The 271,597-nt window shown below is 46.4% G+C and overlaps 8 protein-coding genes, 1 long non-coding RNA gene and 2 pseudogenes across 21 annotated transcripts; 6 read left to right on the forward strand and 5 right to left on the reverse strand.

Annotated features, from left to right (window-relative positions):
- The first annotated feature begins 6,058 nt into the window (after nt 1-6,058).
- Nucleotides 6,059-16,493, forward strand: FGFR4 (fibroblast growth factor receptor 4). Of its 5 annotated transcripts, none has more exons than XM_054568013.1 (18): nt 6,059-6,199; nt 8,919-9,061; nt 9,699-9,962; nt 10,052-10,132; nt 10,247-10,413; nt 10,959-11,082; nt 11,587-11,777; nt 11,911-12,049; nt 12,341-12,534; nt 12,646-12,791; nt 12,879-13,000; nt 14,137-14,247; nt 14,337-14,527; nt 14,902-15,024; nt 15,100-15,170; nt 15,361-15,498; nt 15,706-15,811; nt 15,905-16,493. In XM_054568013.1, exons 2-18 carry the CDS (start codon nt 8,971-8,973, stop codon nt 16,049-16,051), a joined length of 2,406 nt encoding a protein of 801 aa, XP_054423988.1. In that variant the 5' UTR covers nt 6,059-6,199; nt 8,919-8,970; the 3' UTR covers nt 16,052-16,493. The 5 variants fall into 5 exon arrangements, with proteins under 5 accessions (XP_054423988.1, XP_054423989.1, XP_054423991.1 ...); XM_054568014.1 differs by having other exon boundaries at nt 8,923-9,061; XM_054568016.1 differs by having other exon boundaries at nt 6,063-6,153.
- Nucleotides 16,494-24,107: 7,614 nt separating this feature from the next.
- LOC129066337 (ferritin light chain-like) lies at nt 24,108-26,064 on the forward strand (annotated as a pseudogene).
- Nucleotides 26,065-29,427: 3,363 nt separating this feature from the next.
- LOC129066458 (uncharacterized) lies at nt 29,428-32,331 on the forward strand. The gene is made up of 3 exons (XR_008528701.1): nt 29,428-29,693; nt 30,471-30,509; nt 31,617-32,331. It is a non-coding gene; the product is annotated as an uncharacterized LOC129066458 (long non-coding RNA).
- A 10,362-nt stretch (nt 32,332-42,693) lies between these two features.
- LOC129066338 (atherin-like) lies at nt 42,694-45,493 on the reverse strand. Its single transcript, XM_054567869.1, has 5 exons — nt 45,396-45,493; nt 44,758-45,189; nt 43,775-44,297; nt 43,368-43,675; nt 42,694-43,249 (listed from the first exon to the last, which is right to left on the reverse strand). Exons 1-5 carry the CDS (start codon nt 45,491-45,493, stop codon nt 42,694-42,696), a joined length of 1,917 nt encoding a protein of 638 aa, XP_054423844.1.
- NSD1 (nuclear receptor binding SET domain protein 1) lies at nt 43,462-188,071 on the forward strand. Of its 7 annotated transcripts, XM_054568539.1 has the most exons (24): nt 44,248-44,427; nt 45,555-45,668; nt 46,409-46,498; nt 105,293-105,428; nt 122,362-122,534; nt 124,436-127,010; nt 132,598-132,722; nt 135,933-136,203; nt 137,392-137,501; nt 142,182-142,257; nt 145,061-145,179; nt 146,132-146,275; nt 149,690-149,813; nt 155,167-155,367; nt 156,853-157,032; nt 163,306-163,462; nt 164,850-165,055; nt 167,718-167,830; nt 175,079-175,348; nt 176,596-176,712; nt 177,928-178,069; nt 181,964-182,070; nt 183,872-184,076; nt 186,374-188,071. In XM_054568539.1, the coding sequence occupies exons 2-24, from the start codon at nt 45,639-45,641 to the stop codon at nt 188,002-188,004; spliced, it is 7,302 nt and encodes a 2,433-aa protein (XP_054424514.1). In that variant the 5' UTR covers nt 44,248-44,427; nt 45,555-45,638; the 3' UTR covers nt 188,005-188,071. The 7 variants fall into 7 exon arrangements, with proteins under 7 accessions (XP_054424510.1, XP_054424512.1, XP_054424513.1 ...); XM_054568535.1 differs by lacking the exon at nt 44,248-44,427 and adding an exon at nt 43,462-43,621 and having other exon boundaries at nt 45,555-46,498; XM_054568537.1 differs by lacking the exon at nt 44,248-44,427 and adding an exon at nt 43,770-43,869 and having other exon boundaries at nt 45,555-46,498.
- LOC129066752 (RNA transcription, translation and transport factor protein-like) lies at nt 67,366-99,601 on the reverse strand (annotated as a pseudogene).
- A 3,130-nt stretch (nt 188,072-191,201) lies between the features above and the next one.
- Nucleotides 191,202-196,235, reverse strand: RAB24 (RAB24, member RAS oncogene family). Of its 2 annotated transcripts, none has more exons than XM_054568541.1 (8): nt 195,736-196,235; nt 195,588-195,656; nt 195,303-195,381; nt 195,126-195,193; nt 194,941-195,040; nt 194,684-194,734; nt 194,482-194,544; nt 191,202-191,379 (listed from the first exon to the last, which is right to left on the reverse strand). In XM_054568541.1, exons 1-8 carry the CDS (start codon nt 195,850-195,852, stop codon nt 191,240-191,242), a joined length of 687 nt encoding a protein of 228 aa, XP_054424516.1. In that variant the 5' UTR covers nt 195,853-196,235; the 3' UTR covers nt 191,202-191,239. The 2 variants fall into 2 exon arrangements, with proteins under 2 accessions (XP_054424516.1, XP_054424517.1); XM_054568542.1 differs by lacking the exon at nt 191,202-191,379 and adding an exon at nt 194,018-194,362.
- A 69-nt stretch (nt 196,236-196,304) lies between these two features.
- Nucleotides 196,305-199,913, forward strand: PRELID1 (PRELI domain containing 1). The gene is made up of 5 exons (XM_054568018.1): nt 196,305-196,568; nt 197,153-197,378; nt 198,873-198,986; nt 199,100-199,178; nt 199,377-199,913. The coding sequence occupies exons 1-5, from the start codon at nt 196,477-196,479 to the stop codon at nt 199,523-199,525; spliced, it is 660 nt and encodes a 219-aa protein (XP_054423993.1). The 5' UTR covers nt 196,305-196,476; the 3' UTR covers nt 199,526-199,913.
- A 659-nt stretch (nt 199,914-200,572) lies between these two features.
- On the reverse strand, nt 200,573-204,874 carry MXD3 (MAX dimerization protein 3). 2 transcript variants are annotated; one of them, XM_054568019.1, is made up of 6 exons: nt 204,805-204,874; nt 204,429-204,534; nt 203,718-203,747; nt 203,476-203,590; nt 200,762-200,945; nt 200,573-200,685 (listed from the first exon to the last, which is right to left on the reverse strand). In XM_054568019.1, the coding sequence occupies exons 1-6, from the start codon at nt 204,872-204,874 to the stop codon at nt 200,573-200,575; spliced, it is 618 nt and encodes a 205-aa protein (XP_054423994.1). The 2 variants fall into 2 exon arrangements, with proteins under 2 accessions (XP_054423994.1, XP_054423995.1); XM_054568020.1 differs by lacking the exon at nt 203,718-203,747.
- A 26,182-nt stretch (nt 204,875-231,056) lies between these two features.
- LMAN2 (lectin, mannose binding 2) lies at nt 231,057-245,345 on the reverse strand. The gene is made up of 8 exons (XM_054568543.1): nt 244,930-245,345; nt 244,641-244,759; nt 235,034-235,151; nt 234,349-234,428; nt 234,018-234,179; nt 233,781-233,895; nt 233,283-233,402; nt 231,057-231,737 (listed from the first exon to the last, which is right to left on the reverse strand). Exons 1-8 carry the CDS (start codon nt 245,123-245,125, stop codon nt 231,577-231,579), a joined length of 1,071 nt encoding a protein of 356 aa, XP_054424518.1. The 5' UTR covers nt 245,126-245,345; the 3' UTR covers nt 231,057-231,576.
- Nucleotides 245,346-249,198: 3,853 nt separating this feature from the next.
- RGS14 (regulator of G protein signaling 14) lies at nt 249,199-261,868 on the forward strand. The gene is made up of 15 exons (XM_054568021.1): nt 249,199-249,243; nt 255,882-255,903; nt 256,077-256,255; nt 256,619-256,711; nt 256,797-256,940; nt 257,317-257,460; nt 257,575-257,686; nt 258,003-258,115; nt 258,523-258,726; nt 260,460-260,536; nt 260,766-260,892; nt 260,988-261,069; nt 261,175-261,221; nt 261,298-261,412; nt 261,666-261,868. Exons 1-15 carry the CDS (start codon nt 249,199-249,201, stop codon nt 261,866-261,868), a joined length of 1,707 nt encoding a protein of 568 aa, XP_054423996.1.
- Nucleotides 261,869-271,597: the final 9,729 nt, after the last annotated feature.

Below are 271,597 nucleotides of genomic sequence, written 5' to 3' on the forward strand. Positions count from 1 at the left end.
CTGCAGAGAGCTGGCTCTGGCCAGCCCCGAGGGCCCTGGACACCCCTGTCTCATCCAGCAGGCCCACCCCCAGTGTCGGGGACCAGGGGGCAGGCGGACCAGGGTGCTGAGGAGACTCTGGGGAGCACCAGGCCCGGCCCAGAGGGAGCCTCGGACCCTCGCAGCCCGTGGCCCTCCATCCGGCCTTCCCAGGGGCCTTCCCTCAAGCTTTCCCCGGCTGCCGACTCCAGCACGATGCCCAGGGCAGCCTGTACTTCAGGGCTGCGTTCTCTCCAGGGCAAAAATTGGACACAGATATGCCCAATGGGTGGGGAATGTGGAGGTACGAAGGCTGGAGGGACCCTCATAGTCCCTCCTACTTGGTCACAGGAATGTGTTTCCTGTACCTTGGGGTGGGTCCCACATAAGCCAATAGTTGTCAACATTAATATTGGTGCCCTGACTGGTTTGCTCACTGGGTTGAGCGTCATCCTGCAGACTGAAAGGTCGCCTGTTCGATTCCCAGTCAGGGCACATGCCCGGGTTGTGGGCATGGTCCCTGTTGGGGGTGCGCAAGAGGCAACCGATTGATGTTTCTCTCTTGCACATCGATGCTTCTCTCCCTCTCTTTCTCCCTCCCTTCCCCTCTCTCTAAAATAAACAAATAAAATCTTTTAAAAAAACGTTGGCTACTCTTTACAGAACGCGGGCTGTGTGCCTGAGGCCTTACATCATCATCACACTGAGGCTCCCGGGGGAGCTACCTCCCACATTTGACAGGAAACAAAACTGAGGCTTAACATCAAGGGACTTGCCCAAGGGCACGCAGTGTTCAGGATGCAGGTCCACAGGTGCTGGGCTCTGACACCAGGCCCTTCACACTCAGCTGCGGTCAACGTCCCTCCGTGTCCCCGAGCCAAGCCATCAGAGCTGTGGGGGACGCCAGGGCAGAAAAGGGCTGGAAAAAGCGGTAAGGAAGGACAGTTGTCAGTTCTTAGCGGCAACGGGAGACTATTTCCCTGTGTACTTTTTCTATATTTTAAATCTTTCTCAAAATAAAAATTGTTTTTAAAAAAATGAAGGAAAGTCGCCGAGACAACGCAGGTCTAGGCCAGCGGAAGGGCCGGGCCTGGGCAGGGGCTGGGGCGGCCCTCCTGCTGCCCGAGAGCCCGGGTCGCGCGGCTGCCCTCCGAGAGCTGCAGGGCCGCCCCGGCCTCGCCGCCCCCGCCCCGCGGCTCTGCCGGGGGTCCCTCCTGGCCCGGCCTCGCGCTCCCGGAGCCCAGAGTCTGCAAACCCCTTCCAAGCGCCTGGGTCTCCTTAGGTGCCCCCTCAGTCCTGGCCAAACGGGCAGGGAGAGCAATACCCAGGCCCGCCTCCCACCCCGACTCACCCTCAGGCGAATGAATCTCCATCTTTTCGGCCACGGTTAAGGCGGGGGGGGGGGGGGGGCGCGGGGAAGGCGGCGCGGAAAGTGGGCTGCTGGGTCCGCATCAGCAATGCAGCCCCGTGGAGTCGCCCTGAGCTCTCCCTCTCTGTTCCAAATGATTGGGGTTCAAGTTTCTGTTCTGTTGTCCACATGCTGTATGACTTCGGACAGGTCACTCCGTCTGTCTGAGCTTTCGTTTCCTCACCTGCAAAGCAGAACTAAGGCTCTACCGCCACCTGGCCGGGGAGGAGAATGAAAGGGGAAACTGCCCGTGCAAGGCCCGGCCTAGCAAGGGCCCGGCAGGGAACAGGAGTGCAGCCAAGGCGAGGACTGCTCTACTGCCTGTTCCGGGAAATGCATTTCCATCCCTTAACTCATTCATTTCCTCCAACACCTCGGAGAAAAAGGAAACAGGAGTATGCCCAATTTCTCTTTTTGTTGTTGTTGCTTTTCAGTTTTCTGTTTTATTGTTTGGGGGGGGCGGTGTTGTGTGTGTGTGCGGGCGCTCATCTTCTGGATGGAGAAACTGAGGCAGGTTAAAGTCAGGATCTTAGGATGGCAGGCTCCTGAGCCCCTGGGGCGGGGGGGGGGGGGGGGGGGGGAGTGTGTTTAAAAGCCTGTGAGCCCTGTCAGATTCCCTCGGTTGGAGTATAGTCCCCTAAACCGAAGGGAGGGTCGCAGTTCAATTCTACGTCAGGGCGCGGGCAAAAGGCTACAGATCGATGTTTCTCACACTGATGTTTCTCTCTCTCCCCCCACCACCCCCATTCCTCTCTCTCTATAAAAAAAAAAAAAAATCAGTAAGCATGTCCTCAGGTGAGAATAGAAACAAGTACAAGTCTTTGGGAGAATCCGCAAATGTAACTGGTGAGAGATTGTTAGCAAGAGAGTAAGACAGAGCGGGGGGGGGGGGGGGGGGGGGGGGGATGCAGGCTGGGATTCGAACCCTCGCAGGTCTCCGTCTGTGCTGTTTACTTATCTGCCTCTCCCCGCCGCAGTGTCAACAGCTCCTCGCAGGACAGAGGGTGGGTCCGACCGCTGCCTGATCCCCGGGGGTTAGAAGAGCGCACGCCACCTAAGGAGCCCCTGGCGAATGGACGCATGAGTGAGGGACCTGGAGAGAGTGTCCGACTCTGCAGAGGGTCAGCGTGAGAGACGGTGAGTGCGCGAGGGCGCTGGACAAGGGGCGTCCGGCCGCGGTGCGGGGTGGGGGTGGGGGGTGGCTGGTCGCCAGTCTGAGAGGCTTGGGCCTCTCAGGGGGCAGCCTTGGTTCATGCGAACCGGAAAGTGCCTGGAAGCTGAATGAAAGCGGTGTGGGGTCCAGCTCCCGCGGGCCGCTCAGGCCGCCCCCGGCAGCCACGCTCTCTAAGGAGCCCGCGGAGGGCCAGAGGTGGGCACCGACTCCCTCCGGGAGCCCAGGGGCTGTGGCGAGGCCCCCTGCGGGCAGCAGGCGCCCGTCGGCTGGGCATCCCCAGGGCCAGGGGCTTCGGCCTTCCGGGGCGCTGCACCAGGAGGGACCCCGGAGGAGGCGGATCAGGACCAGCTGTTTTGGAAAGACAGACAGTTCTCTTCTGATTTGTCTTTGGAAGGAAACCATTCTTTTGTTCGAGAAGGAAAAGAAAGATAAAAGAAACAAATCACTTTAATGGGCCTTTTAGTTATGCAAAGGAAGCCTCCGTTTCCCCCTCCCCCGACTGAGGGTGAGAGACGGGGCTCCCGGGCATAACAATGGGAAAGGAAGCTGCTTCCCCTCGGCCAAGGTCTCCACGGCCGGCGGCCCCCTGGGAGGTGAGCTGAGACCCTAGCAGAGGGGTTCCCTTTTCTCCTCCAGGAGGCAGCAGGGGGGAGTGGAGGGCTTGGACCCCAGGGGAAGGTTGGGCACAGGTCAAAGGCCGGCTGACCGCCTATTTAGGTGCTGCCAAGATGCTCAGGAGAGGACTGCTCGCAGGTGTAACTGAAAAGCAGGTCTGGCTGCCTGCCGCTGAGAGAGGCAGGCGCGGGTGTAAAGGAAAGTGGCTTATTCAGGAGCTGGCCACCTGGAAATGGGGTCTCCTGTCCCGAAGCCCATCTCCTGGGAAGATGGGGGCTCACGTCTCAAAGCCCATCTTCCCCTCTCAGCGGAGGCAGAGGTTTTTTGTAAGGAGGGGGAGGGGAGCAGAGCAGAGGCATCGAGGGAGGGGGCTGAAAAGTGCCCTACGTGCAGACAAGCACAGTCCCTGCTGATAAGACCAGCGACGGCCCGGCGGGTGTCACCCTGGTTTAGTCATCCCGGCTGCACAGCATCCCGGCTCCGTGGATGAAGGTCAGCACATCTCCCGGAGCTGGGATGCCTGAAGGTCGGAGCCTGTATCTTTTGAAACTAGTTCCCAGGATTCTTATACAAACATGCAGTTCATCTACCAGCTACACATTAGTCAGAGTCAGCGCTTGCAGAAGAAACAATGTCAAAAGAACAGTGGGGCGGGTTAGAATTCCCCGCTGTTACAATTTTCCACTGTTACGCAGGTAAGGCAAACCTGAGCCAGGTGGAGCAGAGCTACTTGGGGGGCACCTACTGTGTGTGAGGCCTTGAGATACAGCGGTGAAGTCGCAAGCAGTTCCTGCCTTCTACTTCCAAAATTAACTGTTTAGGTACAATTCTGGAACATGGAATGAATAAGTAGTGGGTCTTACGTTATGCAGCCCCATGTTCGTTCACTGCAGCATTGTTTACAACAGCCAAGATACGGAAGCAACCTAAGTGTCCTTCGATAGATTAATGAATAAAGGATAAGTGATACATACGCACAATGGAACGTTACTCAGCCATTAAAAAATGAAATCTTTCCATTTGTGACAACATGGATGGACCTGGAGAGTATTATGCTAAGTGAAATAAGTCATACAGAGAAAGACAAATACCATATGATTTCACTTATAGGTGGAATCTAAAAAAACAAATAAGCAAAACAGAAACAAATTCATAGATAAACATTTGATGTTGCCACATGGGTGGGGGTTTGAGGATATGGGTGAAAAAGGTGAGGGGATTAAGACCTACAAAATCCCAGGTACAAAATAGTCATGCAAGGCCCCGGCTGGTGCGGCTCAGTGCGTGGAGCATTGGCCTGCGAACCAAAAGGTCTCCAGTTTGATTCCCAATCAGGGCACATGGACCAGGTCCCCAGTTGGGGGTTTTGCTGTGTGTGAGAGGCAACAGATCGATGTATCTATCAGCGTGTCTCTCCCTCTCCTCTCTCTAAAAATAAATAAATATATTTTGAGAAAAAACGGAACAGTCATGGGGATGTAAAGTATGGCACAGGGAATATGGTCAATAATATTGTAGGAACTGGGTATGGTGTCGGGTGGGTCACTTCATAAATCATATAAATGTCTAATTGATATATTGTGCACCTGCAACGCATACTGTATGTCAATGGTAATTGAAAGATTAAAACAATTTTAAGAAAAGATAAAGGAATAACAGGTCCTAACGATCATAGCTAGCATTAGGAAGCAAGCGCTCCATGACGAGCAGTGTTCGGAAGGCTTACACATACCGACTGCCTACTTTTTCCAACCACTTGAGGATGACACACGAGCGTTATACCTGCTCTGCCTCGGAGAAAATGAAGACGCCGCTGGCGCGGCTCGCCAAAGCCGTGCGCGAGGGCGCTGAGCCTGGGTCCAGAAATCGGGGCCGGGAACCGCTTCGCCGCCAGGCCCCCGCCCCGCGGCCCCGCCCCCACGTTCGGTTTCTTTCTCCAGGCTCACAGGAGAGAAGATCGGGAGAGGAACCTGGCAGGTCCAGAGGGCCTCTCTGAAGAAGTGACCTGAGACCTAAGAAAGAGAGGAACCAACCAGACCGAGAGGGAAAAGATCTTTCCTGGAAGCGGAAAACACAGTGCAAAGGCCCAGAGGTAGGGCGGGCGCCAGGAGAAGCGGAGGCGACACTGGGGAGCAGGTCATGCCAAGGACCTTTTTGAAAATTTGCTAAAATTTAGGTTTTGATTTTATAGAGAGATTGAGAGAAACCGATTTGTTGTTCCATTTATTTTTGCATTCATTGGTTGATTCTTGCGTGTGCCCAGCTTATCGGTGCGACGCTTTTACCAACTGAATTACCCGGCCAGGGCCTTTAAAGGAAGCGGTTGGGAAGTTTGAAAGGGACCGCTGTGGTTAGTAGTCAGACTTGTATTTCAAATGTCACTTTGAAGGCTGTGCAGAGACTGGAAGAGATGGGAGCAGAGGCGGTGCGCTAGCCGCGCCCTGGCCACCGCGCCGAAGGCGGAGGGGCCAGGCTGGGCCCAGGTCTGCAGAGGCGGCGGGAACGGGGGCCGCGTCGGGACCGCTGGGCTCTGTCCCCTGGGCTGACGAGCTGGAGATGGAGCCTGGACGAGAACTTCGAAGCCGGGCCTGGGTGGGGCAAAAGAGGCGAGTCTGAGGGGCGCGCTGCAGGCTGGGGCGGGGCCCTGGGACAGGATTGAACCTCTCGGCCGCTTGGCGCGCGGGGTTCGAGGACTGGTCTCCAGGTGGGTGGGATTCCGCGCCGCCCGCAGCGACGCCGCTGTCAGGAGAGAGCGGGTCCAGGAGGGGCGGGGCCCGGGAGGCGGGGCGCTGGGCCGCCCGCGGCCACGCGGCTTTCGCGGGTGCATTCCTAGCTCTCTGGCCCCGGGCGGAGGAGCGCCCTGGCTGAGTCCGCCGTCCCAGCTGGGCTCGGGGGTCGGGGCTGGCAGGAGCTAGGACCGGGGCCGCGGAGGACCCAGGTGAGCCGAGGACCCTGTGACGGGAGCTGGCCCGCGGAGGCTGCAGGTGAGCCGGGACCCGGTGCGGACCCAGGCTGCGCTCCCAGCCGCCAGGGGGCGAGCGGCGATGGGGCTCCAGAGCTGCCCCCTCCCAGCACTGGGGACCCGGGCGTCCGCTCCGTAGCGGGGGTGGAGGGGACGGTAAATCAGTAACCCGCAGCACACACAGGGCCTTTTGTCCCGCTCCGTCCAAAGAGCACCCTGACCGCGGAGCTGGTTACTCATTGCCCACGGTGGGAGGGCGAGTCGGGGGACGGGCTGTCTGCAGCTCCCCCTAGGGACCCGCCGAATCGCACCTCCCCCCAGCGTGGCGGGGTGGGAGTGGAGAAGGAAGAGCACGCGGGTCCTTCACCTGCTGGGGCGTCTACGCGCCCCGAGTGAAGATGAGAAAGCTGAGGCTCCGAAAGGTGCAGTCAGTTGCCCAGGGTCCCCCAGCGCTTGAGTACCGGTGTTGGAGGCGAACCCAGGACTGCCTGGCGCCAGAGTCGGGCCCCTCGGCCCCTTGTCCGCGTGTGATCCTACTAAGGACCCTGAGATGCTGAGGTCAGGGGAGCCTGGAGGTGAAAATAATATCTACGGGCCTCCCCACCCCCTCCCCCAACCGCAGCTGTGGACCCAGAGAGCTGCGTCCCTGCGGAAAGGAGGTGGGGGGATTTTACAGAGGAAGGGCCACGGAAACCGGGGGTGGGAGCTGAGAGAGCGGCATCTGAGTCAGGTGGAGAAGGGAAATGGGGACACAGAGGTACGGGCAGGAGAGAAGATGTGCCCAGTTTTGAAAGCCAGTGGTTTCAGGGCTGAGGGGGCAGACTGTGGGACCAAAGACTGGCCCAGGCAGGCGGTGGGGCCTAGGATGCCGGACAAGCAGTGTGGCATCCATCCCGCTGGACACAGGCAGCCATTAAGGGTTTGTAAGCTTGTGGGGAGGGGATGACATGGCAGACTTGTAATTTTTTTTAAAGATTTACTTATTTATTCCTAGAGAGGGAGGATGGGAGGGAGAAAGAGGGAGAGAAACATCCGTGTGAGAGAGAAACACTGATTGGCCACCTCCCACAGGCACCACTATGGGACTGAACCCAGGCATGTGCACCTCCGGGAATCGAACTGCTGACCCTTCACCTTGCGGGTCAATGCCCGACCAACTGAGCCACACCGGTCAGGGCCAGACTTGGAATTTTTAAAGCCCTGCTGGAGAGTGGAGCCTGGAGAGCGCGGGGAGATGTTTGCAAAGGCCCCCGCTAGAGATAACTGCGGCCTTCCCTGGCTCCAGGCGGGGCCCGGGGTGGACTGGGGCGGGACTGAGGGGGCAGGATGAGCCGAGAGGACGCTCCAGCTGCAGGGGCCGCCCAGGGAAGAGGGAGGTGGCAGCTTTACCCAGAACAAGCTAAGTGCCCCTCCCTGGAGCCAGAGCCAGACAGGGCAGTGGCTGAGGAGAGAGGGTGTGGTGGGCTTCCTGGGCAAGGTGGTTCCAGAGACAGCAGCGTCACCAGACTGTCACCAAGCCCCAGGTGATCGCCATTAGGTCCCTGGGACTGCACTGGCCCCCTCTTCCCTGGCCCCCACTGATGCTCCGGTTTGAGTGTTGCTTCGAGGGGAAGGAGACACCCTTGGTGGCATTTGGAGGAGGGTGACCAGATGGGGTGGGTGTGTACATCACACCTGACAGGACCTGGAGACGACTGGCTGAGAGCAGACCCAGGGCGACAGTCCCTGAGAGGAGACGGGGTTGTGGGTCGGGCGGGGGACACCATTCCAACATGCTGGGCGCCCAGCTGCTGCACACGTCCTCTTTTGTCCCCAGAGAGCCAGGGACATGCAAGCTGGGAAGAGCCAGGATTTGAACTTGGCTCTGTCCGACATCAGAGTCTATATATATATATATATTTTTTTTAAAGATTTTATTTATTTATCTTTTAGAGGCATGGGAAGGGGGGGATAAAGAGAGGGAGAGGAACACATGAGAGAGAAACATCGATCGGTTCCCTGTCATACGTGCATCAACCAGGGACTGGCCGGCAACCCAGGCATGTGCCCTGACTGGGAATCAAACCGGCGACCTTTTGCCTTGTGGGAGGACACCCAACCAACTGGGCCACACTGCTCAGGACCAGAGCCTGCATTGCCTCAGGTGGCATTGCAGGGACACAAAAAGAAGAGGTACCCTGGGGGTGGCTCTGGCTCAGAATGAGGAAGAACCGCTGGCTTTGTTGGTCGTGAGTGCCTTGCCCCTGGAGGCGGCCAGAGCTGGTCAGGGAAGTGTCGGCAATGCTAATGAGGGCTGGGGGTCGGATCAGATAGCATCCAGATGCTAAAGTTTGGCCTTGCATTATATTTCAGGCTTTTTTTTCCACTCTTCAGAAATAAATTCATTTATTCAGCAAAAAAACAAATTATGTGTGCTAAGAGCGAGCAGAAGAGATGTCTCCATTCTCTGCTTGCCTCCGAGGAAAGAATCCCAAAACTGCCCTTTCTGTGAACTTGTGCCAAGGTCTTGGCAGGACCGATGGAGAGCAGGAAGCCCCGCCCCGCCTCCTGCACAACCTCCCGTGGGGCGGCCTCGCGCTCTGCAGCAGCAGCGCTGCCTCCAGCCTGCTCCACCGCTGCCTGGCAGCGGGCTTGGGCGGGTGGCCGCACATTCCCTGTCTCAGTTTCCTCGTCTGCAAAACAGGGCACTCGCACCAGCTACGGTGCATGTGAAGCAGGAGCTCTTCCCTCTCCCGTTTCAGGAAGGCCGTAGGTGGGAAGCCCAGCCTGGGCCCCTCCAGCAGCAGGAAGAAGATGCAGCTGCTGTTGGCCCTGTTGGGGGTCTTCCTGAGGGCGTCCTGGGCTCCGGCTGTGTCCTTTGAAGCCTCTGAGGAAATGGAGCTGGGTATGACCTCTAAGGTGGGAGAGGGTGGCAGGGGTGGGAAGAGTGGGCACCAAGAGGGGGCTGAGCAGAGCTGGAAAGGACCCTGGCCCAGGCCCCGGGGAGGTGGCAACAGGACAGAGTCCAACCATTAAGACTCAGTGTCTGGCTCCCAGAAAGCATCCACCAATCCCTGTGTCCACAAGAGAGGACTGGCCTTGCGGGGCCCAGGGCCCTGAGCTGGGCTGCAGACCTGGCGGTGAGCCCCTTGGCTGTGCGTGTGTGTTCCGTGCACTGCGTGTGTGGCGTGGGAGGCCCAGGCAGCAGGTGCGGTGTATGCTCTGTGAGGGTAACGTGGCCCGGAGTGGTGTGGCATGTGCTCTGTAGAATGTGCCTTGTGCGTGTGTGTGTCTTGGACAGCGTCATGCCCAGCCCAGCCCAGCCCAGCAGGACCGCTGCCCACTGCGTGTGTGATGAGCATCAGGCGTGGCCGTCGCCCTGCGCATAGCGCCTGCAGCATGGGCTGTGTGTGTCGAGGGGCAGCAGGTGTCCAGCATGTGTCTGAGATGCTTGTGCCCTGCATGTGTAGCATGATGTCCGTATGCAGGGGCTGCCTTGGCTGGGGCTGCGGGGCTCACTGGCCTCTGCCCTTGGCCCCCAGAGCCCTGCCTGGCCCCCAGCCTGGAGCAGCAAGAGCAGGAGCTGACTGTGGCCCTTGGGCAGCCTGTGCAGTTATGCTGTGGGCGGGCTGAGCGTGGTGGCCACTGGTACAAGGAGGGCAGCCGCCTGGCTCCTGCCGGCCGGGTGCGAGGCTGGAGGGGCCGCCTGGAGATCGCCAGCTTCCTACCCGAGGATGCTGGCCGCTACCTCTGCCTGGCACGAGGCTCCATGCTTGTTCTGCACAATGTCACCTTGGTTGTGGATGGTAAGGCGGTCTGCCAGGGGCCAAGGGATGCCTAGGGAGAGACTCTCCCTGTCCTGGACCTCAGATACTTCCCTCTGTCCCTGACATAGACTCCTTGACCTCCAGCAATGGCGATGAGGACGCCAAGGGCGACGGTGGCCCTTCAAATAGACATGTTTACCCACAGCACGGTCAGTATAAGTCCATAAGGACTCGTTTCCCTACTTCCCAGCCGGTCCCTGAGAAGAGACCTGTGTGGAAGCAGGTAGTCATTCTGGGCCACAAAGTCCTCCCTTCCCCTCCAGCACCCTACTGGACGCACCCCCAGCGCATGGAGAAGAAACTGCACGCAGTGCCTGCTGGAAACACCGTCAAGTTCCGCTGCCCAGCTGCAGGCAACCCCATGCCGACCATCCGCTGGCTCAAAGATGGACAGGACTTCCATGGGGAACATCGCATCGGAGGCGTGCGGGTGAGTCTCCGGGTCCCAAGGCCGCCTGCCCCTCCACTTTCACTTTCCCATCAGCTCCCTTGTGCCTGGAAATGAGCCGCCGCCCACCCCCCACCCCTGCCCCATCCCACTCCTTCTCTAATGAGGAAGGCCGCCGCGCGGCCCCAGAAGGAGCACTAGACCGTGGACTTGGACAGCTCTGGTTCAAGTTCCCACTCTGCCACTCTCTGGCAAGCAACTTAGCCTCTCGGCTTAAGCAACTCCACCGGTAAGAGGGGAGGGATCACTGGCCGGCATCAGTGAGTCTGGGCAGCTCATTCTCATGGGGAGACCCTGCAGGGTTAGCTCCCGGCTGCAAGGAAGAAGCTGAGGCTCTGAGGGCACGGCCTGGCTCGAGGTGGCAAAGGCAGGAAAAGGCCGATCGAAGACTTGGGGCTCAGACGCTTTTTGGAGTCATCTCCTCCTTTGTCCAAAAGTCCCTAGCCTTGGCCTGCTTTCTGCCCACCCCTACCCCTCTGCCCGGTGGGCCTGGGCAGCAGCCCCTCTGAGCACTCCCCTGCCCCCAGCTGCGCCATCAGCACTGGAGCCTGGTGATGGAGAGCGTGGTGCCCTCGGATCGTGGCACGTACACCTGCCTCGTGGAGAACCCAGTGGGCAGCCTCCGCTACAGCTACCTGCTGGACGTGCTGGGTGAGCGCACAGGCAGGCGAGGCAGTAAGGGGTGGGAGCCAGGCTTCGCCCTCAGGCAGGGCCTGGTCTGGCCAGCAACAGGCTCGGTCAGGCTGCTCAGGGTGCCCGGGGGGGATCCGAGGGAAGCACGGGGGTAACGTGGACCCGGCGGAGCCAGGGTCAGCCAAGGAGAGTGGGAAAGGCATCGAGGCAGAGGGCGCAGGCTTAGTGGAGGCCTCAGGGGTAGAGTAGAGCGCACCTGTGGGGAGGCGCATGCCTGGGGTGTGGCGTTTAAGGGGGTGCCAGGCCATGGAGGGCTTTGACATCTAGGCTGAGAAGTTGCCCTTGACCCCAAAGGCAGTGGGGGGCCATGGATGGTTAAGCAGGGTAAGCAGGAGACAGGCAAGGCCTGAGCTGTGTATCAGGAAGGTCCCTCCCTTCAGCTGGGGGAAGGAGGAAGGTGGGTGACCAGGGTGCCTCTGTGGGTGCCGCTGGTCAGGGTTGACGGCCCGGCCCGGCCCCCAGAGCGGTCCCCGCACCGGCCCATCCTGCAGGCGGGGCTCCCGGCCAACACCACAGCTGTGGCGGGCAGCGACGTGGAGCTGCTGTGCAAGGTGTACAGTGACGCCCAGCCCCACATCCAGTGGCTGAAACACATCGTCATCAACGGCAGCAGCTTCGGTGCTGACGGCTTCCCCTACGTGCAAGTCTTGAAGGTCCAGCCCCTGCGGTTCCTGAGCCCTACGTGCCCTTCCTCCATGTCGGAGGAGGGCAGTTGCCAGCTCCCTTCCTGGCCACAGGGTGGCCCCAGGCCCTACTGTGACCCGTGGCTGTGTCTCCCATCCCCAGACAACAGACATCAATAGCTCAGAGGTGGAGGTCCTATACCTTCGTAACGTGTCGGCAGAGGATGCAGGCGAGTACACCTGTCTGGCAGGCAACTCCATCGGCCTCTCCTACCAGTCGGCCTGGCTCACTGTGCTGCCAGGTGAGCGCCTGAGGGGGCCAGGAGGGGCTGCAGGTCCCCACTGTGACCCAGCAGTGGGCTGTGACCTGCCAGGTGGACGTTGTCCCTTGGCCCTGGGGCCTAAGCCTGGGACGTGGCATGTGATTTGTGTGTTGGATTCTGCATATAGCAGTCCCTCTTCGTGTTGACAAGGGACTGTCCGTGTGACCCAGGGTCGTGTGGGCTGCCAGGGCCTGAGTTAGAGGGCGCGGGGCCAGCCCGCCTGACCGCAGATGGTCAGCTACGTGTCTGTGTGCTTCTGCCTGTGGCCAGAGGAGGACCTCGCGTGGACAGCAGCAGCGCCCGACGCCAGATACACAGACATCATCCTGTACGTGGCCGGCTCCCTGGCGTTGGTGGTGCTCCTGCTGCTGGCCGGCCTGTACCGCGGCCAGGTGCTCCAGGGCCGGCACCCCCGGCAGCCCGCCACGGTGCAGAAGTTGTCCCGTTTCCCTCTGGCCCGACAGGTATCTGTGCCATCCCCCTGCGCCCTCCGCCGTGTCCTGTAGCGAGGCTCTCGGCCTGCGGTCCCCCTGCAGCTCCGCGCCAGCAGGCCGACCGAGCCTCCCGCGTTGCAGTTCTCCCTGGAGTCGGGCTCCTCGGCCAAGTCAAGCTCATCCCTGGTGCGGGGAGTCCGTCTCTCCTCCAGCGGCCCCCCCCTGCTCGCTGGCCTCGTGAGCCTTGACCTCCCTTTGGACCCGCTGTGGGAGTTCCCCCGGGACAGGTGCGCAGTGCAGGGTGAGGGCGGGGAGCAGGCTCCGGGCAGGAAGGCCGCCCAGGCAGCTGAGGCCTCGGCCTTCTCCACTTCCAGGCTGGTGCTGGGGAAGCCGCTGGGCGAGGGCTGCTTCGGGCAGGTGGTGCGCGCGGAGGCCTTCGGCATGGACCCGGCCCAACCTGAGCAGGCCAGCACGGTGGCCGTCAAGATGCTCAAGGGTGAGCGCGGCGGCCCGGGGAGGGTGCCGCGGCCGAGGGGCTGGCCGAGGGAGCCCTGGGAGCCAGCAGAGGCCGGGCGACCCCGCCCTTGGGCTGGGCCCGCCCCGCTGCTGGCCCTGGCAAGTCCCTTGGAACCTCAGTTTCCCATGTCTCCCTCCCTCCGAGCCAAGGAAAGCGGCCGGTGCATAAAACCGCACCCACTGGGGTCGTGGGGACTCTAAAGGTTTGGAGAGACTGGGGTTTGGTACGTCCTGTCAGCCCTGGCCCCATGTAAGCTTTGGCCTCAAGTAACCTTGCCCGCCTTGTGGGCCTCCACCTCCTCCTCCTCGAATCACACCCTCAGCCTCCCTTCCCCGGGTCTGTCCTGCTGCATCTACCACTCTGGGGTAGGCTTTCTGCTTAAATTCAGTCACAGTCCCCAAGCAGGAGCCCCAAGGTGCTCAGGACACTCCCGGGGTCTGCCACACGGTCCTCTCACTGCTGTCCCCCAGGCCCCTCTACAAGAGTGGCCCAAACTGCTGTTCTGCTCCCCCCCGCCACCCCCACCAGCCTCCTCCCCGCACAGCTGGGGCCACCTGGCACTTTCCCGGAGGCAGGGATTGAGAAATGTGCATTGTGAGGTCTGGTGGGGAGGGCACACCATCGGCCCAGGGCCACGGGTCAGCCCGGGGGGCCAAGGCTCCGCCCTGCGGCCTCCTTGCGGGCCTCCCCTGGCTGCGCCCCACTGGCAGCTCCCTGAATTCCCAGGCCAGATGGACGCCAGGCCCTGGTCAGACAGACCTCAGGGCGCCAGCCGGCATTCCACCCCCAGGAACTGTCACCCCACGCAGGGACCGATGCCAAGCCCTGCAGACCCGCTTCCTTCCTGCTCAGAGCTCTTCCCTGCTCCGGCTCCCTGGCCCCTCGCTGGCACGCTTACCTCTCTCACATCCATGATCTTGTCGCATCCTTGCAACTGCTGGGAGAGGTGGGCCATGATCCATTGTTGCATTTCATACCAGAGGATCCTGAGGTTCAGAGAGGTTAGGTGACTTTTTCCAGGCTACACAGCCCAGTGGGGAGTCAGGCCCAGACCTTCCTGGCTCTTTCCGCCACAGCCTGCCTTGTGTAGTCACCCTGGCCTGTCCCCCTTGCAGACAACGCCTCAGACAAGGACTTGGCAGACCTGGTCTCTGAGATGGAGGTGATGAAGCTGATTGGTCGACACAAAAATATTATCAACCTGCTGGGTGTTTGCACCCAAGAAGGTGGGGCGAGGTGGGCGGAGGTGAGGGTGGGCAGGGCGCGGTTGGAGCAGGGAGCGCAGTGCCCCCAGCCGCCACCCTCGCCTTCGCAGGGCCCCTGTACGTGATCGTGGAGTGCGCAGCCAAGGGGAACCTGCGGGAGTTCCTGCGGGCCCGGCGCCCCCCAGGCCCTGACCTCAGTGCTGACGGGCCTCAGAGCAGCGAGGGGCCGCTGTCCTTCCCCGCCCTGGTCTCCTGCGCGTACCAGGTGGCTCGAGGCATGCAGTACCTGGAGTCTCGGAAGGTGCGCGCAGTAGGCAGCACCCTGGGCCACTCGCAGGGGCCCCATCTCCCCGCCCCGGCCGGCATTCAGTGTCTCCCGCCTCTCCGTCTCCCCCATGCTTCACTGCCCCAAGGCCTTCTGTACGTAGCTGACAACGCACAACGCACGTCCCACGTCCCACGTCCCGTTCCGTCCCCACGTGTTCCCAAACCCATAGGCAGGGCCGAGGGAGAGGCCACGTGAGAGAGAGTGAGTGCCCCAAAGCTGGACTGTTCAGGTCTCCCCGCTCTGAACCCTGACTTCCTCCTCTGACGATGGGGATGCTGCCTACCCGCCCAGGTTACTGCGAGGCACTGTGTGTCCTAATAAGCCTAAGTCCCCCGCCCTGTCCCCAGTGCATCCACCGGGACCTGGCTGCCCGCAACGTGCTGGTGACAGAGGACAATGTGATGAAGATCGCTGACTTTGGACTGGCCCGCGGTGTCCACCACATTGACTACTACAAGAAAACCAGCAACGTGAGGGCACAGGGCAGGGCTAGGGGGCGGGCGGGACTTACGGGCTGGCACCAACCCCCCTGCTCGCCCTCCCAGGGCCGCCTGCCTGTCAAGTGGATGGCGCCGGAGGCCCTGTTTGACCGAGTCTACACCCACCAGAGTGACGTGTGAGTCCTGGAAGGTGGGGGTCCGAGTCCCTGCCAGGATCACTGTCCTACCCCACAGAAAAGGTCACACAGCCCTGGGACCTGAGTGGGACCAAACTAAAAAAAAAAGCCCCAAACCCATGGGGTCCCTCATTCCCAGCCCCAGGAGCGAGGGCGACGCTCCCCTGCTGAGCCCTGGCCCTGCCTCCAGGTGGTCGTTTGGGATCCTGCTGTGGGAGATCTTCACCCTCGGGGGCTCCCCGTACCCAGGCATCCCTGTGGAGGAGCTGTTCTCACTGCTGCGGGAGGGGCACCGGATGGACCGGCCCCCGAACTGCCCCCCGGAACTGTGAGGCCTTGCGCCCCGCCCCCCCCTGCGCCCACCCACTGTCCAGTCCTCATCCTCTGTTCAGGGTCGGCCGAGAGTGGTCTGTGCGCGCGCAGCCACCTCCTCGGCAGCCTCTGCCCTTCCTTTCCCCGCGCGAGGCCCCTCCCCTTCGCCGCACCTCCCCGCCCCAGGCGCTGCGGTCCCTCCGACTCCGCCCCGCCCCCTCAGGTACGGGCTGATGCGGGAGTGCTGGCACGCGGCGCCCTCTCAGAGGCCCACCTTCAAGCAGCTGGTGGAGGCGCTGGACAAAGCCCTGCTGGCCGTCTCAGAGGAGGTAGGGCTCCTCCCCCGTCCTGGGCCTGCCTCTGCCCATGCCCTCTGGGCTTCCTCCGGGCCCCTCAGGGCTCACCAGCGCTGTTCCCCGCAGTACCTGGACCTCCGCCTGACCTTTGGGCCCTACGCCCCCGCCGGTGGGGACGCCAGCAGCACCTGCTCCTCCAGCGACTCTGTCTTCAGCCACGACCCCCTGCCGCTGGGGCCCAGCTCCTTCCCCTTTCCCAGGGTGCAGACTTGAGGGGGGGCCAGGGGGCCGCAGCAGGTTGTGCCGGCAGGACAGCCAGCAGCCTTGGGTCTCCTGCTCGCTGCAGCCCGGTGGTACTTGACCTTGACAGCCCCATCCAACTGCATGGTGCCATCCCTGGTCTCTGGTCCTGCTCTGGGGAGGCCTGTCCTTGGGTTCCCAGCCCAAAGTTCACCCCCAGTCTCAAGGATGCCCCGACATTCTAGCACCTAGATGGAGGGCTCTGCTTGGCCTCCTGGGCCTTGGCACGTGGTCACGGTTCCAGGGGTGCAGCGGTCCTGGCTGCAGGGCCGCCCAGACCTTACTGCTTCCCATGCCAAGAGAGCTCTTGTGCGTCTGAGCCCTCCCCAGGCCCCCCTCCACCCGCCCCTCTGCAGCTTGTCCCAGCACCTTAGTGCGGGAGCGTCGGCCCCTGCGCTCCCGGCTGAGGCTGGAAGCCTGCCCCAAACGCAGAAGCAAGTGGCCTTTCATAAATTATTTTTTGAAATAAACTTCCGTATGCCTGGTGTCTTCCTTGCATAGGATGGGGAGGGAACAGGGTGGAGGAACCCCTGAGCTGGAAGTTCTGCCTAGGTGAACAGAGTGGCCCAGCTCCAGCTGCTCGGGGGACCACGGAGCCTGTGGGCCACCTCTGTCTCCATCTGCCTCTTCCCGGCACCGCCCGTGCGATGGCGTGAATGAGCGCTGGTGGGCAGAGGAGTCCACATGGCACTGTCCACTGGGCAGGACTGTTCCCTGAGCACATGCGTGACCTGGGGCTGTTGCCGAGGAAGCTGGCAGCGCCCCTCCCCCACCCCCAGCATTAAGCAGGCTGACAGTTAACACAGCATGAAAGCCTGAAACCCAGCTTGGAGGCTGCCGCCTGCTCCCACGCTCTGCCGCTAGGGCCGGGGGGGGCCTGCTGGGCCGCGCGGCCGGCTCCCCCCGTCGCCCCCCGCACTCCGCCCTGGCCAGTCTCCCCGGCAGCAGCTGGTTGCCGCCCTCCCGGCTGGGCCGCAGCTGTCCCTGCCTGCCTGGTCCTCCCCCAGGGGGCCCCTGTGGCCCTGTTCTCAGACGCCCTCTGGGGGAGGGGGTAAAAAGAATCGGCGTCCCGGCTGTGAGCCTGGAAGCTTTGTGGGCTCCATCCCAGGGGTTACAGCTGCTCTCCAGCCCCTGGACCATGGGGTGCAGGTGCCTGACCCAGCGCCTGGCTCTCTCTCCTGCCCTGTCCCCCTGGCACAGGACAGACCCTCTGTGGAGACCACATGATCACCTGCACGGCCTCCCACAGGGCTGAAAACACAGGCAGGGCCAGAGCGAGGGGACCTAAGACCTGGGCCTGGGGCCGCCCTGGAAGACAGCAGCCCCTGCTGGCCCTGCTGCGTCCCTATGCCAGGTCTCATGCCCCGGACGCACCTCTCGGACTCACTGTGCCCCACAGTGAGCTCCTCACCTTCCCCCCAAAACCGCCTCCTCCAGGGCCCCCATCTCAGAAAAGGCACAGGCCTGAAACGGGGGCATCGCCCCCAACCACCTCCTTTCCCTCAGGAGCCCCCTCCCCAAAGGCGGTGGAAAGGACAGCGGGCCTGGAGCCAGGACGTTCGAAGCCCGGCATGCCCCGGGCCCCCGGCCCGCGCCATCGCCTCCCCGGTGGCCCCTGTCCGGCCTGCACCCCCGGGCTGCGACGACCATGAGAAGAGACGTGGACAAGCACGTGCTTGGGGACGGACGCCATGCAGGGTCATGCTGAGTGTTTCACTGAGAACTAGTGGCTTCGCAGGGGCCGGAGCGTCCCCCTCCAGCCCAAGGTCCCCTTCACTCATTTCCTTGCAGCGGCTCCAGAGGCAGCTGCCTAACGTGACCCTTGGCTTCTGTACCTCCAGCACTCGGGACCCCCTCCGGCTCCCTGGAGCCCCTAAACTTTCTGACTGAGCCCCACCCCAAAATGGAGTGTCCCTGACTACGTCCGTCGTCAGCCTGGCCAAGCACAGGCGTGGCAGACCTGCCGGAGCCCCTCCGGGAAGGAGGGGCTGTCCAGGCCGTGTGTGAGGATTGGGGCGAGGGTTGAGAGCCCCGTTTTCCACTTCCCCACCGTGAACCCACCGCTCCCCTCGCCGCAGTCTCACCAGACAGAGGTTACTCTTCCTGTTTAATGGTAGAGAAACAGGGATGTCACAGGCCCAGGGTCCTGCACACGTGGGAGACCAGAGCCAGGTCACTCCGAGTGACAGGAGCAGCTGCTGCCTGGTGGGTCCCAGGGGCCAGGAGAGGCTCAGCTGCCCGGCCTGTGCCCCCTCCCTGCCCACCTCCCTGGCAGGCACACGCAAGCTGGGGCCCTTCCACATTCCTGACGTCGCATGTAAGAGTGAGACAGATGCTGCTAATTCCCGTGCAAGCTCGGCTGCCCCTCCTCCCCTGCCCCTGGCTTGCTCTGGGCACATGGTGGGATCCCAGGCCCCTTGGTCAGTCTGGTTCCGAGTGGCTTCCTAGCCTGTGGCACGGGCCTCGGGAGCCTGTAGAAAAATCATTGGTCACTTCTGAACTCTGCCACTTGCTGGCTGAGTGTGTCAGTCAGGGCTCTGGCAGGAGCCACCGACAGGCAGCCAGAGCCCCCTGACGGGAAGCTGCCGGGAGGAGCGTCAGGTGGCCCAGAGCACAGGGAAGGCCGCTGTGACCGAAGTGCCCGTCCGAGCCCGCAGGGGCCTGTTGCCAAGCCTGGACAGGGCTCTAAGTGCTCTGTCCACAAGTGGGGCTAGGAGGCGAGCGTCCCGGGCCGGGCTGCCGGGGTCGTATTCCCTCCTCAGGCGGCCCTCGCAGGAAGGCCTTGTCCTGTGGCCCAGATAAGGACAACGGAGGCTCAGAAGGAGGAAGAGCGGCCACGACTGGGCTGCCTGTCCAACTGCAAAGCCCCAGTGGCCTGGCCTCTCCAAGGGCCGGGGGGGCTCTGGGTTCACGGGAGCAGGAACGTCTGTAGTGGAGCCCACACACAGGGGCGAATGGCGGACGGTCCAGAGGCCCAAGCACGGACATGCCCGGCCCAGCCTCTGGGGCTCCAGCCCACGGCCTTTGGCCCCTGCCACCGCACTCGGGCCCTCATGTGGCTTCTCGTTTTTTGGAGAGCACTCCTCCCTCTCCCTGGGCCAAGCCCTCCTCACGTTTTATATGTCACTCAAACCTCCTCTCTCAGGCAGGCCCCGGTGGGCCCCGTCGGGCTGGGCCCTGTGAGAGGCGCTCGTGTTGCAGGAGCAGCGCTCTCAAGTCTCTTTTCTGCGAAGAGGGCAGCGGAAAGCCCACTCTGCTTGGGTGCGTTTTGAAGCCCGCAACCTTAGGACATCTCCGAACCGCCTGGGCTGCGGGTCCCCCTCGGAGTCTCTCATGCTGGGGGGCTCTGAGGCGCAGCCTGGAAACGGCATTGCTAACAAGTCCCCAGGAGCACAGCTGCTGGTCTGAGGACGCCGCTTTGAGAGCCAGGATTTTCCAGGGGCATTACATGTTCAAGGCTGAAACGGCTCAACAAAAACTCCAATGGCAAAAAAAGGTTTTCAACGAAAAGCGACCCCCAGCACCCGCTCCCTGGGCTCCCCAAGGGAGGCCGCCTGCATTTTCTGAGTCTGCCTGTGTGCTCCTCTACCACTGCTTTAGAGCCCTTGCTCCAGTTAAGTAGTTACCGTCAGTGTCCACCAAACCCCTACCAGGGCAACAGCCGGCAGAACTGAGGGGCAGTTGAGGGCTGAACAAAGGAACGAAGGAGCCCCATTCCCAGGCACTGACGCTCAGGTGCGAAGCCGGGCCGCACCGCCTGCCCCTTCCCACACTCCCGACCCAAACTGAGGTGGGAGGCCCCTCCCCCCCTCCACCTGCTGTAGGATTTAACCTAATCCCAGAGGGAGGCAGCTGCAGCGCTCTCAGGGGGAGAGGGCTCCCCTCCAGAGGAAATCTCCTTTTATTCTCTTGCTGCCGAAATCTGACCTTCCCTGGCACCTGGGCCCCATGGCTGGGGCCTGTCCCCAAGAAGTGGCTGAGGAGGAGGCGTGAAATCACCAACAGCTGAACTCGCCCGGCCGTTCCCCACATCCTCTCCAGCCCGGTGGCTTCCCCCACTGCACGGCGACAGCCCCTTCCGGTCCCCCAGTGCCAGGCGCAAAGGTTTGCGCCGGTCCTTCAGGCCGAGCCTGGTATGGCCCGGCCGATCTCACCAGCTGGCCCTGGGGCAGGACTGTGGGCCCCTGACCGCTCCCCAGGCCACACCCGCACCCCCCAGGCCTCGGCTCAGTTATCGCCCTCCAGGAAGGCCGGCTGACCTTGAGGCCTAGCGGAGGCACTCCACCTCTGTGCGTGCCAGGAGGGACCCACACATGTCTCTCTGTCCCAGCGGAGGATGGAACCTCCTGGGGTCCGTCCCTAAGAACACAGGCTCATTCAGGGCAGAGCCACTCTAAGTCTTGTCAAATGACCGAATGACGTGGTAAGGGAGACGATGAGGCTCCCTTTCCTTCCACAGCAGAAGCTCCTAGGAAGCCAGAGGGCTGGCATACGGAGACCCACGCCGGACAGCACAACCACAGGGTCCTCAGAGAGGGGAGCTCTCGGATCGCAGGGAGCAGAGATCATCGTTGTTGCTGAGAGACTCACTGCACGTGCTGCGGGCTGAACATGCGCTTCGCCAAGATTCTGTCCCCTTTCAAGCAACCTCAGAAGACCTAAAGAGGGGGTGGCCTGGGATTCTTTAGGGCAGCACTGTCCAGTAAAACTTCCTCCGATGACGGAAGTGTTCTCTGTCTGCGCTGCCCAAGACGGCAGCCACTAGCCACATGGGGCAAGTGAACACTTTGAAATGTGGCTCATGCAACTGAGGAACTAATTATTGTAATTCATTTAAATGTTAATTAATTTTTTAAAAAAGATATTATTTATTTTTAGAGGGGAGGGGAAAGGGAGAAAGAGAGGGAGAGAAATATCCATGTGCGAGAGAAACATCAATTGCTTGCCTCTCACATGCTCCAACTGGGGATCGAACCCACAACCCAGGTCTGTGCCCTGACTAGGAATCGAGCAGCAAACTTTTCCATCCATATGCCGGTGCTCAATCCACTGAGCTACATCAGCCAGGGCTAAATATTAATCTAAAGAGCTGTGTATATAACCCTGACCTATATGGCTTATTGGTTGGGCATTGCCCCTCAAAGTGAAAGGCCACTAGTTCAATTCCCCATCAGGACTCATGCCTGGGTTGTGGGTTCAGTACCCAGTCGGGGCGCACACAAGAGGCAACCAATCAATGTTTCTCCCTTGCATTGATGTTTTTCTCTCTCTCTCTTTCGCCCTTCTTTCCCATCTCTAAAAAATAAATTTAAAACAAATTTTAAGAAATGGTCTGTGTATATAGCTCTGGCCAGCCAGCTCAGTTTGTTAGAGTGTCATCCTGATACATCAAGGTTGTGGGTTCAATCCCTGGTCAGGGCACATATAAGAATCAACCAATGAATGCATCAATGAGTAGAACAACAAATGGATGTTTTTCTCTAAAATTAATAATAATAATAATAATAATAATAAAAAGAGCTGTGTATTGACAGGACAGCTCTAGAACCCGACTGTAATGGTGGAGAATTCTCTCCACCCCACATCACCGAGGGAAAATTTGAGGTATGAGCAGTGTGCATAGTGTGCTTCCGCCTGTGTCCAATTTGTGCCGAGGATGCAGGGGTGCAATCACGGGGGACAGCGGGCAGGCGGTCACTACCTTTGTTTCTGCGGAGAACTAGGTAGCTGCCGTCGGTGGTGGGGGGAGGATTTTGTTTCTTTTGATTTTTTGTACCTGGTACATGTATTACTAATATACAAAACATCGAATTTTTTTTCCAGGAAAAATACAAGAAATTATTCCGGGGGTATAAAGGGACTAAATGGTAACAGAAAAAAAAAAAAATACAATAAAGATTACATAAAAAGAGAAAAGAAAATTACTTTAAAAGTGTTTTTAATTAAAAAATAATATTCCCTCTTAGTACACACTAGCTTCCAAAGCTTCCTGGCCCCGAAAGCACAGGCCAGAGCCAGCCTCAGAGCCTCTCAGGCGAACACCCTCCACAGAGCCACACTGTCCCCTGCCTGCTTCACACACCAGCCCCGCCTGGAAGCCAGGCCCTCAGGCCCAAAACCGAGCGGACCCCTGCCGGCCCCCAGAGCTCCCTGCGCGCCCCTCCCCCATTGAGTCTCGCGGGTCGCGCCTGCGCGGACTGCCAGGGCCCTGGCTCCCCAGCCTGGCATCGGGCCGAGTCCGGAATTGTTGCCGAAAGCACGTTTGCTGTCAAAGTCTTTGCCGCAGGCATTTTCACCACAAGCATTTTCGCCCCGCAACCAATTAATTGGCCTTAACAACTGCTTGACCCTTTGGTTTGCATTCGATGTACTGAAGCTAGTTGTCAGTTTGCATTCATTTTCCCCGGACAAAGTTTTCACCGTCACTCCTATTTTTATATTACATGAATCTAAGCTCTCATAATGGTCTATGCAGTGACCTGTCGATGTGGTCGTCTTAAAGTAGTGAATGATAAGCACTGAGAAAAAAGCCAGGTTGCAAAGCTCCAGGTCAAGCCAGAGTGCACACTCTGCTCGGAAATGATAACATATCAGTGTGCAAATCCTTAGGTAAGCACCGACATCCCGTCCACCCCAAACACACAGCCCCGCGATGGCCAACAGACGGGCGGCTGCGAGTTCACACCAGCCTTCCGAGAGCGCTAATTATCGATTCTTCAGTTGGAAGCTGACACCTCGCTTAACGAAGGACGGAATTGTAGCAAATAACAAAGTGCCATCCTGAACAAGCAAAAATAAAATATATATTATATCTATATGTACATATAGATCTAATATTATGAATATGAGTGGACTTCAAAGACAATGTATTTTCATTTTCTTTTCAATTTTGTGATGAATTTTTCATAGTTCATCATGTCCTTTTTAATGTCTCTTTTTTTTTTCATTATTTTATCTTTTACAACAAGATTGCCTTATGGTCAATTAGTTGTGCGGCAAAAATGTGTGTGGCAAAGATGTTTACAGCAAAGGTGCTTATGGCAAAAATGCCTAGGACCTGCCAGAACAAAGGTCACCTCCTCAGAGTGGCCTCTCCTGACCACCCCGGGTAAAGTCCTCCCTCTGTTATTCCATATTTCAGCCCCTTGTTTGTTTTCTCCTGTAATTACCTTATTTGTTCATCCTTTACCGGCTGCCACCTCCCTAGAAGGCGAACTCAGAGGTCACGGGGGTGTCCTGCCCACAGATGTCAGCTGTCCCCTGAAGGTGCTCCACAGCTGTTCATGGAATGAACGCGTGTTGAATGAATTTCAAAATTCAAAATTCAAATCCCAGGCTGGTGAGCTGATCTCAAAGAGGCCCCCTACCCTTTAGGAGCTGGAGCAGTGCCCCTGAAACATACTGCAGTACGTGTAATGAACCCCACAATGCCCACAGAGGGACAGTCAGCCCCTCGGTTCCACTGAGCTGGGCCCAGCCCTGAGGTGGAGCTGGGATCCCAGGGAGGGCTAGGGACTGTCACCGCCTTGCGTACCTCTAGCCTCTGGGGTCAGCTTGTAAACAGCACTCCCCACACTGCGCTGAGGACGGCAGGGAGCGCAAGGGACCAATATCTCCAGCAGGCTGGCAAGTCCACCTGCAAACAACACAGAGGGCACGATGAGGCGCCAACTGAGGAAACGGAGAGGGTAACAAGTGTGTGAGGAGATCCTGAAACTCAAAATAATGCAAGAGATGGTCTCACTTTGCACTTAATCATAACGGCCAAAGTCAGAAAGGAGAGAACAAGCGCCAGGAGTCCCTGGGCCGCGGGAGGCCTTCCTGGACCGGGCGCGGCCTCCCGGCCGGCTGGGACCTCCCAGCTGGCTGCACTCATATAAGCACATGCCTTATCACCTAGCAATTTTTCCCTGAATACAGACCCCACCCCTCGAACCCTCACATACGGCCAGGCAGGGAAAGGTGAGAGAGGGGTTGGAAGCAACCAAGAGTCCACTGGCAGCTGAGTGGGGAATGAGTGGAGGCCCCCATGGATGCACAGCATAGCTACGTGGAGGGGCCTCAGACTCCAAGTGCTGAGTGCAAAGGGTAAGAGATGGGATGGGCTCTAAGGCAGAAAGCCACCTGCATGAAGGAAACGATGACAGAAAACATAGCTCACAAGGGCAGGTAGGAGACCATCAGCAAGACTGCCATGGGGGCAGAGGACAAGAGTGGGGAATGAGGACCAAAATAAATTGAAAAACAAACACGGGAATGAGGTCCAGGAGCAGCCAGAGCCCAGGAGGAGGGGCCAGTGGCGCTTCCCGGAAGTGGTGACGAGGATGCCCAAGTTGAGAAAGAATGAAGAACTGAACAGAGAGAATAAGGTGTGTGTGTGTGTGTGTGTGTGTGTGTGAGAGAGAGAGAGAGAGAGAAAGAGAGAGAGAGAGAGTGAGAGTTGGGTGCCAGAGCACAGTAAATCAACAAATATTTATTGAGCGCCTACCGTAGGCCAGGTGCCATCTAGTCACTGCCTTACCCTGTGAAGAAGACAGGTCCCGCCCTGAGGAGTCTAAAACCTAGAGGTGAAGAGAGACATAAAACAAATGCCCAGGGAGGTGCTGACCAGCATCAAACACGGGCTCTGAAGGCCAGCTGGCTGCACCCGTGAGTGCTTGCCATGGGGAGGTCCCACCCTGGCTCAGCGAAGGTTCCATGAGGAAGTGATAGATGAGTTGAAGGAGGGGAGCAGTTGGCCTTGGGATGAGCGGGAGGATAATCATTCCAAGTAGGGGGAACGGACTCTGCGGATGTCTGGAGGCAGGCAGCAGTCGGGAGGATCTGAGGGACTCCCACCTGGCTGCGTGGACAGTGCGCACACAGCGTGCGGGAGACCACGGTGCTAGGCAAAGCCACGTGAGCCTCACTGGCTGCAGAATTTCACCCCCAGGGGAGTGAAGAGACCAGCGAGCAGAGGCTGCTAGTGCAGATGTGGGGAGGCAGGTACAGGCGCTGGTGCGGCATCTGGTTAGACACAGCCGGGACTGGGACAGCACTCGTGTAGTGGAGGTCGGAGGGAGAGCAAGGTGGTCAAGACCTTGCAGGTGAGAAAGGGCCAAGACTTGGGTGACCAGGGAAGCCCACATGAGTGTTCCAGGGACAAGAGAGAGGAATGGTGTGTGGAGGTAGGCAGAGCAGATAATGGTGAAAATTCAAGTCAGACAGATGTGCTCTGCTTGACCCTGAAAAAAAAAACAAACAACCGGAGCACCCTCGATGGTCCTGGGGTCTGTCTCTTGCTTCAACAGGATTTGGGCGTAACGGATCCAGGGATGTCCCTTCTTCCAGCCTCCAACCACCCTCCAACCTCTTTTCCAGTCACCACCTTTGGAACCACCTCAGCCACCCTCAGCCTCTGAGAGCAGCCAGCACCATTTTTTGACCTTTAACTCTCATTGCCAAACAACCACGAGCTCCCAAATTGATCGGTTATTCCCTGAGGTGGAAGCCCCATCCACCCCCTGGTCACCCTGCATCTGCAGGCCTCCCACACCTCCCTCCCTCTGGGCTTCAGTTTCAACCACAATGATGTGGCCCTGCAGGGCGTGGGCCACCTCCTGAGAGTCGGTGGAGAAGAAGCGCGAAGGTGCTGACGGTCTCTTAAAGCTGCAAGACCAGCGGGGTGGCCGCACCCTCTTCCAGGATGCCCTGAAGCCGTCCCAAGATGAGTGGGGTAACTCAGGACGCCATGGAAGCCACCTTGGCCTTGGAGAAGAATCTGAACCAGGCCCTTCTGGACCTGCGTGCCCTGGGTTCTGCCCGCACAGACCCTCATCTGTGACTTCCTGGAGAACCGCCTCCTGGATGAGGAGTTGGTGAAACTCATCAAGGAGATGGGCGACCACCTGACGAACACCCACAGGCTGGCGAGCCCCCAGGCTGGGGTGGTGGGGCCAGGGGCGGGGGGGTGTTTCTTCGAAAGGCTCCCCCTCAAGCATGACTAGGAGCCTTTGGAGCCCAGAGGCCTTTGAGGGGCCCCTCTGCATTTCCCTGGTGCCTGGCTTTTGCCTGAGCCTCTCCCTGAAACCATTAGGCATTAAGCATCCTTTTAAACGTCTGGAGTCCTCTCCCATGCATTCGACCAAATAGAAACAATAAAGCTTTTTGCGGCGAAAAACAACAAAACCACACCACCCTAACTCCCCTGTCCTTGCACCTGCATCCAAACCACCCCCAACCCCTGTCCCTGGGCCTCCTCCCCTTCTTTCCTCTCTCTCTTCTTTCCTCTCCGGTCTCTTCCCTGGGAAAGGTCTCCAGCACCGGGAGCAGAACGGAGGGGACAGACTGGGGAGATGGTGCCACCTTGTGGCAGCTACAAGGAGTGCAGCATCTCATTTCAGCCTGGTGTGAGGGGGTGGTGGAGGGCCTTGGGCTGTACCATAGAGGCTTTAGGTGGGGACCCTGTGAAGAGATGCCTTCCCCTGCTGGTGGTGATGGAGTCACCCCTGGAAGACTGTTCAGTGATGCTGACAAGCCCTCCTCCACCCTACCCGGTGGCATAGATGACGGGCAAAACTGCTGTAATTACCCCTGCTCAAAACCCTCGCAAGGCCCCCAGCTCGCAAGGATTTGGCGCTAGCCTTAGACACGCCTCATTCTCATTAGCTTCAGTCCCCTCCTGCACCTCCCTCTCCCGCCCGCGCGTGCACTCCCATCCCTTCACGCAGGCTGTCGCGTCTTCCCGGAACACTCTCCCACTCCCTGTTGGTTTCCCAAAGTCCTGCGCCTCTTTAGGGTCTCAAACTGCCCATCCCACCAGGAGGAGATCTTCCAGCATCTCCGCATTAACTAAGCAAAGAAAGGAGAGAGGAGCCTTTTGGGCCACAGGAACAGCATGTGCAAAGGCCTGAGGTGCCTTCAAGGAGATGGGAGGGGACCAGAGACCAGAGAGGTTGACAGAACTGTCAGGACCGCAGCGACAGCCCCACACGGCTCATGGGCACTCACAAGGAAGGGGTCGAGTACCCAGTGAGTGACAAAATTTTCTGCAGCACAGGACGTGACTAGATGTGTGTTAGGAAAGGCCCTACGAGGTTGCCAGGTGAGACAGGCACTGAGGAGCCCGGGGTGGGCATGGGAAGAACAGACAAGGGTTACATAGGTGACAGGTGTGGGGGCTGGGACCCCTGAGCCCTACTTCTTGCTGGCTGGGTCCTAAGGGGACTCTAACTTACTACAGTGTGCGCCACACTGGCTGCTGGCTGACACACTCTGGCTGGCGGCTCCCCACTTCTTACCCCCTGGTATTGGTCACCAGATGCCACCTGCCCCTCGGGACCAGCACCTGGGCCTGGTGGGAGCTGCCACCTCATTTTAGGGAGGGCAGAATGCTAGGGTTCAATACTTTGAAGTCAGTAGTGAGTGGCAGAGACAGGATGTGACCCTTGGTCTCTCTGCATCACCCACCATACGAGGTGGTTTCGCAGTTACAGGCGGGGCTGTCTCTTGATGGCTATGGGACTTTGGATGGGTCATGTTACCTTTCACTGCCTCAGTGTATTCTTCTACAAAATGAGAACAATCATATGCTCTATGGGGTTTGTAAAGAGTATACAGAATAAATGCCCATAAGGAGCCCAGTGCAGTAACAGGCACCCAGTAGGTGCTCAATAAATGGTTGCTCTTCATATGAATACTGTCCCAGGACCTTACATGCTCACTGGGGAAATGTACTTCAGACTCCTGAATCAGGGGGAGGACAAAGGGAGATCCAGGGGGGCTGGGAAGGGAGGAGAAAACGGAAATGGCCTCTTGGGGCACGGCAGAGCTAAGTCACCTTGAGTTCCAGCTCCGAAGGGCCTTGAATGCTACACTGAAGAGCCACCAAAACCAAAGGTTCTGGAGTCAGGGAAGGCACAACTACTGCCCTAAACCAGGAGTGGGATACTTTCTCCTCCACGAGTGCTGGCCCTGGCCTTGGAGGCCCGAGGGAGCCTGGGCAGCAGATGCGAAGCGGGCAATGGCAACACATTCCCAGTCTTCAGAGAACGCCCGAGTCCCGGCAGCCCTCCCAAGGCCGAACTTCCCCTGTGTAATTCCCCAGGTAGTCACACGGTGGCGATAGGGCACCACAAAAGTCCTCTTCCTCCTCCGAGTCTACAGCCTGAAGAGCCGAGAACAACTGCCTTCCCAGTGCGTCTAAGAACCCTGGGGAGAATCTTTGCATCCGTTCTGTGAGACGGAGCGTGTTTATATTTCCAACTCATCCCGCTGAGATCCGAACCGTGATCTGTGCTCTGCCCCAGTCTGGCTGCCCGTCCGAGGACCGCAGTGCATGGCGCCCTCTCCCGCCGCCATCAGCGGGTAGGGCTGCCGCTGCTGAGCTGACAGATCAGTCTGCCCTGGGTGTGGAATGTTGGACAGGACAAGGAAGACGTTCACTTTGGCTTTTTTTTCCTCTCGAGTTTAGCTCACTTACGCAGCTTTTGCATTGGGAGCGAAGCCAAAGGGGAGGGGTGAGGAAGGAGATGAAGACGGGAGCCGGAAGGAAGTGAAGAGGAGAGGAGGGCCGAGCCTGGCTGGAGAGGCCTTGAAACTTCTCTCTTTCTCTCTTTTTAAAGTAAATTTCCTTTCTTTTCCCTTTCTAAATTTTATTTATTTATTTTTAAAGAGGGGGAAGGGAGGAAGAAAGGAAGAGAGACGTCCATCAGTTGCCTCTCCTCCCAGCCCCACCGGGACCAAACACTCAAGCCAGGCCTGTGCCCTGACCAGGGAACGACGCCCACCCAACGGGGCCACACCGGCCCGGCCCGAGGTTTTCCTCTTCCAAGCAAGGAGCGACTACATCGTTTGTGGACTGCCGGCCGGGAGCAAGAAGGCAGGAAGGGTTGGAGCGCCAGAAGCGCGAGAGGGAAAAGATGCACGGAGGACGGAGGAAGCATTAGGGCGGGACCCAGAGCCCACACGGAGGGCCAGCCCAGACCTTTCCGGCTCCTCTTTCTCTGAACCCTGAGGCACGGCTGGAGGCGAAGTCAAATAAATGGGCGCTAAGGGTCAGTGGGGTCGCTAGCTGGATCTGGGGCACGCCGGACATTACTAGGTATCTGTGGCCTTTTCTCGGCAGGGGCACAGCGCGCAACGATCCCCTTTTCCCTCCGGCTCCAAGCCGGCCGCGCGACGCGCGCGGCCCGCCGCCCGGCCGCCGCTGGTTGGCCTGAGGGAACCACCTGACCGAGCCGGCCAATCAGGGGCGCTCTCCCAGGAATGCCGCCTCTGGTGCGGCCGGAGCGGAAGCCGGAGCCGCGGTGGGGCGGCCGTGGGGCCACGTGCGGACTGGGGGCTCCAGCGGAGCTCCGGGAACCCCGCCCGGTTCCGCAGACCCGTCTGGCCACCACCCTGTATCCTCCTGCCGAGTCCCCCTCTTCTCTAGCCGGCTCATGGAGCTCATCCCCGCTGTGTTCATCCCAGTCCCTTCTGTCATGACTGGTTCAAAGCGGTGATTTGGAGGAAGACAGGACCAAGGTCAAGTCACTCACTCATCAAGTGACCCACGGCAGGTGTTTAACATTGTTGAGACTTAGGTTCCTTCTCTGTAAAATGAAACTGAAATACCTACCAGGTGTTTTTGTACATGGTGAGTTACCAAAACAAACAAATTTGGTTATGTTTTTATGGTGGTTGAATTTCCTACCCTTTAGGAACTCACACTCCCCATCACACAAGGCCTTGTGTTAAGGCTACTTTTCTTCCTATTCTCTTACTAGAATGTCAACTACATGTCAGCTACTTGTCAACGGGGATGCGCCCGAATGCCTTTTTAGTCTTCCAATGGCACAATCACTTCATTTGGTCTGATAAGGGTAAATTTAATCTACAGAAACTGTAGTAGGACAGAGTATATGAAATCATGGGATTTATAGCATAAAAAACCTCTGCAGTGAGGTGATGAATTTATGATGCAACCAGGGTGTCCTGGAGAAACATCTTAGAAGGCTGTCACGTACCAGCTCTCTGAGCTCAGGCAGGCCTTGACCTCTCTTGAGCCTCTATTGTGAGAACAGTAATCATGACTAGAAAAGTTACAGGACTCACCAGGTGCCAGACTGTTTTTGTACATAAGTTCGTGTACATATTTTTTCATGTATTGTTTTGAGAGAGAGAAGAAGAGAGAGAAACATCAATTTGTTGTTCCACTTATTTGTGCATTGATTGGTTGATTTTTCTATGTGCTCTGATGGGGATGGAACCTGCAACCCTGCTGTATCCGGAGGATACTCCAACCAGCTGAGCCACCCCAGGGGGTGGGGGTGGGGATGAAGCTCATTTTAATGTTAGCTAGGACAAAGGCCTCAAGGTGTGGGTGGTTCTTACTAAATGCTGTCCTTGCTGAATGTTAAAATATATTTTGCAGGAACAGCTGTAACCAGATGAGCTTGAGGGAACCAACCTGGTAAGCATAGCCAACTGCAAAGAAGAACTCAACATGTCATTAACCAAATAGTGTATAGAAGTAATGGCTAGGAGACAGAGCTTTGAATGTGAATCCCATGTCCTTTATTTTCTACAAGTAAATGAAACTGCCTAACAACAACCATGTCTCATTCTTGAATAGAATAACCTAAGTGGTGAACCCCTTGAGTTTGGTAGCACTAACTCTCAACAGCCCCAGTTTATAGAGAGGACACAGAAGCACAGAGAGGTTTTGTAGATTGTCTATGGTCACACAGCTACAAGCGGCAGGGCTGGGGGTTCAAACCAGGCCTCTTGGCCTTGGTGAGAGTCTGTGCTGATCACTTCACAATGTTTCACAGTGTGCTCGCCTCAGCAGCAGAGGCAGCGCAGAGGCAGCTGGTGCCCAGGACTCTGAAGAGGGCTAGCAGTAACAGGGCAAGGGCTTCTGCATCTAGAAGCCAAAAGAGGCTGGCGAGGCTGAAGTGTGGAGAGGGAGGGGAACAGGGTAGACGATGAGCCTGGACTTGCAGGCAGGACCAGGTCTTGCAAGGTGTCCTAATCCACAGTGAGGAGCTGGTGTCAGCGCAGGGGAGCATGTGACTGGATGTTCTGAGGGTGTTTCTGACCCCCTTTGCCACAGGCTTGTGATACTGAAGGCAGCAGGGGCCACTCTCTTCTATGGTTTCACTTCAGTCGCTGCCCAGCCTGGAGATCCAGGGCCCCACACTGCGCCAGGGCTCCCTGGGCAGAGCTGGAGAGGCGGCCTCGTTGAGCCCCACCCCACCCCCATCTCTTCATTTCTGGTCTCATCCTTTGCCTTGGGCTCATTAATAAGAGTCATTAGGCTTTCTGAAATCACTTCCATCCTCCCATTGGCAATTCTAGCCCTGTGCTTCCAATTTTGATTTGGGAGATGCCCTATCATTCAAGGTCACTACAACTCTTTCTGGGGGGCCTACTATCAACTCTGGACACGTCAACTGACTCTCCTGGCAAGGGCCCAGGATTTCTTTTTCAGGGGTGGGAGTAGGAGTGGAGGTGGGCCATGGCAGGGCTTTTGTTGACTGTCAGACAAGTGGTGATCTTACTGGTCCTGTCTTATCAGGGACTCCTCTGGAAACCCTCTGGGGGGTCTCCGCAGATTTCCTGACTTGAGGCCCCATCTCCCCTGTGATAACTCTGGAGGCGCTCTCACCTGATTCCTCCTGCACGTCTTCCAACCACAGAAACTCATCTGTTCAACTACTGAGGTGACGTCAGCCCCTGATGACCTTCAGAGTCTCTGAACCTAACATGCCAGAACACCAGCATCTCCCTTACTTCAAAGCATTCTTGCGAAAAGTGTTCACACAAATCTAATCAAGACTCTGACTTAATGTCCAGTTTACAGGAAATGCAGGGGCAGAAGAACAGGTTAAACATCACCAGGAGGAAGCCATCAGCCAATGGCAGAACATGGGACCTCCTCAGGATAACTGGCTTGGTCCCTTCAAAAGTCAAAAGTCATGGAGAACATGAGGTGGGAACATTCTAAGATACGAAGGAGATACAAGGACCAATATAATATATAATCATTGATTAGATTATAATTCAGAGGGAAAAAAATCCTGAAGACATTTTGGGGAAATTTGATTGTGGAAAGAACATTAAATATTAGAGAATTATAATTGGGTGGTATTGTGATTATGTAAGAGATTGTCCTCATGTTTTGGGGACGTGCATTAAGTGTTTAGGTGCGGAGTATCAGAATGTCTAATCTCACTTTGAAATGGTTTAGAAAAAAAGATATTAAATATGGCAGAGTGTTAACATATATTGAATCTAGGTGGTATTGGTTATATTTTTCTTTTTTCTCTTTCTGTATGTTTAAAACATGTCACAATAAGATCTTAAAAAAATAAACCGAACTTATTTCCTACTCCCACCCCAGCTGGCATTCCTTCTGTCTCCCCATCTCATTGGTCGCTGCCTCCATCCCTCCGGCCACCTCACCTGAGCTGGAAATCTGGAGCCCACCTCGACCTTCGTGCTCCCTCATGCTCCCAGCCAGCCTCCAGGGCCTGTCCGTTCTACCTCCTGAAACCCTTCTTAGTCCGTCCTTTATCCCCATTTCTCTGCCACTTCGCTGGCCCAAGCCACAGCTTCCCCTTCTTCCCGGCCTCGGCACCCTCCCAGTTCTCTCTGCTTCCCCTCTCAGCCTCCACATAGTTGCAGGGCCATCTTGCTCAATTCAATATCTGATCACGCCAGCAGGATTAAACCCCAGTGCCGCGAAGGCCCTCATAGTCTGCTTCTATTGACTTCTGGACATTTTCTTCTCCCTCTTTTAGCCATATTCAACTACTTGGCCCCTTTATATGCTCTTTATATCCTCCAGGGGTATCTTTCAAGACTCCCTGAAAGCTCCAGAATATTAGAAATCTACAAACAAAAATGTGTAGACATCAAGTTCAGATACTAGCCAAGCCCATTGAGGGGGCAGGCCTGTGTGTTCACTCAGCCGGGCCTTGTTTGTGTCTCCGAGCTGGCCTCCTTACCCCTCGACCCCAACTGTGTTGGCCAAGTGAGCTGCCACAGGGTCATGCCAGCCTTGAGAAGTCCCCTGCAGGAGGGGGCCCTGCCTGACCTCTCCTCAGCACTCTACACTGTGCTGTGAGTGCCCTGGCTGGCACTAAGGGCGCTGAGGGCTCGGGAACATTGCCTGTGGTCAGGGAACCTGCGCTGGCAGCCTGGGCTCCCCGGCCATGACTTACACGTACCCGCTCCAGCTGGACCCCTTGGGCCTTCGTCTGATAGCCCTTGTCCCACGAACCCTAGAGGGGATCCAATCATGAGTGGAGGGTGCCCACCAGTTAGGCTGAACCCCGGACTGAGGCCCTACGGTCGCTCAGCTGTCCCTGGCTTCCTCGAGCCTGCTGCTCCTCCCCTCCCTCCCAGTTCCCTCCTCTGTAAGGAAACAGAGGCACTGGGTGGGACCGCCGTCACCTTCCTTCCCTTCCCACCTAAAGCAGAGCTGAGGCCTACACTGTCTCAGAGGATGAAGGGTTTCTCCTCTGCCCCCCCGCCCCACACACCCCGGCCCATGATGCCATGACACCATGACCCCATTCACACACACTTGACCTCGGTGGCCTCTTGGTCCTATATCTTCAAGCCTCCCCTTTCAACTGGCTTCCTCCCAACAGCGCTGTACTCATTCAAGAATTTATTCGTTCAATCCACAAGTATTCACCAATCATCTACTTGCGCCAGGCCTTGTTCTAGGCATTGGGAACACAGCAGTGAACAGGTCCTGGTCCTTTGGTACTTCCATTCTAGACCGTGAGAAAGGTGGGGTTGGAGACAAATAAAACCAGGCAATTAAGACTGTAGTACTGGCATAAAGACGGGTCTATTGATTGAAGGACTAAACCAGTGATTTTCAACCTGTGTGCAGCAAGGATTTCTAAAATATGCAATACCTGCCTATTTAGTCAGGGGCACTGACCCTTTTTCCCTTAGATTGTCAAATTAAAAAAATGACAAGTAACATTACAATAGTGGTCCACTATGAATGAATCAAAATTATGCCTAAATACACAATGGAATATTACTCATTTATAAAAAAGGAGAACATTTTACCCTTTGCAGCAGTATGGATGGACCTGGAGAACATTATGCTAAGTCACATAAAGACAAATACCCTATGATTTCACTCACATGTGGAATTTAATGAACAAACTGAACTAACAAAGAAAACGGGTACAGACTCAGACGGAGAGCAGGATGGCAGGTAGCTGGCGGGGGAGCCGAGGGGTGGAGGGATGGAGCGAAAAGGAAAAAGGACACATGGACAGGGACAACACTGTAGTGACTGTTGTGGGGGGAGGTAGAAGGAGACTAAATGGTAATGGAAAAAATATAATAAAAAAACAAAATTATACCCATTTCTTGCACATTGGCAAAAAATGTATTTTTTGGTGTGCCACAGAATTTTAGTAATTAGTTTATGTGTTCCATGAGGTGAAAAAGATTGACAGTTGTGGGAATAGGTCAAGGATTATAAAATAAATCCAGCCCTGGCTAGGTAGCTCAGTTGATTAGGGTGTCCTCCAGATACACACCAAAGTTGTGAGTTCAATCCCCAGTCAGGACACATACAAGAATGAACAAATGAATAAACAAATCAACACATTGACAATTCATTCCCCCCCCTTCCCTGCCTCTATCTCTCTAATATAATAAATAAAAATTTTAAAACCATATCTCTATCATTAATTGATTTTTTGACAAGAGTGCCAAGACCATTCAATGGGGAAAGAATCTTTTCAAACAAATGGTGCTGGGACTACTGGATATCCACACGCTTAAGAATGAAGTTGAACTTCTACCCCACACATAAATTAAGTCAAAATGAATCAAAGTCCTAAATGTAAGAGCTAAAACTATGAAAATTCTTAGGAGAAAATACAGGAGTGAATTTTCATGACCTGAGATTAAGTAATGGTTTCTTAGATATTACCAAAAGCATAGCAACAAAAGAAAAAAATAGATAAATTGGACTTCATCTACATTAAAACTTTTGGCCCTGGCTGGTGTGGCTCAGTGGATTGAGTGCCGACCTGAAAATCAACGGGTCCTGGTTCGATTCCCGGTCAGGGCACATGCCCGGGTTGCAAGTCAGGTCTCCAGTAGGGGGCATGCAAAAGGCAACCACACACGGATGTTTCTCACCTTCTCTTTCTCCCTCCCTCTCTCTAAAAATAAATAAATAAAATCTTTTCAAAAAAATATTTTGAATTTCAAAGGATACCATCAAGAAAGCGGTCTTGGCTGGTGTGGCTCAGTGGACTGAGCACAGGCCTGATAACTGAAAGGTCGCCAATTGATTCCTCGTCAGGGCACTGCCTGCGTTTCGGGCCTGGGTCTCCAGTTGGGGATGTGCGAGAGGCAACTGACCGCTATATCTCTTGCACATCAGTGTTTCTCTCCCTCTTTTTGTCCCTCCCTTCTCCTCTAAATAAATAAATAATTAATTAATTAAAAGCTAAAACAAAAAGTGAGGAGACAATCCAACCCACAAAATGGGAGGAAATATTTGTCAATCTTTATTGAAAAAATATTTTATTTATTTACTTTTAGAGAGAGGGGAACAGAGGGAGAAAAAAAGGGAGAGAAACATCAATGTGTACGAGGTGCATCGATTGGTTGCTTCTCACACGCCCCCACCTGGGGACCCAGCCCTGCAACCCAGGCATGTGCCCTGACTGAGAATCAAACTGGTGACCTTCTGGTTCACAGGCCGGCACTCAATCCACTGAGCCACACCAGCCAGAGCAAATATTTGTAAATCTTTTATCTGGTAAAGGACTTGTATCCAGAATACATGAAGAACCTTTATAACTCAACAACAACAACAAAACCCAAATTGCTCAATTTGTAAAATGCGCAACAAATCTGAATTGACATTTCTCCAGAGAAGATACATAACTGGCAGATAAACACAAGAAAAGGTGTTCAACATTATTATTATAAGGGAAATGCAAATGAAACCCATAATGAGATACCATTTCATACCCACCAGGATGACTATACTCAAGAAGGCAAATAACGTGTTGGTGAAGATGTGAAGAAATTAAAACCCTCAGACATTGCTGGTGGGATATAAAATGTTGCAGTCACTCTGGTAACACTCCTTAAAAAGTTCCTCAAAAAATTCACATATGCCCTGGCCAGGAAGCTCAGTTGGTTGGAGCACTGTCCCAGATGCGTGAGGATTGTGGGTTTGATCCCCAGTCAGGGCACATACAGGAAACAACCAACAAATGCATAAATAAATGGAACAACAGATCCATGCTTCCCTCTTCCTCTTCCTCTTCCTCTCCCCCTCCTTCTTCTCTCTCTCTAAAATCAATCAATAAAATTTTTTTAAAGTTCACGCATAACCCTGCAATTCTACTCCTACATATATGCCCAAGGAAATGAAACATGTCCTCACAAAAATGTGTATATGAGTGTTTGTTCATAGCAACACTGTTCATGACAGCACAAAATAGAAGCAATGCAAATATCTATGTATTGATGGACGTCAACTGATAAGCCGGACATAAAAGACCACATGTTGTATGATTCCATTTGCATGACCTGTCCAACATAGGCACATCCATAGAAGCAGAGAGTAGAGTAGTGGTTTGCAGGGCCTATGGAGAGGGGGAAAATGGAGACTGACTATAAATGGGCCCAGGGTTTCTCCTTAGGGTCATGAAAATACCCTGGAATAAGATAATGATAACGGTTGCATAACTTCGTGAGTATATTAAAAACCACTGGAGCTCTAACCAGTGTGACTGAGTGGGTTGGGCATCATCCAAGAAAGTGAAAGGTTGCTGGTTCAAATCCCCAGTCAGGACACACGCCTGGGCTGCTGGCTTGGTCCCCAGTTGGGGCAAGTATGAGAGGCAACTGATCGATATTTATCTCTCACGTGTTTCTCTCCCTCTCTTTTTTCCCTGTCCCTGTCTCTAAAAATAAATTTTTTTAAATCTTCTTTAAAAAACCCACTGAATTATATACTTTAAAAGGTTGAATGTTTTTATGGTTTATGGGTTCTATCGAAATAAAAAGAAAATAAAAAATAAGTAGGAAAAAGATCAAGTAACTTCAGAAAATAGTAATTGCTATAAGTTGCTTGAACAGGAAGATGTGACAGAGGGACCCGGGGTCCAGGGGGGCTCTCCAAGCTGAGGGAGGAGCCAGGCAGGCTTGCCTGAAGAGAGGCTCTTGAGCCGATAGACAGAAGGAGTCCCGGGGAGAGCTGGGAGGGGACCCTGCCTGGCAGAGGGGACCTTAAACCCAGGCCCTGAAGTGAAACTGTGTGCATAGGACCAAGCCCCTCCTGCCCTAGACAAAGCCCTCCCTCCCTAGGCCCTCGCTGACCAGTGCTGCCCCCGGTTCTACATGGCCACGTGTTTTCCACTCCGGTCGTCGTGGTTTTTGCCTAAAGTCTTCACCGGAGGCAGGGATAAAGATTTTCCAGATTATTCTGAACACAGTTGGAGTTCCCGGACCTTTAACTTTCATGTGAAATTCTTAGTCTGCCTGAGAAAATGTCTCTCTCTCCTGGGCTCCTTTCAGACAGTTTCCCATTCATAAGAGAAAAGCCACATGTCATCAAATGAATCTTCCTGGTGGGGCCCCTCAGGAGAGAGGGTGCTGGGGGCGCATCCCAAGGACGTACCCCATCACAGGGCGAGGGTCTGTCAGTCTGTCCTAGAATTAGAACCCCTCAGGGGGGTGGCTGTCATAGGAACAGGCTGGTTGTACCTGTGTAGGCAAGTCTGATCTTTTCTGACAGTCAGGTGGCTGAGGGATTTGATAATGGGGCCGGGCTTTGCCATGTTAGACACAAGGAAGACATTTTCTATAAACCTATGGAGCTGAATCTACAGCCCTGTAGGTTTTGATTAAGATTTATTTAAAGTGCGCATGCAGTCTACCAACAATTCTATTCATAATATACGACTTAAAAAAAAACAATCAGATGCCAACTTCCAAGTGGGAGTGGGTTATATATACACCTAGGCATTCCCAAAATGGAGACTTGATAAAAACTTGGAAATCATCCACTTCATTAAGTCCGCACCCCAGAGTCTCATCTCTGACTTGAACTGGCCTGACCTCCTCTCAGGACGCACCGAGTGGCTGCTGGGTACAATCTTGATGCCATTCTGCCATTACTGGAAGGGAACCTTCCACAAACTTCATCCTTCTCAGCCTCTGTTTTCACCTGTAAAATAGGATAATATCCTCCTTACCGGGAGACAGTGAGTGGGTGAGGGTCAGGCGGTAAGCTGCGTGCAGGCGGAAGGGGTGGCCGCCCGCCCGGCCACAGGCTGCAGACCTGCCCTTTCCCAATGCCTCTCACCGGAGCCCTGCATCCTCCCACTTCCTCCTCCTCCTCCTCTCTTTGGAATTGGTTCATTTAGAGGTGCTTGGCTGGAGGCTGAGAGTGCGTCTAACAAAATCAGGCACCCAGAGAAGGTCCAGGTTGGGGGTGGGGGAGCAAATGTTGATATGTTGGGTAGAGGAGCCCAGTGGGCAGCTGCTCTGTGAAAGGCAAGGCACTAGGCCCTGTCGCCATTCACATGTTAATCTGCACAATCACCCCATTTGTGAGGCTGAGGGAGGAGGAGAAACTTGCCTGGTAAGTGGCCTGGCTGCAATCTGAACCCGCATCTATCTGACTCCAACATCCCATAGACTGGGTCTCTTAAACTTTCTGAAAATACTGCCTGGCACGGAGGCCTGCGTGTTTCCCAAACGCCCCAAAATCCTTTTATGGAGGGTTTAAGTCCTGTATACCCATTTGGTCCATAATTTGAACCACAATTTCTGTGTCTGTAGGAGAGAGGGGAGGGAATAGGCCAGGCATCAGAAAGTGTTTCCCCAACACTTACTCTGAGCCTCAAGGCCCTGGGCTTGGTCACTGGAGGTCATAGAAGTGTATGTCCTTAGTCTTGTCAGGGGCTCACCGACTGGCTGGGACCAGATTTTGGAAGGCCATAGCTATTGCATTGGCTTGCTCAGGTGAAAACGGCTGTCTGCCGGGGCTTGGGCACAGATGACTCCCAGGAGGAAAAGCTGTCTCACCTGGGCTCTGAAGGATGAGCAGAAGTTTGCAAGGCAGTTATGGCAAGAGGTACAGGGACCAGCATGGGCACAGGCTGGGTGGAAGCCAGCTTGCCTGGGACAGTGAGCACACTGGGCAGCCAGGGGAATGACAAAGGAAGAAGGACAGAGAGGTAGTGGACACCACACACAGGGCTTTCAAAAGAGGATGTCTGAGGCAAAAAATACTTGAAGGTGGAAACTTGAGCCCTTGGGGCTGGGGCTATATGGTCAGGTTAGCAGACAGAAATGCGGTATTTGGGGCAGGAAATAAACTTTGCTGGAGGGCCACATGGCTTCAGATGTGGCCAGGCCTTCCTCGATCTTAAGTCGAAGCCCGCTTCAGTTCTGGGGAAGCCCCTGGGTGTGTGTGCGGTGGGAGGCAAGGACACAGCTCTTGGACCCACCGGAAGGGACGGTTATGGTGTTCACCAGCATTTGTGATCGATTACCAAAGGCCTCCATGACTCTCCTAAGACCTGGTTGTTTATTTGGAAGGCAGATGCTGCTTCTGTCCAGCGGGGACAAAGAACTTGCACCAGGTGTTGCGTTGGGAGTTCAGTTCTGAATAAGTGATTCTTTCTCCCTGGAAAATAGGGGGAGCAATAGTGTCCTTCTCTGGATTCATTCAGAAGGTGTCCTGGGGAGTAGGGGCACGGAGGAGGAGCAGCCCCAACTTTTACTGGGACGAGACAATCCTGTCATATCTTGAGGCCAGGCCCTGGCCAGGGTTGTTTCCAGAGATGGGATCAATCTTTCCTGGACACTGCTGGAGTAGGCTTTCCACTGCACAGATGCAAGCTTGAACTGGCTCCTTAACTTTCCATGGCTCCCTACTACCCTCCAGATAAAGCCTAAATTCTTTAACTTGACCAACAAGGCCCTTCACTGACAGGCTCATGTGGCCTTTCCTGTCCTCTCTGAGGCCTCTTTCTGCCTCCCACCCCCAGCTTCTGGCCACACTGAATTATGGTCAGTTCCTCCAAAGCCTGCTGTTCCTTTGGACTCTTCTGCTGGAACCTCTCCTTCGTCCCCTACTTTCCAGGCTATTTGTGCATATGATTCAGGACCCCGCCCCCCGCAATGCTACTTCTTGGAGGTCTCCCCAGCTTGTCAGCACCTCTGGCTTCTCTCTCATTGCTCAGCTCTCTACTTTGTTATTACTTATCCATCCTTCCCATAAGGCTGTCAGAGGGAGCTCTGTAAGTATCCACTGAATGAATGAATGAATGAAAGGGGGGCAGTTCTAAGAAAAAAGGGGTCGCTGTAACTGGCCAAATGTCTGGACAGGTATCTACGCCAGCAGGGTAGGAATTCTCAGCAACCACAATTTAAAGATGAGGTAACTGAGGCTAAAGTAATGTCATTTTGCCTGGCACTCCAGTTCCTCAGCACCTGTGGGTGAGACCTGGTGCTGGGCCTTCTCATGTACACTGTTGAGAGGGATGCTGGGTAAGAGGAAGAAATGTTAGACCAGTCTCACCAGGTGACAATTAGCATTCTGAGACCTTGTACAAGGGCTTAATCTTTCAGACCTCAGTTCTTCACATGGCCACTAAAAGAGTTAAAGGAAGCAATGCACGTCAAATGCCCTGTGTTGTGTCTAATACACAACACAGACTCAGCAAGTATTTACTGATTCTAATCTGCCTTAAGGATGGGAGGCCCAGAAAAGGTCCCTGAGGTGAGGTGAGGAGGGCAAGACAGAGCCCCATCCCTTCTTCAGCCACTTTGGGAGCCAGTGTTCTTATGAGAGCGTGTGGCCCTCTGGGTCTCCTCAGCCCAGTCCTGGCACATGTGAGGTGACCGGCCAGGGCCTGCTGTGTTGGGAGTCTCCAGAGGGGGCTGCTACGGTTGAGACCTCGGCAGCCAAGTTCTACTCTAAGAGGCAGGAAGGGCCTGCTGAGGTCACCCCAGGGAAGTCCCAGAGTTTTTCTGTGGGTTCCAGTCTTCTCCCCTGGATCCATCAGTAAGGAACCTGCTCATGCTCAGTGCCCTGTCCCTCTCTAGCCCCAACTCCTCTGCCACGGGGCCTGGGAGGTTGGAATGAGGAATTTCTGCAGGCCGGCGATGTCCAGAGGTTACCTCTGGACCCACTGCCCAGCCCCTCTTCACACTTTGGCACCTTTACTTGACTTTTTCTGAGGCCTGGGGCTTCCTGAGGCAGGCATCTCATCTTTTATTTCCCCAGCACCCAGCATTCTGCCTGGAATGCAGGAAATGGTTCCTAAATGGAGCACTCATTAAGCGCTTAGTCCGAAGGCCCCTAACACTTACCTTTACCTTATGGGATCCTCACAGCTGCCCCGTGGATGGAAAGCCACAGGGGAGGAAACTGAGGTTTGGGTCTAAGTGTCTGGCTCAAGGCCCTACAGTGGCAGCTCCCAGGCCCTCAGGATGGCCCATGGGAAAGTAAAGGGTTGAGAGGAATCTTGATGAATTGGGGCAATTAGCAGGGGATAATTGTCAGTCAGAAATAATTGACTCAAATTATTAGGTGTGAAGAAGGAACCAGCCAGAGCCTCCCCACTGAACTGCCCAGAGGAGTTAGTTGGAGTAACTCCTTAGCAGGACAAAGGGCTGATGGTCCCTGAGGGTGGACCCTAGGGTGTAGACGCAGCTCTTTTCTGGCTGGTCCCAGCATGCAGGACACTGCCAACCTGACTTTGCTCCTAAGAACCTCCAGGGGACCTCATTCTCTTCCACAGAAGGAGGCACCCTGGGGAACATTGGTCCCTCATCATTCTGGTTCCAGGGGGCACCTTCCTTGTGAGAAAGCTTGCTTGCTCTTGGCAGGGTCTGCGCCCCAGCACTTGCTGTGGGCCAAGGACCCAGACGATGCCTTCACCGCTGGACTGAGCTCCGAGCCTGGCCAGGGTGCAGGTGAGGAAGGCTGGAGGGACTTCTGCTCAGATGCCGTGTACGTCAATGCCAAAGGTGGCCTTTCTCCCAGGTGGGCTCACAGGTTAACAGAAGGGCTGTGGGTAGTCCCTCCACATACAATAATTATGTACAGTTACTAAGCCCTGGGAGGAATGGTAGTCACGTGGCTCTCGAGGGCGGTGCTCTCAGCTTTTAGATGGTGTTAACTCTAATCACTGAAGGCTTTCTGGAGGAGGTGGGATTTTTTTTTTTTTCTTTAAATTTTTAAATGGCTGTCGATTGTGGCTCTCTCTGAACAGTGAGGATGCACTTAACACTCTAGGGACCGGCTAGCTCCCGAGGTGAGCTTTCTGCTGAGGAGCAAGCCCAGGGGGTCCGACCGGGTTGGGGGAAGGGCCTGGGGGGCTGGAGTTGCGCGGCCAACCTAGGCTTGGGTTCCCGGACCTGTCCTTGTGCGTTCTTGGATGACTGAACGCACCGTGGCCGCACTAGGCCGGTGCTGCGGGGCCGCGGGCGCTGGGTGCAGGCCTTGAAGTCCGGGGCGCGGGAGAGCAGAGCGCCCCAGGCCGGGGATTAGGCCAGCAGACTTGGCCGGGCCAGCCCGGCGATCCGCCCTCCCAGCACAATTCCACCGGGGTCCCGGTGCCCGGCCCTCAAGGGCGAGGCGCGCGCTCCTCGGGGAGCCGGGCTGCTGAGCAGGCGGCCTGCGCCCGGCTCTGGTGGCACGAGAGGGCCATCTGCCTGGGTGCTGAGAACTGCAGCGTCTGCGGTGCGAGGTGCGGCCCCTCCGGGCCCGGAGCCCGCGTCCCCCATCCCGCGCGCACGCATCGACCGACGCCCGCCCGCGCCCGCGGCCCGAGTCCCCGTGCCAGGCCCAGACCCAGACTAGGCGCGGGAGGCGGTGCAGGGATTAGTGGACCCCTCCCCCAGCGCTCCCCCTGCCCCGCCCGAGGCAGCGAGGACCCCTGGGCCTTGGGGGTGGCGAGGGACCTTCGTCCCGGCAGGGCCCGGGCTCGGGACTCGGCCTCACTGGGCGGGGGCCGCACCTCGAGGTGCGGGCGCGCTGTCAGGCTGCAGCCCAGCTCGGGTGCGGGGGGTGGGCTCAGCGCGGGGGTCGCCCGGCCGCATCTCCCAGCCGAGGCCACGGCTGGGCGGGCAGTGCCCAGGCGGGTAACCCGACCCGACCCGGCTCCCGGTAGCCGCTCACCCCTCAAGGCCGGGCAGGGGGGAGGGAGAGGAATGGGGGGGAGGGGGAAGGGAAGGGGTGGTGGGTGAGGGGCTGTGGGGCCCGCAGGGCCGAGTCCCCAGCCTGTCTGCGTTGCTCTACGGCGGCTGCTCGCGGCGCCCAGGACGAGCCAGCCCCCTGCCTCGCGGGCGTCGGGCCTGCGGCAGGAGGGAGCCCTGGGGCTGCACTGGCTTGGCTCGGGAAGGCAGACCCGAGCTGCTGCCTCCATTTTGTTTCCTGCTCTGCTTGGTCTGTGGTGGTGGTGTGGGTTTGGGGTGCGGCCGAGCAAGGGGGTTCACCTGCGGCCGTGCCTGCTCGGGGCCTGAGGCCTCGAAGACCCCAGCCCGAGCCCCCAGGTGAGCCCCGCGGTAGGAGGGGGGTTGCCTTGGCCTCGGGCCGAGCAGAGCGGGCTGAGGGCAGGTGCCCAGTGGATGGGGAGCCCGGGCTGTAACCTAAGATGGAGGCCGGGACTGACGCGGGCCCGAGCAGGGCTGGCGGGGCGGTCGGACAGGCCTCAGCCAGGCCAGGTGCCGCCGGCGTTGGGGCTCGAGACGGGTAGGGTGTTGGTGCTGTGGGCAGCCCGGGGCCAGCGCAGCGCCCCGAGGTAGGTGAGGGGATCGGAGTGCCACCCACGACGCCCGCAGGCCCCGACTCTCCAGGGAGGCGCGTGAGGCCCCTGGGGAGACCGCCTCAGGCCCCGCCCGGGCGGTCGGGCCGCCCGTAGGCCCCGGCCGCGAGCGGGCGCGCAGGGGGAGGGGAGAGGGGGAGGCAGCGGCGGCTCCGCTGATTGGGCGGCGCGCTCGCGAGCCCGACTTCACCCGCCCTGAACCCCGAAGAGTAGGCGAGGGGGCGCGCGCGGTGGGGGCAGGGGTGCGCGCGCACTCGGGGCCCAGCCGCACGCGGGCGGGCGCGAGGCGCTCGATCGCACGCGCCGCCGCCGCCGCCGCCGCGGGGGCGCGCGCGGTGGGGGTGTGAGGAGGAGGAGGTGGCGGCGGACTAGGCCAGGGCAGGTCGCGCTCGCTGCCTTCTCCCCTGAAGAGAGACGCGGGGGGAGGGGGGTGCGGCGAGCGGCTCCGCTCTCTCCTCACCGCTCCGCTCGCGCCCCAGTGTAATGAGGGTCACCCCCTCCCCCCAGCCGGCCCGGGAGGGGGCGCGGGGCACGGTAACTAGTGCATTGAGGTGGGCGGCGGGCGGGCACGAGGAAGAGGGAGGCGGCGGCCGGGTGGGGAAGATGGTGGTGGCCGTGAGGTGAGGGGCGCGGGGGAGGGCCGGGTGCGGCGCGGGGTTGGTGGCCGGCGGCGTTGCAGCCGCGGGCCCCCTCCTCCTTCGTCACTACCAGCCGGGCTCAGGCCTACCCAGCTGGGCTACCGCGAACTTCCTCCCGGCACGGCCCGTGCCCCGCCGGCCTCCCGCGCGCACCTCGGCCTCTGCCTCCCCTCAGGTAGCCGGCTGCGGGGCGCGGGGCCGGCAGCCCTCCCGCAGTAAACTTTGCTTGCTGCTGAATATTGATGAGTGCAATCGGCTCGGCCAGGAGGTGCTGCCGCGGCTGCGGGAAGGAGCGCGGCCCGGGCAGGCGGCGGCGGCGTCGGCAGCAGCCATGTTTGTCAAGCTGTAGCAGCAGCTGCTGCTGTCCTGACTTGGCTTCACCGGCTGCCTCCGTTTCTCCCCCTGCGGCGTCTCAGCCTCTGGGCCCTGCAGCCGTGGACCCAGGCGGCCTGCAGTCAGGAAGGCGAGCTTCGGGGTGCACCCGCTTCGGCCGACTGGCCCGCGGCCTGGGTACGGCCGCTGCGAGGGCTCCGGCGCCGGCTGGGCGCAGGCTGCAGCGCTATTGTGACCGCTGCGCCCGATCGAGCCGGGAAGGGGGGGTGGGTAACCTTTTTGTGCAGCGTCTGGGACCCCCGTCTCGAACCCCACTTCCTTCTCCCTTCGGGAGATCCAGCCGCTGGATCCTCAGCGAGGGAGGAGGAAGACGATTCCTATTTGAGATGCTGGAATTTTTACTGCCAAAAGGATTTTAATTTTAGTTCAGCCCAACTGTCCACCAGTCTGCAGTGCAGGAAAAAGGGACGGGATGTTTCCATGTGGCAAGATCTGCCCAGCTCCAGGAAGATGGAGTTTGTGAAGGCTTACTGAGGCCATTTTTCCATCATCAGCTGGGGAACTTTTCTGCCCATCGAAGTGCAGCAGAAAGGCATCGAGGCCACTAGGCCTTGAGAAGTGGCTGCCATTTTGAAGATAAGAGTCAAATGGCCTATTAACTCAGATTAATTGCTGTGTTTTGGATTCCAGGTTGATGCTGGCGCAGGATGGATCAGACCTGTGAACTACCTAGAAGAAACTGTCTGCTGCCCTTTTCCAATCCAGTGAATTTAGATGCCCCTGAAGACAAGGACAGCCCTTTCGGTAATGGTCAATCCAATTTTTCTGAGCCACTTAATGGGTGTACTATGCAGTTATCGACTGCCAGTGGAACATCCCAAAATGCTTATGGACAAGATTCTCCATCTTGTTACATTCCACTGCGGAGACTACAGGATTTGGCCTCCATGATCAATGTAGAGTATTTAAATGGGTCTGCAGATGGATCAGAATCCTTTCAAGACCCTGAAAACAGTGATTCAAGAGCTCAGTCGCCAATTGTTTGCACTTCCTTGAGTCCTGGTGGTCCAACAGCACTTGCTATGAAACAGGAACTCTCTTGTAATAACTCCCCCGAACTCCAGGTAAAAGTAACAAAGACTGTCAAGAATGGCTTTCTGCACTTTGAGAATTTTACTTGTGTGGACGATGCAGATGTAGATTCTGAAATGGACCCAAAACAGCCAGTCACAAAGGATGAGAGTATAGAGGAGATCTTTGAGGAAACTCAGACCAATGCCACCTGCAATTATGAGCCTAAATCAGAGAATGGTGTAGACGTGGCCATGGGAAATGAACAAGACAGCACACCAGAGAGTAGAGATGGTGCAGTCAAATCGCCATTCTTGCCATTAGCTCCTCAAACTGAAACACAGAAAAATAAGCAAAGAAATGAAGTGGACGGCAGCAATGAAAAAGCAGCCCTTCTCCCAGCCCCCTTTTCGCTAGGAGATACAAACGTTACCGTAGAAGAGCAATTAAACTCAATAAATTTATCTTTTCAGGATGATCCAGACTCCAGTACCAGTACATTAGGAAACATGCTAGAATTACCTGGAACTTCATCATCATCTACTTCACAGGAATTGCAATTTGTAAGCAGTTTTTGGTACAACTTAAATATATACATAAATGTATATATATACAGGCAACTTAAAGAGAAACATAACTAGTTGGTTTTTGGTTGCTTATCACTTCACAGCTGAAGGCCTATTGCTAATGATAAGGTTTTGGGTAAATTTTTGCTTTGATTTTTAAATTTATCTGTATAGATATTCCCAATGAACCCTCCTTTGAGGACTAAGTTAAACTTTTAAGGGCATTTGATTTAGTTCAAATTTAATTTTTCAAAATGGAGGTATACATTTATTTAGTTTTTTCTGTTTTTTGTTTTTTTGAAGTGGGTTTTGGCTTGTTGGTATTGTGAGTTACAGGTGAATCAATTCATTGGAGTCTTGTTTCCACATAGGGCATGGCTTATTTTCTTAGTTGATGGGCGACTCTTGCTTCAGGTTGAAGTCCATTTTGTGCATAAATTGAAAGTAGTTAAGATGAGTTGGACTTCTTAGACATCAGTCAGATTTCCCCCTAACAAATGTTTCTGAAATACTATGTTAAGATTTAACTGGAATTTTATGGTGTGTGGTGATTGTTTTGAGTGCATTAAATATCCACTTTACCATGTAGCCCTGCTGTTCTTTAGAGTTACAATAGGAGAAAGTGGGTGTGTCGCTTTTGTTTCTATTGATTCATATCTTAAATATGCTTCATTACTTCTTGGTTTCTCTTGGCAGTTGTAGATTTAAAAATTCTGTTTTGGTAGTTATCTTGAGCCTGTATTGTCCTAGATTTAGAGTGGATAAGCTGTGTTGGCAACCTATTGGCAGCTCAGACAAATCCTTTTTCTTGGGTTTACATTGGCATTTATTATATATATACACACACACACACACACACACACACACAGTAGGTTTACAGTTGTGAGTATACGAAACAGTGTATTCTTGCATTGTCATTTATAAATTGTATTTTTCATACAGACAGCTGTAAACCTACTTTTGCCTCCCCAATATAGTTTTGCTTTTGTATTTACATGAAAATGTAGGTAAAACGGTGGAGATAGGTGGTCCTCTAGAAGCATACAAATAGAAGTAGTAATCTCACCTTTGATTCTCATCAAAGAGATATCAGTGGAGTATTGGTTCTGTCAAAAAAAAAAAAAAGGAAAATATTGGAGCCTATAGACAATATCTTATGCATCTAAAATGGAAGTTAGCAAAGTTGTATAAATGTAGAACTGTTTTTTAGGCAGAAAATCTAAACTGTTCAAAGGCTCTGTGGGCTTGAAAAAGCAAGTATCTTTAATTTATTCTTTTAGGCCTTTGATTCAAGGTTGTGGATGAAATCTATTGCTTTGATTTTTGCCTTTGATATTTTTTAACTGAGGATTTAAAAAAGTGAAGTCAATCTCAAAATGCAAATTTAGCTGACTAGTGTAGCTTGGGGAAGGTATAATGAAAAATTGTATATAGCTACACACTATTGATGTGTTCAGACTATTCACAGTTGTTTCATTGATGCAGCCGTTATAGGGCACTTAACTTTGGATTGGGTCCTGTGCTCAGGGCTGGAAATTTTAGAAAATCCTTCGCAAATGCTGTTCGTCATTTATCTTGTGTGTAATACTGTGATAGAATAAGATACACTTGGCAAAAGTAATAGTAGTTATTAGGATAGTAAACCCCATGGTTGGAATTAGATAAAGATACATAATAGACCATATTGTCTGTTGTTTTGTATATTTAGCTATAAGCAGACTGTTTGCCTTCTGTAATAAATGAGCAGCCTCTTCAATTATATTCTTCTCATACAGTGATGTGAAATGATTGTCAGTATAGTTAATAATCCTGACCTGGTGCTTTTATATTTAATTGAGTTGATATTGTCTGATTCCTGCCATTGTACATAGTATCATGTGCATATACAGCTTTATACATTGTAGGTGCTGGATAAAATCTTGAAGAAGGTTGGTCTCGGAGCTCCAAGTTTAAATAGGCAATACCCCAGTTTATTAAGTATTTTGGTCTGCATTGTTTCATTGGGCCTTCATAGACTTTTAGTAAAAATGGGATATTGTAGAAGATGTAGATTTACCTTCAAAGCACTTGAGATTACTGGAGACAATACTGAAAACCACTGAAATCATAGAATTATCTGAGTACTCTTGACTTCTTGTTTTGTTTTGTTTTTTCCTCTTGGCTTTCTTTAGTGACTTCTGAAGGTCTCTGACACTTGTCTGGGCCTGAAGTAAATCCTGGTGTTTTCACTAGGCTAATTTGCAGTAGTTGTTTGTTTTCTACTCTTCCTCACTTAGATATTTTATGGAGAATACATATGCTATTGCGGTATTCATGAATTTGGGGATCCTCATAGTTCTTAGGATGTAGCCAGCCCTAAGATGATCTGATGTACATACTGTACTGGTGATCCTCTTTCTAAAAAAGACAGCTAAAAATGAACATACGTAAAATGGGGACTAACAACTTACAAGTAAATAGGGAGAAAAAGGATTATTTAGGATTTTATATTGAAAAGTAAAATTCAGAATTATGAAAATAATTTTTTTAACCATTTATACAAATTTTAGTTATATGGTAACTATTTATTATGGAGGAAGAATCCAGTAGATTAAAAAAAATTTTGTCCAGCCCTGGCTAGTGTGGCTCAGTGGATTGTCAGCCTGCAAACTGAAAAGTCGCCAGTTCCATTCCCAGGTAGGGCACATGATTGGAATGTGGGCCAGGTCCCCAGTTGGGGGCGTGCGGGAGGCAACTGATCTGTGGATCTCTTGCACATCTATGTTTCTCTCCTTTCTCTCTTCCTTCCCTTCTTTCTAAAAATAAATAAAATTAAAAAAAAAGTTTTGTCCAGTGAAATTGTCCAATAAGGAAATGACATACTTAGTTTTCTTCACTTTCTCATCATGATCATAAGGAAGATAAATTCTTATAAAAATACTTAAGGGCTTAATCAGTTTTAGTGAGGGTTTCTTTAAAAACATTTACTATGGAAAACTTCAAGCAGATACCAAAGAAGAGAGAATAGTAGAAATGCCTGTGCACTCTGCTCAGCTTCAAGAATTACAGATATTTTGCCAGTCTTGTTTTATCCTCCTTTTTATCATTCACTATCTCTTCTTAATCTTTAGGTATTCACAACACTCTTTTGAACCTCCTCTCCTGTTATTATCCTTGTCACTTGTTTACTAGTTGACCTAGAATTCAGATGTGTCCAACCTTTTGGTATCTCTGGGCCACACATTAAATACACAAACACTAACAAAAACTGATGAGCAAAAAAAAGGGTTTAAGTAAATTTATGATTTTGTGTTGGGTGGCGTTCATAGCCGCCCTGGGCCACGTGTTGCCTGTGGGCTGCAGGTTGGACACCCTGATCCTGGATCATCTTTTCCTTGTTTGTAATTGGAGTAGTTCTTTATTATTTACAGTGACTTTAAGAAACAGCACCTTTTGCTAGATTTGTAGTTTCACCTTGCAATTGATTTACATGGTACTCCTAGTTAGTGCCTCACTAGGTGGAGATAGATGCTATATTGTCTGAAGCGTGGACGTTTGAATAGACTTCCTTTTTGCCATTTAAAAATAGATACTTTGGTCTTCTAACAGTATTTGCCCTGTACAATTTTGGGGATTCAGAAAATAATTAAACCACTCCTGGACTAAGTTCTGTGCTACTGATGTTGAAGCAGTTAAGGAGATGAATGTAGAGATGAAACCTAGAGCAGTCAGGCTTTGAAGAAGAGCTTGGCTTTGGCCTTGGTTTAGAAGGGTACTTTGGATGTGGAGAATTAAATGAACATAGTATTTCTAGAAGGTTGTATAGATTGGAGGTAGTCAGATAATAGGGCATAGAAATCCAGACTGGCATTTGGTATTGATGTGATAGGAACCGGGAGTGGGCGAGGGATTTTAGCGGAAAAGTGATATGAAATCTGTGTTTGGAAAACTTTGGCTGGAGGAGAGTAAAGGCAAGGCTAGGATGCAGGAGTCTGTTGCAATGATAATTAAAATTTAGATGAGCAGAGTCAGCAGTGGAAAGGGATAAATCCATTAAGATTATTTCAGAGGGGGAAATTGACAGCCCCTTTTTTTTTTCACTTAAAAGATTTTATTTATTTTTAGAGAGAGAGGAAAGAGGGGAGGGAGGGAGACATCGATGTGTGAGAGAAATATCGATTAGTTGCCTTTTGCCCAACCCCAGCGGGGGGACCTGGCCCCACAGCTGAGGCATGTGCCCTGACATGGAATCAATGGCGATCTTTTGGCCCACAGGCTGTTGCTCAGTCCGCTGAGCCACACCAGCCAGGCCTTGACAGCCCTTTTTGGGTGTTGCCTCGACTGGAGGAAAAATGGAGCCTAGATTTGAGGAATGAAAGGGATGGGTACGGATGGTGTCCAGGGCTTGTCGTGTTGCTCCCTGAGCCAAAAAACTTCCATAAGGGTTCTCTCATGCTAGGAATTCTCTCTACTTCCTCCCATTATCTAAGACGAAAATTGATCCTGTCTCCATACCTCTCAGATTCTGCTCTCTGTCCGACTCTCCTTGCTGGAGGACCTTGTTTTATTCATTACTCTTTCCTTTTTCCCTCTGGGATCTTCATTCTCTACCTGTCCCACCACATCACTTTTTCTGCCTGCAAACAGGATGCCACCCTTTTATTCTAAGGGAACCTTCCTCTGTCCTGTAACCTTCCAGTTATCTTTCCCCTTTAGTGGTGAATTTTTTTAAATCATTTTTTATTGTTTTTTTTTCCCCATTATCACTTATCCCCCTTAAACCCTCTTCTACCTCCATCCATTCCTGTCCTCCCTAACTGGTAAATTTCTTGACAGAGTTGTCTACTTTATTTACCTCTCCTTAAAGCTCTCTGGATTGGCTTCTTTTATCTTCCACTCTACTGAAGCTGTTCTCACGTAAGTCACAAATGATACGTACTTCCATATTTATCCTACTAGATTTGCAGCATTTCACTGCCACTCCTTTAAACAGTTCTTTTTTTAACTGTGTGCTCTCTTCCTCGTTTCTTAACTCTCTGCAATCTCTTCCACTTTCAGTGATTCACTATACAGTTACTCTGCTGTGAAAACTCTTGTCTTCCGAGCTTCAGACCAAGAAGTATAATTACCAGACAGGCTTTTTATTTATCATTATTTTTTTAATGTTATTTTAAAAAAAGTTTTATTTATCTTTAGAGAGGGTAAGGGAGGGAGAAAGAGGGAGAGAAACATCAATGTGTGGTTGGCTCTCATGCGCCCCGCCCCACACCGGGGACCCAGCCTGTAACCCAGCATGTGCCCTAGACCTGGAATTGAACTGATGACTCTGGCTTGCAGGTTGGCACTCAATCCACTGAGGCATACCAGCCAGGGCACAAGATTCTTTTTTATTGCCAGATGTGTTTCTGTGTTAATGATGTCATCATCCTCCTGTTCATTTCAAGGCTGGAAACCCTGGAGAGAGTTACTTATTAATATGATCAAAATACATTTGACTGCCTCATCAATTGGTTACCTCCTGTTCTTGCTGGAGGGATGATCATATGTGACCAGACTGGGGATTGAACCCACAACCTAGGTTTGTGACCAGACTGGGGATTGAACCTACAACCTTTCAGTTACAGGATGGCACTCCAACCAACTGAGCTACACTGGATAGGGCCCTACTATGTGTTTTTTAAGGAACTTTACTGTGTGGGGAAGACAAGAGTAATCAATGACAAGACAGGATAGTAAGTGGTCTGGTAGGTGATACAGAAGGAATACTGTGGGAGTGTGCAAGGAGGTATGCCTGGAGTAATCAGGAAGAACTTCACAGAGAGGTTATATAATTTGAACAAAGACATGCCCATATACAACAGGGAGTAGCATATGCAACTGTTAAATTCTTTGATAGAAATCTGGGAGGAGTGGAGTTGTCAGAATGTAAAGTATAAAGATAGACCTTGTCTTATAGAGTTGAAGTTTTATGTTATTTCTGTTACACATATTCCTTCAGTTTTTTTCATTTCTTCATTGCCATTGTACTAGGAAGGTCTTTATCATTGGTCTCATACAGTTTTTCTCTCCAGTCTGTGTTTCTTATAGTCACCTTTGACCTCTGAAATGAGAAATAGTAGGCTTCTGGTTCAAGGTTTGTCTTCAGTGCCTTACTCCTTTCTCCATATGCCTATCAAATAAAGCCCAAAGTCAGTTACTTCTTTGATAGAGTCCCCATCCTGATCCTAACAAGCCTCTTGCTGTATCCAGGGCATCCTGGGTTAAACCAAACTGACTTGTTAATGGTACCTTGCTCCACACTCCCCCTTTATTCCTGCCTTTATCTTCCTGGTTTTATTTCTTTGCATCTTAACAGTGTATAGCCTGATGCCTCCTTTGTCCTAGACACTCATATTTATTGAGTAAAAGAATGAATGGTGCTACCCTGGCCAGGTAGCTCAGTTGATTAGAGTGTCATCCCAATACATCAAGATTGTGGGTTCAATTCCCGGTCAGGGCACATATAAGAATCAACCAGTGAATGCATAAATGAGTGACTGGAGCAACAAAAATGGATGTATGTTTCTCTCTCTCCTCCCCTTCTCCCTCTCTTCCCTTCTCTCTCCCTCCCCCTTCCACTTCCCTCCCCTTCCTTTCTTTCTTAAAAAAGGAATGAATGACGCTGTTACAGAAATACGAGTTGGAAAGGGGAGTAAATTTTAGGTGAGGAAGGTGATGAGGGGAATCTCAGCTCTCATCCTCAGTGTATCAAATTTCAAAACCTAAGAGGTTTTTCTTGCCTTCGTCGCCTTATGTACTCAATTTCTAAAGCCTTTGAATTTGAGCTTTCTAACATCTCTCAAGTGTTCATTTTTCTCTTTGTTCTCACTTTCAGTCTCCTAATTATGGATGTTAAATCATGGATTTACATTGGACCAGTCTCTGAGTACCGTATTTTGCCGTGTATAATGTGCACTTTTTTGCCCAAATTTTTGAGGGAAAAATAAGGATGTGCATTATACATGGTTAGTACTAATACTGTATCTACCTTCTATGATGCATAAATATCATAAATTTGTTACTGGCATATAAAATTACTTATCCCTTGTATTTGTTCTTGTGTTTTGTAATTATTTGTTACATAAAATTTCTTGTACCATGGTATGTTCAAAAATAAATGCTAAAGTTCCTTTATAATACAAAAAACAAGTACCAAAATGTAAATAAATAAATAATTGAATTAAAAAGTTAAAACGAAAGACTTTTTCCCCTGAAAGTTTGGGCCAAAAACATGGGTGTGCATTATACATGGGAGCACATTATACACGGGAGCACATTATACACAGCAAAGTACCTATTTAGTTAGAGAAGCCCCTTTAATCTCCCCGAGGTCCAGTTCCTCATTTCTACATTAGGGCTGGTACCTTGGGTTGTTTGAGAGAGAGTGCAAAAGATAATTTACATTCTTTTTCTAATTCAGAAACAGGTGGTTCTGAAATAGGTGCTCAGGAAGCAAAGCCCATTATATGCCAAGAGCCAAGTGCAGTTTGAATGAGTTAGCTGTGAATTTTGAGAAACATCTTTGCATTTTTCCTTTTTTCTCTATTCTTCCAAAACACTTTTCTTGCTTAATTGATAAGGACATTAGCTACTGTTGACAGTTTCTATTTTTGTTCAATAATCGGGAATTTGATCCATTTTTGTTTGGTAATCAGGAGAATTTACTTTGTGCAAGAGGATTAGTATCTTTCTGTACCCCAACCATTAAGTGGTGTAACTTTATTACGTTGTTGCTTTATACTGTTTGTCTTTTTTTAATGAATATGTTTCATTAGTACCTTCTGGTTTTCAGGGAAGCCATTCTTCAGAGACCCCACCTTTTTTCTGGTTGTGGGTTTGATTTTCATTGTACACTTGCTTCTGAAACTTTTTCAGTGATTTCAAATGTAGCCTTTTGAAAAAATCATTAGGAATCATTTTAGATAGAAAAATAATATTCATGGTAAAAAAAAAAAGTCAGATTAAAAAATGGAGTGTCAAAGTCTCTTTCTGTCACTCCTCATCTCCTCCTCCACTTTTGACATTCTGTGAGAATTGTGTGTGTGTGTGTCTCGATGCACCTTTTCTTAATCTTTTGGTAACACAAGTGGAATGATGTATTATTTAATATCTTGGTTAGTATGTTAAGGGCATCTTGTCATACGAGCGTGTAGATAAATCGCCATTCTTTTTGTTACTGAAATTTTTGAGGTTAAAAAAGATTAAGAATAAGGAGAGATCCCTTGTATACTTTGCCTGCTTTTGCAATGGTAATGTTTTACAGAAACATCTAATATTACAATTAGGATATGGATTTTTCATGTTTTTTGATTTCAAAAGAAAATTCTGTATTTTTATAAGGACAGTTTTCAATGTACCAAGTTTTGCTTGTCCTCATTTGGCTGTATATTAAGTTCTCTACATTTTTATCACCTGTGTATGTTCCTATACGGACCACTACTGTCAAGATACTGAACAGTTCTAACACAAGGATCTCTCTTGTGGCCCTTTTATAACATATCCACCTCCCTCCTGGTAGTCCCTCCTCTAGCCTTTGCAAACTTCTAATTGTTTCTTTGTTTCTAAAATGTTGTCATTTCTAAAACGTTATATAAAATCATACAGTATGAAGCCTTTTGGGATTGTTATTTTTCCTTTGGTATAATTTTCTCAAGATTCATCCAAGTTATGGAGTATTATCAATATTTTATTACTTTTTATTAAGTAGTATTCCATGGTACATATATACTGCAGTTTGTTTAACTGTTCACTTGTTGAAGGACATTTGGGCTTATTCTAGCTTTTGGTTATTGTATAGAAGTAAAAGTGCTTTGAACATCCATGTGTAGGTTTTTGTATGAACATGAGTTTTCATTTCTCTGGGATACATTCCCGGTTGTACAGTTGCTGAATTACATGGTAATGGCATGTTTAGTCTTAGGAGAAACCACCAAGGCCATTTCCAGAGTGAGTGCCATGTACATTCTCACCAGTGGTGTTTGAGTGATCCAGGTTCTCTGCATCCTTACTGTCATTTGGTGTTGTCACTATTTTGGCCATTTTGATAGTTGTATAATGATATCTCATTGTTTTAATTTGAATTTTCCTGATAAGTAATGATTTGAATATCTTTTCATGTACTTATTTGCCATCTGTACGTCCTCTTTGGTGAAATATATTTAAGTATTTTGCCCATTTTCTAAATAGATTTTTTATTTACTGTTGAGTTTTGAGATTTCTGTATATATTCTATATGATCTACATTCTTTATAATTAGTACAAATAATAATTTTTAAATACTGCTTCTACTTTCAGATAATTTATTGGAAGAACCAATAAAATCATACATACTTGTGGTTTTCCCTTAATAAATTGAAACGGATTTTAGTGTTTGTTGCCAGTATTAGGTGAAATTTCTTTATTAAGCATTCTGAAATTCTTTCTGCATCTCCAGTGACCTTATATAAAATATGATATTCTGTTAAAGATTACTAGAAGGATAAAATCCATTTTGAATTTAATTAAAAATAATTACTGGTTATATGATATCCCCTTATATACCAGGAAGAGTCTGAAGGTTGTCTTTCTTTGTAAATTATTCCCCTTGTTATTTCTAATTTCTTTCGATTCTGTAATTGGAGCTTTTTGGGATCCCTGGTGAAAGTAGGTGATGTGCAGGTTATATTTATATCCAGTAAAAATAAGTCATTAATGCCATCCTAATTGTCAGTGGAATTTTATGTTAAAAGGCATATCTTTAAGATCGCAGTTGATTCAATTGACAGTGTATTGAATCTATTTTTATAATTATTAGTATACTGAAGAACAGCAGTGTCATCATGCCATGATGTAAAGAATTGCAGAGCAATTGTTTGTTGGGGTGTTTTTTTTGTTTTGTTTTGTTTTTAGATTTTACTTATTTATTTTTAGAGAGATGGGAAGGGAGGGAGAAAGAGAGGGAGAGAAACATCAATGTGCGGTTACCTCTCATGCGCCCTGTACTGGGGACCTGGCCCACAACTCAGGCATGTGCCCCAACCAGAAGTTGAACCAGTGACCCTTTGGTTTGCAGGCCAGCACCCAATCCACTGAGCCACACCAGCCAGGACTGCAGAGCAATTGTTGAGAAGTAATAAAGCTTTACATTTAAAGTGCTTTTTTATTTAACATAGAGCCTTGGGGCAGAAGTGTTACAGTAGTACAGGTAATGAAATAACTGAAGTTCTTTGGTGCAGTAGATATTAGAGTGACAAGTAAAGTCTTGATAGGTACCTTACTAATTTCATAGTAATGTCTGTGGAATTATTTCATAAGGATAAAACTGCCGATAGTGGAATTATTAGGATAATGGGTTAAATTTTTGTGTCTCTCTTGATGTATACTCACTTCTGTGTCGCTTTCCAAAAGGATTGTACCATTTTGCACAGATCTAAATAGTGTATGAGTCTAGCAGCATTTGCTACACTTAGATAAAAGTAAAGTCAATTTTCATAGCATTGATATTTTAAGTTCTTTCTTTATAAAATGGGTATATCGTGCTACCACAGATTGATTTAATTAATACAGTGATTTCAGTTTACTGTTTATCTTTTTCTTATGACCTTTGTGTCTGTGTCCTTTGTTGACTTATCTATTTGGATTTTAATGTTTTATAGTTATTACCTTTTTATCTCATTTGATGTAAATATTCTCCATCCTTTTTTAAAAAAATTTATTGATTGACTTTGAAGGGGGAGAGAGAGAGAAACATTGATTTGTTTTTTGTTATTTATACATTTATTGTTGCTTCTTATATGTGCCCTGACTGGAAATTGAATCTACAGCCTTGGCCTATTGGGACAAAACTTTAATCAACCGAGCTACCCAGACAGGGCTCAATCTGTTTTTCATTTTAATTATTTTCTATAGTTATACAGCTAAAGTTTCCTTTTTCATGTAGCCGGATCTGTGTTTTGGAGTGATTTCTTTTATTGATTCATAGTTTATTGTGCTTCTATATGTTTTATATAGAATTTTATAGACCTGTAAAAATTTGAAGAAATCATCTGCTAGTCTTACTGATTTAATAGGGATTTAATTTTAATATCCAGCATTATTTTTATAGTGTCCTTAGTATCCTTTTTGAAAACATGATTCTTAGAGTTGTAGAGGGATATTTTCTTCTGTATTAGTTATCTATTCTACTTAACAAATTACTCTCAAATTTACAGCCTAAAATAATAAACATTTATGTCGCAGAGGATAAGGAATCAGGGAGTGGTTCTGGCTCAGAGTCTTTCACGAGATTGCAAACAAGATGTCGCCAGGACTGCACTCATTTGAAGGCTGTAGGATCCCTGTCCAAGACGGTTCACTGACATGGCTGCTGACTCTTTGTGGGAAGCCTAATTCCTTGCCATGTGAGCCTTTACATAGGGCTGCATAGTTGTTACTAGCTTCCCCCAGAGTGAGTGATTCAGAGAGGAGGAGAGACTACGCAGGGAACACAGTGTAGGAGAGGAATACACAAGGGCACCAATACCATGAGGTGGGAATTATTGGGGGTCTTCTAGGGGGTTGGTTACCACACTCACCCAACAAGAAATGAATAGTTTAGTTAGAGGAGAAAGCTTAAGGATATAAAATAGTGATGAACCACTTTTCACTATTAAGCCGAACTAAATGATGTTATTTTCATATTGAATTTTGAATCACACATGTGATTCAAAAATACAAAAAAATAAGCAGGTTCTGGCTGGTGTGGCTCAGTAGATTGAGTGCTGGCCTGTGAACCGAAAGTTCTCCACTTCGATTCCCAGTCAGGGCGCATGCCTGGGTTGCTCACCAGGCCCACGGTTGGGGGCGTGCAAGAGGCAACCAATTGATGTATCTCTCACCCATCGATGTATCTCTTACCCATCGGTGTTTCTCTCCCTCTCTTCCCCTCTAAATAAATAAATAAACAAACAAACAAACCTTAAAAAAAAGTAACCAGTAAAGTACCCTGACTGTGTCTGCCCACCTAACACCTTCAATTTCTGTGGCCCCCTCCCACATTTTTTATGACAAAGGTAGCAGGTTGTTATGCACCCTTAATCAATCCTTGATTTTTTCATTTAATATCATCAACATCCTTCTATTTTAAAACATAGTTTTCTCATTCTTTGTTCCACCTAGATACTATTCTGTTGTATAAATGTATGGACTTTTTTTTTTTTAAGAATTTATTTATTTTTAGAGAGAGGGGAAGGAAGGGAGAAAGAGAGGGAGAGAGGCATTGATGCGCAAGAGACACATCGATGGGCTGCTTCTTGCACCAGGCCTGCAACTCAGGCATGTGTCCTTACTGGGAATTGAACCAGCAACCTTTTGGTACACAGGCTGGTGCTCAGTTCACTGAGCCACACCAGCCAGGGTTGTATGGACATTTTTAATTTAAGTATTCTTCTGCTGAAAGTGTTATATAGTTATATACATAACCAGATACATAAGCAGTTTTGAATGTATGCAAAAACAACTAACTGTAGGTTAAATCTCCAGAACTGGAATTGTGGGTCAAAGTTAAAAATGTTTATAATTTTGCAAGATATTTCCAAATTCCCCAGTCAGCAATGTATGAAAGTGCCTATTTGAGTGGGGATTCTTTATGTAGTTATTTTTTATTTTTAGTTGTGGTAAAATACACATACCATATAATTTACTACCCTAACCACTTTTAACTGTACAGTTCAATAATGTTAAGTATGTTCACATTTTTGTGCAACCATTCTCTGGAACTCTTTCCGTCTTGCAAAACTGAAATTACCCATTAAACAACTTCCCAATTCACCCTCCCTCTAACCCTGGCAACCACCATTCTACTTTCTGCCTGTGAGCTTCAGTGCTTTAGATATCTCATGTAAGTGGAATCATACAGGATTTGTCTTTTTGTGACTGGTTTATCTCACTCAGTGTAATATCTTCAAAGTTCACCTGTGTTGTAGCATGTGTCAGAATTTTCTTTTTAAGGATATTTCATTGTTTTATGTAATACCACATTTTCTTTATTCATCAGTCAATGGATACCTTTTGGCTATTGTGAATAATGCTGACATGAACATGGGTGTACCAATATCTTTTCGAGATTCTGAGGGGATTCTTAATGAAGGTACTTCTTAAATCTGAGTCGGGGAAGGAATAATATGCATTTATTTGATACCTAAATAACCTAGAATTTGGATATTCTGTACTCCTTTTTTTTTTTAGTTTTCTAAGGTACTTTTTTGTTTTAAAGCATGGACTTTAAAAAAATCAAACCAACATCCTGCATTTATATCATTTTACATAAGAATTTTTTCAGAATTTCAAATCTGAATATGTATTATATAATTACAAATTTAAAAAGCCTAGTAAAAATCAAAGGATAACTTACATATTGAAAAATTCACCCTTTTAAGGATATAGCTCAGTGACTTTAGTATATTTACAGAGTTGAACAACTGAAACCATTGTCTAATTCCAGGACATTGCCTCACCTGAAAAGAAACCATGTAGCTGCATGGTTTTTCCCTCTCCCATGGCCTCTAGCAACTACTACTACACTTTCTATCTCTTTGGATTTACCTATTCTGGATATTTCATATAAGTGAAATCTTAATCTGTGGCCTGTGTCTTTTTTTTTTTTTGGTTTTATTTACTTATTTTTAGAGAGAGGGGAGGGAAGGAGAAACATCGATCACTTGCCTCTTGCACACCCCCAACTGGGGACCTGGCCCACAACTCAGGCATGTGTCCTGACTGGGGATCAAACCCGTGACCTTTTGGTTCGCAGGCTGGCACTCAGTCCACTGAACCACACCAGCCAGGGCTCTGACCTTTTTCTTTGGCATAATATTTTCAGCTTTATTCATGTTGTAGTATGCATAAGTACTTTATTTTATTGTCAAATAATACTCCATTGTATTGATACACCACATTTTATCAGTCAGTTGATGGACATTTTATTGTTTCAACTCTTTTGGCTGTTAATGAGTAATGAATGTTTGTGAACAGGTTATTTTATGTGAAGATGTGTTTTCGGTTCTCTTGGGTATTGTTGGGTCATATGGTGGCTCTGTTGAATATTTTGAAGAACTGCCCGACTATTTTGCACAATGGCTGCACCATTTTACAATCCCACTGTCACATATGAAGGTTCTAATTTCTTCATGGTCTTGTCCACACTTGTTTATTTTTTTTAAATTTTATATGCAAGAGAGACTGATTGGTTGCCTCTTGCACAGCTCCAACTGGGGACCTGGACCACAACCCAGGCATGTGCCCTGACTGGGGATCAAACCAGTGACCTTTTGGTTCGTAGGCCGGCACTCAGTCCTCTGAGCCCCACCAGCCAGGGCAATCCTTTGCCTATTTTTAAAAAATGGGGTTTCTTGACTTTCTATTGTTAAATTTTAGTACTTCTGTATATATTCTGGATGTAAGTCTTTTGTTAGCTACGATTTGCTAATATTTTCTCCTATTCTGTGGGTTTTTTCCTTTTCTTGAAGTACCAAGGTTTTTAATTTTGATAAAATTCAGTTAATCTGTTTTTTTTCTTTCCTTTACTTATGCTTTTGGTATTCTATCCAGGAAACCATTGCTTAATCCAAGATCAGGAAGGTTTACTCCTATGCTTTTCCCTAAAAGTTATATTTTTTAGCTCTTAAATTTTGGTCTTTGATCCATTTTTTAATTTTGTACATGGAATGAGGTAGGGACCCAACTTATACGTGTGGATATTCCCCTGTCCCAGCACCATTGGTTGAAAAGACTATTCTTTCCCTACTGAATGGTCTTGGCACCCTTATCCTCAGGTCATTGCAAGGCCTCTTGGATGCCTGAAACCACAGATAGCACCAAATGCTGTATATACTTTGTGTTTTCCTATCCATATATACGTATGATAAAGTTTAATTTGTAAATTAACAACAGTAATAATAAAATAGAATCGTTATAACAGTGTACTCTAATAAAGGTTATGTGAATGTGGCCTGCCTCCCTCTCTCTGTTTTTCTCCCTCTTTCCCTGCCTCCCTTCTTTCTTTCTAATAACTGATCTGATAACCTAGATGGCTACTAAGCCACTAATAGGTGGGCAGTGTGTACAGTGTGGATGTGCGGGACGAAGGGATGGTTCATGTCCTGGGAGGGCCGGAACAGGATGGCTCAAGATTTCATTACTACTCAGCATGGTATGCTATTTATTAAAACTTGCATATTGTTTATTTTGGGAATTTTTTATTTAATAATTTTGGACTGTGGTTGATGGCACGTAACTGAAACCAAGGAAAGTGAAACTGTGGATAAGGGGCGCTGCCGTGTGTACAGATATATTTCGGAACTCTCAGTTATGTTCTTCCATTGATTCTATCCTTATGCCAGTGCCACAAAGTTTTGAGCTTTGTGGTGGATTTGAAATCAGGAAGTGTGAGTCCTCTAACTTTGTTTTTCACTTTCAGTATTGTTTTTGATATTCTGGGTCTCTTACATTTTCATACAGATTTAAGGATCAGCTTGTCAATTGTTGCAATAAAGGGATATTGAGAGTTTGTTGAATCTATGGATTTTGCGGCTTATCATAGTGTTGTCTTCAGTATGGGTAACTGGGATACCTTCCTATTTATTTAGGTCTTTTTTAACATCTTTCAATAGTGTTTTGTAGTTTTCAGCATACTCTTTTTAAAACATGTGTCCCTAAGTATTTTATTTTTTGATTCTGTTATAAGTTAAATAGTTAATTTTGTTTTTGGATGGGTCATTGTTAGTATGTAAAATGCAGTCGGTTTTTGTATATTGACTTTGTACCTTTAATCTTGCTCAACTAATTGTGCCCTGCAGTATTAGAACTAATGAACTAATACTTCATTTCTTTTTGTGGCCAAATAATATTCCACAGTGTGGATATACCGTGTTTTGTTTATGCATCTAGAAGTTGGTCGACATTTGGTTTGTTTCTACTTTTTGGCTATTATAAGTGATGCTGCTATGGTAGTTGTGTACAAGTTTTTTATCTCCTGAATATATACCCAGGAGTGGAATTGTTGGGCCATATGGTAATTTCATTGAACAATTTTTCCCCTTTTATATTTTTTATTGAGGTTTGATTGACATACAGAAAGCCATACATTTCAGTGTATGCATTTCGATGAATTTGAAGGTAAGTATATACACCTGTCAAACTGTCACCTTATATGATGCCATATATTTAATCATAACCTCTAAAAGTGTTCACCCTCCCTCTTTTTAAGAACATTAAACATAAGACTTATCCTCTTAACAAATTTTTAAGTATATTATACAGTATTAACTATAAGCATAAGGCTGTACTGTACATCTCTAGTATTTTACATCCTGCATAAGTGAAATTATACCCTTTGATTAACACATTCTTAATCTCCCCTCTCCACAGCCCTGATAACCACCATTCTACGTTCTATGAATTTGACTATTTTGGATTCCTGATACAAGTGCAGTCATGTAGAATTTGTTCTTCTGTGTCTGGTTTATTTCCCTTAGCATAGTGTCCTTCTGTTCATGTTGTATAAGTGGCAGGATTTCTTAAAAAGGAGGCTCTATGTGTAATACCATATTTTCTTTTTCATTTATCTGTTTGTGGACATTTAGGTTGTTTCCAAGTCTTTGTTACTCTAAACAATTCTACAGTGAACACGAGAGTTACCTCTTTAAGATGCTGATTTCAATTCTTTTGGATATTTCAGTTCTTAAAAGTAGGATTTCTAGATCATATGTTTTTAGTTTTTTGGTTTTTTTTTAAAGATTTTATTTGTTTTTCGAGATTATGAAAGGGAGGGAGACAGAAAGGGAGAGAAGCATAAGTGTGTGAGAGAGAGACATTGATCTTTGCTCCTCACACTCCCAACTGAGAACCTGGCCTGCAAGCGAAACATTTGTCCTGACCAGAAACATTTGCCCTGATCTGAATTGGAGGGTTTACAGGCTCAACCCACTGAGTCATACCAACCAGGGCCGTGGGTTTTTGTTTTTGTATTTTTAGGGTGAAAACATCTTTCCATTTAATCTTAACATGTTTTGATGCCAACTAGAACCTTGATATTGACAAGAATAAAGAGGCACTTGACATTTCAGTCTGATCTTAAGAGGACTTAAAGACTAATTTGAACAGAATTTCTATTCCTTTAGAAATTATATTTGAAAGTTTTGTTTACTGTCAAGGCAGTTTCCAGTTACTGTATATATTAAATCGCTAAGATAGTGTAGTTAGGAGACAGAAATCATATATTGTTTTCTCAAAGAGAAGATTAGTAATGCTATATAAATGTTGACAAGATGTTTGAATATTTTGGCAGTTTAGGACCTGCAGTGTCCAAGTTAATTCCTTGTTCTTTGGGCAGTGGCTGCTAATTGGCCTCCTCTAGACCAACTGGGTATCTGGGGTGTTTAGATTTTGCTATTTTTCTTCTTCTTAGGGCGTTTCTTCTTCTTTGGTTTATTTGTGTAACATACCGTGGTTTTGATTTTCATTTCCCTGGTGATCAGTGGTGTTGAGCACCTTTCCATATACCTTTGACTAGTTGTATGTCTTTTTCTTGTTTTTAAAGATTTTATTTATTTTTTAGAGGGGAAAGAGAGGGAGAGAAACATCAATGTGTGGTTGCCTCTCACCCGCCCCCTTGCTGGGGACCTGGCCCACGTGTGCCCTGACTAGGAATCAAACTAGCAACCCTAGTTTCGCAGGCCAGCACTCAGTCCACTGAGCCACACCAGCCAGGGCAGATATTTTGCTTATTTTTAATTGGGTTATTTGTTTTTTGCTTTTGAGTTTTAAGAGCTCCTTACATAGTTTGGGTGTTTATCAGATATATGATTTACACATATTTTCTCCCACTCAGTAGGATAGGAGAAAATATGAAAGAGTATTAGATTTTGTATAATGCTTTTTCTGCATCTGTTGAGGTGATCATGTGATTCCTCTCACTTTCCTGAACTTTATTTTATTTTTAAAGATTTTATTTATTTATTTTTAGAGAGAGGAAAAGGGAGGGAAACAGAGAGAGAGAAACATCCTTGTGCAAGAGAAACATCACACGCCCCCAACTGGGAACCTGGCCCGCAACCTTGACATGTGCCTGGACTGGGAATCAATCTGGCAAGCTTTTGGTTGGCACACTGGCGGCAAATCCACTGAGCTGCACCAGCCAGGGGTGAACTTTATTTTTATATATATTTTTATTTATTATTATTATTTTTTATTATGTATATTTTATTGATTATGCTATTACAGTTGTTCCAGTTTTTCCCCCTTCGCCCCATTCTGTCTGGTTACTCCCTTCACTCCAGCGTTTCATGCCCTGTCCCCCGCCCCCCCCAACCGTAGTTCATATCCATGGGTCATGCATTTAAGTTGTTTGGCTTCTCTATTTCCTATACTGTTCTTAACTACCACCTGTTTATTCTGTATGTACCAATTATGCTTCTTGATCCTGGCACCTTTCCCCCCATTCTTTCACTTCCTCCCAGCTGATAACCCTCCATGTGGTCTCCATTTCTATGATTCTGTCCCTCTTCTAGTTGTTTGCTGAGTTCGTTTTTGTTTTTTTAGATTCTGTTGCTGATAGTAGTGAGTTTATTGGCATTTCACTGTTCATAGTTTTGATCCTTTATTGTTTGTTTGTTTGTTTTTTTGTTAGATAAGTCCTTTTAACATTTACTATAATAAGGGCTTGGTGATGATGAACTCCTTTAGCTTTACCTTATCTGGGAAGCACTTCATCTGCCCTTCAGTTCTAAATGATAGCTTTGCTGGATAGAGTAATCCTGGATGTAGATCCTTGCTTTTCATCTCTTTGAATACTCCTTTCCACTCCCTTCTTGCCTGTGAGGTTTCTTTTGAGAAATCAGCTGACAGTCTTATGGGAACTCCTTTGTAGGTGACTGTCCCCTTTTCTCTCGCTACTTTTAAGGTTCTCTGTTTTTTTTCTTCTTAAGATTTTATTTTATTTTTAGAGAGAGGGGAAGAGAGGGAGAGACACATCGATGTGTGAGAGAAATACCGATTGGATGCCTCTGCCAAGCCCCCAGTGGGTGACCTCCCCCACAACGTAGGCATGTGCCCTGACTGGGAATGGAACCAACGACCTTTAGTTTCACAGGCCGGCACTCAATCCACTGAGCCACACCAGTCAGAACTAAAATTCTCTCTTTATCTTTAACCTTTGGCATTTTAATTATGATATGCCTTGGTGTGGTCCTCTTTGGGTCCAACTTCTTTGGACTCTCTGAGTTTGTTGGATCTCCTGGGAGTCTATTTCCTTGGCCAGACTGGGGAAGTGCTCCTTCATTATTTTTTCAAATAAGTTTTCAATTTCTTGCTCTTCCTCTTCTCTTTCTGGCACCCCTATCATTTGGATATTGGTATGTTTAAAGTTGTCCCAGAGGTTCCTAAGCCTCTCCTCATTTATTTGAATTGTTTTCTTCTTTCTGTTCCAGTTGAGTATTATATCTTCCTTTTGTCCCAAGTCATTGATTTGAATCCCGACTTCCTTCCCCTCACTGTTGGTTCCCTGCGTATTTTTCTTTATTTCACTTCGTATAGACTTCACTTCCTTTATTATGTGGCTGTACTCAATCATTTCTGTGAGCATCCTGATCACCAGTGTTTTGATCTCTGCATCTGATAGGTTGGCTATCTCTGTTGCACCTAGTTCTTTTTCTGGAGTTTTGATATGTCCTTTCATTTGGGCCATGTATCTTTGTCTCCTCAATTTGGCAGCCTCTCTGTGTTTCTGTGCAGTAGGTAGAGCTGCTTCGACTCCTTGTGTCAGTGCACCTGTTACATTGTAAGGGGCAGGGCCTTGGGTATTCGCCAGGGCAGTGTAACCCACTTGGCTGCTTTGTGGCGCTGTATGTTGGGGAGGGATCTGAGAGGGAACAATGCTGCTTGCTTGGCTCTTGCTCCAGTCCAGTTATTTCCCCCACTTCCTCTAAGTGACTGGTGTCCTTCTAGCTGCTGCCCTGGTGCTCAATCCCAGAGTGGGTAGGTTTGCATATGTTCTAGGACACTGTGAGCACTTTAAACAGGCTCTCCTGAGAGACCAGCAGTTTCTTCCACCAGACCAACCCCCACTGATTTTTACAGCCAGAGGTTAGGAGTCTGTTTTCTGGCACTGGAATCTGGGCTGCATGTTCTGGCCTGGGGCTGCGATTGCTCACTCCCCAGTTCTCCCTCTCAGTTTTAATCTGCTGCCCGTGAATGTGGGACCTCCCATACTCCTGGCAGTGCTACTGCCTCCCCGCCACTGCCTTGCTGCGCCACACTGTGTCCTCTCTGCCCCTCCTACCCATATAGATTAGTGTTTCTTTAAATCCTTGGTTGTTGGTTTCCGTAAAGTTCAATTTTCTGGCAGTTGTGGTTGTTTTCATTTTTAGGTTGGTTGTTATTCTTCTTATGGGTTGTACAAGGAGACGAAGGGAGTCAACCTACCCCTCCATCTTGGCCGGAAGTCTGAATACAATTGAACTTTATTTTTTAAAAAAGCAATAATGATGGTAATCTCTCAGACAGTCAGTTTTCTTGGATTCTGCCCTTGAAAAATGTGAAATTTGGCCCTCACTGCTGTGGCTCAGTGGATTGAGTGCTGGCCTGCAAACCAAAAGGTCACCTCTTTGATTCCCAGTCAGGGCATATGCCTGGGTTGTGGGCCAGGTTCTCAGTTGGGAGCGTGTGAGAGGCCATAGATCAATGTATCTCACACACTGATGTTTCCCTCTCTTCCTCCCTCTTTTCCTTTTTCTCTAAAAATAAATAAAATCTTTTTAAAAAAAAGAAAAGAAAAGAAAATGTCACATTTGAGTTCAAAACAGATGCCAGAGCGTGCATTGTTCACAGTTGTATTAAGTAGGTGAGAGACTGAAGACCTTAGAATGTTTGTCTTGCAACTTGCCCAGTCTTCCGTCTGTCTTTTGATCTGCAATAATTGCCTGAACAGCTACTGTGGCTTCATTAATCTTTGTCTGTAGCTTTCGGACCTCTACTGTATGCAGCAATCATAGAATTTGAGTAGCTTCATTAAGAATTTCATTGCCTGCTCTGGCCTGGTGGTTCAGGTGATTGGAACTTTGTCACATACACCAAGAGTTTGCGGGTTTGATTCCAGGTTGATTTGGCTTTGGGGAGCATTTGGGAGACAACCACCAATCGATGTTTCTTTTCTTTTTCCCTTTCCCTCCTTCCCTTTCTTTCTAAGATCAATTAACATATCCTCAGGTGAGGATTAAAAAAAAAAAAAGCATCAGCTGCATCTCCTATGTCTGAACCAAGACTTTGTCTAAAGCAGCAGGGAATTCCTCTGTTGTTTGATGTGCTTTAGCAACCACATCCCGTGTCAGATGATCCTGGACCAAAATTTGAATTCACTTAAGCATTACCAGATCATCATCATGACACTGACTTTGAAAAGTTAGCCAAAGCCATTATACCAGCCTTAAAATCAGGATTATTTATATCCAAATTGATCAATAGCTCTGCATTTTTTGCTACATTGTCAGCATTTTTTTGTGTTATCAAGTACTGCGTCCTTGTACTTTTCAGAATTATCTCCCTCTAACAGCTAAACCAAGAAGCTAATTAGTTTCTTGTTGATCTTGAATCTTGAAAGGACAGTTAACATCTGAGATACTGTTCAAAAAACTTGGGCCCGCCCTGGCTGGTGTGGCTCAGTGTATTAAGTGCCAGCCTGTCAACCGAAAGGTTGCCTCTTCGATTCCAGTCAGGGCACATGGCTAGGTTGCCGGCCACATCCCCAGTCGGGGTGTGTGAGAGGCAACCAATCGATGTAGCTCTCACACACATCACACTGAGGTTTCTCAAAGAACGTGGGCCAGTCACTGCTGTGGATATTTCTTAAATTATCTCTGCCTTCAATCTTGCAGTATCTTGATTTTCTGATCTTAAAACCAGACAATAAAGTTTCTAAATTCTGTTTCATCTTTTCAGTTGAAGTCAACAGGGTTCTGGTAGTCAAGGACCAAGGGCCAAAAGCTTTCCTGGGAACATGGTCTGGTCCCCTGTGCTTAGCAAGGAGCTGTAGGTGGATTCCAGAGCATCATCATGTAATTTTTATCTTTCATTATGTTAATGTGGTATGTGGTACACACAGAGATGTTGCTTTGCAGATATTGAATCATTCTTGCATCCCAGGAATAAATCTGATTTGGTCAGGAGTATATGATTTATTTAATGTGCTATTGGATTTTGCTTGCTAACATTCCATTAAAGATTTTCATATCTTGTTTATCAGAGACACTGACTTGTAGGTTTTCATTTCTTGTGGTATCTTTGTCTGATTTTGGTATCAGAGTGATGGCCTCATGAAATGAGTTTGGAAGCTTTATTTTTTTGGGTGGGTTTAGAAAGGGTTGTTGTTTTTCTTTCAGTGTTAGTTAGAATTCCCTATGAAGCCACCTGTTTCTGGTCTATTCTTCATTGGCAGGTTTTTGATTACTGAATCTTTCTTTTTTATTACATTGGACTTGTTTTAACTTTTTGAGGAACTGCCAAACTGTTTTTCACAGCACCATTTTATATTCCCACTAGCAATGTATGAGGGTTCTAATTTCTTTCTATTCTTGCCAGTACCTAGTTTTGGGGGGTTTTTGGTTTGTTTGTTGGTTGATTTGTTTGTTTGTTTTGAGTATAGCTATTAGTGAGTGTGAAGTGGTGTCTCATGGTTTTGATTTGCGTTTCCTTAATGACTAAGAAACATCTTTTTTCATGGCCATTTATCTTTGGAGAAATGTCTAAGTCCTTTGCCCATTTGAAAAAATGAGTGTAAAATACACATAACAGAAAATTTACCATTTTAAACATTTTTAGATGTATATTTTGATGGCATTAAGTATGTTTATATGGCTGTAGCAATCACCACTATCCATCTCCAGACCTTTTTCCTTTACTCATTTTTTAATTGGGTTATTTGTCTTTTTGTTATTTCGTTGTAGAAGTTATATGTATATTCTGGGTACTAGACTTTTATCAGGTATGTGATTTGCAAGTATTTTTTCCCATTCTGTGGGTATTTAATTGCTTTTTTTTTAAAATTCATTTTTTATTTTAGAGAGAGGAGAAGGGAGGGAGAAAGAGGGAGAGAAACATCGAAGTGAGAGAAAAACATTAATTGACTGCCTTCTCTACCCGGGCACGTGCCCTGATCAGGAATTGAACCAACAACCTTTCACTTTGTGGGACAGTGCCCAGCAAACTGACCTACACTGGCTGGGGGTCTACTGCTTTTGATAGTGTCCTGTTCTGCACAGGTTTTTAATTTTGATGAAGTCCATTTTACTTACTTCTTTTTGTTGTCTGTGCTTTTGATGTCCTTTGTGAGTCTATTGTAAATTATAAGTCATGAAGATTTACCACTTTTTTTTTCCCAAGAGTTTAATAGTTTTAGCTCTTACATTGTACCTTTGATATATTTGATTTAGTTTTGTGTATGGTGAGAGGTAAGGATCCAGCTTCATGTTTTAAATTTTTAGTAGCTTCATTGTGGTATAATTCACATACCATACAATATACCCACTTGAAGTATATAATTCAATGAATTTTAGTATATTATTGAGTTACACATCCATTGCAACAGTCTAAATAATAAAAATTTAACCACCCCTTAAAAGAATTAGCAGTCACTCCCTTCAGCCCGAGACAACCACCATCAACGTTCGTTCTTTATGGATTTCCATTGTGGGCATTTCACCTAAATCAAATCATATAAAATATGGTATTTTATGACTGAGTTTTTAAGTCAGCATAATGTTTTCAAGGTTCATCCATGTTGTATCATGCATGCGTCAATACTCCATTCCTTCTTGTTACTGCACAATGTCCCATTTTGTTTATCTGTGTATCAGTTGATGGATCTTTGGTTTGTTTTCACATTTTGACTGTTACTAATGCTGCTATGAAAATTCATGTATAGGTTTTCTTTCAGTGATCTTTTGTAGTTTTCATTGTACAAGTCTTTCACTGTTATTCCTTTGGATGCTATTGAAAAGTGGATTTCTTTTCCAACTTCTTTTTTGGATTTTTATTCCTCTTGTATAGATGCAGAAGTGATATTTGATTGTTGATCTTGTACTTTGCTGAATTTATTATCTTTAGTAGTATGTGTGTGAGAGAGAGAGAATTCTGAGGGATTTTCTGTGTATAGAATGTCATCTGCAAATAAAATTTGCTTAACTTCTCCTTTTCCAATTTTAATGCCTTTTCTTTTTCTTGCCATATTGCTATGTCCAGAACTTGCAATAAAGTGTTGAATAGCAGTTGTAAAAGTATTTCGGTCTTGTTCCTCATCTTAAGGAGAAAGCTTTCAGTCTTTCACCATTGAATATGATGTTAGCTATAGGTTTTTAATAAATACTTTTTATCCTTGGCTGGTGTTCCTCACTGGGTTGAGCGCTGACCTGTGAACTGAAAGGTTGTCTGTTTGATTGCTAGTCAGGGCACATGCCTGGGTTTGGACTAGTTCCTCAGTTGGGTGAATGTGGGAGGCAATTGGTTGATGTTTCTTTCTCTCCCTCTCTTTATCCCTCCTCCCCCCACCTCACTTAAAAATCAATCAATCAATCAGCCTTTAAAAAATACCTTTTATTATGTTATGGAAGTTCCCTTCTATTTCTAGTTTGTTCAGTGTTTTTATCATCAGTGGGTGTTGTATTTTGATCAATGTTTTTCCTGCATCTGTTGAGATAATGATTAATTCTTTTCATGTGTTCTTTTTAAAAAATTTTTTTATTCTGTTTTTCCCATTATCTTTTATCTCCCTTTTATACCCTTTTTCACCTCCACCCGTTCTCCCCTGCAATCAGCACACTGTCTTCCCTGTCCAAGAGTTCTCTTTTTTGTTTGATCCCTCACCCCCTTACCACTTCCCCAGAGCTGTCAGCCTGCTCTTTATCTATGAGTTTGTCTCTATTTCTCTTGTTAGTTCAGTTTGTTCATTAGATTCCACATATGAGTGATATCATATGGTATTTCTCTCTCTCTGACTGGCTTATTTCACTTAGCATAACATTCTCAAGGTCCATCAATTCTGTTGCAAAGAATAAAATCTTTTAATTTGTTTTTATTTATTTTTTATTATTATTTTTAAAGATTTTATTTATGTTCAGAAAGAGAGGAAGGGAGAAAGAGAGGGAGAGAAATATAAAATCGTTTGCCTCTTGCACGCTCCCAAGTGGGGGCCTGGCCCACAATCCAAGCATGTGCCAGCACAGGGAATGGAACCGGCGACCTTTCATTTCACAGGGCAGCACTCAAGCCACTGAGCCACAGCAGCCAGGGCAAGTTTTTTTTTTTTTTTTTTTACCATCCTGTGTTCTATTGTAATGTATTACATTGATTTTTTTAAAATACATTTTATTTGCCCTGGCTGGTGTGGCTCAGTGGATTGAGCACCGATCTGTGAACCAAAGGGTCGCTGGTTCAGTTCCCAGTCAGGGCACATGCCTGGGTTGCAGCCCAGGTCAGGTCTCCAATAGGGGGCACGTGAGACACAACCACACATTGATGTTTCTTTCCCTTTCTTTCTACCCAACCCCTGTCTAAATAAATAAATAAAATCTTTTAAAAAAACACATTTCATTGATTATGCTTTTACAGTTGTCCCAGCTTTTTCCTCTTTGCTGGGTACCCCCATTCACTCCTGCAAACACCTCCCCCCACTTTTGTTCATGTCCGTGGGTCATGCATACAAGTTCTTTGGCTTCTCCATTTTCTACACTGTTCTTAACATCCGCCTCTGTTTTGTACCTACCCGTTTGTACTTCTTAATCTGTGGATCTTTTCCCCCATTGTCCCTCTTTCCCATCCTAACTGATAACCCTCTAAATGATCTCCACATCTGTGATTCTGTTTCTGTTCTGGTTGGTTGCTTAGTTTGTTATTTGCATTCAGTTATTGATAGTTGCGAAAATGTTCATCGTTTTGATCTTTTTATTATATAACTCCCTTTAACATTTCATATAATAAGGGCTTGGTGATGATGAATTCCATTAGTTTTACCTTGCCTGGGAAGCACTTTATCTGCCCTTCAATTAGCTTTTCTTGATAGAATAATCTAGGTTGTAGGTCCTTGCTTTTTTATCACTTTGAGTGCTTCTTGCCAGCCCCTTCTAGCCTGCAAAGTATCTTTTGAGAAATCAGCTGACACTCTTATGAGAACTCCTTTGTAGGTAACTGTGCTTTTCTCTTGCTGCTTTTAAGATTTTTTCTTTATCTTTAACCTTTGGAATTTTAATTATTATGTGTTTTGGTGTGGTCCTCCTTGGGTAAAACGTATTTGGGACTCTGTGCTTCCGGGACTTGTATGTGTATTCCTTCACCAAATTAGGGAAGTCTTCTTTCATTATTTTTTCCAATAAGTTTTCGGTGTCTTGCTCTTTGTCTTGCCCTTCTGGCACCCCTGTGATTCGGATGTTGGTACGTTTGTAGATGTCTCAGAGGCTTCTTAGACTGTCCTCATTTTTTTGAATTCCTTTTTCTTCTTGCTGTTCATATTGAATGCTTATTTCTTGCTTATGTTCCAAATAATTTATTTGATTCTTGGCTTCATCCTTTCCACTGTTGGTTCCTTGTAGGTTTTTACTTCTCTTAATGTAACTTTCATTTCTGCTGTGTCATTTTTATGCTGTTGAAGTACCCAGTGAGTTCTTTGAACATCCTGATAACCAGTGTTTTGAACTCTGCATCTGATAAGTTGCTTTTCTCCATTTTGTTTAGTTCTTTTTTTGGGTTTTTTCCTGTACTGTCATTTGGGTCATATTTTTTGTCTCCTCGGTTTGGCGGCCTCCCTGTGTTTGTTTCTGTGTATTTGGTAGAGCTGATTTGATGCCCTGTTTTAATATTGTGGCCTGTCGTAGAAATGTGTACCGATAAATGGTGTGGAGTGGAGCCTTAGATAGTTGTCAGGGCAGGGCAACCTGTGTCACCACTCTGTGGCTCTGTGTGTGATAGGGCTTGGAGAGGGGATAGTGCCAATGCCTGGCCTTTGTAGTTTTGCCAGGGAGGAAGCTGTTTCCTGGCACTCGCCCTCCTGCTAGTCACCTCAGCCTCCCCCCATATTCCACTGGTGCCCTTCCAGCCATTGCCGTGGTGCCAGCGGGTGGGTCTGCTTATGTCCTCAGTCTGTTGTGGGCCCTTTAAGAGGAGTCTCCTGAGAATCCTGTAGTTTCTTCTGTCACCCCAACCCCTACTGAATTTTCACAGCTGGAAGTTATGGGACTTACCTTCCTGGTGCTGGAACCCTAGGCCAGGTACTCTGGTGTGGGACTGGGGTCCCTTGCCCCCGAGGTATCCCTTGTGATATTTATGCACCACACATTGATGTGGGACTGCTCTTTCCCGTCTCTATGCATTTCTGCACCTCTGTGCCTCTCCGTGCCTCTCCACCCCTCTTACCCATCTGGATAAATGTGACTTCTTTAAATCCTTGCTAGACTTCCACACAGCTTGATCTTCTGACAGATCAGGATGATATTTGTTTTGTAGTGTAGTTGTATTTTTGCTGTAGTTGTGCAAGGAGGCCAAGTGTGTTTTCCTAGCCTCTATCTTGACTGGAGTGTGATTTTATTTTTTATTTTTTTCAAAAGATTTATTTATTTTTAGAGAGAAGGGAAAGGAGGGAGAAAGAGGAGGATAGAAACTTCAATATGTAGTTGCCTCTTGCATACTCCCGACTGGAGACCTGGCCGGCAACCGAGGCATGTGCCCTGACTGGGAATCGAACTGGTGATCCTCTGTGGTTCGCAGGCCAGTACTAAATCCACTGAGCCACACCAGCCAGAGCTGATTTTATTTTTTTGATGGATACCTGTTTTTTTGCTGTAAAGTATATATTACATTTATCATTTATCCATATGTTCGTTACAACTCAGTGGCATTAATTATATATACAATATTGTATAACCATTACCACTATTTTTTAAAAGTATTAAAATTTTTTATTTATTGACTTTTTTTAGAGAGGGAGGACAGGAGAGAAGGAGAAAACAGATGGTTTGTTGTTCCACTTATTTACAAGCATTACCTATTTATACTGAAACTTTTTCATCATTTCCAACATAATCTGTACCCTTTAAATAATAACTCAGTGTTACTTGCTCTCTCCAGCCCCTGGTAACCTCTATTATATTATAGAGATCTCTCTGTGAATTTGCCTCTTCTCTCTCGGTTGCTCATATAAGTGCCATCATATAACTTTATGTCTTTGTGTGGCTCTTTTCACTTAGCATAATGCTTTTTAAGGTTTATCCATGTTGTAGTGTGCATGAGAACTTTATTTTTTTAATAGTTGAGTAATTTTCCATTGTGTGGATATACTATATTTTATTTATCCATTCCTCTGTGATGGATATTTGGTTTATTTCCACTTTTTTGAAATTGTGAATAATGCTGCTGTGAACATGGGTGTACAACTATCTGTCCCTGCTTTCAGTTCTTTTGGGTATTCCACTTAGTAGAAGTGTTGGATCATATGGTACTTCTGTTTTTCTTTTTGAGGAACCCTGTTCATTTCTTGATGTCTTATAGTTGCTTATGATAGTTTTTACCCTACTTACTATTTTTATAGAGGGACTGGCCATTGAAGTTCCTTATTCCCATTTCTTCTGATACAGCTTTAGACACTTTTGACTGCGGCAGCATTTGTTCACAATTTGTTATTGCCTTCAGACCTTGCTGCTTTTAGTAGGTGAAGTCAAGTAAGGATTGAATCTGAAGATAACTCTTTAGATTCTAAGTGTGACTTGAAGTTAACATGAATGGTTTTTTAATGTGATTGTAGAGTCTACTTCTTAGTGGTAGTGTTTGGGAAACACTAGCAAATGTGGTTACCACCAGAGCCAAAGAATAACTTTACATTTTTAAATGGCTGGGAAAAAATCAGAAGGAAAATATTTTGTAACTTGTTAAAATGATAATGAAATTCAGATTTCAGTAGTCATATGAAATTCTTTTTGAACATGGTTCTTTCACATGTTGTCTGTAACTATTTTTGTGCTATGATGGAAGAGTTGAGTAAGTGGGAAAAAGACCATGTCTTACAGAGTCTAAGATATTTACTGTCTGGCCCTTAACAGAAAAATGTTTATCAACCTTCTGTGTTAAGAGTTATTAACAAGAGTTAATAAATCCCAAGAGTTATTAAGTGGTTTTATAAGGACAGTACTGATTTCTACAAGTTCTGGTGTGTATGTCAAAGTATTATTTTGTTCATAATCACATTACCTATTATTTAAAATTTGAATGGAATCAGTAATTTTGTAGTTAAATTAACTACATATACAACTTTGCTGGCTAATGGAAAAGATATTTAGGTAGTCATATGCATTGTCATTTTGGTCAGTGTTTTTGGTTTTTGAAAAAGAGGATAAAATGTTCTTCTGTGTTCCCAGTACTGTTAAGCATTTTTCATAATATGTTTTCATTACTTTTGTGTTTTTGTATACCTCACTAAAGTTACAACTTCAAACTTGGGATTTTGTTGTCTTTATTTTGCATCCTTGAGGCCTGTCATGGTTTCTGATAAATAGGTAAGCAATAAATATTTGCAGGAGGAATGTATGAGTGACTGTCCTGAGAGAGAAATATCTAAGTCATTTCTCATCTTGGTCTTCCTGCAGAAAAGAAAAGCTAGATTTGTATTTCCGAGATGTAAAAAGAAAATAAGTTGGGACTTGCCAGAGACAGAATCTGTTGGAGAAAATTACTATACACTTAAGTATCATTGCCCACAATAGTATCTGTCTTTTAACTCATCGAAGTATAGCCTATAGATATATTTTATTTCATTGATTTTGTTTTTGGCCTGTATTGTCATAAATGTGGTCACAAAAGATTAGGGTTAATTTTCTGTAATTAATTTCTGTGGTGAGTAAAAAGATAATTTGAATGCATATATAAATTATAGAAAGTAATAGTGTTTTAAAAGTCTTATTCAGAGGTTATTCTTAGAAGGGCAAATAATGTTCAAGTTTTGACTACTATAATTTGTGGAATATCACTTAAACTACATGGAAAAGGATCCTTTGTATATCATTTATAGTAATAACATGCAAGGTAAAGTTAAAAAAAAAATCTCCAGAATGGCAAGGGATATTTTGTCTGTATTTTATAGCAAAGCTTACTTGTGATCTGAACATTCAGATGAAAAATGAAAAATGCTACCTTTTCTTCATTTCATTGACTTCAAACTCATTGTTTTAAAATTGAGGGGTTAAAAACTAAGTATTAGGTTATGCTATTAGTTTTTATGATTGTATATCCAATGTACTCTCTGTATTTACCTGACATGTTTTAAATTGCCTTTTGCATTACTTTTCCTAATTAGTACATTAAAAATCTAGGAGGACTCATTTTTGCAAGGTACACAGCATATTGGAAGAGCTTTTAACAACTTTATTTTTGTATTTTGCAAAAAAAAAAAAAAAAAAAAAGCCTCTGGTGGTAACCTTGGGATTCTTTTACTCTAGAACTTGGTCTGGAGCTCAGACCCTGCTTTTTGGAGAGAGTGAGCTGGCAGCCACCCAGACTCTAGGGATCACTCAGAATTGGGCTCACAGTTAACAATGTCTCCTTGGAAGCTTTCTATTTTGGGTTTCTTAATAGTAAATGAGCGTTATATTCACCTACTAGACTTTTTGTTATTTTGTTGTATTACATGTACAAGGGCTTGGCACATAAAGATTCTCAGAAATGTTTTCTTCTTTTTTACCTTGAGATTCAGCCTGTTTCCAGTTTTTAAAGTGTTAGGATTAAAAAAATTTTTTTTTAAACATTGGTCTCCAAAATTGGGTTTTTAGATCATACATGTTGCTGATCAGCTCAACATACTTAATGACTCAGCAGACTTAAGACCAGCAGCCTCTTAATAGTCATCAAGTTGGTATTTGATCCTATTCAGATACAGAATTTCCATAAACCCAACAGGTTTAGTTTTGAGAATATTAAGAAATGTGGATAAACTGTGGATTACACTGTTGTTGTTTTTCTAGTTTCTTCATATTTGTATCAAGAGCCTCTTAGCGTATAGCTTTCTTTGCTCGGCTGTTCTTTGTACTTGTGCCATCTGAAACTCTTTGTGGGAATCAAACTTTATACCACCAAAGGAGACTAGTTCAATTCCTGGAATTTGTTTTAAAAGATTTTATTTATTTATTTATTTTTAGAGAGAGGTGAAGGAACAGAGAAAGGAAGAGAGACATTGATGTGAGAGGGAAACATAGATTGGTTGCCTCTTGCACACACCAAGTAGGGGACCTGGCCTGCAACCCAGGCATGTGCCCTGGCTGGGAATCAAATCAGTGACCTCTGGGTTTGCAGGCCTGGCACTCAATCCACTGAGCCACACTAGCCAGGGCCAATTTCTGGAATATTTCTAGTAGAGTGTTGGCAGCTCCAGGACAAAGTACCCCTTGGCTTTGGTTTTAAATGTGTGACACTTCAATATGCTTCACAAGTTTGTGCGTTCAAGCTTTCCCTCTGTGTTACATGTTCAGTTTCCCCACCTACATGTATTTAAAGTAGCCTTGTGTTCTAAAGACTGAAGTGGAAGATAAAAACTTTCACATTTACAGTATTTCATTAAGTTATTGGTTTTTTGTTTTTTTTTTTTCATTTTTTTCATCCAACCAATACTGAGCACTGATAATGTGCTAGGCACTGGTATAAGGGCTGGGATTATAGCAGTGAGCAAACACTTGGGTCTGCCCTTCTGAGTCTTTCAGTTAGGGGTGGCAGCGGGGGAAGACAAACATTAAACAAGTAATCCCACAATAGATATATAATTGCAGTTAAATTGAGGACTAGGAAGAGAAGTCTAAGGAACTTTGAGCATGCATCCCGGGGAGACTTGGTCTAGTTTGGGGCTCTGTGAGGCTTTCCTAGGTAAGTGACATGGAGACTAGGGTCCAAGGATTGAATATGAGTTAACTTGGACATAGAAGGGGTTGGACGGGTGGGAGTGAGCCTGGGAGAAAGGAATTAAAAGAGCATTTTAGGACCAGCTCGAGTAAAGGTGAAAGGGAACCAGAGTATTTTTAGTAATTTTTGAAAGGCTATTGTGAGCTTACGGTTGAATCCTGGGTATCCTCAGGGCCTGCCATTCAGGTTTCTTTTATTTAAAATGCAGTATTAGATTGTGTTTCCATACCAGTATGAGTGAGAAAAAACTCTTCATGCCAACTGATGCCCCCAGATTTTTCTCTCTGTTCTAATTAGCGTTTCTAATTAATGTCTCTCTATCCTAATTAGTGCCTTTTAAAGAAATACTTTAGTTAAGATTATAGAACTATTCTTTTTTTTCTGCTTGAGAATGTCATATTTATTAAATTCATAATACTTAATATGCTTTAAATTTAAAAGAATTTGTAGTGAAAAGTTTTAAAATCACCTAATTCCCCTCCCTGGCAATCAGTTACCAGTTTTTTGCGTGTTTTCCTTTCAGATATTTTAAGCACTGGCAAGCAAATGCATGTAATCTATATTCCACCCATTTTTTTTTTTTAAACCATTATAGCACACAATACCTCTTTTTCCACCTTTGCTTTTTTTCACCTATTATGTCTGATAGATCATTCTATATCTGTGTACAAAGAACTACTTCGTTTTTATGGCTGCAGAATGATTATTGTGTGATGTACCATAATTTTGTTCCTTAAGATAGATGTTTAGTTTCCTGATCTTTTTTTTCTTAATTAAAAAAGTTATTTATTGATGAGAGAGAGAAACACTGATCTGTTGTTCCACCTATCTATGCATTCATTGATTGTTTCTTGTACGTGCCCTGACTAGGGATACACCCTCAACCTTCATTTATTGGGACTATGCTCTAACCAACTGAACTACCCAGCCAGGGCATAGTTTCCTGATCTTTTCTATTATTTGGTTGGCCAAAAAGTTGGTTTAATTTATTCTGTACAGTGGCTCTAGTGGTGCTTAGTTGTCTTTAACTTCATTCAAAACAATTCTGTTAGATTGTTTTGTGACAGCTGTCATAGTTTTGTGACAGCTGTCATATCAGTGTGTATTTAAAAATTTTATCAAAATTGGTGAATTTTTGTGCAGCTATTTTAATATTGAAGATGATAGAAAATATGCAAGGTTTTCAGTGTATTATGCTTTGTTATTTCTAGGAAGCCAAAGAATGCAATTAAATGCAAACAAAGATTTGTGCAATGTATGGAGAGGGTACGGTGACCGATGGAACCTGTCAAGTGATTTATGAAATTTCTTAGCACTGTTGACATTCTGGCCAAATAGTTCTTTGCCATGGGCCTGTCTTATGCATTGGAAGATGTTCAGTAGCACCCCTGGCTTCTATCCATGAGAAGCCAATAGTGGGAGACACACTCAAAATATCCAAATCAATAAAGTTAATTGGTGAAAATGAAAAATGTGTCTTTTATTTTATGGAATAAAAACTTAAACGGACTTTTTGGTCAACCCAATACAAATACTGCCTTAGCTATTGAATTGGTATGTATCTCATTTCATAATTGAACATGTGTGTATCTACAGGATAAATTAGTTTTAACAAATACTTATTGGGCATCTGCTTTATCTTAAGTTTTGTTGGTGATAGTATTTGATTGAACAGTCTTTTTTGAATACTTGGGTAAGTGTTAGAGTTTAAAAATAAGACCAAAAATGAATGAATAAGTAGACATTGTCCCTGTACCTGAGACTGTTAGAATCTAGAATTAAGATCAGTTAGATGTGTGAAGTGTAGTAATAAGAGGTATGCACAGGGGAATTCAGAGCCTTAAGTGGGGCAAAGTGGGCCCAAGGAGAAGCTTCTCAGAGCCAGAGATTGAAGTGTGAGTAAATATTAGCCAGGAGGGGAAAAGAAGCAGACCTTTGATAAGTGGAAAAGCGGATTCAGGGCCTGACATGATAACAGCATGAAATTTTGGTGAAATTACAAAGTATAAATCTTGTGATGCAGGTAGTGGTGGGCCTTGAATTAGGGTGGGTAGATAGAGGTGAGGTAAGGATTATATTTGTCAACCTAAGAACTAGAACTTGGTTTGTGTATTTTACATTTCAGCTTTAAATGAAATCTCATATAGAACACCCTATAAAACAGAAAAGGATGGAACTGCTTTGATTTGAGAAGGAGAGCAGGCAGGTTTTCTTCTGTGTCTTGGGCAGCCCCTGAGGGACTCTCCAGAACACTATCTTTCTAGCAACACAACTGAAACTTCCTCTGGAATGAAGTTTTAACAGAAGGATTTTGAGAAGCCCAGAGGGAGAGATCACCTATACCAATAAATGTAAAATACAACAGGTCTTCTGCTCAATCTTGTTTCATTGTAAAGATGATGAAGGGATTTTACTCTTGTTTGTAACAATTAGCCTCTGGTAAAATTGGTTTCCTCATATTAGCTACATATTGTTTCACTTTTTAAAATATTTTAAAATTAATTTTAGAGATCGGAAGGGAGAGAGAAACACGGATTTGTTGTCCCACTTATTTATGTATTCATTGGTTGGTTCATTCTTTTTTTAAAAAAATCAAAAAATTTTTAATTTATTTTCACATGGGAAGGGAGGGAGAAAGAAAGGGAGAGAAACATTGATCTGAGAGTCACATAGACTGCACAGCCCCAACCAGGAACCTGGCCCTCAACCCAGGCATGTGCCCTGATTGGGAGCTGAACCAGTGATCCCTTGGTTTGCAGGACAGTCCTCGATCCACTGAGCCACAGGGCCATTGGCTGAGTCTTGTATATAGTATCCTAACTGGGGATCGAACCTGCAACCTTGGTGTATCAGGACGACACTCTAACCAACTGAGCTATCTGGCCAGGGTCATTGTTTCACTAAAGTCGCAGAACCTATTGACTTATCCTGTTTTGTGAGAGGTGGAAATAGCTTGGTGTGAGGTATGGAGCAGAGCAAGAGGAAGCTAATTATATGTGTATGGGTTGTTCCGAAATTGTTATTTCTGTCCTTTAGAGTAGTCTATTAAGAGATGATTAGCATTGCCCTGGCCTGTGTGTCTCAGTTGTTGAAGCTTCCTCTTGGAATTGGAAAGGTCGTGGGTTTGATTCCTGTTCGAGGCACAAACCTAGGTTGGGAGTAAACCTGGTAAAGGTGCGTGTTTATCTCTCACATTGATGTTTCTTTCCCTCCACCCACCCTTTCTTCTGCTCTCTCTAAAGTCAATAAACATGTCCTTGGATGAGGATTTAAGAAAAAGACAGGTGATTCACATTAATTTAAAAAAGAATCCTTTTAGAGATATACACTAAAATAATATGGATGAAATGATATATCTGGGTATTTGTTTCAGAATAATTCAGGTGAGGGGATTATAAATGAACAAAGTGGACATGAATGTATATATGTTGAAACCATAATGGTTGCCAAGGAAGTTATTGTACTAGTTTTGCTTCTGTATATATTTGACACTTAAAAATTATTATTATTTTTATTCTCACCTGAGGACTTTTTTTTTCATTGCTTTATTTAGAGAGACAGGAAGGGAGGGAGAGGAAGAGAGAGAGAGAGAGAGAGAACATTGATGCAAGAGAGAAACATTGATTGGTTGCCTCCATATGGACCCCGATGGGGACTTGAACCCGCAATATGGGCATGTGCCCTGACCAGGGATTGAACCTGCAACCTTTTGGCTTACGGAATGATGCTCCAATTAAGTAAGCTATACCAGCCTTACTTACGGCTATATTTGACATTTTTTAAAAGATTTTTTTTTTTTTTAAGGGAGAGGGGAAGGGAGGGATAAAGAGAGAGAAACACTGATGTGCAACATGGATAGGTTGTCTCTTGCATACTCCCCATTGGGGACCTGGCCCTCAGTGCAGATACATGCCCTGATCGAGAATTGAACCAATGACCTTTAGCTTTGTGGAATGATGCCCAGTCCACTGAGCCACACCAGTCAGGGTTATATTTGACATTTTTCACAAGGATTAAATAAAGAACTGTGGATAATTTTTTTAGACTAAATGGAAAAGTTACTTTTATTTTCCTGAGTGATAATTGTGAGTTAGAAAATAAATATAATGCCTAGACTAAGATATGTATTTTTAAATGTGTTTAAAAAGTAATTTCAAATTATATGTGAAAATTTCCTATCATTTTTCTAGTGCTTTTCTTGGGAGGAAGCTTTTTAAAAAAAAAAGTTACTTAAATATCCAGGTATAGTGTTATACCTGTATAATTACGCTTTTTGAAGTGAGCCGTGTGTAATTATGAAGAAGGCTATAAGTAATTGTGATTTTTAAAAAATATCTTCCAGTGATTGACAAGTTAATTTTTATTGTCAGTTATAAGCTGTATTAGTAATCAAGGGTAAATATGAATTTACTTGCTTCTGAGTTGTTTTAGAATTGGTTTTAATTAGAAACCTTTGTTCTGATACTAGCTTAATGTGACTGGCATTTTGATTAAAGAGCTACAACCTATATATATTTGAGTACTTATAGGACTTCTAACAGTGCTTAATCAGGAACTAATATCAAATTAGTATTATACCCATTTTTTAAAAGATTTCATTTATTTATTTTTAGAGGGAGGGGAAGGGAGGAAGGAAGAGAGGGAGAGAAACATCAATGTGTGGTTGCCTCTCGCGTGCCCCCTACTTGGGACCTGGCCTGCAACCCAGGTGTGTGCCCTGACTGGGAATCAACCAGCGACCTTTTGCTTTTTGCAGGCTGGCACTCAGTTCACTGAGCCACACCAGCCAGGGCTAGTATTATATCTGTTTTATAGAACAGCTTGAAGGGAATGAACTGCATAAGATTTTACATGTCTGGGTCTAGGGGTGAACACTGTTAAAGAGCTTTCATAAGATCTGAACTATCATCCCATTTATTTGTAGGTTGAGCATTTCTCTAGAATTGAGGCTGATATATTACTGTATATTTGGAAAACAGATTCAAACCTTGAGGTAGACTCTTTTTTTTATTTTTTAATGGGAGAAGTTATGTCAATCTTTTCTATAGCCCCAGGGTCTAGCCTAGCTTGGTGGTCAGTAAATATTTGTTGAGCTAATAAAAATGATATTTTGCAGATTTATTATACTTTAGCATCATAAAAGGTCTTCCTCAAAAAGAAAAGGTACAAACTTATTTAGTTCTTGTCCTTGTGAGCCATCTCCTCTCTTTTATTCCCCCTGCTGAGGCAGTAACTGGTTTGGAATAGCCATGGAGGGACTTAGGAAACCTGATAGAAATGAGTCACAGAGACCCTGGAGTGGCAGAAACATCTAGATCAGCGATTTTTAATCATTTTTAACCAGTGTGCTGCAAGACTTTTCAAAACTTGCAACATCTGATTATTTAGTTAGGGGCACCGACCTCTTTTCTCCTAGACTGTCAAATTAAAAAAAAATAAATAAATAAATAACAGCCCTGGCTGGGTGATTCAGTTGGTTGGAGCATTGTCCTGTATACCAAAAGGTGGCGGGTTCAATTCCCAGACCAGGCACATACTCAGGACCTACCTAGGTTGCAAATTTGATCCCTGGGTGGGGGCATCCAGGAGGCAACCCATCGATGTTCCTCCCTCCTTCTCTTTTTCTCTCTCTCTTTTTTTCTCTCTCTCTACCCCCCTTCCCCCTCCTCCTCCCTCCCCTGCCCTTCCTCTCTCCCTCTCCCTTCTTCTCTCTCTTAAATCAATAAAAGTGTCCTTGGGGTGAGTCCCCTGTGAATGAATTAAAATTATGCCTATTATTTTGTCAGATTGGCAAAAAACCTTATGTATTTTGTGATGTGCTACAGAATTTTAGTAATTAGTTTGTGTGTACCATGAAATGAAAAATGTTGAAAATCACTGGTCTAGATGACCAAACTGTATCTTTCACTTAAGGTTATCATTTATTTGAACCATGAGCTGTGTGTGGGTGAATTTCAAAAGTAATATATGCCAGTTGTTTATTGAATCTTTATTTTGTTCTGGAATTGTGCCATATCCTCTGTGGACATTTTTTTCTTTCTTTTTTTTAAGATTTTATTTTTATTTTTAGAGAGAGGGGAAAGGGAGGGCAAAAGAGAGGGAGAGAAACGTCGATGTGTGAGAGAAACACCAGTCAGTTGCCTCTCACAAGCCCCCAACGGGGGACCTGCCCCACAGCCTAGGCATGTGCCCTGACTGGGAATCAAACCTGCAACTTTTTGGTTCACAGGCTGGTGCTCAACCCACTGAGCAATACCAGCCAGGGCTGTTCTTACCTTGTTTTGTAGAGTACCACAACTGGTGCTAAAATTTGTGTCTTGGGCCTTTCCATGCTATGAGATAGGGATGTATAATAATAAGACTGGAAAGACAGCATGACTTTAGGGAAAACGCACTAAATTAGAAGGTCAGACTTTCTAGTCTTTTAGTTGTCTTGAACATCTTTTTGTTTTTTAAAGGTACGTGTAAAGTTTATGTTATTATGAGTAAAAATTGTTCTTTTTTAATTACAAGAGGCTGTATACCTATTGTTTTATTACGTTTTCTGAAGGCATCTTCTAAACATAAGCTAACTTTAGGCTCAAGCTTAGTATTACCCATTGGTGGCATGGCTTTTTAACAACAATTGATTCATTTTGATGCAGGCAAAAGAAGGAGCACAGATATGTATTATGTGTCTGTTTTGAAGAGACCAGGTCATCTTCTGTTTGTTGAATCACAGTGTAAGGAACATGGTATAAGAATCATAGTTGCGAGTAAATCTGCCCAGGGAAAGTTTTATAAGCAAAATTCCCTCATTGAATGAGAGAGTTAGGTCACAAATTATGTCAAGTACAGTTACTGGTACTAAAGGCTAGAACATAATGATGTTTTTATTTGTGTTTCTGTATTGTGCCGTAGTGGAAAGAACATAGGAGATTGAACAGAGCACAAACAAGACTCGGTCTGGCATTTGGCCAGCTCACTTCCCATTTCCCAGCCTGAGATTCTGTACCTGTATGATAAGGAGATAGTAATTAATGCCTGCCTCATTGTCACTCAAAGGTTTAAAAGAGAAACAACATACATGAATGTCCTTAGTAGTTTCTAGTATTGTGTATCTTTAATACAGCAGGTCCTCTATTAATATGATTAACATTTGTTAAAATGTTAATGAGTTGTCTAGGGACTTAATTCTTGTTTATATCAATTAGCCTCTGGTAAAATTGGTTTTTATCATGTCACTTTGATTAAAGTTGCAGAACCTATTGACGATATTAAGTGAAAATTTACTCGCTAAGTGGTTCCTTTTTCCATGTAAATTAGACAACGTTGACATTGTATAGTCAGTTACCTCTTATGTCAGGTTCATAACTCATTTGAGATTACCCTGTTTTACCCCTTCTCTCTTCCATAAAACTCACTTAGCCCTGTAAGTATAATAAAATACTAACTAGCTCTATGATACATTTTATTTCCAACCATGACTGTTCATCATATTACCCATGGAGTTTTAAACAAATACTAGGTGCTAAGAGCCTCACCCCAGATGTACTGAGTCAGAAGAATCTCCAGACCAGTGGGGAGGGGCTTTGTTATTTTTTAAAACTTCCCAAGTGATTCTGATGTGCAGGCAGGGTTGATAACCACTGATCTGCTTCTTTTAGCTCTCAGGAACAAACCCCTTAGAGACACAGACTAAAGCAGAAGTCAAAGGAAAAATAAGCCCAGGTCGTACCCAACAGAACCGTGATGATGTAATGATAAATGAGAATTGCTAGGTGTACAGTAGGTTCTCAGACACTGAAAGACAAAATTATAGGCAGAAAGACTACACAGAATAAAACTGATTTATGCCAGAATAGTTTGTCATTAGACTTCTGATGTAGGGAAAATGCCTATAGTTACTGTTAATGAAATTCCCTAGATTAAGAGACCTTGGAAGGGCCTGAACTAACGTTAGAATCATTCAGTTACTATAGCATTGGAACAACTGCTACAGCTCTTTTTTATTGCTGCTGCTGTTGCCTTAGGCCACAGAGTATAGATCTTTCTCCTTTAAAACTCCTGGGCTTATAGAGGAGGTTATACCCTTTTCAGGCCTGTCTTTTGCACTTTCATTAAACCTCTTATTGTGGATCTGAGGATTTTTAAAGCTTAAGCCAAAGGCCTGGGTTAGCAGGATGCCTTGGCCTGCAGGTTTCTGTTATACATCAAGAAGACTGCTCTCTCTGAGCAGCTTTGTACTCTAGGCAGAGCTTCTGCTCATAGTCTCATAGCGCCAACCTTACCACGTGATCCTAAATATACCAGTTTCCATGACCAAACTACCTCTGCTTTCCAGCTTTCATTGGACCAGTTCCCTGCTTTTCCTCTGTCCTTTTCCAAGACTTTGGTGATTTCCCCTTGATCTATTTTATAGACTTTTTTCTTCATCTGTTGTTCCTGGGATCTGCCCAGTAAGCAAGAGTCTTTTCTACCTCAATAAAAATTAACTTTTAAGCTATTATCTATAGTCTTTTGCCTTAGATTGCTGCAGGCTAAAATCGTAATGCTGCCAGAGTCACCAAACCACTGTATTTTGCTGTGTGTAACGTGCACTTTTTTGCCCAACTTTTTCAGGGAAGAATAAGGATGTACGTTATATGTGGGTAGTAGTAATTCCTTAGCTATATAAATGTTAGTTCTTTTATTTATGCTTGTGCTTTAAAAGTGTAACTCTAGAAAGCAATGACTATATCCATATGCAAAATAATACTCTGGAATATGGTAATTGGTTTTATATGTAAATAAAAAATTGAGTTAAAAAATTAAAATGAAAGATTTTTCCCCTGAAAACCTGGACCAAAAATGTGGGTGCACATTATACATGGGAGCATGTTACATGCAGCAAAATATGGTACATACCATGGGCATAATAATCGAGTGTATAATGCCCACAAAAATGTGGGTGTGTGCTATACCCAGGAGCACATTATACGAGGCAAAATGGTATGTCTCATTTTCTTCTAAGCAAAAGTTAACAGGCTGAACTGTGACCTCCTCTACCAGGTAGAAAATACTAGTGGGAGGAGACTTGAAGTGTTCCAGTTCACTTCTGCGTTCTGTGGTTGGTGCACTGCAGTAGGGGTCGAAGATGCTGGTCTCTAATCCCTGCTTTTTGTTAAAGAGCCCTGGACCTCTGGTAATGTCAGGCTGAATTTACACTGTTTTCAGTGTGTATAATTTCTTATTTAATTACAAGCAAATGAAATATATGCCAGGGATTAAAACTTTACAGACTTAGTGATTTACAAATGCACAGAATAATGTAGATATTTATCTTCTTACCCCGCTTATCCTCTAACCTTAGACAAGTCATTTGCTGCCTTTACCTTTCATATTCTCAGAAAGCCATTCATTTTTAGTATAATGTTAACCTTGCTATTTACTAGATTTAAGCCCTCCTGAAAGAAAGGGAAATGATTTGCAAGCATTTTGGTTTTGATAATGTTGTTTTGACTTTGTGTATCTACATATTTTTATCATGTGTTATAGTTTCCTTAAAGATCCAAGCCCTGACCGCGTGGCTCAGTTGGTTGAGTGTCGTTCTGCAAATCGAAAGGTTGCAGGTTTGATTCTGGTCAGGGCACATGCCTGGGTTGTGAGTTCGGTCCTCAGTAGGGTGCTTTCAAGAAACAACTGATTCACGTTTCTCTCTCACATCGATGTTCCTGTTCCTCTCTTTCTTCTTTCCTTCCCCTCTCTCTAGGAATAAATATAATCTTTACCAAAAAGGATTCAAGACAAGTCTTTAGTAACCAGGGCAATAGCTACATCTCTTAAGTGTTTAGCATGCAAGACTTAAAATCAGCTCTGCCAGAATGGCAGGATACTGTGGGAAAAAGTTCAGTGGGGAAGGGTTTGTTCAGCCTGGGTCTTTAAGGAGGTATGGACAGTTTTAGATGTAGCATAATGAAGTAGGGGATACTGAGGCAGAAGGAATGCACTATGAGGAAATATTAGTACAGCTTGCACTCCAGGTATATTTGAAGTATAGGTAGGAGACCATGTAAGAAATAAGCTGAGGTGGGCAGATTGGGGCCAGTTTATGGAGGACGAGTGATATGTATTTGATTTGATTGATACTAAAGGTTTTTAAGAGAGACAATACCAGCATTTGAATTGTGCTAAATTGTGTTTATATTTAAATATTTTTAGATCATATTTAGAATTTATAATATTTTTCTGTAAATGTAGTATTAATGGAGGTTAAGTACCTATACTGTCATATTGATTTCCTTTAAAAAAAAAGATTTTATTAAATTTTTTTTAAGAGAGAGAGAGAGAGGGGAAGGAAGGGAGAAAAACATTGATGTGTTAGAGAAACATCCGTTAGTTGCCTCTCGCTGGGGACCAGGCCTGCAACCGAGGCATGTGCCATGACCAGGGGCGCTCGACCAACTGAGCCATGCTGGTCAAGGCTGTGATATTCTTAAAGTAATTGAAATAATTTCTCTATGCAGAGGAATACAGTGAATAATATTATAACAACTGTCTTGAGTTGTTACTGTGGGCCAGGCACTTTATAACAATTTTCTGAAGTATGACTCCAGAGACCCCATGCCTTTTTTTTTTTTTTTAATTTAAATACGTTTATATCCATTTTCTCATCACAGCTTTCCCCTGCCCCACCCACCCCTACCTCCCACCCTCAATCCTACCCTGCTTTGGCTTTGGCTGGGTCCTCCATACATGCTCCTTGACTTTACCCCTCCCCTTCTTTCCCCATTACCCGCTCCCCCCCCGCCCCCCGCCTCCTTCCCTCATGTTACCGTTGGTTTCTTTTTTCTTTCAGTATTGCTGGTTATGTTTTGCTTGTTTGTTTTGTTGATTAGGTTGCACTTATAAGTGAGATCTTATGGTATTTGTCCATCACTCCCTGGCTTACTTCATTTAGCATAATGCTCTCCGGTTCCATCCATGCTGTCCCAATGGGTAGGAGCTCTTTCTTTCTTTCTTTCTGCTGCATAGTATTGTGTAAATGTACCATAGCTTCTTGATCCACTCATTTACTGATGGGAATGTAGGCTGCTTCCAGCACCTGGCTATTGTAAATTGTGCTGCTATGAACACTAAGTTCTAAGAACTTACGCAACATAGCATAAGTTCTGGGATTCTTGGGATTGTTTTAGGATTCTTTGGGTATAATCCCAGCAGTGGAATCGCTGGGTCAAAAGGCAGTTTCATTTTTAGCTGTTTGAGGAAATTATAAATTGTTTTCCACAGTAGGTGTACCAGTCTGCATTCCCACCACAGTGCACTAGAGTTCCCTTTTCTCCACAACCTCGCCAGCACCCATTGTTTGTTGATTTGTTTATGATGGCCATTCTGACTGGTGTGAAGTGGTATCTCATTGTGGTTTTAATTTGCATCTCTCTGATGGCTAGCGATGATGAGCATCCTTTCATCTGTCTCTGGGCCCTGTTTATGTCCTCCTTGGAGAAGTGTCTGTTCAGGTCCTTTGCCCATTTTTTAATTGGAGTGGAGTCATGTGAGTTCTCTATATATTTTGGAGATCAAGCCCCTGACCGAGGTGTCATTGGCAAATGTATTTTCCTGTACGGTTAGTTCCCTTTTCATTTTGCTGATGTTTTCTTTAACCATGCAGAAGCTTCTTATTTTCATGAAGTCCCATTTGTTTCTTCTTTCCTTTATGTCCCTTGCTCTAGGGGACATTATCAGTGAAAATATTGATGCATGGGATATCTGAGAGTTTCCTCTCCATGTTCTCCTCTAGAACTTTTATGGTGTCATGACTTATATTTAAGTCTTTTATCCATCTTGAGTTTATTTTTGTGTATGGTATAAGTTGGTGGTCGGATTTCAATTTTTTGCATGTAGCTGTCCAGCTCTCCCAACACTTTGTTGAAGAGGCTGTTTTTACTCCATTTTCTGCTACTGCCCCCTTTGTCAAATATTAATTGATCATAGAGACATGGGTTTATTTCTGGGCTCTCTATTCTGTTCCATTGATCTATGGGTCTGTTCTTACACCAGTACCAGACTGTTTTGATTACAGCAGCCTTGTAATATAGTTTGAGGTCAGGTATTGTGATCCCTCCTACTTTGCCCTTCTTTCTCAAAATTGTTGCAGCTATTTGGGGTGGTTTATGCTTCAATACAATTTTTTTTTCAGTGTTCTTTGTCTGTGAAATACGTCATTGGTATTTTAATAGGGATTGAGTTGAATCCATAATTGCTTTGGGTAGTATGGACATTTTGATGATGTTAATTCTTCCAATCCATGAATACGGTATATGCTTCCATTTATTTGTGTCCTCCTTAATTTCTTTCTTTGGTGTTATATAGTTTTCTGCGTAAAGGTCTTTTACTTCCTTGCTTAAGTTTATTCCTGGGTACTTTATTTTTATTGTTGCTATAGCAAATGGGATTTTTTCCCCTGATTTCTGATTCTCATTTTTCATTGTTGGTGTACAAAAAATGTCTTAAATTTCTGAATATTGACTTTGTATCCCACTGTTTTGCCAAATTCATTTATTAGGTCGAGTAGTTTTTCGGTGGAGTCTTTGGGGTTTTCTATGTACATTATCATTTCATCTGCAAACAATGATAGTTTTACTTCCTCCTTTCCAACTTGGATGCCTTTTATTTCTTTTTCTTGTCTGACCGCTGTGGCTAGGACTTCCAGTACTACGTTGAATAGAAGTGGTGAAAGCGGGCACCCTTGTCTTGTTCCTGATGTTAGTGGGAAAGCTCTCAGTTTTTGCCCGTTGAGTATGATGTTGGCTGTAGGTTTTTCTTATACAGCCTTTATTATGTTGGGGTGTGCCCCCTTTACTCCCACTTTTTTGAGTGTTTTTATCATAAATGGGTGCTATACCTTATCAAATGCCTTTTCCCCATTTATTGATATTATCATGTGGTTTTTATCTTTCCTTTTCTTTATGTGATGTATTACATTTATTGATTTGTGAATATTGAACCATCCCTGCATCCCGGGGATGAATCCCACTTGATCATAGTGGATGATCTTTTTAATGTATTGCTAGATGCAGTTTGCCAGTATTTTGTTGAGGATTTTAAAATCTATGTTCAGCGATATTGGCCTGTAGTTTTCTTTGTCGCGTCTTTTTCTGGTTTTGGGATCAGGATGACGCTGTCCTCATCAAAAGAGTTTGGGAGTGTTCCCTCTTCTTGGATTTTTTGGAATAGTCTGAGAAAGACAGAGGTTAGCTTTTCCTTAAATGTTTTATAAAATTCTCCTGTAAAACCATTCGGTCGAGGGCTTTTGTGTGCTGGGAGTTTTTTGATTACTGCCTCAGTTTCACCAGCTGTTATCAGTCTGTTCAGGTTTTCTGCTGCTTCATTCAGTGTTGGAAGGTTATTGTAATATTGTAATATTGTAAATTTCACCCTGGTTTTCAAATGTCTTGGCATATAATTGTTCATAGTAATTTCTTACAATCCTTTGAATTTCTGTGATATCGGTTATAATTTCTCCTCTTTCATTTCTGATATTATTTATTTGGGTCCTCTCCCTTTCTTTCTTGATTAGTCTGCTTAAAGGCTTGTTGATTTTGGATCTTTTCAAAGAACCAGCTCCTGGATTTTTGATCCTTTGAATTGTTCTTTTAGTCTCTATGTCATTCATTTCTGCTCCGATCTTGATTATTTCCTTCCTTCTACTTGCTCTGGGCTTTGTTGTTGTTTCTCCAGTTCTTGAAGCTGGAAGGTTAGGTTGTTTATTTGAAATGTTTCTTTTTTAGGTAGGCCTGTATTGCTAAGAACTTCCCTCTCAAGACTGCCTTCACTGTGTACCGTGGGTTTTGGACTGTTCTGTGCTTATTTTCATTTGTTTCCAGAAACTTTTTCATTTATATTTTGATCTCATTATTGTCCCATTCATTGTTTAATAGCATGCTATTCAGTCTCCATGAGTTTGAATGTTTTTGAGTTTTTTCCTTGAGGTTGGTTTCTAGTTTCAAGCTCTTGTGGTTCGAGAAAATGCTAGTTATGATTACAATTTTCCTGAATTTATTGAGGCTTGTTTTGTATCCTATCATGTGGTCTGTCTTTGAAAATCTTCCATGTGCACTTGAAAAGAATGTGTATTTTGTTTCTGTGGGATGAAAGGTTTAATATATGTTATTAAGTCCATTTGATCTAATGCTTTGTTCAGTTCCACAATTCCCTTGTTGACATTTTGTTTGGAAGATCTGTCCATTTTTGACAGCAGGATGTTAAAATCCCCTACTATCAGCATATTGCTGTCTATATCTTTCTTGAAGTCCTCCAAGATTTTCCTTATATATTTGGGTGTTCCTATGTTGGGTGCTTATAGGTTTACAATGTTATGTCTTCTTGATGGGTTCTTCCTTTGAGTATTATGAAGTGTCCTTCTGGGTCTCTTTTTTATGGCCTTTGTTTTGAGATCTGTTTTTGTCTGATATAAGTATTGCTACCCGGCTTTTTTTTTGCTGTCCATTTGCCTGGAATATTTTTTTCCATCCCTTTACTTTGTGTCTGTTTAGGTCCTTTGTTCTGAGGTGGGTCCCTTGTAGGCAGCATTATGTGTGGATCATGTTTTCTTATCCATTCAGCTATCCTCAGTCTTCTGATTGGGGCATTTAGTCCGTTTACATTTAAAGTTATTATCGATAGGTACTTATTTATTTTTTTTACCTTTGTACCTGTATTTCTTTCTTTTTCACTCTTTTTCTTCATCATTTTAAAGCATTGCCTTTAGCATAACTTGCAGTGCTGGTTTGGTGGAGGTGTATGCTTCTAGCCTTCTTTTGTTTGCGAAAGTCTTTATTTCACTATCCATTTTAATTGAGAGCCTTGCTGAGTAGAACAGTCTTGGTTGCAGGCCTTCGCTTTTCATTACTTGAAATATTTCTTGCCATTCCCTTCTGCTTGTGTTTCTGTTGAGAAGTCAGCTGCTAGCCTTATCAGTGCTCCCTTATATGTTACTACCCGTTTCTCACTTGCTGCCTTCAGGATTCTCTGTTTGTCTTTGATATTTGCCATTTCAATGATGATTTGTCTTGGATTGGGCCTCACTGGGTTCCTCTTGAATGGGACCTTCTGTGCTTCCTGGACTTGTGTGACTTTTTCTGTCCTCCAATTAGGGAGGTTTTCCATCATTACTTTTTCAAATAGGCTCTCTATCCCTTCCTCATCCTCTTCTCCTTCTGGTAGCCCTATTATATGGATATTATTACATTTCAGGTTGTCTTACATTTCTCTAAATGCCTCTTCATTCTTTTTGAGTCTTTTTTCATTTTCTTGCTCTTTCTGGGAGCTTTTTTCCTACCTGTCATCCAGCTCGCTGATTCGATCCTCTGCTTCATCTAGCCTGCTTTTGATTCCTTCAATTCAGAAATTGTATTCTTCATTTCATCTTGCCTTTTATTGATAGTTTCTATGTCCTTTTTCATGCTGATATAGTTTGCAGTAAGTTCCTTATAGTTTCCCTGTAGTTTTTGGTTATTCTCTTTGAACTCACTGGGTTTCTTTTGAACCATTGTTTTGAACTCAATATCTGATAGTTTACTTGCCTCTATTTCATTTAGTTCTCTTTCTGGGGATTCCTCCTTTTTCTTCCACTGAAAGGTGTTTCTTTGTCCCACTTTTTTGTGAGACTCTTCTTTTTTGCTTTTGCTTCTAAATTGATCTGTCTTGACTTCCTGACTTTGTGGTGTGAACTTTTATGGTAGGAAACTGTTCTTTTCTTCTTTCTGGATCTGCCTCTGATGATGTCAGCTGTTGACCGCAACTGACCTTAGGCAGTCTGTTCGAGACATCCACGAATCTACTGTCTGTGGCTGTCTCATTCAGTTGTTAATCTAGTCATTCTTCTCTCAGCAGTTGGGCTTGTGCACCACTGCCAGGGCTGAGCTTCCAGGGGGCAGGGCTGTTGTGTCCTCTCACTGTGCTGCCGCTCAGGGGAGTGGTCTGCCTGAGCAAGATGGCTGGTACAGTATGGGGGAGGAGTCAGCACCCGATTCCTGCTGGTTACTCCCTCAGTTCTCTCCTCAAAGCCTCCATAGAGACCCTACAATTTTAATCATTATGCTATACTCTCAGAATAGTTTCATACTGATCATTAAGATAAATAAGGAGATCCCTGGAATGTTGCTTCATGTGGGAGGTCTGAGTACAAGAGGAAGAACAGGCTTCTAGTTTCATGGTTCTGAAATAAACTAACCCTACAGTGCTACTCACTAATAGCTCCTTGCATTTTTCATATTGAAGTGTTTATATATCAGCTTACAGAAGCCCTAAGAAGTAGGTGCTATTGTCCCCATTTTACAGACGATTCAAATGAGGCACAGAGAGAAGCACTTTATTTTTTTTCAGATTTTTATTTATTTTTAGAGAGGGGAAGGGAGGGAAAAAGAGAGGGAAAGAAACATCAATGTGTGGTCCTTCTCAAGTACCCCCTACTGGGGATCTGTCCCACTATCCAGGCATGTGCCCTAGTGGGAATCGAACCAGTGACCCTTTGATTCACAGACCATGCTCAGTCCACTGAGCCACACCAGCCAGGTAGATTGGTTCACAGGCTGGTAATCAGTCCACTGAGCTACACCAACCAGGGCTCAAGTTTTGTTTTGTTTTTTTAAATTATGTTTTATTATGCTATTATAGTTCTGATTTTACCCCCACCTCCCCACCAAGGACCTCAGCTCCCTCAGGCAGTCCCCCCACCATTGTTTATGCCCATGGGTCATGTGTATAAGTTCTTTCCTGTACTGCACTTTATATCCCCATGGCTATTCCGTAATTACCTATTTGTACTTCTTAATCTCCTCACCTCTTCACCCATTCCCCCAAACCCCCCCTCCCATCTGGCAACCATCAAAACACTCTTCATATCCATGATTCTCTGTTCTTTTTTGCTTAGTTTGTTTTTTAGATACAATTGTTGATAGATTTGTATTTTTTGCCATTTTATTCATAGTTTGGATCTTCTTTTTCTTAAATAAGTCCCTTTAACATTTCATATAATAATGATTTGGTGATGATGAACTGCTTTAGTTTTTTTCTTGCCTGGGAAGCTCTTTAAATAAAGAGGTTCAATTCTAAGTTATAGTTTTGCTGGGTAGAGCAATCTTAGCTGTAGGTCTCTGCTGTTCATGATTTTAAATAGTTCTTGGCAGTCCCTTCTAGCCTGCAAAATTTCTTTTGAGAAATCAGCTGAGTTCCTTATGGGAACTCCTCTGTAGGCAACTAACTTCTTTTCTCTTGCTGCTTTTAAAATTCTCTTTGTCTTTAACCTTTGGCATTTTAATTGTGATGTGTCTTGGAGTGGGCTCCTTTGTATCAGTTTCATTTGAAACTCTTTGTTCTTCCTAGACTTGTATGTTTATTTTCTTCACCAAATTATGCAAATTTTCTTTCATTAGTTTTTCAAATAGATTTCCAGTTTCTTGCTCTTTCTCTTTTCCTTCTGGCACCCCTATGATGCGAATGTTGGACCTCTTCAAGTTCTCCCAAAGGCTGCTTACACTATTCTTACCTTTTTTGGATTCTTTTATCTTCTTCTTGTTCTAATTGGTTGTTTTTTCTTCCTTATGTTCCAAATCATTGATTTGATTTTTCACTATATCCACTCTACTGTTTTCCTGTAAATTGTTCTTTATTTCAGTTAGTGGATCCTTTGTTTCTGACTGGATCTTTTTTATGTTATTGACGTTCTCACTAAGGTCCTTGAGCATATCCAGTGTTTTGAACTTTGCATCTGATAGATCGCTACTTATTTCCATTTTATATAGTTCTTTTTCTTAAGTTTTGATGTATTCTTTCATTTAGGCCATGTTCCTTTGCTCATTTTGGCCACCTCCCTGTGTTTGTTTCTCTGTATCAGGTAGAGCTGCTTTGACTCCATGTCTTGAAGCGTGACTTATTCAGTAGGTGTCTTGTAGGGTCCAGTGGCACAGGCTCCCCTTCATCCAAGCTGGGTACTCGAGGTTCACCCTTCATGTGGGCTGAGTATACCCTCTTGAAGTTGTGCCTTGGTTGCTATTGGCAGGTCAACGGGAGGGATTTACCCAGGCCAGTCAGCTGCAAGGACTGGCTGTGACCACCTCCACCCTCCGTGGAGGATCAGCTGTGGAGGGACATGGTAGTGGTACTCTGATGTGGTCTGTAGTTGCCCCCTGGGTGCATCAGCCCTGGGGTTCTTTGGGTGGTACAGGCCAAGGTGAGCCCCCACCTGTGTTTTGTCCAGGGCCACCCTGCCTGAGCTATAAAGCAATCTGAGATGGCTGCTACTTGTGCTGGGCTGGGAGGTACTCAGGTGAAGCCAAGTTGTGAAACTAGGCTGGCTGCTGCTGTTGCCAGGCATGGGGCTCACTGAGTCCAGCTGTTGCTTGTTGGATAGGATTTAGGAAGTTATGAAGCAGGAGCAGAGACCAGCTTTTCATATGGAAAAGCAGCTTGGGTTCACAGAGTCTCTGGACATCTCGAAGGCACATCAAACAGTGTTAAGCAGTTGATGAAGTCTCAGATATGACATCAGCTTGCCTGATCTGTGGGTGGAGGGTTTAGAAAGGGACAGTGGCCTCCGCTCGCCTTGATGCTGGATACTTCAGTTTCTCCTTATAATACCAGTGGTGCTTTTCAAGCTGCTACCCTGGTGCTGGAGCCTGGAGGGAATGAGTTAGTAGGTGAGTCCATGTGTGGGTTTTTAAAGAGGAACTGCCTGGGGCTCCAGAAGTTTCTTCCACTGTCTAAATCCCCATTGGTTTTTATAGCCAGAAGTTGTGTGGACTTACCTTCCTGGCACTGGAACCCTGGGTTGGGGGACCTGGTATGGGTTTGGGCCTCCTTGCACCCAAAATATCCCTCTTGAATTTTTATCCACCGCACATGGATGAAGGACCAGCCTGTTCTGCATCTGCACCCCTCCTACCAGTCTGGATGGCTGTGGTTTCTTTATTTCCATAGTTGTCAGACTTCCATTCAACTCAATTTCTGATAGTTCTAAGTCCGAGTGATGGTTCTTTATTTTAGTTGTAATTTTGATGTGGTTGAACAAAGAGGTGAGTCATATCTGCCTATGCTGCCAACCTTGACTGAAAGTCAGGACCAAGTTTTGATGGATGCTGAAGCTTACAGAATAAAGCACCTAATTTTGCTGCTTAGGTCACGGCTCACTGCAGTCAATTTTGGTTTACTTAAAATGTTATTATTTTATTGAACATGTATTTTGTCCCAGATGTGGGAATTCAAAAGTGAATGACATCTTTTCCTTGCTCACTTTGAGACTGATGGAATAGATAAACATAAACTGAAAACAATGTAATGATAAGCTAAGTGACACATTTGACGTAGTGGAGAGGTAACTGGCCTAGCCAAAGGAAAGGAGGTGATGGGAGGAAGGCTTCCTGAAGGAACCTAGGAGAAAGAGAGGAATTCCTGGCAGAGAGGAGATAGAAGGATAAAGAGTATGATCTAAAAGGGTAAGTGTGGATAGTTTCGTGTGTGAGCTTTTGAGGTGGGGAAGAGTGAAATAGGAGATTGAAAACAAAAAGGATCTAGGTCCTATCTTTATTTCACAAATAGCTAGCTAGTCTACTTTGACTGTTTTTATTTCTTGAAGTGTTTTGAGAAATTTGTTACTAATAATATAGCTAGTTCCTTTTCTAAGATATCTTCACTCCCATTCCCCACCTTACCATTGAGACTATTTCACTTTGCTAATTTCTGTCTTCCAAAGAGACTGTGAGTTCCCAGATGACTTGTTTGTTCCATGCCTGAGTTATAAGCCACTCAGGATATTTATAAAATGCTTAAATATGAAGAAATATTTTCCTTGAAAGTGCTTACTGTAAAACAAAAAAAAGTCTTCCATAATTTTCACTCTGTAGAAATAATCCCTGTTTACCAGTTTCCAAATTTATGCATATGTGAATGAGTGATTCAACATGAATTACTTAAACTAAATTTAATCAACTCAGTGTACATTATCTGAACATCCACAGCATCCTCTACTATGTGACAACTAGAGATACAGAGATAAGACACTAATTTTTATCATCAAGTGATCTAAGCTTTTTAAACTATTACCAAAAAACTATATCCTCAAATGACTAAAGGAACAATGGGAGAAATTAAAAAACCTGTTTGGCAAGTTTTACTTCTATGTTTTTAACATGAATTGCTTGAAACAATTACTTGATTAAAGTTTACAAAGGAAAAAAAATTCCACCAGAGTCTATACTTAATTAAAATTTGCATAGTCCTTTATTGTAACCTCTTTAAAGATTTTGTATTCTTCTTAATGTATTTCTGGCTTCCCATAGTAATTTTTAATGACTGCTTAATAAACCAGCAAATGATTCCAAATTTGCTTAGCTATCTTCTTGTAATGTCAGTTAGCTTTTTTCTTCACTTTTATTGTTTGCAGTTAAAGATAACAGAGAAAATGTTACATCCTTTAGCTTTTCTCCTTCTTTTGAATTATTTTCCCTTTTTTAAAAGTTTTTATTTATTTTTATCTATTTTTTTAAAAAGATTTTATTTATTTTTAGAGAGGGGAAGAGAGGGAGAGAAACATTAGTGTGCAAGAGAAACATAGATTGGTTGCCTCTTGCACAGCCCCAACTGGGGACCTGGCCCAAAACCCTGGCATGTGCCCTGACTGGGAATCAAACTGGCGACCCTTCAGTTCGCAGGCTGGCATTCAGTCCGCTGAGCCACCGCAGGGCTGAAGTTGGAGTTTCATACTTAACTTGTCCAAAACCAAATTCCCAGATGTTTCTTTCCAAAACCTACTTCTCCTTCACAGTATGGTCTTCTCTTATCTGTGGGGGATATGTTTCAGGACCACTAGCGGATGCCTTAAATCACAGATATATATAATGTTTTTTCCTTGACATACGTACCTTGGATAAAGTCTAATTTATAAATTAGGCACAGTATGAAGTTAACAACAATAACTAGTAATATAGTACAATTATGATAGTATACTGTAATAAAAGTTATGTGAATGTGGTCTCTCTCAAAATACATTCTTTTACCACACTCACCCATTTCATGATGTGAGATGATACTGTGCCCATGTGAGGAGATGAAGTGAGGTGCATAGGGTGTAGGTGACAGTATCGGGCTGCTGCTTACCTGATGATAAGTCACAACCACTTTCCAACCTTTCTTTGGCATATTCGAATTATAAGCATCGCTACTCTTTTGTTTTGGGACCATCATTCAGTAAAATTAGGGTGACTCGGACACAAGCACTGGGATACCTTGACCCTTGATCTGATCATTGAGAGGGCTACTAAGTGACTGATGGGCAGGTAGCGTGCAGGGCACAGGTACGGGGGGCAAAGGGGTGCTTCATGTCTGAGGTGGAGCGGGACTGAGCGGGACTGCTTGAGATTGCGTTATGTTACTCAGAACAACATTCATTTTAAAACTTTATGAATTGTTTATTTCTGGAATTTTCTATTTAATATTTCGGACCTTGGTTGACAGAGAGGAACTGAAACTGTGGAAGTGGAAACTGCAGGTAATGGTGGACCATTTGTAGTCTTCTCCATTTTCAGTTAATGGCAACTCCATCTTTCTCATACTTAAGGCATAAACCCTCAGAGTGATCCTTTGGTTCTTTCTGGAGCACCCATATCAATTCCATCAGTGAACTTCATTGGCTCTTTCTGCTGCTTGCCCCCTCCAACAATCCCAGCCTGGTTCACGTAACTGTTATATCTCACCTAGATTATTATTGCACTAACCTTTTAAGTAGGGCTCTGTGCTTCCATCTGAACTCCCTAAAGCTGTTTTTAATTTGGCACTCAGAGTGGTCCTTTTAAAACATGAACCCTTCAAAGATATCTACCTTACTCAAAGCAGAATAGGGCATATGTCTTCCTCTCCCTGAATTATTTGACTTCATTTCTTCCTTTTTTTCTCTCACTTGATCGCTCTCTTGTAGCCACGTTGACTTTTCTTGCTGCTCTTTGTAAAATTCTAGAGAGTATGTTTCTTCCTCACGATCTTTGATGTGGTATTTAGTTCAAAATATTTTCTAATTGTTATTATGATTTATTTTTTGACCTACAGTTTATTTAAAAGTATACTTGCTAACTTCCTAACATAGAGTCATATTGTAGTCATGTTTTTGTAATTAATTACTAATTTAATTTAATTACATTATGGACAGAGAATACGTTCCACATAATTCCAGTCCTTTCAGTTGGTTGAGAGTACTCAGTGACTCAGTACATGGTTAATATTTATAAATATTCCCTGTGCTTGGAAAAAATGTATATTCCACAATTAGAGTGTAGGAATTTATATGTGTTCATTAGGTCTTCTTTATCCATGATGCTGAAGTTTTCAGACTCAGCAATTTATTTTTTTGCTTATTCTGTTAATTATTGATAGAGGTTTATCTCCACTAAGATTATAATATATTTTTTCTTATTCTGCCAAGTTTTGTTTTCTGTATTTTGACGCTGTGTTATTACAGGAATAAATTTTTTATTTGTTTTTTGTCCTTACCCACGGACATGTTTTCATTGCTTTTAGAGAGAGAAGAAGGGAAAGAGAAACATTGAAATGAGAGAGAAACATTTGTTGGTTGCTTTCTTGTAACCTGCAACCAGGAATCAAACCTGTGACCTTTCAGTTTATGGGATGACCCTCCAATCAACTGAGCCACACCAGCCAGGGCCGGCATAAATATTTCTAAAATTACTGTTAGCGGGAGGGAGGGAGGCACAGAAAGAGCGAGGCGGGGTGGGCGGAGAGAGAAGGAAGCATTGATTTTTTTGTTATACTTATTTATGCATTGATTGGTTGATTCTTGTATGTGCCCTGATGGGGATTGCACCTGCAACCTTAGCATATCAGGAAGATGCTCTAACCAACTGAGCTACCTGGCCAGGGCTCCTGAGATATAAAATTTTACAAATTATCTTTTTGGTTAAGTGAACTGTTATTTAGTCCACTTTAATTAGCAATATATTTAGATTTAAATTTACCATGTTATTTTGTGCTGTCTTGTTTATTTTTTCTTCTCCTTCCCTGCCTTCTTTTGGACTTTTAAGGTTTTTCATTGTTCCATTTATGTCCCCCACCCCCTGCCCCCATTCAAGTTTGGCAATTACATAATTGGTTTCTCTTTATTTAGAGGTTACCCCAGAAATTACAAGAGGCCTCCCTACCTTTTTCAGTATTTAAAATTTACATTGCCTTCTTTTCTGACAATATGTAGAGTTTAAAACACTTTATTTCTCCCTGATAATATGCAAGCCTTAAGAATAATTTAACCTCATTATCCTTTTTCAACTTGGAGTATTGTTGTAAATTTTAGTTCATCCTTGTTTTTCTTTTAAACTTCTTAGATATTATTGTTTTAAACAGTCACTGTCCATTTTGCACAGGTACTCCTTTTGTTTTTCGCATCTCAGACTTCAGACCTTTTGTCTAAAGAGTATCTTTTAGAATTTTCCTTTTCAAGGATCCTCTGGTGACTAACTCTCCCAGGTTTTCCTTGTCTGAAATTGCATTTAGCTCATTTCTTAAAAGACATTTTTGCTGGACAGTGATTTCCACATTAGCAGGTGTTTTCTAATGGCATACTGAAACTATCATTCCACTGTCTTTCTGACTCCCACTGTTATTGGTGAGGTCAGTAGTTGTTGGTGAGGGAATTAGAAATCTCCTGCCTTTCAAAGGTAATGTGTCTTTTTCTCTGGTTGTGTTTAAAGATTTTCTTTCTTTTGGGAGTGGGGGTGAGGGGGTTGTTTGGTTTTGTGTCTAATATTTTGATGTGTCTATGTATGGATTTCTCTATGTTTATTCCCAGTATTTGTCCACCTCCTTGATTGAATCAGTGAGTTAGTGATTGATTAATTCTGGTGAATTCTTAACCAATTTCTGCAATTAATCCTTTAAGCTCAAATGACATTTCTTCACTGTCTTCCCTGTAATTCCTCAAGTGTCTTGGAATCAGGATTTGTCCTCGCGTCTCTTATCAAGCTTTGTATATAGGTGTTTAGTAAGTTTGTGTGCAGTTGAATTATGAGTTTAACAAAGTTATTTGGGAGTCTTTCTTTCCAAGCTGAAATTTACAAGCTCTTCTGAAGAGAAGAGTCATGTTCCTTTTCTCCCTTCCTGTTCTTATTTTCTGTTTTTACGTTTGGAGGTGTTTCTTTGGTCTAGAATTCTTGTATGTCTCTAACTTTTTATGTCTTAAGGTCAGTTGTATTTGAATTTTGTTGTCTTTTAAGTAACTGTATACTTGTATATGTATTTCCTTATTGTATTTGCATATATTTTCTGTGGTCATGGTAAATCAATCAAGATAGTAAGGAGAGAATTAATGTTTCAGGTTTGTGAAAGTCTTCACCCACGATACTATTAATTTAAAGAAGCATTTTTATTTGTGTTTCTCAGTGTCTTTATTTTTTTAAATCATCATCATAGTTTCTGAGTGGTTGATATATTGGATGTGTGTATCCCATAATTTTATCTGTACTTTGCATATTTCTTTTGAGTTGTCAGCATAATTTAACAGGTCTCTTGTTGGATGTTAATTTTTTGTTATAATTAATTGCCTTAACTGTCTTTCTACAATCTTTTGTTTGGATTCTTTCCTTTGGGTGAAAATACTAGGAGTGTAATTAATAATTATTTCATTTTGATGGTTTGTGGTAGAGCATGTGTTTCTTTCCTGATTTTATGACTTAGGAAACTGAGGCTGAATTATTTGTCTTGTGTAAGGTGACATAATCTGATGGAGTCAGAAGACAGGACTCATTCCTGCTTTGTCTGGTTGTGTAATTCTGGTTGTGTGAGAAAGAACACTCATGTTCTTTCTTAGCTATCTATTGAAGGCATCTGTTTTATACTTCCTAATAACGTAATTACTTTGTAGTAGTAATAAGAGGGACAGACAGAACCAACGTCATGTCATAGATTTGTTATGGCTGAATTTGTCATAAAGTATGCAGTAATAATGGGGTTTTATTGCTATTGGATAATAAGGTAGTGGTTGAGAGTTTGGGATCCTGCATTGGACTGCCCAGGTTTGACTCCTGGCTTTGACACCTAACTAAAAAACTAAGTACATGACTATATAGGCATATAGTAAAATAGTAATCATATGGTATCTACCTGAAGAGAATTAAAGGAGGAACAGTGTCTGGCACATAGCAAACGCCAAATGTTAGTTTATTTAAAGTTGCGTAGGACTTTAATAAATAAGGAAATTTCATATTTAGTAATGATTGCCAAATAGATTAATTGATCACAAATAAAATTATATCAGAGCTTTATAGGAAATTGCTCAAATTACAGTTTTCAGTAGAGGCAAGTGAAAGATTTGTTTTTCCATCTGTCTTTGGTATCTTGGTTTTAAAGTTCCAAAGCTAAACTAGCCTTGAAGTCATGTTGGGGTTTTTTTTTCCCCCCTGATAACTTACAAACTGATAACAGGCAGAAAAGGCCTCCTGGGCTTTTTAAAAAATTATTTATGTAGTAAGATGTAGTTTGTCTCATTTCCTAGTAACTATCCCAATCACAGTATTTTCAGTAAGGGCATTCTATGAGATTTAACTTAGTTCTATATGAATACAGTCTTAAAACTTGAATGGTAACTTACAAATCATTGAACTGAGCCCAGTTTTTTGATATCTTTGAGCCTCAGATGTTACTCATTATTTTTATTTGAATGACTTCAGTCAATTCATTCAGTATACTCTTTTTAAATACTTAATCTGTGCCTGGCAGATACTGTTTATGTATTAGGGAGGGGAGCTGGAGCCTGAGGGAGGAGCTCACCAAGTCTTTTTAAAAGACATGGCACTTACAGAAAATCAAAATAGTATTTCTACATCCCCTTGGAGTAAATGGAGTAGATTATTCTTTGTCAAAGTGCCCTGGTGCTGCTTTTGTGCAGAAATATGCCGGCACACTTGCCACTCCTTTGTATGGTTATCAGGTGGGAAGCTCAGTTTTACTAAATACAAAGTTGTCTTCCTCTCAGGGCAAGAGCTCTGTACTGTTTATGGGTTGTTAAAAGCATGGATATGGGTTTAGGGCTGAAATGGAGGCATTTGGATTGCAGATCAATTAGGCATATTATTTTTGAAAAAAAGATTCACCTAGGATGTCTGCATTGGGCAAGTCCAAGGAGCTTGATGCACATTGTATTCTGCATGAATGTTGTCCTTTGGGATTGTGCAGCACCCACCCCCATGTGTCCTGGGAAATAACCAAGTCAGTTGTATTGACATGGCTAGAATCTACCCTGTAGCTTTCAGGATTATTTTGTTAGAGCCATTATTGTTAATTAATGAATAGGATATCTGTGTTTGTTTTGGAAGTGTATAGAATATCATCTGCAGAAGGAACCAGTCTCTGCCCCCACCCCTGCTTCCCCCAGTTTTATGGAGACATAATTGACAAACAGCACTGTACTGTGATCATAGACTTTTAACATTGTTACAGTTTTTTGAAATAATCCCCTCCCCAACCCACCCCCCGCATGTTGTGTTGTGATCCAAGGACTATGGCAAAGATAATTTTTTCCTTGGGAAAAAATTCTGTTTATTTTCTGAGTCTGTTTATTTCAGTTTTTAGGTCTTTGTAAATCAAAATAGTTTATTTTTCCAGAGTGTGGGTAGATTATTTACATAAAACAGATATAAATTAAGGGCTACTACTATATAAAGGGCTATGTTATGACCAATTAAGAGACTATTTTAGTTGTAATTGTTAAGCTGGAGTGTTTTCATCTAGAATTTTTTAGCCACTGCTATATTAGAAGGCTTGTGGGAAGATGATTTACTGTTTCAAAAACTTTTGATTCTTATCGATACCCCATGTTTTGTCTGTCTAAAGTGTCCACCCAAGAAAAAGTCTGCACCACTGAAGTATGAAGTTGGAGATCTCATCTGGGCAAAATTCAAGAGGCGCCCATGGTGGCCCTGCAGGATTTGTTCTGATCCGTTGATTAACACACACTCAAAAATGAAAGGTAATATTTGCAATTGCTTTCCCATGATAAAATAGTTTGGAATTATAAACTGCAGTTGCCTTTAGTGTAACCCAATTTTTGTTGTCTTTAGTAATAATTCATTTTTACCTTTGAGTGTTTCATGCATACTTATATTAATTTATTTTACCTTTTTGGATTTTTTAAACGATTGTTTTATTTTGTCTGTAGATGCCAGGGAAGTGTTAGGCTTATTACTTAAAGTTTACATTGTCCAGAATCACTCTTCAGTATATTTGTTATCCTACTTTGTCAGGTTTGTATTGTCATTATAAGTGCTAAAGCTGAAACCATTATTTAAAAGGTTTTTGAGTTATTTTGAATTAAAAAATTTTTTTTTCTTTTAATCCTCACCTGAGGATGGATATATTTATCGGTTTTAGAGAGAGAGAAAGTGAGAGAAACATGGATTGGTTGCCGCCTTTTATGTTCCCTGAACGGGGACTGAACCCACAACCTTACATATGTGCCCTGATTGGGGATTAAACCCACAACCTTTTGGTGTAGGGGATGATGCTTCAACCAACAGAGCCGCCTGGCCAGGGTGAATTTTAGATCTTAATTTTTAGAGTATTACCATGAATACTGGGTTTGGATCTCAGTTGATTTATCTTTAAAATGCTGTGTAAGATAGGGGCTGAAACTTGATCTTGACCTCCTTTTTTTTTTTTTTTTTTTTTTTAATTAAGATGGTTTGTGATTTTATTGTAGATTTAAAAAAAGATTTTTATTTATTTTTAGAGAGAGGGAAAGGGAGGGAGAAAGAGAGTGAGAGAAACACCAGCCAGCTGCCTCTAGTGTGCCCCCAACCGGGGACCAGGCTTGGAGCCCAGGCATGTGCCCTGACCAGGAATCGAACTGCTGACTTTTCACCTTGCAGTATGATGCCCAACTGACTGAGCCTTGCCAGCCAGGGCTTACTGTAGTTTTAATATATGTATTTTAGTTTTTGAATAGGTTACATACGTACAAGATTTTAAATAATCAACTTATTTCCTCCTTTTGTCTCAACTTCCCCATTCTTTACCCCTCCTTTCCAACCAATTGCTATGAAAGTTTCTTTCTGTAAATCCACGTGTATAGCCTCATATCCCTTACCTTTTAATTTTAACATAAAAGCATATCGTATTTTTGTTCTACAGTTGCTATTTTTACTTCTTGGAGATTTTTCCATATTAGTGCACTGAAAGCTTCTTTTCTTTATCTTTTTACAGCCACATAGTTTTTCACTTTTTGAATATGCTATGCTTTATGTTACCATTCCCCTGTTGATGGATATTAGCTTGTTTCTAATCTTGTTTTGTAAAGACAATACACACATATACATATACATATATATATATACACACACACACATACTGGGTTGACCAAAAGTCCGTTTAGATTTTTTTCTGTAAAATAAAAGATATTTTTCACTTTCACCAATACTTTATTGATTTGGATATTTTGAGTATGTTGTCTACCTCCCATGTGGTAATAACATTGATTGTTCTCAGTTAGTGTCTTGATTTGATCGCTAACAACTTCAGCTGGTCTACCTGACCATGGAGCATCATCCAGCAAGAAATTTCCAGCAAGAAACTTCACAAACGACTTTTGGCACATTTGATCAGTCACAGCAACTTCTCCATACACTGTACAATTCTTTTTTTGTGTTTCAGTTGTGTTTTTACCTTTCTTGAAATAATAAAGCAAAATATGCTGAAAATGTTGCAAAATTTTTTTCATCTTCAATATTAAAAGAGCACAAAAATTCACCAATTTTGAGTGTTTTTAATGCATGCTGATATGACAGCTGTCACAATTCAGTTCAACAAAATTGTTTTGAATGAAGTTAAAGACAACCAAGCACTACTAGAGCCATCTTATGGAAAAGAAGAACGAACTTTTTGGCCAACCCAATACATGTGTTTGTGTGCACTGTGTTTCTTATATACTGTATTTTGCTGTGTATAATGCGCACTTTTTTACCCAGATTTTTGAGGGGAAAAATAAGGGTGCTCATTACACATGGGTAGCACTAATTCCATATCTATATAAATGTTTTTAATTCTTTTATTTATGCTTATGGATTAAAAGTGTAACTCTAGAAAGCAGTAATGATATCTGTATGCAAAATAACATCCTGGAATATGATAATTGGTTTTATTTCTAAATATAAATAATTGAATTAAAAATTAAAACAAAATATTTTTTTTTTCTTGAAAGTTTTGGCCAAGAACAGGGGTGTGATTTATACGCAGGCGCACATTATCCATGGCAAAATACAGTACATTTCTATTTCTCTGTAGGATGATTGACCAAAAGTGGAGTTGCCAGATTTGATCTTACATTTTGAATATGGAATTGCTCAAAGACCTTTATAGCTTACTGTTTTTAGGGGTTTTAAAATGGTATCTTTTTTGTGGTCTGTTTGGACATTTAAATTTAGAAAATTCTTTTAGTCCTCTTCTTCTACTCTGTATTCCTGTGGGACTGCTAGTTTCTTACTTATTGTATTGTTCTTTATAACCAGTAGTGTGTCCATGCCATTTATTTGACATATACTAAGTATATTGTATAGATACTGTACAAGTTATTGGGATCTAGTATTGAGCAAAACATCAGTCTTTCTTGACCTCGTGTATAATTAGAATTCAGTTAAAGAAATCTGACACAAGCAAGTAATCAGACAGAAAGATAATTACTTAATTGAGACATGTGTCCAAGGAAAGATACTGGTTTACAGTTAGTAATATAGCAAGGCTACTTAACCCTGGACTTCTGGTGCAGGGGTATTCAGGGCCAGTTTTGCTTATAAAATTATCTTTGATCTGAGACCTGAAAGGATAACTAGGAGCTAACTAGGGAAAAAGGAAGATGGCTCCAGGCATAGAAAATAGTAAATGCTGTGCCCCTGGGAAGGGCGTAGTGCAGAGACATGGAAAGTTGCACAGTAAGAGGCTGGAGAAGTATATATGAGTCAAATCATGCAGCATCCTTTAGACTTCATTTAGAAGTTTGTATTTTTTCCTAAGAACAATGAGATGCCATAGCAGGGGGTGATGTGATCTGATCTGTGCGTTTTAAAGTTCGCCCTGACTGTAATGTGGAACATGGATTGGGGGTGCAGGTACATCAGAAGACAGAGTTAGGGTCAGTGTGGCGATGATGGTGAGATGAACGGGCTACCAGACCACGCCCGCTCTGGAGGCTGCTGCTGCCCTGGCACATTCTGACCCCTTCATGTGTCCTGTAACCTTCAGGTTCTTGACTCATGCAGGAAAAATTTCAAGACTTGAGTCCAGGTGAAAGTGAGAGTTAGTTTATTAAAGCTTGGTGTCGACAGTGAGGCAAAGGAGGGGCCCCTGGAGACGGGATTGGGGGTATGCCCGGGTGAGCTGCTGCTGCCCACTGCTCCCCTGGATGCACATGTCCTCTGGACCCTTAGATCTTAGGATAGAAAAGGCAAAGTTCATGACTGAGGAAAAGGGGACACAAGTTTGCTCAAAGAGGAAAAGGGGACACAAGTTTGCTCAAAGAAGAAAAGGGTTTTACATATTTTCTGTAGGCAGGAGTTTTAGGGGAGGTCCCAGGGGAAGTCCTCAACAGAATATTCATTAGATTTCCAGGGTGGTGTTTGGTATGCTGATGTAGTAAAATGAGCGTGTAATGGTGACTGGAGTTATTTTCTGGTTAGTTTTAGCTTTATCTTGGATTAGTCTGGCTTGTTTTTCCTTTCTTATACTCACCCAAGGACATTTTTTCATTGCTGAGAGAAGGAGAGAAACATCAGTGGGTTGCCTTCTTGTACATGCTGCACCAGGGATTGAACCTGTAACATGGGCGTGTGCCATAACCAGGAATTAAACCTGGGACCTTTCCGCCTGCAGGACTACACCAACCAACTGAGCCACCACACCAGCTAAAGTTGGGTTTTGGTTTTTTTCCCTTGTCTGTCTGGCTGACTATGGTGACTTAAGCCCCCTGTTCTTAGATATTTTTGGTTAGGGAAGATAGAGTCTTGTGATTTGTCTCAGTTTCCTCATTCCACTTGGCAGAGAATTTTCTTAGTTTCTTACTAACCTGCCTGAAAAGTGGCAAAAATAAGAGATAAAATCTATGTGATTTGGCAATGGATGGATAAATGGGGAGTGAGGGAGATTGAAGTACTGAGGTTTCAGTAGCTCCCAGGTTTCTGTATCTCACACGGCTCCCAAGAGTTTAACTTCATTCCGGCATAAATAGTGTTGCTGTTTACTGAGAGCACTGGAATATCTCTAACTCGGGGGTATCATCTGCTTGTTGATAATAATTGGAGCCATGTGCCAGGGCATGGATGAGATGGCCTTGGGACAAAATATGCATTGGGGGGGGGGGAAGGTGGCTTTGAGGAAGCCAGCATTTGTAGCCTGTATGAAGAGACGGAGCTGGCAAAAGAGATGATTAAATCATAGATGCAAGATGAAAACCAGGAGAATGTGTTATTGGTGACTAGAGTGTTTTTAAGAATGAAGATGTGGTTGATTCGGCTGACATTGCCTAGGGATCAAATAAAATGTCTGTTAGTTGTAAGAAGGTAGAGATCATTGGTAACTTTTTTTTGGTGGGGGGTAGATTAGACTGATTTGAGGAACTGGAGACAAAAATAAAGAAGCAGGGATGCTATAGCAAGAGACATATATGGAGTCCAGAAAGATTTCTATTTTTATTTTTTATTTTAAAGGTTTTATTCATTTATTTTTAGACAGAGGGGAAGGGAGGGAGAAAGAGAGGGAGAGAAACGTCAATGTGTGGTTGCCTTTTGCGTGCTCCCCTACAGGGGACCTGGCCTACAACCCTACAGGGGACCTGGCCTACAACCCTACAGGGGACCTGGCCTACAACCCAGGCATGGGCCCTGACTGGCAATCAAACTGGTGGCCCTTTGGTTTGCAGTCTAATGCTCAGTCCACTGAGCCACAACAGCCAGGACTTGGGGGGGGGGGGTTTGTTTTGTTTTGTTTTGTTTTCTGTCCAGAAAGATGTTTAAAAAACGGGGATGATCATGCAGGTAGTGCTGAGGAGAAGAGCTCTGTAGACAGGGAGATGCTGAAGGCAGGAGTACTAAGGGATCAAAGATAAGGTCATAACATAGGATTCTGGAGGAGGGAAAAGGTAGATGGAACTCGTATCACAGTAGGGAATTGGCCTTAATGGGGAAAGGAAGAGCGCCTTTCTAGTGTTAACAGTAAGGGTGGGTTAGGGTGCTGTGAGTGGTAAGGTATGCTTGAGGATTCCTATCTGGCCTTTTTGAGTCAAGAATGTGGTCACACCAGAGAGCAAATGCCCTTACTGGCAGAGATAACATGTCATTTGGGAGGCGGGTTGCTCTAAAGGTTAAAACTCTTGAATTCAAGAGAGCCTCCCAGAAGGGCCAAATTCATATAGCTTCCTACTGGAGAAATGATAAAACATGTTCAAATGGATCTATTTAACCTTACAGCAACTTATTTCATATTACTCACGTTTTCTATTTTATCTTTGCATTTTGCATTTTTTTGGTTATTGTTTCCTTTTTTCTGTAGTTTATAGTAAGCTGTAGTAAGCCAGATTCTGGGAAGCTTAATCAACTCTTAGTAGTTAACTCTCCATTTTTCTTTGAATGTGCTCCTTTTTCTGTTCATCTCCTTCATAGCACATACCTAGTAGAATCATCCGCCTTGCTATTGATATTGTCCAGTAGGAGAAATTTTGGGTAGACTGCTCTCAAAGTACTCCTGTACCCCACTAACTGAAACTATGACCACTATTAATGTTTTGTAGCAGCATAAGTTATCAGTGTAAAAATTAAAAATTCTAGTGCACTGTTCATATTATTGTGATCATTCATATTTATTGTTTTCTTAGTGATACTAAGTATTCCAAATGGTGTTAGAAAACTCAGTTTTATAAAATTACTATTATTATTTAGGTCATTACTTTTATTATATACAGTGCATATAGTGTAATTATTTATTTTGAGAGACTGGGGAAGGGAGAGAAAAAGAGGAAGAGAAACATCAATGTGAGGGAGAAACATCAATCGGTTGCTTCTCACAAGTTCCCTGACCGGGGATCGAACAGGCCGCCTTTCTCTTTACAGGATGATCCCCAACTGACTGAGTCATACTGGTCAGGGCCAGTGCATATAATTTAAAATGCTGCCCTAGCTGATGTGGCTCAGTGTATTGAGCACCAGAGTGTGAACCAAAGGGTCACTGGTTCTATTCCCAGTCAGGGCATGTGTCTGGGTTGCGGGCCAGGTTCCCAGTAGGGGTGCGCTCAAGAGGCAATCACACATTGATGTTTCTCTTTTTCTCTCTCCCTTCTCCTCTCTAAAAATAAATTAATAAAGTCACTAAAAAAATTAAAAATATAAAATGCCAAGCTGTAAAGTCAACAAGCCTTGTTAGGAATATAGTCCTGCTGTTGCTTTCCTGCTCTGTCTAAGCACCTCCAATTCTGTTCATTGATTCATTCAGTCATTCATTCATATATATATAAATCCTCACCCAAAGCTATTTTTTTGTTTTGTTTTTTATTGCTTTTTAGAGAGAGAGAGACATAGACATCAATGTGAGAGAGAAATACTGGTCAGTTGCCTCCTGTACATGCCCCAGTTGGGGATCAGACCCACAACGTTTTGGTGTATGGAACAGCGCTACAACCAGCTGAGCCAGCTGGCCATGCCCTTCAACACTTTTAGCTCTATTTTTTTGTTTGTCTGTTTTAATTTGTGTGATTCTATTTAGAGAGAGGAGAAGGGAGAGAGAAAGAGATAGAAACATTGATTGGTTGCCTCTTTTCATGCCCTAGCCTGGGACCAAATCCACAACCTAGGCGTGTGCCCTAACCAGGAATTGAGCAGGTGACGTTTCGCTTTGTGGGACAATGTCCAACCAACTGAGCCACACTGGCCAGGGCTAGCTGGATCTTTCTTTCTTTTTTTAAGGTTTTATTTATTTATTTTTACAGAGACGGAAAGGGAGGGAGAAAGAGAGGGAGAAAAACATCCATGTGTGAGAGATACATCAGTTGGTTGCCTTTTCACACATCCCCAGCTGGGCACCTGGCCCCGTATCCCAGGTGTGTGCCCAGAGTGGGAATCGAACTGGCGACTTTTGGGTTCATAGGCCGGCACTCAGTCCACTGAACCACACCAGCCAGGGCTGGATCTTTTGATTCTTTCTTTCGAATGTCAAAATTTGACCCTTTTGGATTGTTGTTTACTTCTGTTCGTAGAAGTTGTGGATTGGTTATTTTTCATCCTTGCATGCGTTGGGTCTTGCCCCTCACCCCATCTTTGGCATCCTCTTTCTTGTCTTTCCTATTATATTATAATTTTGGTTAGGAATTGAGTGTGTACATTATTATGTTAACAGTATACACAACTTAGTCATGTAGTGTCCTGAGCTTGCTTGTCCTTACAACCTTTTATTTTTTGTCAATTATCTGTATATGTGTGTGTTTTGGTGAGGGGGAGAGGGTTATTACTAGTCTGTATATTTATTGCTAATTTATATTAAAAGTCTCCTAGTTTTTGTATGTTCCCACATGATCTAATATAGCAGTAATTTGTCATTTTCATCATCTTAAATAAGTCTTATATATACCCTTATGTATTCCTTCAGTCTACAGTAGTCTGGTGAACAGCTGTGATCTTGGGGATTCCTGTCAATGCACTCTTGTGTTGGAGTCCACGTCTTACTCGTGTTTGGTTTACTCATTTTCAGTGTATACTAAGTCCTTCAGTAGTTTTCTGAGAGAGGGAGTGTGGGAGATAAATTTTTTTGTGACCTTATGTTATCTGAACGTATTTTTGTTCTTATATTTGTTTGACAGTTTGACTGCTATAAAATACTAGGCTGGAGCCCTTAGCTGGTGTGGCTCAGTGGACTAAGTGCTGGCCTGCGAACCAAGGGGTCGCTAGTTCGATTCCCAGTCAGAGTATATGCCTGTCTTGCAGGCCAGGTCCTCAGCAGTAGATGTGTGAAATGCAACCACACATTGATGTTTCTCTTCCTCTCTCCCTCCTTTCCCCTCTCTAAAAATAAATAAATAAAATCTTTAAAATACTAGGCTGGAAATCATTTGTGCTTAGACTTTTGAAGGCAAATCTAAGTCTTTTAGCTTCCAGAGTTCCTATTAAATCTGATGTTATTTTGATTTTTTTATCTTTTGTATGTGATTTTTGTCCCTCTTTTTCCTAAAGCTTGTATACCCTTTACTTTGTTCATAAAGTTCACAGGGTTATACCTTGCTGTGAATCTGTTTTCATCCATTGTAGTGTGTACTTAGTGGGGCCCTTTTGATCTACAAATTTAGTTTCTTTAGTTCTGGGGCATTTTCTTGAACTATTTCCTCCCCCTTATTTATTCTCTTTTTATAACTTTTTTTTTCATCTTCACCTGAGGACATTTTTTTCATTGCTTTGAGAGAGAGAGAGAGAGAGAGAGAGAGAGAGAGAGAGAGAGAGAGAGAGAGAGAGAAACATTGATGCCAGTGAAAAGAATCAATTGGTTGTCTCATGTACACACTCAGACTTTGGGGAACAGCGCCCCAAATGGGAATCATCTGCGTTCAGACCAGGGATCGAATCTGCAACCTTTTGGTTATGGGATGATGCTCCAACCAGCTGAGCCATGCCAGCCCGGGCTCTTTCTAAAACTTAATGAGATGTTTAATTTCCTGCATTGGACCTCATAATTTTTTTTTTTTTTTTTTTTTTTGTATTTTTGCTCTACCTACTTTATAGGAAGTTTCCTCAACTTTGTCTTTCAATGTTTTTTGAGTTTTACATTTCTGCTGTTGTGTTTTTAATTTTCAAGGATTCCTTTTTGTTCTCTGCATCTTATTTCATTAATACAATATCTTTTTTATTTCTGAGGATATTAATGAGAGTTTTTGTGAAATTTGCTCCTGTACTTAGTCTATTTGTTTCAGGTTCCTTTTTTTCTTCATTATTTATTCCTTTGTTCTCTATTTTTTGTTTGATGCTTTTCTCAGATCTTTTCTCAAGAGTGAAGAGTAGCCCCCGTTAGTGTGGCTCGGTTGGTGGGGCGTCATTCCGCAAACCAAACGGTTGCCACTTCTATTCCTGATTGAGACACATGCTGGGTTGCGGGTTCAGTCCCGGGTTGCAGTGTGTATGGAAGGCAACCTTTCAATGTGTTTCTCTTGTGTTGATGTCTCTCTCTCTCTCTCAAAAAAAACACAAAAAAAACAAAAACAAAAAACAGTGAAGAGTAAAGAGAATATGGGCACTTCTGAACAAGTGGAGGTTGTCAACCTTTAATTTCCTTGTATGGACCCTCTTCCCTCTCAGCCTCTTGTCAGTACTTTCTCTGTGTTTTTTTTTGTTTTGTTTGTTTGTTTTTGTTTTTTTTTTCTATTGGCTTGGTGAGACTCCGCAGGGAAGTCTTTATTCTCCTAGCTAGAGAGTAAGAATCTGGATCCTTGTATTCTGGAAGTCCAGTAAGGGAAAGATGGTTGGGTGTTTTTAGCATTCAGTTTACTTATTCCCTGTATTTTTGGTACACTTATACCCCTGGACTGTGCTTGGTGTTGCTCAGTCTAGGAACCTTCCATTTTACTCCATCCAGTAAAAAAGCCTCTAGGCTTCTCTGGGGGAAGAGGACAGGCAATGGTCTGGTAGTTTGTGATGGAAGAGGAAACTTATGTATCCAAGGCTGCTTGATAACTTTTAACCAGTCCTCTGTATTCTATCTTCCTAAACTCCAAGTGTACAAGGTGCTGCCAGTTCCTGGTCCTTTAGTAGAAGGGTGCATGGTGTAGAGACTGTTGGTTCTTGGCTTTGCTCAGTGATGACATAGAATTTGGCATACTAGGATCTATTAAGTCAGTAACTATAATACTTATCCATGTGCTTCTCAGCTTCCAAGACTGTATAGCATGTTTGCACAGACACACTAGTTTACACTCAGCTGTCCTCTCTTGTGCCCCCTGTCCTTAGGTGGTATTATGCCTTAAAAATCTCTTTTATTATCACTTTATTATCACTTTGTATTCTCTACTTTTAGGGTACCCTTCACAAAGCAATCTGGGGGAAAATTAGATTGTTTCTAAGTTCTCAAGGCTAGCCTGTCATTTAACCTCTCTTTGGTTTAACTCTTACCACCATCTTCCAACTTTCCCAAATTTTTATTATTGTTTCTCTTTCTATACTTTGTCTTTTGTGTTATTTCTTTTAAAAACTACCTTTACTGTTATTTTTACGGTTATTTTTTATTGACTTTGCTATTACAGTTGTCCCAGTATTTCCCCACTTTGCCCCCATCCACCCAGCACCCCCCACTCCCTTAGGCCATCCACACGCCATTGTTCATGTCCGTGGGTCATGTGTGTAAGCTCTTTGGTTACTCCATTCCTTATACTGTACTTTACATCCCCATGGCTATTCTGTAAGAACCTATTTATACTTCATAATCCCCTCAACTCTTCATCCATTCCCCCATAAACCCCCTACCATCAAAATGCTCTCCATATTCATGATTCTCTCTCTGTTCTTCCTGTTTGCTTAGTTTGTTTTTTAGATTCAATTGTTGATAGATTTTTTTTTTTTGCCATTTTATTATTCATAGTTTGGATCTTTTTTTTCTTAAATAAGTCCCTTTAACATTTCATATAATAACGATTTGGTGATGATTCACTCTTTTCTTGTCTGGGAAGCACCATATCTGCCTTTTGATTCTAAATGACAACTTTGCTGGGTAGAGCAATCTTAGCTACAGGTCCCTGCTTTTCATCACTTTGAATATTTCTTGCTAATCCTGTCTAGCAAAGTTCTTTTGAGAAATCAGCTGAAAGTCTTATGGAACTCCCCTATAGGTAACTGACTTCTTTTCTCTTGCTGCATTTAAGATTCTCTCTTCTTCTTTAACCTTTGGCGTTTTAATTATGATGTGTCTTGGAGTGGGCCTCTTTGCATCCATCTTGTTTGTGACTCTTTGTGCTTCCTGGACTTGCATATCTGTTTCCTTCACCAAATTAGGAAAGTTTTTTTCATTAGTTTTTCAAAAAGATTTCCAATTTCCTGCTTTTTCTCTTTTCCTTCTGGCATCCCTATGATGTGAATACTGGAGTACTTAAAGTTGTTCCAGATGCTCCTTAACACTGTCCTCGTTTTTTTGGATTCATTTTTCTTGTTCTGATTGGTTGGTTTTTGGTTCCTTATGTCCCAAAACATTGATTTGATTCTCAACTTCATCCATTCTACTGTTGTTTCCCTGTAAACTGTTCTTTATTTCAATTAGTGTCTCCTTCTCTTCTGACTGGATCTTTTTTATGCTGTTGAGGTCCTCACTAAGTTTCCTGAGGATCCTTAAAAGTGTTTTGAACTCTTTATCTGATAGATTGCTTATCCCCATTTTGCTTAGTTCCTTTTGTTGACTTTTGATGTGTTCTTTCATTTGGGTCATGCTTCTTTGTCTGCTCATTTGGGCCGCTTCCCTGTGTTTGTTTCTATGTATCAGGTAGAGCTGCCACGACGCCTTGTTTTGGTAGTGTGGCTTAACATAGTAGGTATCTTTCAGGGTCCAGTGGCACAGTCTCCCCTATCACCCAAGCTGGGTACTTGAGGTTTGTCCTCCATGTGGGCTGAGTACATCTTCCTCTTGTATTTGAGCCTTGATTGCTGTTGGCAAGTCAATGGGAGGGATTTACCCAGGCCAGTCAGCTGCAAGGCTGTGACCACGGACCACCAATCTCCACCCTCTACCCTCTGGAGGATCAGCTGTGCAGGGGCAGGGTGGTGGTGCTCTGATGTGGTCTGTAGTTGTCCACTGGGTGTGCAGGCCCTGCGATTTCCCTAGATGGTGCAGACCAAGATCAGTTCTGCCCTGTGTTCTGCCCGGGGCCACCTTGCCTGAGTTATAAAGCAATGTGAGGCGACTGCTACTTGTGCTGGGCTTGGAGATTCCCAAGTGAAGCCAAACTGTACATCTAGGTTGGCTGCTGCTAGTGCCCGGCCTGGGGCCACTTAGTGAAAGGTATGGGGGCTGAGGGCTCACTGAGGCCAGCTGGTGCTTATTTGTTAAGATTTAGGAAGTTGTGAAGCATGAGCCAAGAACAGGCACTCATATGGAAAAATCAAAGTTAAGAGTTTGGATGGGCCTGAAAGTTGAGAGGGACAGGCTCCCAGGAGATCTCCAGGGTGGGACAGTGTCCATGGAGTCTCAGATATGGCAGCAGCTGGCTGGTTCTGTGGCTCTGTGAGGCAAAGAAAACTGTCCCCCAGCTGCTACCTTGATGGCAGACACTTCATTTCTCCCCCTTATGCCATTGGTGCCTTTCAAGTTGCTACCCCGGTGCTGGAGCTCAGAGAGAGTGAATCTGAGTAAGTCCTTGTGTGGGTTCTTTAAGGGGAACTGCTTGGGACCCCAGCAATTTGTTCCACTGACTCAGTCCCTGCTGGTTTTTGCAGCCACAACTTATGGGAACTTATCTCCCTGGTACTGGAACCCTGGGCTGGGGGCCTGGTATGGGGCTTGAACTCCTTGATCCTGAGACATCCCTCCTGAATTTTTATCCACCACATGTGGATGTGGGACCAGCCCATTTCTTGTCTTTGCCCCTCCTACCAGTCTGGATGGATGTGGTTTCTTTATTTCCATAGTTGTCAGACTTCCATTCAGCTCAATTACAGATGGTTCTGGAGTGATGGTTCTTATATATTTTAGTTGTAATTTTGATGCGGTTGTGTGAAGAGGCCAGCCATGTTTACCTATGCCGCATCTTAACTAGCAGTCTCGCTTTTACTGTTTATTTTAATGTGGTGTTCAGAAGGGACCAAAACTAAATTTGAGTTTTCAGTCTACATTCTTTACCTTTCAAGATTTACACTTTATTTCATAGTTTTTAAAAAGTTTCTTACAGTCTTTGTCCTTTTGGCTCTGGCTTACAACTTAGCATGTCTTTTAGGTTTATCCATATTGTATTATGTATCAGTATTTCATTCATTTTTAAGGCTGAGTAATATTCCATTGTATGTATGCAGTCCCTTATGCGCTTTCTGAGTTTCAGATACCTGTGGTCAACTGCAGTCAAAAAATAACAAATTTACCCAACCATTGACATAGTCTGCTCCCAACATTTCATCTGTTGACATCATCATGGGTCAGTGATGGAGGATCATTGAGGCAGACGGTCAATAGTAGCCTAATGCCATGCCACAATGCCTACGCTATTCTCACTTTATCTTATCACGGCAGGTGTTGTATCATTACAAGAAGGATGAGTATAGTTCAATAAAATATTTTGAGAGAGAGAGAGACCACATTCACCTAACTTTATTATGGTACATTATAATTATATTTTACTATTAGTAAAATATAAATTTTAAAATTTATTAGTAAAATATAAAATTAGTTACTGTTGTTAATCTCTTACTGTACCTAATTTATAAATTTAAATTGATCATAGGTGTGTGTGTGTGTATGTACATATACATATACATATACATATACATATACATATGGAACAACATAGTATTTATAGAGTTTGGTGTTATTCAGGCATCCACAGAGGGTCTTTGAACATATCCCCCAGGATAAAGAGGGACTTAGGTATATTACATTTTGTTCATCCATTCATCTTTCAATGGATAGTTGAATTATTTTCATCTTTTGGCTATGGTGAAAAATGCTGCTAGAACACTGGTATTGAAACATTTGTTCTGACTTTTTATTGTACGTGAAGTCCTTTTGATTTGTCTTTTTAAAAATTTTTTATTTTATTTTTGATTTTAGAAAGGGGATGGGAGGGAGAAAGAGAGGGAGAGAAACATCAATTGGTTGTCTTCCATTTGCACCTCTACCAGGGATTGAACCCACAACCCAGACATATGCCCTGACCCGGAACTGAACGGACAACCTTTAGGTTTGCAGGACGACACTTAACCAACTGAGCCACCTTGGTCAGGGCTGACTTGTCTTTAAAAGAAAAAAAAGTTTCAAATTTTGTTAATTCCCATTGCTACTGCCTTAGTTTAGGTTCTAATCTGTTGCACACACTATTTTGGAAATCTCTGGTCTACTGAGCCTCCTCTGTTTCCTCCTAAATATATTATTCAGAGGTTAAGAATATTTATCTTCCTAAGATGCAAAACTGATCCTGTGGTTACACAGTTTAAATGAGGCTCCTTCTTGCCAGCGTTATAATAATCAAGGTTAACATGGCACCCAAGCTATTTCAGGTCTGGATACTGCTTACTTACTTGGTTTTCCTTTCTTACCACTTTATGATTTAGTGTTCTGAACTATGTTTCTTTTTGTTTGTTTGTTTTTTAAGTCCTCATCTGAGGACAGTTTTATTGCTTTTTTAGAAAAGGAGGAAGGGAGGGAGAGAAAAACATCAATTGGTTGCCATCCTGTACGCTTGACTGGGAATTGAACCCATGGCCTTTTGGTCTATGGTACATTTCTCCAATCAAATGAATCACACTGGCCAGGGCTTTTTTCAGCTACTTTTTGTTCCAGCTGTTTTTTTGTTTGTTTGGTTTTGTTTTTTTTTTATTCATGCATGCCTTTGTGGGTTCTGGGCCCTCATACTGGAACTCTCCCATTAATAAGCAATTTACCTTAAAAAATTCTGCCTTGGTGTCCCATTTGTTCTCTAGTTAATATTTTCCCCCTTTTTAGTGTTATTTTTTTTTAACTTTTTAAGGATATTAAGGATACTTAAAAAAAAATAAAGGTAGATAAGGGCTGTTTTGAATGATGTATGGAATGTTACTGCCAAAGCCACTATGTACAAGTAAGTAAGGGAGGGGAGCCTTCATTTCTTGGTTGTTTGCTCCTTGGACAGTCTTGATGATTTCCTCCTTCTTGACCTGGAGCCTCTCTTCACAGCTCTTATGAGGTTCATTGGTCTTTGGCCTGTGGGTCTCACTCTGGTCAGCCAGAAATTTCTGTGAGCCGTGTCTGCCTTCAGCTTGTGAATGTGTTCCATAAGGATCCCCTCCCTCCCTCCCTCCCTTCCTTATTCATAGAGAGAGGAGAAGGAGGGAGAAGAGGAAGAGGAATATCAACTTGTAGGGAAACATCAATGGGTTGCCTCTGGCATGCCCCTAACTGGGGACCTGGCCTGCAACCCAGGCATGTGCCCTGACCGGGAATCAGAACCAGAGGCCTTTTGGTTTGCAGTATGAAGCCCAACCCTCTGGGCCACACCAGTCAGGGCTAGCGTTATTTTTTGAAAGTGAATGTTTGTCATTGGAATTATCATGCTTTTACCATAATCTATTTCTGTATCTTTTATCTACTGGTCAGTGAGATCTTTTCTGTCTTGTCTATATTGCTGGCACATAACTGTTCAGTCTTTGTTGAATTTACTTACATATGGGAGAATCGATTTATTTCTAAAGTGGACTTTGAGAACTCCTGTATAGGCACATATGTATCTTACCAGTGGTTTCTATTGAAGGATTTAATTTAGTAGGTAGAGTTTAAGGAGTTAAATTTTTTCACAACTTGGTTTTAAAATTGTCTGAACAGAAAACTGGGTTGTAATTTCATCATTAAGCATAGTTTTATGGAAAAACAACTATTTCACCTAAAGTTTACAAGAGCTGCTCATGGGTACTTTTCATTCTTTGGTTTTATAGTTTTGGAATTAGCATTTATAAAGAAGCTTCCATTGAAATTTACTTGACATTTTGGCTATTTTTCCAATTACTGCAAAGACAGGAGTTCTGAAAGTTCACACCTCTTTGTACTTGTTCTGAAGTTCATTTTATAAATCTCTCTTCCCCTTTCTTTTACTTCTCTTCTTTTTTCACTTTCAAGGAAGTATGCTTTTCCTGTTTTTCCAGAGATATTTAGATTCTTTTTTGTGTTTTGAAACAGAGTATGATTATTATTAAGGGAGTTAGATGTAAGTTCAGGTGAACTTTTACATAACATGATTTTCTTCTCTAGAGAGCCAAATCATTAAACTTTTTGTATTTGTATTCCCTGACTGTATTTCTTTTGTGATATTTTTAACTGGTGTGAAAAATGCTAAACGTATGGGAGATACATATATTACACATACTGGATTGTAATCTTCTGAATGAGATTTGTGTTTTGTTTTGGTTTTTTTGTTATTATAATCAGAAAACTTTGGACAACCAAGAAACTGTAGAATAACTAGATTTCTTTTTGTTTTTATTGATGTTTGAGATTTATTTTTTATTTATATGTTTATTTTCAAATATCATGTGACATTTTCTCTGCAAAACCAGCATTTTACTCCAAATTTGCCCACCCCTCTCGAGTCATTGGACTTACTGTGTCTGTAAACTGGAGATCATACTACCTATATCTTAGAGTCTGCTGTTTAGAAGAATCCACACAGGGCAACTAGTATAATGAGTGCCTGGCCCATAGTAGATACTCCATACATGTTAGTGTATTATAATTGGCATGGTGTTGAAGTATTTCTTCCCCCTTATATTTTGGCATAGTGTTTTTAGATTTGTGGTGGTTAGTTCTTGTTGATTATTGTATTTGTGGTGCTGTAGCTTATCATATGTCCATTGTGTTTTCCACTAATGAAGATGTAAGACTTTATAGACTAATGGTAAAAGGAACTTTCAGTTTGTTGCTATATTAATTTGTCTTGTAATTAGCTAATTGGCCTCTAACTGGTTTGGAATATATAGCTTATCAGCAGGCTAAACCACTGAGTTCTTTCATAAACTCTTAAGGATTTTCTTGCCACATTAATTGAATATTTAAAATTTTCCTTCTATCAACTTATGTCAGAGTTTCTTGTTCTGCAGGTTTTTAGCTTGTTGATTTTTTTCCCCCCAGGGTAGGGCAGGAGATAGAGGCCTCTTTGGCAACAGTGTTGTGAATTTTATCTTTATAACGAATGGTCATCTTTTTAAATGACACTGGTTCTTACCCTTGTCCAGTTTCCAACCGGAGGCCCTATCGACAGTACTATGTGGAAGCTTTTGGAGATCCTTCTGAGAGAGCCTGGGTGGCTGGAAAAGCAATCGTCATGTTCGAAGGCAGACATCAATTTGAAGAACTACCTGTCCTTAGGAGAAGAGGAAAGCAGAAAGAAAAAGGATATAGGCATAAGGTAAAAAAAAAAAAAAAAAAAAAAGCCTTTCTTTATCTTTTGGGGGTTTGGGGGTGAGCAGGGAGGAGGCAAGGAAGAAGTATAATGTTTATGAAATACAAGTTATTCCCTTTGGTAGTAGGATATTTGTGAGAAAATAGGTAGAAGGCAAAGTATTTTGCTTGGATGAGATGGGGCTAGCCTTCCAAATATTTATACTCAATATTTTGAGAAGTGATTCCAGCTAATTTTTGCCATGTCACTCAGACAATACAAAATGGCAAAAGCAATCTTCTGTGGTTATATCTTCTGTAAAAAGAAACTGATCATCAAAATGAAATACTCTACTTCTTGTTCCCTGGATTGATTTCTCTTAAAAGTGGGAATGGTAAAGCTTTAAACATTTTTTTGTTTTGAGCTCTGTGTGCAGCTATTACTGCTTAAGTTGGCAATTTCATACCTGGTTATGTTTTAATAAAGAACATGGTGTTTTTGTTGTGTTTGCTTGATATTTTTTGTTAAAGTTCACTGAGTAAAATTCTTTGTAGTCAATTCTACAAGGGGAAATAATTCCTCTTAGATTGATGTTTTATACTTCTCTGTGTATAAATACTTTTAGACTATTTTATAAAAATCATTAGGATAATTTAGAGTCAGTATGCATTCTCTTCTATTAGTTTGAGTTCTTTGAGGATTGACTAGTGTCTTCAACTCAAAAACTATTATAATCTTATGTTTTTGTACAACTGTTGTGGATTAGAAGTAATAATAAATATTTAGTATGTCATGAGATTGATGCTCTAAAACAATTAGCATGTGCTGCTGTTAGGATAAAGGAGGCTACGTATCCCTTTCTAATACTCTGGGTAGTGTTAGGGAGGTATCAGAGTTTTTGTGTCAAACCTTTAGCTATGTAGGTTAAAGAACTCCCTTTTTTGAGGACTTCATTAGAGTATTCAGGTTCTGGAAAATTAATTTACTCTGGTCACAGTTATGAGAATTAATGCGTGTGTTGTTTGTCTGTAAAATAAACCAAATTACCAGTTTATTGCCTTTATAAGAGGAGGCTACCTGTTTAGTGACCTGAAGTTTTATGTGTTTAGCAGAGCATCCCTTTCACAGGGATTAATTTGTGAACACTAAGTGAAGGTTAAAACCTTGAGTAATAGCTATTATATGAAACCAATTAGGTAAATGAATATATGGAAAGTTGGGTATATTTCACAGAGCCGCAAATGTCCTCATGCTGTGAGGAATCAAGAAAAGATATTATGTAATTTGTTATATTCAGGGCATTTTGGTGTCTCTGGCCTACAAGATTAAGCTCAGGAGACTGCTTGGTTATAATTCAGATTATATGTAACATGTATAGAAGTATATTGATTAGCAAAGGGCTTACTGATAACCAGAGGTTCAAATTTCAGATCTCCTAGGGCAGGTCTGACCCACCTGTTTTTTCCTATTCTTGTTTTTTTTTTTTCATATTTATCTCTTTTAGTCTTTTCTTTTTTATGCAGCTGAGCAAGTGCTTGGGTTCTGTAAGTCAGGAAGAAAATAAATTCTTATTTAGGATAGGAAGGAATAAGTAGGAAGGGTCTGGTTATTCCTTGATTTAGTAATGTGATGTTGATTAGTAATGTAATGATGTAGTTTTAAGTTATGGTCCACTCCTTTGTCTTTACAAAGGCAGGGGAAATGGAGACTGTGTGAGATCAGTTTTTTCTCTAATGATAGCTCTTATCCCCATTAGTTAAGCTGTGGGTGAGCTGTGGGTGGTAACCACCTGGCTGATCCCATAAAAGGGCCTGGAAGAAGAGCAATGAGACTTTGAAAAGCTGAATTGCGAGGTGTCACTGATCACTTCCCTGTTGCCTCTCCCATTTCTTTGATAAATGATAACTTTTTTCTCCTTTAAATTTAAGGTTCCTCAGAAAATTTTGAGTAAATGGGAAGCCAGTGTTGGTCTTGCTGAACAGTACGATGTTCCAAAAGGGTCAAAGAACCGAAAATGTGTCACCAGTTCAATCAAATTGGACAGTGAGGAGGATATGCCATTTGAGGACTGTGCAAATGATCCTGAATCAGAACATGACCTGTTGCTTAATGGCTGCTTGAAATCTATGGCTTTTGACTCTGAACATTCTGCAGATGAGAAGGAAAAGCCTTGTGCTAAGTCTCGAGCCAGAAAGAGTACTGATAATCCCAAAAGGACTTGTGTGAAAAAGGGTCACATGCAGTTTGAAGCACATAATAAGGAAGAACGGAGGGGAAAGATTCCAGACAGCCTTGGTATAAACTTTATTTCTGGGGATGTATCTGATAAGCAGGCCTCTAATGAACTTTCCAGGATAGCCAACAGCCTCACAGGGGCCAGCACTGCCCCGGGAAGTTTTCTCTTTTCTTCTTGTGCAAAAAACACTGCAAAGAAAGAATTTGAAACTTCAAATTGTGACTCTTTATTGGGCTTGTCTGAGGGTGCCTTGATTTCTAAACGTTCTGGGGAGAAGAAGAAAATTCAGCGAGGTCTGGTATGCAGTTCAAAGGTGCAGCTCTGCTATATTGGAGCAGGTGATGAAGAAAAACGAAGTGATTCCATTAGTATCTGTACCACTTCTGATGATGGAAGCAGTGATCTGGATCCTATAGATCCCAGTTCAGAGTCTGATAACAGTGTCCTTGAAATTACAGATGCTTTTGATAGAACAGAGAACATGTTGTCCATGCAGAAAAATGAAAAGGTAAAGTATTCTAGGTATCCTGCCACAAACACTAAGGTAAAAGCAAAGCAGAAGTCCCTCATTACTAACTCACTCACAGACCACTTATCAGATTGTACTAAGACAGCAGAGTCTGGAACTGAGACATCTCAGGTTAATCTGTCTGACTTTAAGTTGTCCACTCTTGTCCGCAAACCCCAATCGGATTTTAGAAACGATGGTCTCTCTCCAAAATTAAACACCCCATCAAGCATTTCCAGTGAGAACTCACTAATAAAGGGTGGGCCTACAAATCAAGCTCTGTTACATTCGAAAAGCAAACAGCCCAAGATTCGAAGTATAAAGTGCAAACATAAAGAAAATCCAGTTGTTGTAGAACCTCCGGTTACAAATGAGGACTGCAGTTTGAAATGCTGTTCTGATACCAAAGGCTCTCCTTTGGCCAGCATTTCCAAAAGTGGGAAAGGGGATGGGCTAAAACTACTGAGCAACATGCATGAGAAAACCAGGGATTCAAATGACATAGAAACAGCAGTGGTGAAACATGTTCTGTCAGAGTTGAAGGGACTTTCTTATAGATCCTTAAGTGAAGATGTCAGTGACTCTGGAACATCAAAGCCATCAAAACCATTACTTTTTCCTTCTGCCTCTAGTCAGAATCATATACCTATTGAACCAGACTACAAATTCAGTACATTGCTAATGATGTTGAAAGATATGCATGATAGTAAGACCAAAGAGCAACGGTTGATGACTGCTCAAAACTTGGTTTCCTATCGGAGCCCTGGTCTTGGGGACTGTTCTACCAGTAGTCCTCTAGGGACTTCTAAGATCTTGGTTTCAGGAGGCTCCAATCACACTTCAGAAAAAAATGGAGACAACACTCAGGATCCAGTCCATTGTAGCCCTAGTGGGAGTGACTCTGCACTATCTGGGGAGTTGTCTGCCTCCCTGCCTGGCTTAGTGTCCGACAGAAGAGACCTCCCTGCTTCTGGCAAAAGTCGTTTGAACTGTGTTACTAGGCGCAGCTGTGGGCGATCAAGGCCATCATCCAAATTGCGAGATGGTTTTTCAAGCCAGATGGGAAAGAACACAGTGAACCGTAAAGCCTTAAAGACAGAGCGCAAAAGAAAACTGAACCGACTCCCAGCTGTGACTCCAGAGGCTGCACTGCCAGGAAACAGAGAGAGTGGGGCTTCAGAGAACACCTCCTTGAGAGGTGGAGCAGAAGGCCCTGGTAAAGAAGAACCCCTTCAATTAATGGGCCGATTAACAAGTGAAGACGGTGCTCATTTTTCCGATGTTCATTTTGATAACAAAGTCAACCAGTCTGACCCTGGTCAAATTCCTGAAAAAGGCCCCACCACCTTTGAAAACAGAAAAGGTCCAGAGCTGGACTCTGAAATGAACAGTGAGAATGATGAACCCAATGGTGTTAATCAAGTGGTACCTAAAAAGCGGTGGCAGCGTTTAAACCAAAGGCGCACCAAACCTCGTAAGCGCATTAACAGATTTAGGGAGAAAGAAAACTCTGAGGGTGCCTTTGGGGTTTCGCTTCCTGCTAACCCTGTAAAGAAGGGGGATGAGTTTCCAGAGCATAGACCTCCTCCTCCGACGAACATATTGGAGGATGTGCTGACAGATCCGAATCATGCCGGCCACTTAGATTCAGTTGGGCCGCGGCTGAATGTTTGTGATAAATCCAGTGCCAACATTGAGGAGATGGAAAAGGAGCCAGGAATTCCCAGTTTGACCCCCCAGCCTGAGCTTCCTGAACCAGGTAAGGATTCCTGACATAGAAAGGGATTAGAGGAAGTGATGGCAGTGATCCCTTCTGAAGTTCTGGTGGAAGGGCTACGTGTAAATTGGGAGGGAAGGATCCTTACTAGAAGAAAGGACTTTATGCAGAAGGGTCTGAATTTTGAGGGCCAGCTTTCCGTATACTTTCAGAAATTATGCTTTATCAGAAGCTCTTTTTTTCCCTCATCTTTCTTTTAGTGAGTTTCAAGACCATTTTGTTGCATTTCTTACTTTTTTAAAATCTGAACTTCTTGGGACTCTATCTGGTACTGTACTTTACTGAGAGGCTCTGAACCTAAGAGTTAAATCTCGTGGTAGTTTACAGAAATCAAATAGATTTTATTAAATGTTAAGCTTCCTTTTTCTTTTTTTTTTTTGAAATCCTTACCTGAGGGGATGCTTATTGATTTTAGAGAGAGGTGGAGGGAGAGAAACAACAATGTAAGAGAGAAACATTGATGCAGGTTGCCTCCCGTATGCACTCTTAACCAGGGATCAAACCTGCAACCTTTTGGTGCACTGGATGATGCTCCAACCAACTGAGCCACTTGGCCAGGACTGTGCTTGTATTTTTTAGTATATTCACAGACCAGTGTGACCATCAGTATGATGAATTCTGGAATATTTGCATCACCCCAGAAAAAGAAAACTTATACCCTTTATCAGTCTCCTTCACTTCTCCCCAGTCTATAGATTTGCCTATTCTGTACATTTCATATAGATGGAATTATACAATATGTGAGACTTTTGTTTTTGGTTCTTTTATTTAGCACATATCAATGCTTTATTGTGGTAAAAAAACACATATTTACCCTTTGGACAAGTTTAAAGTGTACATTACAGTATTAAATACAGGCATATTGTTGTACAATAGATATATAGAACTTTTTCATCTTGTATGTCTGAAACTCTGTACCTGTTAAACAATAACTTTTCATTTTCTTCTTTGCCCAGCCCCAGCAACCACCATTCTCTTTCTGTTTCTATGAATATGATTACTATAGATACCTCATACAAATGGAGTTGTAGTTCTTGCCCTTTTGTGATTGGGTCATTTCATTTAGCATAGAGTCCTCAAGTTTCATCAGTGTTCTAGCCTGTGACAGGATTTCCCCTCTTTTTTGAGGCTGAATAAAAGTCCATTTTACGTAGATACCCCATTTCTTGATCTACACATGTGTCATTGGGCTTTAGGATGCTTCCATATCTTGGCTATTGTGAATAATGTTGCAGTGAACATAAAATTGCATTTTCAGTTCTTTCAGCTATATACCCAGAAGTGGGATTGCTGGATCATGTGATAATACTATTTATAAGTTTTTGAGGGATCTTCATATTGTTTTCCATAGCAGCTTCAACAGTCCTATAGGGTTCCAGTATCTCTACATCCTTGTCTGTTATTTTAATTTATTTTTTAGATACTGGTCATCCTAACAGGTATGAAGTGATACCACATTGTGGTTTTCTTTTGCTGTTCCTGTTGATTAGTGATGTTGAGCATTTTTTCATATACTTATGTGTCACTTGTGTATCTTCTTTGAAGAAACTATTCAAGTTATTTGTCCATTTTTAAGTTGGGTTTTTTGTTATTGAGTTGTAGGAATGCTTTATTCTGCATAGTAACCTCTTATCTAGTATATGGTTTGCAAATATTTTCCTATATTCTGCAGGTTTTTTTCACTTTGTCAAATTGTTTGCTGTGCAGAAATTTCAACATTTAATATCGTATAATTTGTCTATTTTTGCTTTTGTCATCTGTGCTTTTGATGTCATATCAAAGAAATCCTTGTTCATTCCAATGTCATGAATCTTTTCCCCTAATTTTTCTTTTAGGAGTTTTATAGTTTCAGGTCTTAGATTTAGGTGTTTCACCCATTTTGAATTAATTTTTGTGTATGGTATAAAATAAGAGTTCATGTTCATTCTTTTGCATGTGGATATCCACTGTTCTCAGCACCATTTATTGAAGAGACTTATCTCCATTGCATAGGGTGAGCACTCCTGTCAATGCTGATTGGATCGTATGTATTTAAGAGTTTATTTCTGGTTTCTCTATTCTGTTCCATTGATGTATATGTTTGGCTTGATGGTAAGCTCATTGGTTTGATTAGTATAGCTTTGTAATATGTTTTGAAAACAGAATGTGGGAGGCCTCTGTGTTGTTCTTTATTGCCAAGATTATCTGGAAAAACAAACAAACAGAAAAGGTTATTTTGGTTATCTTCAGGGCCCTTAGCAATTCCATGTTAATTTTAGGGTGGGGTGTTTTTTTTTTCCCCCTGCAAAAAGTGCCCTCGCGATTTTGATAGGGTAGCAGTGAATCTGAAGATTGCTTTTGAGTTGTATGGACATTTGACAGTATGAAGTCTTGTAGTCCATGAACACAAGATACCTCCCCATTTATTTGTGTCTTTAATTTCTTTTGGCAGTGTTTTGTAGTTTTCAGTGCACAACTTTTCTACATCCTTGGTTAAATTTACTCCTAAGTACTTTATTTTTTGTGCTACCGCAAGTGGGGTTATTACTTAATTTCCTTTTGAATTGCTAATTATTAGTGTATAGAAACATGGCTGATTTTTGAATGTTGTAGTTTTTGTATCCTGCAGCTGTACTAAATTCATTAATTTTTTACAGGGTTTTGTTTGTTTTGGGGAATCTTTAGGGTTTTTTACATACAATATCATGCCCCTCTTATGAACAGAGACCATTTTACTTTTTCCTTTTCAATTTGAATATCTTTTATTTCTAATTCTTGCCTGATTGCTCTGGCTTGGAAATCTAGTATTGTGTTAAATAAAAATGGAAGGAGTGGTCATCCTATCCTTGCTCCTGAGCTTGGAGAAAAAAAGCTTTCAGTTTTGTTTTTGGAGTTTTTTTGTTTGGTTGGTTTTTTTTTACCATAGAATATCCTGTTAACCGGAATTTTCATATGTGACCTTTATTATGTTTAGATAATTTCCTTCTCTTTCTAGTTTGTTGAGTGTTTTTATCAGGAAAAGGGTTGAATTTTGTAAAGCCTTTTTTGCATCATTTGAGATGATCAGATGATTTTCTTCATTCTGGTAATGTGTTGTATTACATTTATTGATTTTTGTCTATTGAACTGTCCTTCTACCCAAGGAATGAATCCTACTTGGTCATGGTATATAATCCTTTTACTGCGTTGCTGTTGGATTCAGTTTGCTAATATTTGCTGAGGATTTTTTGTATCAGTGTTCATAAGGGAAAAACACTTTTTTTTTGGTTTGGCTTTTTTTTTTTTTATCAGAGTAATGTTCGTTTCATAAAAGAAGTTTGGAAATCTTCCCTCCTTCAGTTTTTAAAAACAGTTTAGCATTTTTTTTTTAAATGAATAATAGATTTCTCCAGTGGCATCATCTAGTCCTGGGCTTTTCCTTCTTGGGAGGTTTTGATTACTGATTTAATCATATTTTTAGTTCAGGTTGTCTATTTATGATTTAGTCTTGGTAAATTGTTTCTAGAAATTTATCCATTTCTTCTAGGTCATACAAATATTTTTTTAACCCTCACCCAAGGATATATTTACTGATTTTTTAGAGAGAGAAACATTGGTGTGAGAGAGAAACATCAATCAGTTGTCTCCCTTAGGAGCCCCAACTGGGCATCAAACCCACAACCTAGATATGTGCCCTGAGCCGGGCTCCATCCTGCACCCCTTTTGGTGTAGGGGACGAGGCTCCGACCAACTGAGCCTCTTGGCCAGGCCTAGGTCATACAGTTTGTTGGCATATAATTGTTTGGAGTTCCTCTTTAATTTGGGGTTTTAGGTATTTGTGTCTTTACTCTTTTTTATAAGTTAATCTAGCTAAGGGATTGTCAATTTTGTTTACAGAAAAACAACTCTTAGATTTTGTTGATACTTTTTAAATTCTCTACTTTGTTTATTTCTGCTCTAATATTTATTACTTCCTTCTGCTAACACTGGGTTTAATTTTTTTCCCCCTCATTCCTAGAGGTGTAAAATTAGGTTGTTGATTTGGGATCCTTGTTTATTTTTAATGTAGACAGTTTCTGCTATAAACTTCCTTCTTAGTACTTCCTTTGTTGCATCTGAAAGTTTTGGCATATTGTGTTTTCATTTTCATTGGTCTAAAGATACTTTCTAATTTTTTACGGAGTTTCTTCTGTAACTTTTTATTGTCTCCATAGTTCTGCATTTTCCAGAATGTTATCTGGTTGGAATCATAGTATATAGGCTTTTTAGCCTGGCTTTTCTTTTCCACTTGGTAAAATGCATTTAAGTTTCTACTGTCTCTTTTCATGGCTCAATAGCTCATTTCTTTTTAGTGCTGAATAATATTCCATTGTCTGGATGTACCATAGTTTGTTTATCCATTCACTTACACCTTGGTTGTTGCTAAGTTTTCACAATTAGGAATAAAGCTGCTAGAAAAAGCCATTAAGTTTCCAACTCCTTTTACATTATCTTTAAATAAACTAAATGAGGTATTACTACTGTTTACTACTATGAAATTACAGTAGTTTGAATTAGTGTAAAGAAATTATTTTCCACGGTTAGTCCTAATGAAGGTTTTATGGCTTGTCTCCATATGTGCTGCCTGAGGAGTGTTAGAGCCTTTGCCAATCCTGTGACTTTTTGTATTTGGTCTCAACTTTTGTATTCCTTTTATTGGAAGAACATCAGTATTGCTGCCACATTCAGCTGAGGCAGAAACAGCTTCCTCCAAGATCATCATATTGTAAAATCCCTCTTGCCTCATATTGTGAAATCCCTCTTGCCTCCTAAGTAGACTGTATCCTGAATTCTGCAAGCATTACCTTCTGCTCTTAAAGAGCTTCCAGTATAGTAAAATAACTGTAACGTGTTAAGTATTAAAGTTTTATAGGGAAATTATAATAGATATTTGTTTCATTAATTCAAAGAGAAATGGTATGATACTTTGATATTCTGACCACAAAACGCAAGAGGTTTTTTAAAAGGAAGTACCCAGAATTCTGTATTTTCATCTTTTCTGGCTTTGATATACATGGTGTACATTTTTTTATGTCATTGAGGTAATGGTATACAAATAATTATGTATTTTGTTGACTCTGTTTAGAAATATTTCTGCTTTCTAATATGAAACTCACTGCAACCCTGATAATGAAGTATGTGTAGAGTGCTTTTGAAATTCGTGTGGTAGTACTGATTAGTAAATACTGTGTCTGAACATCCATCCAATATTCTGCATAATCCAGAGAGGTGTTATTTAAAATAATTCATGATGTATTTTATGATTTTATCTCACTTAGAATATGTATTTTAATGCTAATAGTATCTATCACTATAGGACACTAGTTTCAACTTAATCTTTTGCGTAAGATTGGATAGGCTGTGTGTTGTGTCTACAGAGCAACTAAATTCTTTCCCTCCCAACTTTTGCGTATAATAAACCATAGCAAATTATTTTAGTCTCCTGATGCTTAAGCCAGAGTATTTTTGAGAGTTTTCCATCTCTGTACCTTTTGGAGTAGAGAGATGGATGCATGAAAACATTGGGTTTTCTTCTTTTTAGTTAATACTGAACTTGTTTCTCTTCTTGTAGTTGTGCGGTCAGAGAAGAAACGCCTTAGGAAGCCAAGCAAATGGCTTCTTGAGTATACAGAAGAATATGATCAGATATTTGCTCCTAAGAAAAAACAAAAGAAGGTACAGGAACAAGTGCACAAGGTATGTTTCAGCATTTCTGCAGTCCTTCGTTAGTCTTTTAGGATGCTGCAGTTTGCCTTCAGTATCATATTTTGTCTTCATGGGACAATAATTTCCTTAACTGGGATCTTACTTTCTCAGTTTTTTACCTTCAGCTTCTGGCACAACACTTAGCATATACTAGTTATACAGGAAATGTGTAAGTGGGTCGTTGTGCTCTGTGTGTGTATTTCCCCCTTTGTTTTCAAACTGTATTTAGTGATTCAGGAAAAAATGTTTAGTAAAAAATGATATAAAAGATACATAGTATGACTCTAATTTTTTAAACAAATGTTGTTATACCTTATTTGATTTATTTTTAAATTCAGTTTCTTTAAACTGAAGTATTTTTAAGTAAATTAGAGACATTTTGACTTTCCCTAAATAATATGCATCTCTAAAAAACCGAACTTTCCCCTTCATAACTGATATAACTGTCACATCTAATGAGATCAGTTTATCTAATAACAAATCCATACTCAGATTTACACACTTGTCCCCTAACCTTTACATTTGTTTTATCCAAATCAAGATCCATTCTAGGATCACACACATCTGGTTGTTTTGGGTTTTTTTGTTGTTGTTGTTGTTTGTTCTGACAAGGGATTTTATTTACTTACTTATTTTGAGAGGGAGGGGAATGGAGGAAGAAAGAGAAGCAGAGAAACATTGATGTGTGAGAGAAACATCGATCAATTGTCTCTTACCCCCAAACCGGGAACTTGGTCCACAACCCAGGTATGAGACCTGACTAGGAATCAAACCAAAAACCTCTCTGTTCACAGACCAGTGCTCAGTCCACTGAGCCAGGGCCATATCTGGTTGTTAAATTCAGAAAAATTCCTTTTTTTTATGACCCTATCTACCTAAGCAATGCGAGTACCACATTTGAATAACCCATTTGTGTGGGATTGCTTCGTAATAGGTGTCATTAAGCTTTTTTTCTCTGCCTTCTATGTTTCCTGTTAAGTGGGAGTTACAGATTACATCATAGGTGATAATGTGTTACATATTGCATGGCAGTAGAAGGCATTTAACATCCAATTAATTGTTCACAGTGATGACTAACTGATTCCTCCCTTCTAAGTTAGGTTTTACCCCTTTTGATCAAGAAGCAGTAATTACTTTGGCTTTGAAAGATTGTCCTGTTCCCCATCATCCATTTCCCTGATGGCTTTTAAAATATCAATTGAAGCCCTGACTGGTGTGGCTCAGTGAGTTGAGGGTCGTCCTGCAAGGTAAAGGATCGCTGGTTCAATACCTGGTCGGGGTACATGCCTCGGTTGCTGGCCAGGTCCCCATTTGGGGGTTTGGAGAGGTGGCTGATTGATGTTCCTCTCCCTCTCTCTCTCCTTCCCTTCCTCCCTCTCCCAAAATAAACAAACAAATATCAGTTGAAAAATCTTTGCCTGTATCAATTTCATTAAGAGTTAACAAAATGAAGACTTACATCATATTCTATTTTTACTAGCTGGCAGTTTCTTTCAGTATCTCTTATTAACTGAACCATTTTATTGTCTTGAAATACATGAAAGGCAGAATAAGTCCTTACTACTTTTCCATTTATTATCTTTACCAACTTAACATTAGGAGTTCGTTTTTAGCTGCTTTCATTGGTGACATATTAGGGATCCATCCTCCCTCCCTCCCGCCCTCCCTCTCTTCCTTCCTTCTTCCTTTCTTATCATCACTATGGCCTTAATGAATTTTTATAAGTGTCAATGTAGCTCAATCAACTTCATTTTTACCCCCTTTTTAAAAATTGTAGTAAAATACATACAGTAGTCTCCCCATTTCTGCAGTGTTAATTACAGTAGTCAAAAAATGTTAAGTGGAACACTTCAGAAATAACCAAGTCATAAGTTTTAAATTGTGTGCCATTCTGAGTAGCGTGATGATCTCCTGTTACAGCCCCTCCCAGAACATGAATCATCCCTTTGTTTAGCATCACGCTACTTGCTGTTAGTCACTTAGTAGCCCCCTTGGTTATGAGATCAGTTATCGTGGTATTGCAGTGCTTGTGTTTAAGTCACTCCTATGTTATTTAATAATGTCTCCAAAGTGCAAGAGTAGTGAGGCTGACAATTCAGATATGCCAAAAGAAGCCGTAAAGTGCTTCCTTTAAGTGAGAGGTGAAAGGTCTTGAGTTAATAAGGATCAAAACAATTGTACGCTGAGGTTGCCAGCATCTACAATGAGAATAAATCTTCCATCCATGAAATTGTGAAGAAAGAAAAAAAGAACTTCATGCTAGTTTGCTGTTGCACCTCATGCAAAAGCTATATCCACACTGCATGATAAGTACTTATTTAAGATCAAAAAAGCATTTAATTTGTGGATGGAAGACATGAACAGAAAACTTGTTCCAATTGATGGCAGCATGTTGTGCCAGAAAGCATTGAACATACATGAAGACTTCAAGAGATCCCCTGAAACGAATGATACCAGGCCATCTACTGCAGGTAAGGGATAATTACAGAGATTCAGGAATAGGTTTGTCATTTTATCATCTCACATTATCACAAGAAGAAAAATGGTAAGTACAGTATAATAAGATAATTCGAGAGACTACATTCACATACCTTTTATTACAACTTTATTACAGTACATTGTTGTAATTCTCTTTTATGATTATTTATTATAGTTAATCTCGTATGGTACCTAATTGATAAATTAACCTTTATCATAAGTATATTATGTGTAGGAAAAAACATAGTATATATAGGGCTCAGTGCTACCGAGGGTTGCTAGCATCCACTGGGGGACTTAGAACATATGCCCTGTAGATACTACTGTATAACATAAAATTTATAACTGTAACCATTTTTAAGTGAAAATTCCTGTGGCATTAAGTACATTCACATTGTTTTGCAACTGTCACCACTGTTGATCGTCTCCACAACTTCTTGTGTTCTCAAGCGGAAACTGTACTTCCCTCTCCCGACCCCTGGGAACCACCATTCTGATTTTTTTTTCCTCTATGAATTTTACTATTTCAGGTACTTCAGATAAGTGGAATCATGCAATATTTACTTGACTGTGACTAGTTTTTTTCACTTAGTGGAATGCCTTCAAGGTTCATTCGTATTGTAGCACGTGTCAGAATTTTATTCCTTTTTAAGTACATTATTCTTTTTGACACTCAAATTACAACTTTGGCCTATGGATTCTATTTTTATATTTTGCTCTTAGGTAAGTTCCCGCTGTGAAGAGGAAAACTTTTTAGCGCGAAGTCGATCTATTGCTCAGAACAAGCAGGTGGATGAGAATTCTTTGATTTCAACCAAAGAAGAACCTCCAGTTCTTGAAAGGGAGGCTCCGTTTTTGGAGGGGCCCTTGGCTCAGTCAGAACTTGGAGGTGGACATGCGGAGTTGCCACAGCTGACCTTGTCTGTGCCTGTGGCTCTGGAAGTCTCTCCACGGCCTGCTCTGCCATCTGAGGAACTGCTGGTTAAAGCCCCAGGTGAGATAGGCACGGAGGCGGAGTGCGTAAGTGGCTATGATTAGAGGAAGCAGTAGTTTTAGTATGTTTTGATGGAAAGCTGGTGGTATATCTCTATGCAATAAAAGTACCCACTTTTGTCCTAATAAGTCCCTAAAGTACTGGGTAAATGTGTATATAATGATTATAAATTGGTGGTGCAGTTAAGAAGGCATTTAAAAAAAGCTACTCTCCTTGCTCCATTGTTGTTCTTTATGATTGTTGATCAACTGCCATGTGAGTTAGCACCCAGGATAGAAGGGATTTTGGGGAGAGGCACTGCACCCAAGCAAGAACATGAAACTTGTGCTTCAGATAATGTCTCACCAGTCCTCATGTTACTTGGGAAGTTGTTTAACCTCTGAACTTGTTTCCAAATGTGTAAAGTGGAGATCATAATGTAGTATATAATGTAATTTACCTGACACACAAAGTAGCTAAGTGTTAATATTCTCTTGAAGTGAATTACCGATTGCTTTTCTCTTTGTTATTCTCTATATATGTGTCACCTGTTGAGAGCTGGATTTATACACACTGTGTCTAATTCATCTTCTGACTACTGAATATTGTAGTCAGCTGAGGGAAATTTTGGTTGTAACTTCTTACATTCCCAAGAATAAACTATACAGCATCCCAATTATGTTTAATTAAGTAAGGCAGAATCAAAAAGACTTTAAATAGATTAATAAAGACAGTTACTATTTTATTACCTATTATGCCCCAAACTCTGTTATTAGGCTTTTTAACATAGTTTTTAAGAACAATCTTACAAAGTAAATGAATGTCTTTTATTTAGGAGCAGAACACAAATTCTAATCCTGATTTATTTATGCCACAAATTCAGGCTCTGCGTCCCCTCACTTCTTTCATCCTTACCACCACTGAGTTACTCTAAAGGCAGCTCTGCCCTTCTGATTTGTACCTGTGTTCCTTTGTGATTTACACACCCACATGGACATCCTTCTACTCATTTGTCTATATTTGAAAACTGTTTTCCTTGTCTTATGTTAACTAACATTTTAGAGTAAATAAATTCCTATCCTGTCCCTCCCCACAAGATGAGAGAAACTAAAAAATAGGGTGACTCATTTTTGTGTGGTATATAGATTTTTAAAACTTAGCTTGTGCCCAGCATCTACGTCATCTAATGAAAAGGTACATGTGTTTCAGGAAATTATGAAAGTAAGCGTCAGAGAAAACCAACTAAGAAACTTCTTGAGTCAAATGATTTAGACCCTGGATTTATGCCCAAGAAAGGGGATCTTGGCCTCTCAAAAAAGGTATGTTATTTTAGTGAATTCAAATAATGTACATATACATAGAAATCACAGAGTGTCAGTCTGAGAGATCCTATATTAAGAGACTGTTTTGCATTTGTGTGAGCATATGAATCATTTGGTTTTAGGGTTTCTTTACAAAGGAAACTGTGTTTGTTACCATTTCTTTTATGTGCTCAAAAGCACCAAATTTCTTCAAGTTTACTTCTGTCTCTACAAGGCACTAACCTATTTACATCCCATTGCCCTGTCTGCATAACACCTCAGAAAAGATCCAGTTGAGCTATAAGCCAGGCAGAAACATTTGAACTTCAGTTTTTGAATTTGCAAACTTGGTTTTATTAGCCAAGAAGACATCGTTAAATAGTAGATGGAAATAAAAAAATTACTATTCTAATTCTGTAATGGATAACAGCCTGATACTGATTCCTTAGGAACCACCTTATGCTCCTTACCATGAGGAGTAACTGCTGGTGTTAGAATTTTAGTTGTGTGACGTATAGATTTCCTATTAAAATTTTTTTAAAGAAAAATTGCATCAAATAGCATCAAATTATTTCATCAAATAATTTGAGTTTCTGGACTTTTTTCTTTAACTATAGCAAACCCCTATTTCTTAATCCTGCCTCAAGTTTTTATTTTTGTTAGCTATTTATCCATCTATGTTAGCCTGTAAATGTAAATTTTAGTTTATTTGTGTTTTTATTCTTTACTTTAAAAACTACATTATATCTTTTAATTCTTTTATACTCAAAGTAGTCTGATGACATGGACTTTTCAATTACTCTTAGGCTCATCTCCTACCCTCCAAACTTCCTCTGCAGTTTGTACAACCTTTCATGACATTATGTCTGCAACTCACCATCCTCTCTTTGTACCTTACACTTTATTAAGGCTATAATAATTTTTTTCTGCAGTACTTCTTCTCTTGGCTTTGTCTTATTCAAATCCTAGCTATTTTGCAAGCTTCTTGGAAGAGTTAGATGGGTAGAGCCATGGGAGCTGAAATTCAGTCGAGTATTTTGTGCATGCAAGTAACATTTGCAATCAGATGATAAATTTAGTAGTGTCGTACAAGGTGAGTCATGGAAGGGTGTTACTTCACTGCTAGAGGTTAGGTGATGTAAATTTCAAAGTAAGAATTCTGGCCAATTAAGTGAATAATTTTCTCCAAGTTTTATTAAGGTATAATTGGTGTATATAAGTGAATGATTTGAAGGAGTAAGATGAATCCTCAATGGTTTTGAGACTTTGTTGCTTAAAATATCATGTTTGTATAGCTTGCTCTGTCAAAAGTAGTTTTCTAATCTAAAATGTGACTTGCCATGTTTAAGGGTTATTTTTTCCCGTTAAGGGGATAAAAAACATAATTTAGTTTATATATTTAATTTAAATTTATGTAGGCAAGTGTATCTCAGAACTCTTTTCTTTTTTAAGATTTTATTTATTTATTTTTTAGAGAGGGAGTATGGGAGGGAGAAAGAGAGGGGGAGAAACACTGATTGGTTGCTTCTCACATGCCCCCAACCAGAGACCCGGCCTAGAACTCAGGCTTGTGCCCTGACTGGGAACTGAACCAGCGACCTTTTGTTTCTCAAGCTGGCGCTCAATCTGCTGAGCCACACCAATCAGGGCTCTTTTCTTTTTTAATTACAATATAATTGACAGCAATAAAATGCATAGACCTTCATTGTTTTGTGTGATAGACAGTTGTATATACCATGTAAGTACCGTCTACCCATCACCCCAATAATTTCTCTTGTACCTTTCATTCTCATCTTTTCCATAGACAAGGTTTTTTTACTTCAGTCATTGTAGATTAGTTTTGCTTGTTCCTGAATGTCATATGTATTGTTTGTTTTTGTTAATCTGACTTCTTTTATTCAACATTTGTTTTTGAGGTACATTCATAAAATGATAATAGTTCATTCCCTTTTATTGCTGAGTAGTATCTCAAGTACAATTTGTTTATTCTTTTCTTGTCGATGGACATTTGAGGTTTTCCTTTTGGGGCTATTAATCTTCAGGCAGGCGCAAATACTTCTGCCTGAAGTCTTTTTGTGAACAAATATTTTCATTTCTCTTGGTGTGGGATGCTGGCTCATGGCATGTTTATCCTTTTTTTTTTTTAACACTCAAATTTTATTGTCTAGAAAGATATATAAAAATAATTCCCCACAAAAGATGCTATTCTCTCACCTCCCCATCTTCTTCCTCTTCTTCAACACCCCTGATATAAAGGACATTATTACACCTTATTAAAACTTCACCCAGGTGTCCAGACGATGCTCCGTCTATGTATTCTTCTGTTTGCAAGCTTCCTGTTCATATAGCCATCTACAGATACCAGATAGCCTTTGTACTCCATTCCCCACTTACGTTTCACCGTTACTGGCTTTCCTGTTAATCCATTGAGGAAAGGTTTGGCATTGAGGGGCAAACTCATGGTCTCCAGCAAAGGCGGGGTAAAGTGGGCCAGAGACCCCAATGAGAGACTGGGGAAGGAGGCCCGGGGGAGAGAACTGAGAAAGCAGCCAGCAGGACCCATCCCCCATGTGGCAGTAGCCATCCTGCCCAGGCAGAGACCACTCAGCATGTTTATCTTTTAACTAACCTGCCATACAGTTCTCCAAAGTGGTTGTACAGCTTCATACTCCACAAACAGTGGATAGGAGGTCATATGCTCCACATCTTTACTAGCTTTTGGTTTGTCAGTCGTTTTAAATTTAGCCCTTTGGGTGGATATGAAATGATAACTAACTGTGTGGAGGTTTTATTTGTTTGTTTTTGTTGTTTGAATTTCCCTAATGATTAATGATGTTGAACTTCTTAGTATGTGTTATTCCTTTATCTTTGTAAAGTGACTGTTTGAGCATATATACATTTCTGATTGGACTACTTATCTTTATGGTTGCTATTTAGTAGTGCTTTTCATATTTGGGGTATAAGTTCCTGTGTTTTTCTTTAGAGGTCTTATTCTGGAATTTATGTACAGATCTTTGTTTCATCTTCATTTTTTGAAGGTTTTTTTTTTTTTTTTTTGCCCACACATGGATGTCCTTGTTTTAGCAACATTTGTTAAAAGTCTTTGATATCTCTGGAATTCTCTGTCATATTTCTGTCTCTTTTTAAATTTGATGTAATTAATAACTCACTGTTGAATTTCAGCTTTATTGATAAGGAGATGGGCATTATATTTGGCTCTAGAACATTGGAAACCATGATTATTGGTGATGGCTAGAACCAGACTCTGGAGAGAGTAACCTTTATTTCTGTTTTAGGAGTAGTCCTGCCATCTGACATGGTCAGCTTCACAGTTGAGATCCTGGTTACTCTGAGATATATTTTGTCACCAGGTTGAAGCCATGATTCAGTTATATCTTGAGACTGTACCATGGGCCACCCTATCTGTAGATGGATCAATCAGTGGGTTGGAGAAAGAGGGGTTTATATGTTAAAGTAATGGTAACTTAAAAGTGCACTGGCTTAATGCCTATTCACAGCAGAGTATGTGCAAAGGAAGTTACTGGCATCTCAGTCATGTCCTCCAACGTGCCCGCTGAGGTCTGTGGTCATTGTCATTCTAAGAAAAGCTGATGGGTTTTTTATTCATGTAGTGTGATATTTTTTTTTTTTTTTGTCCTGGTACATCTATTTTAACTTAAAAATAAGTTGAGGAGGTTGGAAATGAAAATGTTTTTTGCATTGTTCTCTGACTGTAGGTTTGGGAACATTCTCATTGTTTTTGTTCCACAGCTTTTGGGTAAGTGTTAAACAAAGAACTATACATTGCCTATGTGAGTAATGGATGGGTTTTTTTTTTAATATGCAAATCGTTTGTCTTCTAGTCTTTGTTCCATTTAACTGGATATATAATATTTGCTCCTTTATTTTATTTGACTCTGTAAGATTCTGATCTTCATTGAACATGATTTAAGTAGTATTTTTATGATTTATTAATGTATATGGTGAGCATTTGGAAATTCACAATTGTATTTTATCTTGTTTTGACCTCAAATTTTGGGCACTTCATACCAAGCATAGCATGCATTATATTGGCTTTTTTTGGCCACTGAATCTTGTTTTATAGTCAGGAAGAGTCTGGGAGAAGACATTTTCATGTAATGGAACTAATTCATACAAGCAGTAGTAGTAGGGGAATACAGCGTGTCAGGAATTAGTCTTCACATCTAGATGTTTTGTTCTGAGTTTTAATTTTGCTTTAATGTATATTAGAGATTCAGTGATTTAGAGTTATTTAATATTCAGAATTCATCAAGCAAATGACTGTATAAAATCTAATAACTATAAATATAATTTTAAGAAGGTAGCTTTTTAATACAGGAATAGACCTGAGATAGTGAGGCTCTGGGTACATACCCCTTCGTTTCCTTCCCCCACTTCAGTCAGAGCTATATTCTGTATCTGCTTTGTATATTGCAAGTCTCTCTCTTGCTCTCTCAAGGAGTATGTCATGGTCATTAGTCTTTTGGAGCATTTAAAAAAAAAATCTGATGCTTTTCCTTTCTTAACAGAAGTTTCTGTTGAACTCTTCATTATTATCATACTGTTTTTTTAATCGTTTAAAAAAATAGCCGGGATTCTGTATTGATGGCAATAAACCATTCAGTTTTTGGCATATACTATAGGGTTTATTTTATGTTGCATTTTACTTATTTGTAGTGTTATGAAGCTGGTCAGTTGGAGAATAACATTACTGAATCAAGTGCTGGATCTCGTTCTAAAGAGTTTTGTGGCGGTGAGTATTTTTGAGATTTAAAAAAATGTAAAGCAAAAGAGTGGGGAGGACCTTGTCATTTAACCAGAAAAGCTGTTATGTATAGGAGCAAGACCAGTGAGGTTGCGAGTTCTAAGATGTGTTCACCCAAAATCTGTGTATTAAAATTGTGCGTGACGCTAGAAAATCATATCATCATTTTCAGCTTTATGCTGAAATCAGTTAAATGAAATTAGAATTAGCATAGGGAAATGTTAGGAACAGTAGAGAAAAATCAGCTTCTTAATTTTCTTTTTAGATAATTCTCCAGACTGCATCATTACTTCCTTGGTTTTGATTCAATTTTTAAATCTATAGGACAGAAAGTAGGGAATCTGAGTTGAGAGGGAAATTACAAATCACCTAAGCCAGTCTTTGACAAATAGTCTTAGTTTTTTTTTTTTATCACATTTGTGGTCGTTAGTTTGTGAGCACATGCTTGAAAAAGAGAGCTTACATTCGAGCCTCATTTCGAGCTCTTCTGGTTGCTTAAGAGCTTGGGAATCTTTAGATTAAATTGGAATCTGACTCCTGGAACTTCTACTTGATGATTTTGCTTTAGCCCACAGGGAGAATGGGCAGCCCTTCATTCAGTAGTGAATATAATAATCATAGTTGGAGTGTTTACTTTACCAGGTCCTTTGCATAGAACTAGTATTGCTAATCCATAAAGCATTATCACGAGTTAGGATATTATCCATATTATCTCTATTTTATACAAGGAACCCGAACAAGAAAGAGGTGGCAGTGTTGGGGAACTAAACCCAGACTTGACCAAATTCACTGCCACACTACTATCTTTTTATCCACCCAACTTTTTCCATGCCCATTTTTTTTAAATTCTCACCCAAGGATATGCTTATTGATTTTAGGGGAGGGGATAGAGTGAAAGGGAAATATCAACCGGTTGCCTCTCATATGCGCCTCAACTGAGTGTCAAACCCATTACCTTTTGGTGTATAGGATGATGCTCCAACCAACTTACCTATCCAACCAGGGCCATGCCAATTTTTTGAACCACTTTGATCATTTGTCTGCCAGTGACATTGATTGCTATCACTCCTGAGGCATTGGCCCAGATTTGAGCCCACTGCATCAGATGTGGTCTGCCAGCACGATTCTGTCTCCTTAAATGCACATTTCTTTAAAAGTGACCGTGATTATTAAGTTTTCTAGCAAGTAAATCTAGCAATGTGTTGATTGTTTTAACATTGTGCAAAATTGTAATTCCTTAGGTTTATCAATTTGCTTTCTTGCTTAAAAAAAAACCTTACAAAATAATATCAGCTCTTGCCTATACTTTTATACTTAAAATACTTTATACTTTTTACTATAACCTACACTTTATCCTTTGTATATCTCATCTAAATACTTCAACTTGTGAGAATTTCGAACCTGTACTCTGCCATTATATTAACTCTTCCTTCGTTCGTAGGCTGTCAGTAGATTTGCTAGCAGAGATTCTTCATCTCCACTAGGCAGTCCAGGAGAGTAAAGGCAGTTTCCCAAAGTTCAGCCTTTATGTTGATACCTAGCCTGATTATCTCAGAACATTTTATGAAATATTGCTTTAGATTCTTCTTGATGTTTCTATAGTAAACGTTTGAAATATGTATAATAGAAAATGAGAGGCTAGAATTTCATTTTCTTAATATGCCAGGTTAGACCATGCATTCACTTTATATTGTTGGATGTTCAAGGTTATAATACCGCTGTATGAATTATCATTTAAGCCACTAAATGTTTTGGGGGGGGGTCTTTTCCCCTCTTCCTGTAAGCCAGGTTTTATGTTTCAGCTTTACATTTTAATCCTTAAGTTGATTATACTGTGATATAATTTACTTTTATTTAATCTTGGAGGCCAGTTTTAGTATTTTTTTTTTTGAGTAGTAAATACATTCTTTCCCCATCTACCGGATATTAAAGTCCTTTAAGGAACTAGAAAGTCTTTAATTTCAACCATGTAGAACAGTTATTTTTAACTGGTGTGCTGCAAGAATTTTTAAAACATGCAATACCTATTTAGTCAGGGACACTCACCTCTTTTCTTTCAGATTGTCAAATTAAAAAGTCAATAGCCAACACAGCAATAGCTGTCCATGAGAATGAATAAAAATTATACCTTTTTTTTTTTCTTTTTTTTTTTGGTCTGGCCGACAAAATACATATTTTTTGGTGTGCCCAGAATTTTTTTAAAAAGTTTGTTTATTTTTAGAGAGAAGGGAAAGGAGGGAGAAAGAAGGATAGAAACATCAGCATGAAAAAGGAACATCAGTTGGTTGCCTCTTGCACACACCCCGATTGGGACCGAATCCACAACCCAGGCATGTGCCCTGACTGGGAATCGAACCAGCAACCTTTTGCTTTGTGAAGAATGCTCAGCCAATGTGGCACATGCTTTGACTGAGCCATACCAGTCAGGGCACTTGCCATGGAATTTTGGTAGTTTATGTGTGCCATCAGATGAAAAGGATTTAATATCACTGGTGTAGTATGAAATTGCTTTAATAACCTACCTATACATTTGTTATTTAATCTGTACAAGGCAGGATTTATGCATATGTAGCTAATTTCCAAACTACTTAATATAGTCACGAGTAAGTCTCTTTTTCTTCTCTGCCTCTGTTTTTTTCTCATCTACAGAGTTGGAGAATAAAACAGGTTTTAAGGTTAGTTTTTACTCTTAACATTCCATAATTCTGTGAGGTTCCTTTAGTTGAGGATAAGAGTTCTTGGACATGTATATATCATTTGCTGACAGGTAACACCTGTTTTCCTGTTATAGGCACTACGAAGATATTTGATAAACCAAGGAGGCGAAAACGACAGAGGCATGCTACAGCTAGGGTGCATTATAAAAAAGTGAGAAATGAAGACTCATCAAGAGAAACTCCAGGCTCAGAGGTATTACTCAGTTCCTAATCTTTAGACCTTCTAAAGTGAATCTACTTTTCATAATAGAGGCCACATCCCTCTTTCCCTTGAGTTTTCTTAAAAACAGTATTCTACTGAAATGGTTAATGGGTATAAGGAATCCTGGAGAAACAAGATATAGCCTGAGCCAAGTGAAAAAAATCAGTCAAGGCACATTTGGCATGACCTTTTTATAAGATCACATCTTATGCTCTAGGTGTCAGATGAAATATATAACTGTTTCATCATGAAAGTAAACTTTTTCCTAAAAACCAAAAAGCACAATATCCAGTAACCACGTAGTCCAATGAACTTGGATGTTGCCCTTTAAGAGAGTTGAGACTGCTGCAGTTAGGGGCAACACTCATTTGCTTATTTCTTGAAATCATCAATGGCTTGATTTTAGACTAATATTTGTAAACCTCAGCTTTTAGGAAATAGAGATAGATTTAAAATTCTTTCCTTGCAGAGCATCAGTGTAGTCATTGATGCTATGTCTGGCTTTTGCAACTCAGGTTAAAAGAGCATTAGAACAGGTCAGGCCAGCATCACACATTATTTGTAATGAAAAGTGTTTCTTTCCAGGACAATTTGAATAGAGTGCCCAAGGGGGGCATTATTTAGGAAACACTGATCTTGGAAGGACAAATAAGTAATCAAATAAACTTAAGAATGTTTTCTCTCCCTTAGTGAAACCTTAAAATGGAACAGCTCAAAAAGTTCCAGTGGAACAGCCTCAGAGCAGTTAGTGGCAGGGCATGAGGCGCCCACTACCCGCCCAATCACAGCAGGGTTAGAACTAACATTGCATGCAGTCCGCCCGCGTGATTGGCTGAACATCTGTAAGTGCTGATGGCTAGACAAATAGCAGCCCAGAGGGAGGGGGTCACGTGGAGGAGACATCAATAATGCAGATGTGGGACATTATTTTTTTCTCTGCAAGGGAGAACTGATGACACACAGGACGGCTGCAAGCCCCAAGGAGGCTCTTGAGGAGGGTATAGAAAACGACCACGGGATGCCCGCGTCTAAAAAACTGCAGGGCGAACGAGGTGGAGGAGCTGCACTCAAGGAGAATGTTTGTCAGGTAGAAAATGTTGCCCACTTACCTTTTGATTATGTGCTTATCTATTAAGAGAAGTCCTCTACATTCCTCGATGGTCCGATCATGATTAGAATAATAATTTTATTGGGTTATTCCAGTGGAGTCACTTTTCTGCGAGGATTTAGCTCTTCACCCTCCACACTATAGAAGAAAGGAGGAGAAGTGTTTAGTGTTGGTGAATCTCTTGCGCTTGTTGCCCCTGAGTAGATGTGTTGAAACAGGTCTGAGATGGGAGAGGTGAATCGGTGGTTGCTCACTTAAAGATCCCTTTTTTTTTTCCCTGTACGTCTCATGGTGAGAATCTTAGGATGTGTAAGGAATTTTCCTATGATAATTTTGCTTTAAGATTTATTTTATTCTGTTTTGTTTATCTATTGCTTTAAAGTAGTAACTTTAGAAAACCTACTGCCTATATTTTTCTATTTATTTAATAAACTTTTATACACTATTTATTATGTATTAAGCAGTGTTCCAGTCACTATAAATATTATATCACATCATATTCATCATCACAATCTTAGAAGGTAGATTATCATTATTATCCTTATTTTTATAGATGAGGAAACAGGCACAGAGATGTTCAGAAGTGAAGCCATGATATAAACCCAGGCAATCTGGGTTTAGAGTCTGAACCAAACCACTATGTGAGATGTGACTCCACTTCATTGTTAAAGAGCCTTTTTTCGGCTTGGGAGTAGAGTCATTAAATGGATGCTTTGGTTATGTTATCTTTTTATGATCTTGATTTACCTTTGTATTGGGTTGGCCAAAAAGTCTGTTTAGTTTTTTCCATAAAAGAAAAGACATGTTTTTCATTTTCACCAATAACTTTATTGATTTGGATATTGTGAGTGTGTCAGCTCTCTCCCATTAGTGGTTTCTAGTGGGTAGAGGCGAAGGGTACTGTAAACATCTCCCAATGCATAGGACAGCCCCAGAGCAAAGAATTATTTGACCAGAATGTCAATAGTACCAAGAAATTTCACAAACCACTTTTGACACAATCAGTCACAGCACTGTCTCCGTACACTGCACAAATCTTTTTTTGCATTTCAGTTGCACTTCAACCTTTCTTGAAATTATAAAGCATCATAATACTGAAAATGTTGCATAGTTTCTTCCATCTTCAACATTAAAATGGCTGCACAAAAATTCACTAATTTTAATGTTTGTTTGTTTTTTAAAATGCATACTGATGTGGCAGCTGCCCAAATACAATCTAACAATATTGTTTCAAATGAAGTTAAAGACAACTAAGCACTACTAGGGCCATAGAATGGAAAAAACTAAACGAACTTTTTAGCCACCCCAATAAATTCATAAAACCTGGCTTATGAAAAGTCAAAGATTTTAGCTTGTTTTTTTCCCAACTGAAACAGAGAAAAAGTAATACTAACCTGGGCTTAGAGTGTTGTTATGGCAAATATAATTTCAGCTCAGTTTCTTCATCTATTCATTTTCACTGTTATATACATTGTATGTGTGTAACACACATATATATATATATATATATATATATATATTTTGATCAAAGAAGGTTGATCATTTAGACCAGCGTCCAAACACAGGGTTAGTCTCAGAGACTGTTTGGCCCACAAGTTTATTAACAAAAAAATAATTAAGCCCTTGCTGGGTGTCTCAGTGAGTTAAAGCATCATCCCATGCACCGAAAGGTGGCAGCTTCAGTCCCTGGCTGGGGCATGTGCAGGAGGCAACTGACTGATATTTCTCCCTCTCTCCCTCTAAAATCAATAAATGTATCTTTGGTTGAGGATTTTTTTTTTTTTTTAAATGGTGGCGACTCAGCAATCCTGGCTTGTTTAGGTCGATCTTAGTTTAAATGTTTCCCTTGTATAATTTATTAGTAGTGCCTCTTTTTACTCTCAAGGGTCCCACTTTGAAAGATGGGTTACAGTTAAAGGGTTACTCTATAAAGGGTTTGGTTGTTTTGAAAAATACATTCTTTGATATATACTATAAATGAAGTTTTTCTGTTTCAGTGATGAAAGTGAATTTGTTTATTGTACCTTGAACCTAATGTCACTGACACTCTGAATATACAAAATAAAATGTATAACATTAATGGTATTTGTCAGTTTTTATGTGTGAATAGTGGATAATGGGATAGCAAAACCTGTGAGAATAGTTCAGACTACAAGTTAATTAAGATCTTGGTGTCTCCTCTTAATCTCTGGCTGCCTCTGGCCTTTTTGCCCCAGAGGCCTACTTATTTATTTGATGTTAAGTGGTCAAGGTCTGTTCTACTTCTTTGAGTTACTGAAGATATTAGATTCACCTAGCCCCCTTTTCCCTTTCTTGTCCCATGGATGAATGTATGACTCTGTGTGTGCGTGTGCATGTGCATGTACGTGTGTGTGTGTGTGTGTGTGTGTGTGTGTGTGTGTGTGTGTGTCTCGGGGAGAGAGAGAGAATCACCATGGGGAAACAAGTCAGGGTGTTAGAGGGGTGAAAAGTCATACATATTGGGAATTTACAGATATTTCATAAATCCTAGAATGTTTTCAAAGTGATGGATCTAGGTCCTTATTTCCTAAGGCCCTATCTTAAGCGACACCCTGCCTTAGATGAGGTCATCTGAGGAGAATGATCTCTCTGAGATGGTTTGCATCTCAAGGGTTGTTCAGACGTCGATTGGAGCCCTTCATGGAACAGTTACGACGCGAGTCCGGCCAGCTGTGTTTCTTGCTTGAACCATCGCAGTAGTCTTCTTGATTGCCTCTGCTTTTATTCTCACCTCTCTACTCTTATCAAACTCATTTTCCATGTAGCAGTTACAGGGATCTGTGTTTGAATGAATATCTGATTTTAGTCTTCCCTTGGTAAGTTTTCTAATGGAACACCTAAAATCTGAAATGCTGTATTGTATTTTGTAAGGTCACATAATCAGGCCTCTGCCTTCCTCATACCTCATCTTCTAGCACTTACAACTTTGTCCTTTTTAGTCCAGTGACCCAGGCTCTCCTTGCAATTCTCAGACATGCCATGGTTGTTCCCGTTTATGGACTTTCTGTACTCGCTGCCTTCCTGCTTCTCCTTCACGTGGCCAACTTGTCATTCAGAGCCACTCTGAGAGGCCATTCCAAATCACCCAATCCAAAGAGCGATTTGAATTCTCTGCCTATTGCTTATGATTGTCTGATACCTTTCCTGTTTAAGTTTTACTTATATTTTCTGTCCTTAGACTATAAGAACCACGAGAGCCAGGGCCTTGTGTTACCTGGCATAGAGGAAGTAATCATTAAATATTGGCTAAATGATTGGTGGGCTTTCTTGTTTCTGGCAAAGCTACTTGTTAATCTTCTTCATTAGGGCCTTCTGCTTGGGATTTTTAAAAACCTTTTTCTATAGACAGATCTGTTTTCTTTTTCTTAACAGAACTGTGAAAAACTGGGTGAGCTGCTGTTATGTGAGGCTCAGTGCTGTGGGGCTTTCCACCTGGAGTGCCTTGGATTAACTGAGATGCCCAGAGGAAAATTTATCTGCAATGAATGTCGCACAGGTAAAGTTAGAAATAGAGGGGTCTTCTTCCAAAGAAGGTGTGAGTTTTAAAGTTTTTCATTTATAGGAGACACTGTTTTGTTGCAATACTGGGCTAGTTGCTAGAGACATAGAAATAGGTGCTGTGAGACCTTTGCCTTCAGAAGAGCTTCCAAATGAATAATGAATGTGCAGTATAGCATAATGTAGTGCAAAAAGTGTTGCCGTGGAGGTGCATTTAAAGTGCTTCATAAACAAAGATGAGCCACTGCCACAGAGGAAGATACCTGAGTTTGGCTTGAAGAGAGAAATAGAAACTGGTATGGAGATGGGAAGGACAGAAGTTCCAGTAATGAGAGTAAAGAATATTTGGGAAATAGGACGCATAGATCGGTGCTTTTAGACTAAGATATTTTAGGGAAGAGGCACTGGTAAGTGGCAAGGAAGGCTGCTGAGTTATAGGTGATGATTTATATTTCTTGCTGTGAGTGGTAATTACATAAGCATGTTCACTTAGTAATTATTCATAAATAATACAGTTAGGATATGTGTGCTTTTCTTCATATGTCAATAAAACTATTTATCAAAAAAAAAAGAAAGTGATATTTTGGGAGTTATAATATGAAAATTGGGTCAGAAACTAGGAATGGTCAGATGAGACCAGCCTGTAAAGCACTTCCCAAATGTGCTGCTGAGATTGGTCTTTTTTCAGCATTATATGTGGATGGTACAGCATTTAAGTAGTGAGGAAATGAGGACTGAGTTTTAGGCTCCTAAGTCACTAAAACTGTAAGTGTGAATTGAGTGACTTATGCCCAGGGGGAGAGCATCTGTAGAGTGAGAAGAAGGTCCGTGACAGTGCCTGGAGATGGCCCCTTAAAAGGGGCCCCTGGAGGGTAAGGAGGCTCTAGTCAAAGAATGCGAAGCGATGGGAGTGGGTGTGTCATGAGCAGGGACAGATGTAGCAAAGAGACAAGATCAAGGAGGTTCTGAAGTGAACAGAAGCCGTTTGTATTTGACAGTGAGAAATGGTTGACTTTTTACCAGAGGCTGCCTCATTAAATCAGCTGAGGGGGATGGGTAGCAGTAGGACGCTGCTCTTAGAGAACCCTGATTTAACGGGAACGAGGGGCAGTCGCTAAAGGGAGGATATTATAACATCAAGAGGAAGACCATCTTGCATTTTTGTAGGATGAAGTTTAAGAACTGTGTAGGGAAATGAATATTCTTACCAGGAGAGTGAATAATTGGTAGAGTAGTTACAGGCAAAAGAGGGTAAGAGATGAAAAAGTAAAATGGGAATGTCCCATGGAGTTTTGAGACAGGAGAAGGAAGCAGGAACAGTTTTTTCTTGGCTTGGTGAGAATGATGGAAAAAGGTGTTCCTAGCTGGAAGGGAAGAGTGCACATTTAGAGTAGATCCTGTGGGGAATGAGAGAATTTACTGGTGTCTGTAAATAGATGGCCATATCCCATTGAGTTATTTCATTTTTCTGCTGCACCTTTAACAATGTGAGGGCAAAAGCTGGAAGATAGTTTTGGGTTATTTTACCTAATCTTCTTGCCTTTTGTGCTAGTGATCCAATTTTGCTAGCCTTATCTTATGATGTGAGCAAGTTATCTAAGGCAAAGCTTTTCTTAAAGATTTTATTTATTTTTAGAGAGAGGGGAAAGGAGGGGGGGAGAGAAGCATCAATGCTTGGTTGCCTCTCGCACGCCCCCTACTGGAGACCTGGCCCGCAAGCCAGGCAGGTGCTCTGGACAGAGAAGCAAACCGGTGACCATTTGGCTTGCAGGCCCGTTCTCAATTCATTGAGCCACACCAGCCAGGGCAGGCAAAGCTATTTTTTAAAAGTCAACTATATTGAAGTATAATTTACCTACTATAAAATGCACCCATTTTAATGTATGTTTTGATAAGTGGGGTTTTTTTTTAAGATTTTATCTATATACTTTTAGAGAGGAAGGGGAGGGAGAAGGGGAGAGAAGCATTGATGTATGAGAGAAACAGCAATTGGTTGCCTCACACATACACCCACCTGGGGATCTGGCGCGCAACCCAGGCATATGCCCTGATCAAAAATTGAACCGACAGCCTTTGTATCTGCGGAATGATGCCCAACCCACCGAGCCACACCAGTCAGGGCTCTTACAGGTCTTGATAAAATTCATATACCCATGTAACCACAACCACAGGGAAGATTAGAACATTTCTATCACTCTGGAAAGTTCCCAGTCAACCCTTATACAAATTACCGCCCCCCCCCCCCCCCCGCCACCTCCCACCTCCTTCTTCGGTTCAGGGAAGTAATGATCTGCTTTCACATTAGATTTATTCTTTTTTAGTCTTTCATATAAATGGAATCAAAGTCTATGTAGTTTTTTGTGTCTGGCTCAGCATAATGTTTTTTTGAGACTCATCTATGTTGTGCGTATCAGTATTGAATTCTCTTAAAACAGCTTTAACGAGGTATAACTGTAGTACAAGATACTGCACAAAAGCGTACAGTTTGGTAAGTTTTGGTGGGTGTGTATGTACATACATCTGTGAAACTACCACTTAGCATAGTTATTTTGAGATTCAGCATCATTGTTGCAGGTACTGAGAGTTCATTCCTGCTTACAGTTGAGTAGTATTTTGTTGTGTGGATGTACCACAGTTTGTTTATCCATTCATCTGTTGAAGTACACTCATGGATTGTTCTCAGGTTGGGCTATTACAAACAAAGCTGCTGTGAACATTGAGCTCTTTGTATGGACACATTGTCTTTTCTCTTATGTAAATACCTAAGAGTAGATGGCTGCATCATGTGATAGGTACAGTAGTATATGTTTAACTTTTAAAGAAACATTCAAATTGTTTTCCAAATATTTGTACCATTTTACATTCCCATCAGCAATGTATGAGAGTTTCTGTTCTTTCCCATCTTCAGCAACACTTGGCATTGTCAGTCTTTTTAATTTTAGCCATTCTGACAGATGTGTATGGCATCTCATTGTAGTTTTAATGTGCATCTCCCTCATGGCAAATGATATTGCTCATGTTTTGTGCTTATTTGCTCTCCTCTTTGATGAAGTATTTGTCCTTTTTTCCCCCCTAACTAGGTTGCTTTATTTTTTTTTAACCTGTTCAGTTTTAAGAGTTTTTTATATTCTGCATACAAGTCCCTTGTCAGGTATATACTTTTCAGATTAGTCTTCCAATCTGTGGCTTGTTTCATTTTTTTAATGGTGTCCTTTGAAGAACAAAGGATTTTAATGTTGATAAAGTTTATCAATTTGTTCTTTTTGTAGACTTTGGTGTCATATCTAAGACATCTTGCTTATTAATTCAATAGTCACAAAGATTTTGTGTTCTGAAAATTTTTTAGTTTTAGGTTTTACATTTAAGATCTTTTTTGAATTAATGTTTGTGTATGATGTAAGGTAAAGACAGGTTATCATTTTTGAGGGTGGGAACCGATATCCTAGTTTTAATAAAGATGAATAAAGAAGTTATTTCTTACTGCTGTGGCTCACCCTGTTTTCTTATAGTAGGCTGACCACACCATTTACTAATATTGGCTGCCATTTGTTCAACATCAAGCAATAGTTTGCTTCTTTCCAAATACAGGTCTGAATTTTTCTAAAATTACTATTAGTTGGGTGATCTCACTATTTATAGATGAGAACGGTTATTTTCATGAGCTCCTATCTCCTGCAAGTGCCAGAGGCAGGAGTCATATTCAGGTTCCTTCCGGCTTGGGTTTTTTTTCACACTATATTGTTTCTCAGGGAGAGGTAGGTTGTGTTTTCTTTTAAATTTTTTATGACAGAAATCGTAAGGCATGTACAAAACTAGAGAGATCAGTGTAAAGAATCCCCATGTATCTACCACTTAGATTCAATAGTGCCAATTTTCTTTCTGTATCATTTTACCTATATATTTCAAAAGGTCTAACAGTTACAACATTTAACAAATACATGTATCCAGTGTGTGGCAAAAATATAAAGTAACCCCTATGTGTCATATATTACCCAGCTCCATTTTCAAATTTTCCCACTTATTTCCAAGATGTCTTCTTAGAGTGTTTTGAATCAAGATCCAAATAAAATCTGTGTTGTATTTTTGATACGTCTCTTCTTAAATTTCTCACAACAAACAACATTCCTGTCCCTCTCGCCATATTTTTAAATTGACATTTATTTGTCAAGACAATGTCCATTTGTCCTGCAAAATTTTCCACAGTCTAACTTTTGTTGATTGTACCCTTCAGATGTCCTTTTAACTTGTTTCTCTTTTCTCTGTATTTCCTGGAAACTTGTAGTTAGAGCTAGAGATTGGGTTAGTTTCAGGTCAGTTTTCTTTTGGCAGGGTGATGTGTACTTCCTGTTACTTCCTATTCATGTCAGCAAGCATATTGTCAATTTCCCACTGAACAGTGATATTAAGATTTAGTCAGTCTTGTTGTCAGCCTGATCAGTCTATTATAAAGTTCCTTACTATGATAATTGTGATTTATAGTAAATACATATTTAGTCTTTGTCTAGTTTCTGGCGCAGAGCTCCTGAAACCCTTGGAATTTCCTATTTTCATTGCTCCTTGGAAGCCATAACCTGTCCTTTGTATGTCTTTTGTTATGTTCATGAGATGGCTTGAACCCATCTGAAGATGCCTGCTGGTTGCCTATAGAACCACCCATGTGACTAGGGGGTGGGAACTTGGCAGTCCCACCTTTCTGACCTCAGGGGAGGGAGAGGGGCTGGAGGTTGAAACAGCCCCCAGTCAGGCCTGTGTAATTAATCCTCCACCAAAATCCAAAAGGACGGGGTTTGGAGAGCTTCTGGGATGGTGAACATGTGGAGATTCTGGGAGAGGTGCATGCTTGGAGAGGACATGGCTGCCCCTTTCCCATCCTTGCTGAATGCATCTCTCCATCTAACTGTTCCTGAATTTTCTAATGAACTGGCCATCTAATAAGTAACATGTTTCTCTGAGTCCTCTGAGCTTGTCTAACAAATTAATTGAACCCAAGAAGGGGATCGCAGTTAGTTTTCTAGAAGTACAGGCCACAACCTGCTTTTGAAGATTGGTGTCTGAAGCGGAGGGGGGGGGTCTGGACATGATCGTCTCTAGGACTGAGTTCTTAATCTGTGGGATCTGCTGTTATCTCTAGGTAGGTAGTGTCAGAATCGAGCTGACTTGTAGGACAGCCAGCGGGTGCTGTAAAATTGCCTAGTGGGGAAGGAACACGCCCAACACCCAGCCCCCCTGCCCACTCCCTCCTGCTGGAATTTGGTGCGGAATTGTGTGCTCACTAACTTTACATCTAATGGTTTTGCATTGGATGAGTTCTTGAATTGTTATTAATATGTTACCTTTTTTCTCCTTCCCAGGAATCCATACCTGTTTTGTATGTAAACAGAGTGGGGAAGATGTTAAAAGGTGCCTTCTGCCCTTGTGCGGAAAGTTTTACCATGAAGAGTGTGTCCAGAAGTACCCACCCACTGTCATGCAGAACAAGGGTTTCCGGTGCTCCCTCCACATCTGTATAACCTGCCATGCTGCTAATCCAGCCAGTGTTTCTGCATCGAAAGGTACAAGTTTCTCGTGGGAACCAATCTAACTGTAAAATAGCAGTGTCATTGGCAGTGGACATTTGCAGATGCGATCTGGCATGTCTCTTCGTGACCTCTCTATCTTTTGTCAGAGTAGCAGTATTTTATGTGAGACAGAAGAGAGTAATGGACTAGTTAAATCCACCACAGTTCACCACATTGTCTTATATGGAGCCCTAACGTTATGTGGTTGTTTTAAATATTTGGATTCTATGTGAGATTTAGTTTGAAAAAGTGTTTTGTTGCATGTCTTCATCGTGTTACCAACTCCATTAGACCAGGGGTCCCCAACCCCCAGTACCAGTCCATGGCCTCTTAGGAACCGGGCCACACAGCAGGAAGTGAGTGGCAGGTGAGCCAGGGAACCCATCAGTGGTGCCAAAAACATTGGGGACCACTTCATTAGACCAAACTGTATTCTTCTTCTGTGGGCCCTTTTATCTCTGCAGCTGTCAAATGTGATGTAATACAGACATGCTTGTAGGTCAAAAGTGAGGTTTTGTTTTGTGTTGGTTTGTTTTTGTTTGTTTTGTAAAATGGAAACTTCTATCTTGAAGCTATTTTTCTGCTTCATAGTTAGGTAGAAAGCTGAGGTTTCCAAAATTATCGGATGTAGGTAAATTCAAGTTTTTAAATCTGTTCCTACTGGGAAAATAATCATTTTTTTTCTGTTCAATAATAGTGGGTCTTTTACTGATTTTCCTAAAAGCCAAATATTGTATCTCTACTGTTAAATGCCTGTGTGCCCAAAAAGCCCCCACGTCACCTATAGAGGTTTGAGCAGGAAAACTGAGCAGTCTTGACTTTTTTCGTTACTCAGTCTTTTAACCAGACTGGCACAACCTTTATGGTAAGTTGATTTCCAGGCCCTCTATGTCTCATCAATCTTAATCACAGTGATTTAACTAGCTTGATCAAAATTGCAGTTTAACCATCAGGTACCTTCCTGTTTTCAATTGTTGTTGTCGTTGACATTTATATTAGATGGTTTGTAATGGCTTTTAGTGGAAGTATGTCAGAGGACATCGTTCATCAGGAAGGGATGGAGGGATTCATTCATCTGAAAGGCTTTAGGAATCACAACATTAGGCAACAAAAGCAAGCAATAGTGTTCCTGTCAGCTGGCCTTTTATTCTGATGGTGCACATCTCCACCTCCCATTTAGTTTGCAGGTGATCCCAGGTTTCCTAGGAGTCAGAGTAGTGGCTTCTGTAGGGCTTTCTTGGTGAGGCAGGCTCATTTACAGGTGTGGGATCTGACTCCTTGTGTTGAAGTCACATAGCTCCCACCTGAGCTTTTTATAGTAAGTTGGGTGTTTAAGATCCCCTGCCCTAGTAACGCTTCCTTCTATTTGTGACATTTTCTCAGTACTATCAAATAAACTTGAATAACTCACATTTTTTAGTATTTAATGTCTTTGTTTTTCTTTTGCTCCTCCCTGGTTTTCCTGTCTCACATTTTTAGGCCGTCTGATGCGCTGTGTCCGCTGTCCTGTGGCATACCATGCCAATGACTTTTGCCTGGCTGCTGGGTCAAAGATCCTTGCATCTAATAGTATCATCTGCCCTAATCACTTTACACCCAGGCGTGGCTGCCGGAATCATGAGCATGTTAATGTTAGCTGGTGTTTTGTATGCTCAGAAGGTAAGACATGACTTCCCGATGTATGAATAATTTAAAAATAGATTAATACAGTATTTTAATCGCAACAAAAAGTTTTCTTCACATTGCCACTACAAGAAATACGGGGAAATGAAGTACTGAATTAGTGATAACATAGCAGAACTTTCAAATTTGGATTTGTTCCCCAATAGGGAGAAGTTTCATTTTTAATTTAAATAATGACTTGATTTTTATTAAGACATTAAACCATTGATGAAATAAATAGGAAACAAAATCACTGTCGGAAAAATGAGGGAATGTGCTCAAACAGTACAAATTTCTAGTTATAAGATGAATAAGCTTGGGGGATATAATGTGCAGCATAGTGACTGCATTGCGTATTTGAAAGTTGCTAAGAGAGTACACCTTAAAAGTTCTCACCACCAAAAAAAATGTAACCGTGATATGATGGATATGTTAACCTAATGTTATGGTAATCATTTCACAGTATATACATATCAGGTCATTATGTTGTACACTTTAAACTTACACAAGGTTACACGTATACTAAACGTCAGTAAAGCTGGAAAATCAAGACTAAAAATGAAAGGAACAGAAAGAACAAAAAAACTTCAAATCACCTGAGTCTCATCATCAGAAAAAAAAAATATTAAGGAATATCACTCTAGACATCTGCATATAACTGGGTAGAAACAATTCTAGAAGATGGTATCACAGTATACTTGTGTTTTTTTTATTAATTTTACATGAATTTATTTATTTTTATATATATTTTATTGATTATGCTATTATAGTTGTCCCATTTTTTTCTCCCCTTTATTCCCCTCCACTCTGCACCCCTCCACCATCCCCCCACCCCTTAGTTCATGTCCATAGGTCCTACATAAAAGTTGTTTGGCTTCTCCATTTCCTATACTATTCTTAACACCACCGCCCCCCCCCCCCCCCCCCCCGCCTATTTTGTACTTACTATTTATGCTGCTTATTCCCTGTACCTTTACCCCTCTCCCTCGCCCACCCCTCTGTTTTACTGTTCATAATTTTTTATCTTCTTTTTCTTAGGTAAGTCCCTTTAACATTTCATATAATAAGGACTTGGTAATGATGAACTCCTTTAACTTTACCTTATTTGGGTAAAGTGATAGCTTTGCTGGATAGAGGAATCTTGGATGTAGGTCTTTGCCTTTCATGACTTTGAATACTTCTTTCCAGCCTCTTCTTGCCTGCAAGGTTTCTTTTGAGAAATCAGCTGGTAGTTTTATGGGCACTCCTTTGTAGGTAACTCTCTCCTTTTCTTTTGCTGCTTTTAAGATTCTCTCTTTATCTTTACTCTTGGGTAATATAATTATGATGTGCCTTCTTGTGTGCTTCCTTGGGTCCAACTTCTTTGGGACTCTCTGAGCTTCCTGGATCTCCTGGACATCTCTTTTCTTGGCCAGATTGGGAAGTTCTCCTTCATTACTTTTTCAAGTAAGTTTTCAATTTCTTGCCCTTCCTCTTCTTCTGGTGCCCCTATGATTTGGATGTTGGGATGTTTAAAGTTGTTCTGGAGGTTCCTAAGCCTCTCCTCATATTTTTGAATTCTTGTTTCTTCATTCTGTTCTGATTGAATATTTACCTCTTCCTTCTGCTCCTAATCGTTGATTTGAGTCCTGGTTTCCTTCCCTTTATGATTGGTTCCCTGTATATTTTTCTTTATTTCACTTTACATAGCCTTTGCTTTTTCTTCCATTTTGCAACCATTCTCAAGCAAATCAGTGAGCATCCAGATTATCAGTGTTTTGAACTCTATCTGATAGGTTGGCTGTCTCTTCATTGTATAGTTCTATTTTTGGAGCTTTGTTCTGTTCTTTCATTTGGGCCTTGTTTCTTTGTCCCAGCATGCCTCTTATGATGGAATAGGTGGAGCCTTAGATATTCACCAGGGTGGGGCAACCCAGGTCCCTGAGTTGTGACGCTGTCTGTGGGTGAGGGGTCCGAAAGGGAACAATGCCACTTGCTCTGCTCTCGGCGGGCTTTCAGTCACCTCCCCCGCTACCCACAAGCAAATTTGGTCCTTCTAGTGCTGATTCCTGGGTGGGTGGGTTTGTGTATGGTCTAGGACTCTGTGGGTCTCCATCGGACTCTCCTATGAGAATGGGAGTTTCTCCCACTGACACAACCCCCACAGGTTTTTACTTCCAGAGGTTTTGAGGCTTTCTTTTTGCTGCACTGGAACCCTGGATTGCAGTCTATCTCACTCTCCAGCCGTTCCTCCAGTTTATCCTTAGACAAATGTGGGACCACCAGGTCTACCAGCTGCTGCCTTGCCCACCCGGTCCTCCAGCCTCTGCCTTGCTGTGCGGCCTCTCTGCCCTGGCAGCCCGTCTCCGTACCTCCCACTGGTCTGGATGAGTGTTTCTTCTTTAAATCCTTGGTGGTTGGACTTCCATACAATTCATTCGATTTTCTGGCCGTTCTGGTTATTTTTTGTTTTTAAATTTGTTGTTGTCCTGTTGGTTATGTGAGGAGGCAAACTGTATCTACCTATGCCTCCATCTTGGCTGAAAGTCCTAATTTTACATGAATTTAAATGGAAGAAAGGGAAAGTAGAGAAATTTATGAATTTCCTTCTGTAAGGGATATTAATGTTTCTGAAAGGTCTTATAAAGTGGATGAAAAGGTAATTTTTTTATCTTATACACACACACACACACACATATTTTCAGTTTAAAAATATTTCTTCTCCAGAACAGAGTCAATATTATTCATCTTTATACAATTCCTTTCCATTTCTCACAGCCTGATTTTTGCTAGTTAGGTGGAGGATTTAGTATTCATTGCCATTCTGTTTACAGTGCTACACTTACAGTTCTGAATTGTCCTCTTGGTTAACTGAACTGCTAAGAAGCACTCCTAGGTGTTATAATTCTCAGTTTGAGGCTGTTCATCATTTGCCTGTGTACTAGAGCACATGTTGGGTTACTATAAATGTTTAGGCTACATGTTCTTTTTCTAAGATTTGTGTTGACACTGCTCCACTGTATGCTGGTGTGAAGGTGGCACTAGCTCTCGTACTCATTTTTTTCATTCCTTTTCAGAATGGCTAAATTTTGTTGACTAGTAAATTTTGGGGAACAGTTTTTCTGCGGGTTTTTTTTTTTAAATATCTACTTACTCATGCAATTTTATGAAACCTTAGCTGGTTATGAACATGTTAAAGGACTAATTTACAGAAAAGAATGAACATGTGTTATTTGATGAGCATCCCCTTTAAGAAATTTGAGTATACTAAATAGTGGTAAAGCTAACGAATAAGTGGACTTTTACTTTTCTTAATATTTATGTAACCTGACAATTTAAGGAAAACTCCACTTAACTAACTAGGGTGTGCATCAGGACATGGTTGATGTCCTTAAACTATGATGTTAATTTAAAACAAAGTAGAATATTGGCCTTGGCTGGTGTGGCTCAGTGGATTGAACGCCGGCCCACAGACCAAAGGGTAACTGGTTCAATTCCCCGTCAGGGCACATGGTTTGCAGTCCAGGTTCCCAGTAGGGGGCGCATGAGAGGCAACCACACGTCAATGTTTCTCTCTTTCTCTCCCTTCCTTTCCCTCTAAAAATAAATAAAATCTAAAAGAACAAAGTAGAATATTAAGTGCAGTTTATATGGGTAGAAACTGGAACTTTGGTGTAGTTAGGGATGTTTTAATGCACAAAGAAGACTTATGTTAGCTTTGTTAATTATCCTGCATAAAACTTTATGACACCATACATTCTTTTTTGTTCTTATAATATCTGCTCCTTATAAACCTGTCTTTTTCTGCCCCGGCTGGTGCGGCTCCGTTGATGGAGCACTCACCTGCAAACCGAAAGATCACAGGTTTGATTCCCTGTCAGGGTACATGCCTGGGTTGCTGGCCAGGTCCTCAGTTGGGGGCGTGCAAGAGACCACTGATTGATGTTTCTCCCCTTCTCTTTTTCCCTCCCTTCCCCTCTCTCTAAAAATAAATGAGTAAAATCTTTACAAAATAAATAAAATAAAACTGTCTTTTGGTGAAAACTGCTGCCTGTTATTGTATGACCTTTCTTTTGTTTAGAATAAAGTTAAAGACAGAATTTTGGTATTTAATAGCATTTAAATAAAACATTCTGTAATTCTCTTAGTGTCTGGAGTGCTGAAGCAGAGGCTCCAAATTTTCATGTTTCTTAAATATGGAAAGATGAAATAGTTTCATTGTTAGACTGTTTTTAATTCCAGAGTAACATGAAATGAATGTGAAATGGTTTCAGAGTAGAAGTGCCCATGTGATCATGATATTTTAATATAATCTAGTCCTTTTTAGCTTATGTGTTACATTTATGTATTTATAATTGCTATTCTGAAAAGGGACCATAGGTGTCGTGAGAGTACCAATCATTAAAAAGATTAAAAGGTTAGCGATTTTAAAAGGGGGATGACTGCTTATGTGTTAGTCACTACTAGGCAGTTTAGTCACTTCTCCTCAAACAGATGTGCTTATTTATTGTTCATTATAGAAAACACCTTACCATTGAGGGAATTACAGACCGGCAAGAGAAGTGAATTCCCCAAGGTCATGTGATCTCAGAGCTTAAATTAGTTGATGCTTGTGCTCTTTATACATTGGTCATTGTGTGTCATTGACATTCCTTTTGGTGCGATGCCTTTTAGTGAAGAGGAAGGGATGTATATACAAGGTTTGTCCAGAATATATCCAGCCATGTAATATGAAAAATAGATATTTATTGAAAAAGATATAAGAAACGTACATAGGACAATAACACTTCGGTCCCCTTCAAACCTCACATTGTTCTCCCACCATCTCTTCACTGTTCAAAACACTGCAAAATCCTTTATTTGAATTGCCATATGCTGCCCTGTTGTGTTTTTCTGAATCTCACTGACGGTCTGAAGTCTCTTCCCTTTCAAAGGTGATTTTAATTTTTTGAAAAGCCAGAAGCTGGCAGTGGGTAAAATCTGGGCTGTAAGGACTACCTGGGTGATTTGATGTTTCCCAGAAAACCTGCAGGAGATGTGATACATGAGTGAGTGCATTATTGTGATGGAGCTGCCAATCACCAGTTGCCAATGGCTGTTTTTGTCATATTGCATCTTTCAACCCACGAAGAACATTGAGGTGTAGTAGTCCTTATTAACAGTTTGGCCTGGAAGCGCATACTTGTGATGGACAGCACCTTCCCAATGAAAAAAAACACACTTAACATGGTCTTGATCTTGCTGTGACTTTGCCTCGCCTTCTTTGGGCATGGAGAACCAGGAGACTTCCCTTGGGACACCTGAGCCTTCGTTTATGGATCATAGCCATAGACCAACAATTCATCTCTGGTTATGACCTTCTTGAGGAAATCTGGTTCATTGGTAGCAGTTTGAATCAAGTCATTAACAACTGCAGCACAATGTTCCTTCTGCTCTGTTAGCAGAAGCCACAGAACGAATTTTGCCAAGACATGTTTCATGCCAAGATCCTGCATTGAAATCTCGGACACAGTGGTTTTTGGAATCCCCAGATGAGCTTCTAGGTCTCGCACTGTCGGCCACTGATCTTTGTGGATTGCAGCCCATATACATTCAACATTCTCAGGTGTTCAGCTTATTGCAAGCCTTCCAAAATGCGGATTATTTTCAACAGATTTTCGACCATCTTTGAAGCGTTTGGGCCACACTTTTATTTGAGCTGCTCTCATTGCATCATCCCTGAAAGCCTTCTGAATGAATCATCCTAATAGTTTCTGTGGAGGAACATTCAAGCTTAATGCAAAATTTGATGCAGATTCATTGCTCTACTCACTGTCACTTTGAATGCAGTGACAACACAGTAACCATGCTCACTCGATGGTGTCTACCATCCCAGCTGACTAATACAGTGAAGTTGTCACTGTTAACGCATGTGCATTCCAGTCCACTATCCTAGGCTGCCAGGTTATATCCATGTCATGCAAACCATTGTTGTAGTAACAATGGCTGGGCTTTATCCGGACAGACCTAATATGTATATGTATACATACGTGACTTTTAGAGGTTTGCCCTAACCTAATTTTGCCAACAAGATCTCATGTTTATTTGCTGTGAATCTAACAAACCTTCAAGGGTGTGGTTCAGGAATATTGTAAAAGGAACACTTCTTCGGGAAAGTTTCTGAATAGCTAATTGAATTACTAGGTCATTAGGTGAGAGACAATTGGTTAGGTGCTGAGCGAAGGCTGTTTCAGCTGGCTCTTCATATGTAGCCTTATGTTTCTGAGTGCCAGATTTTTTTCATTCCTACAGGAGGCAGCCTTCTGTGCTGTGATTCCTGCCCTGCTGCTTTTCATCGGGAATGCCTGAATATTGATATCCCTGAAGGAAACTGGTATTGCAATGACTGCAAAGCAGGCAAAAAGCCACATTACAGAGAAATTGTCTGGGTAAAAGTTGGAAGATACAGGTGAGTAAGCATGAAGGAGACAGCCACCCATTTCTTTTACTATTCTGTTTCTTGGGATCTCTTACATACAGTGCTTAACATTTTCTAAGGATTTCCCTGGCAAAGCAATGCCTCCCCCTCCCCCATTAGTTTTTCATTATAAATGAAAAAACTGATTTTTTTTGTTGTGATCATTGGAAAATGTAGAAAATTCATTCATGAAAAACAAACCTATAAATCTTAGAAACAAGGAAGATATATTGCTTGCTAACATTTCAGCCTATTTACTTGAAGACACCCCACATGCACCCTCAAAATAATTGGCCTTGTAGTTTATACTCAATTTTTGTGTCTACCTTTTTCTCCTTAAAATTATTTTTATTGATCAGGGAATGTACAAAAGGATATTAAAACATGAATGATTTTTGAAAGAGTAACAAAAGGAACACCTGTGTGTATACTTCCCAGTTAAAGAAATAGTGCACTGCTGGTACTTTTAAGTCTTCCTCCAGGCGCCTGCCTGAGTTCATTCTTTCCCCACCCACACAGAGAACCACCCTACTGCATTTTGTGTTTTTTATTCTTTTGCCTTGCTCTGTAGGTTTACCATATGTATAATAATTTGTTTTGCATGTTTTAGATCTTTATATAAAGGGATTGATGTATTTCCCTGCAACTTGCTTTATTCACTCACTGTTATTTTCTTGAGATTTATTGTGATTATCACACTGCTCCAGTCCATTCAGACGATATGGTTGTACAGTACAGTGCAGTGTATGTAGTTCAGTTATCCATTCCCCTGTTTGGACTGGGAACATTTTGTCAGTGTGTTGGTGTACATGCACAGGAGCTTCTCTAAGGCATTTTTAGGATGGAGTAGCAGGGCAGGGGTTTCTAGCTTTTATGGCTAATGCCAAATTGTCCTTCTAAAGTGGTTGTACTAATTTATGTGCTTGGCGGGGAGGCATTACTTGGTGTCATTTTTCTATCCCCTAATATTGACAGTTTCCTTTTTGAAAGCCAAGTTGTATTTTATTGTATAGTATACCATAGTTAGGTCTATCATTCCCCTTATGTTGAGCATTTAGATTGTTTTCAGGTTTTCGTTGTTATAGGTAATACTTCCTGTTATATAGATAATTATTTCCTATTATAGATTCCTTGAAATAGAAAGACTGAGTCTGAGAGAATGTGTCTGTATGCAAGCATGTGTGTGAGGATGGGTGTTGCAGACTTTGGTACATACTACTTGTTTTTTTCACTAGTTGGATTATAAGATGCTCAGGGTCAGACTTTGATGTGGATAGACAGACATTGCTATTCTTTATTCCTGTTCTAAAGAGTAGGTTATTTTCCTAGCACCTTGCAGTCTTTTAGAATTTTCCTTCTTTGTTTTCACTTTTCCCAGGTGGTGGCCGGCTGAGATCTGCCATCCTCGAGCTATTCCTTCCAACATTGATAAGATGAGACATGATGTAGGCGAGTTCCCCGTACTCTTCTTTGGGTCTAATGACTATCTGTGGACTCACCAGGCCCGAGTCTTTCCCTACATGGAGGGGGATGTGAGCAGCAAGGATAAGATGGGCAAAGGAGTGGATGGGACGTATAAAAAAGGTAACTGTATCCTTTTTGATTGTCCAACTGTGGCCAGAGAATCTGTTCTGTGTCATAACTATGTTAGACATATGTTATGTGTTAGACACAGGTATGTGTTAGAATTCATATATGCTCCGTTAGCAGCTGTGCTGTGTCCTTTGGGCACATAAGTGGCTGCAGCTACAGGATTTTGCAGGGAAGTTGACCCTCATAATTCATTATTTTTTAATCTAACCTTTTATTAACTGGAATTTCCTTAAGGCACATTTTTGTCTTACTAGTTCTGTTTTTTAGTTTGCTGGCAAGAAATAAAATTCACCAAAAATTATGGAGCAAAATAAGATAGTGAAAGTCAAATCATATTCTGAGTCAAAAGAGATTTTTATAGCAATGAAGGAGTGCATTTATAGCATTGAAGGAGTGCATATAGCATTTGGGGCTAGGAGGGGTTGACCCAACTATGAGCCTCAGTTTTCTCTTACTGTATAATGAGTAAAGGTTGCTCTGAGAATTCAATGAAATAATTAAAAATCAGCTGGCAAGGCACATAATTGGTATCCCATCAGTGATAATTACCTTCTTCCATTAGCTGTCCTTTGGAAGGCAGTACAGGTATCTCTTGTTTGAATGTGTTTGGGCATTGAATTATATATGAGTTTGCATGGTGAAGAGGGATTCTAAGCAAGTGAAACTCCCTGGTGAGGTGTGAGAAGATACTAAGCAGATGAAACTTCCTGGATGGGAAATGAGAACGTATCTGTAGGGAAGAAATTTAATAACAAAGGTTCTGTTTGCCACATGTTAATTTCAGTGGGGTCTCACTTATCTGTGGGTCATTCAGTTTTTGTGTAGATGCAGGAGATCAGTACTAATAACATAGGAGCTTGAGCCTTGTAGTCTCAGATGGTCAGGCACCAAGTGACAACATATTGGCCTGTAAAGCTGAGCCTGCTAAATTTCTGGGTCTCTATTCTTTATGCCTTGACCCTGGGCTGGCTGGGTGCCTCTGCCTCCAAAAAATGCATGTTTTTATGGGAGAATTGGACACAGATACCAGCAATCAAAATCTAATTTATTGAGTGTTGTGGCAAAAGTATGCTGGTTTGCTGCAGGAGCAGACCAAGAGGAAGCATAACTACACTGGGTGTTGAAGTTTGGAGATTGGCTTCTTTCATAAGTGATACTTTGAAGAATTAACTATAATAATAATAGTTATCATTTGTTATTTGGCAGGCCCAGGTCAGAGTTTGTCTTCTTCTTTCAATCCTTGTGGCAACCTTATAAGTTAGATGCCATTTTTCTTATCTTCAGATAATGAAACTGAGACACCTAAAAGTTAAATTAATTGCCCAAGTTCCTAGTGTTGATACGTGATAGAAAAAAGTTTCAGAGTCTAATTGTTGGTCTCTAGAGTCCAATTTCTTAACGCTTACACTGACTGTGAAGAAGTTAACACGTTGCAATAAGAAGAAAGCACATATTGACTCTAACCTGCTGAGTTACCAACCTCCACGTATTTAGTATAGTGTAAGCATGGGGTTAGGGGAGCAGTGGGCTATTGGCCTGAGAAGGTAAGTGATTTGTATGGTTAGGGCAGAGTTTTAGAAATCTCAGTGAGTAGAGAGCAAGGGCCAAGGACAGTGAGACTCTGCCACCAGGACTCTCAGGGAAGTAGCTGTGTCAATACTTCTGGGTTGACATGACTATCACATGGCGGTGTCCGTGGGTGGAGAGGTAGGGGGTCTGGGGTAGACAGTAAGTAGATAGACCAGGCGGGACGTGCTGAACAATACATAGGAAGGAGGGACTTGAGAACAATTGAGAGGACTCCAGGCAAAACAGACTGCTGGGTGGTGACAGGAAAATGGAGAAAAGGGTGTGGATCAGGGGTGAGATTTTCTTTTTCTTTTTCTTTTTTTTTTAAGAATTGACAGCATGGGGAAAACCACAGAGGGGGAAGAGGGAAGAATTGGAATTCTTTTTAGTTTCTAACCTGGGTCAAAAATAATGAATTAAAATTTTGATTTAAGTGGAGAAGAATGAGAATCTTAAGATTTTGTTGGACTTTTCAGGTATTACAGTCTTTCAAGCATATTAAATAAAGTACAGGCCGTGAATGCTGATTAGCTATGAAGGTCTGTTTTTATATCATTAGAGCTAATGGTTGCAGAATGAGCCTTAGGAGAAGAGAGTAGGTCAGGTCCTCTAGAAAATAAGAAAGAGGGAGAGGAAAGCTTAGATTCTTAGATTTCTTCCAAAGGAACACAGCATGTACTTGTGGCACCTAGGAGGCAGCAAGCAGGAGGTTCAGGACTCAGAAGAGAAGCAGGCTTAAAGGCAGTGGCTGTGCTGAGCAGATGCAGTCTAGTTGTTGTCAGGCAATATTATATGTGGACATTTTCAAATCATTTAGCTGTTTTTGTTTAGAATTTTCCTCTGAACCTAGGAGTCCATATTGTGCCATTTAGTGATGGGTTATTTTGTCTTAATGCTATTATCTGAGCACCCTGGGGACTCTAACTTACTTGGAAGTAGAAGTTATATATACTTCTTAGTTATCCATTTAGTGTTGGTGATTTTTGTCTAAAACATGGATTTCCTCCCCCTTAAAAGGAGGAAAAAGGTGAAATAAACAACTCCACCCAGAAATGAAGTCATCTGTACTGTTGTGTTTTCTTAGCTCTTCAAGAAGCTGCAGCAAGGTTTGAGGAGTTAAAGGCCCAAAAAGAGCTAAGACAGCTTCAGGAAGACCGAAAAAATGATAAGAAACCTCCACCTTATAAACATATAAAGGTAAGAAAAGACCTCAGGAGACTCCATCTCAAGAAGAGACACTTACAGCTTGCCCTCTTCTCACTCTGTTCACAAGAACTGGAAGCACAAACACAGTGGCTTTTAGGTAGAGATAAGAGCTTGAAAGAAGATAACAAAGAAGTGCCAGAACATCATTCCTAGCGATTGTGTGCACTTTACAAAACCCATTGTTCATTGCTATAGTCTTTGTTGCTTTGTAAAGTCTTCTCATAGAAGTAGATTGTGAGAAGTCGTCTCACAGTCAACATCTTTCGGTTTGAAAGGGAGCAAAGAGCCGTGATAAAAAATCATAAATTGCCCTTAGATAGTTTGGATAATACACGCGGTTAAGTCTTCTTGGTAATAGTTGATACTAAATATTTAGGTGACTGGTATGACTAGGATTCTCAAGGTCCTGAAGGTTTCATGTTAGGTGGAGCTAACCCTTGCTATACCTGGTAAAGGCATCATCACCATTTATTATCTGAGTCCAATGAATCCTTTGTATTTTTTTATATTTTTAAATCATTTTCATGAATAATTTACAGAACTAAAGATAAAGGAATATGAATAACAACTTTATTAGAAATTTTAATAAGTATTTAAAGTAAAACCTTTAAACGCCCCTCCCCTTTTTAAAAAAAAGATTTTACTTATTTTTAGAGAGGGGAACAGAGGGAGAAAGAGAGGGAGAGAAACACCAGTTGGCTGCCTCTTGTATGCCCCCAACCAGAGACCTAGCCAGCAATCCAGGCATGTGCCCTGACCCATAATCAAACCAATGACCTTTCAGTTTGCCAGATGACACCCAACCCACTGAGCCACACCAGTCAGTTTTAGTGCTCAAATATCAGAAAACATGAAAGAAATACTATTAACAAAATGAGATTGCCTAGGTTCTTCTTGCAAAACATTTGTGATGTCATTTCTGGACACCATATTTTTGTCATTAGAAATGCATTGTTTTTGATTTAATTGGTTTTGAGTTTCTGAAGTATGTATTATAGTTTAAGATTTCACCAAGAAATCTGTTTCACCACCATGTTTATTGTCTAATGTGTTTAAGTATGTCCCAAATATTCTTTAGGACATACTTAACTAAAAAACTACTTGTTGTTTATCTGAAATTCAGATTTAATTGGGTGTCCTGAATTTTTATTTGCTAAACCTAGCCACCGTACTAAAAGTAGACTACTAAGACGTTAGGTCTAGACATGAAATTACAACTAAAATGTAGTACAGCCATCACTCACAAACGTCAGAAATCAAGTTAAATGGAAGTCTGACAACTACGGAATTTAAGAAACCACATTCATCCCGACTGGTAGGAGGGGTGGAGATGCGGAATGGGCTGGTCCCATATCCACATGTGGTGGATAAAAGTTCAGGAGGATTATCTCGGGAGCAAGGAGTCCAAACCCCATGCCAGGCCCCCCAGTCCAAGATTCCAGTGCCAGGAAGATAAGTTCATGTAATTTCTGGGTGCAAAAACCAGCAGGAATTGAGTCAGTGGAAGAACCTTCTCGAGGCCCAAGCAGTTCTGTTTAAAGAGCCCACACATGGACTTAATCAGACTCACTCTCTCTGAGCTACAGCACCAGCGAGGAGCTTGAAGGACACCAGCGGCATATGCAGAAGAACTGAAATGTCTCGAATCAAGGCAAGAGCTGGGATTTCTCCCAGACAGAAAGGTGGGCAGAGGTCATTGTCCCTTTTCTGAGCTCTCCCACACAGAGCCACTGAGCTGACAGGTGGGTGCCATATCTGTGACTCCATCAACCTGGCTAACACTGTTGGCCCTGCCCTGGAGATCCCTGAGACTGTCACACACAACTTAAGTGGCCACCCAAAATGTTAACTGTGACTTTCCCATATGAATAGCTGGTCTTGGCTTACGCTACACAACTTCCCACATCCTATCAAACAAGCAACAGCTGGCCTCAGTAAGCCCCCAGCCTAGATTCACAGCTTAACTTCACCTGGGAACTCCCAAGCCCAACAATAGTAGCAGCCATCTCAGATTGCTTTATGCTCAGATTGCTCATGCGAGGTGGCCCTGGGTAGAATACAGGTCAGGGCTGACGTTGGCCTGTACCACCTGGGAAATACCAGAGTCTGCACAACCAGGGGACAGCTACAGACCACACTGGAGCACCACCACCCTGACCCCGCATAGCTGATCTTTCATGTTGGGTGGAGGTTGTTGGTCAGTGGTCAGAGCAAGTCCTCACAGCTGACTGCTGTGGGTAAATCCCTTTTGTTGATCTCCCAACAGCAATCAAGGCTCAACTACAAAAAGAGGGTGTATTCAGCCCACACAAAGGGCACACCTCATGTATCCAGCTTGGGTGATAGGGGAGGCTGAGCCACTGGACCCTACAGGATACCTACTGCATTAGGCCACACTCATAAGACAGGGAATCACGGCAGCTCTAACCAATACACAGAAACAAACACAGGGAGGCTGCCAAAATGAGCAGACAAAGAAACAAGGCCCAAATAATGGAACAGATCAAAACTCCAGGAAAAGAACTAAACAAAATGGGGATAAGCAATCTTTCAGATGAAGAGTTCAAAACACTTAAGGATGCTCAAGGAATTTACTGAGGACCTCAACAGCATAAAAAAGATCCAGTCAGAAGACAAGGATACACTAATTAAAAAAAAGAACAATTTACAGGGAAGCAACAGTAAAGTGGATGAAGCCGAGAATCAAATCAATGATTTGGAACATAAGGAAGCAAAAAACCAATCAGAATAAAAAAATGAAAGAATCAAAACAAAAAAAAAAAATGAAGATAGTGTAAGCAGCCTCCAGGACAGCTTCAGGCAGTCCCAACATTCTCATCGTATGGCGTGCCAGATGGAGAAGAGAAAGAGCAAATAATTGGAAACCTATTTGAAAAAATAATGAAAGAAATATTCTCTAATTTAGTGAAGGGAATAGACATACAAATCCAGGAAGCACAGAGAGTCCCAAACAAGATCGATGCAAAGTGGCCCACTCCAAGACACATCATAATTAAAATGCCAGAGGTGAAAGAGAAAATCTTAAAAGCAGCAAGAGAAATGTAGTTAGTTACCTACTGGGGAATTTTCCCATAAGACTGTCCACTGATTTCTCTAAAGAAACTTAACAGGCTAGAAGAGATTGGTAAGAAATATTCAAAGTCATGAAAAACAGGAACCTACAGCTAAGATTATTCTACCTGCAAAGATAACATTTAGAATTGAAGGTCAGGTAAAGAGCTTCCCAGGCATGAAAAAAATGAAAGAGTTCATCATCACCAAACTACTATTATGTGAAATGTTAAAAGGATTTATTTAAGAAAAATAAGATCAAAACTATGAACAATGAAGTGGCAATATCTACATATTTATGAGCAACTGAGTAAAAAACAAAGTAAGCAAACAAGAAGAATAGAGTCAGAACCATGGATTCAGATAGTGTTTTGATAGTTGCCAGATGGGAGGGGAGTATGGGGGAATGTTTGAAGGGGTGAGGGGATTAGGAAGTACATATAGGTAGTTACAGAATAGCCATGAAAATATAAGGAAATGGAGTAGCCAGAGAATTCATATGCATGACCAGTGGACATGAACAATGGTATGGGGATTGAGGGAGTGGAGGATGCTAGAGGGGGGGCCCCCAAGGAGGAGAAAATGCGACAACAGTAATAAAAAAATAAAATATAAATACGTAAATTTTTTAAAGAGATATTATGTCTAGTCTTTTATACTTTTAAAAAAGATGATATGGTACTTTGGGCAAAGCAGTACAAAAAATCTGAAGTGTGACTATTTCACTATTGCATCATGCTTTTGTGACTTCATTATCTTGTTTTCTTTTTTGCATTGTTAGGAATTATTGTGAATAATGGTGAGTAATGAAATAATAAAATATTACAAGATACAGGAAAAGTAAACACTAAAATTCCCTAATGTACAATATCTTAGATTTATAAAACAGTCTAATGGACTTACATGGTAATTGCGAGAGAGAATGAATTTTATTCCTTTTTTAATAAGTAGGTTTTGATCTTTGGTAAACCTCAAAAAGTAAGTCATAAAATATCAATTTTTACAAATAGAACTGCTGGGGAACAAAAAACCCTCAACACCTAAAATTTGGGTCTGAACATATTGGAACCTGGAGGGCTATTGAGAGAGAAATGGAGTTAATTGTGCATAGAGACATAACACCAAGTATAGTTAGGCCTCAAAAAAGGGAAGTAATCTGGTTCTCAAAGTCATAAATGTCAGATGACAGCCAGGTAGGCATATCAGATTCATTTATCAACCATAGTGAGCCTGGCTCTTAGGGAGCAGCTCCCTGTGAGGGATCTAGTCACAGAATTTAGAGGCAGATGTCTTAGTTTTTCTTTTAACAAATGTATTTCCAGGAAAAGGATTTAGAACAGGAATTGGCAAACTGTACACGAGCCAGCTCTGTATATTTCTTAACACATGAAGATTATATGAAATTGAAGTATTATTATCCATAAATAAAGTTGTATTCACACACAATCATGCATGTTGTATTGTCTGTTACTATTTTTGTGCTACAGTGGCAGAGTGGAGCTACATTCACCAGAGATCTAGAGCCTATAAATGCTAAAATGTTTACTCTGTGCTCTTCTACCAAAAAGTGTGTTTCTAGAGTTAGTGTTTACCTGCAATTACATATCTATATTGTTCTTACCTAACCATGTGTGTTTGGTTTGTTTTTGGTTGTGTTGTTGTCTTTTGTTTTTCACTTTATGTCAGGTAGGAAACCTGGGATTAGTAATAGGTTACATCAGATAGCAGGAAGGAATGATCAAAAAATGGCTTTATATAAAAGAATAGGATGAAACTTTTTGGGGAGGTGGGTGTCGGATCGTCGTGTTGGGTAAACATTCTTCCTTGAATCAAAAGCGAATGTTCAAATGCCCTACGTAGGACCTGTAGTCTCAGATGACTGAGCCTGGCCCTTGTCTTCTATCCCTGTAGAACTTGCTTTAGTTGGTTTGTGATTTCCAGTTGCATATGGTGAGAGTATTAACGAGAGGTTTACAGGTTTTACAGGTTTACAGTATTTTGAAGAATCTGAGAAGAGAACCTGCAGTGAGATGTTTGTCCTTTTTAAGTTGTTACAGAGAACTGGGTTGAGGACAATACATTACTACAAACAGGTTATAGATTTTGTAATATCTTGAAAGAATAGGAGGCAATAAAGTGTTAGAAATGAAACCATTAAAAATTTAGAGGATGGAAATAACTGTTTAGATAATCATAGTGATTTTAGATTGATTGGAATTGGCAATCTAGAATATTTGATATCACAATTACAAGGTAACTATAATATCAGCCATATTTAAAAGTTGCTAGGCTCCATACTTATCACAAGTCCCACAAGGTATGTCTTACAAGAAAACAGTGTATCAAAATCATGCAATTCCTTGAATAGTCAAATTTTATGTATGGGATGGGTTTCTGAAAACCTGCAGTGTGACTGTTCCTAAGTGAAATACACCAAGCTGGGGAGGCTCAATTCTCATGGGGTGCAAATCTCTCTTTTACTATGGAACATCTGTTTTGTTCTCAGCGTTGTTGCTGGTGTTCCTATAAAACCAGTGGCTTCACTGTCACAGCAGCTATTTGACCTTTATGTTTCACCACTCTGCATTTTCACTGTAGTTTTTAGTACTAGCACCACTGCTGAATAAAATTTCATGAGTGACAGTGCTGTCATCTATTAAAGAGATTTCAAATTATGATTGTAAATAGTAAAGTACATATCCAGTGAAATACAGGAGCAGGACGGCTGCTGCCACATGGGGGATGGGTCAGCGCTGGGATCCTGCCAGCTGCTCTCTCAGTTTTCTCCCTGGGGCCTCCTTCCCCAGTCTCTCCTGGGTGTCTCTGGCCCACTCTGCTCCCGCCTTTGTCGGAGACCAGGAGTTTGTCAGATCCGGCCCCGGGGGCTGGGTTCCAGGAGGACATGCTGCAGTTGGCCTTTATCGACTTGAGACGACTTTTGGAGCCCTTCATCCAGTGGGATTGGTCAACCTACCTTGCACACTATGGCCAGCCCAACTGCAAGTACCTCTGGGTAAACCCCGTGACAACTCATCCTGCTGGAGAACGTGAAGGATACTAGCCACGAGAACAGCATGTTTGCACAGTTTTGTAAAAATGAGCGAGACAAGCAGAAATTGATTGACACTGTGGCCAAGCAGCTGTGCGGACTCATCAGCAGCCACCACTCCTGAGGGCTGGCCTAGAGCCCACAGAGGCTGCTCATTACAGCCCCACAGCCCGGGACCTGGCCCTGGCTGGCCCTGCATCTGTGCATTCTTCTTCAGAGAGAGAAAAATGTATTTTTTTAATAACGTAAAGAAAAAGAAAAGAAAAATACGTATTCACTATAGGGACCTTAACTACCCAAAGACACTTTCATGCCACTTAGGAGTTTTGGTTTATTACGTAACAGCTAAAGTGGTGCCACCCTGTGGCAATAGCAGAAACCAGTTAAAATTTTCATGGCCTACCAGCTTTGAGATTATGCTTCTTTAAAATGATTTTTTAAATTTTGTGGGAATCATATTGTGTTTGTCAAGTCAGGCTTTATTTTTATGTCAAACTGCCTAAATATTTATTTCTTCCAAATTTTTTATTGTGCTAAAACACAGGTAACAAAGTTTACCATCTTAACCGTATTTAAGAGTTCAGTGGTATTAAATGCATTCATAATGTTTGTATATATTACCACCATCCATCTCTAGAACTCTTTCTTTAATCTTGTAATATTGAAACTCTGTTCCCATGAAATAACAACTCTCATTTTCTCCTCTTAGCCCATGGCAACCACTTCTTCTTTTTGTCTCTAATTTTAACTACTCTAACTACATTATATAAGTGGCATCATACAGTATTTGTCCTTTTGTGACTGGCTTGTTTTATGTAACATAATGTCCTCCAGGTTCATCTGCGTTGTAATGTGTTTCAGAATTTCCTTCACTTTTAGGATGAATAATATTCCATTATTTATACAACATTTTGCTTATCCATTCGCATGTCAATGGGCACTTGGTTTGCTTCCCACATTGTGGCTGTTGTGAATAATGCTGCTAAATCTTGATAGTTGAAAATCGTATAAAGTGTGGCAGGCAACTTTAAGGAAAAGAAATGTCCCTTTTCTAGGTCCTGAATTGTCTTGTGCTGACTTGCCTGACTGGTGTACTACAGTATGTATGTCTTCTCCAGGTGAACCGTCCTATTGGCAGGGTACAGATCTTCACTGCAGACTTGTCTGAAATTCCACGTTGCAACTGTAAAGCTACTGATGAGAACCCCTGTGGGATAGACTCCGAGTGCATCAACCGCATGCTGCTCTATGAGTGCCACCCCACAGTATGTCCTGCCGGAGGGCGCTGTCAAAACCAGTGTTTTACTAAGCGCCAGTATCCTGAGGTGGAAATTTTTCGCACATTACAGAGGGGCTGGGGTCTCCGAACAAAAACAGATATTAAAAAGGTGAAGGAAACTTTCCTTAATTTCCCAGGTTTTGGGGTTTTTTTCCTTCTTCACAATTGCTTGAATGAGTAATTCTTGATGAATATGAGAAAATTGATCATAGAGGAAAATAATAGTGCAGGGATTAATCTTGCAATTGTATCTTGCCATATCCTTCTAGAGTTAGAGGTTTGAGAATAAATGTTCTCCTTTATCTGTTAAGTTTTTAGTATCGCTCATGTTCAGTGTGTGAGGATGGAAAAATAGTGGAAATTCAGAGATACTATGGCTTTATTTGCTTTGTTGTGAAAACCCAACTACCTGTAGTTAAGGGTAGTGAGCACATCATTCAGAGGTGTTGATCTCCTGCTAATAAAATTAACCCTATTTTTACTAAGGGAAAATGAAGTAGCATCTTTAACTTCAAACTTGGAAGGACCTGCGAGTTTCTAATAAATAGATGATATTTTATAGTTTTTGTAAAGGAACAATCTTATTTAACATTTTAATAAAATGAACCATACTTGGATTATACCTTCTGAAGAATTTCACTGGTATTTGTTTCTAGGACAGGGCTTGAACCAGGGTTGATCTGTTTAGTCATTTGCTAAGACATTGTGCTAAGGATGCAGTGATCAACAAAAGAGACATGTTCTATGCTTTGATCAGGTTTGCATTCTGGAGGAGGGAAACATTGAACAAGTAATCACCCACTGTAGAAGCAGAAAGCATTCTGGAGGCACACAGTGAAGGGCCTGGAACTTGCTTGTCTCTGAAAATATTTTAAGTGGAGACTTGAAAAATAAGTAGTTTTTGGCCTGGGTCAGTTGAGTGTTAAAGCATTACGTATAGAGGGGACAGCATAAATGAAAACCAGTGTGACTGCAGTAGTAAGTCAGGGGGACCGTGGTGTGAAATGAGGAGCAGAGCAGTAGTGTATGTTCCCAAGGAAAAAGAACCTACCTAGACTAGGTCAGCTGACTTAACTGAAGTGTTTGGGCAGTAAAGGGAGCCTTAGAGTACTTCTGTTAGGGGTTGACCTGTAGTGTCCTGGTAGAAGTCAGGAAGGGGTTTTCATTATCAAATAGTTGAAGCATCATATTTGTTATGTTTCTTGAATAAACCTTTGTTAAGTGATTCATTATCTATCCATGGACTGCTTTGGAGAATTTGTGGAAAAGAATGGCTCTGTTCTTCATTTTTTTTAAGTAAGGGATACCTGTAAATATTCATTTTTTGCCATTAAATCGAGCTGTTTCTTGTTCTAGGGTGAATTCGTGAATGAGTATGTGGGAGAGCTAATAGATGAAGAAGAGTGCAGAGCTCGAATCCGTTATGCCCAAGAACACGATATCACTAATTTCTATATGCTCACTTTAGACAAAGTAAGTAATGTATTGGGAAATTAGTGTCATCCCATCCACCGTGCTTGCAGGCGTGTCATAATTACCCAAAACAGTGTCTTCCCGCCCCAGTGTTCACGGTTGGTCAGGCCTCTGGAGTGGGTCAGTTGCTCATTTCTGGCTATGTGTCCATGGCCAAAGGCAGCACTGCTTTGAGCATTCTTTAGGAGCTATCCAGTGTACGTTGGAGACTTTGTCTTCTAGTATTTCTCCTGTAGGGTTAAAACTTGAAGCCAGGAAAGTCAAATAATCATTCTTTACTCTTTCATTTTACAAACTGAGAAACTGATTTGTTGCTATCTTTTTTAAGATTTTATTTACTTCTTTTTAGAGAGAAGGGAAGGGAGGGAGAAAGAGAAACATTGATTTGGTCGCCTCTTGCAGACTCCCGGCCAAGGACCTGTCCTGCAACACAGGCCTGTGCCCTGACTAGGAATGGAACCTGGCAACCTTTCAGTTTGCGGTTCGACACTCAACCCACTGAGCCACACCAGTAGAGCCTGATTGTTGCTACTTCATTAGTGCATTGAGGCATGTAAATTGACTACTGGAGTCAGCTTTTGAACCCAAGTCACCATCTTTTCAATTACAGGAATTTTCTGATGAGTTTCATTTTATTGGTTCCTAGAAGTATATTTGGAACTTATTCCTAATTCTAGTATCCCAATGTGTTTATTTTACGTGAATCGGAGCTTCCTCTTTGTACCTGATTATTAGGTTTTGCTTCCTTTTTTTTTTCTCCTTTTTGTAATAGCTTTTGTAATAGAACTCTTTCCTGATGTGAAACTTTGTGAACATTTATCAAGTTGTACCCTTATGGTTTGTGAAATTCTCACCTCCTGATATTCAGGTCTTCATTTGGAATGGGTCTCAGCATCAGTGTTAATATCTCCATGAGCGATTTATAATGTGTAGCCAGGGCTCAGGACAAGGTAATTTAGTGGACAGGACAAGCTGCTTCTTTCAGAATCACGTAGCGGGCTTGTGATAGCACAGATTACTGGACCCCACCTCAGAGCTTCTGCTTTAATACATCTGAAGCACAACCCAAGAATTTTCATTTCTAACAAGTTCCCCAGCAAGTACATTTCCAGAGGAGAATCTCCTCTCCTCTGGAAGACTCAAAATGAAAAAGAATCTCCAATATGTTAGAATTCTCAGAAAGTGTCTGATGAGCAGCATCTCTTGGAATTCTAGGACCGGATCATTGATGCTGGTCCCAAAGGAAACTATGCTCGATTCATGAATCATTGCTGCCAGCCCAACTGTGAGACACAGAAGTGGTCTGTGAATGGAGATACCCGTGTTGGCCTTTTTGCCCTGAGCGACATTAAAGCAGGTAAGACTCACTTAAGGATTCTAGAGCTAAGAACAGGACTAAAATCCCAGGTATCTTATAATCTAAAATGAGGTTTGCAAACTCTTAAAGATATGTAAAGAAAACTTGCTAGGTGGTGCCTGGCGTGGAATTTTTTTGTTGTTGGTAAAACATACATAATGTACAATTGACCGTTTTCACCATTCTTAAGTGTATAATTCTGTGGCATTGAGTCCATTAACATTGTTGTGCAGCCGTCACCATTATTCATCTCCACGGTTCTTTGTTTTCTTCAAGTGAAACTCTGTACCCAGAAAACACTAACTTCCCTTTTTCCCCTTCCCCAGCCCTGGCAGCCACCCTTCTACTTTCTGTCTTTGAATTTGACTGCTCTAGGAACCTCACATGAGGGGAATTATACAGGGTTTGTTCTTTGGTGACTGACTCATTTCACTTAGCAGTGTCTTCACACTTGGCTGTGGATGCTTTTAAATTTCCAGACCTCTTACATGAAAATTGGTCTGCCTTGGAAAGCTTCAGCAATCCATAGCGCCTTTCCTACCATCCCTTTAACAGTTGCCCTTCACTCACTTTACAGACCAAAGATTCATCTCTTACTCATCCAAATTTCATGGTTTATGAGCCTAAGTAAAAAACACCTCTCGTCTCTGAGGTGCCAAAGAGCCGGGCACTGGGAGAATGCACAGCGCTGCGGCAGCCTGCCGGGGGCCCGTGTCTCCAAGCACTGAGAGTGCGGAAGTGAGGTGGCTGTAACCAGGACAGTTCTAGAGGTTTGAAAGTGAAGTCATATGACAGATATTTTCCATAAATTAAAGGACCTTAATATGTAACATCAAGATTTTGATGAATTTATTTTAAATATCTATATCCATGCACATATGGCACCCTCTAAATTGCATGATTTAAAAAAAATATATAGACTTGTGTAAAGGGAATTTTAAATGCACAAATAAGTACATGATTTTCAAAGTAAGTTTTGCAGGAACATTAGTAAAACATTTAAATTTAAAAATCACTCTCCTACATTCCAACTGAGATGAGACTGGCCGGGTTAGTGTATAATTGACAACAGGATAGTCCAGTTACTGTTGAAGCAGAAATCCCATGTGAGCATTCTGGAAGGAGACCAAAGTCCTCTTTTACCCAGTGTTGTTTTACTATAATCAGGAAACATTAATCAAGATGAAGTAATTAAAGAGCAATTTGGTCAGCTTTTGGTGTGTTGCCTTTTTAAAAAATATCAGTAAGCATCTTCCTCTTCCCCACCACCCCCCAAAATACATTTTTCTCTACAGTTTAGATATACTGCCCAACAGTTGTTTAGGCTTTTCAGAATGTTAAAGGTTCTGACAATTTTCATATTTTAAAAATTCATCCACCAGTTCTTTTGTGTTGCACTACTTAAAGTATTAAATGATTAAGGGAACAATGCTTGAGCATCAGTGTGCACTGCACTCGTTGGACTAAATGGTACTCATTTAAAAAAATAGTTTTAAATGTATTTTTTAGTTTTAGTTGACATACAATATTATATTAATTTCAGGTAATACTGATTTGTTAAATGCTGGCTTATATCAAGTTTTTTAAATGGATGGTTTCAGAGTAAATTGGGTAAATTTGTACTTAGTAACAGGAATTTAGCAGATGCCAGACACTGTTCCAAGCATATTATCTAATTTAATCCTTGCAAAAATCCTTGCTGTAAAGTATGTGGTATTATTATATCTATGTTATTTGAATTCTTGGATTTAACTTCTCTCTTACTCTTTTCTCCATTTTTCTCTGTAACAACCGCAGGATTGGGGGAGGGTGCAGCTCTTGTGTATAAATCAATTACTCAGATGTTACTCAGTTCTGTGACTTTAGTTCTAATATCTGCCCTGACTGCTTTCAGTACCACACTTATACGCAGAACTTTAGTCTGTCCACAGGGATGGCCTCCTCTACCATGTCTAGGCATAAATTTCTCTTCTCTCTTCTCCCACATCAGCTCAGGTAGCATGGTATAAGAATTTGCAGGCCTTCTTGTTGTCCTTACTTGACTTCCAGTCTGCGTGAGTGGGATGGGGAGACCAGGCAGCATGGCATGCGGGTGCCTGTGGGAGCTGCAGCCTTGGCACGTGGAACCAGAACTGTCAGCTTGCTCTCCTCTCTCATCCAGCCTCCTGGGCTCTTCCCATACCTGTATTTTCTGTCTCCCACGTGTGTCATACTCCCTTCACCCTTCCCAATGAGTTTAGACCTCTCAAGGATTATTGTATGTTTTCTAGAATGGTGTGAGTCTTTCTTTTATGCACACTGACAGATTCCAATTTATCCTTTGTGTGGTTAATGTGTATTTACACAGTGGATGCTGAATGAGCAGTAGCTTATGCTGAGTATCCTGTCTTACTTATGTCATTGAGTTGCATTATAAGCACATTAAATTTATGAAAATTCAGTTATATACTTTCAAATTGTTTAATAAGAATAGTGTAATAGACTTACCCATTGTTTAGTCCAGTCACAGTAGGTGTGAGCAGGAAAACTGCACCCTGCTGTTACTCAGTCAGTCTCAGTTCCTGTGGATTTTGCAGTGGGAGTCTCTCACCAGGCCATGATTGATTTCAGTGTTCATATAATATATATGCCAGCTGCTTTATAATTTTCCCAGTGAAATAAATAATCCATTTCTAATATAAGATGAAAAACTATATATGCTTATGTTTCTATATTTATAACATGTTATATATTACATATGTTATATAATGTTATATATTTCATATAATGCTCTAAATATATAACATTATATATAATTAGTCTCACATGTAGAAGGTAGGTCAGTCTGCAAGTAAATCTAAGATTTGAACATTTTGACTGAATGATTATCACATATGCCATTACCCCTGCCCAGAGACAGCCTCGTTGCATACATTCTTATATTTGTTTGGCCTTTGCTAATGTGTTTTGAGTTTGAAAGTTTTATTTCTCTCGATTTTGCTCTCAATTTTGATGACATGCATACAGAGAGGGGACTTCTTTAAGGATTTTATTTATTAATTTTTGGAGAGAGGGGAGGGGAAGGAGAAAGAGAGAGGCACATCAATACACAAGAGAGCATGCACTGGTTGCCTCTCAAGCACCCCCAACCGGGGACCTGGCCCTTAACCAAGCATGTACCCTGACTGGGAATCAAACCAGCGACCTCGCGGTTCACCGGCCAGCACTCAGTCCACTGAGCCACACCAGGGCAGAAAGGGGACTTTTTCTACCTTAAATCTGTACGTCTCTTTTTTTTTTAAGTTTACAAATTAGTGCTATGTGCGTTATGTCATATACTCTTAATAAGCTTGTGAAATGGTTATTTCTCCATTTAACAGATAGACTCAGGCTCAGATCACTCAGTTTGTGATGTAACTTGAATGTGAAGCCAGGGTTTTAGGTCTGTGATCCAGAGTCCCATAGCATTACTCTGTGTTGAGAGGTCTCTCCCTTGAGTGCTGCCAGGCGCTCACCTTGGCACAGACCAACAGGTTTTCTCCGTACCTGCATTCCCAATGCCTGGCACATCAGTGTGAGTTGTCGTTTGTATTTTGATAATGAATTAATATATTTTCAATCTGAATGGTTAGAAAACAAAAAACAAGTTGGTTATAGTAACACCTCTACAGTAAAACTTAGTTTAAATATTACTCATTAGGCCATTTACATTTTTCTCTTAATAAGTTGTATTAACTGATTAATAATGTTACAAGATTATAATTTATTAATATTTTAATAACCGTGGGATTTGAATTAATAAATTTGTTTTTAAAAATTAATCTTTTCTCATAGAAGTCAATATACTTTGTAATTAATACAAAAATAATATAATTAAATCTGTAGATATTAATATTTTTATGATCTCTTACACAGGCACTGAACTTACCTTCAACTACAACCTAGAATGTCTTGGGAATGGAAAGACTGTTTGCAAATGTGGCGCCCCGAACTGCAGCGGCTTTTTGGGTGTAAGGCCAAAGGTACCTTCCAAACATTTGCATCATGGATAATGGTGTGACCCTCCCACCCTATCAATGCAGGGCTGAGTCTTTATTTTAAGAAGGTATCACTTTGAATTAATGATATTGAAGAGTTGTCAGGGCCACTGACAATTTATTGAGTAAGCATTCTGATGATCAGTTTGGTGACATAAGAGAGTGTGAGTTTTATTGGAGTGTTTGAGCAATCTGACTTTTAATTGGTGATGCCATTCTAGCTTAAAAAAAAAAAAGTAAGACGTATAAGCTTCCAATTATAAAATAGGTCAGCGATATATTGTACAACAGGAAATGTAGTCATAATACTTTAGTAACTATGTATGATGACAGATGATTACTAGATTCTGGAGATCACTTTATATGGTATATAAATGTTGAATCACTGTTATACACCTGACACTAATATAATATTGTATGTTAACTATAATTTAAAATAAACTTAAAAAATAAAAATTAAAAAAAAACAGTAAAATAGGCATCTGTAAAGTGGGTTACTTCCCACATTTTTATTCATTTCAGCTAATCTCGCTTATATTTCTTAATGTGCTGCATAGTATAACATAATAAACATAAGACCCTTAGTCTTATCATTGTAACGAAGTATTAAACATTGTTGTGCCTTCCTGGTGCTCTTTAACTGAATTATAGTTCTATAATTGTTAAGAATTATTTACAAGTCTGCATCCTGCTTTTCTTAAATATCGTAAGAAACTTTCTTTGCTGTTACATAGTCTTCTTAATCATCATTTTTGGTGACTGTTAAATTTTTTACATAATGCATGGATCATTAAAGATGAAATTCCAGATTGCTCTGTCATAAGTAACAGCACACACTTCGATGGATAGTAGATTATACAGTGACTTTAGTTGGGTATTTCCATTACGATTTTTTGACTACGAAGTCAACACTGAGAACTGAAAAATGCAAATTAGTGTAGAAACCCATAGTAAAGAAGGTATCATTTTGAGCAGTAATACATGAAGAGTATCCACCAATTACTTTATCTTATTAAATAAGGAAAGTTATCTTTGTATCTGATTTTGTTTTATGTAGTTGGTTAAATGGTCTTCTTCCTTTGGATATCCGGTTTATTTCTTATAAATTATTATAAAATAGTAATTGAGGTTAATCTGAGCTTAATGGTATTTAATGGTGTTCTGTGTACTGGGATGTCAGCTCCTGCATCCTTAAAGTCTATGTAGCATTTCACATGTGAATCAGTGTTAGATAAATTCAAGGGCAGAAGCTATGAAAACCCCTGCATTTGGAGCATAGGGGAGACCTGCTGGCTGCACCAGGGTAAGTCTTAGATAAAGATGCATAGCTAGTTGAGGGCAAGGACCATGACCTAGTGTTCTGTGTCTTCCTAGCACATACGTGGCTCATACTAAGTGCTCAGTGAAGGTTTGTTGAATAAGCTAAGGAATGTGTTTTCACACACAAACACAGAAAGAAGTCTTCCTAAGTTATGAAATTAAGGTGAAAATAACAATAAAGCTTTAAAAGACCTTTAATACTATCCTTGTGTGCAAACAAAAAGAACACTTATTTTATTTAGGTGGCAGGAGTAGTTGATAGAAAATTTAACAATTCATACATTTATTGGGTACCTCTGATGTGCTAGGTGCCTTTTCTGCATTTTTCTCTTATCTTTACAACAATCTGTGAGGACTGTCTTTTCCCAGAGGAGAGACTGGGGCTCAGAGAGGATAGTTAACGTGGTCAAGATCATACAACTTAACGTATTGACAGAATGCTGACCGCTCAATGTCTGACCTCTAGAATCAACCCATTGCCACGGAAGAAAAGTCAAAGAAATTCAAGAAGAAGCAACAGGGGAAGCGCAGGAGCCAGGGTGAAATCACGAAGGAACGAGAGGATGAGTGTTTCAGCTGTGGGGATGCTGGCCAGCTTGTCTCCTGTAAGAAGCCGGGCTGCCCAAAAGTCTACCACGCAGACTGTCTCAATTTAACCAAGCGACCAGCAGGTTAGTGCCAAAATCAGTTCAGAGTGCTCTTTGTTCTCTGCCAGAAGTGTCAGAGCCCTTTGCATAGTGCTGACGGGATATGGGTCCATGTTCTCATTCTGGAAATAAATGACAACAAAGTCTTAGAAACTCAGGTTATAGAGAGGGGAACAGAAACACAGTTGCTAGGTGTCAGGTACTGTACTTTATTTACATTTCTGTTGTTACTTTATCCTTCTAGCAACCCATAAATAGGAGACCTTTTTACCTTCCCATGAATCAGATAAGGAAACTGAGAGTCAAGTCTGGGGAGATGACTTGTCTTGTTAGAACATAAAGATGGAGGAGCTGGATTGAAAGCCAGGTTTTCTGACCTCGGGCCACTAGGTCATGTTCCCTTTCTGAAGAAAGAGAAGTTGAGACAGAGTGGAGCTTTGGGTCACTCTATTCAGTGGGGTATGGACTGACACCATTTAGACCCCCTTCGGCACAGTCCTCTGTGAAGGAGAAACAGCTGTGTGTCAGGTAACGCACGAGAAAGCTGCTACGGCAGATGTGGTGCCCAGGAATGACTTGGAGAAGTCATTCGCCTTTGGGTAGTGATTTGGAGTGAGAGAATTTTCGGGATTTGGATCTGCCGTTTATTTTAGTGTACAAAGGTGAGAAACCAGTAGGAAGCCATCCTGGGTGAGGAGATTATTTATCACTAGTGGTCTGCTTCCTGGAATTGCAGAAAAGAACAACTTTGGGGAAGGAGTGAGAGGAGTTTGTCTCTGAATTAGCCTTCGGCAGCCAGGGGGATGAAATAACAGAAACTGAGTAGTGTGAGGGCAAGGCCGTAACATTGACCTGACCGTGCCAGGAACTGGAAATGGGAAATTGTTTCGGAATCAGTTACTCGGGGCCGTCGTCGGCACAGACTGTGATAGAACTCATCTTGGCTGTGAACCAGGAGTGAGATCTAGCATAGTTTATTTGCAAAAAGCAGAAGTGAAAGCACTGTCCATGACAGAGACTCCCAGCTTTCATGAAATGGAGACAAATAGCACCTGAGGTTAGCTTTGGGTCTTTTCCATTGATTCTGTATAGACACCACAAATAAAGTTTGTGCTAGTTTTTCTTCTGATTTAATCTTTTTTATTATTTTATTTTTGAACATTTTATTTCTTTTTAGAGAAGGGGAAAGGAGAGAGAAAGAGACGGACAGAAACATCGATGTGAGAGAGAAACATTGATGGGTTGCCTCTTGCATGTCCCCAACTGGGGACCTGGCCCACAACCCAGGCATGTGCCCTGACCAGGAATAGCACCGGCAAGCTTTCATTTCACAGGCTAACACTCAGTCCACAGAGCCAAACGAGCCAGGCTTGATTTAATCTCTGTTGCATTTTCTTTCCATTACTATTTAGCCCCCTTATACCTGCTTTCCCCTAGCATGCTCGTTTTAAGACTTAAAACTGAGGAAAGATAAATCTGCTTCCATTTTTTTACATTTGTATATCTGCTTCCTCTTCATACATATAAAGAAATAAGTAGGAGTTTAAATAGCTGAGATTTTCCTCTTGGAGTTAGTATTTAAAGGCTCTATATGACAAGAGGAGTTTGCAAAAATATGAAAGTAATATCCTTACATCCTATCTAAAGGGAGCTTTGGGTGGTTTCTCCTTGCTAGAAAAAGACAAAAGGGTTGTGGCTGGTGTGGCTCAGTGGATTGAGCTCCAGCCTGCGGACCCAAGGGTCACCAGTTCAATTCCCAGTCCAGGGCACATACCTGTGTTTCAGGCGTGCAAGTAGGGGGCGTGCAAGAGGCAACCACACACTGATGTTTCTCTCCCTCTCTTTCCTCTCTAAAAATAAATATATAAAATCTTTTTTAAAAAAAATAGTGACTTTAAAAAAAAAGGAGTTATTCTTGCCTGTATATTTAATTGCCACTTGATACTTGGCTGTTTTGTTTGTTTTAATTGATTTTAGAGAGGGGGTGGGGAGGAGGCAAAGAGAAACATCAAGTTGTCATTCTACTTATGTATGTATCCATTGCTTGATTCTTGTATGTGCCCTGACCGGGGATCACATCTGCAACCTTGGTGTACAGGGACAACACTCTAACCAACTGAGCTACCCGGCCAGGGCCCTGGCTGTTATTTTTATATGCGGTTGTGCAGAAGAGGAAGCTGAGATCAGGGGTCAGGGAAGCATGAGCTCTCTGCAGAACATGGCAGTTTGAAATCACTTCTTTGACCTGGTTCCAGAGCCATGGCCCCTCTTGTATGTATCTCTTGTTTTCCTAAGCTTTTGTTTCACATCTGTGTTTTCAGGGAAATGGGAGTGTCCTTGGCATCAGTGTGACATCTGTGGGAAGGAAGCAGCCTCCTTCTGTGAGATGTGTCCCAGCTCCTTTTGCAAGCAGCATCGGGAAGGGATGCTCTTCATTTCCAAATTGGACGGGCGTCTGTCTTGTACAGAGCATGACCCCTGTGGGCCCAACCCTCTGGAACCTGGGGAGATCCGTGAGTATGTGCCTCCCCCAGTACCGCTGCCTCCGGGCCCGAGCCCCCACCTGGCAGAGCAGCCATCAGGAGTAGCTGCTCCGGGGCCCAAGATGTCGGACAAGCCACCTGCTGAAACCAACCAGACGTTGTCGCTGTCCAAAAAAGCTCTGGCAGGGACTTGTCAGAGGCAATCACTTCCTGAAAGACCTCCTGACAGAACTGACTCTAGGCCCCAGCCTGTAGATAGGGTCAGGGCCCTTGCTGGGTCAGGGACCAAACCTCAGTCCTTGGTATCCAGCCAGAAGCCATTGGACAGGCCACCTGCAGTGGCAGGACCAAGACCCCAACTATCTGACAAACCCTCTCCAGTGACCAGCCCAAGTTCTCCACCCTCAGTCAGGTCCCAACCACTGGAAAGACCACTTGGGACAGCTGACACAAGGCTGGAAAAATCCATAGGTGCTGCCAGCCCAAGGCCCCAGTCCCTGGAGAAAACCCCAGTTCCTACTGGCTTGAGACTCCCACCAACAGACAGACTGCTAGTCACCAGCAGCCCCAAACCCCAGACTTCAGACAGGTCTCCAGACAAATCCCATGCTCCTTCGTCCCAGAGATTCCCACCTCCTGAGAAAGTGCTATCAGCTGTGGTCCAGACCTTGGTAGCTAAAGAAAAAGCACTGAGGCCTGTGGACCAGAATTCTCAGTCAAAAAATAGAGCTGCTTTGGTGATGGATCTCATAGACCTAACTTCTCGCCAAAAGGAACGGGCAGCTTCTCCTCATGAAGTCTTACCACAGGCCGATGAGAAGATGCCGGTGTTGGAGTCCAGCTCGTGGCCCACCAGCAAAGGTCTGGGGCAGATGCCACGAGCTGCTGAGAGAGGCAGTGTGTCAGATCCTGTCCTTCAGCCTCCTGGAAAAGCTGTGGCCCCCTTGGAGCACCCCTGGCAAGCTGTCAAGTCATTCACCCAAGCCAGACTTCTTTCTCAGTCCCCTGCCAAGGCTTTTTTATATGAGCCGACAACTCAGGCCTCAGGAAGAGCACCTGCAGGGGCTGAGCAGATCCCGGGGCCTCCCAGCCAAGCACTGGGCCTGGTGAAGCAGGTGAAGCAGATGGCCGGGGGCCAGCAACTACCTGGACTTGCTGCCAAGAGTGGACAGTCCTTTAGGCCTCTTGGGAAGGCCCCGTCCTCACTCTCCACTGAAGAGAAGAAGTTGGCAACCACAGAGCAGAGTTCCTGGGCCCTGGGAAAGGTGTCACCAGGGGCAGGGCTCTGGCCCATGGTAGCCGGACAGACATTGGCCCAGTCTTGCTGGTCCTCTGGGAGCACACAGACAATGACACAGACTTGCTGGTCTCTTGGAAGAGGGCAAGACCCCAAGCCAGAGCAAAATACATTTCCAGCTCTTAACCAGGCTCCTTCCAGTCACAAGTATGCAGAGTCAGAACAGAAATAATACCAGTAAATGTCACATGACCAGCTACCCCCAGGGTTCTTGGGGGAGGGAAACCCCCCCCCCCCCCCCCCCCCGCCTCAAAAAACAAACCCCAACACTTTCCCGCTGTTATTCTTTCTTTATATTTCAGCATTCAGAATTCTGGTGACATTAGCCAGTGGGCTTATGGCTGTGTGAACCGTGTATGGAAATCCAAGTGGGCCTCAGCCAAGGAAACAGACAGACTTGGGTCTCTTTCCCTCAACCTTTACACATGGTCAACTTGAAATAAAAAGTCCACTCTGGAGTCAAGCATGGGATTCAATTCCACTGGTCAGGTTGGAAGGTAGAGGGGCTCTCAATGCTATTTCGCTAGTCCAACAGAGCCCCACTGAGGGCACCTAATGAACCCCTGGAAGGAACTGATATACATTCAAATCAGTGGTGATTTCCTGAGCATTCACGTGTGCTAGGCCAGGTGCTAGTCACTGATAGGAGATAACAGAAATAAATAAGACCTGATCCCTGTGAGCCTCACATGCCTGCCTGGGTTTCCAGGCCGTTTTCAAGAACCTTTGACCAGGAAATAATACGAAGAGTTTAGGGGCCCTGGGACTCCAGGCTCGTTTTGTGATGTTCTTTGTGGCCCCAGAAAGGGTTGTGTTGAGTGTGGTTCTTCTGGCCAGGTGTGCATGCGTGCACATGCATGCGTTTGTGCTCATGCAGATGTCTCGGCAGGGGGCTGCATAGAGGATGTGGGGCTGTGGGCTGGGCAGCCGCCGCTGCTGCTGCTGTCTGGGTTGTGCAGATTCTGAAGATCTGTACTTGGTGGAATAGCTGGTTGGGGGCCGGGCTCTGCAAGGACGTAGCTTTCCCACAGTGTAAGAAGGCAACTAGCAAGCATACCTTTATTACTGATTTTTCTCCTTTTACATCAACCCACCCCATGCCTTTTCCCCAAACACTCAGGTGCTTTCAGATTTCAGAGTCTCGGGCAGTGGACCTAGGGAATCTCTGGCAAGCTCTGGGCTAGATCTACCACCAGCTCAGGGAGGTTGCCAGACCTTGATGGAAAATTCCTTCTGATTCTTTGCTCTCCTACCTGAATGGAAGGAGTCTTCTTTTTCACTAGTGGACTCTACCACCTTCTTCCTGAGAATTGTTGTGCTCTATGTTGAGCCGCACCTGCTTTCTGACTCAGTTCAAAGGCAGCCATAACCCTTCCTTTAGGACTGGCAAGATGTGGCATTTAGAGAAACATCCAGTCTAAGAGTCGACTCCTCATAACTGCTGATTATCTGTTACTGCTGCCCTGAGCTGGGGCTCAAGGGCTGGGAAATCTGTTGGTGCTACCCTGCCCTACCATTCACCCAGCTCACCGACTGCCAACAGGAAGTACTGTTTGGCCGGTTCCTTCCCAATCACTCATGCCTCCTTCGTCCCTAGACCAAATGTGTTTACCTCTCTGCTTTGCCAACTTAGCCAGCAGCTTTAGCCAACCAGGTCATCTGGCCCAAATGTCTCCTGCCCATTCTGTCTCAGTATGGCTTTTAAACCCTCAACAGGATTCTGTATTTTGTCCCAGTTTCCTCCTAAGTTCCTATTGAGGTTGCTCCGATCACTCTTAGGGAGGGAACAATAGTTGTTATAGAAGCATTTGCGCTTTATATAAAGAAAAGAGAGAATTTGCTTTTATTTCCCAAAGTTGGTCTCTGGGGTTGAGACACTTGAACTCAGGCAGAGGCACAAGGCTGGGCAGGGCTGCCCCGCGTTTAGGGGCCTATCCTTGCATCTCACTTAGACCTCGGAACCTCCTCTGTAAATTCCACCTGCCTAGTTCTCCCTTTTCATCCTATATCTCTTCCCCCATCATCAGAGAGGAAAAGCTCTTTGTTCAAAAGGAAGAGAAAACAAAGCATCTTATTTTCTTTTTAAAAAATTTTAAACCATGGAAAAGATATTTTTAAAGAAATCCACCCAGAACATTAAAGTTCATTATATTAAGTATTTATCATGTGTGAGAATAATAAGTATATAACTGCAGCTAGTAGGTCTTTTTCCCTAATCTCTTAGGTTGTATGAGTAGGGTTTGCTTGGTGCCAGTCCTGTGCCCTTTTCTTTCCTGTCATCTGTAGTTGTGATCAGAAAAAGTATCCACACTGCACTGTTAGAATCTCCTTTCACTTTGTTGTGTGTTAAATTACCGTAGTTCTTTGTTTCATGAAATAAACTGTGAATTTTTTTGTGTGTGTGGTGGGGGGTTGTGCAGGCTATGTAAAAATTTGTAAGTGAAGTCTGATCCTGAAGTAGCTTCTCTGAAGCAGGCTTTGGTAGGTAATTGACTTGACAGCCACTCTAGATAAGTCTCACAGGATGCGAAGGAATGAGGGAAAGGTGAGCCATGTTGGCCACTTTGTGGTTTTGTTTTGGTCCTTTCCATTTTCCACCATTCACCGGTAACTTCCTTCCAGACCTGCCTAGGAAAACAACTTAGGAGCTATGCTTGGTTTAGGGGGTAGGAGGCAGTTCTTTATCTAAATGTATGGAGTGCCAGGCTTTCCTGAGGGTCATTGAAAGACTCAGGTTGAATGGAAACTACAAATTCAGCTGTCAGGCCCCCTGATTGCAGCATCTGATTCTAGATCCTTAACATCTTAACATCATGAAAGCAGTCACTATACAATTAGAAGTAGAATCGGGACTGTGGAGAAGTGAGACTCTCGCCTGATAGTGGGGAGGGAGTGACCTGGCCAGCCCTCTGGGACCCCTGGAACCTGCACTGAGGCCTTTTCTCCAGGGAGTGTGAACTGGCGCAGTTAAAAGGAAATCTTTTCTTAGAAGTTCCTGATCTTTATGCAGGATGGTATTTTGGGTATTTGGGCAAGTGCTTGGAAATCAGGATCTCAAGAGAGCTTGCTTCTAAGCCAGTTCCCCAGGAAGCCTTTCCCAGGGGGATGCCATAGCTTCTTTCCATAGGTAGCTAGAGAACAAATACCTCTCCAGGCCGTGTTAGGTCAGGGGGAAAAAATCATGGAAACTTAAATTCAAAGCCTCCTTTGCTTCTCATACTGAAGCTAACCCATTCTAAAAGCAAAATAGCTGTCACTGCTACAAAAACCTACAAGTTTTTAAATGTCTGCTTCCCCCTGGAGTTACTGAGTTTAAAGTGATTTAATCACTGTGTCGATCCTCTTCTGAACAACAACCAAATCTACATCTTTGGTATTGATGAAAGTAATTGTATTTGTCATACCCTCTACCCCACCCCGCGGTCAGGGCAAGAAGTGCACAGCAATTCTTTCGCAGGTTTGGCAGTGTCTACTCGCTGGAGCTGGACTCCCAGGTCGCCTTGTGAAAACACAGTGGAAGGAAGAAGTCTGGTCCTGGCAGCTTCCCCTGTGGAAAGGAGTTAGGAGAGCCCTAAACGTGGGCGGGTCTTGGCCTCGGCTCCTATAAAGTGGGTTTTCTCCTAAGTCTTTTTCTGGGGACATTGCCGTCTTCTTGTGATTTGTCAACCAGGAGGTCAGAATGGCCCAGTGATGTAACCTCTCTGAGCTCGAGGCAGGAAAGGAGCTGCTCCAAGCCCCTTTCCTACTGAATAACGTTTGGGCTGTCCCATGTGTTAGACATTCCAGATCGTTTAGAGCTAGGTAGCTGCTGCATGAGACTTTCATTGGCTGTGGCCAGTTAGCTCTCAGCTGAGCTTTCTAGGGCCAGAAGTTGCTGTAGTATAAATTGAAATAAGACTAGATAATTGCTTTGTACACTCAAAAAAAAATGTAACGATGGTGCTAATTTCCTGGTATAAATAAGCACTGCCAAGGGTTGAGGGACTGGCGACTTGAAAAACCCAGCTTCCTGTTTCGGAGGAAGAGATTTTATGTAGAAGTTTCTTTGAAGCTCCATTTGAGAGAAGAGGGGCAGAGCCTCGTTGAAGGCTGTACCCAACCCTGGAGTGGTCCAGAGCAATGCAGAGATGGCAGAGGCGCTATGTCCAGATGAGCGAGGCCATTGTTTCTTAGGACTGGCGTCACCTTGTCCATAGCCTCTGTCCACACTGCCTGGAACAGGTTGGTAGAGAGCTCCAGGTGCGGGGTCTCCCTTGGTTACCTTCTGCCCCCTCTACCTCTTCCACTCTCGTGGGAACACCTCTGTTGCTTATGAAGATTAAGGGTTATGTTTCTTAAGGAAATGGGAAGTTTATTTTATCTAGAAGTCCACAGCCTGGGAAGAAATGTTTTCTACCAACATAAGCAAAAAACAGCACACATTAAATTCTTAAGTGGTTCTTTCTCTAGAGCTGCTTTCCCATGACTTTACCAACATCAGGCTGTGGAGGGGCTTTAAAGGTATAACACCACTCTGGAAGTCAAGCAAAGCTTTGTGGACCCGAGGTGAGAGCCCAGGGAGTAAGAGCAGAAATAGATAGTTCTGGTGCTTTAGACTTCCAGGGTAGGGGCAGAGAACAGGTGGTCTCCAGGTCTGAGGTGGGTGCTGCCTGTGTGTGCATGTAGGTGAGTGTGTGTAGAAAATGGGTGCGTGCAGCACACAGGAGCTCGTGGAAGAGCAGATTTCTAAGTCTTGGCAAAGAAAGAAGCTGACAATACAGATCTATCTTTATATTTTTAAGAAAGGGGTGTGGGGGGAACAGCTGAGGTCCATCACTTTTTTTTTGCTCCTCACCCCCATAGATTGTCAGCTGTAAGTGAAACTCTTAGTGGAAAAGAGGGGAGCCCTGTGCTAGGAGTCCCCATAAACATGTACTGTAATTCTTTGTATATAGAAAAAAATTACTGTAAAGTAAAGTTTAACTTTACTCTTACGGCCCTTACCCTGTGTTGTGTTTTGTTGTCCGTGGGGAGATGTAGCCCAACAGGAGGGAGGACGGGTTTGGGGTGAGAGCAGGAGCTGGCCCAAGCTAGTTCCCAGGCCGGGACGCAGTGGAGCTGAGCCCTTCCTCCAAGCACTGTGTGGGAATGGTGTGGATTTCCTTCCCAGGAGTCACTGGGTGCCAGGATGGGTTTCTTTTGGGAGTGGCTGGTGTTAGTTTCAGTCCTTACACAGGAAGCTTCATCACCCGTGAAGTAAGGATATTTTGAGGAATTGGTTTTTAAAAAGGAAGTGAAACCAAAGGACTTCCTGAGTGAGTTTGAGCATCTTGGCCAAGTTTTCAGTTCTTCAGAGGCAGGTGCTAAGCCCTGCAGAGGACCCAGCCTAAGGTGGGAAAGCCGAGACAAAGGGGCTCAAGCCTCCCTCCTGGGAAGGGCTGCTTCCATAAACTTCCTTTTTGGTTGAACAGGTGTCAGCCCTGTTTACAGTTAACACCTGATCCTTTAGAAATATTTGGACCTAATCCTAAACTTCGTACTCCTTCAGCAAAATGTCCTCCAGGGAAGATACACATTTAGTCCTAGAGTTAGTTTTACTTCTGGTCTTCCCAGTCCTGAACTGGGCAATGGTTATCTCATTTTAGAGATAAGAAATTGAGGCCAAGTTTTGGTCCCTTTTTCTCATCTGAGTCCAAAAGACCTTTCTGTGTTGCAAAAGACTTCCTGAGTGAGTTTGAGCATCTTGGCCAAGTTTTCAGTTCTTCAGAGGCAGGTGCTAAGGAGTCCCCATAAACATGATAGTTCTCTCATTACACCACATTGCAGGATGTTGATGGGAAGCTTAGGATCTGAGCCACAGGTGTGACTCAGGGGCCTGCGTGTGACGGATGTGGTAGGACCAGCCAACCTGAGGTGGGAGTGCTTGATCTTTGTTCTCTGGACACTACTTAAGTGCCTGCCTTGCTCTTCTCAGCACCAGGAAGGAATCGTGAGCTTTGCCCTGTCCCAACCCAGGCCTCTCACCCTAGGAAAGTACAGGACAGGGCTCTCTTTGTTTTTCCATTATCTCAGCTGTAACCCTGGGGTAAAGTAAAATTAGGGCTGGGAGGAGCCTTCATATAGAAGTGAGGCCAGCCAGGTGGCCTCAGAAAGAACTTGGTGCCTTGACACCCAACTACACAACAGGGAAAGGGGCTGAGTGTGGTTCACAGTGCATTGATTTTATTTACAAATCAGAAGCTACTCAGTCTGCAGACACACGTGCTGTCCAGGACAGAGACCTGGCATCCAAATCCGCCCTCACCCTCCTGATGCCCGTCAGTCAGCCCAATGCTGTATCCGCCCCGTGGGCCAGCACAGACAGGCACTACCCCTGCTGCCATGGGACTTGGGGTCGCTCACATTTGCCCACCTGAGCCCAGACCAGAGCTAAGTCCAGCCCCTTGGGGAATTCCTCTGATCCCCCCAGGCCAAGTGAGTGGTGATTCAGTGGTGACAACAGCTGTAGAAGTAGGGGTTTGCCTTCTGGCTCAGATCCACACTCTTGTCCTCTGTCAGAGAGAAGTGGCAGCTCAGCACCCTTGTGTTGGGGCACCCGCTTGCACCCGTGAAGGGGGCTAGATGCTGAGAGCCCAGAGGGAGCCTCCGGAGAGGCTAGGGCAGTGCGCACCTGTCATCACCTGGAAGGAGGCCACGCTGACGTAATCCTCTGCCACTTTCTGGAAGAGCTCGTCTGGCAGGAAAAAGGACAACCGGTGAGGGCCCAATGCCAGTAGCCCTGGGGTCACCCGGTGACACAGCCCTCTAGGCTCTGCTCTGCCTCCTCTGGTGCCCCTGCTTGTTCCTGCTGTGCGGCCCAGGACAGCACTCACCCACACTCTGGCCTGTCTTGCTGGATGTTTCAAAGAGCTGAGCTTTGATATCTGTAAAGAAAAGTGACTAAAGCCTCATGTCTAAGAACCAGGTGGACACAGGTAAAGGGGGAGGCTAGCAGTTCATTCTATTGGACCCTACAGGTTCAGAGAGACCGGAAAGCTTTCCCAGGGCAGCCAAGGCAGCCCCTATCTTCCAGTACCCACCCGAGCAATCGCTTCCCTCCCCCATCCCCAGGGAGCTGAGGAGAAGCTACTGTCTGCATAGTCCTGGACATCGTGGAAATCCACACGTCGACGCCGCCTGTCCTCCTCCAGCAGGTCACTCTTGGTGCCACACAGGTAGATCTGGCAGCCCTGAGGCAGAAGACAAGGTCAGGGTCACCCACACAGACCTCCAGAGCCCCAGCCCCTCGTCCTCTGGTGATGTCTGACCACCTACCTCCTCCATGTTGCGCAGTTCCTTCACCCAGAACTTTGCCCGCTCAAAGCTGCTGCTATCCGTGAGGTCTTGGTATGGGGCACGCAGGAAACACAAACAAGGGTTAGGGGCTATTCTCTAAGGCCAGCCTGGCATCCACCCCTCCTCGCTTGAGAAACAGGCCAAAACGCCCCTCACCGTAGCAGACGATGGCAGCCTTGGCTCCCCGATAGTAGATTCGGCTCATAGCCTCGTAGCGCTCAGAGCCTGCTGTGTCCTGAAGGGCAGGGGGAAGCTCAGCCGTGGCCTGAGTTATTGAGCTACTCCCCAAGACTGCAAATAAATACGTCCTCCAGACCCCCACTTTTAAGCTGGGGTCTAGAGGAGAGAAACGGCCTCAATAAGGCCACAGATCAGACAGGAATAGAGAGGATCAAGCCTGAGGAATGGGTTTTCCCAGAACTACCTGCCCAGGAGACTTACCCAAATACCCAAAGTCACCGTCCGGTCTCCGACAGACATCACCTTGGCCACGAAGGCGGCCCCGATGGTCTGCAACCAGGGAGAAGAGATAAGGACGGCGGGTGCGTGCTGGCCTCCCACCCGCGCGGGCCCCGTGAGGCTCACTCACGTTCTGGTAGGGCCCCACCAGGAAGCGGTCGTGCACGTATCGCTCCACCAGGCTCGTCTTGCCCACGTATTCCTTGCCCAGCATCACCACCTTGACGTCCACCCGCTGCCCGCTCATGCTCCCGCGACCGCCTCACCCGCGTCAGGGCCCTGCGTCCCCGCGCTTGGTAAACCCGGATCTCCGCTCGGGCAGGTAGCGCCCCAAGCCTCAGTCCCTACGTCTCGAGACCCCACGTTGGGCTCCAGCCACGGCAGCGCCCCGCTTGCCCTACTCGTCGGCCCCGGGCGCTGATCCTCCTATCGAGAGCCCAGGGCCCGGGGCGGCCTGGGAGCGCGCGGGGCAGCGCCCTCAACGGCGCCGCACGCCGCCGCCCACCTAGCTCGCCGCCCGGCTCAGGCGCCGCCCCAGCTCGTATTCCCCACCGAGCTTGGGGGTCCCCTCTAACCCAGCTCAGGCCAGCAGCTCCGCGACTCCCGCAGGGGGAGGGGGGTAGACGGGGAGGGGGCGGGACTGTGGGTCACGTGCACAGGCGCCGGAAGTGGTGGATAATGCGAGTCTGCGCCGGAAGTGGCGGGCGGCTGGACAACTCCTCATGGCGGTGGCAGCTGGTTAGGCGCAGCGCGGTGGTGACTGAGCTGCGTGCCTGGCGGGCGTGCGCCGAGCCCCGGCCTGGCCTCCGCGTGCCCCCGGGCTCTGCACCGCTGATGCTGCGCGGGTGTTGATCCCGCCCCGGCCGGGACGATGGTGAAGTATTTCCTGGGCCAGAGCGTGCTCCGGAGTTCCTGGGACCAAGTGTTTGCTGCCTTCTGGCAGCGGTACCCGAATCCCTATAGGTACGTAGCCCGGGATAGAGCAACCTTCCCCCTCGCTGTTTGGAGATCGAAATGTGGGGTCGGAAAGGACTCCACATCGAGTCCGAGGAGGGGATCGCCGGAACTGTGGCCTTCTTTAGGGTTAGAGAACCCTATCGGGGGAAGTGGCTAGGCCTGCGAAGTGCTGGAAGGAGGCCGGGCCTGGGCAGTGGTTTACTTGAGGCCGTAGCCTAAGGCGCTCTCAGATCCCGGTGGCCGGCCAGACAGGAAGAGGCGGCGGCACAGGAACTGGGAGGGATACTGGCGTTGGAATTCCAGACGTTCTCTTACTCCTCTGCCGGTGGCCCTCTCCAGCGGTGCAGTAAATCAACAAGGCCCGCCATGCTGGAAGGCCCAGGAATCCAGGTCAGCGAGGGGGCAGGAGTTGAAATTTGCCCGGGGATAGGTTCAAGGGACTCTTATCTTCAGGTCTGAGCTACAGCACAGATCTCTGCAAGTATAGGGGAAGGCCTGGCCGTTCTGGGCTGGGAGGCTCCAGCCGGGAAGCCCAACACGCAGTCTCAGGGTCAGGCTCCCGAGGGTCACTTTCACTCCGACACCTGCAGCAAACATGTCTTGACGGAAGACATAGTGCACCGGGAGGTGACCCCTGACCAGAAGCTCCTGTCCCGGAGACTCCTGACCAAGACCAACAGGATGCCCCGCTGGGCTGAGCGACTATTTCCTGCCAATGTTGCTCACTCGGTGTACATCCTGGAGGATTCTATTGTGGACCCACGGAACCAGACCATGACCACCTTCACCTGGAACATCAACCACGCCCGGCTGATGGTAAGAGTCTCTTGGTCACCCCAGAAGTAGAGCTCCTGATACATATGGCTTGGGAGCCAGTGATGCTGAGAGTGATTTTCAAACAGGAGCCCATCAAGCCACAAGGGTTCCATCGGTGTGCCCCAGAAGGGAGAAGATCTGGGCCCCAGACTTCACATGGAGTAGAGGAGTTACACTCTTATGTGTCCTACACACAACGGAGTTCGGCCTAAGATTTTGGGGAAAAGGGGTTCCATATATCTTTAGTCTCTTGTCTTTAAATCCTGAAAACCTAGGCCTGGCAAGGTACCTCAGATGGTTATAATGAGCATCATCCCAATACACTAAGGTTGAGGGTTCAATTTCCAGTCAGAGCACATATAAGAATCAACCAGTGAGCCCTGGCCAGTTTGGCTTGGTTGAGGCACCATCCCATAACCAAAAGGTTGCAGGTTTGATCCCCGGTCCGAATATGTACGATCCCTGGTCTGCGCACGTACAGGAGGCAACCAATTGATGTTTCTCTCTCCCTTCCTCTTTCTTTGAAAGCAGTGAAAAAATGTCCTCTAGTGAGGGTTTTTAAAAAAAAGAACCAATGAATACATAAATCAGTGGAATGCATTAAAAAAAAGTATGTTCCTTTGCCTGCAAAGTGCTGGAAGGAGGCTGGGCCTGGGCGGTGGTTTACTTGAGGCTGTAGTCTTAAGGCTTTCTCCCTTCCTCTCTAAGATTGGTAAATACAAATTTATTTTTTTAATTGAAAACCCATGGTTTCAGGAACATTCTACAGTATTCCCTCATGTATGAATACCCTGAAGCTTTCAGAGAACTTTCATTCTGTTTCTCACTCAGTCTTCACAATAACCCTCGGAGGTTTGCACTCTCTTGTGCAAAGAGGAAAGTGAGGTTCACATTCCTACAAGCTCACAGAATGAGCTGGAAACTGCATACACTGCTCCAGTTATCTGAAGGCCTCGAAACAGACTGCCCAGAGGGTGCTACCTGCTTTCTAAATAGCCACGGTAGCGATCCTGCTGTGAGAAACGTCCCTCAGTCCAGCTGTGAGAGGTCTTTGAAGGGTTTCTCTTGAAAGTGCTCGTCCACTTTTTTTCTCTGATGGGAATGAGCTGTGCCAGTACCCAGATTTCCATTTTTATTTGGATTCCCAGTGACCCCGAGAGCTGCGGCAGGTGTTAAACAGGCTAGAAACAGTGTGCACATCTAGACATACAGGGACAGAGCCAAATCTAGGGCCAAGTTAGAGCCGGAAGGCCCTCTGCTGATCTCAAGAGGCCATTAGCTGTCTAGTTTAAAGGGTCATAAGAGAGATTATATAATGAGATCAAAATGACCTTTATGTTCTTGCTTTTCCATAAAGGCAGCTTGGGATGTGATAAGGAATGGATTTTCCTTTTATTGCTCTCCCTCATAAAAAGAGGCAGTGAGTCAAATTATGTGAAGTTGGCAAAATGAAAGACTCCCACACAATTGTGCTTGGCCTGACTCCCTGCACAGGTGGTGGAGGAACGATGTGTTTACTGTGTGAACTCTGACAACAGCGGCTGGACTGAAATCCACCGGGAAGCTTGGGTCTCCTCCAGCCTATTTGGTGTCTCCAGGGCTGTCCAGGTGAGCAGCGGCATGGGGTTGCTGGTGCTCTGCGGCCCAGGGCATTGAGCCTGGAGCCTAGACTGGGGGGCAGTGGGCAGCTCAGAATCCTTCCCCTCCTCATCTTTTGCCAGGAATTTGGTCTCGCCCGGTTCAAAAGCAATGTGACCAAGACGATGAAGGGCTTTGAATACATCTTGGCCAAGCTGCAAGGTGAGCACGGCCCAGCTGCCCAGACAGGTGTGGCGCCCGAGGCTGTCACTGCTTCACTCTAAGCCAGGGACTCCTCGCCTGCACCCTTGGCAAATACCACCTTTCCGAGGGGGCCCGGCTCACAGTGGTGAAGGGAGTGGGAGGCAGTAAGGCGGGTCCCGGCAACCTCTGAAGCCAGCCTCCTGCCCTTTGCTGCAGGTGAGGCCCCTTCCAAAACTCTCGTTGAGACAGCCAAGGAAGCCAAGGAGAAGGCAAAGGAGACTGCACTGGCAGCTACAGAGAAGGCCAAGGACCTTGCCAGCAAGGCAGCCACCAAGAAGCAGCAGCAGCAGCAGCAGTTTGTGTAGCCAGCGCAGGTCCGGGGGCTGCAGCACCCCCGACCACCCGGCTGCACTCCCCCTGCCCTCCCTGCTTGTACTTTATTATTAAAAATCAATCTCCAGCCTAATCTCCTGTCTGGGGGGCGGGGCGGGCACGGTGTCTGTCTGGCATCCGCAGCGCACCGGACACGTAACCCATACCCAGGCCCGTGCCTGCTTCTTCCCGCATCATAGCCACGGAGAGAGGTGCCGTGACTTGCCCGGGCTCTCAGACAGTGTGCAGGTGAAGGGTCATAAATGTTAGACTGTAAGCTCCATGAGGGCAGGAACCTTCGTTTTGTTCTCTGATGTGTCCCAAGTACCTGGAACAGTATCTAGCACTTAATAGGCACTCAATAAATATTTGTTGAATTCAGTCAGCCCCAGCTATGGAGTCAGAAAGCTTTGGTTTGAATCTTGACTCTGCACTATCCTGGCTTTGGGCCTCAGGCAAGTCCTATGACTCTCCTCAGCAGGTGGGGATACCCAGCCCCTGAGCTGTGCGGGCTGAAAGGGCAGTGCGTGCAGTGTGTGCATGGTCAACAGGGCTGGTGGTGGCTGCTGAGCTCATTTCCTCTCTCCCATCTTGTGGCTGGGAGTTTCCCCATTTTCTTCAGGCAAGACCATGGACAGGAAATTAAGAAAGAACCTTTTAATGAAAATACTGTACACTATCTGGGGTAAAGGCCAGATGGCCTTGACTAGGAGGGACCATGGAGGTGGGCCCAAGAGGCTTCCTGTCCCCATCGGGACAGCAGAGCCAAATGCTACAAAAAATAAAAATGCCCAAAAGGGCAGTCCAGGCCCAAACCACCTGCACTGCGGGCCTCTGGGAGGCCAGTCCCCTCCCCTAGGAGGGGGCTGCGCAGCCCGCAGCCAGGCAGGGGGAGCACCCGTTCCCATGCCAACGTCCTTTTAGTTCATTCCAACAGGAGGTGCCTCTGGACAGCCCTTGAGGCTTGGGAAGGGCTCCTGCCCGTCAGAGCAGAGTGGAGGGTGGTCTGAGGGAAGAGGCGTGCTCTGGGGCGGCGAGGGTCATAGCCAGGCGCCGCTGTGTGAGTAGCTGTGCTCCTGGCCCGCATTGAAGCCCCGAAGCAGCTCGGCCTCACCCCCAAACACCAGGCTCTCCACGTCCACCTCCAGCTCCTCTGCACAGGGACAGGTCCAGTCAGGAGACCTGGCCCGCCGGCGCACCCCAGCCCTCCTCCACTTCGGGGCACTCACCTTGGTCTGAGTCGGAGCGCTCGGAGGAGAGGCCCGAGGAGTCCAGGCTGTCTGCCCGCAGCCGCTCCCGCTCGCCCGCCCCTGCCGGCCCCCGGAGCCGCGCCAGCTGCTGCTGCAGGCTCTGCTGCTCGCTGCGCAGCTTCTCCTTGAGCCGCCGGGCCCGCTGCTCCTGCTCCTCCAGCTTCTGCAGGGCCCGAGGGAGCAAAGGGTGGGGTCAGCCGCCGGGGGCCTGGGGACACCACCCCATCACAGCTCTGCAGCAGGCCATGGTCACTTGGTGACCTCCTGCCTGCTCGCTAAATCCGGGCTCCAAAGGGTTTCCACCACATCCTCCAGAAATTCAGGTCCTCCTGTCCTGTGTGAATGGCCTGAGTCCTGTCTAGCTGGGTGGTGAGGGAGGGCAGCACAATCGCAAAGACCTTCAGGGTTTAGTTGGGTGGGTGACGGGAAGGAGTGCCCAGTGTGGTATCAAGCAACAGGGAGGGGGAGGGGCGGCATGCCCGCGAGTGTGGGCTCCAGCTGACCGGTGCCAAGTGGAAAGAGGCCCAGTGTGGCCAGATCTCTCAGTGTCTTTAGGAGGCCTGGAAAGTCAGATTTTTCATGTTAAGAGGCCTCTTAATTGCTGCCAACTAACTTAAATTTTAGAAAACTACAGACTAAACAAAGGCTACCAGTTTGTAACTCCTGGTCAAGATACACCCAGGACCCCAAGGCTTCTTCAGCATTAACCTGCTCCCCCCACTCCCACCAAAGCTCTGCCAGCCCCGCACCCCAGGGACTGGAAGGCCAAGGGCTCTCCGTCAGAGCCCTGGGTGGGCAGGAGGCTGCGGGCCACCCGAAGGGAAGCGCGGGGAGGGACGCTGGGACCGGGTGTAGAGGGATGAGTGCCAGCTGCCTCGGCGAAGATGGAGGAGAAGCACCCAAGCAGAGGGAGACCGATCAGAGCGCCGAGAATTCAGCTTTTCAGTGGGGCGGGGGGAAGAGATGAGACTGAAAACGCAGGCCAGTGGCAAGGCCTGAGATGTGAAGGACCTTGAGTTCACAGGAAGTAAGGACTGAGACTGTTCTGTCAGGAGCCATGGGAGGTTTTCAGCAGGAGACGGACCTAAACAAATCTACGTGCTATAAAGAACGCCCTGAGGCCAGGCGGGGGCAAAGCAGGAAGCAGGGGGTCCAGGAAAGGGCCGACGGGGCTTTCAAGAAGACGCCATTCCCGGGGCCTGCCCACTGTCCAGTCAGCCCTTGAGGGGCACACTGTCCCTTTAAGAGCCAGGCTAGGTAGGCTCCACATGAGGAACTGGGGCCTGCTATTCAACTAGGGTGCTATTCGGCCGCCGGAGGGGACTGCAGGCACCTGCGGGACAGTGCAGACAGCTCCCACACTGATTTATTTGCCATGTGGCACATCCATCTGTCTCTGACACTGTCCCTGTGCCTAGAATGGCCAGCAGAGCAGGTGCTCAATAAATATTGGGTTGGCAAAAGACTTGTTTGGGTTTTTCTGTATGATGGCTCTGTAGCACTTAGTTGTCTTTGACTCCATTTGAGACAATTTTGTTAGATTGCATTGTGACAGTTGTCACATCAGTGTGCGTTTAAAAAAGCTTATCAAAATTGGTGAACTTTTGTGTAGCCACTTTAATATTGAAGATGAAAGAAAAATACACCACATTTTTGGCATATTATGCTTTACTATCTCAAAGGAGGTAAAAAAAAGTAACTGAAATGCAAAAAAAAAAAAATAATTGTGCAGTGTATGGGGAAGGTGCTGTGACTGATTGAAAGTGTCAAAAGTGGTTTGTGAAGTTTCATGCTGATTTCTCGCCAGAGGATGCTCCACAGTCAGACACACCAGTTGAAGTTGATAGTGATCAAATCGAGACACTAACTGAGAACAATCAATGTTATATGACACGGGAGATAGCTGGCATACTCAAAAGATCCAAATCAATAAGGTTATTGGTGAAGATGAAAAGTGTGTCTTTTATTTTACGGAAAAAACTAAACAAACAACGAACTTTTTGGCCAACCCAATACTTGTTGAAGGAAAGAATGCAAGTCAGGGCACCTGGGCCTGGGTCCTGAATCTGCCTCTCATCAGCGGGGCTCTGCCTCGGTTTCTTCTCTGTCAGAAGAACCAAGAGGGCAGGAAAGGTCTCTCTGCGGATGCCTGGGGCTTTGAGTCAGCACATCCCATGTATGTCCACAAGGGGGCAGCAGCCCGGGTCCTGAGACTAAGATGCCCGCCATCCTCTCAAGTCCTTTCCCGGTCCTGGCCTCTGGGGCTGCCTCCCCAAGCGGCTTCAAGACAGACTGCTCAGAACAGGAGGACTTGAGGATGGGAGAGAGGAAGAGCGAGGACCAGCCCTCTACAGCCTTAGGGGCCCTTACACATTATCCATCACATTATCTTCGACAGGCATGCCCCCCATACAGAGGAGGAAGTCCAGGGAGGCTAACTGCCTGGCTCAGGGCCTCACAGCTGGAGTAGAAGTAATATTAGCTGTAACAACAATGGTGAAAATTTATTGGGCAAATGCTGAAGCTTAAGTATTGGAACAATCCTGAGTTATTTTTTGCTTTTCTTCTCTTTAAACAAATTTGGAAACTAAAAGCACAGTGGGCCTCTCTCCCCAGTTTCACCCAGCAACTCCCTCCTACGCCTCTCCACATGCCTGGCAAGCTGGCTCCAGGGTGCAGGGGTAGCCCCTTACCTGGATGTGCATCCTGGCCCTGCGCAGAAGGCTCAGTGTGGTGTATCGGGCACAGTCCGCCCCCAGGGGCATCTGCTGCTTCAGCTGCTCCAGGCACCGCTTCAGTTGGGCCCTCCTGCAGGGGAAGGGGTCTGGAGGGCAGTGCCAGCCCAGCCTTGCTGGCCAACGGGCTGACAGGGGAGGAAAGGCCAGAGCGAGGCAGTTCCTGGACCCAGCGCTACCAGGGCACGGCCGGGACTCACCTGCGCTTCTCCAGCTCGTTGTGCACAGACCTGCAAACACCATGGAGGATGGGGTGAGGGGGCATTGGTTGCTGCCCACCCCCTCAGTCCCAGGCTCCCAGGGGCCCAAAATCCACTACAGATCTTTGTCCCAAACTAGCTCAGTATGACTATGACTTTGTGCCTCAGGCACCTGAATTGCCAGGTGGAGGCAGAGACTCATGGGGTTTGGGGGTTGGGGGTTGGGGGTTGGGGGTTGGGGGGAAGGGGCAAATGCTGAGAGGCCTGCCCAGGTAGCTGTAGAGGGCAAACAAAGCTCCCTAGCAGCGGTCAGGAAGGGCTTCCTAAACAGAGGTGACAGCTGAGCTGAGCCAGAAATACAAGTTACCCAAAGTGGGTAGTGGAGGGACAGACACTCCACCTGAGGGAACATAATGTGTACAGAGTGGAGAGGAGGAGAGAAAAGGAAAGTGCGTGGTGTGATACGTGGAGCACAGGAGCGTGAGTAGAAGCGGGAGGCAGAACTGACACCCTCAGGGGTGCTCAAGAAATAGTGCTTGAATGAATAGAGTGTTATGGGGGATGCGCAGACCGCAAGAGGGGTCTGTCTCCAGCGTAGAGTACCTGGCCCAGAAAAGATGCAAGCAAACAAGGAGGAAGTGGGGCTGAGGGGGGGCCAGAAAAGGGACAGCACCCACCCCCCGGCTCCCCGTTGCCCCTGGCCCTCCTCACCGCCCACTGTCCAGCGTGCCAGGAGCTTGGGGGGATCGCTTCCTCTTCCTGTGGACGGGGCCCGGACTTCTGTGCGGGCACAGGGACGCGTATCCGTGCTCAGCCTCTGCCGGAGAGAGCCCCCGTCCGCGTCAGGATGGAGCTCGTCCCAGAGGGCGCCCCTGGCACGGCACGGTCAGGGAGGGGCTTTTGGCGCCAGGGCCGTTTTCCCAACACCCCCCAACCCGACCGCGGACCTCTCTCCAGCCTAAGACGGGGGTGCCCCGGGGCTACTGTCTTTAAAGCAGTATGCATCCTGCGAATTGGGAGCCAAGTCCAACCCAGGCCGGTGTCAGCCAGGTCGCCGCCTGGAGTCCGGCCAAGGGTTCTGCCTCACCTCTCTCGCGCCGTTCCAGGAACTCGGCCGCCTGAAGCAGGACCTGGATGTTGCTGGCCACGGGCTCCATGTCGGCGACAGCTGGCGGCGGGCGAGCGGGAGGTGCGGGCCTGAGGAGCAGAGGCACCACTTTTGTTACAATGTAACTGACACGGTGCCACAAACACAGGCGCCCGGCCCCGCCCCCTGAACGCCCCGCCCGCGGGATGGCCCGGCTCTTGGCCCCGCCCCTCTGGAACCCGCCCCGGACCGCAGCCCAGCCCCCCAAGCCCCCGCCCCCTCGAACCCCTGAGGCATCTGTACCTGCGCCAGCCCTAGGTCCGGCCCTTGGGCTAGCCCCCGGCTGGGGGTTGATGTGACCTGCTCGCTTCGGTCAGCGACCCCGCGCTGGCTGCTAGGCGCCTCTGGGCCTCAGTTCCCAGCCCGGGCTGACAGCGAGGGCGCCGCACAGAGGGCCGAGCTCCGGGGGCCTGTAGTCTCCGGAGGCCCCAGGACCCGCAGCTGCACGTGGGCGCCGTGGGGGCAGGGCGGAGGAGCGCCGACGCCCATTCGCGGGTCGTCTCGTGCGGCTCGCTGTCGTCACTTTCGGGGCGGGGCGGGGGAGCCGCTGAGGCACTAGTGGCTGCACGCGGCCCCGCCCTCTTTCGCTGCTGGTCTACGCATTCCGGCGGGAAAAGGAGCAGGTTTCAAATTTGAAAACCCGAGCGGTGGGGGCGGGGCTGAGCGGGGGACGGGGCCGTAGGGCGCAGGCGCCGGGGGAGGGGGACTGGGATCTCGCTTTGCTCCCCGGATTCTGTGCCTTGGCCTGCCGGCCGTCTGCCTCCGTGGGCTGCACTGGGCTTCAGCTCCCTATTGTGGCGAAGGGGGGTGGTCTTCGGGCTTCTCACCTGCAGGGAAGCTACTGTCGCTAGGAAGCGTCAAGTAGGGTGCCGACTTCCGTCGCCCGCAAGCGAGGGAAGCAGGCAAACTGGCGCGCTGGGGAGCCCTGGGTTCTGAAGCTGTCGGAGCTGGGTTCCTCTCCTGTTACCGCTGCTTCTCAGCTCTGTGACTGGGGAATTAACCTCCCTCCTGTAAGCTCGGGAAGCCCTGCAACAACAGCGTTGTTGCAGGACGAGAGCCCACATCTGTGCAGTGCCCAGTTGGTACGAGCTGCTGATTTCCACAGCAGGGGCCACCAGAGGCGGGCTTCTTCCTCCTCTAGAGGCCCTGGTGACATCCTAGCTTCCCCAAGGAGCAGCTACAGTGACTCTTGAGGGGCAGCACCAGCAGGTGTGGCCACACCTGTAGGCACAATTTTACTGGAAAGAAGACCTGTCCCCTGAGCAGGTCTGCCTAGGGCAGCTGGTAATGTGTGGGTTCTTGACTTTGTGTAGGAAAGATTTCGCAGCATGAGTCCAGGTGATTTTAAGAATATGTTTATTAAAGCTGGGGACAGTGAAACAAGGGCGGGCCTAGGAGAGAAGAAGCAACAGGAAAGAGCTTAGGCGGGGCTACCTGGCTCTCTAGAAACGTTATATAGGAAAGGAGGGAGCTGGGTGGCGCTGCTGGCGGCTCACTGAAGTCAGAGAAAAGGGGCCCTGGAGGCAGGTTCAGGGGATAAGCGCAGAACAGGCTGTCCCTGCCCATTGTTCCCCTGGTTGCAAGTCTCCCAGGGTCCCTTAGAGTTTCAGAGATGCACGCCTGTTGGGGAAGAAAGGGGGAAAGGCTCAGGCGTGGTCTCGTGTTGGGTCCTTGTCGTGAAGGTTTTAAAGGCTGGGATTTTAGAGGAGGTCTCAGGGAAGGATCTCAATAGAACGTTCATCAGCTTTTCCAGGTGTGTCCTTTCAGAGTGGTGGTCTCCACTGGCTGCTTGGCGCCAGGGCAGGCGTCTTCATTCACTGCAGCTGGCCCTGGCATCGCCCACTTGGTTTTGCTGCTTTTCTGGGCCTGAAGCTGAAACGCAACTGAGGCCTAGAGGTTATCTCTGGGGAGGAAAGCTCGGGGGGGTCCAAACCATATGACCAGCAATATGCCAGGGGAGGAAAGGCCACCCTGGGAGCGCAGTCCCTCGCCAGGCCTGCCCACGGCTAGGCACCCGGGGCGTTCTGCCCTGATGACCTGCATCTGTCTCTAAATTGCTTGACTGGTTTGTTCAGCTGTCTATCTCAGTTTCCTTATTCCACTTGCAAAGAAACTTCCTTAGCTTCTTACTCTCCTGCCCCACAGGGAGAGCCTCAGAGTGGAGGCAGGGAGACGAAAGCAGGTGTTCTAAGGGAGAGCACTGCTGCGAGCGTCGGGGCCAGTCTGTGACCGAGCAGTGGCGAGGGGCGAGCGAGGAGGGGCCAGATTCCTGATAAAGACACAATGCTGGGTAAACACAAGATGCCTGGAAGTCAGTTCTCAGCTCCTTGGAAAATCCTTGACATGCTCGACCAAAAACTGAGCCATTCACCACCCTAACTAGTTTGAACTCATTTTAACCTAACTAGTTACATCTGTAAAGGCCCTGTTTTCAAACGTGGTCACGTTCTGGGGTTCTGGATGGACATGAAATTTTGAAGCACACTATTCAATTTATTATACCCCTTATAAAAAATAATATAAATGGAGTCACTTCAAAAGAGAATGCCATCCCAAAGGGACTGTCTTTCAGGTCTTACTCCTCAGTCCTTTGGAATGTTAAAACTGGGTAAAATAACCTTTGGACAGGACCTAAAGCAGCATTGTATTCCAAACAACTGTTTGCAAAGATAACAGGAAAGCAAACATTACAACTGCGAGACTGAAAATAAAAGACTTTCATTGGAATCAGCATCACTTGCCCTGGCTGGTGTGGTTCAATGGATTGAGCACCTGTGTACAAACCAAAAGGTTGCTGGCTCAATTCCCTGTCAGTGCACATGCCTGGGATGTGGGCCAAGTCCACAGCTGGGGATGTGTGAGAGGCAACCAATTGATGTTTCTCTCTCACATTGATGTTTCTCTCCCTCCCTTCCCCTCTCTCTAAAAATAAAATCTTTAAAAAGAAAAGAATTAGCATCACTCTATTAGCTTATCTGCACCTATAGAAATTCTTTCCTTAGCTTATTAACATAGAAATGCCTTTCTTCTATTGACATTGTTCCCCTTCCCTTTCTCATAAATACCTCTTGCCTTCACCTTCTAATGAACACTGTTTGGGTTTCTGCCTGAATCAGCATTTCCCAAATAGCTCTTCTTTTGGATCCCAAATAAATGCTTGTCACCTCTCACTTTGTCCTTTTATTTTTAGATTGACACCCTTCTCTGTTCCAATTACTGTTCTTTTCCCATTATTTTATGTATTTATAGTAGTATAAATTATACAAGTATAATATAAATTATAAACATAAATTTTATAGATAAATTATAAATATATGTTTATAATATATTTCAGTAACTTAGATGTTTTGTGGGACTTTTCTATTGACTGTGTTTTCTCTTGATTATAAAGCACATTTTCTTTCTTTTTTCAAAGATTTTATTTTTATAGAGGAAGGGAGGGAGGGAGAGAGAGAGGAAAACATCAATGTGTGGTTGCCACTTGAGCACCCCCTCCTGGGGACAAGGTGGGTTGCCCCGCCTTGGCAAATACTAAGGCTCTGCCCCTTACAACATAACAGATGTGCTAAGACAAAGAAATATGACCCAAGTGAAAGAACATATCAAAACAAAGAACTAAGCGACAAGGGGATATCCAACCTATCAGATGCAGAGTTCAAAACACTGGTAATCAGGATGCTCACAGAAATGGTTGAGTATGGTCGCAAAATGAAGGAAAAAATAAAGGCTATGCAAAGTGAAATAAAGAAAAATATACAGGGAACCAACAGTGAAGGAAAGGAAACTGGGACTCATATCAACAATTTGGAACACAAGGAAGAAATAAATATTCAACCAGAAAAGAATGAAGAAAGAATTTTTAAAAATGAGAAGATTAGGAACCTCTGGGACAACTTTAAATGTTCCAACATCTAAATCATAGCGGTGCCAGAAGGAGAAGAGGAAGAGCAAGAAATTAAAAACTTAATTGAAAAAATAATGAAGGAGAACTTCCCAATCTGGCCAAGAAAATAGACTTCAAGAAAGTCCAGGAAGCTCAGAGTCCCAAAGAAGTTGGACCCAAGGAGGAACACACCAAGATACATCATAATTACATTACCCAAGATTAAAGATAAGGAGAGAATCTTAAAAGCAGCAAGAGAAAAGGAGATAGTTACCAACAAAGGAGTTCCCATAAGACTATCAAATGATTTCTCAAAAGAAACCTTGCAGGCAAGAAGGGGCTGACAAGAAGTTTTCAAAGTCATGAAAGGTAAGGACATACATCCAAGATTTCTCTATCTAGCAAAGCTATCATTTAGAATGGAAGGGCAGATAAAGTGCTTCCCAAATAAAATAAAGTTAAAGGAGTTCATCATCACCAAGCCTTTATTATATGAAATGTTAAAGGGGCTTATCTTAGAAAAAGATCAAAGCTATAAACAGCAAAATGACAACAAACACAACTATCAACAACTGAACCTAAAAAACAACAACAACAAAAAACTAAGCAAACTAGAACAGGAACAGAATCACAGAAATGGAGATCACGTAAGGGTTATCATTGGTGGGGGGAGAAATGTACAGGGATTAAGAAGCATAATTGGTAGGCACAAAATGAACAGGGAGAGGGTAAGGATACTGCAGGAAATGAAGAAGCCGAAGAACGTACATGTACAACCCATGGACATGAACTCGGGGTCGCGGGGGGGAGAGTGCAGGGTGGAGGGGCATAAAAGGGAGAAAAAAATGGGACAACTGTAATAGCATAATCAATAAAATATACTTTAAAAAATAAAGCAAAATGATCATATTGCCTAATATTTGGAGGGACAGTGTGGGGGAGAAGGGATAGATTTAAAGGAAAAACTAATCCACTCTATAAAGCAAGGTCACACATTTTTATATTTTTGTAGTAATTTAATTATTCACTGCCCCCCTTCTGATAAATGTATGCAGAACTATACAGCATAGAAATTAGCTGATGGTTAGGTAAACCCAGCTCTTCCTCGTCAGTTATTTTGCACTTGTTTTACTTCTTGAGGAGGCTTTAACTCAAATTCCCAATACAGTGGACTCTCAGTTTCAGTATTATAACAAGGCCAGGTCATGCTCTACCACAGCGTAGCAGTAGGTGTGTCCTGAAAAGCTGCGTCACTTTACTGGAGTCCCACTCAGCGACTGACAATTAGTCCACTTCATCGTCACACTGCATGACTAAAATGTTTCCCAGAGTGATGCTGTTCAGGTTATCAGGCTGCCATTCAATTTTTTTAGGTTCCCAAAGCAGGGGTGTCTCAGCAGCATGTCTTCACCCTTCCAGGCACCTGGTGTCACTGAGCTGAGGGACGCATAACATCCGGGTCTGAGTCTCTCTCAAGGCACTGATGTAATACCTGTTTCTCTCATGGCAGCAGCCTTTCAGTCATTCCTTTGCCCTCCTCTCCATTTATACCCTAACTTTTCCACTGGTGTCAGGTTTGGCCACTGTGCTGGTCTGGATTGTCCCCCGTCCCAAGCCACCCCCATTCCCACAGGTAGGGTTACTCAGGTGTGGAACTGGTGGACTGTCCCAGCCACTAAGCAATGCAGACTCACTGTCAGCCCCAACTTTGCCAGATGGGGCGCAGGCACAGCCTACCCCATCAGACTCAGGAATTCTGACCTAAAGGTTGAAGGTAAGTTACACTTTTTTGGTTGGGGATCACCCCTGCTTCCAGAACCTGCAGCTGCAGCCCTGGTCCTGGGACTGCTGCGCGGGGTAGGACAAAGTAAGTTGAGGTAATGTGGGGGGAAAAGAAACAATGTAGTTATCCCAGCATTCTTCCCACCCCATCTTCCTCAAACCCACCCCCAAAGCAGAAGTGTCTAGTGGGGACCGTCCCTTGGCCCCTTCATGTTGAGTGCATGAACCATATTCGCAAAGGTGCGTAGGCCAGCCTTTCATGCCTTTATTTCCCCATTTGTGAAAAAAAAAGTTCCAATGGCCTGTTTCGATCCTCCATCAAACCATTACTTTGAGGACTGTATCTCTCCACCCATTGTTGAACACAGAGGGTTGTAAAATGTGTTCTTGGACTGAAGATGTGTGACCTGGCAGTCCAAATTGTTCTGATGTCTTTTGTGCCCATCCTTTTATTATACCTTGAGCATTTGCATGCAGCACAAAGTCAGTTCGGCCCAGGGCAGTCAGTGTCTGTTCCTTCAGGACGTATTTGCACCCCCGACCCACCCCAGGACTACGCGAGTCAGTCTGACCTGCCAGCTATGTGTGGGGGTCCCCCCAGCAGTCTTCCTGCAGCAATCCACAGCCTCTGTCTCTCTCACTGGCAGACAGAATAGTTCTTGTTGGCATCTTGTGCCTCAGAGGGCACAAGAAGACTATGTCTAGCCCATCTTTGCACCACTGCAGCCCCCGACCCCATATCCACAGCTCATAGGCCCAGGTGGCCACGTCAAGTAAACACACCAGCATATTCACTCACTGGCTCCAATCCCCTTCAGATCCTGGAAGGGGCTCTTCCAATGGGCATCAACATGTCCTCCTGTAACTGAGGTCAAGCTCATATCACTCACTGTACAACAGCCAGTAAGTTGAGCAACAAGGTGTTAGGGCAAGGGAAGTGACTTTATTCAGAAAGCCAGCAAGCCAAGAAGATGGCAGACTCACATCCTAAAGAACTGCCTTAAAACAATACAGAGTTCAGGCCTCTTTTATGTCAAGGGAAGGGGGAATGGGAGGGGCAAGGGGTGACTGAGGAGCAAGGGTGTGAAACTTCTTTGTCCTTAGCCTTTGACTCTAATCAATGTGAGTCCAGTCACAAGCTTCCTGCAAATCTTTGATAAGCAATCATTATTTTTGTACATACTTCCCTTATCTCCTCAGGAGCGGGCACTTTCTGGTAAGGGGCTGTTTTATAAAATTCAGGCCACAATAAGAAGTCTTCTAATGATTAGCATGTCATTATGCAAGACAAAGCAGGAGCTACTAGCCTGAAGGCCATGGGAACAAAGCAGCATGAACAAGATGGAGTCAGAGAGGCCAAGCACTTGGCTCTGTTATACTGCTTTAAGCACCCCTAGAATTCCCATAGTGATTCCCACAGGGCATCTCCTCAATAGGCCAGTTTCCTATTGCTCTCTGCCTGACCGGACGGCCGGGCCATTGGCCACCACCCATGAGTTGATTTGTTCTGACCTCTTCCATCAAAGTGGCAGCTTTCTGACCAGGAGCTGTGAGTCCACCATGGAACCACTTTCCACAAATTAAGCAGCTTTTTATTGGTCACTGAGAGCTGTTCACAGGGACTGTGCGGGTGGCCCACCGGCCATGAGATCCAGCAGCTCCTTGGGTGGTAGCAGGATCGGCCCTCAGGGGAAAAGAAGCTCCCTGCTCCTCGGTTTTTCCTGGCGTTGCTCTGGTGGCGGGTTCCTGCAGAGGCCATTTCCATTTTGTGACGGACACTCTGGATACTGCCCTTCCACGTTGCATTTCTCCATCACCCAAGGTGCTGCAGCTACTTCAGGTTTCAAGGTTATTTTATGTCCTTAAGTCATAGGGGACATCTCAATGAAAGTCCAAAACAAACTGGTGATTGTCTCTCATATGAAGTTTTCTGATCTCAAATACCAGGAGTTGCCACTAGGTGGCGCGCACAGGCAATTGCCACGAACTCCTGCCTGCACTCACATACTGTGCCTCTGGTCACCGTTACTGGCCTCCAGTTAACATGTCACGTCGATACTTGGGAGTTTGCCATGCCTTCTGTTTCACAATGAAGCTTCTCGGAGTCAGATATAAAATCCATTCCTAAGATAACATTCCAGTCAAAGAGACACAAAACGTCGCAAAGTCTGTTCAAAACTTCCAGTTTCCATCTAAACTTCCACTTTTAATCCTGTCAACCACCACATTCTTCCTCTTTTTTTTTAAGATTTTATTTATTTATTTATTTGTTTTTAGAGAGAGGGGAAAAGAGGGAGAGAAACATTGATGTGAAAGAAACATCGATCAGTTGCCTCTCGCATGTGCCCCAGCTGGCACTGAACCCACAATCCAGGCACGTGACCTGACAAGGAATCGAACCCTCGACCTTTTGCTTTGTAGGATGATGCCCAAGCAACTGACCACACTGGTCAAGGCTGTATTTTCTTGAATACTGTAGTTTTATAGTAAGTCTTTAAATCAGGGACTGTAAATTCCCAAATTTGTTCCCTCTCTTCAAAATTATTTTGGCTTTTCATATTAATTTTACGATATAAAAACAAGCAAACAAGCAGACAACCTGATGGGACAACAATTAGGATTGTCTGAATCTATAGATCAAATTGGGAATGAATGAAATCTAAACAATATTTATTTTCCAGTTCCTGAACATGGCGCATCTATTTGTTTGTCTTCTTACATTTCTTTCATTAGTGTGTTGGATTTTTAGCATATAGACCCTGCACATATTTTGTTAGATTTATACTTAAATCTATCATGTTTTATGGGTATTATCAAAAAGTAATATTTGTTAATTTTCATCTTCTAATTATTTGTTGCTGGTGTATAGAAATACAATTGATTATTGTACATTGATCTTGTAACCTGTGACCGTGATACATTTATATATTAGTTCTAATAGTTTTTTCCAAAATTTTGTTATAAAAAATATCAAATCTACAGAAAAGTTAAAAGAATGTTACACTGAACATCCATATAGGCACTACATAGAGACTACCAATAACATTTTATTATACGGCAGGTCCTTGAATAACATCATTTCATTCAACATTGTTACATTATAACATTGATGAGATGCTGTGAGGAACAAAATTCTTTTTTTTTGTTTAAGATTTTATTTATCTACTTTTAGAATGAGGGGAAGGGAGGGAGATAGAGAGGGACAGAAACATCAGTGTGTGAGAGATACATCGATAGGTCACCTCTCACACACCCCCAACTGGGGGCCTGGCCTGCAACCCAGGCATGTGCCCCAACAAGGAATCAAACCAACAGCCCTTTGCTTCGCAGGCCAGTACTCAATCTGCTGAGCCACACCAGCCAGAGCACAAAATTCTTGTTTACATCAATAAATCTATAGTAAAATTGGTTTCATTGCACGTTGTATCACTTAATGGAACAGGATCTACTGGAAATGTTAAGTGAGGTCTTACTGTACTTTATCAACTATCCATCCATATATCCCTTCATCATCTTGATTTTTAAATGCATTTCAGAAGAAACTGTAGCCAAAACTATACTTCTGTCTAAATTCTTTGTCATTTAAACTAGGGTTTGATATATGTTAATAGTTCTTTTTTTATTTTTAAGTTAAAATGTACATGTAACTAAGGGCACTAATCCAGCTGTGCACTCAAGGAATTTTGACAAACGCAGACACCTGTGTCAGCCAAACTGCTACTGATACAGACACCGTTGCCATTAACTTGGGATTCCCCACCGCCACCCCCAGAAGCAACCACTGTTGGGCTTTTTCCACCACAGACCCATCTTGCCTGCTTTAGAATGTTTAATAAATGGAATAATGAAGCATAACTTTCTTGTGTAAGGTCATTGTCATTCAAAATACCATTTTTGAGATTCATCTATGTGGTTGTGTGTATTAGCACTTTGTTCCATTTTACTGCTACAGCCTCACTGTGTGGATTTACCCGGATGTGGTTGTCTGATCACCTATTTGTGGACAGCCTTCTTGTCCAGTCAGTTGACTCCAGGTTTTATTTCTCTGGGTAAAAATACTGGATTGGAAATCCTGGGTCATACGTAGGTATACATTTGGCGTACCTCTTCCTTTCCAATATGTATGCCTTCTATTTTTCCTTTCCTTTTTTTCCCTTTATTCCAGCTAGAAAGCCTTCAGGTATGTTATCCATAGGAGTGGTGAGAGCAGGTGGCCTGGGCCTGTTCCCGACCTTAGGTCATTCAGCCTTTTGCTACTACGCACCATTTGAAGTCCCAGGGTGTGGGGAGGTGCTCCTCATGGTGAAGTGCGGGGTGGTGCGGGGCACTCCCTTCATTCCCAGTGTGTTCCCACCGCTCCCCAAGTCCCCTCCACCACTGGGAATGGCTGTGATGGGCACCTGGCCAGGACCAAGGAGTTGCAGCCGGTGGGGAGAACTGTGTTCCCCAGACACCCCTTAAACCGTACAACTATAATCCCTGTGGGAGTGTCTGGGGGAGCCGTTCAGTTGCCCTTTGGGTGACTATGTTTAGGGGAGACGGTAGGTACCTCCCGTGGAGGGGGGTAGGGAGTGCTGACGGCTGCCCTGAGTGGGTCCGGCTGTCCAGGGCCTCCCACACCTCTTCCCCTTTCCCCTTTGCAACAAGACCCCATTTCCGCTCCCGCACCCATGCCTGCCCCAGCAGTCCATGCGTCCCTGTGGGACAGCGTTCATTCCGCTGAGGGAGACATCAGAGGGGGCGCCCTCTCTCTTTTCTTTATGGGGTGGACAGGGAGCATGGAGCCCCGGAAGCCCTCGGGTGGCCTCCCACCTCCGTGGTGGCGGCAGCCAGAACAGCAGCCCCCGGTGCTGGAACCCTAAGCCGGTCCCCAAAGCCACCAGGAGGAAGGCTCTGAGGCCCCTTCCTTCTAGGCTGAGATCACCCGGTCCATCCACCACGGGCGACGTCGTCCGGATGCAGCCCCTCCTGGTGTCCGCGTGCTGACCACTGTCACCTCTGTGGAGGACTGCGGTGCCGAGCCCAGATGTTTGGGGCTTGCTGCTCAGTAGACGCCTTTGGATCCTTTAGCCCAGGTCTGTCCCGCGTCCACCTCCGCACAGAGGCCTCGGCCCCACCTAGCCTTTCCCCACGGGGCTCCCGTGCCCTGGAGAACGTGTTTCTGCTTTTCTAAGGACGGTAAAGCTCCGTGTCCCGGCGGCTTCGTTTCGCGCAGAGGTGCCGAGGAGGCAAGGCCCTGACGGCCGTGCGGCTGAGCCCTGGGAGCCGCTCTCCTGACGCCGCCGCGCGCCCAGCCGAGGCTGACTGGCTGGCTGGCTGACTGGCTGACTGGCTGACTGGCTGACTGGCTGGCTGACTGGCTGACTGGCTGGCTGACTGGCTGACTGGCTGACTGGCTGGCTGACTGGCTGACTGACTGGCTGACTGGCTGACTGGCTGACTGACTGGCTGACTGGCTGGGAATCCTCCGCAGTCCGGTCCGCCTGGGTCGTCCAGGTCCGCGCTCGCGGCCCGCGCTGGGAAGAGGAAGGACGCCCTCGTCCTACTCCCTAGTGTCACGCGTGAGTATCTTAATGTCATCTTGCAAAAGGGCTTTGGGTAGCTCCTCCGCCGACCTAACAATTGGGGGACTCCCCTAAGGCCACAGGCGTGAGCCCAGTGTGATCACGAGGGCGCTTAAGAGCAGCGGCAGGAGGTGGCGAGGTAGGGAGGAGGCAGCGGTGGCCGAGGTTCAGATTGTCGGGGGACGGAGCCGCCGGGGCCGGTGGAAAAGCGGGCTGCCACCCAGGGAATGGGGGAACCCGGAGCCGCGCTGAAGGAAGCTCGGTCAGCGGCTTGAAGGAGCGAGCGCGCGACTCCGCCCTCACCCTCCCGGGAGGACGCGGACGCGCCGACTTCAGCCGCTGAGGACCCCCAGGGCCCGGCCCCCGGGCCCGAAGGAATACGCTTGTCTTGTTTAAGCCACCACAGCTGTTAGAGCAGCCACAGAAAACTAGCGCGCAGGCCAAGATGTGTCCTCACGAACCTATTAACGCGTACACTTTTTTTTTTTTTTTTTTAAGGATTTTATTTTATTTGTAGAGGGGAGAGCGATCGTGTCGTTGCCTCTCGTGCGCCCCCTACTGGGGACCTGGCCCGCAACCCAGGCATGTGCCCTGACTGGGCATCCAGCCAGGGCCACTCTGTCTTTAAGCATGGCATACAGACTATTTGTAGGTGTATCTTATCACATAGGTATAAATTAATAAACCCTAAAACCAGCTCTGGCAGGGTGGCTAACTTCGTTGACCACCATCTCCTGCACCACAAGGTTGGGGGCGCCGTTCCTCGTCTGGGCAGTGCCGAGGTTGTGGTTTCAATCCCAGGTTGGAGCGCCTATGGGACGCAGCCAACCCGTTTTTTTCTCTCTCCCTCCCTCTCTCTCTAAAATCAATAAACATTTTTTAAAAAATAAAAACCCTGCGCTGGCTAGTGTGGCTCAGTGGATTGAACGCTAGCCTGTGAACCAAAAGGCTGCCAGTTTGATTCCTAGTGTAGGGCACATGCCTGGGTTGTGGGCCAGGTCCCCAGTTGGCAGTGTGATGAGAGGCAACCCCATCGATGTTTCTCTGCCTCTCTTCCCCTCTTTCTAAAAGTAAATAAATAAAATCTTTAAAATAAAAATAAAAAATAAAAACCCTAAAACCAAATATGTCTGATGTGCATTTTTCTTAACCTAGTATATTTCTCCTTTCAAACAGGCTGCTCCCAGGACATGCTGCTGCTCCCTAGCTCGCCGCCCCTCCCCCCAAACTGAGCTCTTTGTCATTCTGGGCCAAGCTCCTTAGGCCTCTGCCCCTCTGTGAGCCTGGGTCCTCACAATCTTCCTGGGTTGGAAGAAACAACTGGAAAAGATTAAAAAGTGGTCCACAGGGGCTGGGGTGGGGATGGTAGGACTGATTTTTTTATGCCAGAGTGAACAGCCTAAGACCTTCTAATGAACAAAGCACAAAGGCCAGGCAAACAAAGACCAAAAGATCAAAAACCAAAATCCACGTACAACACTGACCGGTCTGTTTTGTTGCTGGTCTGTGCCAGGGCTACTTGGGTGCAGCGGTGCACAGCAGGCTGGTTACTGATTGGTAAACTTGTGGGTGTTCTGAGGACAGTGCTGGCCGGCCCAGTCTGCTGTTTTGGTTTTTCTAGGAGCTGTGCCCATGTGCTCTCTTCTCTGTGACGGTGACACAGGCAACCCAGGACAGGGAAGCAAACAAAGATGGAGTCCAGTTCGGTGGTCAAGCACTTTCCTGTTTCCCCCTTTGGCCATATTCTGTATCTCCCAGAGGTGGAAGCAGGTATTATGTGCCAGGGTTGACGCCGGGCTGAGGTGGGTTTCTGGGCTGGGTGCTACCCCTGCCCCCTGAAAGCTAAGGCTGCACCAAGGGTGGGGTTGTCAGGGGGCTATTTTGAGAAACAGTCCAAGGAAACAGGAGTTGGATCTGGGGAATGAGAGAGAGAAGCAGGGAAGAAAGTCAACTCCAGGAGGTGTCAGAGAGTGGGTCACCTTTGCAGACCACTAAGGCTCCAAATGGCTGCGAGGACTGTGGAGGAGCCCCAAGCCACCTGGTTTGGAGGACTGCTTGGTTTCCTTCTGCCCTGGGACTGTGTTTCTGCCCTGGAGAGGCAGAGGCTCAGACCCAACATCGGCTCAGTGAGATACTGCCATCTAAAAGTCCATGCACATGCCTGGGACAATCACAAACTTGACCGCCACCAACACCGCTCCCAGAGAAGCCGACTGACTCATCCTGAGAACGTGTCAGGAGACCAAGGGTTCCGCCTGTGAGCCCAGAACTTGTGCTTTTGAATTTGTATAATCGCCTTCCTATGCGGTGCTATTTGGTGTGTTGTGTTTTCTCTAGGGAGGTAGAGCAACAGTTGTTCTTTAATACTGGATTCTCCTGGGGCAGTTGATAAAACTGGACCTTGGCTCTGAGTCTGAGGCTTGGTAAAGCCCCAAGGGCCATAGCTTTTACAGCTTCTGTCCTTCCAGAAGTATTTTTTATGGTCAGTTCTTCAGTTCCAGAAGGCATCACACTAGCCGCTACCAGGTTTCATGGGAAGAACTTGTAACCAGAGGAGTGTCATCTTTCTTGAGATCCCCAAGTTTGTTAAGTCCCCAACTTTGTCACTGCCTGACTTTCCAAGCTGTGACATCCTTACTGCCTGCAAGCTGGGACTTCATGGCCGCCCAACAAGCTAGCAGCAGGCTGGCTTCTCCCAGGGCTCCCAGGGCGCGGGGCAGGCGTGCCCCGCAGCGGGGGCAGACTCGACTGGAGCCCGCGCCAACACTCACAGTGCCGGGGAAGCTGGTCACTTGTTTGGTGGTTCCTCAGGAAAATTAACCACAGAATTACCAGGGGACCTGGCAATTCTGTGCCTAGGTACCTACACAAAAGAATGGAAAGCAGAGATGCAACAGATCCTTGTCCACCTGTGCTCACAGCAGCATGACAACAGCCAAAAGGCGGTGGCAGCCCAAGTGTCCGTGAGCAGATGAATGGGTCATGAAATGTGGTCTCTCCGTCCAGTGGAGTAGGATTTGGCTGTGATGGTGTGATACGTGCTCACCTTGATGACATTGAAACCCTAACCCTAATCTTGGGACATGCCCCACGAAATAAGCCAGACACAAAAGGGCAAATACATGATTCCGCTCACACGAGACACCTGGGCCAGGCAAATTCAAAGGCAGAAAGTAGAATAGAGATTACCAAGAGCTGGGGGGAGAAAGGAATGGGGAGTTACTACTCAATGGGGACAGAGTCTCAGTTTGGGAACATGAATAAGTTCTGCAGATGGACAGTGGCGATGGCTGCACAAGGCGACTGTACAGAATGCCACTGAGCTTTACACTTAAAAATGGTTAAAATGGTCAACTTTTGTGTTGTCTATATTTTACCAACATTTTTTAAAAAGTGAAAGTGACTTGACACAAGCAGTTTGTTTGACCACTGGGTAGTTTTCTATACAAGGCAAGTCAGTATGTCCTATTTTTGTAAAATCATCATCTTATTAAGATCTAATAATTCACTAGCTTATAACCTATATGATCTCCCAGTGGATGTTCTTCCTTAATACTGAGGGTTTTAATTCAGTTGGAACAAGACAGCAATTCAAGGAGTGTTTCCTTCCAGTTCGTACAAGCATAGTCTCTAGGTAAACTAAAGACTAGAGGTAGATCGAGAAAAAAGATCAAGGGCTTCCTCATATACGTCTCAGGAAAAGAGAACATTAAAAACGACCACCTGCCCTGGCTGGTGTGGCTCACTGGATTGAGTGCCAGCCTGCGAACGAAAACATCGCCGGTTCAACTCCCAGTCAGGGCACATGCCTGGGTTGCGGGCCAGGTCCCTGGTTGGGGGCGTGCGAGAAGCAACTGATTGATCTATCTCTCTCACATCGATGTAAAATATTTTTTTAAAAACGATCACCTCTGTATGTTTTGCATAAGTAAAAAAGTTATTTAAAATATCCACAGTACTCTAAAACAAATAACCTCAACTCGTTTTCCTCATTGGCCATTGCACAAACCACAAAAAGGACAAATATAAAGAATAAGGCTGATCCGACACATCAGGCTCCACCTCTGAAGACTAACAGGGTGGGGCAAAAGTAGGTTTACAATTTGTAATTAAAAAGTAATACACTAATAAATAAATAATAAATACAACAACAAACTCTATGCCTAACTGGCCCTGTACAACCCCAGGGCCCAAGCCGAGCTACGGAAATCCAGTGCCACAAAGGAAAGCTTGTCGGGCAGCCGGATGTAACGCAGATTGGACCTGCTGCAGGCACTGCTCTGCCAGCACCCAAGGAAACTCTTACACACACACACACACACACACACACACACACACACACGCTGGGGTGTTTCCCCCTCCCCCAGCAACATGGAGAGGGGTTTCTAGAAACTGCATTGCCAGCCCTCACAATTTTGAGAGGAATTTCTAAAAGTTGAGCACATATTGGGGGGAAAAAAAAACTTAAGCAGAAAAAAAACCAAACAAACCCCAAAACCCACAGGATGAGCCTGTTCAGAGGTTAAGCACAAAGCCCAGGAGAATAAATGGGAAGTGACTCCACTGGATAGCACTCAAGAAAAGGAGAACTAAAACAAGACACTTTTTCTTTTCTCTTAAAGATTTAATTTACTTATTTTTAGAGAAAGGGGAAGGGAGGGAGAAAGAGAGGAAGAGAAACAGCAGTCACCTCCCTCATGACCTCAACTAGGGACTTGGTCCAAAACCCAGGTATGTGCCCCTACCAGGAATGGAAGGGCGACCATTCAGTTTGCAGGCCAGCGCTCAATCCACTGAGCCACACCAGCCAGGGCAAGGCACCATTTTTCATCTCTGGGGTCTGGGGAGGCTGACTGGAACTTGCTCTACAAATACTGAGTGGATCCTGGGGCAGACCAGAGTCGGGTTTCAAGCATTCAGGTGGTGGACGAGCATATAGGGCAGAGCATCACAAACTTTCAAGAAAATGCCTGCTAGAGCTGTGGGATGGGTCCTGTCTCCCCAGGCGCCTGAAGCCAGGACAAGTGCATGCAGCTGAGCAACGTGCTCTGGGGTTTAGGAGAGATTCAAGGTGCCCTAGAAAAAAGAGCAGAATTATAAACACTTTCCATGAAAACCAGCCATTTCTTTTCTACTTTCACATAGGGCTTGAACCTTTGAATGAGGAATTCTGTCCCAAGCGCATTCTTGGGTGAATGTAAGTTACTTCTGTCAATTGCTGCTCCTTGGTGCCAACTCAACACCAACAGTGCGGTGAAGAAAGAAACTATTCAGTGCAAAACAGCTCAATTGGGAAAACAGCACAGCTATGAGGTGTCCCTGCGGCCAGGCCTCTCTTCAGCTAGGCAGCTGGGCTCTGCTCCTCGCCCCTCTGCCCTGCGCTGGTCTCCGCCTGGCTCCTGTGGGACGTCTTCAATGTTTCAGCCTCAGCTGGGGAAAGGAAACCCTCAACCTCTGGTGGGCCCAAAAAAAGGTGGACCCTTGGACCGCAGCATAAGCTGATTTATATATGTAAGACAAGTACCCACCCCTGGTCCCTGATTGGTCCATCCTAGTGCAAATGAGGAGTCCAAATCTTTGCAGTTTGATTGGGCTAAAAGGCTCTGTCCTGATTGGTCTGGAAAGAAGCTGATGAGGACATAGCTGCACAGCTCCAATTGGATGGGGAAAACATCGGTCCGGCTGGTTGGAACAAGATTGCAGGAGCTCCTTTCTAAGGGCTGGCTCAGCTGGCTGGAACGGTGCAGGCAGGCGATTAAAGTGCAGAGCGAGGTAGTTCCGGGCTAGCGTCTCCCTGAACTGCGGTCTGTATGAGAGGCACCTGTGCATAAATGGTTGCTGGTTCTGTTTTTTAAAAATGTTGAGCCCAGTTAGCCACCAGGAGCCCTTCTTAGTAGATATCTTTTTGCTCAGGGTCCACACTTCATAATTAGTTTGTGCTCTAGAATCAGCATTTAGGGAAAGAGGTCTTTTCATTAGATAATTTAAGTCTTCCACGCGTCCGTTCGAAAAGGCTGCCCCGTGGCCTAACCAAGCAGGGGTTTATTTTTCTTCCCCGGAGAGGAAATGCTCAGCATCAGGCCTGTGCTGCTGGTAGGATGGCACAGGCCGGCAGCTCCATCCGCTTTTCCGCTAGGCCGTCCTTAGCACGGGACGTCTGCCTGGAAGTTCGCCTCTTGGTCCGAGGTGGCCACTGCACTGCCACACAGCAGCTGGACGACCTAGGAAAGAGGAGGGTTGGGGCGGAAGGGTGATTTGGCTGAGCTATGCCCTTCACGAATATTCTGGCACTGCCGCCGACACCTCCCGCTAACTTCTCCCTAAGCACTGAGCAAGAGTGCTCGAGAAAGCCACCCCAAATGCAATCTGGGTTTTGATAGGAGGGAAGAGGTAGTTATTTACACATCAGGAAGACAATTAGCAGTTCCCGAATTGGGAATATATGAGACTTGTATTTTCTTTTTCTTTCTTTTTTTCCCTTTTTTTTAAAGATAAATTCTTTTGTTGTTTGCAGGCGATACGATTTATTTGTTTGTTTGTTTGTTTGTTTGTTTGTTTTTACTCTTTACAGCCCTGGCCAGTGTGGCTTGGTTTGTTGGAGCGTCATCCCCACGCTCCAAAAGGCCGTGGGTTTGATTCCCTGTCAGGGCACATACCTAGTTGAGGGTTTGGTCCCCAGTCAAGGTGCTTATGGGAGGCAGTCAATCGATATTTCCTTCTTGCACCCATGTCTCTCTCTTTCTCACTCTCCCCCCCCCCACCGCTTCCTCTCTCTAAAATCAACAAATGTGTCCTTGGGTTAGGATTTTTAAAAAATGTTAACAATTTCTGATATATTTGCTCTGGTTAGAAAGTAAGGGAGCTGTTGAATTTTGACTAATTCAACAAAAAATTTTTCCTATTTTTTTATAGAGGAATCAGAAAATATAACAGAAAATATTTAATAAACTAGACTTAGTTAACCACACAATAAAATCAGAACAAAGTCATGAGGAATACTCAGAAATTTTGAGACAGAAAGTCGCAAACTTTATTGAGGGACCAAAAATAATTTGCCCATACTGAAAGTCTGTGTTACTAAATGGAAAGAATTATCATGACAATAATTGGTAATAAAGGTAACAGCTAACAGTGAGTCCTCTGGGGAGAAATTAAACTTCGCTTAATGGGTTTCTGCATGTGTCCTCAGACTGGAGACAGACAGTACTGTGATCCCCAATTTCAAGTGACAGTGGAGTACCCCCACCCCAACTTTACTGACATACAACTGATACATGAGATTGTGCCAATGAAGGTATTTTCCTTGTGGTATGTTTGGGAAGAAGTTCGGGGAGCTCCTCAGATACGGGTAGCAGGTTCAGGCAGACGTCAGATGAAAGTTGCCTGTGGTTATTTCAGAGCTAGGAGAAAAAGGAGGTCAAGGCCATACCAGGGTTCAGTTTAGATTCTAGCAAAACAAGACAGTGGGACCTAGAAAGGGAGAGGTGTGAACCCCAGAAGAAGTGGCTCCAATGCACAACAAAGAAAGGAAGACAAAGGTTGTGTGGCCTCACAGGAGGAGAGGGGACACGGCTAGGGGAGGAGGTGGAGGAGGTGGAGACAATTCAATGGATTTGGAGTGTTAGAAAGAACTGGGGCCCTCGCTGCTGTGGCTCAGCTGGTTGTAGTGTCATCCAGCTGTTTCTGCCTCTCTCTCCCTCGCCCCCCTCTGTAAAATCAATAAGCATGTCCTTGGATGAAGATTTAAAAAAAAAAAAATTTACAGTATCTCTTTAAAAAAAAAAAAAAAGGAGAAAGAACTGAATATTTGTATATGGGAAATAACCCAAGTTAAAAACAAAGTATAGTGCCCTGGCTGGTGTGGCTCAGTTGGTTGGGCATCACCCTGCAGGGCAAAGGGTTGCTGGTTCAGTTCCCAGTCAGGGCACATGCCTCAGTTGCAGGTTTGGTTCCTTCCGTCTCCTCTCTCTAAAAAATGAATAAATGTTTTTTTAAAAATGAGGCAGAGTGCTGTCATGGGAGCTCTCTCTCTCCAGCTGAGGGTGGAATACACTTGTGTAATGATAATAATCATTTATTTAGCTAAAAATAGAGATATATTCTGAGGTTGCAGAGAAGGCAAGATATAAAAGAGCTAAACCTCAAGTATCATACAAGGAAATAAATATATAATGCTGAAGCTTACAAATCAAGACAAAAGCAACACAAGCGTATGATTTACAGACACAAAAGCAACAACTTACAAGAAAGACCTAAAGGAGTTGAAAATCACTGCCCCTGGATCAAGGCAGTATGGTCGTTTTTGTTCTTGCTAGGGACCGTTGGTGTATTTTATTCTTAAACTGTTTCGTATCTTATTTGATGTTTTTAAAATAAAAATAAAGTTGATATTTCCTGTAAATTATTTCAATTAACCCATACAGTTATTTGCTTTTAGCAAGGTCTTTTCCTTCTTTAGTGGAAAATTCCGTTCCCACGTGATTAGTTTCCCCTTTGAGAATCTGATCCCTTCTCAGAGTCATAACGTTTCTAGGATGTGCGTCTCCCGTGTCTGTGGGGGCCAAGGCCCCGCACTTAACATGGCGAGCTGGCTTATGGACGGGAACTCGATCTCCAGCGCTGCGCAGCCCGTGCAGAAACCAATCCAATTCAAGTGTCTATGGTAAGAATTAGACTGCCCCCTAAACATGTTGAATTTGCATTCCAGATTTAAATGTCTACAAGCAGATTTAAGGGAGAGGGTCCTTTACCAAAACCCTGAATCAGATAGCTCAGGGCTGCGGGGGAGGGAGGTAACTTTGGGGTTTCAAACGCAGCCAAGGAGAGCCCAGCCGTCGCTCCTCGGATGAGGCGCCGCAGAGCGGCGGTTCTTAGAAATCAACAAACGCGGACGCTGTGCCTGAGGTAGAGAACGAGATCGAAACTGGAACCGGGTCCCGTCCTCAGTGTGGAATTTCCTTCCTGAATGACTCTGCCTTCACTGGAGTGTCAGCAGAAACGAGCTTCCCGGGGACTCCGCACCCCGCCGGAACCCCAGCCGGAAGCGGAAGCGGAAGTGGGGGTGAGTGCTTGGCGCTTTGGAGTTTCAACACTGCTTTCTGGGAGGAGGCAATACCGTTGCCGACTGGACTTCGTGTCCAAGGTGATGAATACTGAAAGTTCCCGTCTCATGCCAGAGCAGAGCAAACATTTTTATTGGACTGCTTTAGTACTTCATAGGGGTCCAGCCCCCCTTGGTGGTGGTCTGGGCGAGCCCCCGGGGAATGCCGACGGGAACACGAGGCCCTGCTCCCGCGCGCCCCAGCCTGCGGTGCGCGCAGCGTTGCTCTCCAGCGCTCCCTGAACATGCAGACTCCCGGGCTCCACCCCTGCACATGGGCTCACTGGGCCTGGTGACTCGCAGAGCCCACCCTGAGCACCGGGGCCAACTTCTGCCGTCATCTGGATGTCCGCAGACGGCCTTCCCGAGACGACTAGAAAGGGGCACGTGGTTCCTCAGACCTGGGCTCCTTAGCTGTATAGCATGTTCATTGCACAGTACAGGGATTAAGGGTGCCGACCCTCCCCCTCCAGTCAAAAATCGCATATAACTTTTGAACTCCCCCCCCCAAAAAACTTAATTGTCTCTTAGTATCTACTGGGGATTGGTTCCAGGACCCCCTGGGGATACCAAAATCCCCGGAGGCTTGAGTCCCCTGAACAAAATGGCATAAAACAATGCATACAGTTGGCCTTCCACATCCACGGACTCCCATCTGTGGATCAAAACGGCACTGGTATTTCCTGAAAAATAAAAAATAAAAATCTGCAAAGAAGCGACCTGCACAGTTCAAGCACGTATATTCAAGTAGATCAGATGGGTCAGTAGCCACTTGTCCTGAGCTTGCACACCTTGTGTGTGCAGGAAGTGCCCTTCCCACCTGCCGCCATAAGAAGTGGGAGGAGGCAAGTGGTGCATGACCCCAAGGGTCAGCTAATAGAGGGGGGTGTGTGTGCCCTTAGTCCAGATGTCCCCAAGTGGACTGTGGAGTCAACATAAGATGTTGGCTACAGGCTCTCATCTGCAGTGGGAAACACCTGTTTTCCACCAGTCAGCTGCCAGCCCACCTTTCCATGCTGACATCTGAAACTCAGAGATGTTTCCGAGGCTCCTTTGCCAGCCGGCCTCAGTTGGGTCTTGCCGCTGGAGGGTACTAGGGGGAGATTGGAAGGGGAAGGCAGAAGAGGCTGACTTGGGAAAAATCCAAGGCCAGCAGCAGCAGCCGCTGCCAGCTGGCTGCAGCCACTTCAGCACTGGCTGAGGCACAGACCCTGCACTGCTGTCTGCAGAAGCACCAGCGGTATACCCTGCTCCCTCCCCACTGGGCTGTGCCTCCCTTGGAAGTCCCAGTTCCCGCCAGGTTCTACCTTCCCAGAAGCCTGAGCACCCACCACAGAGCACTCAGAGCCCTGGGGTTCTGGTAACATAACCTCTTCCTACAGCTCCCTCTGAATTTCCGGGATACCTCAGGGCCCATTTTTGCTCATTCAGCCTTCCTACACTCCCCCACCCCCCATGGTAATCAGCACCCTATGTTAAACCCCCTCTGCTTGAAATACTTAGCAGATGTGGATCCCAGACTGAACGCTGCGTCACACAATCCACCTTCTGAGCCACGAAGGCAGGGACTGTGTTGTCCCTCTATGTGCCTTGCCTCCTGCCTAATTCACATTAGTTCATTGTTAAAAATTTGCTCAATTAATTAGCCTCAAGTCCATGATAAAATTAAATTGAAGATTTAATAAATCACGGTAAAACCACAGGAAAGATTATTTCAGTGCACATATGCATTGTCAATGTTGACAGAAATCAAGAAATGCCAATTATTGATTCTGAGATCCTTACAAGAAAGTTGCCTTTTTGAAATGCATATAAAATTAACATTTTCTGATATATGGAAAAATGCACAAATCTTAGGTGAATGGCTTGATGAGTTTCCATCCCATTTCCTTTAGTTCAGCCAGTCACAGGCCTTCCTCCATCTCTGCCCCACTTACCCCTTTAACCTTAATCTTTGTCTCCTTAGCCACTGTCATGAGTTGAACTGCGTTCCCCAAAAAAGTCTTCGTTTAAGTCCTAATCCCGCACCTCAGCACAGGACTATTTGGAAGTGGCGTCCTCCGTGTACATCTGACCCAGATGAGGTGAGGCGTGGGGGTGGTTAATCCAATACGATGGTGTTACAACGGGGAAATCTGGAGACAGAAGGCGAGGTAAAGACAGTTGTGTGCTGATGGAGCGAGAGACTGGAGTGGTGTGTCTACAAGCCAGGAATCGCGCGAATTCAGGAAGAGGCAAGGAAGGATTCCCTCCAGAGCCGTCAGAGGGAGCGCGGCCCTGCGGCACCATGATTCAGACCCTGCTCAGAACTGGGAGACAGTAAGTCTGTTTAAAGCCACCCAGCCTGTGGTTTTTCGCTATGGCAGCTCTACAAGACGCATACAAGCACTACAGAGCATGTATTTCACTTATTCATTTCACCTGATCCCTCACTAGACTGTAAGCTCCATGAGGGCAAAGTGTTCTGTCCCTTTGGTCTGTGTGGTGCCCTAGTGGCCAAAACAGAGCGGGCGTGTGAATGTAGCTGCAGCCCAGAGCTGACATGCGTATTAGAGAACCTGGGGACAGACACAGGGCTGGCTGGTTTTAGCCACAAACAGAAAACATGACTCAAAGCAGTTTTGAACAAATGCATTTATTTTTTTTTCACATAAAAGCCCTGTGGTCAGCAGTCCAGGCTGAAGCCGCTCCTCAGCTGTGTCATAAGGACCTGTACCCCCTACCCCCACCTCCATGGTCATAGAGGCCTCCCCACCTTCAGAGACTCCAAGCTCCCACCGAAGAGGGGATGGTGGCCGGCGCACCCGCCACTGCCTGAGGCAGTTACTGAGAACCTCCTCCACCGAGGGCCTCAGCATCTCCTCCTGCTCGCCCCAGGAGGAGCCGGGAGGTTTAGCTGTGTTTTCAGCCTTGAGGCCAAGGCCGCGGACAGCAGGAAGGTGAGGGAGCGGTTATCAAGGCAGGGCCGCTGCCCGCTGAGCCCCTGCCTCGGTGGCGCTGGGGCTCCAGCAGAGAAGTGAATGCATCGGTAACGGTGCTGATGGCGCCACGAGCTGGATGTGGCACAGAGGGGACAGCCAGACCCCGACATCACTCCCCACACAGAAATAAACTCCAAATACGTTAAATGCTAAATCTGAAAATCAAAATTTAAACACTTTTTTGGGGAAAATCTTTGGAAAAGATTAGTAAGTGGCATTAAGACACATCACACACCATTAGAAAAACAAAAAGACAAGTGCACTGGGAGGTGTCTGCAAAGGACCTGACACAAGAAAAGGGGACAATCAACACCCCCGCACGGGAAACACAAACGCATCTTTGGGGATGCCCAGGTCCCCAGCCTGACTAGTAGAGAAATGCAAATTAAAACTCTGGCACCCATCAGACTAAAAAATTAAGCGCTCCATCAGTATCAAGTGCTAAGAGGTGGGCAGAGGGGCGTCTCAGCAGCTGAGGTGGAGTGGACTGGACAGAACTCACCTCGGAGAACAACCTGACAGCCAAGAAAACTGAATGTGCACGAGCTGCACACTGTGCGTGAGGAGAGCCCCCGGCATTCAGAGCAGCACCGATCTAAGCACAGAGCCTGGACACCATCCAGATGCCAGCCGTGCAGAGCGGGAGACTGGCGCCCACTCGCGCCGCAGCTTGAGCTGCATGTAAGCAGACTCACAACGTTCAACTTAAAAGCTGAGGCATCCTCTGTGTACATACCAGTTATAATTTTTTAGGATGCAAAACAATGCATGTACTGAGAGATACACAGCTCTATGCTAACATTTTTAAGAAATGCACAACACGCCATCAGTAAATGAGTGAATCAAAAAACTGCAGTACATTTACAAAATGGAACACAATGCAACAGAAAGAACTCCTACTTTTCGTGACAGCATGGATGGGACTGGAGAGTATTATGCTGAGTGAAATAAGCCAGTCAGTGAAAGACAAATATCATATGATCTCACCTACAAGAGGAACCTAATGAACGAAATAAACTAATGAGCAAAGGACCCGGAAACATGGAACAGACTGACAGCAGCCAGAGCAGTTGGGGGAGGGGGAAAGGGTGGAAAGAAGGGGAAGGGACTTGACAAGGAACATGTACGAGTGACCCATGGGCATGGACAACAGAGTGGGAACCGACTGGGAGCCGGGGGTGGGCTGGGCAGAGGAGGGCAAAGGGGGACAACTGGGACAACTGCCATAGAACAATTTTTTAAACAAGAGCACATAACAAAAATAGAACCAGCAGCCACCACCTCCGCAGGGCGGGACACACCTTCAGGGCAGGGGGCAAAGGGATGCCAGTGTGTCAGTGCTTATTTCTCAGAATAAGATCCTAGAATATAGATTTATATTTCACTTTCATAGGAGGAAGTAATTGCTTTTAAACACCCACGGCAAAACCACAGGTGATGGACCCACGATCACGTGTGAGAAAAGGCCGGTGGACCGCAGGTCAGTCCTCGAGCCACGGGCTGCAGAAGGGATGCACACAGGGCCCTGGCGGCCAAGCACAGCCCGCGGTCACCCGACTCTCTGCCTGGTCACTGGTCTAACAGCTGTGGGCTCTCACACTTGTCCACTGGTGGGAACCCCCAGGTGTGGCTCTTTTGAAACCACCTTGCCCGGGTCCCACCGACTTTACACCGGAGCTGGTGTCTGAGGCGAGCTCACCTTTGTTCTTCAGACGACTCTGCTGCACAGTGGGGGCGCGCGCCGGAAAGACACAGAATGCTCTAGTAATTCAGGAGCTCGGGGCAGGCCAAGTGAGAGCCAGAGATTAAAGGCCAGGCTCGGGGAGTGCGGGCTGCTGGCGCGGCCGGCGCAGCCACGGAGAGCGGCGTGAGCGTCAGCGCCAACACAGCGCCCCCGCGGGGCGGGCCGCCTGAGCTGGTGAGTTCCCGGCGCCCACCGGGCTCACACACATTGACCCCTCAGGGCCACAGCCAGCCTCTGCAGGCACTCAAAGTCAGCTGCTCTTCAGGTCCAGAAACTGTTTTGGGGAAAGGGCTCAAAAAACATTTCAGTAACGAGGATGCTGTTTACTCTCACTGCTCCATGGACAAACTCCCAGGTCCATGAGAGACCAGGTCAGACCTCGGCCGCCGTGAGCCTGTGGATGACTGGCTGGCGCCCGGGCTGTGAAACGTGTTGACAGACAAGCAGTGGTGCTCGCCCATCGGGGGGAGCTCCCCAATGAGACTGAGACCAAAGAAAAGGAAGTTCTTCCTTCTCATCTACTCCTATCTCACCTACTTTTTATGATGAGAACCTGACAGTGTTAATTACAAAAAGCCTGGTTACAACAGGAACATAGGGTCGCTCTTGCTTTTAAGATGGAAACTCAAGATGTTCTCAAGCTGTGAGTGTAAAGATGCTGAAGGTGGCTCTGGACTAGTCGGGGACACGCTATTCCAGGGTGGGGCTGGAGGTAAGGAGGGGGGACTAGAGGGCGGCAGCAGGCCGTGGCCTGGGCGCAGAGCCAGGAAGGTGCCAGATGGCAGCACTTACTGTCAGCTGCTGGCTTTCTCCCACCCTGTGACCTTCAAGGCACCCCGAAGGGAATACTACTGCCCCAGCCTGCCCCCGCCCCTACTCCCTTCCAGATCACCCTGGAACCCTCTGCAAGGTACCCTAAATCCTCCCCCAACCAGACCCTTTCACCTAGAGGCCCAGAGCACATAGGGGCAGGGGAACACAGGGCACCTGTTCCCATGACCCCACGCTGTGTGCCCCCAGGAACCGAGAGCACCACCCCTGCCCGAGGCCATGAGGCTGCGTGTGGGAAGCCTGGCTACCTGGGAGGTGTCTGAAGAAAGCCACGCGCGCTGCAGGGCAGTCACACAGCCGAGGGTGGTCATTTTACTTTATTCAGCAAACAGCCGCACTCTGGGCCCCACACACTGCTCCCCCAGCCTCATTCAAGAGTCTGTCTTGGGGAGCTCAGAGGCGAACGTGCGCCTAGGTTCCCCGCTCGGCCTCCTCTTCTGCCACGCGTGCGGCACAGAACAAAATCACTGCCCGTGTCCTCGGGCGCCCACCCCTGCAACCAAGGGGTCTCCAGTGTTCAACAGCCACCTGCTGGGGCCTTGGCGCAGCTCCAGGAACAGACCCCTACTCCTGAGATGCCGGCCGCGGGCAAGGGCCTCTGTCTCCCGGGGCGGCGGGGGGCGGGGCGCCGAACCCTATTCCCTGCCCCTGCAGCCTGTCCCTGCTTGGGCAAGAAGCAAAAGGTACGAAAATACTTTAATTATTTCTTTGAAATTGTTAAGAAATAAGGTCATCTTGTTTTTCTTTTACAATCTCAGTAAAAAAAAAAAAGTTCACATTAGCACTGGAGGCCACGACCAGGCCTCCCCGAGCCGAGTGCCGGCTGCTCAGTAGAAACGCTTGTTGCGCTCCTGCCGCTTCTGAAACACCACGGCGCCCACCACGGCACACACGATGATGCCCAGGAGTGCGCACAGCAGCAACAGGAACACCCGCCAGCCCGTCAGCGGCCCGCTGCGGAAGTTCCCCGTCGGGTCGTCCACGTTGTCTGAGGGAGAAGAAAGGGGGAGCAGGAGTGGCAGAGGGGCCGGGCAGCTCCCAACAGGACGGAGCAAGGCGGCGGCCATGCTCCGCAGGCCACCCTCGGCTGAGTGCACCACACGCGTGAGGGCCAGACACTGGACGGGGGCAACCGCGAGGGTCCCAGAGACCGAGGCCCGGGTGCCTTTCTGCTGTGAGGAGCTGGTGGACACTGGACTCCTGGGTCCCGCGGGAGCCCCTCTGCCTGGGAGGCCCCGGAGCTGCGTTCCCACGTCTCTGCCCCCCGGCCCCCCTGTGCCCCCCGGCAGAGGTCTGAGGGCCCATCTGCAGAAACCGAACCCTGGCCAAACGCTGCCCTGACTCACCCCTGGATGCCTCTGGTGGCTTCGACGGGGTCCCAGGCCCCGACCCTGTCCCGCTCTGGCCACACCACTCCGCTGCCCCCCAACCCTGTCAGCAACTGGTGAGCCCAGGCCTGGAACGCCGGCTGCCTTGGGATTCGGCTCTCCTCCCAGCCAGGCCTGGAAGGCCAGCCACGAGCCCACCGACGCCCTCCCTTTCCAAAGGCCTGACCTGGGGGGCCTGCTGTCCCAGTCCCGGCCCCTGTCCACCCCTGCACAGCGGCAGCAATCGCTGCTGACTAAACCAGGGGCTCCCAAGCAGAGGAGCTTCCTGCAAGAGGCTCAGCCTCAGGGCTCCCAGGGTTCCCAAGGCCCCCCTGTCCCCTCCTCCACTTCAGTCACCACAATGAGCCCTGGGGCAGCGCCCAGCACACAGCTAGGCACTGAGCGGAAGCTTTGGAATTCACTGCTGAAGGAACAAATGGGCCAATCAGCCTGAAAACGAGCTGATCCCTGACTGGCTAAGCATGTGGGGTTGCTGGGTCGGTCGAGCAGACAAGGTCCCTGAGCCCTCGGGAGCCAGAAACCCTCAGCCCGCAGTGGCAGGCCAGTGGCCTGTGTGACTCTCAAAACATGTAAAAGTAACCTGAATCTTAAAAAAGTGAGCTGTCACATAAAATGCTGGGTCCATCCCAGCTCATACCACACCTGGTGACCATGGGCTGGGCTGAGAGGATTTCTCCACACGGGCCTCATGCGCCAGCAAGAACCCTCATTCTGTGAGGACAAAGCCATGGCTACTTAGTGCCCTGAGAAGAGCCCAGGCTTTGGAGTTTTGCAAAACCTCAAGTTCGAAACCTGCCCTTATCTCCTAGATGAGGAAAACTGAAGGATCAGTTGCCTCGGCCAGCGGTAGGACCCACTTCCCGGCGCTCAGAGGTCACGCCTGTGCACTCTCAGTGCCCTGCACGACACCCACAACGCCAGATGGGCCCTGTGGCTCCCCCGCTCTTACCCCAGCCCGGGCTGCGGGAGGAAGCGGACTCCAGGGCTCCCACACTGCTCCTCAGCACGGCTTGCTGACCCAAGAGCCCAGGCCACCACCACAGCCAGACCCCCAAAGGCAGGGGGCCCACAGGCACACACCACGCTGGCCATGGCCCAGCCCCAGTCCCACTCAGGTCCAACTGGGGGGGCCCACAAACGCGTACCTTTGGGCGACTTGAGGACATTGACGCTGGGCTCGATCTTGGTCCAGTCGACGTTCTCCTCGTCGGGGGTGTGTTCTACCATCAGCTGGAACAGCTTCATCGAGATGATATCGTGATTGTCTGCGGGATAAGGTTTTTAGCCTGAGCACCCAGGACAGAGGTGTCATTTATGTCTTGGTGGCAAGATGTGGTCTTTAGTTGTGGGCACGTGAAGGCTGAGACACACTCCGGGCGACCGAGTGGAGAGGTTGAGCGGGGTGGCGATGACACTGGGCTGCCTGCAGGTCCAGTGCAAAGCCTCCTAAAGGCGGGGCTGTGGCCGAGGACCGCTCACGGGCGGGGCCCCGGGCATGCCACAGCGGAGCCAACACGAAGAGGAAGGGACCAGGCGAGTGCGGAACCAATGCAGGAAGTTCACCAGGAAAGCTATCGGCTGTGTCACAAGCCCCGGCAGACCAGGGAAGGTCAAAACTAAGACTCGACGCCCTGCCCACTCACCAGACAGGTCACCGGTGCCAGCCGAGGCCCCAAAGTAGTAGCCGGTGGGAAGGCGCACGCCCGTGATGTCGATGCAGTTCTTCCACTCGTTCTTGTCCTCCAAGTCAGTCATCACCTGCGGCCAGCCAGCAGGTGACGCACGCCACGGGGCAGCCTGCCCACCCTCCCGTGCAGGCCCGTGCAGAGCTGGTGCGGCCGGCGCACCCCGCCCCTCCCTTCCCGCTGCCGCCGGCTCACCGTCAGACGGCCCCGGGAGTAGCGCACAGCCAGGAAGGTGTCATGGTCACGGTTGCGGAAGTCGGCCGTGCAGCCCGCCAGCTCGGTCCAGCGGCCGTCCTTGCTGTGGTCGTAGGACAGGGAGCCATTGTTCACCATCACCGAGATGTACGGGAACACGCGCTGAGACCAAGACACCGGTTACTCCATGGCCAGACCTGCCCGCGCAAGTGGCGGGGCCCCCACCCCAGCCCCTGGAGGCGCCTTGTGCTGGGACCAGGGAGAAGCCCTGGCCCCCAGCCGACTTCCCAGCCCTTCCTGCCCTGCTCTGCGGGAGGCGGCAGGGGCCTACCTCAGTGGTCTCGTCGTTGGGGTACGTGTCCAGGAAAATGGCTAAGCCGTGGAAGTTGTCCTTGCTTCCAAACACAGGCCCTGGGATGAGAAAGAGCCGCTCCGGTCACGGGGAAAATGGGGGTGTGCCCAGGCTGACCCGAAGGACAAAGCAGTGCCGGGGGGCGGGGGCAAGACGGCCGCCTGCCGGCTGCTCTCCCAGGAAAGAGAAGACGTCTCTAGAAGAAAAACCTGGAGGTGGTCTCAGGCGTACGGCACAGAGGACTCGAGTTTGAAACCTGAATGTCAGGGGACAGTACCCGGCATGTGCTCTGAGGTTTCAAGTGACGAGGGTCCCAGCCTGTGAAACAACCCAGGGAGCCTCATCCTCTAACCCCGGGCTCAGGGGCTTTCTGTCAAGCTCTGGAGAGGAAACACTCTGAACTTTAAGGGCCACATACAGTCTTCCTTACTTTTGCTTTTTAAAAAATTGCACTTTAAAATGGGAAAAACCGTTCCCAGCTGGTGTACAATGCCAGGCCACCACAGGGAGCAGAGTGAGGCTACAGGGTCCCGCCCCCTCTTCCCCAGAGGACAACCCACGGCCAACCCAAGGTCCTGGGTTCCCAGGGAAGAGCGGCAGAACCTAACAGGAGAGTGTGGGGTGGAGGCCCTGGGCCGCGAGGCCCACACGGAGCGCAGCCTACCGTGCACGAGGCGGTCCCGGGTATACCACAAGGCAATGCCGTCTCCGTGGAGGTTCTTCTTCCCGGTGCCGTGCACTTTGAAGTGGACGTGCATCTCCCAGTCCTTGAGGAAGCAAGGCTGCAGGGAGAGCAGAGGCCGCTCTGAGCTCTTGGGGCTTTCCTGACGGCTGGAGGGGACCGGCACAGACCCTGCCCCCTCTGAGACTAGGCCCTCCCTGGAAGGGGGCCAACAGACTCTCCAGCTTTCTCAGGAGGAAGGAACAGGCCGCTGGGCCTCCCAGGTAAGGACAGGGAAGCTGCACAGTGTCCCAACGCTGCCTGAGGCCCAGGCCCCTGGCCCCGTGCCAGTCTTCTCTACTTTGATTCATTTTCCTCAAAACCAGCCAAACCCACCAGCCTTGTTTTCCATCCACCCACAAGGCTCCTGCCATGGGATCTTGTGGAAAGGTTGCTATCCCTACTGGAGCCACCCATTTTACAAAACAGAAAACACACTCAGGGACAAAGTAGCAGTCCACAGCAGGTATGCGGCGGGTCCTGCGTCACACCCGGCCTGCCAGACACGGAGCCGGTGCTCCGCCTGCCCCGCCTGCCAGGGCCCCCCGGTCCTGAACACGGAGCGCGCCCACCGCTTTCCAGGCTCCCACCCCCACGGCCTTCCCTTCTGACCGACCCTCCCCACTGCGGGACTCGAGCCGGAGCCCCCCGACTCCAGGCCCCAAGCTCTGGCCGGCACACTCCTGACTCCTGCAGCCCCAGCCCAGCCCAGCCCCAACCCAGCCCCGGCGCGGTGGCGGCGGCAGCAGGGCCGTGACCTGAGGGAAGGCTGGTGCCCCCTGGCATCAGGGACACCAGGTGCAGGGCTGGCACTGCAGCGAGGGGAGCAGCCCGGCCTCGCCCACCAGGAAGCTGCTCATGAAAACTCCAGCGTGACACATACTTGGAACAGAATCCGCTGAGGGGAAGTCTGCAGATGGGCGTGTGAGCAGGTGATTAAACAAACGGCCCATCAGACATGCAAGTGAAAACAAGATACTGCTGACCTATCAGATTGGCAGCTACTGAAGAGATCACTAACACCCCTGTGGATGCGGATCAAAGAAGCGTGCTCAACCAGCGGGACTGTGAACTCTCCTTCCCGTCTTCTTGGGCACAATTTGGCTGTTGCAGCCTTTTATTAGGACAGGCAGAGCCTTAAGCACTTACATTTAAAGATAGCAAAGACACTACTGCAAACAGTATCAGCACTAGGTTCTCATTTGGAAAAGAAAGGGATTAACCTCTGTGTAGAGGAAGAAAAAATGAGAGGACTATGAGGACCCAACGTCGGCGATCGGTGACTCTGGGAGAACTACAGGGAGGGTTTACTTTCTGCGACTGAACTTTGTGCTACCTCTATAATCAGAAAAAATACTCAAAAACAAAGACCTTGCTGTCCCATCGAGGGCAAGCTGCCCCGAGCAATCATGAACTCACCAGGCTTGGTGTTTCAGCTCTGCGCACCCGGCCCTCAACGACGGGGCCAGCCCGGCGCAGAAGCCGCTGCAAGGCAGCCTGCCAGTCCTGCCAAACAGCCTTCTCGGTTCTGGACGGGTCACTGGCTCTGCAAAATGCGCAGATTCCAGAGGGGCAAGTGAGGGTTGAGGAGAGCCGGCTCTCAAGGAGAGTGGAACAAGACATCCAAGTTCACGGCCTGCTGAGGGGGTAGACCTTCTCCTGCACCGACCCTGCTTTGGGTTGGGACCAACGAGGCAGGAAGCCAAGAATACGAATGAACGAGAAGGACCCTCCCATGGCCTGTAGCCCAGCTGAGTCCTCTCAATCCCTGATAGCGACTCCTCTAGGCCTCCTATTACAAATATCAGTGTCTAGTACACAATGAAAACTACCAGGCACATGGAAAGACAAGATGTGAACAAACACCAGAGGGAGGAAGGAGGGTGGCTAACAGGGACTCCGGATACTGGCCTTCCAAACCACTAGTTCACTGTGCTCAAGGAGGAAAAAGACAAGATTGAGAATTTTGGTAGATAACTAAAGTTTTTAAAAATCACACGATAAAAATTCCAGAACAAAAAAATACAGTAACTAAACCTAACAATATAATGGTTAGATTTTACAATAGACTTAAAACAGATGAAGAAAGAATTTGTAAACTCCGGTCCAGTCAGATAAAAATATCCAGAATAAGACAGAGAAACAAAAGCATGACTGATACCAAACAGTGGGTAAGAGGCAGAGGGAAGAGCGAGAAAGTCCAAACAGGGGCGTCCAAACTTTTGGCGTCTCTGGGCCACCCTGGAATAAGAGTTGCCTTGGGTCACACATTAAATACACAAACACCAATGAAAACTGATAAGTAAAAAACAATGTTTTAAGTAAATTTACGATTTTGTGTTGGGCTGCATTCACAACCATCCTGGGCCGCACACCCCTGGAAGACATGGATAATTGGAGTTTCAGAATGAACAGCACAACAGGGCAAAGAAAAACTTAGAGATGTTTAAGCACCTATTAACGCTGATTCAAAGACATTATGCCACACCTTAGGTCTTACAAAACCAAAAGAGACGAGAAAAACAAAACAAAACAAAACAAAACCAAATACACTATACTTAGGAACGAAAGAAAAGAAGGAGGGAGAAAACAAAGAAAGCAACCAGAAGGAAGAAAAAACACAGATCACCTTTAGAGGAGCTATAATTAGCCTGATACTGGACTTCTCAACAGAAACAGTAAGAACAAGAGGACAATAGATTGATGGCCCCGCCCCGGCCACGGCAAACCGAAAGGCTGATTCCTGTAGGGCCGTGCCTGGGCTGCGAGCTTGGTCCCCAGCCAGGGAGTGTATGAGAGGCCGACTGACCGATGTTTCTCTTGCCCATTGATGTTTCTCTCCCTCTCTTTCCCCTTCCCTTCAAACATAAATAAAATCTTTAAAAAATAATAACAGTAATCAACATAGGAGTCTATACTTAGCAAATGTGTCCCTCATGAAAGAATGCAAAATTAAGACATTTTCAGATAAAGAAAAATATTAAAACTGTCTTTGATTCTTTGGGGAGAGAGAAAATGATCCAGTTATAAAGTCAGAGATTCTGGAAGGAAGAAAGAACAATGAACACAATAAATCTGAGGGTAAAAGTGCAAAAACTATTTGACTGGTTAAAACAACATTTCGTGATTTAAAAGGCAAAGGATTAAAATAAATAGTAACAATGGGCTAAATGGAGTTAAAGTTCTAAGGTCTCTGCACTGCCCATGCAGGAGGCAAAAGCACACTGCTGCTGCCTTTGTGAAACACGGGCATGTGATTTAAACCCCAGAGAAGCCACCACGAACTGGGAACAAGCACAGAGCCTTCAAGCTGACAGGGGAGTGAAAACGGAACAAGACCCAACCAATTCAAAAGGGAAAAATGACAAAGAACAGGCAGTACACATACAAAGTATATGGTAAGACAGTAGATTAAACCCAAACGCATTAGTAATTTTACTAAGTGTGGAAGAACTACATGGTTGTTAAAAGTATATAGAATCTCTCTGCATCTTTTCTTGCAAATGCATGTAAATCTGTAATTCTCTCCAAATAAAAAGTCTAATTTAAAAAGTAAATAAAGGGTCAAAAAGACTTAAACTGGAGGCTAAAACTATAAAACTCTTAGTAGGAAAAAACATGGAGAAAACCGTGAGGACACAGGGGTTGGCAGTGACTCCTGGGAGGACACCACTGCACACGCGCGCCCCGCAGGTAAATCACGCTGCATCCAATCTGAAAATAGTAACATGAAAAGATTTCCCACGGAATGGGAGGAAATATCTCCAAATCATACATCTGATAAGAAATTAATATGCAGAATACACAGCGAACACTTACAATTCAACCACAATTTAAAATGAGCAAAGGGCCTGAACAGACATTACAGACATCTCCCCAAAGAAGACACACAAATGGCTAAAGAGCACGTGGAAAGGTGCTCCGCACCAGCAGTCCCTGGAGAAGTGTAATCCGAAACCACAGACACCGCTCCCATTGGAAGGGCTGCTATCAAAAAACAGGACACCAGCAAGCACTGGAGCAATGGGGACCCTCACACACCGCTGGCAGGAGTGTGAAATGGCGCGGCCACTGTGGGACACAGTTCTGTGGTCCTCAAAGTTAAACACAGAGGGACCTGGGACCCAGCAATTCTGCTTCCTAGGTACGTAACCCAAAAGAAAGGAAGACAGGCGCTCAGACACCCATCCACCCATGTCCACAGCGGCACTATGCGGAATAGCCAAAAGGTGGAAACAGCCCCAGCCTCCATCCACAGACGAAGGGATGAACAAAATGCGGTGCACACACGAGTATCCTTCAGTCACAAAAAGTAATGAACTGCTGACGCACGCTGCGACGCAGAGGAACCCTGAAGACATTATGCTCAGGGAACTAAACCAGCCACAGACAGTGATGGTTATGATTCCATTTATATGAAGTACCTAGGAGAGTCAAATTCAGAGATAAAAAGTAGAACACTAGTTGCCCGGGGCTGTGTGGATGGGGTAGTTAAGTGTTTCATGGGGACAGAGTCTCAGCTTGGGAAGATGAGAAGTTCTGCAGATGGCCGGTGGCGATGGTTGCACAACAACGTGAATGTACTACATGCCACTGAACTGTCCAGTTAACAATGGTTAAGATGGGCCCTGGCTGGTGTGGCTCAGTGGACTGAGTGCCAGCCTGAGAACCAAGGTTCGATTTCCAGACAGGGCACATGCCTGGGTTGCAGGCCAGGTCCCCAGATTTTGTGTTGCGTGCGAGGTAGGGGGCGTGCGAGAGGCAACCACACATTGATGTTTCTCTACTCCTTCTCCTTCTCCTCTAAAAATAAATAAAATCTAAATACATTTTTAAAAAATGTTTAAGATGATTTTATGTTATGCATATTTTACCACAATAAAAAAGCTTTGATGATTTTTTAATATGTGCAGATACATAAATACAATAATCAAAACTAATTTTTTGTTGATGGCCACTTACATTTTTAAAAAACCATTTCAATGCAAATGTGTTTCAATGCCAATACTAAAGAGAATGGGTTCATAAACTGAATGATTTAAAAAGTAAAAAAATAAATAAAATTAAAGGTTGAAATGGTAAATTTTGTTTTATGTATTTTACCACAATAAACCCCCCCTAGAAAAGCCTAAGTATATGCCGTTTACAAGAAACAACTCTAAAATATAAAGATATGAAAAAAGAAAGGACAGGAAAAGACACAGCATGCAAATGCTAAACGAAACCAGGCTGTACAGCCATCCCCATAACAAAGTTTAAAAGGGGACTCTTCTTAAAGATCCTTTACCAAGAAAATTTTGGCCTTAAAATATAGAAAGCAGAAACTACCAGAATGCCAACAGGTAAAGACAAATCCACAGAGTAATGTTAACACACCCCTCTCAGAACCTGATGAAAACAAGCAGAATTGTCAGGACGGACACAGAGCACTGAACCCCATCGGCAAACCTGACTGAGGGGCGGGGGCAGCACCGCCGCTGGCTCAGGCGGCCGGGACACCTGCCCCAAACCTGATCACTGGAAGGGCCACCTGCAAGGCTCAACAGGCCTCCAAAGACTGAAATCATGAAGTACATTGCTTGATCATGATGGAATTAAACTAGATACCAATAACAGTAACTTTTAAAAAGATAACTAGAAAGACTTTCATATATTTGAAAAAAATTTAAAACATTTCTCTCTCTCTCTCTCTCTCTCTCTCTCTCTCTCTCTCTCTCTCTCTCACACACACACACACACACACACACGCGCGCGCGCGCACCAACCCAGAAGCCAGATATCGCATGGCCCCCTCAGCACTCTGGGTTCTCTGCACCCGGAGCAGCACCCAGAGGGAGGCCCAAGCTGGGGCAAGGCATGCCCCTTGCCTCTGAGCGGAAAGGCCCTGCGAACCGGGAAGCAGGAAAAGAAAATCCACCCCCCTGTCCCAGGCACGTCTGCAGGGACAGCAGCGTCAGCAAAGAGCACACGCCGAGGCCGAGGACCTGAAAACTGATTCTTCCAGACTAACCAGCCCTGGAAAGTCTCCACACACCCAGACCGAGGGTTACAGGGCAGCAAGCAGGAACACTGCGCTGCCGACAACACAGAGCCGCTGGAGGGCTTCAGGCAGCTGAAGACTGGGCTGGAACCGACTCAGAAGCTGCTTCCGGGGGCAGAGCACGGCAGAGCCGTGGGTCTCCACCTGGCCGCAGAGCCCGGCCGCTGGGGAGCACCGAACCCTCACCCGGCGGTCACAGGGCGTCCAACACTCGGGTGGTTTCCATTCCTTCCTTGTGACAAGCGGACAGAAGGGCTAACCAACAGTCAGCTGCTATCATTAATGCTTTTGATGAAAGGTCACCACAAGATTTTGGGTTTGTAAACCAAAAGGTCAAAGCACTGAGTGTCCCAGCGACAATACAACTCCCTAGGTCTCAGCACTGATATCTGGGAAAACAAAAGAGCAGAAGAGGGGCTGAGGATGGTCCTATTCTGACAATAACATCCGTCCAGACAGGGTCGGGGCAGCCGCTCACTGAAAGGCATTTCAATAAATTCACTTTTCTATAGTAATTACTTGAAAATTATGCAATGTGTAATGTATTTATTTTGACCTATTATGTACCGATAATAATAAAAAAAAAACCCCAACAAGGTTGAAACGTTTAAATTATAGACTTCTGTCAGCCACAGAGGGGTAGAGGTTTTCAAGCACTGAATTCATTGCATAAGGGTAACATTCTGTGCTGGGAAATGAAAGGAAGACACAAGTTCAATAAAGAACTGACATACAATTTGGGCTTATTCATAATGTTTAAAAGAGAGTGGACATCAAATTGCAATATTTAGATTCCACTGAATACACTTTAAGTTTTATTTTAAAACGGCAATGTTTAAAATGCTGGAAACTAGCTACTTCACAAATATTTAAACTTAGGTCAACTTTTTACAAAGTGAAGCGGGTACCTACTTTCAGACAGGACATCAGCACAGGCAGCTTAAAAAAGACCCGGCTGCAGCCACCACAGCAGCCCCGTGGGCTCCCCTGGGTCGGTGCCCCGGCCACGGGCACGCGGAGTTCTGGTCCTTCATCGGGACCGTCGCCCCCGCACGCAGCGGGCACTGTGTCTTATGTCTGCTCTGAAGACGGCAGGTACTCGGTAGTGTTTGCTCATTTTCCGCCTCTCCCAGATGGATTGAGTAGCAGGGACAAAAAAGAGAAAAGTCCAGAAAGCATCTCTCCGGCCCAGTAAAGGAGGAGCTGGCTCTTGGGAAACACTGGGCAGAAGATTCGAAGAGTTCTAAGCAATTCCTTTCAGGAACTATAGGAAGCATCTCAACCCTCTGGGAACATCTGTAGGGCCAAACAGCAAAGGTCCCTGAAGCTGAATGGGAAGGCGGGAGAAGGCAATTCAATGAAGTCAAGGGCAGAACCCTCTCAGCCCTGGGACAATGCCACACCGCTGACAATGCCAACCACCGCCTACCTACACCCATAATCAATTTCTTGTGACTGAACCCAATTTCCAACAGTGCCAACACTATCTGTACCTTACTTTAAAAAAAAAAAATCTTAATGATATACTGAACTTATTTCCATAGAAAATATAAGGCTACACTATCATTTTTTAAAAAAGATTTTAGCCCTGGCTTGTGTGGCTCGGTGGCCTGAGTGCCAGCTTGAGAACTGAAGGGTCGCTGGTTCAATTCCCGGTTGGGGCACATGCCTGGGTTGCAGGCCAGGTCCCCGGTGGGGGGCATGTGAGAGGCAGCCATGCATTGAGGTTTCTCTCCCTCTTCCCCTCTCCCAAAAAGTCTTTTTTTTAAAAAAAAGATTTTATTTTTAGAGGGGAAGAGAGAGAAATATCGACGTGAGGGAGAGACATCAATCAGTTGCCTCTCAAACATGCCCCAACTGGGGACCGAACCCACAACCCAGTCATGTGCCCTGACAGGGAATCGAACTGGCAACATTTTGCTTTGCAGAACGACGCCCAACCAACTGAGCCACACCAGTCAGGCCTCATTTTTAAAAATTATCTGAAAGTCTTGAGACAGAATAATGTGACGGACTGTGGCTCAGGGGTGTTATTCTACTGAAGTGCCCTGAGTCGGGGGGCACTCAGCTGAGACTTAGCAGGCGAGAGAGAAGGAACCAAGCAGGCAGGAAGAGCCCGGAGGCAGTGTCCCTGAGAGGGGACCGCAAGGGCAAAGATCCTGAGGCAAGAAGGCAGCCCGAGCGGCTGGAACAAAGTTAGCAGGGCAGATGGCTGGCAGTCCCAGGCACCAGGGGCCAGAATGTGTACACATGCTGTATGTCTATCCCTTCGCAGGAGACCCAGGCTCCAAGGGACCTTCAACTCCCAACTTAGGAACATGACTTTTTTCCAGAAAGCAATGGGCGTGGCCGATGTGGATTTCTCTTGCTATTTTCAAGAAGGGACTGGAGCCAGGTAACAGGTAGGGCGACTGTACAGGCGGTCATTAACCCCCTAGCCTAACCCCCTGCAGAGTGAAAGCTGAGCAAGGTACCCCAGAGGCCCCCAGTAGGAAGGAGAAGAGAAGCTGAGGGGACAAGCAGACAGGGCAAATGAAGACGGTGTGGGCTCCCAGAAGTAAATGAGGATGTCGACCAGAAGGAACCAAGAGGAGGGTGGCGGAAAAAATTAGGACAACGACCAATGCCTTAAGCACAGGAAAAGCTGGGGTCAGGCAGCATGAGGCAGGAGTGGGTGCCACCCAAAGCTGTGACCCAGCCCCAAATTATCCCTCTTACACCTTTTCCTGAGCTAGGTTTCCTCAGTGTGGAGTCTGTAGCAACCGATCTTGGCCACTGCTTATGTATGACATGCCAGTGACACCTGAGGCCCCCTGACCTCTGGAGCAAAGGTCGCAGAAACAAAATTTGCCCACAAGTCCAGCTCCGCCACACCACTAACGACGAGACTCTCAGGTAAGCACTGGGGAAGGGGGCTGAGTCTGCAAATACTTCTAAGCGGCTCCTTCACGGCCCAGGGGGAAGAGGTCAAGTGCAGGGAGTGAATTTCTGGGCTTGGAGATCAGACAGGTCAGAGTTTAAATTCTGCTCATGCTGAATTATTCATGGTTTGTGTTAGCTCTGAACAAGGTCACAATGGCCACATATTTCAAACAGCCTGTTTGAGAATTAAATACAATAAGGCATTTTAAGTCAGAGCAACACACAGCAAAATGCCCAATAAAGATCCTGTTATTTCCATTTATCCCACTATTCGAGAGGGTTCAATTCAGGCAGCCTGACAGCTCCACTTTACTCTGGGCCTTAACTTCTTGGTAAAATGGAAATAACATCCCTTAGTTCACATAGGTTTTGAAAGGATTAAGTGAGAAGGGTGTCTAGTGTCAAGCACAGCTCCTGACACAAAATAACTTCAATAGCCATCCCCTGTTATTGCTGGTGAATGTGACCAATACGGGAAAGGGGCCGGAGACGGATGGGCGAGCGGTCAAACCAAACTTCCGGCTGCAGCGGAGGCAGGGAGCAGTGCCTTTCTTTTAGGGTATGTCTGGCCTCTGGGGAACCACTCACCTGGTGATTCCAGATAGAGCCCTCTTTGCTCCGCTCATCAGGGGTCAGACGCACGTACTGGCTCGTGAGTATAGTGCTGCCTTGGAAGTCCCAGAGGGGCATGGAGCTGGAACCGACCCCTGTGGGCAGAGTGATGGGCACGGGCAGGTGCGTAAAAGGCCATGCCAGGACTGGCCTTGCCAGAGGCAGGAAACCCACAGAGCTGGCCTGCTAGGGAGAAAGGGCACTTCCTTTCCAACCCTGTGCAGGCTCGCCTTCACCCTACACTCATTCCCGCCCCAGGGCTCACCTTGGTAGGGCTTGATAAGCGAATGCTCCCGCTTGAGGTGTTCACTGTTGCCGTCAGTTATATCTGCAGTCACAGGCCCCAGCAACAGGATAAGAAGTAGAGATATCGTGGGGCCAGGGCCGGGGCCGGGAAGCCCAGGCCTCCCCGGGCACCGCCGGCCCCAGCCCCAGCGCCAAATCCGTCCTTTCGCCGCCATTCTCCTTTCCTCTCCGCCACTTCCGGCCGTGGACTTCCGCCTTCCGGATGTCCCAAGTAGTGGCCTCCGGGCGGAAACCCTCCAAATCTAGTGTCACCAGGAGCTAAAAGCACAGCCTCACAGCAGAGGGGACGGCGGCTTTATTCGCAGAGCGGCCCCCATTCTGATCGAGTGCAGTTCCACTTTCTGGGCTTCCCCTAAGCACCTGTCGGCCAGCCTCAGCAACGGGTTCTTACGAGCCACAACCAATCATGGAACAGCACGTTAGGACTGTGAGCCAATGGGGAGCAGGGGGATGGTTTGAGTCGGAGGTTGAACGAGCGTAGCCCGCTAAGCGCGGCGTGCCGGAACTTGTAGTTTTGGGGGGCTGCTCGCGCGGGCCGGACACACGAAGATTACAATGCCCTTGGCCTCTGGCCACTTCCTTGGAGTAACCGTTCCCGGTCCGAGGGTAAAGGATCTCTAATTTGAAGGGGGAGGCCTAAATTCCAACTCCCGCGCTGCCTCGGACTCCCTGGGTGACCTCCGGTGTGCCTTAGCTGACTCTGGCTTAACCCCCTGCAGCTTCACGCCTTCGAAGACTTAGAATTCCCAGGGATTGTAGGGCGTCCACTACTCCCAGCTCCTCAGGCCCAGTCGGGATTAAGCAGGACAGCGGACCTGAATCCTGCCCTGGGTCCCCAGTGACGTTTGGAATGCATCCAGATCCAAATGGTTGAAGTGTCTGCCTGATGCAGCAAGAAGTGTCTATTAAAGGTGCAGGAAAGCTGGCCGGGAACCAAAGGTGGGAAACTAGTGGCCCACAGCCAAATAGAGCTCTGTTTTTACCTGCAAATGCTATTTTAATAAATGATATTAAATCAGGACTCTTAAAACCACATTAGAAACAAAATTTCCAGTTTCTCAGGGAAAATGGGAAGATCCAACCAAGCTAAGCCCATGGGCTGCCACTCTACAAATGCCTTCCTCTGCTGACCACTAATTTACCCCTCCTGTCTGGCCCCTCTAGACATTTCAGTTAATGACCCCTGTTACAGATCACAGGGTGGAATCTTGATCGGTTGCTCCTTCATTAATTTTAAGAAGCTTTCCTTTTGAATGAATCAACTTACTCAGGATTAAATGGCAAGACATCTCTTCTGAGTCATATTTTTTAATGAGCTTTTTTATTTATGCCCATACAACCAAGGACATGTGTATTCTACTAGACCTCCATGAGGGCTGGAATTTTTGTCAGCTATGGTCACTCCTGAATCCCAAACATCTACCACAGTACTTGGCACACAAGAGGTGATTAATAGGTAATTGGTGAAAGAATGCACATTTGTTCTAGAACCTGGAATCAGGTCAAGAAGGATGAGTGGTCTCCCAGAAAGAGGAACAGAAAATGCTAAGGCAGGGAGTCATGCCTGAAAGTATGAGGAGTACAAGCAGCCTGATACGGCTGCACAGTGGTGGGCAAGAGTTCAGCTGAGGCCAGGCCTCAAAGGGTCTTCAGCTCCCAGCTAAGGAACATGACTTTTTTCCCAGAAGGCAATGGGATGGTTTTAAGCATGGGAGTGGCCGATGTGGATTTCTCTCGCTATGGTGAGAAGAACTGGCGCCAGGTAACAGGTAGGGCGACTGAGCAGGAGGTCATTAGGATGAGATGAGAGAGGGCAAGGCCTGAGCCAGGACGGTCTCCACAGGCAACGGGGTCAGAAATCCCACAGGAAGACTAGACATCAGTAAGTGATTCCCTGTGGAAAGGCAGGGACAGAGCAGTTGAGAACAGTGTTCTGTGGAGTGGAGGTACCGCGCCACACCTGTGGAGTGAAGAAAAGTAGAGGAGGACTAAGAGGTGGGAAGTCCCAGGTTTTCTGGGGCCCCTGGGGTGAAGATGTGGTCAGAAGTGAAACTGGCATCCATGGCGGAGAGGTAGGGAGAGGCATCTCTCAGTAGCCAGGGAGGACGACCTTGGGGGGTCCCAGGCAGAGCTCGCGGTTGGGCCTCTTCGGGGAGGAAGGGGCACTGTTGGCACCTGGGCTGGTGGTGGTCCAGGCCCGACTCCTGGCACCGCAAGCACACGTGTTCACAGCTTAGCCCATCTCCAACTTGATGTGTAACCTTGGGCAACTCACATCTCTCTGAGTTTCAGTTTCCTGATCTGTAAAATGGGAATAATGAGAACTAATCACAAAGAGGTTGTGAGGATCAAATGAGGTCAGTTCCAGAGAAAACTCTGTAAATTGTGAAGCCCCCTCTGAAGCGCAGGCTCAGAGCCACGGCACCGCACGCAGGCAGGCAGGCTCCACTTACGGCACACACTCGGCGGCTCCCTCGCAGGCACATGCACACTGTCACGTACCTTGCTAAAACCACCATGGGCAGTGTTCCAGACCCAAAAGCAACCCCTCATACACACACCAAGTCTGAATGACTCCCTCTGTCTGGGTGGCCTGGAGCAAGGTGTCTGGAAGGAGGCGGATCAGGGCTGGATGAAGAGGTGATTTAACTGGGGCAATGCTAGCTGCTATGACAAATAAACCCGAATGTGTGTAATGGCTTGAAGTTTATTTCTTGCTCCTGTAACAGTCCAAGGCTGCTGTTTCTGGTTCATGGGTGGCTTGCCTTCGAGCACTAACGCAGGGACCCAGGCTTCTTCCTTGTCGTGGCTCCACAATCCCCTGCAGCCTCATCACCTTCTGCGTGCAGCCAGCTGAAGGGACCAGAGAGTGTGGCGAGCACGTACTACTTCAAAGCGCTGGTCCAGAAACAGCACACACCCTTCCACTCACACTCAGTTGCGGGGAGCTAGTCACATGGCCACACATGACTGAAGGGAGCCTGGGGGATTAAACCGCAGCCATGTGCCCAGGAAGAAAAGAACATGAATTTGTGGTGAATAACAAGTCTCTGTCACCAAGGTCTTCAGATCATAGCCTTAGAAGGGGGTGGGGTATAGAGGGTAGAATATGGAAGGGGGGTGTCACCTTTTCCCTGAAGAGAGAGGGGCCCAAACTGGAGTGGTGGGTCACTTGAAGGCTCTAAGTCCGTGCATAAAGTAGTGGGAACATGCGTGTATAAGAAAGAGGTGAACTGAGGATTCTGGCTAAAGGGCCCAAGTTCACCTGGGACGGGGCCAGGCCGAGAGGGCAGGGTGCCACCCCTCAGTTGACAGGGCTCTGCCGAGCTGGGATTCGTATGTGAGCAAGGGGAGGGTGAATGCACATGCGTCTTTGGGCACAGAAGCCGCTGCTCCATGCCCCTGCCCATGTGGGCAGGCGTGGGCATGCACATGCGCTGTGCGCAGGCGTGACTGTCCACGTGCCCGTCCACAGGACTGTGAGTGCAGACGACTGAACACCGGGTACTCCTTATGAAGGGGAGCCTGTGTGTTTATGACATGCGCACCTGAATGGTCTGTGTGCGCATGACCATGCATGTAAGGTGTCCATCTGTCTGCACACCGGGACACATGCCTGGGAAGAGTCTAGGGACAGAGGTAGTAACTGTACTGGCACAGCTGCCTGGCGGAGGGGTGCTGAGTATGTACGTGCCCAGCACGCAGCAGGTGTGAGATAAGTGCGTGCTGAGGAAAGTCCATGTGTGGCCGCTTGGTGCACTTCTCGTACGTACACACGTGTCCGCGGAGCCCTTGCTAGGTTGTCCAAAGTTGCCTAGGTGTGTGCGAGTGCCCTTCTCGGTGCCCAGACATGACCTTGGAGCTCCTGGGGCTGGGCCAGACCGGGCTGGGCTCCTTTCTGGACACACGGAGGCCTCTGCCACGTGTTGGTGTCTGCGTGGGGTGCTGCAAGGTTGTGTTGGCGGCGTGTGTATGTGAATGTGTGTGTAGGAAGAGGCGTTCACTCTCTCAGGCCTTGCTTTTTTCTGTGGTTCCGTTTCTATAGAGACACTTCCTGTGGCAGAGAAAAGAGGTAGTGAGCTGGTGTTTCAGGATGTGAGGGCCCACGGGAGCAGAGCTGGGCTCTATCCGCGCCTGCCTGCCGCCCGGCAAGCTCTGGCCTCGGCGTGCTGCCCACGGTCCCCATGGTGGGCGCCCCCTGTGCCGGGGACCGGTGAACAGCGGAGGCATGCCAGGGAAGCCCAAGCACCTGGGCGTCCCCAACGGGCGCATGGTGAGTGTAGGCTCCAGGCCAGGCCTGCGGGGAGGGATGGGCGCGCCCAGGGTGGAGCCCCGGAGCACACCCAGCAGGGCTAGGCAAAAGCCTGCATGTTGCTAGCGGGTGGAAGAACTTGGGTACAGACAGCAGGCAGTGGGACCTGGTGCTCTCATCCCAGGACCTTCCAGAGTGGCCTGCTGGGGACCCGGGGCGACCCTGGGGACCAGACCAGAGCACACAGGCTTCTGGTCCAGCCCCACCGCTCCCTCTTCTGCTACTCTGGCACCATCTGGGGCTGCTTTTGGCATGCCCCTTGCCCCCTGCACACCCCCATGGTGGCCCAAGCCCCCACACCTCGTTGAGCCTCAGCCCTCCCCTCCTCAGCCCATGTTCTGATGGCCAAGGTCAGGCAAGGGGCAGCGCTCGCTGGGTCACTGCTCTGCAGCTGGACCTGCTCCAGGGGCTTCCTGCCAGAACTGGCGGTCGTTGGCCAGCCTGGGGTGGCTCAGAAGGGTCAGGCCAGGTTGGTCAGCTTGTCTGTTCTATTCTCGGGCTACCAGGAAAGGTAGGGGTAGCTGGGCTCTAGGATGCCCTGGCTGCTGCCACCCCACCCCCTAAATGCTCTCCCTGGCTGCTTGGACCCCGGGTCGAGCTGCACTTGTAAGGTCCAGCTTCTTTATTCATTCAACAGACGGGGCAGGTTGTGCTGGGCCTCCCTTCTCTCCCTAGGATACCAGCCCATTTGGCAGGTCCCTAGTCCCTCCTGACAACCCCAGAAAGGCCAGATTGCCAAAGCCTCCTACCAGGGCCCAGCCTACTATTGTGGAACAAAGACAATGGGCCTAGGGAGGTCTGGGTTCCAGTCCAGCTCTGTTCTTCCTTACTAGGGGATCCTCTCTGACCCTTGGTCTCTTCCTCTGTAAAATGAGGAGAATAGAACAGATCTCAAGATCCTGTTGAGATGATTAAGTGGAATAATGAATACGAGGCCCCTGACCCGTGGTGAGGGCTCCATAAATGCCAGCCCAATCCCCCCTTCATTATCAGCCCCTCTTCAAGGACCCTCTGCCTCACCCAGAGGGTGAGCTACGCCCAACGCCACTCCTGCCCCCTAATCCTCAAGATCTGTTTTCATCGCTCCTTCTTCAAGCATCTTTCTTGCCCAGCCCCAGGCTAGCCGGGTGGGAGACTGGCAGACCCCTCCAAGTTGGCCCAGCCGCCCACCATCACCCAGCTGAAAGTTCAGGAGCCTGTGGGCCTCGCTCTCCTAGCCCAGAGGCATGACACTTGGGCGTCCAGGCCAAGGGGGACCATGCCCACTCCCATGCCCGCCCAGGCAGCAGCTCAGGGGCCCAGAGACACGCCCTGCCTCTGCCCTTCCCTGGTCTACTATGTTTGCTCTGCCCGAAGTCACTCGGAACCAGGAGGGCACCCACGCTCTGCCCCCGGCCTCAGCAACCCACAGGCTTTCCTCTCGGCAACCTGCTCACACGGGCTTGTCTTTGCCCATCCTGGGCCTGTTCTGAATGTTGTGTGCCACCTCTGGGAATCCCAAGAGCCACAGATGGCCTCTTGCTGGTCATTGGGAGCTTCCTGAGGCCATGCTCAGCTAATATGGAGGGGACGGACGGGCATCGGTGGCCACAGCAGGGATGAGCGTGGCGAGGCGCCTGTGAGCCAGGCGTCCGCCCCTTCCGTGAATCACCTCCTGCTGGAGGCTTGGAGGAATGAACGCCTTGCTGAGCGCAGCCAGCGGGGCAGAGGGGCCCACATTGGAACCCAGCCAGTCTGACTCAATGCCAGGGCTCCTCCACCCCCCCGAAACTGCCTGGCTCTGTCCTCCCCCACCTCCCCCAGCTGCCACCCCATCCTCCGTCATTCCCTGCAGAGGCAGTTTCATTTGTCAGCCTTGTCTTTCTGCCACTCAGCATGTCAGGCAGTTGCAATGAAACATGTCACTTAGAGATGACTTCCAGCCCCCCGTCCCAGAGATGCCTCCACATAGCCCCAACCGCCACTTCATTTGTCCACTCATTCATTCAACAACCCCTCCGAGGGCCTGCTCTGTGCCGGCCCTGTCCCAGGCTCTCAGGACCAGGCCCATCATCCCGCCCCCTGCCCTCAGGCGGCCCCCCACCTGGTGAGACACATGGGCCCAAACACAGAGTAAAATCCCGGTTTGGGTAAAAGCAGCTGGTCAGGGACCGAGGAGGCGTGAGGGGCCTGGGAGGGAGAGCCAGCCTCCCCTCTCGCTTGGTGCACTGTGGCCTGGAAGGAGCCCTAGAAGGGCGTGCCAGCTGAGGCGGGCATGGCGTGGGGACACTGGGAGGGACGGTCATCGTGTTCTCTCGCTCTTGGGAGGCCCACTTAATCTTCCGCACCTGACAAGGAGATGGGCAAGGCAGCGCCCACTGCACCTCTGGGCCACCTGAGCGACATGTGGCCTCGCAGAGGGGCCGAGCCTGGGTCAGCTCCCCGGGGCTGGCGCAGACGGACCGGCCAGGCTCCCGGGGTTCCTGTGGGTGTCTCCAGGCCTTGGTTCCCCAAGCTAGGATGAAAGGGACGCTGGTTATACAAATGCACTCAGTGCATCAGCCCTCCCTTCGAGGTCCGACGCCCCCCAGGGTCAGGGTTCAGGAGGAGTCCCTGGGCCTTTACCCCGATGGACTTCGCCCACCTGTGGCCCAAGAGCTGAGGCCCTGGGCCTCCCAGCTCCCCCGGCAGGTCTCCTGTCCACCCTGGGAGGCAGCTTCGTAGAGGGAAGGCCTCAGGCTCCAGGGTCAGGCGCGCTTGGGTTCCAGTTTCACCCCGGCCACGTCACAGCTGCGAGACTTTGGACCCAGGTGTCCTCACCTGAGAGATGGGAGGAATAATAGCTGCCGCACAGGGTCAGGATGCGAGGACAGGGTGAGAACAGTCAGAGTGCCTGTCACACAACCGGGGCTCAGGAAATGCCAGGCCATCCTCGCCTCAGCGTTCTTAAGTAGCAGCGGCTCCCCGGGGCCCATCTCCTAAGAAAAAGTTCGGCAAACACGATGCCTGACCTTGGATTGGGGATGCTGGTGGCCACCACGCCCTTCCTCATCCTCGCTTCCCCTTTTCTCACTATTCGCGCACCACTTCTCCCCAGGCAGGCCGGGTGGGGCTAGGCCAGCCCGGCTCAGCACAACTTCCCCAGGCCTGGGAGCCTGGGAGCCTGAGAACCTGGCAGGTAGGAGCAGCTCAGCAGGGGGTCAGCGGAGCGCCTGCCTAACCCTAACCTGCCGGCCTTGTGCCAGCCACTTTCACCTGCGGGCCTTTTGTCCCACCCAGCAGCCCCAGCAGGATGGGAAAGCTGAGCCCCACGCTATCAAAGGGGACACTGAGGCCCAAAGAAAGGAGGTCACTTGCCCTGGCCTAGTGGAACTGGAACTGGCCTCCGGCTCCACCCCTGCAGCCCCTGGATCTCCTGTCCCTATCCTGTCTCAGCCTCAACTGCACAGATCAGCCACCAGTGGGGCGGGAGGGGCTCAGGAAGGTGAGCTGCAGGCTCACAGGGGGCGTGTTCACAGGTGGAGCCCCCTGGGCAGGCGGAGGAGGGCTGCCCCAGGCCCTGAGGGCTGCTCCCGGCCAGGAGGGTGCTCCGGGGGTGGGAGTGCGGTCCATTCCCTCCAACAACCCAAGCCTGTGACCCAGGAGCTACCAGACTGACGGGGGCAGGGGCGGGGTGGGGGGGGGGTGCGGGGAGGCCCAGATATGGGCGGGCAGAAGCTGGGTGGGCGGAGGGGCTCGGCCCCTGGTGTCTAGGGAAGGCTGAGGTCAATGGGCAGCGGCTGGAGAGCCCTTGGGTAGGGGAGCAGAAGCAGATTACCAGCCAAAGGAAACAGCAAAGCAGGAAGCAGGAGTGTGTAGGGGTGAGGGAAAAACAGAAAAGTTTGATAAAGTGGAGGGCGGAGGGGAGGAGGAGGGAAAGAGGGAGGCTGCTGGTGTGCGGTAGTCAGGTGCCGGCTGCAGCTCTAGCCCAGCACCTGCTCCGCCTCCCCGGGGCGGGGGGCGGGGGGCGGGTGGGGACCAGGGGGCCAGCCCCACGTAAAAACACACACAGCACAGAATCACACAACGTAACAGTTAGGGCTGGCTTCGGGCGGGGAGCCTTTGCCCTCTCCGGGGTCCCGGCTCGCCCCAGCAGCCATGGGGGCTCTGGGCATGGGAAGGGCTGAGTCTCAGGCGGCAGGGCGGGCCAGAAGCTGCGGGGGACTGAAGGAGGCAGGACCCAGCGGCCCCTTGGAGGGAGGGGGAGGGGAGTCAGGACGGCTCCGGAGACCTTGGGGGCGGGCTCTGACCGTTCTATGAGCCTGGGGGCACCGCAGAGACAGCGGCCTGGGCAGGCAGGTGGCCGGAAGGGAAAGAGCAGGCTGGAAGGGACTCGCAGCACGCACACAACCCAGCAGCTGGGACTTTCTCCTGCAGCTGTGAGTGTGACCCGCACAAAGGACAGAGCGTCAGATGGGGGAGAGCAAAGGCGGGAGCGAGAGGCTCGAGCGGGCTGGGGGCGCTCGGAGCGATTCCAGGACGAGCCACGCCCTTCGAAAACTTTCCCTCCTCCTCCGCTGCGTCCCACCGTCGCGGCGCTCCTGGCCGGAGCGGAGGCTCGGGGAGGGGACCGCGGCCATGAAACTAGAAAAGGGCAGGGCCAGGGTCTGAATTCGGGTCTGACGGGCCCTGACACCTGCGCTCTTCCTCCGTGGCTGTCCCGCCAACTCGAAAGTGGGAGCAGGGTCGGCCACCGATACTAATGCAACAACAGCAGTAATGTCCGCTGAATAGTCACACATGCCAGAGAGCGTCCTGAGTTCTTTATATATATGTTTAACTTACTCACAGCGACCCTTCGAAGTCAGGGCCATGACAGTATTTGCTCCATTTGTATAGAGGAAGAAACTGGGGCACAGAGAGGTGAAGCACCCTGACCAAGGTCACACAGCACAGATTTAAATTCACGCGGTCTGGGCGGCACCTGCTTCCATAAGTAACACAAATGCATCCAACTGGCCCCAGGGACCTCTGAGGAGGGCTGAGCCCCTCCTTGGCACGGGTTGCCGCTCTGTGCTGGCCAAGGTTGCCATGCTGGAAGCAGCTCAGGGTGGCTGGGGCATAAAGCTGGGGTTTGCTGTAAAACTCCTGGTTTTTAAATGCGGGAACCTTTTTAAATGTAAAAAGAAAAAAAAACATTCAAAGAGCCAAGACATTAGTGATGTCTCACATACCTGCAGGCCAGTGGCAGCCCACTGTGCGTGACATCCGGCGGGAGTGGGAAGGAGAGGGAGGCTGCAGCCAGGAGGGCAGGGGGGGCTCCCTAGGGGGGGGCTGCAGACCTGCTTCCAGTGGGGAAGGAAAGGAGGGGCAGGTGGTGGAAGCTCCCATGACGGGGCCCAGTGAAAATGTAGGCAGTGAGAGGGAGGGAGGCACTGGGAATGACTCAGCCCTGGTGTTGGGAGCTCAGGTGATGGGAAGAAAGATGAGAGGCAGGGAAGCTGGTTGGGTGCCCTGCTGTGGTGGTGGCAGAGGTGGCTCCCATTTGGGACTGGATGAATTTGAAGGGCGTGCGGGACATGGGGGCGGAGACGTTAGCGGGAAATTGGCTTTGTGTTTGGAGCAGAGGAGACGTGAGTGGAAGAAAGGGTCCAGGACGGAGTCGGGGAGGGGTAGAGGCCACCTTGCGGGGGTAGGAGATGACAAGGAAGCTGGAGGAGCTGCTAGGAAGGTGGGGAGACCAAGCAAGAGTCATTCTGAAAGGAAGGCTGTTCTGTTTCACTAGTGGTTGGGATTCCCGGAGAAGCTGGAGTTGGGCGTGGAGGGGCGGAGGGAGCGTGGAGTTGGCCGCTACGGCAATGCTGCTCACAGTGTGGTCCGTGGACCAACAGCGTCAGCATCATCTAGGACCTTGTTAGCGATGGAGAGTCCCAGGCCCCACCCTGGACCTACCCAACCTGTATCATCTGAGGCGGACCCCTCCAGGGTCTCTGGTGCACGCTGAAGTTTGAGAGCCCCCGCTCTGTGCTATAAAACAGCATCCTGTGCTCTGCCCACGGGGGGTGGGACCCGAGGGAGAACCTGGTCCACAAGAGCAAACAAAAGTGGCAATAAGGGTCATCAGCTACAGAGGCTCCTTTCAAAGACAACAGCAAATGTTGGTATAGCGCGTACCACACGCTGGCCACTGTTCCAGATGCTGCAAACACTTTAAATTGATTTGGTCCTCACAAGAGCCCCTGGAAGTAAGTTACTGTGATTATCACCATCCTCTATTTCCAGATAAAGGCAAACAAGTAACTGGCCCTCAGTCATACAGCTAGTGGCAGAGACAGGATTCAGAGTCTGTGCTCCTGCGCGCCATGCCGTATAGCTGGGCTACCAGCAGGTGCTGGAGGAGGGAGGCGGGGCAGCTGGAGGACACCAGGCAGAAGTTGCAAAGCACAGGGGTTGACACGTGATGGCAGGGGAGCCGGAACAGCCTGAGCAACACCTTGAATGGCAGTGACCCGGCTGGGAATGCCCAGCATGGCCCTCCAGCCAGGGGAGGACACAGCGCCAGGCCTGGGGGCTGGGCGCAGGCTGCTCCTGGAGAATCCATCCCGGGCTCTACTCTCATTTCTGCCTCCGGTCTCTCGTAGGTTGTGGCTGTCTCAGACGGAGGTAAGCGACAGGGCGCGTGGAGGAAGCCTGGTTAGGGGTGCGGGATGGCGTCTGGAAATGGGACGGGATACCCCCGCCTCCTGCTGTCTTTTCAGGGGAAGCATCTGTGGGTGGGGTCGGTCCAAGAGCCTGGGAGGCCACAGGGCTCACTGCCACTTGTCTACCCCCCGCAGAGCTGAGCAGCACGGCGCCGCCCCAGCGCCAAGGCGAGGGCCGAGGCAGCTCCCTCAGCATCCACAGCCTCCCCAGCGGTCCCACCAGCCCCTTCCCCACGGGGGACCAGCCCGTGGCCAGCTGGGGCCTGTCCTTCGAGCGGCTGCTGCAGGACCCACTGGGCCAGGCTTACTTCACTGTAAGCCCTAGGGTGGGATGGGGGCGGATGGCAGGCGGGTGGGGGGGCATGAGTGGAGCTTCAGCCTGGCCAGTGGGACCCCTCTCTCAGCTGTCTTTCCCACAGCTTTTCCTTGGCATCCACGTCCTCTTCTCCCAGCTGGGAACTTTGCTTCTCTCTGTCCTTGTCCCTGCCTCTCATTTTGTCTCTGTGCATCTGGTTTGGCCCCGTCCGTCTGTCTGGCTTGGCTTCTTGGCCTCGAGTCTCTGTCCCAGCCTCTCTGACCCTGACTGGGTCTCTCGCTCTTGGCTGCCTTCTCCTTCTTACACACACACCCAACTCTCCACCACCATTCATCCCCCACCCTCCCACCCCCGCCGCCAGGAGTTCCTGAAGAAGGAATTCAGTGCCGAGAACCTGACTTTCTGGAAGGCCTGCGAGAGCTTCCAGCAGATCCCTGCCAGCGACACCCAGCAGGTTGGGGGAAGAGGGAGCTGAGGCAGAGAGGTGGGACCCGGGCCTGGGCGGTGCCCCTGACCTTCACCTGTCCCTCCTGCCCCAGCTCGCTCAGGAGGCCCGCAGCATCTACCAGGAGTTCCTGTCCAGCCAGGCACTGAGCCCCGTGAACATCGACCGTCAGGCCTGGCTCGGTGAGGAGGTGCTGGCCGAGCCCCGGCCGGACATGTTCCGGGCACAGCAGCTTCAGGTGAGGGGGCGTGGCTTTGGAAGGGAGCGCAAGGAGCAGAGGCGGGGCCAGACCCAGGGGCGGAGACTGAGCCCCGCAGCGTAGGGGATGAGGAGTGGGGTGGGAAGGGACAAATATGATTCATTGTGGGCTTAGAGACAAGTAAATGCGGACAGGGCGCTGCTCCGAGGTAACGATCCCAGGCTGCGGAGAAGGCGGGGCCAGGGCGGAGCCTAGCCACGGTAGGGGCGTGGTGTAGTGAGGTGGGTGCGGTCAAGGGTCTGGGCCTTGGAGGTGAGCGGGAGGGGCCGGGGCTTCCTCCCTAGGTGAGGGACCAGGCCAACTCCCCGGGCCGGGCCTGGGACCCCGGCTCACCGCCGCGGCGCCTACCCCGTAGATCTTCAACTTGATGAAATTCGACAGCTATGCGCGCTTCGTCAAGTCTCCGCTGTACCGCGAGTGCCTCCTGGCGGAGGCGGAGGGGCGCTCCCTCCCGGACCCTGGCTCCTCGCGCCTCGGCAGCCCCGACGCCGCCAGGAAGGTGCGGACGAGGGGCTGTGGGGCGCGGGGGCCCGGTGCAGATCTGCGGGGTTGTCCGGGGTCTGCGTGCGGGCTGGGGCCCGGCCCGGTGCCAGCGCCTTCCCTGTGCCCGCAGAAGCCGAAGCTGAAGCCCGGGAAGTCACTGCCACTTGGCGTGGAGGAGCTGGGTCAGCTGCCGTCCGCCGAGGGCCCCGGGGGCCGTCCGCTCCGCAAGTCCTTCCGCAGGGGTGAGGGCAGGAGCGGGCCTCCGAGAAGAGGGGGCGGGAGTGTAGGCAGGCCTTGAGAACCCCCGTTCCAACTACTTGTCCCGCAGTTTGTGGAAACCGGCAAGAATGCAGGGCCCTGTGGCCACCGCGTTCCCCCTGTGGTTTGGTTCCCACACTAGACCCCTGCAGCCTGGGAAGCCCCCTACGTAGCGAGGCTTGCAGGACCCCAAACCGCGTTAGACCCACGCGGGAGAGCTCCAGAGGGGCCGCCCGCCAAGGAGGGGCCTCCGCCGGGGGTGGGGACGCTGCCCTGCTCACTGCGCACTGCTCCCTCCAGAGCTGGCGGGCACGGGGGCAAATTCGGCCTCGAGACGAGAGTCCCAGGGCTCCCTCAACTCGTCGGCCAGCCTGGACCTCGGCTTCCTTGCCTTTGCCAACAGCAAATCTGAGGTGAGCGACTGCTGGAGGAGACCAAGTGCGGACTAGGGTCCCTTTGAGTGGCCGCCATCATTCCCAGCCACCACCCCCACTTGCATGTCCGCCACTTGCTCCCCGCAGCCAGTTCCTTCGCCTCCTTACTTTCTACCTGCCCTCACCGCAACGGGCCCCCTGCAGCCGATGTGTGCGTCCGCTTGGGCGTCCAGGTGCACGCAGTGGGTGTGGGTGTGGGTGTCGGTGGGTGGACTGCCCTCTGGGTGCCTGTACGCTTAGCTGTGCACACACGTGTTTCTATAGGAGGACAGGTGTGCTCTTCGGCGAGTGTGCCTGTGTGCACGTGTGTGCCCCAGTGAGCCCACCTGTCTGCATGTTCTTGAATGTGTACACATGACCTCCCTACCACTCCTGCCCTGAACTAGAGCCATCGGAAGAGCCTCGGGAGCTCAGAAGGGGAGAGCGAAAGCCGGCAAGGGAAGTACTGTTGCGTGTACCTGCCCGATGGCACAGCCTCCTTGGCCCTGGCCCGACCTGGCCTCACCATCCGTGCCATGCTGGCAGGCATCTGTGAGAAACGAGGCCTCTCTCTGCCTGACATCAAGGTCTACCTGGTGGGCAACGAGCAGGTACGAACCTGGCCTGGACCCCACCTCCAACTCCCCTTCTGATCCAGATCCCAACCCCATTCCTGTCTCTGCTCAGCTATGACCTCAACCCCAATTCCATTCCTAATCCCCTGACCGACCCTAATTCTAACCCTACCCCCTATCCTCACCCCCTTCTTAACTCCAGCCTCTTCCCACCACACCCCTCTCCGCACCCCCTCCTCACTCGAACTCAGCTATCGACTCCCAGCTTCCAAAAATCCTGGCCCCACCCACCCCGCCCTGGTTCCCCAGCTCCACCCACTGCCCTCACTCAGAGGGCTTTGGGCTGAAGAGTAGGAAGACCCCCTGCTGAAGGAGGGTTTTTCCCAGCACACCTAGCTCAGGCTGCCCATCCCTGAAATCACTGTTTGGGGGAGCCCTCGCCTCCTCTGCCACCAGGAGTGCCCAGCTGCACCTAACCCGTGAAAACTTTCCTTTAGGTGCAAACTAGCCTAGCTTTAAAAGGGAGTCTAGGGGGATACTCACTGGTAAGGGGGATCTAAAGGAAGAATGCTGCATCCCAGGAGACCCGCCAGGGTTCCGTTCACCCCGTAGACAAGTCCTAAAGCCCTGCCAGGTGGGCGGGCAGAGGGACCTGGGCCTAAGCTCTGCCCTCCAGGTCTACTGGTTGGAGGTGAGCCAGGCAGGATATGCTCAGGGAGGAGGAGTCAAACCTCCAGAGGGTTTCTGGGGTGAGGTAGGCATTTCTGGTTGGTCCCAGGAAGGCTTCCTGGAAGAGGCAGCCATTGATGAGGATGAGAAGGCGATTGCTCTTTCTGAGCTGTGAGGGGAGGACATTCCAGGCAGAGCGAAGAGCTTAATCAGTGACCTGGAGGTGGGCGAGAAGCGCAGGGCGTGCTCAGGGGCCCGGAGCATGGGAGTGGGAGGGCAAGAGTGGGGAGAGCTCTGCCCATTCGCCCAGGCCGCCCGAGCAGGCTCGCAGCCCAGGTGGACTTTCCTGACCGCTAAATGTAACTTTACCCCCCACACTCCACCTGTCCCTGCAGCACACACAGGCCTGTGGCAGGGTGGAGGCCGCCTACCCGCCCCCAGCTGGCACAGCTGGCGGAGCCTCTGGGGGCAGCAGTCAGTCACTGCAGCTTCTGTCTGCGGGCCTCCCGTGCCAGGCGCTGTGACAGGCATTTGCGTCCTCCAGTCCTCGCGGCAGACTTGGGGAGAGAGCCCCTTTGCAGTGAGGAGACAAGACGTGTCCTTAGGAGGTGGGGTTGGGGAGAAGTGGACAAATGTCCAAAAAGCGACACAGTAGCTTGTCCAAAGGTGCGTGGTGAGGGAGGAAACACATCCAGGTGGTCTGGGTGGGTTTCACATGCCTGCGGGACAAGGGACAGCTGTCCCGCAGGCAGAGCCTGTCCTGGCCCAGGAAGAGGCGCCCAGTGATCCGGCCCCTAAACCTGCCCCTTACCCAGGCAACCCCTTTACCGTGTCGTGCCCACCCCCTCGCATGGTTCCCATAACTCCCTTCCTTCTGCAAGTGTGTCCAGCATCCTTGCCAGCCTTCTCCGTGGCCTTGGCTGTGCCAGGCTCCACCCCCAGCCTGGTCTCTACCGCATCAGCATCTCTGTGGCTCACCTGCCTATCTGCCCTTCCCTCTAAACTTCAGGGCAGCCACTGAAGAAGGGAAGGTGGTTCCCTCGGACCACGGGGGTCACTAGGGGTGGGGGAGGGACTCAGACCCTGCCTGGCGTCTGCAGAAGGCCCTGGTCCTGGATCAGGACTGCACCGTGCTGGCGGACCAGGAAGTGAGACTGGAGAACAGGATCACCTTCCAGTGAGTGCCCCTCCCTCGAGGCTTGGGCCGGGGACCCCGTTCCAGCTGCAGTTCTTCCCTGCAGGTCCCGCCCCTTGCTCTAACCCCTCCCCTTGGGCTAAGTCCCCACCCCAAGCTGGCCCTTCCCCCTGATTTAGGCTCTGCCCCATCCCGGGGCTGGCGGGTGTGGGTTGGGAGGAGAGGCGGGGTCGGCCCTTCCGCCCTTTCGCAGCGGGAGGGTCCCGTGCAGCCTCGAGTTGGCGGCGATACAGCGCTTGGTGCGGATCTCCGCCAAGCCCACCAAGCGGCTGCAGGAGGCGCTGCAGCCCATCCTGGCGAAGCACGGCCTGAGCCCGCAACAGGTGGAACTGCGCCTGGTGAGCCGGCGGGGCCGCGGGGCTGAGGCTGGGGCAGGGGCGGAGCGGCGGGGAGCGGGCTTCCTGTCCCCCAGGCTGCTGACCTGTCCCCGCAGCCAGGCGAGAAGCAGCCGCTGGATCTGGGGAAGCTAGTCAGCTCAGTGGCGGCCCAGAGACTGGTTTTGAACACTCTCCCAGGTAGGGGATGTTGGCTTGGGGCGTGGCCCCCGGGGCCGGCTCCGATCAAAGAGTAAGGGGGTCCAGGTGGGAGGCAAACACAAGAGATGGCGCTCTCTGCCGCAGGTGTGAAGATTTCCGAAGCCCCGGACGCATCCCCCTGCCACGGCCAGGTGAGGGGGGAGGGAGGGAGCTTTAGCCCGCTACACCTCCCCTCCTGGTTGTGGCTCTGACCCCACGTTCTCACAGCGCGCGCCGCCTAGAACGGAGGACAAAGCCTCTCACCCTCCCCGGCTGCTGCTCAGCTGCCCGGCAGAGGAGCCCAGCAGTGTCACTGGGAAGCGACAGACCTGTGACATCGAAGGTACATGGGGGATGGTGGGGGACAGAGGCCTGAGGGGTTGGCACCACTGAGGTGGCATCAGGGGACTGGACGTCATTGGAGCTGGAATAAGAGGACGGGAGGTCACTGGGGTTGGGGGGCCAGCCAGGCTGGGGTGGGGGGGCACTGGTGCTGGGGTCAGGCCGGCTGTGGCCATAGTATGGGCAGCAGGACGGTGGTGGACTGCAGTGGGCAGCTCCGTGCAGGTGGCCCCTGACTCTGTGGCCACCCCCAGGCCTGGTGGAGCTGCTGAACCGGGTGCAAAGCAGTGGGGCCCATGACCAAAGGGGACTTCTGCGCAAAGAGGACCTGGTGCTTCCAGAATTTCTGCAGCTGCCTGCCCAAGGGCCCCCCTCCCAGGATGCCCCCCCACAAACTGAACCATCTGCCCAGCCTGAGGGGGACCCCTCGGGCTGCACTGCGCACTCGGCCCTCTGACCGCTGTCCCGCAGCCCAGCCTGGCCGCACGGCACCCCCCAGGCCAAGCACGCCACGGCCCTGCTCTGCATGCCCTGTCTGTGCCGTGAGTGTCCCTGGCTCCTTCCTGCCACCGGCTGGCTGGAAGGAAGAGCCACACGTGTGTGTGGAGAGGGGCTCCGAGTAGCCACGCCCCACAGCCGCCACCACGTGGTCCCTCACAAGCTCGCGCACCCATCCCCTGAAGCCGGCTGCTGGGGGGAGGTGGGGCTCCCTCCTTCCTTCCCCCACCCCATGCGGGCTTGCCCGGCACAGGGGCCGGTGTTGGCAATGCCAGCCTCCCCGCCCTGTGCCAAGCCTCCTCAGGGAGCTGGAGGAGGGGCAGGCCCCTCCTCAGGGCGACGGTAGGAGCCAGGCCTGGGGGTGCAGGTAGGCAGCCCCTCCCTCTGCCCACTGGACTCTACAGGACGTGGATTTTCCAGTTGGCTTGGGGCAGCTGGGTTTGTCCTGAATGTATAATATTGTTATTATAATTATTATTATTGTTCTGCCAGGAGGTGTGTTCCTTGTGAATGCTTTACCCACCCACCGCCCCCGCCGCCCTGCGAAAACCGCATTGCCTGTCACTAAGGGCACAGTGCCCGGAAGCTCTTGGGGACCTCAGGATGTACCCCCTGACTTCCTGTTATCAGAACATCTCTTCCTGAGTGCACAAAGTATGGGGGCAGGGGAGGAGAGGACATGAGAGGGGGAGGGGAGGGGTAGACCCCTCCAGGAACCACGATTCTGTCAGGTGTTACCCTGCTGTTCCGTGGGCTCCTGTCTGAGTACAGTGTCTCGTGGCTGTTTCCTGCTTCTCCACGGGACCGAGTGTGTCCCTGCAGGCATGGCTGCAGTTTCTTTGGATGCACTGAAGGCCCTGTAGGGGACACCAGGTATCATTGCAAGGACAGGTTCTGCCCCTTGCCTGCTTTGGCCAGGTGGTCTTCCCTCTCCCCAGGCTGCCAGGGAAACCCCACACAGGGCAGGGGAGCAGGGAAGACCTTCCAGAAGGAGGGCCTCAGCCTACAGGCAGAGGGGCCAGACTCAGTCCTGGCGCTGTGACAGGGGAAGCAAGGGGACACAGGAGCCTCAAGAAGGTCCCTGGGGAGAGAGGGGCCCTCCTGACCAGCTCAACAGGTTGAGCTCCCATCCTCCTCCTAGCTCTTTGCACTGGCTGCCCCCTCTGCCAGGAGCTCCACCACCGCCACGCCCCCGTCCTGTAACTGGAAGAGATGGGGGTATTGCTGGCCCACTGTGCTTTCTCCACAACCCACAGCCGAGCCTTCCTGGAGGGGGGCTTCAGCACTCTGGCCCTCGGTCCATGCCGTTTGGCTGGGTTGCCCCCCAACTGCTGGCGCGAGCTCATGACCCAGACCTGGCCGATCAGTTTCATTCAGGGATGATTCTCTCACCCCATCAGAATCCCAGTCCTGGCCATTTTCTACCTTCTCCTGGGGATTTGTAGAAATGACCCGCAGGGAGAGGACCTCCATGCGAGGGCGGCCCCACAGGGGAGGGGGACGAGGGACGAGGGACGAGGGACGACGCAAGACGGAAGGAGGCGCCTGAAGACAGCCACTTCCCGAGTGGCTCCTGAGGCGAGCCCGCGCGGTCTCTGGATGTGCGTCCTTGCTACTTGCGTGGGGTTGCCAAGGTCTGCAAACACCAAGTCCTGCTTCATTGGAAATCGCCCTAAACGCCTCCTGGGAGCCTTCCCTGGTCACCTGTGCTGTGGTCTAAATGTGCGTGTCCCCTACACTCATATGTTCAGATCCCAGCCCCAGTGCATTGGTGCTTGGAACTGGGGCCTTCGGGAGGTGATTCGGACGGGAGGGTGGAGCCCTCCTGATTGGCCCAGGCCCTCGTAGGAGACCCCAGAGAGCTCCTTCGCCCCTGCCACCAAGAGAGGACATAGTGAGAAGGCGCCATCTGCAGCCTGGAAGGGTCCTCACTGGGCCCCAAGCACACTGCCCCTTCGGCCTCAGGCTTCCCGCCCCGGGAACTGGGGGAAATGCATTTCTGCTGTTTATGAGCCACCCGGTCTCTGGTATTTTTGTTCTAGCAGCCCACGTGGACTATGACATCGAATACGAAGTGCTCCCCAACTTCGCTCTCTACCATTCTACCCAGTTTTTTCCTTTATAACATTCACTCTCCTGTATTTATTCACACTCTGCAGACAACATGATGCAGGGACCTCGACTGTCCTGGTCACCTCTGTGTCCCTTTCCTAGTGGGCTGACAAATGATGCCACAGCCTCAGGGAGTCCTGGCAAAGGACACAGGGACAGCAGGACAGGGGGGATCCCAGGCGGGGGGATCCCAGGCAGGGGGCTGCATGGCACCAGGGTCGCAGTCTGTGGCCAGGGACGGGGGCAGGGAGAGAGCCCGTGTTCCTTCCCTGCTCAGCTGCAGAGCCCCCCACACTTCCTGAGCCTCAGGGTTTCTCCGGGCGGGGGGCAGGAGACACCTTCCATGCCCCAGGGTGGAGAGGCGGGGACACCAGGTAAGAGACGGGGTATCTGCTCAAAGCTGGCAGAGCCTGCAGGCCAAGCCAGCCTCCTGCAGTACCTCCCCCAACTCCATGGAAAAGCCTGTCACACCTGGGCCCCACAAGAACAGGGGTCGTGGGTCAGGTGAAGAACCTCCAGACAGGTCGGCCCCTGCATGGGGAGAAATCCACACCTACCAAGGTCCCCAAGTTTGGCTCGTTCTATCCTCTCTCTCTCTGTCCTCATAACCAAGCAGCCCAGTGGGTGAGAAACCACTGCTGCAGGCGGGGCGTGCCCCGCCGAGGGTCCTGCAGGGAGCTTGGGCGGCCAGCCCACAGGCTGCCTGACTCAGGGACACCCGTCCGGGAGGACCTGGATGCCGCAGAGACCCCCGATGGGGACCCAGGGCCCTTTCAGGGCGGGGACATGGATATGGCTACTCTGAGGGGCAGTTTCAGAGTTTCCGATAAAAATTAAACGCACGCCTTGTATGACCCCCCGCAGTACCCCTAGAGAGTCGCTCGTGGGCACGAGGAGGCCCATCCCTGCAGGGTTGTCCATGGCCTGAAGACTGTTAAACGGACAAATGTGGAGGGCTCGGGGCGGGGGGGCGGGGACAACACGTGGTGGCGTATCCATGACCTGGAATGCCACAGCAGATAAGGAACTGGCAGAGTGTCCCGGTGTGGAAAGTTCTCCAAGATGTGTTATTGTTCAGTTAAAAAAAAAAAGAGAGCGCAACATATATGGCATGAGACCTTTATATAAACCACAAACACAGAAGCACTTGGAAGTGTACAGAAAGGAGAAAGAATGTTCTAGAAGGCTACATGCCAAATTGACAGGGAGATGGGGAGGGGACCAGGATTGGAAGCAGTGCTCAAAGGAGACTTTCACCTTAGCTTTAATTTTTTGTTTTTAAGATGCAATTCAAAAATAATCATGAGCCCCAGCCGGTGCGGCTCCGTGGGCTGGGCACCGGCCTGCGAACCAGAGTCGTCCGTTCAGTTCCCCGTGGGGGCACCTGCCTGGGTTGCGGGCCAGGCCCCCAGCAGGGGGCGCATGAGGGGCAACCACGCATGGATGTTTCTCTCCCTTTCTCCCTCCCTTCCCCTCTGTCTAAAAATTAAAAAAAATATATTTTTTTAAATATCTTAAAATAATCATAACACAGAGAACTTCCCAAGGCCGCTGCTTTGTTGCTGCTGACCACCACCCCCTTCTCCAGAAATAGAACCCAGTTCTTCCTTTGGGGGCTTCAGCCCGCCCCCTCTGGAGGCACATCTTGGCTGGCCGGCTGTGTTTCTCTGCCACAGTCCCCTCTGCGGTCTCCAACTCCAAGGCGTCCCCTGCAGCAGCTCTGGGCCAGTGAAGCGGGGTCCCTCCTCCTAGGTGCTGCTTTCCCAGAGCCCCTCCAGGCCCTGAGCCCTCAGCTCTCAGCCCGCCAGGCCCAGAGGCAGGGCGACAGCTGGTCAATCCACAGGCCCTCTTCCAAAGCCAGTGCGCGACCTAGGCTCCTGGGCAGTTGGAGAGGTCACAGGGCTGCTTCCCCTCACCCCACTGGGGGGAAGCTGGGGCGGAGTTGGCCTGTCCGCCTTGCCCCCCCCACAGGCCTCCAGCTCCACCCCCCCATCTTACAGAGGACATAGGCGGAGTCAGCAGGCGTGACTTCCTCAAGGACCCCATGGGGCCTAAACCCGCATGGCTCCAAGCCTCCAAGAGAGAATCTTGTTCCCTGTGTCTTATCCCCTTAATCCCACTTAATGGCTGGGGAGGGGATGGGATGGGATGGGCACAAGGTGAGCACAGGGCTCCCGGCGACCTAGGCTCTGCGCCAGGGTGGGGGGAGCGGAGGCGGGGGCTGCTCACCAGCAGCCCAGCCGAAAGTGCTGATGCAGCTGTAGGCTCCTGCTCCATAGCCCCCCACAGCCCCCCCCATCCCCAAGGGTGAGCACAGGGTGTGCCCTGCAGGGGGCCTGGCCTGGTGGTCAAGGGACTGACATCTGGGGGATGAGAGGCTGGAAGGCAGCTTCCACCAGAAAACAGGCCGCGGTTCGGAGGCGCCCTCACGGCTGATGGCGTTCAAGCAGCTGCGGCCCGGGCCGGGCTCAGGCCCACGTCGCTGCACAACTGCTGGCGGTGCCATCCACGCCCACGTCGGTCCCGGGGGCCCAAAACCTCTGGGGATGGGACTATGTGTGTGAGCCCTGCGACTCCTGCAGGGCCTCGGCGAGGGTGCTCTGCGGCCACGTCAGCCCCTCTCCCCAGGGTGCTGGCCGGGGCCAGAGGCGAGGAGAAGCGCCACAGGACCCGTGTCCCGCCTCCAGAGCAGCCCAGGGTGCCGGCCAAGATGGCTGGGGACCCCGGTAGCCAAGGAAGCCACCATCCCCCAGCCCCCGCGCTGAGGGGCAGCAGGAAGCCAGAACTCAGATCCAGAACGCAGAGCTCGGGCCTGAGAACTCAGGGGGCAGGGCCTTTCCCTGCCACGGGCCACAGCCAGAGTGGGGACTCCAGACACTGGAGCCCAGCACCCGGCGTCTACAGCCAGACCTCAGAGTTTCAGGTCTGGAACCTAGAAGCCAGAGCACAGACAGCCGCCTGGGCCACCGGGCCTGCCCGACGCCCTGGGGCCCGCGCTGCAGAGATGGGAGGAGGCGGGGAGGTGATTTCTGAGAAAAGCCTGAAGCAGCCTCAGCTGTTCTGGCCACAGACTTTGGCCTCATCAGTCAATGAGTGACCTGCACCTGAGCCCCCGGGATTACTCATTGCCCAAGGCCCTTATCCCCCAAACAGACAGGACATTCTCAGGTCAGCTGCCCAGGCCTTGGAAATGGGGCCTGGATGGGACGTCTCAGAGCCCTGCCTGCTCAGTGCCGGGCAGCTGAGATTGAAGTCCAGCTCTCCAAGAGAGGACAAAGTCAAGGGGGATTGCTCAGTTTCCCAAAGGCAAGTGGCGGGTGGCCTCTACTGACTGTGTCACCCACCCCAAGGGTAAGAACAGCTGCCTTGACTGGCGATCGAACCCACAACCTCTCGTTGTACAGGACGACATTCCCACCACCCGAGCCGCCTGGCTAGGGATCACACATTTGAGGAGCAGTGGGTGTTCATGGAGAATTGCGGGGACAGCTGGCGTGCCCACCCCCCTCCACAGCGCGCTCTGTTCCAGCCTCACACACTTGTTCTTGGCATCATTCTCTTCATTCAGCAGCCACGTTGCTCCTGGGGAGATCATTTTCGATGGTGTGACGAATTCATCATCCGGCAGCCTGTCCTGTTCCTATTGGCTATGTTCTTCACGCTGCCCACTCACTGCGAGCTGCCTCTTCCGCCAGCACTGGCCCAGGACGGTCCTCCTGGGTCACTGGAGTGCTCTGTTCTCCCATCACTGCCATCGCAGCAGACCCAGATGACCAGGATGTCTCTCAAAACATGGAGGCTTTGGTGTCTGGGGCACCTGCGTCTCTGCTGCTCCTCCAGAGCCCGGGCCTGGCTGCAGGCTGGAGCTCATCTGCCTCTCCCCTCCCGGAAGTGTGGGGGCTCCTCTGGGCTTGCCGCTGCGCTCCCGCTGTGCGCACTCTCCCTGGGGCCCTTTCCCAGGGGAAGCCGAGTCACGCTGAGCCCCCAGGCTGCGATGGATGCTGTCTTCCTGCTGAGAGGCTGGCCGGGGTGGGTTTTAAAAGGGGCGGGGGGGCGGGGAGGGACGTGGTCAGAAGTGCAATTGGAAAGGCTGGCCGACTGTGCCTTTGGAGACTGGACTGGGACGAGGGAGGGCAGAGGCACTGCAATAAGCCAGGTGAGGGGTAGTGGCCCGGAGCCCCTGGAAAAGCAGAACCAGGAGAACTGACGAGGGACGGGAGACAAGGAAGTGGAGAAGGGCCTCTCAAAGACGTCTGCTCCATTTCCCGCCCATGCCCCGCACGCTGCCCCCTGAGCACCGAGCGTGCAGGGGGCAGCGTGCGGGGTAAGGAGCGTGGCCTGGGCTTCAGACCCGAGTGAGGATCCGCTGCTCACGCCGGAGCTCCCCAGACACAGTCGGCACAGACAGATCTTGGCACCTTCCCTCCCAGGCTGCCCCACCCCCTGGAAGCCTTCCCTCCACGTGAGACACTGCCAACCACCCAGGCTGCGGACCCAGAGGTCTGGGGAAGCCACGGCCAGAGTGCATGTGAGCAGACAGGGTGGGAGTCACCGTTCAGGGGGACACATGGTCTGTCACAGATGCGGAACAGTCAGGCTGCGAGTGGGGTGGGGGTGGGGGTAGGGGGTTGAAATGAGTAGAGGGACTGAGAGGCTACCTTCTCCACTGCTCTCAGGAGTCCAAAAGCAGCTCTGGTCAGCTCCACGTTTCAGGGCTTTGCTGGGGTTGTAGCAGCCTGTCCCACCCCCAGAATTTTGGAGAATATTTTGGATGTAATCAATCATTGCCTCCCCCACCAACCCCATGAGAGCAGGGGTTACAAAGTTCATAACTGTCAAAACTGTCAAAGATCATAACACTATTGAACAGGAGAAGCAGCCCTGGCTGGTGTGGCTCATTGGAATGAGTGCCGGCCTGTGACCCAAAAGGTCACTAGTTCGAGTCCCAGTCAGGGCATGTGCCTGGGTGGCAGGCCAGGTCCCCAGCAGGGGGCATGCAAGAGGCAACCGATTAATGCATCTCTCACATCAGTGTTTGTTTCCCTCTCTTTCTCCCTCCCTTCCTCTCGCTAAATAAATAAAATCTGAAAGAAAGAGAGAGAGAGAGAAGTACCCCGTTCGTAAGGAGCGCCTTGGCTATGGCTGCTCCTGCACAGGGCCTGGTGTGAGCGGGGCAGGGGAGAGGGGCATCGGGACACGCTGTGGGGGGGCAGGTCCTCCTGGGGGCGGGCGCTCCGGCAGCCTCTGACCCATCCCTGATGGGCTTTTAACAGGGCCTCTGAGCACAAGGACGGTTTCGACGCAAGAATTCACCGCTGCGTGAATCCAACCTTACCCACTTCACTCGCTCCAGGTCGAAGGGGTTCCAGGCCACCCAGAGGGCTCCTCCCTAAAGTAGGGTTTATGGTGGAATGTGATGCAGCCATTAAAAACCACATCTGTGCTGAGCGTAGAGACACAGGAAAAGACTTTTGATATAATGGTAGATTAAAAAGGGCAAGATACAGTCTTTCACAGACAAGGAAATCCTCAGCGGGTAGAAAAGGCAGGGAGGTTCCCTCCTTCATTCCAAATGTATGAGTATAAAAGAGACTACAAAACTGTCATTCCCTGGAGCATTTGGGATCTTGCTTCCCAGTGTGTCGTCAATTTGGCTCAAATAAACTCTTATAAAAAGTTTAAAGAAGAAGACAGACAGAAAAAGATGAAAGGCAACGCTCTAAACATTACAGCTATGTTTCTAAGAACCAGGGTTATTTTTAATTTCCTTTTGCTATGAATGGAGGCTTGTCGGCTGATTCCCTGCCTCAATTCCCCAGTATCTCCCAGAACAAGCCGTAAGACTCTACGGCTCATTGTCCCCAGCAGGGTGCTTTTCAAAGCGAAAGGGGACATTGGGCCAACAGTCCCAGCCGGGCTTGGCCAGGCAAACCAGAACATGCAGTCACTCTATGAAACCAAGCCCAGCCACTCCTCCAGCTGCGATGGAGGTAGGGGGGCTGGGGTCCAAACCCAGGCTCGCTGTGTCCTCTGTTCTCAGCCATGTGATGGAGAGCTTGTTCTGACCAGCACCCCACAATGCTCTGCAAATTAACCCCTAACTAGTTACCCTTTGTCACGTTAAAGGGGAGCTGTGCAGACTTCCATCTTCCTTGGTGGAAACAGGGTGGGTCTCTGTCTCCCTGAGACGTGTTCATTGTCAAGCAGGAGTGCCGCTCAGGGGACCTGGGCAATCGGAGGCCAGCTGCTAAGCCGAGGGGCGCTGCTGGCCTGAACCAGGACTGAGATTCTGGAGAAGGCGGGGCCCTTTCGCCGAAGGGGACACCTCTGCCGCCCTGGAGCCAGCAGAAAGCACACGAGTGCCTGAAGAAAGTAAACACCGAGGGGCTCTGCTCTGGGCACAGAGAGGGGTCATTTGTCACACTGCCCTCCACGGCTCACTGACAAAGCCAAGCTGAGTGCTGTTTTATCAAGGAGGGGAAGTGATGGCCTCAGGATCCCAGGCCGACTCAGGGGCTGGACCGTTGTTCACTCCGAGAGAGGTTGACCTTGCCAAGCTTGGCTCAACAGAGAGTAGGAGCTCAATGAATGTGCTTAGAAATACTGAGTTGGCCAGAAAGTCTGTTTAGTTCTTACCGTAAAAGACACATTTTTCATTTTCACCAATAACTTTATTGATTTGGATATTCTGAGTGTATTGGCTGTCTCCCAGTATTGGCTTCTAGTGGGTAGAGGCCAGAGGTGCTGCTAAACATCTTCCAACGCACAAGACAGCCCCACAGCAAAGGATTATTTGGCCAAAATGTTTATAGTACCAAGAAACTTCACAAACCACCTTTGACAGTTTTGATCAGTCCCAGTACCTTCTCCACACACACTAAACAAATCTTTCTGTGTGTTTCAGTTGCATTTTTACCTTTCTTGAAATAATAAAGCATAATACCCTGAAAAAGCATTTTCTTCTGTCTTGAGTATTAAAATGGCTGCAAAAAATTCACCAATTTTAATGTTTATTAATTTTTTATTTTTAAAAAGATTTATTTATCTTTAGAGAGGGGGGAAGGGAGGGAGAAAGAAAGGGAGAGAAACATCGATGTGTGAGAGAAACATCGATGGGTTGCCTCTTACACGCCCCCATCTGAGGACTTGGCCCACACCCCAGGCATGTGCCCTGACTGGGGATCGAACCGGTGACCTTTCGGTTCGCAGGCCAGCACTTTATCCACTGAGCCACACCAGCCCAGTGCTAATTTTTTTTTTTTAATGCACAGTGATATGAAAGGTGTCACAATACAATCTAACAAAACTACTTCAAATGAAGTTAAAGACAGATAAGCATTACTAGAGCCATCATACAGAAAAAAACTAAACAAACGTGAACTTCTTGGCCAACCCAATAGATGGGTAGACACAGGTCAGCTGGCTGGCTAGGTGAGTTGGTAGATGGATAGACAGAGGGACAGATGACGAATGGATAAGAGGATGGGTGAGTGGGTGGATGGGTGGATGAATGTGCAATGTTAGGCAGCTGCCCAAGTAGATCTTGAATGGAACCCACTCTTGCTGGGTCTGATCA

Source organism: Pteronotus mesoamericanus, unplaced genomic scaffold (genome assembly GCF_021234165.1).
Source record: "Pteronotus mesoamericanus isolate MK-2021 breed Mesoamerican mustached bat unplaced genomic scaffold, CSHL_Meso_final contig_2, whole genome shotgun sequence".
NCBI lineage: Eukaryota > Metazoa > Chordata > Mammalia > Chiroptera > Mormoopidae > Pteronotus > Pteronotus mesoamericanus.

Bases quoted from the DNA above. Each gene is read 5' to 3' on its own strand.
- MXD3 (XM_054568019.1), bottom strand. From the start codon at position 204,874: ATGGAGCCCGTGGCCAGCAACATCCAGGTCCTGCTTCAGGCGGCCGAG. The intron at 203,748-204,428 runs GTGAGGAGGGCC...TGGTGTTTGCAG, and splicing joins GGCACGCTGGACAGTGGGCG to GTCTGTGCACAACGAGCTGG. The intron at 203,591-203,717 runs GTGAGTCCCGGC...CTTCCCCTGCAG, and splicing joins AACGAGCTGGAGAAGCGCAG to GAGGGCCCAACTGAAGCGGT.
- FGFR4 (XM_054568012.1), top strand. The intron at 13,001-14,136 runs GTGAGCGCGGCG...TCCCCCTTGCAG, and splicing joins GGCCGTCAAGATGCTCAAGG to ACAACGCCTCAGACAAGGAC. The intron at 15,171-15,360 runs GTGAGTCCTGGA...CCCTGCCTCCAG, and splicing joins TACACCCACCAGAGTGACGT to GTGGTCGTTTGGGATCCTGC.
- RGS14 (XM_054568021.1), top strand. From the start codon at position 249,199: ATGCCAGGGAAGCCCAAGCACCTGGGCGTCCCCAACGGGCGCATG. The intron at 256,256-256,618 runs GTAAGCCCTAGG...CCCCGCCGCCAG, and splicing joins TGGGCCAGGCTTACTTCACT to GAGTTCCTGAAGAAGGAATT. The intron at 260,893-260,987 runs GTGAGCCGGCGG...CTGTCCCCGCAG, and splicing joins AACAGGTGGAACTGCGCCTG to CCAGGCGAGAAGCAGCCGCT.
- RAB24 (XM_054568541.1), bottom strand. From the start codon at position 195,852: ATGAGCGGGCAGCGGGTGGACGTCAAGGTGGTGATGCTGGGCAAGGAA. The intron at 195,194-195,302 runs GTGAGGGGCGTT...CCCCATACCAAG, and splicing joins GGCTGCCATCGTCTGCTACG to ACCTCACGGATAGCAGCAGC. The intron at 191,380-194,481 runs GTGCGCACTGCC...TCCTTTCCACAG, and splicing joins CTCCTTCCAGGTGATGACAG to GGGAAGCTGCCAGGACCAGA.
- LMAN2 (XM_054568543.1), bottom strand. From the start codon at position 245,125: ATGGCGGCGAAAGGACGGATTTGGCGCTGGGGCTGGGGCCGGCGGTGC. The intron at 234,180-234,348 runs GTAGGCCCCTGC...TCTTGGTCTCAG, and splicing joins CCAACGACGAGACCACTGAG to CGCGTGTTCCCGTACATCTC. The intron at 231,738-233,282 runs GTACGCGTTTGT...CTTCTCCCTCAG, and splicing joins TGTCCTCAAGTCGCCCAAAG to ACAACGTGGACGACCCGACG.
- NSD1 (XM_054568535.1), top strand. From the start codon at position 45,572: ATGGATCAGACCTGTGAACTACCTAGAAGAAACTGTCTGCTGCCCTTT. The intron at 46,499-105,292 runs GTAAGCAGTTTT...GTCTGTCTAAAG, and splicing joins CTTCACAGGAATTGCAATTT to TGTCCACCCAAGAAAAAGTC. The intron at 184,077-186,373 runs GTTAGTGCCAAA...CTGTGTTTTCAG, and splicing joins TTTAACCAAGCGACCAGCAG to GGAAATGGGAGTGTCCTTGG.
- LOC129066338 (XM_054567869.1), bottom strand. From the start codon at position 45,493: ATGGCAGCCACTTCTCAAGGCCTAGTGGCCTCGATGCCTTTCTGCTGC. The intron at 45,190-45,395 runs GTAAGCCTTCAC...GATCTCCCGAAG, and splicing joins ATGATGGAAAAATGGCCTCA to GGAGAAGGAAGTGGGGTTCG. The intron at 44,298-44,757 runs GCAAAGTTTACT...GTCTCTCTTCAG, and splicing joins TCATCAATATTCAGCAGCAA to GGGAGAAGGCAGCGAGCGCG.
- PRELID1 (XM_054568018.1), top strand. From the start codon at position 196,477: ATGGTGAAGTATTTCCTGGGCCAGAGCGTGCTCCGGAGTTCCTGGGAC. The intron at 196,569-197,152 runs GTACGTAGCCCG...CGACACCTGCAG, and splicing joins CGGTACCCGAATCCCTATAG to CAAACATGTCTTGACGGAAG. The intron at 199,179-199,376 runs GTGAGCACGGCC...CCTTTGCTGCAG, and splicing joins CATCTTGGCCAAGCTGCAAG to GTGAGGCCCCTTCCAAAACT.